At 54.9% G+C, this 233,243-nt stretch overlaps 21 protein-coding genes and 1 long non-coding RNA gene across 65 annotated transcripts; 11 read left to right on the forward strand and 11 right to left on the reverse strand.

The window, feature by feature from the left end:
* Positions 1 to 432: 432 nt before the first annotated feature.
* LOC306640113 (uncharacterized protein) lies at positions 433 to 34,517 on the reverse strand (the record flags this gene model as incomplete). Of its 16 annotated transcripts, none has more annotated exons than XM_079104039.1 (4): positions 25,021 to 28,824; positions 30,389 to 30,490; positions 31,839 to 31,927; positions 34,335 to 34,517. In XM_079104039.1, the coding sequence occupies 3 exons, from the start codon at positions 34,515 to 34,517 to the stop codon at positions 30,412 to 30,414; spliced, it is 351 nt and encodes a 116-aa protein (XP_078960165.1). In that variant the 3' UTR covers positions 25,021 to 28,824; positions 30,389 to 30,411. The 16 variants fall into 16 exon arrangements, 4 of the variants coding, with proteins under 4 accessions (XP_078960165.1, XP_078960163.1, XP_078960164.1 ...); XM_079104037.1 differs by having other exon boundaries at positions 30,389 to 30,547; XR_013757743.1 differs by lacking the exons at positions 25,021 to 28,824; positions 30,389 to 30,490 and adding an exon at positions 433 to 1,736 and having other exon boundaries at positions 34,335 to 34,416.
* Positions 20,716 to 24,820, forward strand: LOC306640115 (calcium-binding protein 2; the record flags this gene model as incomplete). Its single annotated transcript, XM_079104041.1, has 7 exons — positions 20,716 to 20,772; positions 21,298 to 21,456; positions 21,997 to 22,027; positions 22,904 to 23,038; positions 23,518 to 23,627; positions 23,729 to 23,876; positions 24,469 to 24,820. 7 exons carry the CDS (start codon positions 20,716 to 20,718, stop codon positions 24,492 to 24,494), a joined length of 666 nt encoding a protein of 221 aa, XP_078960167.1. The 3' UTR covers positions 24,495 to 24,820.
* CDK2AP2 (cyclin dependent kinase 2 associated protein 2) lies at positions 31,242 to 33,338 on the forward strand. Its single transcript, XM_079104040.1, has 4 exons — positions 31,242 to 31,806; positions 32,114 to 32,214; positions 32,302 to 32,434; positions 32,819 to 33,338. The coding sequence occupies exons 1-4, from the start codon at positions 31,725 to 31,727 to the stop codon at positions 32,884 to 32,886; spliced, it is 384 nt and encodes a 127-aa protein (XP_078960166.1). The 5' UTR covers positions 31,242 to 31,724; the 3' UTR covers positions 32,887 to 33,338.
* On the forward strand, positions 34,489 to 46,936 carry PITPNM1 (phosphatidylinositol transfer protein membrane associated 1). 3 transcript variants are annotated; one of them, XM_079104033.1, is made up of 24 exons: positions 34,489 to 34,652; positions 35,616 to 35,734; positions 36,763 to 36,977; positions 37,067 to 37,188; positions 37,367 to 37,591; positions 39,086 to 39,412; positions 39,500 to 39,595; positions 39,684 to 39,788; positions 40,452 to 40,513; positions 40,601 to 40,851; positions 41,146 to 41,335; positions 41,442 to 41,549; positions 41,784 to 41,941; positions 42,028 to 42,233; positions 42,621 to 42,791; positions 43,334 to 43,498; positions 43,736 to 43,884; positions 43,992 to 44,102; positions 44,456 to 44,572; positions 44,744 to 44,892; positions 44,975 to 45,124; positions 45,205 to 45,388; positions 45,648 to 45,776; positions 46,384 to 46,936. In XM_079104033.1, the coding sequence occupies exons 2-24, from the start codon at positions 35,657 to 35,659 to the stop codon at positions 46,645 to 46,647; spliced, it is 3,732 nt and encodes a 1,243-aa protein (XP_078960159.1). In that variant the 5' UTR covers positions 34,489 to 34,652; positions 35,616 to 35,656; the 3' UTR covers positions 46,648 to 46,936. The 3 variants fall into 3 exon arrangements, with proteins under 3 accessions (XP_078960159.1, XP_078960157.1, XP_078960158.1); XM_079104031.1 differs by having other exon boundaries at positions 34,490 to 34,652; positions 39,681 to 39,788; XM_079104032.1 differs by having other exon boundaries at positions 34,490 to 34,652; positions 35,622 to 35,734; positions 39,681 to 39,788.
* A 498-nt stretch (positions 46,937 to 47,434) lies between these two features.
* AIP (AHR interacting HSP90 co-chaperone) lies at positions 47,435 to 53,170 on the reverse strand. 2 transcript variants are annotated; one of them, XM_079104035.1, is made up of 6 exons: positions 52,951 to 53,170; positions 50,257 to 50,436; positions 48,893 to 49,081; positions 48,287 to 48,463; positions 48,065 to 48,198; positions 47,435 to 47,745 (listed from the first exon to the last, which is right to left on the reverse strand). In XM_079104035.1, exons 1-6 carry the CDS (start codon positions 53,047 to 53,049, stop codon positions 47,673 to 47,675), a joined length of 852 nt encoding a protein of 283 aa, XP_078960161.1. In that variant the 5' UTR covers positions 53,050 to 53,170; the 3' UTR covers positions 47,435 to 47,672. The 2 variants fall into 2 exon arrangements, with proteins under 2 accessions (XP_078960161.1, XP_078960160.1); XM_079104034.1 differs by having other exon boundaries at positions 48,057 to 48,198; positions 52,951 to 53,168.
* An 8,113-nt stretch (positions 53,171 to 61,283) lies between these two features.
* TMEM134 (transmembrane protein 134) lies at positions 61,284 to 66,003 on the forward strand. Of its 4 annotated transcripts, none has more exons than XM_079102038.1 (7): positions 61,285 to 61,542; positions 62,445 to 62,509; positions 62,970 to 63,059; positions 63,183 to 63,259; positions 65,329 to 65,373; positions 65,517 to 65,570; positions 65,679 to 66,003. In XM_079102038.1, the coding sequence occupies exons 1-7, from the start codon at positions 61,369 to 61,371 to the stop codon at positions 65,717 to 65,719; spliced, it is 546 nt and encodes a 181-aa protein (XP_078958164.1). In that variant the 5' UTR covers positions 61,285 to 61,368; the 3' UTR covers positions 65,720 to 66,003. The 4 variants fall into 4 exon arrangements, with proteins under 4 accessions (XP_078958166.1, XP_078958164.1, XP_078958165.1 ...); XM_079102037.1 differs by having other exon boundaries at positions 61,286 to 61,542; positions 65,644 to 66,003; XM_079102040.1 differs by lacking the exon at positions 65,329 to 65,373 and having other exon boundaries at positions 61,284 to 61,542.
* Positions 66,004 to 68,468: 2,465 nt separating this feature from the next.
* LOC306638744 (calcium-binding protein 4-like) lies at positions 68,469 to 73,079 on the reverse strand. The gene is made up of 6 exons (XM_079102042.1): positions 71,857 to 73,079; positions 71,428 to 71,458; positions 71,207 to 71,350; positions 70,032 to 70,141; positions 69,620 to 69,767; positions 68,469 to 69,505 (listed from the first exon to the last, which is right to left on the reverse strand). The coding sequence occupies exons 1-6, from the start codon at positions 72,466 to 72,468 to the stop codon at positions 69,477 to 69,479; spliced, it is 1,074 nt and encodes a 357-aa protein (XP_078958168.1). The 5' UTR covers positions 72,469 to 73,079; the 3' UTR covers positions 68,469 to 69,476.
* Positions 73,080 to 73,549: 470 nt separating this feature from the next.
* GPR152 (G protein-coupled receptor 152) lies at positions 73,550 to 76,738 on the forward strand. The gene has a single exon (XM_079105779.1). The coding sequence runs from the start codon at positions 74,305 to 74,307 to the stop codon at positions 75,574 to 75,576; it is 1,272 nt and encodes a 423-aa protein (XP_078961905.1). The 5' UTR covers positions 73,550 to 74,304; the 3' UTR covers positions 75,577 to 76,738.
* A 3,544-nt stretch (positions 76,739 to 80,282) lies between these two features.
* CORO1B (coronin 1B) lies at positions 80,283 to 85,165 on the forward strand. 4 transcript variants are annotated; one of them, XM_079102905.1, is made up of 11 exons: positions 80,283 to 80,417; positions 81,170 to 81,372; positions 81,719 to 81,841; positions 81,945 to 82,074; positions 82,266 to 82,447; positions 82,534 to 82,653; positions 83,098 to 83,202; positions 83,277 to 83,422; positions 83,643 to 83,700; positions 84,318 to 84,584; positions 84,747 to 85,165. In XM_079102905.1, exons 2-11 carry the CDS (start codon positions 81,172 to 81,174, stop codon positions 84,870 to 84,872), a joined length of 1,458 nt encoding a protein of 485 aa, XP_078959031.1. In that variant the 5' UTR covers positions 80,283 to 80,417; positions 81,170 to 81,171; the 3' UTR covers positions 84,873 to 85,165. The 4 variants fall into 4 exon arrangements, with proteins under 4 accessions (XP_078959031.1, XP_078959029.1, XP_078959030.1 ...); XM_079102903.1 differs by having other exon boundaries at positions 80,284 to 80,438; XM_079102904.1 differs by having other exon boundaries at positions 80,306 to 80,424.
* A 129-nt stretch (positions 85,166 to 85,294) lies between these two features.
* On the forward strand, positions 85,295 to 88,165 carry PTPRCAP (protein tyrosine phosphatase receptor type C associated protein). Its single transcript, XM_079102921.1, has 2 exons — positions 85,295 to 85,620; positions 87,342 to 88,165. The coding sequence occupies exons 1-2, from the start codon at positions 85,618 to 85,620 to the stop codon at positions 87,942 to 87,944; spliced, it is 606 nt and encodes a 201-aa protein (XP_078959047.1). The 5' UTR covers positions 85,295 to 85,617; the 3' UTR covers positions 87,945 to 88,165.
* Positions 88,166 to 88,267: 102 nt separating this feature from the next.
* Positions 88,268 to 94,287, reverse strand: RPS6KB2 (ribosomal protein S6 kinase B2). Of its 2 annotated transcripts, none has more exons than XM_079102907.1 (15): positions 94,053 to 94,287; positions 93,677 to 93,717; positions 93,462 to 93,582; positions 93,119 to 93,187; positions 91,921 to 92,068; positions 90,865 to 90,922; positions 90,690 to 90,790; positions 90,502 to 90,592; positions 90,328 to 90,418; positions 90,116 to 90,223; positions 89,523 to 89,585; positions 89,352 to 89,429; positions 89,159 to 89,266; positions 88,952 to 89,064; positions 88,268 to 88,665 (listed from the first exon to the last, which is right to left on the reverse strand). In XM_079102907.1, exons 1-15 carry the CDS (start codon positions 94,128 to 94,130, stop codon positions 88,476 to 88,478), a joined length of 1,458 nt encoding a protein of 485 aa, XP_078959033.1. In that variant the 5' UTR covers positions 94,131 to 94,287; the 3' UTR covers positions 88,268 to 88,475. The 2 variants fall into 2 exon arrangements, with proteins under 2 accessions (XP_078959033.1, XP_078959034.1); XM_079102908.1 differs by having other exon boundaries at positions 88,929 to 89,064; positions 94,053 to 94,249.
* A 1,522-nt stretch (positions 94,288 to 95,809) lies between these two features.
* On the reverse strand, positions 95,810 to 104,373 carry CARNS1 (carnosine synthase 1). Of its 2 annotated transcripts, XM_079102902.1 has the most exons (10): positions 104,272 to 104,373; positions 103,870 to 103,896; positions 102,210 to 102,480; positions 101,401 to 101,490; positions 100,668 to 101,155; positions 100,276 to 100,450; positions 100,112 to 100,197; positions 99,166 to 99,397; positions 98,801 to 99,081; positions 95,810 to 97,342 (listed from the first exon to the last, which is right to left on the reverse strand). In XM_079102902.1, the coding sequence occupies exons 2-10, from the start codon at positions 103,870 to 103,872 to the stop codon at positions 96,116 to 96,118; spliced, it is 2,853 nt and encodes a 950-aa protein (XP_078959028.1). In that variant the 5' UTR covers positions 103,873 to 103,896; positions 104,272 to 104,373; the 3' UTR covers positions 95,810 to 96,115. The 2 variants fall into 2 exon arrangements, with proteins under 2 accessions (XP_078959028.1, XP_078959027.1); XM_079102901.1 differs by having other exon boundaries at positions 100,112 to 100,450.
* Positions 104,374 to 104,468: 95 nt separating this feature from the next.
* Positions 104,469 to 113,280, reverse strand: TBC1D10C (TBC1 domain family member 10C). Its single transcript, XM_079102909.1, has 10 exons — positions 113,195 to 113,280; positions 112,858 to 113,045; positions 112,092 to 112,191; positions 111,782 to 111,889; positions 111,588 to 111,694; positions 111,279 to 111,393; positions 110,614 to 110,679; positions 110,295 to 110,484; positions 108,644 to 108,798; positions 104,469 to 108,346 (listed from the first exon to the last, which is right to left on the reverse strand). Exons 1-10 carry the CDS (start codon positions 113,222 to 113,224, stop codon positions 107,999 to 108,001), a joined length of 1,407 nt encoding a protein of 468 aa, XP_078959035.1. The 5' UTR covers positions 113,225 to 113,280; the 3' UTR covers positions 104,469 to 107,998.
* A 950-nt stretch (positions 113,281 to 114,230) lies between these two features.
* Positions 114,231 to 117,376, forward strand: PPP1CA (protein phosphatase 1 catalytic subunit alpha). Its single transcript, XM_079104044.1, has 7 exons — positions 114,231 to 114,376; positions 114,862 to 114,993; positions 115,145 to 115,375; positions 115,868 to 115,972; positions 116,406 to 116,629; positions 116,708 to 116,842; positions 116,922 to 117,376. The coding sequence occupies exons 1-7, from the start codon at positions 114,322 to 114,324 to the stop codon at positions 117,030 to 117,032; spliced, it is 993 nt and encodes a 330-aa protein (XP_078960170.1). The 5' UTR covers positions 114,231 to 114,321; the 3' UTR covers positions 117,033 to 117,376.
* Positions 117,377 to 117,881: 505 nt separating this feature from the next.
* On the reverse strand, positions 117,882 to 122,640 carry RAD9A (RAD9 checkpoint clamp component A). 2 transcript variants are annotated; one of them, XM_079104043.1, is made up of 11 exons: positions 122,456 to 122,639; positions 122,303 to 122,373; positions 121,785 to 121,913; positions 121,325 to 121,439; positions 121,139 to 121,238; positions 119,636 to 119,745; positions 119,435 to 119,544; positions 119,301 to 119,365; positions 119,071 to 119,208; positions 118,184 to 118,367; positions 117,882 to 118,107 (listed from the first exon to the last, which is right to left on the reverse strand). In XM_079104043.1, the coding sequence occupies exons 1-11, from the start codon at positions 122,487 to 122,489 to the stop codon at positions 118,012 to 118,014; spliced, it is 1,152 nt and encodes a 383-aa protein (XP_078960169.1). In that variant the 5' UTR covers positions 122,490 to 122,639; the 3' UTR covers positions 117,882 to 118,011. The 2 variants fall into 2 exon arrangements, with proteins under 2 accessions (XP_078960169.1, XP_078960168.1); XM_079104042.1 differs by having other exon boundaries at positions 119,301 to 119,544; positions 122,456 to 122,640.
* Positions 122,641 to 134,136: 11,496 nt separating this feature from the next.
* LOC306639416 lies at positions 134,137 to 177,896 on the reverse strand. Of its 2 annotated transcripts, XR_013757641.1 has the most exons (5): positions 177,526 to 177,896; positions 174,831 to 174,995; positions 147,368 to 147,431; positions 136,246 to 137,057; positions 134,137 to 134,275 (listed from the first exon to the last, which is right to left on the reverse strand). It is a non-coding gene; the product is annotated as an uncharacterized lncRNA (long non-coding RNA). The 2 variants fall into 2 exon arrangements; XR_013757642.1 differs by lacking the exon at positions 147,368 to 147,431 and having other exon boundaries at positions 177,526 to 177,892.
* Positions 134,273 to 144,515, forward strand: CLCF1 (cardiotrophin like cytokine factor 1). 9 transcript variants are annotated; one of them, XM_079102914.1, is made up of 5 exons: positions 134,273 to 135,114; positions 138,763 to 138,881; positions 140,539 to 140,705; positions 141,665 to 141,730; positions 142,522 to 144,515. In XM_079102914.1, the coding sequence occupies exons 3-5, from the start codon at positions 140,553 to 140,555 to the stop codon at positions 143,014 to 143,016; spliced, it is 714 nt and encodes a 237-aa protein (XP_078959040.1). In that variant the 5' UTR covers positions 134,273 to 135,114; positions 138,763 to 138,881; positions 140,539 to 140,552; the 3' UTR covers positions 143,017 to 144,515. The 9 variants fall into 9 exon arrangements, with proteins under 9 accessions (XP_078959040.1, XP_078959037.1, XP_078959042.1 ...); XM_079102911.1 differs by lacking the exon at positions 138,763 to 138,881; XM_079102910.1 differs by lacking the exons at positions 134,273 to 135,114; positions 138,763 to 138,881 and adding an exon at positions 135,123 to 135,764.
* On the forward strand, positions 151,266 to 153,049 carry POLD4 (DNA polymerase delta 4, accessory subunit). Its single transcript, XM_079102922.1, has 4 exons — positions 151,266 to 151,573; positions 151,806 to 151,895; positions 152,119 to 152,230; positions 152,564 to 153,049. The coding sequence occupies exons 1-4, from the start codon at positions 151,477 to 151,479 to the stop codon at positions 152,586 to 152,588; spliced, it is 324 nt and encodes a 107-aa protein (XP_078959048.1). The 5' UTR covers positions 151,266 to 151,476; the 3' UTR covers positions 152,589 to 153,049.
* Positions 168,210 to 168,740, forward strand: LOC306639947 (large ribosomal subunit protein uL23-like). Its single transcript, XM_079103633.1, has one exon. The coding sequence runs from the start codon at positions 168,220 to 168,222 to the stop codon at positions 168,685 to 168,687; it is 468 nt and encodes a 155-aa protein (XP_078959759.1). The 5' UTR covers positions 168,210 to 168,219; the 3' UTR covers positions 168,688 to 168,740.
* Positions 177,897 to 180,853: 2,957 nt separating the features above from the next.
* On the reverse strand, positions 180,854 to 188,417 carry SSH3 (slingshot protein phosphatase 3). 2 transcript variants are annotated; one of them, XM_079103203.1, is made up of 14 exons: positions 188,194 to 188,417; positions 187,684 to 187,721; positions 187,085 to 187,307; positions 185,886 to 186,004; positions 185,737 to 185,808; positions 185,448 to 185,513; positions 185,143 to 185,331; positions 184,950 to 185,043; positions 184,623 to 184,751; positions 184,477 to 184,523; positions 183,618 to 183,764; positions 183,212 to 183,412; positions 182,859 to 183,123; positions 180,854 to 181,777 (listed from the first exon to the last, which is right to left on the reverse strand). In XM_079103203.1, exons 1-14 carry the CDS (start codon positions 188,257 to 188,259, stop codon positions 181,502 to 181,504), a joined length of 1,932 nt encoding a protein of 643 aa, XP_078959329.1. In that variant the 5' UTR covers positions 188,260 to 188,417; the 3' UTR covers positions 180,854 to 181,501. The 2 variants fall into 2 exon arrangements, with proteins under 2 accessions (XP_078959329.1, XP_078959328.1); XM_079103202.1 differs by having other exon boundaries at positions 187,684 to 187,724; positions 188,194 to 188,416.
* Positions 188,418 to 188,623: 206 nt separating this feature from the next.
* On the reverse strand, positions 188,624 to 201,630 carry ANKRD13D (ankyrin repeat domain 13D). Of its 6 annotated transcripts, none has more exons than XR_013757686.1 (15): positions 201,209 to 201,630; positions 200,504 to 200,639; positions 200,263 to 200,387; positions 199,484 to 199,529; positions 199,258 to 199,401; positions 198,828 to 199,017; positions 192,538 to 192,604; positions 192,061 to 192,142; positions 191,809 to 191,870; positions 191,582 to 191,712; positions 190,570 to 190,727; positions 190,124 to 190,488; positions 189,952 to 190,043; positions 189,427 to 189,690; positions 188,624 to 189,208 (listed from the first exon to the last, which is right to left on the reverse strand). XR_013757686.1 is itself a non-coding variant. In XM_079103205.1 (15 exons), exons 1-15 carry the CDS (start codon positions 201,296 to 201,298, stop codon positions 189,477 to 189,479), a joined length of 1,818 nt encoding a protein of 605 aa, XP_078959331.1. In that variant the 5' UTR covers positions 201,299 to 201,625; the 3' UTR covers positions 189,256 to 189,476. The 6 variants fall into 6 exon arrangements, 5 of the variants coding, with proteins under 5 accessions (XP_078959330.1, XP_078959333.1, XP_078959331.1 ...); XM_079103205.1 differs by lacking the exon at positions 188,624 to 189,208 and having other exon boundaries at positions 189,256 to 189,690; positions 190,124 to 190,287; positions 190,372 to 190,488; positions 201,209 to 201,625; XM_079103206.1 differs by lacking the exon at positions 188,624 to 189,208 and having other exon boundaries at positions 189,259 to 189,690; positions 190,124 to 190,287; positions 190,372 to 190,488; positions 200,504 to 200,709; positions 201,209 to 201,268.
* A 2,468-nt stretch (positions 201,631 to 204,098) lies between these two features.
* Positions 204,099 to 223,343, reverse strand: GRK2 (G protein-coupled receptor kinase 2). Of its 2 annotated transcripts, none has more exons than XM_079103216.1 (21): positions 222,978 to 223,343; positions 212,979 to 213,055; positions 211,083 to 211,156; positions 210,891 to 210,992; positions 210,705 to 210,779; positions 210,491 to 210,552; positions 209,829 to 209,880; positions 209,542 to 209,633; positions 209,077 to 209,176; positions 208,919 to 208,997; positions 208,707 to 208,837; positions 208,396 to 208,490; positions 208,218 to 208,325; positions 207,952 to 208,018; positions 207,389 to 207,489; positions 206,467 to 206,533; positions 206,292 to 206,387; positions 205,899 to 206,061; positions 205,630 to 205,766; positions 205,436 to 205,546; positions 204,099 to 205,365 (listed from the first exon to the last, which is right to left on the reverse strand). In XM_079103216.1, the coding sequence occupies exons 1-21, from the start codon at positions 223,088 to 223,090 to the stop codon at positions 205,201 to 205,203; spliced, it is 2,067 nt and encodes a 688-aa protein (XP_078959342.1). In that variant the 5' UTR covers positions 223,091 to 223,343; the 3' UTR covers positions 204,099 to 205,200. The 2 variants fall into 2 exon arrangements, with proteins under 2 accessions (XP_078959342.1, XP_078959341.1); XM_079103215.1 differs by having other exon boundaries at positions 205,436 to 205,549; positions 222,978 to 223,342.
* Between the last annotated feature and the right edge of the window lie 9,900 nt (positions 223,344 to 233,243).

Consider the following 233,243-nt stretch of genomic DNA (forward strand, 5'->3'; position numbering starts at 1 on the left):
CCCCGCTCTTGTCCTCAATCTCGGGCAAACTCCATCCGCTCTCCATCTCCATAATTTTGTCATCAAGGGTGTCATATAAATGGAATAAAACGGTATGTAACCTGCGGGGATTTGCTTTCTCTCCCACTTAGCATGATTCTGCAGAGATTCACCAGCCTGTCGCCAGTATCCACAATTTGTCCCTTTTCATGGCTGAGTAGCAGTCCACACCATTAACCTCCAGCCATTGAGGGACATCTGAGTGACTTCTACTTTGGAGTAATTATAAGTAAAACTGCTAGAAATTGAAATGACACCAGGGAGACCAGCTTGGCTCCTGCACATGAATGACATACAAAATTTGTTACGCATTCCAGGTTGGTGAACCCAGGGCCTTCTGCTTGCGAGGTGAGCACTCTACCAACTGAGCTATCTCTCCAGCCCTGCTTTTCCTTTTTTGATAGGGCTGGGGTTGGAACCCAGGGCCTCACGCATGCTAGTCAAGGGCTCTGCCACTGAGCACCATCCTCAGCCCCCAGAATTTATTTTTTTATTGTTTCTTTTCAGTTATGCACACCATTAGGATTCATTTGCCATCATTTAAAAGGCCTGGAATATACTTTACTCAAATTCAGTCCCCAGTATTCCTCCTTTCTCTCCCCCAGCCCCCTAAATTTTTTTAAAAGTGGCTATCAACATTTATCTACAAGTTTTTTGTGTGTGAATGTAAGTTTCCATTTCTTTGGAAGAAACAGGAGTGCAAAAATTGCTGGATAGAATGGTGGGTGAACTACCCGGTTCATTTTATAAACAACCGCCAGACTGTTTTCCACAAAAATGTACTGATCTACATTCCCGCCAGCGCAGAAGCGCGATCCAGGTCCCCGGAGCCCTGGACGCCGTGTGGCTCAGGATTTTCCCAGCAGTTCCGACAGGCGCTTAGTGAGATCTCGCGTGGTTTTCATCTGCATTTCCGGTGGCTGACCTTGAACACCTCTTCCTGTGCTAATTGTCCACCTGCAGGCCATCTTTGGAGACACACGTGTTTGCAACTTTTATCTAGTTTCAGGTAGAACTGTCCGCCGGCTTAGTACTGCGGGGTCTTAAGAGCTCCCTGCGTACAGGGGTCTCCCCTCACCTGCAGGGGTTGCCTGAGAGCTCAGCGTGCTGAGCCCTATGTCACTGTGTCTCTTCCTACAGATAAAGTCTAATTTATAAATTAGGCACAGTAAGAAATTAACAGCAGTAATTAATAATAGAACCGTTATGACAATATACTTGTAATCAAAGTTACTTTAAAACTGATGAATTGTATTTCTGGAATTTTCCATTTAATATTTTTAGATCATGAATAACAAACCAGGAAAAGCAACGCGGTGGGAGGCGGGGAATCCTGGAGGCCAGGCCTTCACTGGATACGTGGCTTACACTGTTTCTCCCACTCACCTGCCTTTTCCTTTTCTTAACAGGGTGTTTTGCAGCGCGAACGTTTTCAGTTTTGTAAGGTGCAGTTTATTCATTTTTCCTTTTATGGGCCACGCCTCGGTAGCAAGTCAAAGAATCCTGAGCCTGTTCCCCCATCTCTTAAGTTACATAATCTTACATTTCACATTCAAGCTCATGATGCATTTTCGGTTAACTTTTGCATAAGACGTAAGGCTTAGAAGATGTTTTCCTGACTGCCTATGGAAGTCTTCTTGCGGCAGGACCTTCCATTGAAAGGGCTCTCCTTCCTCCGCTGAATTGTTTTAGCATCTCTGTGAAAAAATCAGTGGAAGGAAATTATTATTATTATTATTATTTTTGGCACTAGGGATTGAACCTGGGGTGCTTAATCACTGAGCCACATCCCCAGCCCATGTTATTTTATTTTACTTAAAAAAATTTTATTTGAGTCGCAGATGAACACAATGCCTTTATTTTATTTATTTATTTTTTAATGTGGTGCTGAGGATGGAATCCAGTGCCTCAGACATGCTAGGCAAGGGCTCTACCACTGAGTCACAACCCCAGCACTACATTCCTGAGGTTGGCCTTGATCTATGATCCTCCTGCCTCAGCCTCCTGAGCTTCTTGGATCACAGGCATGGGCCACTATACCTGGCAGTGGAAAGAAATTCTGACTCATGCTACGTGGATGAAACTTGAGGACATTGTGCTAGGTGTAATTAGCCTCATAAAAAGACAAATGCTGCTGGGCTCAGTGGCACACCTATAACCCCCGTGGCTTAGGAGGCTGAGGCAGGAGGATCACAAGTTCAAGGCCAGCCTCAGCAACTTAGCAAGAACCTGCCTCCAAATAAACATAAAAAGGGCAGGGGATGTGGCTCCATGGTTAAGCATCCCTGGATTCAATCCCCAGTGTTATAAAAAGAAAAAAGAAAAGATGGTAAAGTTTATGTTATGTGTATTTTACCATGATTAAAAAAAAAATGGAGAAAAAAATTAGTGGAGCATATTCGTGTGGGCCATCCATTGATATTTAGTTTAGTGGCGAGTGCGTTTCTGTGTCTACCTGTCTGTCTCTGGCTGTCTGGCCTGCCTGCCTGTTCTCCTTCCTGCAGGCTTTTGCTTTGGTGGAAAAGCCACCAAATGACGTGGTGGAACACGTCATTCTGTTCCCTCCTTCTTCTAGCTTATGTGACACTCTTGTTTCTAGCCTGGCTTTAGAGTGATCCACAAACGGCCCGCACTGGCTCTCCTCCTCCCCAGGTCCACGATGCTAGACCAGCACTCTACCACTGAGCTGCCCCGACTGACCCCTGCCTTGCTTTCCTGCATCTGAGCCCTACCTGTGGTCATTGGCCTTCTGCCTGAAGAACACCAATGGCCGTTGCAAAGGACCACAGACTCTTCCCACTTGTGATTGTATTGCTTTTCCACCAGGAGATAAGGTATGGCTCTCCCTCCTGAGCCTGGCTTGCTGTGTGTGGCTTGCTTGGCCAGCGGATGGTACCAAAGCGGAAGCACTCAGGCCCTGAGGCCGGCACACGGTCAGGCTCTGGCTGGCCTCCGGAGCTTGAAGGCCACGTGCAGAGCTCCCTGCCCTTGGAGCTGAGGCCCCAGTGTAAGAGTGAACAAAGCCAGACCCACAAGCCTCCGCTGAGCAGCCTGGAAGGGCCACTCAGCAAAGCCACAGAGCCAGGGGAAGTGAGAAATGGGCATTCTTTCAAGTCGGTAAATGTTGAAGTGGGCCAGGCACCGTGGCTTGGGTCTGTGACCCCCAGCAGCTCACCAGGCTGAGGATCACAAGTTCAAAACCAGCCTCAGCAATTTAGCGAGGCCCTAAGCAACTCAGTGAGACCCTGTCTCTAAATAAAATACCAAAATAGGACAGGGGATGTGGCTCAATAGGTAAGTGCCCCTGGGTTCACTACCAGATATAAAAAAAAAAGTTGAAGTAGTTTGTCATATAGAAATGGCAAATGTGGTTGTGTCAACTTTGGGCTGTTTTGGATCCAGTGACACCAGCAGAGTTTGGGAGGCAGGGCTGGAAATGGTCCACACCGGCTTTGGTCGTGGTCCGCAGGTAAACCTGGCCCCGGGGTTCATTGAGCTGTACGCTCGGGTAAGTGAGCCCACTCTGTGTAAATCCATGCCCCATTGAGAAGTGGGAAAAGAGAAAGAAAGAACAATCAGTCCCTCCTCTTCCAAGGCCTGTGCTGGTGGCATAAGGAAGTGTCAGTGTGAAGCAGCGTTCTGACACAGTGACACACGCTTTGGAAAGCTGGAGGCTGCTCGGTGCTCGAGCCCACGGTGGAAGCCCGGGTCCTCGGGGCCACGCCCAGGTGAGGGCAGCGCCAAGCAATGCCTCTCTTGAGGCCCAGCCAGGCAGCTGGCTGGCTTTCGCTGGATGCACAGGCAGGACTTCTAGATCCAGGGGCGCCGGGGCAAGATGGCAGAAGACTCAGGAGCAAAGCAGAGGCGACATGCATCGCAGCTTTACAGGAAAGGGGAAATTGCCAGCACTCTGAGGGATGGTCGATGTGGCCTGTGGACTGGAGCAGGCGGTGGACGCCCAGTAGTTCTCTGGGGATGTGTGTGCAAGGGGGCTTCCAGGGCTCAGCACTGGCACTGATGAACTGAGTCACAGGCTGGCCCACCCCATGTGGGTCCTGTGGTCTGACCGTGTCCTCGGGCTCCGTGGGACCTTTAAGAGGCAGGCTAGTGGGGGGCAGCAAGCTCAGAGGGGGGCTGCTCAGGAAGGAGCTGCTGTGGTTCTCAGGGACGCCGGCTGGTTCACGCAAGAGGTTGCTGTGCAAGAACCAGCCTGGCCTCCGGAGTCTGACTTCCTGTCTGGCTACGTGGTGTCTCCCTCTCCCAGGTGCCACTGCCACTGCGATACTGTCCGCCACCATGGGATGCCGTGTTGCAATGAGACAAGGAAATGACAGGAGTGGCTATAGCCGTGTGTTATGCAGTAATAAGAAGCTGTATTTGTAAAACTAAAATAAAGGCACCTGGTGACAAACTTGCTGTGTGGCAGGATGACACTCCTGAACAATGCCGACATGAACCCTTATCTATGATTGGAGTGGGGGCTCCTGGTCTAGCCGTGTTCTGGTCTTTATCAATGAAGTCTAGAGCAGGACTGAGCTGAAAATCACTATGTAAACCCCTGGGCTCCTGGAGCAAACTATCAGCAGCATCGCGACCAGAGGACTCCACGTCGCTCTGTCTCTTGACTGCCCCGGCTGCTGTCCACTCCATCACTGATTGCTGATCGGACGTTGTCACCAAGGCCAGACAACTGACCACCTCTCCCGTGACGAGGACTGCCATCCAGCCTCCAGCTTATCCCAAGGACATCCAAAGACACCCGAGGAGCTGAGAGAGGCTATGGCTGAGAAGAGTCCCCTCAGTCTTGCTGACTGACTTCTTGGCTAAGAGACGTTGCACTGAGTAAGTCCGTGGGGATTGGAGTCTAGGTGAACAAGGAGTGAATCTTCAATGTATTTGTGACTTGCTATTATTAGGAATATTAGGTTGAGTGTGCACTGCATGAATAAAATCCACTTGACGGAACCAAACTTGATTCCTCTCTTACTGCTAGTGACAGGTGTTGGGGGTTGTCTCACCAAAGTCAGCCCACACTCTTTGGACTCTCAGACTCCAAAACTGAGCTAAATAAACCTCAAACCTCTTATCTCTATATGTTACCCAGTCTCAGGAATTTTGTTGCAGCAACAGAAAACAGACTAACGCAATGTGCCTCATCCATCCTTCACAGAGGCCCTGCATAGAACAAAAAGGTAGAGGAAGGTCAAATTCCCTGTCTGCCTCACTGCTTGAGCTGGGTCATCAGTCTTCTGCCCTCAGACTGGAACTTGCACCATCGGCATGAGTGGTCCTCAGAGCTTCAGACCCACATGGGGTCTACACCGCTGGCGCGCTGGCTCCAGGCCTTGGAGCTGTGCCAGCTTCCTGGTGGCTTAAGTCTGTGGATTCTGTTTCTCTGGAGAACCCTAATAGACTATTGAAGCAGAAGAATCACATATTGAGGAGTACATTTGGGAAAATAGATTTTCAACCTGTTTGAATTGATGAAAACAATCATTCTTAAGTAACAAGCTGATTTTCAAGACCAAGTAATAAAAAATGTGGTTTGAAATAGCTTCATTTGGAGAGAGAATTGCACCTTATCATTTCTTTGTTTCATACCAGACTCAAGCGCTTGATGGATGACTTGGCTGAAAATCTCAAATGCCAGTCTTTCCCCAGGGGTCAATTCACTGTTTTTGTTGTTTGTTCTGTTTTTTTTCCTCTTGCCATTAGGTGAGATGGATGTATTAAAAGAAGCAGAGTGCGCTCTGCTGCTTATTTGTACAAAGGATGTGGCAACAGAAGACATGTTGTTTTCTCAAGATGCTGAGCGCACCAGAGCTAATGGTGGTAATGTCTGCAGAACTGGGTTCTTGCTGAATTTGTTTTCAGTCACTTATTGAGCAGATATTATTGTGTGCCAGGCACCGTGCTGTGTGTTTTAGATGCACTGTCTCACCTAGGCATCTAGCTCAAGACCCCGGGGCCTTGGCGAGCATGTGGGAGAAAGGCACACTCATGCATTGCTGGCGGGACGGCAGATTGGTGCAGCCACTCTGGAAAGCATATGGCCATTCGTCAGAAAACTTGGAATGAAACCACCATTTGACCCAGTTATCCCATACCTCAGCATATACTCAAAGGCTTTAAAATCAGCATATTATAGTGATACAGCCACATCAATGTTCATAGCAACTCAATTCAGGATAGCTAAGCTATGAATCCAACCTAGGTGCCCCTCAGCAGATGAATGGATAAAGAAAACGTGGTACATAAACACAGTGGAATATTAGCCTTAAAGAAGAATGAAATTATGGCATTTGCTGGTGTGAAATAAGCCAATCCCAAAAAATCAAGGGCTGAATGTTCTCCCTGATATGCGGATGCTAACACACAATAAGGGGACAGGGAATAGAAGTCCATTGGATTAGACAAGGGGAATGCAGGGAAGGGAGTGGGGAGGGAAATGGGAAAGACAATAGAATGAACCAGACATCACTTTCCTATGTTCATATATGAATACACAATCAGTGTAACTCCACATCATGTCCAACTGCAAGAATAGGAAGCTATATACCTTACTGCCATATATAACGAAAAAGAACAAACAAACAAAAAGATCCCAGGGCCGAGCTGAAACCTGGAGTCCAGCTCAGCCTGCTGTCCTCACTACCATCTTTACACGCGTGAATTTCAATGGAAATCTGACTGTTGGAATGTGCAGTGTTGCTCCTCTGGCCACACTGGGTTGACAGTCAGAACCCAGCGGATCATCAGAGAAAGACCCCTGCTTGGAGGAGGTGCCTTCACCCAGCAGAGAGGACGGCGGAACTCAGCACTGGAAACCAGACTTCGGAAAACAGCTCCTCCATCTCCGTGTCTGCCCAGCAAACCACTCGCCTCTGTCCCAGGCAGAAGCTTCATGGTAACGGCCGCTTCTGACTCCACACAGGTGCTTCTTGACTTAGGACAGGGTTATATCCCAATCAACCCGTCATAAGTTGAAAATGTCGCAGGTTAAAAATGCAGGTATCAGGGCTGGGGACACAGCTCAGTCGGTACAGGACTTGCCTGGAATGTGCAATGCCCAGTTCAATCCCCAGCACCACAAAGCCAGCCTGAGCAATTTAGCAAGGCCCTAAGCAACTTAGTGACACCCTGTCTCTAAGTAAAATATAAAAAGGGCTGGGGATGTGGCTCAGGGGTTGAGTGCCCCTAGGTTCAATCCCCAGTACCAAAAAAAAAAAAATGCATTTATCACGCCCAGTCTACCAAACATCGTAGCACAGCCTGCATCCAATGTGCTTGCTATACTCGCGTTAGCCAACAGTTGGTCAAACCATCTAACAGGAAGCCTGTTTCGTAATGAAATGTTGAGCAGCGCGTGTAACTTAATGAATCTACTGTCCTGGAAGTAGAAAACTCGATGGCACAGGTGGGCTTTCCCACCCTTGAAAAGTTGAAAAGTTGTTCGTCGAAGTGTCATTGGGTTGGTGCTGTCTGTATTACCTGCTGCCGCACAGCAAATTACAAAACCGAGGATCGTAAAACAGTGAGTTTATTATCTCCATTTCTGAGTCAGAAGTCACAGAGTGGCTTAGCTGGGCGGTTCTTGCTGGGGTCTCCCATGATGAGGCCATCAAGATAGTGGCCAGGGCCACCATCACCCAAAGACTTGACTGGGGCTCGAGCATCCACTCTAAGATGGCACACTGGCATGGATGGTGACTCAGTGCTGGCTCCGGCTGGAAGTCTCAGGTCCTCCTCACCTTGACCTCTTCACAGGGAGCTTGAGCATCCTCGTGACATGGCGACAGCCTTTCCGGAGCACACGATCTGAGAGAGTGGGCAAGAAGGCAGCCACAGTGCCTCGCCTGACCTGGTCCTGCATGTCGTTGCCACTCCCACACACTCACAGTTAGAGTGGAGTCTCTAGGTCTGTCCCCACCAGTGCTACATTTTGAGGGGGAACTGTCCAAGGATTTCTGGACATATTTCCAACATATCACCATCTCCTTCAGCTGAGGGCACAGAAACAACTGCAGTAGGGAAGAGCTCTGGCTCCTGTGAGCAAACCAGGGGAAGGACGGGGCAGAACTGGCCTCTCAGGGCCCGGTCCCAGGGACCTAAAGGCGCTCGCTCTCTCAACCGTACCAACATCAACGACTGCTCGAACATTTCACAGCCTCTTGGCCAGGATGGAAGCTCAGGTCCTAGGGGAGCTCCTGGCCTCTGGCCAGCTGTGTTTGGGAAGGTCAAGGATGGACTCTGATTGGTCCAGCTCCAATCAGGTGCTCACCCCTTGGCCCCATCACTGTGGCCAGAGCTGAGCCTCTGTGATTGGCTGGCCTTGGGTCACATCCACAGCTGTATCTGGAGGGGGGTGCTGGGGGCTGGTGAACTGGGAGGAAGAGATGCCCAAAGACTCTGCCAGGTTGGAGCTGGGCAGCTGTCCCAGTTGTGCATGCAACCGTGGCCTTGGCTGGATTTATGAGCTAAAGGTCACAGTTGCCCTATTTTTGGAATAGCAGGAAAAAACAGCTGCTTCAAAGTCTCAAGATGTTAGCTCTCCCCTGGAGTGGCCTGGTTGCTGGACTCCGTGAAGACTGAGGAAGAGTATTGCCTCCACAAGGGCGCCGCCTTCTCCTCGCCGACACACTTGAAACCCAGAACCCAGTGCAGGCAGAGCCGATGGGCTGGCCGGAAGTCTTCATCCGAGTTCCCTCCTAGATGCTGCTCTGAAGGACAAGTCTCATGACAAGAAGTTCCTAGGAAGCTAACGAGGCTCATGCCTGGGGGCCCAGGAGTTATGTCTGCCATAAATCCCATCAGGAAATGCGAAAGCTCCTCCCTTCCTCTGTTCAAAGCGTTCCAGGGAGAAGATGGGAGCTCAAGTGAGTTCACGGACAAAAACAACTCCCAGAGAAGCACCAGGCAGTCCTTGGGGCCTGATGTCCCCTAGAGCCAGAAGCCTTCTGGTGGCCGGCTGGCTCATGCAGAGCCGGTGTCCAGCCTTCCTGGCCCTGGTGAGCGGAGGCTCAGCTGCCCAGAGGTTGGACGTGACCTGATTTTGCTTCAAAAATTCCTGTGGCTTTGACTTCATTTCAGTCAGGATATTTAATATTTAACCAATATTAATGTCTTAAATAGCTACTTTGAAGTTATGGAGAGTAACTTCAACCTGCCCAGAACATACCCAAGAGAATGTGGGGGGGCTGTGTGGGAAAGAATGCCAGCTTAGTACCCGCTGCCTGGGAGCAAATTGTAAGCTCGTCTGTAAACAGAAGTCTGGTAAGAGGTTGCACTGGTACCCGGCCTGGCTGCTGGAGAGGGACAAGCCCTCAGGTCCCTCACAAGGGGAAGGGGGGCACTGAGGTTGCCATAGGAGGTGAGGCTGAAAGAGATGGAGCCCAATTCCAGCAGCTTCCCTGCCTGGATGGTGCAACTGAGGACCCTTGATCCCCGGACTGAGCCCTGGTCCCCGGACTGAGCCCTGATCCCAGGACTGAGCCCTGATCCCAGGACTGAGCCCTGGTCCCTGGACTGAGCCCTGATCCCCGGACTGAGCCCTGGTCCCCGGACTGAGCCCTGGTCCCCGGACTGAGCCCTGATCCCAGGACTGAGCCCTGATCCCAGGACTGAGCCCTGGTCCCCGGACTGAGCCCTGGTCCCCAGGCTAAAAGCAGCCTTGGTTCCACCCCTGAGTCTGGGGTCACTCCCCATACGCCACACCACCACTGGTACCCCAGTCCTCATGATCTGGGTTCTGCCATGAAAGAGCAAACACTGGGGTGAACTGAGGTTGACCCCTTGAATCGCCCCTTCTGATCCCTCCTAAATAGCAGCTGGCAGGACCAGGAGCTCCTGCTGACCCAGTGGCTTTCCCTCTGTAACTAGACACCCCACCTCCCTCACCAGGGAGCAAGTTCAGGCCCTGTCTTTAAATGTCCCCACCTTCAAATATGAACCGTCTCCTCCCTGATCGGCTGGAAGCCCCGCCTTCCTCCTGGGACCGCCCCCCGTCACGTAATTACAGACAGTAACCCAGGTGCACCCTTCTGCCAGCACTGGGAATCAGAATGTAAAAGACCACAACCAGGGGAGTTTGCAGGGGCTCCAAACCCTGGCCACTCTCCTGGGGGCCTGTGCGCCGGCGCAGCCGGCCCCTGGGCTGGAGTCAGTCTGCGCTGGTGAAGGCCGAGAGCAGACGCGCTTGGGCCGGGGCCTTCCTGGCCTGGAACTGTAACGGGGCCACCTGATGCTCTGAGTAGCGCCCTTGCTGCTCAGCCACTGTGACTTATTTCTAAAATGCCGTGTTTCTTTCTCTTCCTGTCTCCCTGCTCCTCCCGCAGCTCTCCCCACCCTAGTCTCAGGGGACACAGGGTCCCTTTTCTTCCCCATCCTAGGCAGGGCTACCTGTCCCTGAGCACACACCCACCACAGGGCCAGAGTGATTCAGACTCTGGGGATGGCAACGGAAGCTCTCAGAAATGACTCTCTCCTCAATCAATGAGTGAATTGGAGCTCTGGACAGAGGACATGTGGAACGCAGCCTTCAAGTCACGCCTAAAGCCCCGGACCCCTTGCTGGGCACAACCACAGCCTCCAGGACAGAGGCCCTGTGCTTCTCCTTTGTTAACAAAACAATACAAACTTCTTTTTCTTTTTTCTCAAAACCGTGTCCTCATTCCCGGATTGGCATCGGGGATAAGGACCAAGCTTACAGTGACACTGCCACCCTCAGAAGGTCACAGACAGTCAACTGACACTTGGAGCAGCTTGTCAGGCAGGCGTGACCTTGGGAACGTGACGTGGGCCTCTCCCCGGAACGTGGTCATAGGCCAGTACCTCTGGGTCCGTCATCAGTCAGGCCCTTACTCTGCCCCCCGCCCCCGTCCCCTCCAGGTCCTCCTCTTCTGTCTCACCATCTATGCCAGAAGTGTCCGGTGGGCTCAAGGACCCAGCAGGAGGCACACTGCAGCGAGGGGGCAGGACAGCCTGGGCTGGGACTGGGCCGGGCCCTGGAGCTGACAGAGGTCCCCTGGAGCTGAGGGAACCCTTCAACTCCCTTGTCCCCAAGCAGCAGGAGGCCACCCAGAGCTCCAGGCTGCCCTGGCCTTCTCACACCTGGGGCCAGCTGGGCAGTGACCACAGGGCTGGGCATGTCCGCGTGTCCAGGGCCGCGGGTAGCCCGTGGGTAGCCCATGGGTAGCCTGTGGGAACTGGCCACACGAATACTGCGTGAAACCCTCGGGGGGTGGGGGTTGTCCTGGAAGCAGTGCGCCTCTGGCCCCAGCTGGTCACCTCTTTTCAGATGGAGGTCGATGGCCAGGTCGCTGGGTCATGACCCTCAGAGGTCGGCCAGCTGGGTGCAGCCCAGGGGTCTGGGGCCCTGTGCTCCTCTTTCTGTCCTGAGCACCGGCACCACGTGCCCTGGCCGAGTGGCCAGGCACCCCACGCTGCCTCGCCCTCCCCAGGGAACTGTGGGAAAGGGCGGAGGGTCCCGCTGGCCCCCAGGACCACAGCACAGCTTCCTCTCCCTGCTTTTATAGGTTCCCCAGGGCGCCCCTCTCCCGGGGAGGCCAAGCAGGATCGCATCCCCAGGAGCACAGAGGCGGTTCTCATGGCCAGGAGGCCAGGAAGGCCTTGGGCCAGCGCTGAGGCGCGCCACGTAGGCAGAGAGTGGGGGGGGGGGGACCTCCAGCCGGCCGGGCCAGTCAGTACCTGCTGGCTCAGCAGCAAGTCCAGCGGGCTGCGGTCGGCAAGGGAGATCGGCGGGCAGGGGTACGAGGAGCCTTGAACTGGGTGAGGAGGGGGTGGCGAGGCTTCAGGGACAGGACGCTGGCTGTTCCCTGGTTCTGCCTCTGCTCCGGTGAACTGGCCCACTCTGGGCCTCAGTTTGTCCTTCTGAGAAATGGATCCATGATAGCCTGGGAGGGCAAGACCCGGCACTCCCCGGCAGCCACGAGGAGGGTTCTCAAAGGTCCAGGTGTCCTGGAAGCTCCTGCACACACCGGGCCTTCCCCATCTCACCACTGACCCCAAGAACAGGAGTGATCCCAGCTAGGAGCTGACTGACCAACGCTGACCAAGGTGACCTCTCCAACCTGACCACCCTGGCCCTGAGCGCCAGCCTGCAGCCCCTGCTCACATAGTTCTGGAGAAGGTGGACACGGTGCCTGAGCTCCTCCAGCCTGTCCTTCACCATGTCCCCAGTGCCACTCTCACAGGGCTTTGTCACAGAGCCTGCAGTCAGTGGCCAGGCCCCACTTTAGCCCAGGGCTCTGGGGGTACTTTCCGCCCCCAGCTGCTAGGAGTCTGCAGGCCCACGGGGCCATATCCAGCTAAAGCCCATGCCGTTTCCCAGGCCCCAACTGTTCCCCAGGTCTGTCCCCTCAAAGGAGAACCAAGCCTCAGGTACGTGCCTCCCTAGGCTGGGTGTTTGTGGGGACCTACAGATTCGGACATAAAGGCTGGTGTGCATGTTCTTCCTGGGCCAGCATGAGTCAGGAAGAGGGGTGGCCGGCCCCAGCCAGAGGCCTCTGTTCTCTCCCCGGCTCTGCAGAAGCTGGGGTGGACCTGCCCTGGGCGACTCCACCACTGCCCTGTGCCTTTTCCCTGGTTGCCACACCCCCTAGGGCCCTAGGCTTCCCCAGACACCCCTTCCCTGGTCAACCAAAAGGGTCCGGCCCCTCCCGAAGCCATGTCCCTGCCACTCCTGAGACAAGGCCACCAGCCTGCCCACTGTGACTTTCCAGCTTGGCATGTGGCCAGAGTGGGAGACAACGGATGGGGGTCTACTTGGAAGCCCCCAGGCTCAACTGCACCCACACAGGGGTTGAGGGCCTCCTCTGACCTGTCTTCCATATACGGGGCATGACAAACCCCCCACCTTGCGCAGCTCCTGCCTGTTGGAACGGCAGCCCAGTGCCGTACCCCACGACCCCTCTCAGCCCAGGCCCTGGACCTTCCTCTGCGGCACCTGGCCCCTCTCCAGTCAGGCAGGGTTTTGGCAGCTGTAGCTCAGGCCCTAGGACATGGTGCCAGCCCCTGCCAGGGATCTTTCTGGACTGGGCTGTCCCGGCCTCAGGACTCACCGAAGAAACAGCCCAGGTGGCGCAGGAGGACTGGTACGGGGTGAGGCTCCGTCCTGGAACTTGCGGGGCTGCCTGCCCAGCTGCACATGGCCTGGCTTTGTGAGGTGCACTGAGCCTGGCTGCCACCACCTAGTCACATCCCCCACCAAGGCATGGTCACCCACAGAGGTGTCCTTGAGTGGGTCCTGTGACCAGGTATCCAAGGTCGCCAACACCATCCAGCTCTGGCCCGGGAGGGCAGCAGCACGCCATGCCTGGGTGGAGGGACAGGATAGGGGTGTAGGGACAGCACTGAGGCCCTGCCTCACAGCAACCTGGGGAGGGACATGGAGACAGGACAGAAACCCTAGCTTGGGAAGTGTGGAGAAAAGATGGAGGCCAGGACCCCAACAGTGCCTTGTCGGGGGGAAGAGGACGGGGACCCCAGCCCCACGGTGCCCCAGGGAGGCCCAGGATAAGCGGGTCCTGGCCCCGCCCCTCGCCCTAGCCCCGCCCACCCACCCCTACCCGGAGTCCGGGAGCCGCCTGAGTGGCCCAGCAGCGCTCCCTGGGTCTTGGTCGTTCTGAAGGATCTGGGACGACCCTCGCTAGGGGAAGCAGACCGTGGTGTAGGGCGGCACCGGGAAACAGAGAAAGCACAATGAAGGAGGCCCGGCTGTGAGGCCCGGGGACAGGGAGGCTGGGGATCAGATCCCCAGGAATGGAGGGTGGAGCTGCCTGGGTCCACCTGCCATGGGCCAGACGCTGCTCACTGGTGGACCCAGTGGTGCAAGGGCTGTGGGAAGTGGGTCGATGACCAGAGGCCAGTATCCACCCTCTGACTCCACCCCAGAATAGCCAAGTCAAGGAGCCTGGTGTGGCAGGTCCCAAGAAAAGAGGTGGTAGGTGTGGTGCCAACAGGTCCAGGAAGGCCTTGGGCCCACTGCAGGTACACCCAGCCAGCAGGACAGTGGCTTTGCTAAAGGCAGCCACACAGCCTCACACACACATATCACAGCTCTTCACAGCTACACGGGGACAGGACTGAGTGCCCTGGACACTGCGTCAGCACATAGTAGATGCTCAGTAAATGCCTGTTGTGTGAATGAATGCGACTTCAGGAAATAAACATCCATTTTCACATCCTATCTCTGGGATAAGAGCAGACCCTTAGGGGCAGAAGACTGAGGACTTGACATTTTACATCCCCAAGACTCACCTCTGTCCTCACCCTCATTTTACAGAGGAGGAAACTGAAGCCCAGAGAAGCTGACTGCTATGCACGAGGTCACACAGCTGGCCTGTCTGGCTGACTCCAGGGACCTCACTTTTAGCCCTCATTCTTTCCTCTTTGAGGCCTTGTAGTAAAAGGAAACCAGACTGTGTTACTCCCTTATGTGCCTATGTGACATAAAAACTACCATCGAGCTAAAGGCAACTGAGAAGCAGAGGAAAAGCTCTTTACCCCACCCCCTTTCCTGCCTAAAGGCAGGTTATAAATTCCCCTTTATTGGAGAAAACTCTAGCCTCTCCTCAGCTCACGAGCCTGCAGACAAACCTTACTTCATTAGTTTCCTGCCACGTGTTTACTTTCCCGGTGCCCCTCCACCCCCAACCCCTGTGCGCACCCCAGACCCTTGGCCAGCTCTTAGGTGTCCTGTGCTTTCTCTAGAAACCGCCTGTTCTCCACTGAGGACACTGCATGAGCTTGGAGCTCCTTTCCATTTTTCTCTGTTCTTCCTGGTGCAGGGGGCTCCCTGCTAAAAACTCAGGAAGACTGAGGAAGCCTCTCTCCCCTCCGCTGCTGTGGCCTTGCGAGTCTGAGGGTGCCACTGTCCTCCCACGGAGGCCGGGTGGGACCGACTGGGCCTCCTGGGGGAAAGGGCTCCATCCCACTCCCCGGCTCTCCTGCTGGCTGTCCTCTCAGAGGTAATCCTGCCAGAGCCACAGGGAAGAGTCCCCCCACCCACAGCCCAGAGCACGGGACACCCCCTCCACAGGGGTGCCCCTGCAGCCAGGGCGCAGCGGGGAGGCTCTGGGCCAGCCTCACCTGAGTCCACCATTGCCCAGGGCTGGGAGGGGTGGAGGAGCAGGTGCCTGAGCTGAGCTCTCATCCTGACTCACAGCTGGAGGAACATCTGCCTGGCATGGAGCTGCTTACAAAGAGCTTTCATATAAATGATCTTATTTCATCTCCAGGAAAGCCCTGGAAGGGAGGGAGGGATCTTGTCCCATTATGCAAAGGAGGACACCCAGGCCCAGCTTCCTGGCTGCTCTGGCCTGGTGCACGCATGCCCTCCCGTTGTGCAGAAGCATCGCAGACCTAGGAGAGCAGGTGCGATGACTTGGGTAAGTGTCCCCCCAAAGAGCATGTGTTGAAGACTGGGTTGCCAGCTGATCTGCCAGCTGTAGGAGGTAGTGGAGCCTTTAAGAGGTGGAGCCTAGTGGGAGGAAGTTAGGTCACAGGGGCGGGCCCTTGAAGGGGATGTGGGGACCACAGCCCCTTCCTATCCCTCCCCACCCCCCTGCTTTCTGGCTGCCATGAGATGAGCAGTTTCACCCACCACATGCTCCTACCATGATAAACCATCTCATCACAGGACCAAAAGCAATGGGACTGAAGACTCTAAGACTATGTGCCACACACACACACAAAAAAACCCTTTCCTCTTTTTATCTTTCTTTATTTCAGGTTATTTGTTACAGTAATGAAAAGCTGACTAACTCAGCAAGAGTAGACCAGTAGGCCAGACCCCTGTGCAGGCTGTCCCTCAGAATGGCTCTGCTCTCTGCTGTGGCAATTAGGTGACTGGCTGCCTTTACCCACAGTCCTCTTGCTTCACAAGTCCAGTCTGTGGTCTGGTTCTCTGGCCACCCTGGGCCCCCTCTTCTGGGTCCCAATACAACAGACCAGGCATCTCCCTCTACCCATCTCCAACCTTCAATCCATGTGTACATCAACACCTGCCTTTGGGGGGGTTTAAAATACACATATAAGCAGATTGTTATGTAAAATTCATCTTTATACAATGTACACTGTGGAATTTAGTATATTCAGCATGTGTAATTGTGTCCCCACTATCTAATTCCGGAATGTTCTTATTATGCCTAAAAAGAAACCCCGTACCCACCAGAGGCCTATCCTCCTCCTCCCTCCCACCAGCTCCTGGCAACCACTACTCTCCTTTGTGTGTCCATGGATTTGCCTGTGTGGACACATCATGTGAACAGAGTCATACAGAACCTGGCCTTCCAGGACTGGCACCTTTCACTCGGCAAAACATCGCTGACCTTCATCCCCGTTGTGGCTCGTGTCCGTGCTTCTGTGTTTTCATGGCCAGGACGATTCCATCGTACGCCTCTAGCCCTTTGGTTTATTGGTTCCCCATCGATGGACGTGTGGGTTGTTTCACCCTTTGGCTACCATGAATCATGCTTCCAGTAGCAAGTACTCATGAGCTCCCCGTGGCCTGTGTCTGCATTTCCCTTGAGTCCATACCTTGGAGAGGACTTGCCGGGTGGCCTGGTCCCTCCCGAGGCACCGCCCAATTGCACGGAGGCCACACCACTGAGGATCCTGTGATGCAGGGCCTCCAGTTTCTGCACATCTTCTCCAACACTCACCATCGTCGTCCGTCTGACTTCAGCTGGCTGAGTGGATGTGAAGGGGGTCGCGGCCGTCCTGCTGCCCAGGTGCCAAGCTCTGGGTCTGGCTTGTAGGGAACACGGTGGAGAAGGAGGCACCACCTTTGCCATCCAGGCAGTCACCGCTCAGAGTGAGGGAGCGACAGGCACCATCTCTGTTGATGATGGGTTAGCAAGGAGGAAGATGTGGCCTCTACTCTAAGGGACTCTTGTACCCTAAGGGACTTTTTTTTTGTACTGGAGATTGAAACCAGGAACCAGGGTGCTCTTCCACTGGGTTACAGCCCTAGCCTTTTTGTTTGTTTGTTTGTTTGTTTTGAGACAGGGCCTTGCTAAGTTGCTTAGGGCCTCACTGAATTGCTGAGGCTGACCTTGAACTTGTGATCCTTCTGCCTCAGCCTCAGCTGCTGGGATAGCACACTGGATACTAACGGACTCCTTTAATGAAGAATATGAGACCTTCACCTGCAGTGAAGTGGCCTCTAGCCACTTCTATTCATTCATCTGTCCACTCACTCAGTCATCCACCCACAGTCAGACATTCAACCATGAGTCCATTGAAACATCCACCTCTCCACTCACCCACCCAGTTATCCTCCACCTTCTCCCCCATCTAGCCATTCATCTACCCAGCCATCTCTCAAGGCAATCATCCATCCATCCATCCACCCACCAACCATTAGCCAATCAAATCATCCACCCACCCACCAACCATTAGCCAATCAAATCATCCATCCACCCATCAACCATTAGCCAATCAAATCATCCACCCACCCACCAACCATTAGCCAATCAAATCATCCATCCACCCACCAACCATTAGCCAATCAAATCATCCACCCACCCACCAACCATTAGCCAATCAAATCATCCATCCACCCACCAACCATTAGCCAATCAAATCATCCATCCATCCATCTACTATTCTCCCATCTATTTATCAACTTTCTCTCCACCCACAACAATCCATTCATCCAACCACCTGTCCATCCATGCATCCTTCCATCCATCTGTCCATCTGTCCATGCTTCCGTTTAATCCTCCATTCTTCCAATCACCAACCATTCACACACCAGCCCATGAAGCCACACACCCATCAACCCCAGCAGTCAAGCCACTGAGCCACCTACCCTGCACACCAGAGCTGGGACCCCAGGTGGCTGTCAGACCAGGCGAGGAACTAGAGGTCACCAAGGTGGACAATCCAGGACACTGACCACTGAACACAAGCCACGAGGCATTTCCAAGCCAACTTTCTCCTCCCCCTCGACTCAAAGCCTTTGCTCTATAATTGAAAACTCTTACTAATTACCATCCTCCCACCGGGCACAGCCCTGGTGGCTTTGGGTCCTCCTTTAGGACGTGCACTTTCCACCACTTCCCACCTTCTCAAAGGCAGATGCTAGGTCAACCACCATTGTCCAGATAAAGACCAAGGCTTGGAGATGTGAAATACCTTTCCCAGCGTGACCCAGTGAGCACCTGGTAGAACCCGGGCCTGCAGCTCCTCTCTGCAACCCTGCAGAAAACAGGAGTTTGTCTCTGAGGCGTGTGAACAGGGCTGCCGCCCCCGGGAGATTATGCACACCTGCCTCCAGGTGCAGAGAGGCCGAAGGGAGTGGAAGGCTGAGGCCACATGAAGGACCAGCGGGGCCAGCGGACGTGGGGGCTGTGCCTCTGCTGGCACGGCTGCCCCTCCCCTTTGTTGGTCACCCCATCCATCACCCTCTCAGCCCCCAGTCACAGCAAGGTCTCCCTCTTGACAGCTGCAAGACCCTTCCCAGCACTCCCTGACTACTGTCACTCTGCTTTGCCCAATGAGCAGCCCCTACCAGGGGGAAGGTTCCAGAAGCAGGGGCTGGCTCCTAGCACCAAGGAGGGCACAGAGCAGGCACTTAGCAAACACTGGCTGAAGACTCGACCCCTCTGACATCCTCTGACCTCTTGCCACCCATTCTCTCCCCAGACACTACTGACCCCTCCTGCTCTCCCAAGGGTCTCCAGCCCGTGGGTCCTGCCGGTTCCAGCACCTGAGACACCCCAAGTTCACGGTTGGCCTCAGCACTTACCCAGGACCAGGCCAGGGTTAGACCTTGGTGGTGGATGTCTAGAGAACTCCCCTCCCTTCGCCTCCTCCACAATGCCTCCCTGAGGGGTGGCCAGTGTCCCCAAGCACAGGGAGACTACCTGGTGGCCCTCTGGGTGGGAGGTGTCTGAGAGCAAGGCCCTCAGGACAGGTGGGGTCTAGCACGTGGCCCTCACTGCGGGCCCAACGCTGGATCCCAGCGGGCCTCCGACATCTGCAGAGGGAACACATGAATGGATGGCCAGCAAGGTGACAGAGGCAGAGCCACCAGCTCAGGTGGCAGACACCAGGTGGGATCTGGTTCCCTCAGACAAAGGCTGGCGCAGGGACAGGTGAATAAATCATGAAGGGCCTGCAGCAGGGCAGGGTGACTGACCTCATTCTGGGATTCAAGGAGCAGACGGGCCTGAGGGGTGAGTGGGCTGGGAGGGCGTGGGGGCCCAGGTGGCGGAGGAGCTGCCCGGCCCGCTGCCCTGCTTCACCTGGAGGAGCAGCGGGCTATGGGTCAGCAGGGGAGGGAGGCCACAGAGACTGCAGGGGGACCCAGAGATGGTGGCAGGGACTGGAGGTGGGGTGAGTGTGACCCAGGGCAGGGAAGGTGTGCCGGGGACCCTGGGCTAGAGGGGTGGACGCAGGACATGCAGGAGAAGGGGGCCAAAGTCAGATGGGAAGGCAAGTGACCCAGGCCTGCAGGGGGCCCCTGGTAGAGTCCCAGGGTGCAGCCGGCCTGAGGCCTGGATGTGGGCAACAGGGCAGAAGGCCAGCATGCCAGGGAGGGGCTGTGCCAGGCCACCAGGGCTGTGGGGGCTGTGGAGGAAGTCGGGGGCTCCTGAGGCAGGGGCTCTACTAGCCATGGAGGGAGGATGGCGGGGAGCCACACCCACAGCTGTCCACCCAGCCACCCGCCCACAGGACCAGGAGACAGCAAGGCCCCGAGGAGGTGCCCAGCCTCATGCCATGGCCCTGCCCCAGGGCCCCGCAGACAGCAGCACCACTTCGGCGGACCCCAGCCCCCCTGCAGGCGCTCCAGGGCCCAGCCAGTCCCCTGCCAGCCCAGCAGCCAGCAGGAAGGCACTCCTGCGGGAGCTTGAGGCCCAGGTGCAGGCAGCCTACGGGCAGGTAAGGGGGCTGTGAGGGAACAGCAGGGACCCCCACCTCAACAGAGATCCCTGTAGAGCAGACCCAGGGCCAGGGCACGTGGACAGGAAGAGACCCAGGACACGCACATGGACAGAGGGTGGGTCAGTCAGCCCAGGCCAGGGGGAGCCCCACCACCTCCGATCACTCCGAGCCGCCATCCCTAGCACTCAGTCAGCCCCTTGGGCTCCTGTGACAAGGGCCAGGGCTGATCCAGGCCCAGGCGAGGGCACCAAGGCAGGCAGGCCAGCGGCTCTCTGGGAGAGGAGCGGGTCCCGCAGCAGGGGACAGGGGCTTGCTGGGTGGGGCCAAGGCATCCTCCTCTTTCTGAGTGGGGAGGCCCACCATGTTCAACCCACCCGTCCTGAGGGAGAGGGTGCCCGGCAGCCCTGGCTCCTGGGAGCCTGCTTCCTCCCCCCAGATCCCTGAAGACACGAACCCTCTCCTGATGGGAGAGGTCAGGGGCAGGTGGGAGAAGAGACGGGGGCCGGGAAGGGGGTCTGAAGACCCTCAAGGCAAGCAGAGTGAGGCTGCGCCTTCCAGGGGCCCTGGGGCCCAAGTGGCCCCCCTCGCCCAGGGAGATGCTCAGAGATAATCCTGGATTAGGACCCGAGCCCCGGGCCCAGGGCCGCCCGCCTGCCCACCCGCCCCAATCTTCCCCACAAAACCCTGGGAAAATCCCTGCACGCTCCGGCTCTTGCTGGGAGCGGCCGCAGCACCCGCAGCACCCGCCCGGGACACAGGCCTGGCATGGTTCGGGAGCCCATGGGGAACTGTGCCAAGCGGCCCCGGCGCCGGGGGCCTAAGGTAGGAGGCCGAGGGGGAGAGACCGGGTCAGGAGCCCGGGAAGCCCTGAAGGCTCAGCTGGCGGGCAGGGGCTAGAGGTAGGGACCGAGGGGCTGTTTGCTCACCATCCTCGAGGGACATTTTCTCCTGGGTGACCCAGACTTGGCCCTCCCTGGTCTTGCTCACACAGGCTGTCGGTTCCCCCCCATGAGCTGAGCCTCACCCTGCTGCTGGCCCCTGCTGTGGCCCCTGCTCTCCGCCAGCCAGGGGTGGCCAGGACGCCACAGAGCTGGGACCCGGGTTTGATCTGCCACTCATCCCTCAGGGGCCCTGGTCAAGTCCCCTGCCTTTCCTGGGGCCTCAGTCTGCCCAACCGAACAGCTAGGGACAGACCTGCCCAGCCAAGCGGGTTCAAGGGCGAGCCTCCTGCGCACCCCGAGCCCCCACCCAGGGCCCAGCACTGGGTTCCAGAGAGAAGCGGCCAACAGGAGGCTTGGGGACGAGCCATCTGGCCACTGCCCCGGCTCATGGCTGGCTCTGCTGCAGGACCCCTGGCAGTGGCCCGGCTCCCCCCTGGGGAGCTCCCTGCCCAGCCCCGGCCCCAGTCCGGAGGAGCCCTGCAGTGCCCAGGGCTACTCGGTGCTCGGCAGTCTGGTGGGGCCGGCCTGCATCTTCCTTCGGCCCAGCATCGCCGCCACCCAACTCGTATGTACGGCCACTGCCCAGCAGCCCGCCACCCTTGGCTGGGAACGGAGAGAGGATGCGGGGTGACATCCGAGCAAACGCACAGCACGCGGGTGGGGTGGGGGCAGAGGGTGATTCCAGGAGCAGAGAAGAGGGACTTGGGAGCAGAGCCGGCAGGAGGGGTATGGGGCCCAGAGAACAGCCGCCCCAGGGCTGGGAAGAAAAGCAAGGAGAAGGAAGGGAGCGAGGAGGAAGGGTGGCCGTCCAGGGACCAGCCCGGCCAGCGGCAGGGCCCTCAGGAGGGGGACGAGAGAAGACACACAGTGACCTGATGCCAGCAGGGGCACACCACAGGCTCTACCCGATCCACCCCTGCTCCAAGGAGTCCCCAGAACAGGGTGTGACGTAGGGAGGCCCCAGGTGCGGCCTGGGTGGGTGGCAGGGAGGGGCACCAAGAGGTCCCATGCGTGTTGTGGGCTGAGCCTGGGAGGGACCCCAGGGGCAGGAAGGATGGCAGCAGCCTGGGTGGTCCAGGGAAGCTGACCCATCTGTGTCCCCCAGGACCGGGAGCTGCGGCCCGAGGAGATTGAAGGTAAAGGGTTTGAGAAGGGCCAGTTCTCAGGAGGGGGCCTGGGGGTACACAGGGCGGGGGCACCAGGTGGGGGCCTCAGCGGTCTCCAGGGGGACCTAGCAGCAGGAAGAAGGCCGTGGGGACAGTTTTGAGGAAACAGGGACCAGACTGGGCAGGGAGGGTGGCAGACCCTCCCTCTCTAGCTGTTAGCTCCCTGGTCTCTCCCCAGAGGCCAGGGCCTGTTGCACATTCGTCCACCCTGCCCCACCTCCAGGGTGCCCACATGGGCCTGAGCCTGTGCTGAGCTCTAGGATCTGGAGCAGAGCGTTCCAGAGCAGGGCCCTCCCGAGGTCAGGAGTTGGTCTACTTCTTCCTTCCCTTCTTCCCTCCTTCCTCCTTCCCTTCCTTCCTTTCTCAACCACTGATCTACACCCCCAACCCTTTTTAAATTTGATTTAATTTACTTTTTATTTGGTACTGGGCATTGAACCCAGTGTGCTGTACTATTGAGCTACATCCCCTTTTTTATTTTTATTTTGAGACAGGGTTTTCCTAAGTTACTGAGGCTGGTCTCAAACTTGTGATCCTCCTGCCTCAGCCTCCTGAGTCACTGGGATTATAGGTGTGTGCCACCATGCCTGGCACTTCCTTTTTTTTTTTAATTCACTGCCATATCCCCAGTGCCTAGAGCAGAGCCTGGTACATAAAAGATGCTCCTTTAATATTCACCGAAAGAACAAATTTTTAAAAAACAGCATAGGCGAAGGTCCTGACGCAGCAAACAGGAACTGATATTTAGAAGAAGGGAGTGGTTGGACAAAGGGGAGTAGAAGGGACTGATCCAGGCCAGGATCCAGTGGGGAGCGAGGGAAGGACTAACCCCACCCTGCCCGGCAGAGCTGCAGGCTGCCTTCCAGGAGTTTGACCGAGACCGGGATGGCTACATCGGCTACCGGGAGCTGGGTGCCTGCATGCGGACCCTGGGCTACATGCCCACTGAGATGGAGCTCATCGAGATCTCACAGCAAATCAGTATGTGCTTCAAACCTGCCCCATCCCTAGTTCTCAGATGCCCTGGCCAGGACCAGGAAAGCTGGTGATCGGGCGCTAGGTGACCACACAGGCTGCCCCCAGAGCCCAGGGGCTGGGTCATTCTGAAGGCAGCTTTCTGCCTCCCAGGAATCTCGCCATCCTCCATGAGAGGCGGGGCAAGGCCATGGACTCCCCCTTTGCAGATAAGGGAAGAGGGTCTAAGACTGTAGAGCGAGCTCATCGGAGGCAAGACGGGGGGCCCAACTTAGGAAGGTCGAGGAAAGCGCCAGCAAGTTCTAAACCAGCGGTCTTCCTCTTGGCCTACGCCATGCCTTCTTTGGAGGGTTATTCCCTCAGGAAATAGATGGCCCAGGTGCAGAGGGAGGGAAGGGCCCTTTTATGAGGCCGGGGAGAGGGTCGGGGCAGAGGGAGGGCCAGCTGCCAGGCTGGGGTCTCTGACAGGTGGGCATGACCCCCAGGTGGTGGGAAGGTGGACTTCGAGGACTTTGTGGAGCTGATGGGCCCCAAGCTGCTGGCAGAGACAGCTGACATGATCGGTGTCCGGGAGCTGCGGGATGCCTTCCGGGAGGTGCGCCGGGGCTGGGTGGGCTGGGCAGGCTGGGCACGGCTGCCCATCAGAGGCGGAGGGGGCAGGCCGTCAGTGACCCCTGCCATGGCCCCACGCCACAGTTCGACACCAACGGGGATGGCTGCATCAGCGTGGGGGAGCTCCGGGCGGCCCTCAAGGTCCTGCTGGGGGAGCGCCTCAGCCAGCGGGAGGTGGACGAGATCCTGCAGGACATCGACCTCAACGGAGACGGCCTGGTGGACTTCGAAGGTATCACGCCAGGCTCAGCAGCGCAGGCCCTGCAAGGTTCCCGAGAGACAGAGGCCGAGCGAGTGCCATCGCAGTGTGCAGACCCTGTGCTGAGCACGGCTGTGTCCTTTCCTAGTTAATGATCGCTGAGGACCCTGGAGGAGGGGACTCACTTTATCCCGGTAGGCAGGAGAAGAAAGCCGGCTCTCAGGAAAGCTTAGGTGTTCAGCCAAAGAAACAAAGGGAGCCAAGGTCAAAACCTGGGCAGTTGATCTTGAATCGAATTCTTTCCATATAAAGGAAAAACAAAGATTGCATAATCAGAAGCCAAGGAAAATTACTATATAAAAATGCAATCCCCAAATTTGCTCCTGAGCTTCCTAGTGGTCAAAGCAAAAGTGAAAAAAGGTTCAGTTACAAGGATTTTTTTTTTTTTTTTTTTTTTTTTTTTTTTTGTCCATAAGACAAAGTTTCCTGTTCCTGGTCCTTCCTGAGGCCTATTCCCTGTCTGATCCAGGGGCTCCCCACTCTGGCCCACCCCAAGGTAGGCCCATTGGCCTCACCCATGGCAGGGTCAGGAGGATGGACTAAAACCATGACTTTGCCCTGGCAGAATTTGTGCGAATGATGTCTCGCTGAGCCTGTGCAGAAGCCAGAGGCAGCAGACAGGACTGAGGACCACAGCCCCTGCCCGCCGGCAGGTCCCTGAGGTGCGGGTGGATAGCTGCTCCAGGCTCCCTCCTGTGCGGTGCCCTCATCCGCCATCAGCCCTCACCCCAGCTCCACTTCCGACAATAAAAACCCTTCAAGCCCGAGGAGATGGCTCTGACCCCTCACTTGCCTATCCTGGGGGCCCCAGGGTTTGGCCCAGAGACTCCAGTCGGGGCCATCCTCCTGGGCCACACCCCCTTGCTGGGGAGCTGCAGGTGGGCGGGTCCTTTGTGCTCTCCGGATCCCAGGATGGTCTGGTGGGCGGGTCCTTCGTGCTCTCCAGATCCCAGGATGGTCTGGTGAACCCAACCCGCTTCTGCAAATCGCTGGTGCGGAGAGGGGCTCCCGCGGGGCGGCGCCACACAAGCTGAGCCTGTGCTCCGGCAGCAGCTTGGGCGCTCAGAGGTCCCCTCCAGGGCGAGGGAGCTGACGGAGGGGCTGGGCTGGTGGTCCCTGACCGAGCAGAGGGAGGGGACCTGGACCTGGACACGTCCGCCTAACGCAGGAGCCTCTGACGGGCAGTCTTGCTATGAGCGGTCTCTGCTGGGCCAAGGCAGGGCCAGACCTGCCTGCAGTGGGGGCTCTCCTCTCCGCCAGGCCTGCTTCCTGATGTCCCTAGCGCCTCTCAGCTCCGCCCCTGGGGGTCCCACACGCCTCCCTCCAAGCCTGCCCCCCACCTCGCTTCAGAGCCACACTTTCCAAACAGAGGCAGCTGAGAGGCCGGATCTGCCTCTTCCAGGATGGCGCCTGGCGCTGCAAGAACAGGAAGGGCAAAAGGCCCGCTGGTCCCCGCAGACCTGCTCCCTCCCCAGGGGCAGGGTCTCCGGGAGGCTCTCCTGCCAGCGTGCCCTAGGGCAGCTTCGGTGTGGATCTTGGAATTCCATTCCAGATCGGGGGTGGAGCAGCCCCTGCCCTCTCTGCCACACTCTGCTGGATTGTTCTTCCCAAAATGCTACTCGTCTTTTGCCACATCCCGTTCATCCTTTTGCCATGACTCCCCATTGCGCTCAGAACCACCCAGCTCCTTTGCCTGGACCAGAGGGCTCAGGAGGGCAAGGGACACACCGTGGTGACGAAGGAAGGTGGCACGCTCACATCCAGGCCAGGGACTCTAAAGCCACACTGCCAACCAGGGAAGGGCCCTGGGACAGATCTCAGCCTAGGACAGGGCAGGAAAGGGTGCTCCCAGGACAGAGCTCAGCCTCTTCTAGCTGCAGGAAAGACCTGGTCTGCTGAGGGGGGACAGGCCCCAGCCTTCTTGATCAAGGGCTGGGCGTTCTCGGTGCCCTGGCTCATACACCACGACCCTGGGACAGAGCAGGCAGTCACCAGTGCCCTGCCCAGCCCAAAGCATGGAGGCTGAGGTGCCAGGGCTGGCTGCAGCTGCCCCAGCACCACTCTCCTGACAGATCCCAATTAATCCTTAATCCTCAATTAGGCGATCCCTCCTGCCAACCTGGCGGCCTGGGGATGAGGGTAAGTTGTCCCTGCCAGTGGCTTCTCAGGGAGCCTCACAGCTGGCACAGATGGCATCACTGCCCAAGGTGTCCCTGCAGGAGCTGGGCATGGTGATGGACAGGAGCCAGGGGAGAGCAGCACCCACTCAGGCTCAGTCTGGCAGGCCCTGCAGTTGGGCCATAGAGGCACTTAGAGCAGTCTTCATCTGGTTCCCTGTATCTGCTACACAGAAGTGCCCACAGCTCCCTCAAACCTCACACCTGCCCCCCAAAAGGGCTTTAGTCCAGAAAGTCTCAACAGACAACAGCTGGAGCAAGGGTCAGAACCAGGCAAGGAACAGCAGGCAGCTGAGACCAGGGTGAGCCAAGGGCCCCTTCCCACTGTCAGTCACCAACTGGAGCAGGCCTGAGCTATCTGATCTGATTTTCCAAACACTGTGAATTCAGAGGTTTACATTAAACCCACTTTAAGTATTTTGAGTGTAGCATGCATTCAGTAGGTGTGTAAATCCTAGATGTACAGCTGAGTGTACATGGCCTTGTGTGTGTGTACGCAGGTACACACGTATATACTTGGTAACCATCAGACAGGTCAAATATTATGCCCACATGTATTTTAAAATAGCTCCAGGCTTGGAGAAAACAGTACCAAGTCTCCACATTTAGCATCCTCTAGAGAAAGAGAACCAAAAGGACAGACAGGCAGACATCTGTCATCAATCAGTGAATGGATAGGTAGGTAGATAAAAAGTCAGATATGCTGTGGGGGAGAGGGGCTAAAGGGAGGTTGGACCATGGGTATCAAGCACAGTTAGAAGACGTGCATTCTGATGTCCTGCAGTACATGGGCTGGCTGTAGCTCACTGATAACCTATCGTTAGCCTATGAAAATCCAAACAAGGAAATGAGGAGGAGCCAGGCACAAGGCGCCTGCCTGTAATCTCAGCAACTCGGGAGGCTGAGACAGAAGGATAGCAAATTTGAGGCCAGCCTCAGCAATGTAGCAAGACCCTGTCTCAAAATAATAAATAAAATGGGCTAAGGATGTGGCTCAGTGGTTAAGTGCCCCTGGGTTCAACACTCGCTACCAAAAAGAAAAGAAAAAGAAATGAGAAGGAGAGGGAAATGCTAACTATCCTGATTTGTGCATGCCATACACATTTGTTGAAATATACTGAAATTCATTGATATGTACAATAAATATACAATAATCCAACAAAATAATTTGCATAAAGAAGGGTAGGGACCCACCGGCTCTCTAGCTAACTCCTGTGGCCCTGTCATACCCCGCTGTGTGTGTGTGTCCGTTAGCACTTTCTTACTTCCATCTTGTGTATCTCCTGCCTGAGTCCTCAAGCTAGCCACTTCTCCAAGGAGCTCGGGCTCATATTTCCAGAGAATGGCATTAGAATTCAAGATCTGGCCACAACCCGCCCGCTGCTACTGGGCTGGGGGTGCCTGCCGATTGTCCTCGCCCTCTCAGCTGGAGGAGGAGAACTGGGGTGGTACAGAATGAAAGCAACTGGCTCTATATTAAGCTCCTCAGGAGTTCACACTATGCCTCTGCAGGGCCCACTTCACATGGATCCTGCCAGCCTCTCCCCTTGCTTACCTGTGGCTTCTCATGCCAGGGAGAGCCTGACTCCCTCCACCCAGCTTCCACTGGCTGGGTTGCCCGACACCCACGTGTACTGGCCTACAGTCAGCTACAGCCCTGCCGGGAACACTTTTCAGCGGGACCCCAGTGCGCAGGTGCAGCTCCCTCTGCCCTCAGCCTCCCAGATTCCACTCACTTCCACGCCAGCACCTGTTCCCCACCCACCTCGGTGAGGTTCCCTTGTACATTTGTGATACTTTAGTCACACCTCTATTTTGCATCCTGGGCTCCACAGACCTCCTAGATGATTGTTTAACATTACATCTATTAGAGTTCACTCAGTGACAAATACTTATTGTCTTCTCTTCACCATTATAATACCATACAGAATAGTTTCACTCCCTTAAAAAAATGCCCTATTCTTCCCCTATGCAATGTTACCTCCCCACCCCAGCTGGCAACCAGTGATCTGTGAATGTTCTCTACAGTTTTCCCCTTTCCAGGATCTTCTACAATTGGAATTTCACAGTATGTGGCTTTATCAGACTGGCTTCTTTCACTTAGCAATACATATTTTAGATTTATGGGGCTGAGGATGTCGATGAGTGGGAAAGTGCTTGCACGGTGTGCATAGGCTCTGGGTTCAAATCCAGCACCACACACAAACACACACACACACACACATTTATCTTTGTCTTTTTATGGTGATAAAAGTGATTTCTTTCATGACTGAATGATATTCCATTGAATGGCTCTATCACAGTTCTTTTACCCATTCAACTATCAAAGATGTTATGCTGTGAATGCTTAATGTCTTCCAAAGGCCATGTTAGGAGTGGTCCCCAGCCAGTGGTGCCATTGGGAGGTGGTGGGGCCTTCAGGAGGCAGGGCCTGGTGGGGGAAGATTCGTCACTGGGGGTGTGTCCTGGAAGGGACAACAGGACACTGGCCCCTCTCTGATCACTTTCCAGCCACCATGACACCAACCAGCCTCCTCTAACACATAGATGTGCCCAGTCATGATGTACTTAAACACCAAGTAACCATGGACTGAAACCTCTGAAACCATGAGACAAAATGAATCTTTTCTCCCTCAAAGTTGATTGTCTCAGGTATTTGGTCAGTGATCGGAAGCTGACTAGCGCAAAGGATGCCTCCAGATTTGGAGATTTTAAAACTGCTACGTACATTCACGTGCACGTGTCTGTGGGGACATATATTTTCAAATTAGTTGGGCTAATAAGCAGGCACACAATTGCTGGATCAGAGTAAGAGTGTATTTAATCTTGGAAGAAACTGCCAACCCATCTTCTCAGGCAGCTATACCATTCCACACTTCCACTGAACATAAACAAGAGCTCCCACGGCTTCGTGTCCCTGCCAGCAGTCGGTCAGCTTTGGATCTGCGCCATTCTGACAAGGGTGCCATGGCTTCTCTGGCCGTTTATCCATTTGCTGTTCTATGAAACTTTTCCAATATGTAGTAAATCGAAAGAATTATGCAGGGATACAATGTTGGCCACGACTATAAAGTTTTAGATCACTGAAAAGGCCAACAAACCCATGTACAGGCTAAACTGAGCCTGTGGCCTCAAAAATACATTTTTGCTGTTTTAGCTTCTGATTTGGAGGTTGTCATGCTGAATGTTTCCAAAAATGCAGGAGAGTGGCTGATAGGAGAGGGGAACCCCTGAACCACTGGCCAAGAGACGTGCACTATCTCCCCCCAGGTGGACAGGGTCTTCTCTCTGGGCCAGGTCACAGTGTTCACCTCCAATCTCCCTCAGAGAACTCTGCTCCTCCTGTCACTCAGCCCAGCCTCTAAGCAGAGACATCTAAAACCACTCCAGTACTAGGTTCAGCCCCGCCTCACCTCCCAAGCCCACCCTCTTTCCCAAACATGGGTGTTAAGGACTGAATGTCCCCGAAGTTCATATGCTGTAGCCCTAATCCCCAATGTGGCTGAATTGGAGATGGGCCTCTAAGGAAGTAATTAAGGTTAAATGAGATCATAGAATGGGGCTCCGATAAAAATACTGTCTTTATAAGAAGAGATGGCAGAGAGCTCACTCTTTCTCCCTGCACCAAGGAAAGGCCATATGAGGACAGAACAGTCTTCAGAAACCCAACATGACAATGGCCTAAATTTGGACTTTCAATCTCCAAAACTATGAGAAAATAAATTTCTGTTTGAACCACCCAGTGGGGGTGGTTTATTTTGTTTTGTCTGTGTATTCATCAATCCCGACAGACTAATATGAGGAGCAACAGAGAAAACAGGAAAGACTAAGGTTTGGAACTGGAGTGGGGGGCTTGGTGATTCCCAGAGGAGGAGGATTCACCAGGGGCCCTTCTTCACCCGCCGCCCATTGCTGCTTTTCCTTTTTGAGGTTTTTAAAAAGTGAGTTCATTTAAAGGAAACATCAGCTAGACAGCAAGGCCCCTGAGGGAGTTTCACCAGTGGCTGAAGGTAGGGAAGCACTGGGCAGGAGATGAGCTGGCTCCCTTACACAGGAGCGCACTGTTATCTCTACTTCTCTTCCCAGTTCCCAATTAACCCTCCAGGGAAAACTGACTTGTTCCTCAATCACTCCAGCTCTGATCTTCCCACACCACGGTTCCTCTACCCGGAATGCCACCCTCAGTCTCTGCTCCCACTTCACCCACTCAAATGCCATCTCCCCTGGGAAGATTTCTGTGATGTCACTAGGCAGGTTCCTTTAAATTCCAATGCACCCCGTCCTGGTCGCCACTGTGACCAGCCTTACTGCAATGTGTGTCTTTGCTTCCTTCAGTCCCCGCAAAATAGGAGATCCCGGAGGTCGGAGGCCGTGGCCAGTTCATTTCTGTATCTTCGTTCAGGACAAAGCCTGGCATGGAGGAGGGAGTCAGAAAATGTTTGCCGGATAGATGAAGGAACGCTCGTCCTGGGGAAGAAGAAAAGCTGCACAGAAAGGGGCATGAAGGATGCACAAGGCCAGGGAGGTTTGGGGAGGAGCTGACTTAGCGGCTGCAGAAGGGTCTGAGTGAGATCCAGGCTTGGGAGGGTAGGATTTGACGGGGAGGGAACAGGAATGGATAAGGGAAAAAGGGAATAAAACAAGCGCCTTAATAAATACTCGTTTTATCTACACAACCCCCCATACAGATGGGGAAACCGAGGCATGCTGAGGCGAGCAGCTTGCCCGGGGATCCCGCCGGTGGACTTGCTCATCCCCTCGGCCCAGAGCCCGGCACACAGTAGGCATACAATGAAGGTTAACTGCTACGGCTTTGTCACCGTCCGAGGAAGAGGCGCGGGCCTCTGGGGTGCGGGGTGAGGGGTCTTTGAGGCCGCCCTCGGACCTAACAGCAGCCTGGACCTGAGAACCCACCAATCCCGAGAAGAGCCGCGAGAGGCGGCGTTGGAGAGGGACCCGTTGCCATGGGAACAAAAGAAGGCCTGAGGCGGGCGCATGCGCAGACCGCAGAACGGGTGCTGAACCGGGGAAAGGTGACGTAAAAGCGCGCGGGGTGGGGCGCAGGGCTCGGAACGTCAAAGCCCCGCGTCCTTCGGCACCCGGAGAGAAGGGAAGGCGCGCGCGACGGCGGCGACCGCAGCTCCGGTCGGACCGAGACTGGGCGGCGCGGAACGGACGCGCAAGGCAGCGCGAGCAAGGCAGGAGGGCGGCGCCCGCGCCCGAGAAGACCCCCTCGGCGCGAACCGCGGCTGCCGGGACCGGGTCCCGCTTCCGAGGCCCCGCCTCTCGGGCCTTGGGACTAATCGGATTGAGAGCGCGCCGGCCCGGGCCGCGAACTCGCCAATTGCTGAGGGCGGCAGCCACCGCCCAATCCGGAGCAGACAGGTGCGAGGTCCGGAGGCGCAAACCAATCGGCGGTAGTTGCGACCTGCGGGGGCAGGCCTCGGCCAATGAGGAGGCTCGAGTGACGTCCTTAGCGCTGCCAATCGGGAGTGAGGGGCTTGCGTGCCCTCCCACCCTTCCGGCCGGAGCTCTATTTACCAGGGGCGTGCAACCCGTCTGCCAATCAGAGCGCGGCTGAGCGGCCCGGCAGCCAACCCCCGAGGAGCGGCCGGCTTGCGTCCGTCGCACCCAGGAGTTGGGGATGTCCTACAAACCTATCGCTCCCGCCCCCAGCAGCACCCCCGGCTCCAGCACCCCTGGGCCAGGCACCCCGGTACCTACAGGTGAGGATCTAACTCCACCCCTGCTCGCCTACCGGGGCTGTCGAGGTCTTGAAGAGAAGACGGCCTGAGTTCTGCAATACTGGGCCTGCCGCCTAGTTTCGCTGAGCCTCAGTTTGCTGGCCTGTGAAGTGGGCGTGGTCACGTAAGGGCTTGTAGGTGGAGCGCAGGGGGAGGGATGTGTTCTGAAGTTGATCTGGCTGGAATGAAGCGTCCCTTTGGAGGGAATCAGGTGAACCCGGTCCGGGGTTTGGGAAACTGGGAGGCATCGTCCCTGCCCATGCTGACCTCTTATTCGCGCCTGTTGCAGCTGGAAGTGTCCCATCGCCGTCGGGCTCGGTGCCAGGAGCCGCTGCCCCTTTCAGACCACTATTTAACGACTTTGGCCCTCCCTCCATGGGCTATGTGCAGGTGAGTGTGGCCAAGGGCTTGTTTATGGATGAGGACTGGAGGCCCATCCGGGACTTGACCTCACGGCCCCATTCTCTTTTGACATAGGCGATGAAGCCACCTGGTGCGCAGGGCTCCCAGAGCACCTACACGGACCTGCTTTCGGTCATAGAGGAGATGGGTAAAGAGATTCGGCCCACCTATGCTGGTAGCAAGAGCGCCATGGAGCGCCTGAAAAGAGGTAAGTGAGGCCAGGCCCACCCTGCCCTATCCAGGAGACAGTCACTGGACAGTCCCTCAACCTTAGGGAAGGACTGACATCTGGAGTCAGGACAGGACACTTAAGCCAGACCTACACAAGGGCCAGTATCACTACCTAAAGAGATGTTTGAATTGAAATTGAGTCAACTTCCAGGAAAGTGCCTGGGAATTTGTCTTTCAACAGGGTTAATTTGAGGATTAGCCACGCCTGTAATCTCATCTAGCCCCTCCTTAGATTTGAGCTTCTCTAGCTGAAACAAAAGTGGGGTGGGGAGGGAGGGCTTTTCTGGAGGGCAGGGTGGGGCTGCGGAGGGCCACTGAGATCCTGTATGTGACCTCCCTGTCCCACCCATCCCCATCCCAGGCATCATCCATGCTCGGGCCCTGGTCAGAGAGTGCCTGGCGGAGACAGAGAGAAACGCCCGCACGTAACAGGAAGCACCTTGGCCTCAGCGTCTGGACCTTTCCGGCCACTGCAGAGCACCTGCTTCTCCCTGGCCCTGGCCCCAAGTTGCACTTCCTATCCTGGGCTTCCTGTCTTGTCCCTTGGTGGGTGCCCTCCAGGAACCAGGGAGCTTCTTTCACTCCAGTGGGCAGCACTAACTGGGCCCCTCCCCCTGCAAGAGTGAGCTGCCAGGTCACCGAGTACCCCAGACCTGCCAGCAGTGTCAATCCCACTGGAGCCTTCTCCTTTCTCGGCCCCCATCACTGCACTTACTTCTCACCACTTTGTCCCAGGCCTCCTTCTCCCCCAACAGGAGCTTAGAAGGCCTGTCACCTCCCTGCCTTGTCTCTGGGGCCACATTGACTCTTTTCTCAGTGTGTCTTTTGCTAAATATTCCCTTTTTATATAAATAAAAGGATGATTTGGAGTTGCTCTCTCAGCTTAGCCTTTCTAGGTCTTGCTCCTCTGCTAAGCCTGGGTGGGCCAGGCAGGAGGAGGGGCAGCGGTGGCATAGGAATGAGAAGGCTGGCTGAAGCTGGCTTTGCCTGCCTCTGCTGTCCCCTGACCTTGGCCCTCTGCTTTCCCAGCTTTAAGTAGTGGAAAGGGCAGAGCTCCAGTAGCTGAGAGCAGTTTGTGCCTTTGTGCTGTGCCACCAGGGGGCAGGCGGGGGCCCTGGCTGCCTGCACAGCTGGAGGCACTGTTGGCCAGCCTGGGCCCAGAGGGCTTTTCCTGTGGATTGGCAGTGATGCCTGGCAGGGTGGAAATGCCAGTTCACTTAAGCCACTCCCTTACTCGCTTTAATGCCCTAACACCACCCTCAACTCTGAGTTGGCCCTGGAAGGCTCTGAAGACACCCGGTCTCTGACTCCGCAGGCAGCATAATGCTTCCCTTCCCCAACGTGCTGGCAGCAGTTGAGGGAGAGACCTGGCTAGGTGCTGCTGTCCACTGTCCCAGTACCTTTATCCAGGCAGGGTGTGGTCTTGTGAGCTAGCGCTCAGTGTCTTGGCCTTTCCCCAGGGTCTGGGTGGCATGTTGGCTAGACTTATGAACCCAGCAGCATAGGTGGGAAGGCTTTGGGGTGCCACTAAGGCACTAAGGGACTGGCCCAGAGATTGGCAAAGCCTTCTGCCTGAATGTGTAGCTGAGTGGCCCTGGGGGCCTGAGGCCCTCCAACCCCAGCCCTAGGTGGGAGCGAGTCAGAGCCACCAGCTTCTGCTTAGACCTTGCTGGGGAAGCATTTCCCCTACCCGGGTCCCAGGTTCCAGAGGGTGAGAGCTGAGGAGGACGGGCCTGGGATCCAGCCATATCAAACTCCACCCATGCATTGCACGCAGGAGGGCTGGGCCAGGGTGCAAATAGGAACCAAAAGTCTTTGGGGACCCAAAACAGGACAGAAGTAATAAAAGCGCCAGCCTTTGGGGAAAGGCCACTTACCCCGCTGTCCTGCAGAAGGAAGGCAGGGACCTGCCCTCCGCTGCCGCGGGCGGGACTGTCCCGACCCCGCAGGGGTGGGGAGGACCGGCAGAGCCCGGGAAGGGGGCGGGGCGGCTGCAGTGACGCGGCGGGGAGGGACGGCAGGGGCGCCGGCGGGCGGACCGGGAAAAAGGTCGGGGCCATGGGCCGGCGTTTCGCCTCCAGAAGATCCGGCCTCTGCTGGAACCCGAGGTCGGGGTTGTGCAGGGTCCGGGCTCCGACCCGCGGGGCGGCCGCCCCTGCCCGGGCCGGGTGAGGGGCGCCCGCCCTAAGCTAGAGGTGAGCGAGGACGTCTGCGAGCGGGCGGGCCAAGACACGGAGGGTTACTGGTACGCCCGGGAGCTGAGGGAAGTGGGGACGGCCGGGCCTCTCGCCTGCTCGCTGAATGCAAGATGGGGGTGGGAGGGGTGTCTTCAGGGGAACCCGGGCGCCCGCCCGGGGTGCAAGTGGACAGAGCGGGTCCCAGGATAGAGGCCTGTGGGATACCAGGGGACCACTCTTTCCCGGGCCCGAGGAGGGGGTTATCTCTGGGGGAGCATGATGGGGTGGCTGCAGAGACAAGTGGAGATTCGGCGGGGACCGGGGTACAGGAAGGATGCTGGGGAGGGAAGGTCGAGGATCCGCCTGCGGGCAGGTCTGTGGGGCGAGGGGTTATCTAGTCCTGGAAGGTAAGCTCGGGTGCGGGGGGTGGGGAACACTGGCAGAGATGCGGGGCGCCTGGGGCCGCTCGCGGAGAAACACCCGGGGGCAAGGTTCTGGGTGGACATCCAGGAGTGGGGGACAGCGGACCAAGTGGACTCCGAGAAAAGGGTGAAGGGGGCGGGTCCCCAAGGGGCCGGTCGTGGAAGGTGGGCCCGTAAGGAGGGATCCAGGGACTCCTAGGGGCGCGGCCCTGAGGGATGCTGTTTCCAGGGGGCTCTGGATGTGGCCGCAGTGGAGACCCAAGGCTGGCCCTGCGGCCCGCGGGCCTTCGCCCGCCGCTCTGGGGGGGCCCGCGTCAGCGCGGCGGTTGCCTTGGCGACGGGCGGGCGGGGGGCGGGGGCTGCACGGAAAAGAGGTCAGCGCTCAGTCTCGCTGCGGCTCCCGGCCCTGGCGGCGCGGGCAGCAGCGCTGGGCTCGCCTCTGCCTTCCCGGTGGCGAGCCCGGGCATGGGGTCCCGTGGCTCGGGCCCCTCGGCCGGCGCGCTGGGCTCAGGGCCGCGCGCCGCCGCCCCCCACTGAGCCGCGCCGTGCCTTGCGCCAGGAGCAGCGGAGGCCGTGCGCGGCCAGCCGGGCGCCTCCAGGATGCTCATCAAGGAGTACCACATCCTGCTGCCCATGAGCCTGGACGAGTACCAGGTGGCCCAGCTCTACATGATCCAGGTGAGGGCGGTGGGGAGCGGGAGACAGGCGGTCATTCATCGCGATGGGTAACGGAGGGAATGCGCAGGCCGCGACGGGACAAGGGGTCTAACCCAGCTCCCAGCTCGATCCCCGCCAGTCTTGTCCCTAGGCTAGGAAGTGTTCGGAGCCCAGAAGAGAGAGGCCCCTCTCCCTATGCGGGAGGGAGCGCGGGGGATGTAAGGGCTGTGGAAAAGGGGCAGAAGGGTGAGTGGTGTCTCCCACCCCTGAGTGCCCCTCCTGCTCGGCCCATGTGAGCTCCTTTAATCCTCCTCAGAATCCGAAAGCCCATGGGGGAAGGGAAAGGAAGCCACGAGGAGGCAAGGGGCTGGGCGAGGGGGTGCAGGTGGTCTGCATGGTAGAGAAGGCAGGAAGGGGTTCTGGAGGGGGTGCCCCATCCCTGTCAGGGAGATGGGATGAGGACGAGGCTCCAGGGTTGGGTCCTCTGGGTGGTAGAGGCCTCTTTTCCAGCTGCCCTGGCCTCCTTGAGCAAGTAGAGTATGTCTGACCTCAAGGGCTTGCTTGGTCCCCCTGCCAAAAATACTTGGCCCAGGCCACAGCTGCTGAGCCCCTCCCCCACCTCAAATCATGTCCAAGCAGTGGTCACTTGCCCTCGAGTGAACCCCCCCCCACCATGACCCCCATTGCAGCCCCAACTCTTGGTCCCTCTGCTGCTTTCTGTTTCCCATCCTGCTTGTCACCATCTAACATACTACAGGATTCCTTTTTCCTGTTTTCTGTCTCTGCATGGGCAGGGGGCTCTGTTCTGTTCATCTGTAGACCCCAATCAGTGTATCCCAAACAACGAATGGCTGTTTGGCATGCTGGGCTGCAGGACCCTGTGGAGTCTGGGCAGTGCCTGTGATAGTGATCCCAGGGGGCTGCGGGGGGCCAGGGGCAGGTCACAGGGAGTTGGAGAGTCTGTGCAGGGGGCCAGAACCAAGCTGGGGACCCCACCCGGGAGCTGGGCCAGGACTGAGCTTCCAATCCTGCTCTGTCCTGGGCTGCAGAAAAAGAGCCGGGAGGAGTCCAGTGGTGAGGGCAGCGGTGTGGAGATCCTGGCCAACCGGCCCTACACGGATGGCCCCGGGGGGAGCGGGCAGTACACACACAAAGTGTACCACGTGGGCTCCCACATCCCAGGCTGGTTCCGGGCACTGCTGCCCAAGGCTGCCCTGCAGGTAGAGGAGGAATCCTGGAACGCATACCCCTACACACGAACCCGGTGAGTGGGCAAGGCAGACATGGGTTGGGGCCATCAGGGGAACAGCCCTGGTGGACCCAGTAATGACTCTGGCCCTGGCTTCTGCCCAGGTATACCTGCCCCTTCGTGGAGAAATTCTCCATTGAGATAGAGACCTATTACTTGCCTGATGGGGGGCAGCAACCAAATGTCTTCAACCTGAGTGGGGCTGAGAGGAGACAGCGCATCCTGGGTGAGGCCTGGAGCTCCTCAGCCCTGCTACTGCCTCAGCGCCCAGCCTCTTGACAAGTCCCCTTCCTCCCCAGGCTTTGGCTTCCTATCTGTGAAAGGCTGTCCTCTAATCCCTGGGGAATGCTGCGGGGTGGCTTGAAGGGGCTGACTTTGCTCAGTGTTCACTGAACCCCCCTCAGACACCATCGACATCGTGCGGGATGCAGTGGCCCCAGGCGAGTACAAAGCTGAAGAGGACCCCCGGCTGTACCGCTCAGTCAAAACAGGCCGAGGACCCCTGACCGATGACTGGGCACGGACGGCAGCCAAGACGGGACCCCTCATGTGTGCCTACAAGCTGTGCAAGGTGGAGTTCCGCTACTGGGGCATGCAGGCCAAGATCGAGCAGTTCATCCATGATGTTGGTGAGCACCCTTCTGAGGGAGGTTCTGCTTACCCAGCAGGCACCAGGCCCCATGTCTGGGGGATGCTGTCATCTACTGGGGACACAGGAGCATAGGAACATCATTTCCATCTGAGATGGAATGCTGAGGCAGGTGGAGGTTGGGGCTGACAGCACAGCCCAAGAGGGGGTCAGGGGAGCCTTCCTTGAATATCAGAAAGTGAGGAGCCAGCCGGGCGACTCAAGAGGCTTAGGCAGGAGGATCACAGGTTCAAAGCCAGTCTCAGCAACTTAGCAAGGTGCTAAACAACTCAGTGGAACCCTATCTCGAAATATGATCTGAGGTCTACGTCAGCTCTGACATTCAGATATGCTGCTCCTTTAAGGAAGATATTAAGATTCTCGGTTGTCCTGTGAATCCAGCAAGACAGAATCTCAGGATGGTTGCCAGCCCATTATCTTTGGGGTACCCTCCCAGCCCTAGTTCCCAGAATCCCAGCCTGTGGCCCTGGCATCCAGGAACCATTAATCTACATCTCTTGTAAACCTAGACCTCCAACTCCCCCCCGCCCCCCGCCTCACCTCCCAGGTCTTGGGGTGGGCCACCTGCACATACAGGGCCTTCCCTGGGTGGGGAGTCCAGTGGCCTGGGTTCTGCTCTACTGACACCCATGGCCCCTCCAGCAAGCTACTGGCCATCTCAGCACTTTGATGTTCCCTTCTGTAAGTGAGGAAGGGCTTGGAGCGGATGATAAGCGCTAACGCTGACTAAGTGTTCACAGTGTGCCAGATCCAGTGTGTTGAGTCTCCTTTGACCCCCAGTGGCCCTCCAACGCAAGGACTGTTGCTCCCGTTTCACAGATGAGGAAATTTAACTCAGAGAGTAATACAGAACCCTTGCATTGCATTTAGAAAAATAACAAAAAGCACAAATAGAGAGATTAAAATCACCCACATGGAACCACTATTAAAGTATTTCCTTTTGGAAGTTTATAATTCAATCATAATTGTTTCATTTCCTAGATATTTAAGAGTATCTAACTTTATTCCTCTGCTTAAGGTGAAAATATCCCAGAATGGATATCATCTTTCACCATGGGCTTCATGGAGTGCCGACTTTCCCACTAACCACTAACACCTTCATTAACTGTCAATAATTTCATTAGCTATGAATTCCTTAGTTGACTATTAACTCATCTGAAGTTAGCAGGAAGCCAGATGAAGCAAGAAGCAGCATTGGTCCTAGCTGCTGGAGGGATGGGAGTCAGTGTTCAGAGTTGGGGTATCCAGAGAGATAGAGGAGGCAATTGGGCAGGGAGGGAGGTGGGGTAGGAAGACAAATGTCCTGCTTTCCACTCCTGTTCCCTGGGTAATACTGGCTCTGCTCTACTTTGTGGCTCTTGGTGGGTGGTATGCCTAGGAGAGCCATTACCGAATTTCAAACCCTGGGTGTGTGGCTGCAGAGCCAGGAAAATCAGGGTCCGGGAGTATGGTTCTAATGCCCGGCTACCTCTAGGTCTGCGCAGGGTGATGCTGCGGGCCCACCGCCAGGCCTGGTGCTGGCAGGACGAGTGGACAGAGCTGAGCATGGCTGACATCCGGGCACTAGAGGAGGAGACTGCCCGTATGCTGGCCCAGCGCATGGCCAAGTGCAACACTGGCAGTGAGGGGCCAGAGGTCCAGCCCCCTGGGAAACCCAACACTGAGGCCCGATCGGGGGCCAGCAATGCAGGCACCCCCGACGGGCCAGAGGCCCCTGCTGGCCCCGACGCCTCGCCTGATGCCAGTTTTGGGAAGCAGTGGTCCTCGTCCTCTCGTTCCTCCTATTCATCCCAGCATGGAGGTGAGGCTGGGGCCCAGGGGCTAGTCTGGGGAGGGAACCTCCCTCTCCAGGCGGGACTCCCAAGCTGAGGCTGAGCTGGCCCTTCAGGGGGCGTGTCTCCCCAGAGTTTATCTGAGTGGCGCATGCAGAACATCGCCCGAGACTCCGAGAACAGCTCTGAGGAAGAGTTCTTTGATGCCCATGGTCAGTACTAAGGCCCTGCTGGGGGCTGGGGGGCTGAGCAGCCCCTCCTGCCCCCACCCCGTGACACATCCCCCTGTCCCCTCAGAAGGCTTCTCAGATAGTGATGAGGTCTTCCCCAAGGAAATGACCAAGTGGAACTCCAATGACTTCATTGATGCCTTTGCCTCCCCAACGGAAGCAGAGGGGGCACCAGGTAAACACCCCGCCCCAGGCTACCAGCCATCAGCATCCTGTTTGCAACGGGGACTCAGAACAACCCAGCCCTAAGTTTAATGGGGTACTAAGAGGAATGTCAATCTAGAGAGGGTGCTCACTGCTGCTCAGATGGCTAATGAGTAGATAATGGGTGGAGCGTGGACTCCATCCAGGCAGTGGGGAGGGATCCACCGTGAGTGAGGAAGGCTTCCACCTCCATGCCGGGGCTGAGGTCTACACTAGGTTTTGAAGGACTGGACCAGCACTGTCCAACAGAACTTTCTCTGACAATGGAAATGTTCTAAATCCGTGCAGCCCCAAGGGTAGCCACCAGCCACACATTTCAAGTTTTTGAAATGTGGCCAGTGTGACTGAGGAACTGAACTTCTTCTCATACTATGTTTTAATTCATTTAAATGTAAATAGCCAGGCTAGTGGCTACCATATTGGACAGGGCAGGATTAAAAGTTTTGCAGGCAAACTTGTGTAGAGAGGCATCCCCCCTAGCAGGACCAACATGAGGAAAAGCCTAGAATGTGGAGAGTATGGGGAAAGGAAGATGGTGGGGGAGCTCAGGCAGTCAGCAGAACTGGGACCTGAAGTCCAGGAGAAGGGACTCCAGTGTCACGCTCCTACTCACTGGCTTTCCCCTGCCCTACAGACCCTGGAGTTGAGGCAGCTAAAGACATGGAAGACAGAGCCCGAGCACCCAGGGACGCGGAGGTGAGAGCATCAGCCAGGCCCCGCTGAAGTTCTGTCGCTCCTGGCCCAGCCGCGTCTCTGACTCCCCCCTCCCGTTACACCTGACAGGGCCCAGATGGCGCCGGGGACCTTGGGGCCGAGGCATGTGCAGTCCACGCCCTCTTCCTCATCTTGCACAGCGGCAACATCCTGGACTCGGGCCCGGGAGACGCCAACTCCAAGCAGGCAGATGTGCAGACCCTGAGCTCCAGCTTCGAGGCCGTCACCCGCATCCACTTCCCTGAGGCCCTGGGCCACGTGGCCCTGCGCCTGGTGCCCTGCCCACCCATCTGTGCCGCCGCCTATGCCCTTGTCTCCAAGTACTGGCCAGGGGTAGAAGGGCAGGGGACACACAGGGTCCCTAAGGTGCAGACAGCTACCTGGGGGCTCCTAGGATCAGGGTGGTCCCATGCGGGGGAGAGGAATCAGACACCTGGGTTGGTCCTGGTCTTGGCTGGACCTCTTTCTGATCAATAGCTCCATCTCAGATGTCTCTTGAGGCTGATGCCCCACAAAGAACCCAGGGTGCCAGGACTTGGCAGCAGGCCCAGAGAGCTCGGGTGGCAGTAGCAGGGCTGGAGGTCTTCTACCCACCACACCCCCTCCTCTTGCAGCCTGAGCCCCTACAGCCATGATGGTGACAGCCTATCCCGCTCCCAGGACCACATTCCACTGGCTGCCCTGCCGCTGCTGGCCACCTCGTCTTCCCGCTACCAGGGTGCCGTGGCCACCGTCATTGCCCGCACCAACCAGGCCTACGCAGCCTTCCTGCGCTCATCGGAGGGTGCTGGCTTCTGTGGGCAGGTCAGGGCTTCAGCCGAGAAGCCACCTGCTGCCTCCTACTGCCACCCCGCTTGCAGCTGTCTGGATGGTGACAGGACCTCTCAATGGTACCCACCCTCTCACCCAGGTGGTGCTGATTGGAGACGGCGTTGGTGGCATCCTGGGCTTTGATGCGCTCTGCCACAGTGCCAACGCGGGCACAGGGAGTCGGGGCAGCAGCCGCCGTGGGAGCATGGTCAGTGTGGCCAAACCCAGCCTCCTCAGGAGGGGGGTGTCTCTCTCCGTCTCTAGGTCTCTGCCCCTGGAATATGTCTTTCTGCGTGTGGGCAGGTCCCCAGCTGCCCCTTAAGTTTGTGTTTCCTCTGGGACTCTGCCCTACCCACCCCCATGCCTCTCTCCTCACTTCCAAATTGAGTGGAAATCTGATGGTCTCAGACCTAAAGATGGTTCTGTCCTCTGTGCCCTTTAGAACAACGAGCTGCTCTCTCCGGAGGTCGGCCCAGTGCGGGACCCGCTGGCAGATGGGGCGGAGGCACTAGGTCGAGCCAGTCCCGAACCCTCAGCCCTGCTTGCCCAGCGCGCCCCCAGCGACATGACCAGTTCCGAGCCTGAGGGCTCTCAGAACAGGTGACATCCCTGCCCTATCACCCCACACCCACCCTGCATGTAGGGGACATCAGAAGCAGCAGCACTGAGCACCCCTTCCCCCCTAGCCTGCAGGCAATCCCTGCACCCTCCTCCTCCGGGGAGCCCCGGCGGGCTAGCACAGCCTCCTGCCCACCGGCTGCCAGCTCTGAGGCTCCTGATGGGCCCACCAATGCTGCCCGCCTGGACTTCAAGGTCTCTGGCTTCTTCCTCTTTGGCTCCCCACTGGGCCTGGTGCTGGCTCTGCGCAAGACTGTGATGCCCGCCTTAGAGGGTGAGCCCGTGGGCGCGGTCACTCATCTGTGGGCTCCTTCCCTCTCTCCTAGAATTGTCTTTCTTCCCTGTGCAAATTAAATGCCCGGCTAGAGAAGGGGAAATGAAGGCCCAGAAGGAAGGACCTGAGAGGCCATTTTCACAAGTGGAGGAACTGCCTGGCCAGGAGATGCTCCTCCTGACAGGGAAAGCTTGGTGGTGGAACAGCAGCAAGGGAAGCTCTGATTTCCCTTAGGCAAGAGACCTGTGTCACTTTTAGCAGACTCTAGTAACTTCCAGGAGTGCAGCTGGGGAAGTGCTGACTCAGGGTCACACAGTATGTCCACCCCCTGCCTCCAGGATGCCTGGTTGAACCCCTGTCCACCTTCTCTGTCTTCTGGGTACCCAGTGGCCCAGATGCGCCCAGCCTGTGAGCAGATCTACAACCTCTTCCACGCGGCTGATCCCTGCGCTTCCCGCCTGGAGCCCCTGCTGGCCCCCAAGTTCCAGGCCATTGCCCCACTGGCTGTGCCCCGCTACCAGAAGTTCCCCCTGGGAGACGGCTCATCCCTGCTGCTGGGTATGCCCCCAACCAAGAAAAGGGGGAGGGGAAGGTGCCAAAAGGTAGTAAGAGATGAGGTGGCTCATGGGTCACCTTTCCTCACCACTCCCAGGACCAGGGAGCCCTCCGCTGGCACCTTGGAGGATCTGGATCCCCAGGACCTTCTGACCTATACCAAGTGGGGGGCAGGGGGAGGGGCCAAGCTAGGGAGAAGGAAGAGGAACGCACATTCCGGTGTCTCAGAGCACCAGTGTGTATGTGGCTGCAGGGGCTCCATGTGTGTTTGTGTTCATGGGGGGGCACGTACAAGCCTGGATGCAGGTGGGTATCAGTGTCCCCATGAGGCAGGTGTCATAGGCACAGGGAGGCTGCTGGGATCAACTAAGAGACAGTGACTCTCATGCTTCTCTTCCTCCCAGATATAGGACAGGCCAACCTCAGTTAAGACCTGAGCAGGGAGGCTGGCAGGGAAGGTGGTGGAGGAGCAGGGACTGTGCTACCCTGGGAGAGAAGCCAGGAGGGTGGCCTGGCCCAGCCTGAAGTTGGCCCTCCTCCCCCAGCCGACACCCTGCAGACCCATTCCAGCCTCTTCCTGGAAGAGCTGGAGATGATGGTACCCTCAACACCCACCTCGGCCAGCGGCGCTTTCTGGAAGGGCAGTGAGTTAGGCAGCGAGCCAGCGGCGCAGCCAGCGGCACCCAGCACCACCAGCGAGGTGGTTCGGAGTAAGTCAGCCTGCAGCTGAGCAGGGCAGTGCAGGCGGTGCGTGCGGGGTGAGGGTGTCTAGATCCATAAAACAATCACCCTGTCCCCAGCATTTGCTCTGGACCCCTCCCCAGCACTTGCACGAACTTGCAAACAGCAGGGTTGGTGGAAAGGAGGGAGGGAGAGCACCCCAGAGCCGGGCAGATGAGCACTGGGCAGCGGGCCACCCTGACTCACTGCCCACGGTGGTCGTACAGTCCTCGAGCGCTGGTGGGGGAACAAGCGGATCGACTACTCGCTGTACTGCCCAGAGGCGCTCACCGCCTTTCCCACGGTCACGCTGCCCCACCTCTTCCACGCCAGCTACTGGGAGTCGGCTGATGTTGTGGCCTTCATCCTGCGCCAGGTGAGCGGACCCAGGCATGTGGGATGCGAGACGGGACCTGCTTAGGGCTGGGGGAAGGCTACTCCTCCAACCCCCATTCACGTGGCCTTGCCCTGTGTCCTGCACAGGTGATTGAGAAGGAGCGGCCACACCTAGCAGAGTGTGAGGAGCCGTCCATCTACAGCCCTGCTTTCCCCAGGGAAAAGTGGCAGCGCAAACGCACGCAGGTCAAGATCCGAGTAAGTGGGCCACCCGGGCTCCTGCCGCCTCACTGGTATCCCCCGCCAAGCCCCGCCCCCCAGACCGCTTTCCCAGCCTGGCCCCGCCCCTGTGGCCCTGCGCCACGCCCCCACTGCCTTGGCCTCGCCCTGGGAACCTCTGGTCTCCAGGTCTCACTCATCCACCAGAGGCCTCATCTGCATTCCACCTTTGGAACCTCTGATTGGAGCCCACAAAGGCGCAAGTCCCAAGGGTCTTGCTTTTCTTCCACAATGGCCCCGCCTCCTCCAGTCCCCACCCCAGCATGGACGAGGACCGCCCCCACCAGCTCCCCAGTCCCACATTTCCATCCCTTACCCTCTCCTTCCACCAGAATGTCACTTCCAACCACCGGGCGAGTGACACCGTAGTGTGTGAGGGCCGACCCCAGGTGCTGAATGGGCGCTTCATGTATGGACCCTTGGACGTGGTCACGCTCACTGGAGAGAAGGTCAGGACCCAGAGGCCCTGGCCCCTGGTATTTTCGGTCCATCTCCTGATCTACCAAGGGTGAAGCAGCCAGCCCCATCCACCCAGGAGATAGGCAGGGCTCTGCTCTCCACTCCAGGTCTCTGGGTACCAGGGGCTTTGCCCCCATGGCCTTCCCACCTCTCCCCACCAGGTGGATGTCTATGTCATGACACAACCGCTGTCAGGCAAGTGGATCCACTTTGGCACGGAGGTCACCAACAGCTCAGGCCGCCTCACCTTCCCAGTGCCCTCTGAGCGTGCACTGGGCATCGGTGTCTACCCTGTGCGCATGGTGGTCAGGTGAGCACCAGGCAGGCTGGCCTCTGTGGGGCTGGGCTGCGCCAGGCCATGTGCACACCATTCACGCCCCCCTGGGCCACAGGGGCGACCACACTTATGCGGAGTGCTGCCTGACGGTGGTGGCCCGCGGCACCGAGGCTGTGGTCTTCAGCATTGATGGCTCCTTCACTGCCAGCGTTTCCATCATGGGCAGCGACCCCAAGGTGCGCGCGGGCGCTGTGGACGTGGTCAGGTAGGAGCGGCCGCCCTGCTCCTCTCAGGGTCCAGCCCCCATCCTCCTGCCTGTGGATCTGAACCACCCCTACCCCACAGGCACTGGCAGGACGCAGGCTACCTGATCGTGTATGTCACGGGTCGGCCTGATATGCAGAAGCACCGCGTGGTGGCGTGGCTGTCCCAGCACAACTTCCCCCACGGTGTCGTCTCTTTCTGTGATGGCCTCACCCACGACCCCCTGCGCCAGAAGGCAATGTTTCTGCAGAGCCTGGTGCAGGAGGTGCGGTAGTCGGGGAGGGTCCCAACCTCACCCCAGCCCCACAGGACAGGGCAGGCCCATCTGTCCCCACCTCAAAGGCCCCACTGAAAGACTGGAGAGACCTCGCAGTCCTGCCCTAGTGGCCCAGTGGCCCCCTAGCCTAATTCTGCTTGTCCTGCCCCTGTCAGTGACTAGAACCATAGGTCCCCACCCCTACCCAGGGCTCCACCCATAAAACTAGCAGACAAGCCAACCACCGGGCCGCCCCTTCCCATCACAGGTGGAACTGAACATCGTAGCCGGCTATGGGTCCCCCAAAGATGTGGCTGTGTACGCAGCACTGGGCCTGTCCCCCAGCCAGACCTACATCGTGGGCCGAGCGGTCAGGAAGCTGCAGGCACAGTGCCAGGTGAGGGTCAAGAGGTGAGGTACAGGACCCCTGATGGGGGACAGGAGCTTGGGGCCTTAGGGGAGCCTGAGGCCTCGCTAGCCTCAGGGAACCTGTGCTCCTCCGCAGCAGGGGTCCTGAGCCGCCTGCAACTGCCTGGCTGCCGGAAGGGATAACCCAGTCTGGAGATTGCTCAGACTTTGAATGCTGGCTTCGCCTGCCATGGCCTTGAGTGGCAGGCCTTGAGCGTGGGCCGTGGCCTTTCTGAGTGTAAACTGGAACTGATACCAGAATAACCTCCTCAGCTTATCGTGAAGATGATGTCCTTTAGCGCACATCAAGGAGCTCAGGGCTGGGCACAAGGCAGGAGCTACTGAAGATAGTTGCTACCATTTCCCCCCAGATTCTGTCTCACAGATGAGCCAGGCCCAGAGAGGGGCAGAGCTGGGAGTAAAGCAAGGTGCCCTGACTTGCAGCCTGGGGACACTATTGGGAGAAGGCTCCAGGTTAGGCTGAGCGGGGTCAGCACTGCCCGTCCCCCACCTTGCTACAGGGGCCAGTGAAGGATGGAGGAGGCAGTGTGTGGGCCCAAGGCTGGCTGGCTCATCCCATCCACTTCCGCCCACAGTTCCTGTCGGACGGCTATGTAGCCCACCTGGGCCAGCTGGAGGCAGGCTCCCACTCTCACACCCCCTCCGGACCCCCGCGAGCTGCCTTGGCCAAGAGCAGCTATGGAGTGGCTGCCCCTGTGGACTTCCTGCGCAAGCAGAGCCAGCTGCTTCGCTCTAGGGGTCCCAGCCAGGCAGAACGGGAGGGCCCAGGAACACCACCCAGCACCCTGGGCCGGGGCAAAGCCCGAAGCATTAGCCTCAAGTTGGACAGTGAGGAGTGAGGCCACTGTGGCTGGACCTGGGTTATCTACTGATACTTGAGGGGCCCAAGTGGCTGTGGGGGAGGCAGGGGCTAGACTTTGGCCCCAGCCCCTGGCTCCCCCAGCCCCATGCCCTGCATCTGTCTGCCCTTGATGTTATTTCCCTTTCATGGGGGACCCAACCCTGGGGGGAGGGAGGAGGGAGTGGGCAAGAGCCTGGCGGTTTTTCCAGTGTGTGAACCCATGAAAATAAACACCTCATCCTGCCTGAATGCCAGCCTGTGGGGCAGCACGGGGCAGCTGAGCCCAACTTCCAGTTCAGTGTGACACTGAAGTATGGAGAAAGCCCAGGACCTGCGCAGAGCCACAAGGCAGGTCCGAGACATGCCAGGATGGAGCACGGGTGGCAAAACACTCCTCCTCCCCAGGCTTCTCTCTGGACGGCCGGCCGTGCGACCCCAGCCCTCCTCCCCTCGAAGGGAGCCATTTGGCTTCCGACTACCTCCTCCTGAAGTGGAGGCCAAGGCCAAGGGACCGTGGGACCAGAGCTGGAGGGGACAGGTCTGCCCCAGGAAAATACCTACTCAGGCACCAAGCCACTTGGCCGCCTAGAGGCTCCGGGGGTCCCCCATTCAGCCAGGGAGAAACTCACCCTTATTTCTATGTCAGGGACACTGAGGCCCAAAAGACTCAGAGCTGGCTGGCTAGTGAGGAACCAGGAGGAGAATCCTGATCCTTTGTCTCCCAAAGACCACCCGAGTTCCAGAAAATGCCGGAAAATCCTCAGTGGATCAGCCCAGAAGGCCCAGACAGATAAATAAGCCTTTATATACAGAGACGCATGATGTGGCAGCGGTGGGTGGGCAGCAGCAACAGCAGTGGGCTTGGCATGGTGGGCAAGGCTGAGGCCCTGTCAGTGGGAAAAGATGCCCCGGAAGCGGGCCTTATCCTCCTCGTCCTTCTGCCGGATCCGCGCCTCCAGGGCCCTCAGCTCACGGCTCACGACAGGCGCCAGGGCAGGGTCCAGCTCTATTACCTTGGCAAAGTCAGCCTGGGCCTCCTGGGCGTTCCACACGGCTGCATGGGCCTTGCCCCGCTTGAAGTAGGCCTTGACGTTGTCTGTGGGGAGCAGTGGAAGGCAGCAGGCATCGAGGGCGTGAGGGGGACCAGCCAGCCACCGGTCCCCATTTGGGCCCATGGGCCCATCAGAGAGCTGCCCCTGTAAGGAGGCCAACCCTACCCTGTCCCCATCATACCACCCGCACCTCGTGGACACAGAGGCACCAGGGCCCTGCCTCATTGGGGGCATCTGCTTGGCTCCCAAGGGAGCTCAGAATGGGGAATGCCAAGCAGGGTCTTGAGGCCCAGCACCCAACGATGAAGAAGGCCACTCCCGTGCTGCTGCGCCGGGCCCAGCGCCCAGGGCTCACCGTCGTACTTGTTGAGGATGGAGGAGCAGTGGTCCAGCACTTCATAGTACTCCTGGGCCACCAGCTTACACTGGCAGTAGTTGAGTAGCAGCGGTGTGATCTGCTGGTCCAGCTGGATCCAGTCAGGGGACCCAGGCTGTTCCTGGGGGCAGGGGCGGGGAGAGGGCAGGCACTGAGACCTGGGCCCGGGGCTCTGCCCACCCACCCAGCCACCGCAGAGCCCTGGGCACCTTCATCTGCAGGTTTTTGAGGCAGGCGATGGCATCGTAGTACTTGGTGGCGGCCTCCTTCACCTGTCCCTCGCGGTACAACCGGTTGCCCTCCTGATGGATGAGTGGCACTGCCTTCGCCTTCTCCTCATCTGTCATCGCCCATGGGTCCTGCTGGTACGTGCCAGGGCTCTCCACCTGCCAGGGCATGGGCCAAATCAAGGCAGAGCCCAGGGGCACCCAGTGTCCCCAACAGCAGACCTGGCCAACACCAACCCTGTCCAGACTTCTGGACATCAGTGTGGGCAGCAGTGTCATGGTGCTCCACTGACCACTCAGCACAGTTGCTGGCATCTCCTCTGTGCCCAGCGCCATGACCAAGAGAGCAGAAGTCCCTGCCCGGGCACAATCCCGAAGTGGGCAAGGCTGCCCGCATGCACCCCTGCAGAGCACCACCAGGCTGCACCAAACTCACCGGCTCAGGGAGAGAACAAAGGAGGCGGGCAGTGGGCCCCCAGAGGAGCATGGCCCAGGAGGGAGGCTGGGGATTTATGGGGCCCCCACAGGGTTCTTGCCCCTGCCCGTCTTCCCCCCGCCTCTTGCATCAGCACTGGACAGGTGCCTTACCTTCAGCATCTCCATGTGGAAGATGAGGGGCTGGGGGTTCTGCTGCAGAGCATCCAGGTCTGCGTGGCCCAGAGAGCTGTGCTCATGCATCTGGGCTATGCCACAGCAGTGCCGCTGGCCCTCCAGGGGGTCCTTGCCTGCTGCAATGTCGCGAAGACTCTTGGCCACCAGTGGGTACAGAACCACATGCTGCAGGGGGGCAGGGGGGCAAGTGGGCACCAGGGCTCCATCAGTGTGGGCTGGCACCTCCAGGCCCACGCAGTCCAGCCCCCCCTCATCAAAACAAGGATGGCTGGCCCCCAACAAAAGACACGCCAGACACCCTGGCCTCTCAATCCTCCCTCTTAGTGAAGCTGCAGCTCTGCCCCATGCTTGCACCACCAAAGCCAGCACCTGCCCCATTCATAAACGCACACCCTCCCTCCCCCTCTCCCTGTCCTTCCAGATCCAACAGGATTCTTGCCTCCTCCTCTTCCTTCCAGGAACGTGGAAGCTCGATTCCTCCCACACTATGCTCCAAGAACCTATTCCTTCCCCCAGCCTTACCCCAACCCCTGAACTGGGCCCAGGAAGCAACTTCAATACCCCTGGCCAAATGAGTGGGTGGGACCTGGCCTCTACCCTTTCACTTGGAAAGGCTGCAGGGGGTGGGAATCAGCCTAACAGACTCTCCACTGGACTAACATTCAGAATTCCTGACTAGGCTCTGGACTAGATTCCACTTGGAAGGAAGAGGTGAACAGGTCAGATCCTGCCTTGTTCGGCTTAGGAGAGCAGAAGACCAGATACTGGCTGTGCAGGGCACAATGGCTGGAAGACCCAGAGGAGGGGCCAAATCCAATCACTGACTGTCAAGGAGGGCTTCCTGGGGGTGGTGGCCAGGAACTGATTTTGAAGTTCTGAGAGGAAGGTCTTTGCCATGGGGAATGAAAAGGAAGGGTGAAGGATTCAAGTCAGAGGGAACAATACAGGGACCAGACCAGGAAGGGCCACATGACAAGCCATTCTTTTTTTTTTTTTTTTTTTTTTTTGTGGTGCTGGGGATTTGAACCCAGGGCCTATGTGCTTGCAAGGCAAGCACTCAACCAGCTGAGCTATATCCCCAGCCTGACAAGCCATTCTTTATGCTCCATCCTGACAGTGATCAGGAGTCACAGAGGTTGGAAGCAAAGGGTCATACAGGTCATTTCACTTGAGAAAAAGTCCCCGGGCTGCAGTCTGGCTCATAGGCAGGAAGAGTAGAAGAGAGGCTAGGAGGCTGGTCAGGAGACTGGTGTGGTGGCCTGGAGAGAGCTGGTCATGGCTAAGTCACGGGGATGGGGAGTAGGCTGGACAGACGGTGCACACAGGTGCAGGACAGGTACCTTGATGTCACAGAGGAACTGGGCAATCTCCCCCTCCCGCATGGTGCACACGATGGTCTCCCACACGGGCAGCTTGAACTTCTTGCCGATGATGAGTTCCATGGGTTTCCCACGTGCCCGGCTGTCATCCAGCACGGAGCCCTCATTGTCACTGTGCAGCGTCCGGTAATGAAATGTAGCCTGCAGGCCACATGGGAGATCAGACAAGAGCACAAGCCTCCAAGGACAAGTCCAGCCCCTGGCCTGCACACAGGAGGAACTGGACTCCTCCAGAGGCCACCACCACCCCTGTGAGGAATCTAAGTCATCCAAGGGGAAATAAGGGGCCCAAGTCACATGGCTAGTGGGCTGGACTGGGATGGGAGTCCAAGCATCTGGCTCCAACCATACCTTCAACAAATATTTATAAAGCACCTACTATGGGCTGGGGATATAGCTCAGTTGGTAGAGTGTTTGCCTAGCACGCACAAGGCCCTGGGTTCAATCCCCAGCACTGAAAAAAAAAAAAAAAAAAAAAAAAAAGCGCCTACTATGTGTCCAACCTCTGTGCCAGCCACTAGAACATAGCAACGAACAAAACAGACGAAAGGTGGCCCCCGCCTGTAATCCAGCAACTCCGAGGAGGCTGAGGCAGGAAGAGTGCAAGTTTGAGGTCAGCCTCAACTGAGACCCTGACTCAAAAAGGGCTAGAATGCGGCTCAGTGGTAAAGTGCCCCTGTGCTAAATCCCCAGTACCAAAAAGAAAAACAGACAAAAGCCCCAGCCCCCAGGGAAACTTCTAAAAGGAGAGGGGCCTCAGCCAAAACAATGTGCTAGGCCAGGTAGAGCTGAGTGCTTTGGATCAGAGAAAATAGAGGGTGAAGGAGGGCTAGTTTAAACAGTGGTGGAGCGGGGGCTCTCTGAGGGCACAACATCTGAGCAGAGATCTGAAGACAGCAGGAAGAAAGCAAGCCTGCCAGACGCTGGGGTAGGAGCTTTCTAGGGCAAAAGAAGAACAGATACAAAAGCCTTATAGTGGACAGCATGAGTTGCATTTGCAAGTAGCACAGTCAGTGTGGCGGAGCATAGCAAAAGGGTGGAGAGGCACCACCGGGTCACAGGGGTCAGCAGGGCTGGACTCACAGGAGTCTGGGGAGGGCTTTTTTTTTTTACGGAAGCAGGATCATTAGGAGGTCACCATAATGACCCAAGGGAGAGATGGTTCAGTCTGGACTGGAGAAGCCTCAGGCGGAGCAGGTTAACGCTGAGCGGCTGTGGGACATCCAGGTGAGGATGGAGAGTAGGCTACTCTGCATCCAGCTTCAGGGCATGGTAAAGGCTAGAGACAGGCAAGGAGTGATCCAGGCTGGGAACTTTTTAAGGACACGAGACCCGGCATGAGCATCTCAGGAAACGCAGAGTGAGGCGAGCTGAGGACTGAACCCTGGACAGGATGCGGTTAGAGGAACCCATGCTGTCAATGCTGCCCTTGCTGCCGCTCCTCTGAATCTGGTTTCCGCACTGATAAAACTGAATCAACGATCGTGTCTATGTTAAAGTGTGGGAAACAACCTTTCGAAACATGTACACCACGCCCACACTGAACACTCAGTGCTGGTGACTGGGTGTCTACTTTTGCTACTGTCCTCCCTCCCTCCCTCCCTCCCTTCCTTCCTTCCATCTATCCATCTACCTATAGCTATAACTACCTCTTTCTGTTCTTCAGGTGCCATTGCTCAGAGACCTCTACCTTCAGCTACTCTCTCCTGGTTCTCCTCCAGTGAGAATCCCTCTTGCCAGGCCCTTCTTCCTAGGGGACCAACACCCCAGCCCACCACATACCCTTTCTATTCTTGGAGAAGATTCCTTTTAAATAGATGAACGCTAGAATTACACAGCCCTCTGCTCTCAGGGCACTCGGGCTGCACAGGCTAAGATCTCTGCCTGCCTGACTTGGCACAGTGCTGGCCAGGGAGCATGTGCTCATTCACAGTAGATCTTACTTTTGGCTTCCCTGGTACCTCAACTTGCATGTTCTGCACGACTGTGCTGTGCTGGGCGGAAGTGGGGAGGGGACTGCCCAGCGGGGTCCCTACTCTACAGAATGGCACCTAGGGGGAAGAACTGCAGAACAGGAAACCCTGTACATATGGGTCTTCTCAGGGAGGCCAACGGGAAGGCTGAAGCTGGGCGCCTGGATATGAAAATGAGGAAGGTAGGTAGCTCTTTACTTCCTAGCCCTCACTTGTCCCAAGGGACGATGTTAGAACCCTACGAAAACTGCCACAGAGTTCTAGTCTGAGATCTGACCCCTGGTCTCAAGGCCTCAGTTTTCCCATCTAAACAATGGGAGTGGGTTTAAGTGTCTTCAGAAGGCCCTTCAATCTACAGAAAGCCTCGAAACCCAAAGGCCATGCAACCTCAATGAGGTCAGACCCCCAAACCTGCAACCTGCAACCCGCAACCTGTTTGAGATGATTGACGGCCTGCCGGACCAAATACAGTCACAAGGACAGGCCACAGGGCGGAATAGAAGAATCCGAATTCACCCCCCTCCTTAAATTCAGACCAATCAGCGTCGAGCTCCGCATGTGAGTAGCAGGGTCACTGGCCTCTACCCTCTGGGCATGCGCAACGTCTCGCCTAAGGCCTCCTCCCGCCTCGCATGCGCACCGCGCCTCAGAAGGGAGAGAAGGGGAGCGGGTGGGCACGAACCTTGGTTCCATCCTGAAAGCTGGGGAGCTCTCCTCGCCCCTCCTGTATTACACGCTTTTGAATCCCGTCCTCTCGGAGTCTTGCGATGATATCCGCCATCCTCCTTCCCCGCTGCTCTCTTTCGGCAACTTCCGGACTCACTCGGTAACTTCCGGACCGAGTTCGGCAACTCTTAGAGCCTGGGCGGCTTCCGAGCTAGCGCCATTTTGACTGAGGGCAGAAGCCGTGAGGGGACCGAACGTGGAGTCGCACCGTGATTGGCTGTCTGCGAGGCGGCTGAGGCGGGGCCCAGGGCGGGGCCTAGGACTTTCTGCGGGAGTGTGGGGCAGAGTCCGCTGGGGAGGTGGAGCCTGCTCATCCCGCCGTGAGTGTCGCGTGTGTCTGACTTCACTGGAACTGTGGCCCTCCCTCGTGGCTGTGTGCCACTCCGTTTAAAGTTATAGTGCACTATAACAGCAGTAGAGTTAGGAAAATCTCACCCGTAACATCAAGCCCTAAAACGACTTTTATCCGTGTGTGTGAATCCCCTTCTGGCTTTTTTTGTTTTGCATATTTAGTTTAACTGTGGCTTTTACATCCTGGATTTTTGTCTTCAAAAAAGGGTGGGCTGGGTGGACTTGGGATGTAGCTCAGTGGCAGAGGCTTGCCCAGCATGTGCGAGGCCCTGGGTTCCATCTCCGGCACACACACAAAAAAAGAGAGGAGGGTTTCTAGAGACCGAGGGTCCCCTGTGAGGTCTGGGGTGAGTGTGCCTGGTACAAAGTAAGTCCCCGATAAATATTAGAGAATAGATGGGTGACAAAAATGAGGGGCTAGCTTGGCGTATGCCTGTAATTCCTCAGACTGGGAGGCTGAGGTAGGTGGATCGCAGATTCTAGGCCAGCCTCAGCAATTTAGTGAGGCCTAAGGGATTTAACGAGACCCTGCCTCAAAATTGTGACTCAGTGCTAGAGGGCTCCCCTAGCACGTATGAAGTGCTGGGTTCGATTCTCAGCCCCACATATAAATAAATAAAATAAATTCCATCAACAGCTAAAAAATATTAATGAATAAATAAAGGGGGCTGAGCACCCCTGGGTTCAATCACTGGTACTGAAGCTAGAATTGGGGACAGGCAGTTAGTGTAGAAATAGGGGATCAGGTCAGATGGAGGAAATGGAGGCCATAAAAGCCATCTGCCTCTGGAAGTTGGAGACTGCCCTGGGAAAATGGAATGTCAAGGACCCGCAGAGCCCATTGATAACCGAATTTACCTGCCCTTGTCAGAAACTACAGGCAGGAAGATGCTGATTAATGCCTCTGGGCCCTTCCCTGTCTGAATCACTTTGGCCCTTTCCCTGCCCCATCCGCTTTCACTTCTTACAGCTCACCTGCAAAACTGGGCCTAATCTCGCAGGCAGGAAGGAAAGAGATAAGGGGAAGGAATGGGAGAATAAAACCCATAAAAAGGACAAGATTTGCTCATCCCATGGATTCCACCTTTGGGTCCCCTTCTTCCACCAGAAGTCTGCTTTTACTTTTCTTTAATAAAGCTGCATTTCCACTCTACATTTGCCTCTGCGTGCTTCTCCGGCGTTATATTTCAACACCTGAGGAAGCAAGACTCGTCACCAGTAAACAGCGGTATCAGTACCAAAAAAAGAAAAAGAGGGGCTAAAAGTTTCTCTCTGCCCCAGGAAACTAGTGGAAACCAGCTGTAAGCAACAGCCGGAAGAGGTTTTTTGGCTCCCACTTTCAAGGTCGGGGTAAGGGAGTAAGGAGTAAGGTGTGGGGCGGGGAAGTCATCACTGTTGCAAAGGAGGAGGGATTACGGTTTTTCCATGAGACCCAGGCGCCAAGTGCTTCGCATACTGTACAGATTCATTTTCCAACAAGACGTCCTTGGAGAGGGACAGGACTTCTTAGGTGAAGGAAAACGTGCTTGCTTTTGAGGTTTTGTTTATTTGTTTTTTTTTTTTTTTTTTTTGGGGGGGGGGTGCTGGGGATCGAATGTTTATTTGTTTTTTACCAACAAAGTTCTATCAAATTTTGAGCAAAAAATTGTATCTCATGCAAATTTTTTCCAGAAAATAGAAAAAGAAAGCAGACCAACTTGAGGCTGGTTGAATCTTGATTCCTGAGCCAGATAAGCACACAAGGCAAGAAAAGTATACACCTATTTCACTAATAAATATAGATGCAAAATAAAGAAAATATTAAGCCTAGGGTGCAGCTTAGTGGAAGAGTGCTTGCCTCGCAGGTGGGAAGCCTTGGATTTAATCCCTAGTGCTGAAAGGACAAAGAAAAGCGAATTAAATTCACTAGTGTATATAACAGTACATCAGTATGCTCAGTGAAATATCAGCCACAAAAGAAAAATATTGTGCCATTGCACTTGTACAAGGTATCTGAGTAATCAGTTCATAGATTCAGAATATAGTATGATGGGGTTGGTGGGGGGAATGGTAGAGGGTCATTTTTTTTAATGAGTGTAGAATTTCAGTTTTGCAAGATGAAAAATTTCTGGAGATTGACTGCAAAGCAATGTGAATATGCTTCACACTACTGAACTGTATGTATAAAAACAGTTAAGATGGTAATATTTTTGTTGTGCATTTTACCACAATTGAGAATAAATATTTTCAGCCGGGTACAGTGGCACATGCCTGTAATCCCGGTGACTCAGGAGACTGAGTCAGGAAGATCACAAGTTCAAAGCCATCCTCAGCAACTTAGTGAGGCCCTATGCAACTCAGTGAGACCCTGTCTCTAAATAAAACATAAAAAAAGGGCTGGGGATGTGGCTCAGTGGTCAAGTGCCCCTGAGTTCAATCCCCAGTACCAAAAACAATTTTTTTTTTCAAAAGGATGCATGCAAAGAACCCCACCCCCAAAAATGTGAAGATCCAGGAATGTAAGAATGGCTTACCATAAGGAACATCTATTACAGTAATTCATCGCATCAGTGGACTAAATGAGAAAATGCCTATGATTATCTCAAAATATACAGAAAAAGCACTTGAAGTTTTATGGCTGTTTATTATAAAAATACACAGGAATAAAGAGGAAGTGTTTTGGGTTGATAAAAGCCATACACAATTAAGTATGATAGAGTAACAGTATTCACATCTTGTTCAAGATAAGGTACCAAAGATGCCTTCTGTCAATGATACCATGTAAAATGGCATTAGAAGCTGTGGCCAAAGCAATAAGCCAAGAAAAAGAGAGCAAACTGTCATTATTGGCAAATTATGCCTATACAGAAAGTCCAACACTATCCAAAGACCAACAAATTGGCTCATCAATGTTACAGGCACACAAAATAAGCTAACATAAATTAATAATCCTTCAAGCATCAGAAACCAACTCAAAAATATAGAAAATAGGGGATGTGGGTGCAGTTCAGTGGAAAAACATGTGTTTAATATGTACCAGGCCCTGCATTCAATCCCTGGCACCAAAAACCAACCAAAACAAAACCCAAAACTGGAATCCCAAAACTTCTTGAAGAAAAAACATTTTTAGGACATAAATGACATAAATTACTGAAATATCTTGTTATAAATGAACTAAACTTAACATTTAGAGGTGTGGTATGTGGGACTGCAGTTGTGGCTCAGTGGTAGAGCACTTGCCTGGCATGTGTGAGGCACTGGGTTCGATCCTCAGCGCCACATAAAGATAAATAAAGGTATCGTGTCCCTGTACAACTAAAAATATTTTTATGAATAAATAAATAAAGATGTGATATGTGATTTCTCCTCAAATCTAGAAAGTCAATGAAATCCCAATAATAATTAGGAGTACTTTTTGGGAACTTAGGAACATTTTTGTTAAATTTCTATAGAAGAATTAAGGTGCCAGATCAAAGTTGAAAAAAGATGACCAGAGGGGACACTTGCCCTCCCACATTAAGCCATGTTGCAAAACTACAGTAATAAAAAGCATAAGATACTGGCTGAGAAATGGTCCAAAGGAACCAAAGAGAGTTTAGAACAGGTATAGTGTGAACAACTGTATAGTTGATTTTTGATTAAGGTGGCCACCAATGTAGAGGCAGGAAGAACTGGTTGGGAGGTTGTTCTGGGACAACTGGTCATGACCCATGACAGAAAGCTGGATCCCTCTTTGCATCCTATTCAAAAATAGAATCCATAGGGCTAAGGATCTTGTTATTATCGATGATAATAATTCCTAACATTTATTGAGTGCACTATTGCCAGGCTTTGTGTTTTGCTCCTTACAAAGTAATACCTCATTTAATCCTAAAGTAAAGAATTAAAGGTATGAGGGAAACACTGTTATTACCTCCAACTGACCTGTGAAGAAACTGAGGCACAGAGAAATCATGTAATTAGCTCAAGGCAGGACCAGGACTAGGGCCCAGGCAATCAGGATGATCTGCATAAGGTCAAATTCTATCTCATTTAAAATTTCAATAATTTGTTCATCATGAATTTTCAACTTAAGTTTGATTTTTTTAAAAGAAGTAATGCAGGACAATATTATTCCTCTTACTTGCTCCGTTTTCTTGTGTTCCCTTAAATTCTTCACACATGGAGCCATCCCTTCCCACCTTCCAAGTTCCCGAACTAGTGAGAAGAGCTGGGATCCCAGAGGGCTTGGCTCCAGGGCCAGGTTCTTAAGCACTTTGTTGCGATGCCTTTCTGGACAGTAAACCGTGAGGCCCGTGGAATAAAACCTCCTAGCTGAGGTTTTGCGACCTCCCGAGGAAACACTCGAAGCAAGACTCAAGGAGCACGCACCTGACAGATCGACCATATAAAATGGCGTGGTGGGCTGGGGAGATGGCTCAGCTGGTAGAGCGCTTGCCTCACAAGCACAAGGCCCTGAGTTCCATCCCCAGTACTGCAAAAAATAAAAATAAAAAAAAAGACCTGACTACAGGTCGGGGGGCACGCTCCTGTGGTCCCAGTCACTCAGGAGGCTGAGGCAGGAGGATTCCTTAAGTCTAGAAGTTGGGGATTAGCCTGAGCCATGTAGCAAGACCCCATCTCAGGGAAAAAAGAAAAAAAAGAGATCTGATTTTTCTTTGACCAAAGACTCCTTAGACAAAGTAAGAAGATTAAGACAGGGAGGAAACAAACAACTAACAAACAAAACAAAACAGCAAAGGATTAATAATTACATATGTACAGATGTAAATCAGCAGAAGGAAGGCCAGGCACCCCAAAGGGAAAAAAAGAGAGAGAGAGAGAGAGAAAGATATGAGCAGCAACTTACAGAGGAAACCTCAATGCTAAGTGCATGAAACCCTGCCTTAAGTCTCCAGTCCTCAGAGACACCCATCAAGATAAAACACCACTTTCTTCCTCTGTTTTATTTATTTATTTGTTTTTTTCCTTCAAAGAAGAGGAAGAGAAGCCACTCCTACAATCCCAGTGGCTCAGGATGCTGAGGCAGGAAGATCCCAAGTTTGAGGCTAGACTCCTGAGTAAGCTATGCCATCAACATAGAGCAAATACTTTCCACAGTGTCAGAATGTATTGCATAATAATAAATTCACAAGTTATTCCACTTTCAGTGGTGGCAGTTTACTGCATACTCGTGGGTCTCCTGATAGTCAAAAACCAGACAATCATTGATTCTTTTATCCCAATTTTTTAAAAAAATATTTTTAGTTGTAGAAGAATACCATACCTTTATTTATTGATTTTTCCGGGTGGTGCTGAGAATTGAACCCAGCGCCTCACATGTGCTAGGCATGTGCTCTACCACTGAGCCACAACCCCAGTCCTTTTGGCCCTATCTTAAGTTTTAATAACTATAACACTCAAGTCCCGCATCATACTTAGGGTTCCAGGATGCTCTGCCAAGAGCACAGACAGAGAGCAGACAGGACAGCAGAGTCCCCGTAGGTGGTCAGATGAGGGTTTTTAACTAAGCAGTTTCACAGAGATGTCAAGACAGTGTCAGCTTGGAGTGGGCCATTGGCTTGTCCTCACAGAGGAGAGAAACCACACTGAACAGAAAGAGGTTCATCCTGGGCAAGGCCCGTGACAAGTGACCAGGTGATGGGGTCGGGTGTGTTTTAGTCAGATTTTTCACTGCTGTGAACAAAAGACCTGACAAGAACAATTAGAGGAGGAAAAGCTTATCTGGGGGCTCACAATTTCAGAGGTCTAGGACCACAGACGGCCAACTACATCCCACAGGGCCTGAGGTGCAGTGGGACACCATGGCAGAAGACTGGCAGGGGGAAGCAGCTGGGGACATTGCACCAGGAAGCAGAGAGCTATCTTCACTACAAAATATAAACCCCAAAGGCACACCCCCAGGGACCACCTCCTCTAGCCCCGCCCCACCTGCCTAGAGTCACCCCCCAGTTAATTCTTATCGGAGGAGGAAGGCACCGATTAGGTGAAGGCACTCATAACTCAGTCATTTCACCGCTAAACTTTCTTGCATTGTCTCACACTTGAGCTTTTGGGGGACACCTCATAGCTAAAAACAATAACAGGCTGCCACTGTGTTCATTCTTGAGCGGCTCCTTCTTTGATGGGATCACATCTGATATTGATGAGCTCCTGTGTTCAGTGTTCCTGATGTGACTTGGGATGTCCATGTGTCCACGTGCTCCTGATTTTGTTTGATAAGTTGGCATCAATACGTTATTTGTCAATTTGTGCCCGATGGTTGTGCTGGGCAGATGATGGTTGTTTACTTGTAGAGTCACCTACCTTGGCACTTGTACTCAAAATGGAGCAACTTCTTGTAAACTACTGCTTTACAAAATGAAGTAACTCTGATTTAGGAGCAACCTGAATGCTGCCATGTTATACACCAAGGAGTAACTTCCAGCAGGGCACAGCCCACTTTCAACACCTCGGCAATTTAGCAAGACCCTGTCTCAAAATAAAAAATACAAAGTAGCTCAGTGGTAGAGTGCCCTGGGTTCAATTTCCAGTAAAACACCACAGACACAGACACACACACACACACACAGACACACACACAGACACACACACATACACACACAGAGAAAGAAGGAAAGAAGAGAGGGAGAGGAAGGAGGAGGCTGGGGGGAGGAACCAATAAGGCACCATTTGCAATTCAGGAGACTGGCCAGCCCTAGGAAGCTGAATGACAACAGGTGGTAAGAGAAAACTACAAGCATCCAGGTGGGTGCATCAACACCCACAGCTACTCAGGAGAGCATCTGCCAGCTTCAACAAGTCACGAGGGCATGTGCCCTGTGACCTGGAAGTCCTATCTGAGGAGAGTTCTCCCACAGTCTAAAGAGACAGAAAGAAGACATTCGTGCCAGTGGTGTGTGTGATGGGACCTCAGGTCAACCTGAGTGTGATCACCATGGGGGTAAGGCAGATAATAAAAGTCCTGGAAGTTCAAGGTGGCATAACATGCACGCCACTAGAAGCAACAAAGGAGCTGCATATGGAAAACATTACTGCTGAGTGGAAAGATGTAAAAATGTAAACAGCAGAATGAACTTGATACATGACACCATGTCTGTAAATTGCAAGCGTGTTCACACAGGACATGTGCCATGTGTCATGTGCCGATCAGTCCAGGCAGGAGTCACTGTGGTTGGACGGAAGACGAAAGGGAAGCGAGAAGAGGGAAGATGGAAAGCAATGGAAGGTAAATGAATTAATGTAACTCAATACGATGCAAAGCTGAGTAAGGACTGCAAAGGCTGGGACAGTCTCAGAGTTGACAACTGAGCAAGGAGGAGGGGAAGAGAGGAGCAGTCGCGAGAGAAGCAAGGTCAAGTGCCGCTGGGCACAGGGAGCAGCATGGCAAGCCCCCAACCCAGCAGTTGGGAATGACTTGGCCTGTTCGGTGTGGCTGAGAGGGTGTGAAAGGGGCGAGGGGGACTTAAGGAAAGTGGAATAGGTGAATAGGCACGAAAGCCTTCAGAACTTCGTGGGCCCTAACCAAGCATTCAGATTTTATTGTAACTACAATGGAAAACCAAGGGACACTTAAGGCAGGAGAGGTTGATTAGCCTACTTTTTAAAAGTTTTTTGCTGTTGCTTTTGGTTTGGGTTTGGAGTTAGGATTGACCCCATGGCCTGCATATACTCTTCCACTGAGCTACATGCCCAGACCCTAAAAAAATAAAGTTTTATTTAAAAATAACACACATAGAGAAAAAGATACATTTTTAAACATCGCTTTGGCCGCTGCGTGGAGACTGGATTGGAGGACAGTGGAAGGAACGTAAACAGTGTCAGGCCCCAGGATCCTGCCCAGCTGTCACTCGCCGCAGCGGCCTCTGGGCGGCGCCGGGTGCCTGCACCGCTCTAGGTAGGAAGCGGCCCCGCGCTCAGTGCCCTCGGCGCTCGGCAGGTCGGGCCTGTCCGGGGCGGGACGAGGGCGGGGCCTCGGGGGCGGGGCCGCGGGGGTGACAGGCGCCCATGGCGGCGGCGCAGGGCTCCTGAGCCGGAGGCGGCCATGAGCGCCGCCCGGCCCCAGTTCAGCATCGATGACGCCTTCGAACTGTCCCTGGAGGACACGGGTCCCGGACCTGAGTCCAGCGGGGTCGCCCGCTTCGGGCCGCTGCACTTCGAGCGCCGGGCCCGGTTCGAGGTGGCTGATGAGGACAAGCAGTCCCGGCTGCGCTACCAGGTGAACGGCCCGACCCACCTCACCCCCTGCCCCGGGCCAGTCGGGACCCCAGGCCGAGTCCTGGAGACACGCAGCTCGGGGGAGACCTCGAGGCCCCAGCCGGAGCCTCGAGGCCCAGCCAGGACGTGACGCCTGATCCAGAGCCCTGCCCAGACCCTTCACCTCCGAACAGGTCCCCAGCCCGCGCTGAAGAGCCGCACCCCGGAGCTCATCCCCGGCCACGGTGGAGAGCCCGCACGGAGTCCCCACCCATCCTGGGACTGACCCTTCGTTCCCGCTGGGTTTGGGGAGCCCGTCTGTGTCAACCAGACCTTGCCCATATGCGGAGCATCCACCTGAGCCCTAGGCCAGATGATCTAAAAGGAATCTGCATCCCCTCCCTGTTCTGGAAGTCCCCACCCCATCTTACCCGCTAGAGCTTGAGGGCTCCACTCACATGACGAGTTGTCTTTGCCCACTCCTTGACTGAACTGGAAATCCTCATTTTTCCAGACAAACTCCACCAGCCCTTGGATCCTTTCCTTAGGGACCTGGACCAGATTCCTGTGCCCCAAACCTGGGAACCCCAGGCCTCTCTTTCCCTACCACCCCAAACCCAGAACCTCCATGATGAGCCCCTGAAATAGCATCCTGAGATCTCTACCCTGTCTCCCAAACTTGAGATCCCCTATCCCTGGGACCTCTGCTGGCTCCTGCTCCCAAAGCCCCCAGTGTCCACCCACTTCCTACCTGGGTTTCGGTTTCTGTGAATCATCAAACCCGTTCTGCTGGGAGGGTGGAGGACCAGATGAGCAGCTGCAAGGCAGCCAGGACGACAGCTGTGTGGGCTGCCTTCTCTCCAAGAGGGAAGTGAGGAAAGGCCTGAGCCCAGCAACCCCTCTGAACCCTGTGTTCTGGAACAGAACCTGGAGAATGATGAGGATGGAGCCCAGGCCTCTCCAGAACCGGATGGGGGAGTCAGCACCAGGTCAGGGCCAGGTGGGGACCCACCCCATTCCCCAAGCCCCATGCCTCTGGCTTCTGTCCACAGGGACCTACCCAGGCCCCCACCCCACTACACTCACCTCTGCCAGGTTCAGTCCTATAAAAATTCCCAGCCCCACTCCCTTCATGGGGTTCCCTGCCCAGCTGGTCACCCAAAAGTTTGCATTCCCACCCACCCAACCCTACCAGGCTCTTTATTCTAACAGGAACCCCCATCCTGGTCTGGCCTCCACTTTCCTATAGGTCACAATTGCCTGGTTCTCATTCCATCTCCCTCTATCCCCCAGCCCCTGAATTCCTCCTTGTCCCCATTCCCACTCAGGGCCCTCTATCTGGTAGAGGCCAGCCCTAGTTCCTGCACACACAGACACACACACTCCATCTGGACTCCTGTCCCAAAGGGACTCCCTTCCCTGCTCTCTTCCCCTGCTCCTCACCTGCAGGGATTCTGGCCGAACATCCATGCGCAGCTCCCAGTGGTCCTTTAGCACCATCAGCAACAGCACCCAGCACTCCTACCGTTCCTGCTGCAGGTGAGACCCTGCTCACCTGAGCCCAGTCCCCTAGAGCCTGAAACCCCTGCCCCTGCCAGCTAGCCCTGGCTCCTCCCCCGCCCTTCGCCTCTTTCACACCCATCCTGCTCTCCTACCACCCAGCTGGACCAAACATCCTTTGATCCAGAAGAACCTCCGGGTAGTGCTGGCCTCCTTCCTGCTCCTGCTGCTGGGGATGGGTGAGTGCCCTGAGGGTGCCCCTGCCTTCCCTCCCTCCTTTCACGCAGGGTGCTTCCCTTTGGTACACTGAGCCTCCCGCATCCAAGGAGGCAGCTAGCCACCATCACCCCTCCCCATGTTAAGAGTGAGGAACTGAGGCCTTGAGACAGGCAGAACCAAGCTCTGGTAACCCAGACAGGAAATCACACACAGAGCTGGAAATGGAACCTGTAACAGCTACCATTTATCAGGTCTACTTAAAGGCAGGTTTACTTCCCACCTCTCAGAGGTCACAGAGCAATAGAGAGGCAGAGCCCAGAACTTTGTGTAGGGGAAGGTGCTTGGGTATATGGGTGACTCTGTGGCCAGAGATGCTGAGTGTCTGCCAGCCTGATCCAGAGCTGTCACTCCCCCTTCTCTGAAGTCTGAGAGATGATCAGGGCTTCTCTCCACCCCCATTGCTCAGAGGGGGAAACTGAGGCCCAGAGTAGGCAGATCTCACAGCCAAATGTTTCTGAATCTCAGGCTCCTCATTCTATGGTACTGAGGAGGCAGGGTCCCCAGAAAGGATCCAGCATTGGGGTCACAAGGAGGGTGGCAGTCACCCTGATCCTCCTCCTTCCTTTTTCCAGGAAGGTCAAAGCCCCCACCAACCTGGTCCCCTGGCCAGGAAGCCTGGCCCAACTCCAGGTGTTTGAGTGCAAGGGAGGGAACTGCTACTTCCCATCAACACTGTGTGCTGTGCACTGGTGGCACTGGCCATTGGCTCGCTTGCTCACTCTCTCACTCCACAACCTAGCAAAGCCAGCATTATTACCATCCCAGCATTGGAAATAAGGATACAGGCTCAGGCAGGTTGCAGCTGGGAAGTTGATGAGCTGGGATTTAAACCCACATCTGTGACTGCCAGGCCAGGGGGCCACTAGCAACCCACAGAGGGCCCTGGAAGAAATGAAAAAAAGACGGCTCCTCTGAGAGGGCAGAGCCTACAGCAGTTAAGCCAGAGTGCAGAGAGTGAGTTCAGACTAGTTTTTGAGGTTCTCTGTGCAGGACACAAAGCAGGCAACAGTCCACGGGGACCCTTCAAGCTCCCAGGCTGTACCACCTCTCTTGCCATACCCCATCCTCCTGTCAATCCTCTAAGTGGGAACTGAGTACTCTGGGTCTGAAAAGTGGATCTAGTCATGACCTCTTCACCTTCCCCAAATGCACCATCTCCCACCAGAGGCCATATCCTGGGGCTGAGGGCCTACTATTCCTGCTGCCTGCACTCTTCCTGTCCAGTCTTGCCAAATACTGGAAACCTTAGAAAGCCCACAAGTTCCCTCCAAACTCTGAGCCTTTGCTGTGCTGTTCCCTCTGTCTGGAATTCTCTCTCTGCCTAATTAATACCCACAGTAAAGCCTGTAGAGTCAGCCAGCCTCCACCTCCCAACTGCTGCCAGGGCAAATGACTTCCCTTCTCTGTGCCTCAGTTTCATCTTATACCTGTCTCATTTGGTCAAGGTGACAGTTAAATAAGGCAATGCATGTAACACACTTAGCCCAGTGGCTGGCAGAGCCTGGTGACCATTAAGTAGTAACTGTGATTGCTATTGCTTCTGCCACCCCTGCTCAGCTTAGATGAGCTTCACTGCCTTCAGGAAGCCTCTCCCTGGTGCCCCCGGCTGACTCCAGCAGCTCCTCTAGACTCCCACACTGCCCTGTTCTTCCCCCACCATATCCTGATCAGCTGGGTTATAGCTTTCAGGTGCTTTGGTCCCTTCGCTAAGGAAAGGCCATGAGGGCAGAGACTTATCTGCCTTTCACCTTGGAATTCCCCGTACCAGGCACGCAGGAGGTGTCCCTTAAGTGTTAGCTGAGTGACTGACAGGTCACACCAAGGAGCAGACAAAGCCTCTCATTTCACAGACATTCCCCAGAGCCTACCAAGTGCCCTGCTCTGAAGACAGAGCTTGGTGAGCTTCCTGGGGAGGGTCTCCACCTAGGGGCGTCCGCTCAGGCAGGGGACCATTCCTCAGGCCTGAGCCTGCATGTGGGGCGGGGGTGGGAGTCCTCGCCCTCACCCCGGCGGCCCCATCTGTGTGCAGTGCTGATCCTGGTCGGCGTGGGACTGGAGGCGGCCCCCTCGCCAGGTGAGCGCCCCCTCCCACCCCACGGGAGCCGCCCCGGCCTTGCGCCCGTGGTCCTTGGGAGCCCTTGGCGGTCCCAGCAGGAGCTGACCCCTTTCCGGCAGCGTGAGGGCCCTCTCCCTGAGCCCGCCCGCCTCCCTCCGCAGGTGTCTCCAGCGCCATCTTCTTCGTGCCGGGCTTCCTGCTGCTGGTCCCAGGAGGTGCGCGCGGGCGCCGGGGCGGGGCGGGGGCGGGGCGGGGCGGAGCCTCGAGCTGACAGGCCCCGCCCCGCAGTCTACCACGTGATCTTCATCTACTGCGCCGTCAAGGGCCACCGGGGCTTCCAGTTCTTCTACCTGCCCTACTTTGAGAAGTGATCCACCGGCTGGAGGATTGGACGCCTGCGATCCGAGGCCCGGGCCGCCGCCTCACGTGCCCGGAGGCTCTGCTCGGACCTGCGCCCTCTTCTCAAGGGAAGAGGTCCTCTGGGACCCTCGCAACCCCAGACCCCTCCGGAGTTTGCTCAGGAAGTGTGGGGCACGCAGACCTGGGCCTGCGAACGTCGCCCCTTGCCTGCTCTGTGCCTTAACTTATTCTCGGGCCCTGGAGTGTTGAGTTGATGTTATTTTGTGCTAATAAAAGGATTGTTAATTCCGGCAGGGCCTGGTGCGAGACTGAAGGGCTTCTAGGACTCCCGACCTCCCTTCAGGTCAACCTGAGGCTCTGAGACTTGCCCAGGGTCACAACATGTTGCGGGCAAAGCTGGGCTTGGAAGAGGCGGTTCCAGCCTTCCCTGCTCCCAACCCTGAGCAGACTCAGCCCACCCATCCCGGCTCAGAGAGGCAGCACCAGCACCTGTACTGGAGGCTGCTATCCTCCTTCCAGCCTGGCTCTAGGGCCCTGGGCTGCCACACACACACACACACACACCCCCGAATGTGGGCCATGAGGCAGCAGTGGCCAAGCCCCCTGGGTCCATTGCCCTACTTTCCAGCCCCAGAGGTTGGGAGGACCAGCTGGACAGATGACTTGAGAAGCAGGACCTCATGACAGAGAGCCTGAGTGATCAAAGACCACAGAATGTTAGAAACGGACCATCTCAGAATTTTGGAAAATCAGATCATCTCAGAATCTTAGGAACCAAGAAACGGACTCTTAACCCTAAAATCTGAGCTCATTACTACCATTTGTCATGTTCTTACAAGACTTAGTCACTGTACCCTGGGCTAAGCACCTAACCAGTGTTATGTCTTGGAATCAGTCCCATTTTGAATGACTTACCCAAGGACAGCCAGATGGACGGAGTTAGAGACATGATCCAGGGTTCCAGCACCCTGGCCCAAGAACCTTTCCATGACACTGGGGAGAGGCTAGAGAGGGAAACCAGGCTCTTGTCCCCTACCTCCCAACCAGAGGATGGGCTGGAGGAGTGTATTGTCCCCAACCTAAACATGAGCGCACTCAGGAAAGGGCTGCCCACCTCCCCAAGTCTGCAGCACCAGGACAGTGCACACCTTTAGAGTCCTACGCTTTTGTTGAATGAATAAATACCCAGACCCCCACTGTTACTCCTGCTCCCCTGGCCCACCCAGGCCCCCCACCCGCGATCCCTAGCCCAAGGCACTTTGGTGGTCCCCTTTGAATTCGGGAACTCTTTAAAGAGTGTTCCCAAACTAGCTGTGGGAAAGGACCAGTTTACATTTCTAATCCATCATGGACCAATAGTTTTAAAAAGATGAAAACCAGAAAAAGGGATCAAGACATACAGAATCTAAGCACACAGTATTAACAGATTAATCACGTAAAATTACAATTTGATAAATATCATTAGAACAAACAGGAAAGAAGAGAAATTACAAAAGCTGTTCAGTGAGCATATGAGCAACAGAGTCACAGTCTTATGGTGCTGGTGATGGAACCCAGGGCCCATGCATGCCAAGCAAGACCTCTACCACTGAGCCACACCCCCAGCCCAGGGCGTATATTTCTCTGGTTAATTTTTCTAAATCCAGATTGCATTAACAGCAATATTTCTAAACTCTAAATATAGACAGCATACAATTTCTTTTTGAGTCTGAAGACACATGATAGGAACATACAGATTTCCTTAGTGACTCATGATTCCATTTATCCCTGTGCTTTGGCCTCATAACTCATTTCTACCTGATTTTCCCATAGTTACGTTAACTCTTTTTTGGTTAATTTTCTCCTGTAAATCTTTTATCCAGTCATCACATTCAGCCTTCTGCTCTTCATTATTCTCTAAGTGTGTCTTTCTGGATCTTTGGCTCAGCAGTGGGGAAGAGCCTGAGATCTGCCCTTCTGTATTTGCTCTCTGTCTTTGTAGAAGAACCCCTTGTTTTTAGTTGGGCGCGTGACCTTGCAAGTAAAGACTACATTTCCCAGCACCCTTTGAAGCTAGGTGCATCATGTGATAAGCTGTGTCTAATGGGATGGGAATGGCTTCTCTTTTTTTTGGTACTGAGAATTGAACCCAGGGTCACTAAAGCACTGGTCCTTTTTATTTTATTTTATCTTATTTTACTTTATTTTGAAACAGGGTCTTGCTAAATTGCTGAAGCTAGTCTTGAACTTGCAATCTTTCTGCCTTGCTTCCCGAGTTGCTGGGACTACAGGTGTGCACTACTGCTGCATTCACATTGTTCGTACTCTTTTCCTCTTTCTCCTTCTTACCTGCCTCCATCCTGCCACCAGGAAAACAAACAAATGTGGACACACCCTAGGGATAGCAGAGCAGTCAGCCAGAAGGAGCCTGGGCCCTTGAAGACTTCATACAGCAAATTTCTATCCAGGTTAAAATATTGCTGTTTGAGGTGAGTTACAAGAAACACAATCTAATATTAATTTTTAAAATTTTTTATTTATCTACTTATTTTTGTGTGTGGGGTGCTGGTGATCAAACCCAGGGCCTTACACATGCCAATCACTCTACCGCAAGCCAGACCCCAGCACCATTAGTACTTTCTTTTGGGACTGGGACTCTCTGACTTTAAACTAACAAATTTAATCTTTTATATTTATTGTACTTATTGATTTTTAAAGAATTATTTCTACTTTCTGTTTTAATATTCTCTATGTAATTCGGTTTTTGTTTTGTTTTCTTTTGCCTTTAAAAAATTTTTTTGTAGTTGTTGATGGACAGAATACCTTTATTTTGTTTATTTTTATGTGGTACTAAGGCTGGAACCCAGTGCCTCACACATGTTAGGCAAGCGCTCTGCCACTGAGCCACAGCCCCAGCCCCTTTCTTTGCCTTTTTTGCCCTCTATCCCAACTTTCTACTGGTTTAGTCATGAATTCCTCATCTCCCCTGTTTTCTTCCTCTATCGATTTGAGTATTGAGTGGAACATTCTATTTCTGTTGTGTTAATGGTTTCCCATAAGTGATCAGCAGAGTCTAATGCTAACCAACAAACCTAGCCTTCTTGAGGACAACATCAAAGATTTCCACGTGCCTACGTCCCTTCCCCTCTGTCTCTAGAATCTTTTTTTCCACACAAGTCCCTAAACATCTGCACCCTTGCCACTTTCCTAGGTTGGTGGTTTCCTTGTTCCTTTTTCAGGAATAAGGCAGCCCTTTGACACCCTGGAATGTATCCATGAGGTTCATTTCTTGCCCCTGCCCCTGGACTTGCATGGGTCTCTGTCACTTGTGGGTGTTAGAGCCCAGGCCCCCAAGCCTCTAGTCAGGTGGGTCAGCTCCCTTTACAAGCCCAGGTTTGGTCTCTCTTTTCTTTGGAAACGGGGATCATCCCTTTCTTTCAAGTCCATTTTTTTAAAAAGGCATTTTATACACATGAGGAGTGGAAGGGATCCGACCGCCCTCTCAATTCATCACGTTCCTGGGGATCCCCTAACACTGCACCCTGTCGGAGCGCTGCCTGTGCCAGGGTTTGGGAGAGATCCAAATTTCACCAGTGGGGAGTGGTGGGCAGTTGAGGGCAGGTTTCCTCCAGCCGGGTCCAGCAGGGGGAGGCACGCGTAAAGTGGCTGAGTGACATCCCAGCAGACTCTCTGGTGGGGCTGCTGGGTCTCTTCCATCCTGGAGCCTCTCCATGGGGGGAGGGTTGCAGCCTGGGCCCCGCTGGTGTCTGGGCCCCGAGATCTCAGTGAGTGGACAACATCATCACAAACTCTGCAGGAGAGAGGGGTGGTGCTTGGGCCTGCCCAGGTCAGGGATCCCAGGAAGTGCTGGCTCTGTGCTCCTGGGTGCCAGCGGGACAGAGGAGTGACAGGGAGGGTGACTCACCGTCAAAATCTATGGTGCCGTCCCCGTTAAGGTCCATGTCTCGGAGCATCTCGTCCAGCTCGGAACCTTCCAGCGGCTCCCCGAGGAGAGCTGGCGCAGCCTGCTGCAGCTCCGCAACTGTGATCCTTCCATCCCCGTCCCTGTCAAACTAGGGCCCAGGCAGGGTTCCGCTCTACCCACCCTAAGCTGTCACAGCCTATGGGCAAGATGCCGCTTCCACCACCACCTCACCCGTGCCGAGATGGCGCCTCCTGATTCTCTGTGGAAGGCTCTGTGGGCACAAGCCTAGCCCTCTCTGCACATTCCTGAGCCTCATCCTGCCACTTGCAGGGCCTCCTGCAGACTGAGGCCACCAGTCTCTCAGAAGTGGCACTGTCCAGCCCTGCCCACCACGGCCCACCCCGACCCCCACCTCTTGGAAGGCGATGCGCAGCTCCCGGACCCCCAGCATGTGCGCCGTCTCCTCCCTTAGCTTTGGGCCTATCAGCTCCACAAACTCCTCAAAGTCCACACAGCCGCCCACTGTGAACCCAAGCAGAGTGTCACAATCCAGCCCAAAATCATCAAAAGGGAAGGTGCAGCCACCCTCCGCCCAGGCTCTGCATTCAGGAGTGCATACCCAATCCAGGCCCGCAGAGGGGTGGGAGGCTGGAGCCCAGTCCCCTGAGCTACTGGGGACTGGGGCTGCCTCTGCTTCCTGCGAAGCCCCCCAGTGGGGAGAAAGAGACCAGGTTTTGAAGCCTGCAACCAGGTTCAAACCCTAGCCCTGCTGCTGATATGCGTGGCCTTGGGCAGCTTGAGACCCTCCTTCCCCCAGCAGTCCCTCGGTCTAAGATGCTGCCAATCCTATAAGGCATCGACGGCCAAATCACAGCTTTGCGGGAAGAGGAGGAAGCACAGCGCTGAACGTACACACCAGTTGTAAATCACGTGCACGTCTTGGAGACTGCAAGAAAATAACCCACGGGGATCCTGGAAGGAAGGGAATCTTGGTGTTGCCCCAGGGCATAGCAGCAAATGGTGACCTCAGGGTACTTAGCCACAAGGGCAGCCAGGACACTGTCACACGAGGCCTCACTGAGCCTCCTGAAGCTGCATTCCAGGTGACCCTCACTGAGCCTCCTGAGGCTGCATTCCAGGTGACGTTGATTCGGGCGTCTACCCCCAGGGCATGGGGAGGGTGGCAGTGAGAGAGAGGGTGCCAGGCTGCTCTACCTGCAGACAGCAGGTCATCACCGTGAAGGAGGAGCCTGGCCAGGAGGCTCAGGTCCAAGGAGCGAGGGTGTGCAGAGGTCACACCCGCATCTGGAGGCCAGGCTCCTCAGCCTGAGCCCCAAGGGCCTCTCTTGGATCACCCACTTGCCATCCTGTCCCTCTTGCCTCACCAGGAGGGTGGACCTGGTGTTCCCACACCCGATGGGGCCAATGTCGCTTCTGAAGCTCTCCTTGGCACCCACCATGGCCCCTGACGGGCACTTGGAGTTCACCTTCTGCCTCCCCCTTGTGATCCCCTAAAGACAGGCTACCCTCCTCTGGCACAGCCAGGCTGGCTCCCGCCCGGCCGCCCTGCAGGGCCCAGTCACTGACTGCGCATCTTCACGTGCTGCGAGACCTCGATGAGCTCCATCTCGGTGGGCATGTAGCCCAGGGTCCGCATGCAGGCACCCAGCTCCCGGTAGCCGATGTAGCCATCGTGGTCAGCGTCGAACTCTTGGAAGGCAGCCTGCAGCTCTGCCGGGGAGAGAGGTCAGCCCAGCGGGCAGGCCCAGGGACCCCTCTCCCACCCCCCAGTCACGAGAACCACTCACCCTCCAGCTCCTCCGGGCCCAGCTCACGGTCCTGTGGGCAAAAGTCCAGCATGTCCCCAGGGCCAGCCACAGGCCTGCCTGTCCTTCCTTCTCCAGCCCCTGCCTGCGCTGCAGCTCCTGGGCAGGGCCACCTCCCCACACACACCCGGGCAGGCAAAGGCAGCTGAAGTCCTGAGGGTCCCAGGAGCAAAGAGCCCCTCCTCTGTGCTCCGGGAACCTCAGTGGTTTCCAGAGAGCCCCAGCTCTGAAGCCCGGCTCTGACCACTGCACCGGCAGGCCCGAGACCCTCTCCCGCCCCGACACCCCGGCTCCCCAAGTCTGGAGCAGAAACCAGGGTCCTGGGTACTTAGGGGCAGGAGGGCTTACCCAGGGGATAGGAATCTCCACCCCACATCCTTACGATCCTCAGCCCTACCCAGGCCCCCTGACCTTCCCAAAGATGCGGTTGAGCAGGGGCCCGTATGTCCTCTGAGCAGCATCCTGCTGGGGGTCAGGACGAGGCCGATGGGACTGGCGGCGAGATGAGGACCCAGCGGGTGCAAGGGGTGGCCCCCCCTGCCCCTCTCCAGTCTTTGAGGGGTTCTTGCTGTTCCCTGGGGCCTCAGGGCCCTGGACAGGGGTCTGCTCACCAGAGCTGCCCTTGCGGGACCCTCGAAGTCCCCTATCCTTCTTGCTCTTCCTTCTAGTCAAGGGGGCCCCCTCAGCACCGCCCCCAGGGGCCAAAACCCCCTCAGGGGGCTTCTGGGGGCTCTGCTCTGTGGCCATGTGGGAAGGGACGGCAGGGCTCAGGGACACAGCGTCCCTGAGCACCCTTGGCTCTTGGGACCCATAAAGCTGCTTACGCACCCCAGCTGTAGAGTTGATCACCTGGGATGGGCCCTGAGGGGGATTAGGGGAAGGGAGGCGGGCAGCCCAGGACCTCGTCCCTGCCCTTTGTCCTGGGGTGGCCAGGATAATGCCAGGTTGGTCACCAGAACTGTCCTCAGTAGAGAGGACGGGGACATTGTGACTGCTCCAAGCTTCAGACTCCAGCTCTGCCATGTGGTGGCTGGAAAACGGTTATCGAGCTCACCTAGTCTCAGTTTCTCATCTGGAAAATGGGGGTGCAGTTGGTGTGACACAGTGTAAGCAGAGAGGATCCGGGTAGCGACTTGGGCAAAGGCGAGGTGGGGAAGGAAGGGATGAGTTGCCCCCAGGGCCCCCAACAGGGTGACATTCTGGCTGGAACAGAGGGCAAGTGACACTGGAAATATGGGCCAGGTTCGAGGGGCCAAGGTGTGACGTCAGAGGAGAGGGATTCTTGGGGGCTGATAGCCTGCTGGAGGGGCCCTGTCAGAATAGGAGACTTGACTGGTCATTTGGCTACTGGGCCAGGGTTAGGGTTTCCCGGAGAACAGCCCCATGAATGATTAATCTCCTCTCAGCTTGGGTTTCCTCCCCGCCTGCCTTCTCGTCACAGAGTACCACGCAGCAGGCCCTGGCGTGGGGCGGTGGGTGGCTGGCCCACTGGGCAGCAGGCATGCCCCGCTCCTTCCGGCCAGCTGCTGCCTGCATCTCACAGGTAAGCCAGGCACCATGGCCAGGGCCTGGGGGAGGGTCCCAGGGCTCCGATCTGATAGGGGTCTGCAGAGGAAAAGCTCCCAGGTGTGGGGAAGCCGGGGCAAAGGCCCAGTGTTGCAGCCGTGGGCCCCAGGCTGGGTCCGGCCCAGCCAGGCGTCTGGGATGCCCCTAGCCATACCACCCTCCAAGGAACGCTCGCTTCCTTCTGCTGGCTGGGGGCTGGGGAAGGCGCAGTGGGGCCTCAGGTCCTTTGGGTTCCCAGCCTGGGTGTCTCCAACTCCACCTCACCCTCATCGCCCTGCAAAGTCCCCCTTCTCTAGTAGCTACCTGTGCTAGTACACAGGGCTACCTGTGCCCAAGCTCTGGAAGGCAGGGAAGGGCACAGGTGGGGGCAGAGGATGCTGAAGAGGCATGAGGGCTCCCAGGATAGCTCTCCTAACCACAGCCTGTCCGTGCCCGAGGCTCAAACTCTTGAGCACCATGCGTGGGGGAGGGGCCCCCTACTGCCGCCCACCCTTAGACGCCTATGGGTCCCTGACACACAGAGCCCTCCCCCCTTGGAATTTGAAATACTTGAATCCCAGGAAATCAAGCATAAAGGGGTCTTATGAAGAGCTAGTCAAACTGGTTTTCAAACTCTGTTCCCTGGAACCCTACAGGGGTGCTCTTCCACCTTTAATTTCAATGGTCTTTCAGCTCATATACGAGTTTCACTATACTTTATTCAAACAAGATTCAGTGGATCTGGACTGGGAGTGATGGTCTCCGCCTGTAATCCCAGCAGCTCTGGTGGCTGAGGCAGGAGGATCACAGGTTTGAAGCCAGCCTTAGCAACTTAGTGAGGCCCTAAGTAACTTAGTTAGACCCTGTCTCTAAATAAAATTAAAAGAGCTGGGGAGGTGGCTTAGTGGCTAAGCATCCCTGGGTTCAATTCTTGGTACCAAAAAAAGAAGAAGAAAAAAAAAGATTCAGTGGTTTTACCAATATGTTCCAAAGCCTCTGGTTTAGTCTGCTTGGACACGTGGACTCCATGCTTAAGTTTGTTTTGAGTTCTGGTAGCTTCCTTCCTGTCTGTGACCGTGGGTAACTCACTGACTTAATGAACCTTCTCTCATCTTTAAAATGGGTCCTAAGAGGACTACATGAGATCTTCTATTAAAGTCCCTGGCACAAGATAACTACTCAAGAGCACGGTCAGGGAGGGACAGTAGTTTGCATGGAGAGGCACAGTGCCCTCTGTCTCATACTCGGTCATCTGTGCCTTCATTCATTCAGCAGGTGCCCAGCCCATGTCCAGCAGGACACTGGGGACCCCAAATGGACACTGCTCTGGAAGCCAACCTGGACACTGCTGGCCGCAGGGCCCGCACAGAACTTGATGATGAGGACTACTACCCCCAGGGTGGCTGGGACACAGTCTTCCTGGTGGCCTTGCTGCTCCTGGGGCTGCCGGCCAATGGGCTGATGGCGTGGCTGGCTGGCTCACAGGCCAGGCGTGGGGCGGGCACGAGGCTGGCCCTGCTCCTGCTCAGCCTCGCCCTCTCCGACTTTTTGTTCCTGGCGGCAGCAGCCTTTCAGATTCTGGAGATCCAGCATGGAGGGCATTGGCCACTGGGGACAGCTGCCTGCCGCTTCTACTACTTCCTGTGGGGCGTGTCCTACTCCTCTGGCCTCTTTCTGCTGGCGGCCCTTAGCCTGGACCGCTGTCTGCTGGCACTGTGCCCACGCTGGTACCCTGGGCGCCGCCCGGCCCGTTTGCCCCTGTGGGTCTGTTCTGGGGTCTGGGTGCTGGCCACTCTCTTCAGTGTGCCCTGGCTGGTCTTCCCTGAGGCCACCGTCTGGTGGTACGACCTAGTCATTTGCCTGGACTTCTGGGACAGTGAGGAGCTGCCCCTTCGGATGCTGGAGATCCTGGGGGGCTTCCTGCCATTCGTCCTCCTGCTGGTCTGCCACATGCTCACCCAGGCCGCCACCTGCAGGACCTGCCGCCGTCCCCAGCCCCAGCCCACTACCTGCCTCGGCTTTGCCCGTGTGGCTAAGACCATTTTGTCGGCCTACGTGGTCCTGCGGCTGCCCTACCAGCTGGCACAGCTGCTCTACTTGGCCTTCCTGTGGGACTTCTACCCCGGCTACCTGCTCTGGGAGGCCCTGGTCTACTCCGACTACCTGATCCTGCTCAACAGCTGCCTCAGCCCCTTCCTCTGCCTCATGGCCAGCGCCGACCTCCGGGCCCTGCTGAGCATGGTGTTCTCCTCCTTTGCGGCTGCTCTCTGCGAGGAGCGGCCAGGCAGCTTCCCACCAGCTGAGCCACAGACCCAGGGGGGCTCTGAGGGCCCAACTCTGCCAGGACCACTGGCTGAGGCCCAGCCACGGTCGGATGTTGCGGCCCAGCAACAGCCAACTGTTGAGGCCCAGACCCCTGCCTCTGCTTCCAGCTTGGCTCCTGGCCCCTGTGATGAGGCCTCCCCCGGCCCGGCCCCAGATCCCACCTCTGGAGCCTCTGAGAACCCAGGCGCGCCGGCTGTTCCTGAGAGAGACAGCCCTGGCAGTGCCCCGCCAGAGGAAGCTCCCAGCACAGGCCCCACATGAGGGTCCAGGGAAGTCCAGGCCCACCAGGGCAGTGGGAGAGCCAGAGGAGCCAGAGAAACTACTCAGAGAGGTGGAAGCCATGAAGGACATCACCACCAAAATCCCCATGGAGTCCCTCAGGCCTGGAAGGAGGGGAAGTGAAACAAAGCATCTAAAAGTCCCAGAGAGTTTGCTGTGAGTCCCCTGCCCCAGTCCCACCAAGTTCTTCCATGGTTGTCCTGTCACATAGTCACCCAACAGCCCCCTAAGCCACAGCTAATGGTTGTCCCACTAGTTCTGCTGTCCTCCAACACCACCGACGCCTGTTTCCTCTGTGCCTCCGACCTGCTGGAGGAAGACAGCAGGGGACTTCCCCGGGATGAATCAGATCTCCCTTTCATCCTTCACTTCCTCTCCTCCTCACTGGCCAGTCCCCCAGCATGGACGCAAGACACTGAATGGAAAAGTTCCTGCAGAGAAGGGAGGCCTCTCTGAGCTTGTAGCCCCAAGTAGGGCCCAAGGCCCTAGTGGCCCACAAGCTAGTCTGGCATAGCCAAGCCCTCTCCACCAATCCCCTGCTTCCAACAGACAGGTAGGCTGGAGCAGGACTTCCCCTCACAAGGCAGCTGAAGAAGAGGCAAGAGCTACCAGTCTGGATTCAAATCCAGTTCTGCCTCACCCTGACTGGAACTGGGGACAGCTTACTTCTTCTGAGCTCCTGTTTCATCAACTGCTGTGAGAATTAAATGAGAAAGTGTGCAGGACACCCCCAGGAGCCTGGCACTCAGCAGGGGCTCGTTGAACAGGTGTCCCTTCCCTCCTGCACACAGAGTCGGGTCCTTCAGGGACTGGGGCTGAATGGGAGGAGACAGGTGGGAGAGTCACCAACTAGCCACAGCACCTGGGATCCTGGGAAGAGCCCGGGCTGCAGAGAGCACGGAGCCACCTCTGCTCTTGGGCCTGCTCCAAGGGACTTGAAGGTCTGACTCTGTTCAAGGGTCCACCTAGCATCCACCTGTCCCCAACCCAAGAGATGGCTGCACAGACTCTCCGTGGGGGCTGCAGGTGCAGACTGCTCTGGCCCCAACCTCCCCCCATCCGAGCCCAAGAGATAGGAGGCTGAGCTCGGGCACCAGGAGTCCCAGAAATGGCCAAGTTTCCCAGAAGTTCCCAGGCCTCTGGGGCCAGCCAGCTCTTCCTCTTCCACTGAAGACCCTGCAGGGAAAAGAAAAGTGCCAAGGTGTGCTTTCCACTCCACCACCCCCGCCCTCCCCACCTGGTTTTCTCCCAACCCTCAGAGTTCCGTGACTTTGGCTGCTGAGATGCCCTCAGGGAAAGGCGCCAGGGTTGACAACGCCAGATATGCTGCCCTGGGGTGGAGGATGATCTGGGTTCTGGTTCTTAGCTGGCCCTTAGCTTTAGTTTTCTCTGTAAAATGGAGGATGAGCACCTCTCAGGGCCGCTGCTTGTGGTCATTAATGGAGCCCATGCATGGGGAGGCCATGAACGGGGGTAGGGGGCCATCCTGGTGCAACACCAGGGGCATAATCGTATGGGATTATGGGTGCCGGGGCTGGTGGGAGAGAGATCTCTGAACAGGTGTGAAATTGTCCAGTTCATTCATCTGACAAACATCTGCTGAACACTTTCCAGCTGCTTTTCTGGCCAGACTTCTGTTCTGAAAACACAGGCAGGGTTCAGGCTGGGTCCCTGGTGCCCGTCGGGTTTGTTTGAATTCCTGGCTCCACCCCCACATGTGTGACTTCCAGCAAAGCTCTAGGTCTCTTCGGGACTCAGTTTGCTCATATATAAAATGGGGATCATGATTGATCTTTATGGAGTGCTTAGGGCTTTGCCTAGCACAGAGTAAGTGCTCAATAATTGTTACCCATCAATATGATCACACCCGTGGGCATCCTGGGCCTTAGCCAGCCTGAGAGCAGTACCAAGCCACAGGCCAGATCGCATGTGGCAGGTAGCCTGCTCACCAGGTACTGTCCCTCCATCCTGCCCACTGTCTCTTCAACAAGATAAGCCTGCCCCTTCCCTGTTTGTTGCTGTGCACATCTGAAGGCAGGGCCTGAACTTCTGTCCCCATGGGGGCATTCTGCTGTGCCCCTCTGCTTCTCTCTCTTCTCCTGGCAGGGGTTCCAAAGTCTTGTCTTTCTTTCTTTCTTTCTCTTTTTAGTACTGAGAGCCCAGGAGGGCTTTATCACTAAGCTACATCCCAGCCCTGTTTATTTCTTTATTTTGAGACACGGTTTCACTGAGTTGCTGAGGCTGGCCTGAAACTTTGGAACTTGAGCTCCTCCTGCCTCAGCCTCCCAAGTTGCTGGGACTTACAGGTGTGTGCCAATAACCCCACTGCCAGCCGCCTGCCTTCAGCTCTGGTCCACATCCCAGACCCTATCTCTTGGGGAGTGGGCTAACCCCACCTCGAAGGATGCCAAGGGAAATTGTACCCACCATGAATAATTGTCCAGGAGAAAGGGCAGAATGACCTGAAGGGTTTTGCAGAATAAAGAGGAGTTCTCCTAGTGACCCACAGAGGTTTGTGTTGGAGGAAAGAGGACATTAAGGGAGGGCTCACTCACCCAAGATATTCTACATCCCCTCACCTCACCAAAACACCCCATGGAGCCAGGTTCCTGAGGCCTTCTGGGAGAGTTCCTCCTTCTGCATTGAGAGATGCCCCTCCTTCTCCTACAAAGGGCACAGATGTTGATTCTGAGAATTGTGAACATGAGGATTTTTCAGTCCTACACTCAGGGCCACTGCTCATTCATTCACTCAACACACATTAAGTGATCACGTACTAGGTGCTGGGTCTCACTGGACACTGAGAGCACAGTGGGAAGCAAGACAAACCCCAGTCCTCAGTTTGCTGACATCCTGGTGGAGTGAAGCAGACACAAAGCAAATACACAAATAATCACATAATGTAGGATCCAGTAGCTGTTGAGAAAAATGAGTCAGGCACAGTGACTCAGGAGGCTGAGGCAGGAGGATCATAAGTTCGAGGTCAGTCTTAGCAATTTAGCAAGAGATCCTCAGCAACCATCCTGAAGAAAAAAATAAAGGGTCTGGGATTTGGGACTGGGGATGTGGTTCAATGGTAAAGCATCCCTGAGTTCAATCCCCAGTACCAACAACAAAAAAATGTAGTGGGAACAAGTAAGGGCCAGAGACCAGCTGGTCAGAGAGGCATCACGGAGGGAACTTCAGGGTGGGGGGAGTGACACCTAAGCAGAGACCGGGACGGAGGGATGGAGTCATTTCAAGACCTGGGAAGAGCATCCAGATGGAAGGAGGGGACAGGATGCACCAGTCAGGTAGCAGCCAGGTCCTGGGGCTGGAGTGAAGGTGGTGTGTTTCAGGGACAGGAGGTCAGCATCACTGGGTCACATGCAGGGAGAGGCTACTGTGGGTGACAGGTGCTGGACTGGGGTCAGACAGGTGGGGCGAGGTGGGGGTGGGACATGCAGCTGTGGATTTTTTCACTTGAGGCAGGGTTTAGAGAACCCCGCCACAGGGGCTGGCCCCTTGCCTTGGCCACACCTCCCACCTGCTTCCCAGTCCCCACACTCCTGCTGGCCGGCCTTAGGGTTTATGGAGCAGTGGGAAACACAAAGACTTGGAGCCAAAGAGATGGGGACTGACTCCTGGCTCGTGACCCTGTTTCCTCACAAGGCTGGCAAGGGGAATGAGATGGGGGTCAAGCCCAGGCCAACTCCATCACACAGGGGGCGCTTCATCCCGCCAGAGACAAGCAAATACACAAATAATCACATATGTAGAATCCAGTAGCTGTTGAGAACAACGAGTCAGGCGCAGAAAGAGTCCCTCTTCTCTTTCTGAGAACGGGATTCTGCCAGCACCCTTTAGTCACTCAAGCTGGTGGATTCTCAAGGAAGGGTGAGGGAGGTAACCAGTGCCCGGGGGCCATGGACCTGATAGAGACCTGGCAACCACTGCCCGTGGGACCTATGGGGATACTTAAGTCCCCCAGGGTGAGACAGGATTGGGTGGATCTAGCAAGGGCCGTCTGGTCTCCCTGTCACGGGAGAGAGAGACCTGTTGACTGGTGGTCAGGCCTCCATGGAAGTGGCGAAGGAAAGAAAGAAAAGTGCTAGGGATCTGTAGGCCATGGTCCCATTCTGATTTTTACTAAGAAGCTCCGGCAGCTCAACCACTTGGGAGGAGCCCAAGTTTGAGGGCAGCAAGACTGTCTCAAAATAAAATAAAAAGTGCTTGGCAGGGCGGGGGAGCTCAGTGGTAGGGCGCTTTCCTAACAAGTGCGAGGCAGGGAAAGGAAAAAAAGACGCACCCGCTGCAAGACCCACGAGTGCCCACCAGGAAGAACGGGCCGCTGGGACCCCCTGCTCACTGCTTTATCTACGCTGTGAACCAAGAGCATTAGTGCTTAGCACTCAGAGACAGGCAGCGAAACGACGTGAAGACACTGTTTGGAGGCGGGGCGGGGGGCGGTCGTGGGGCGCCTAGGAGGCGGGGCCCGGGTGCGGGATACGGACGCCGTGCTACGTCCCATTCTGGCGACTCCCACGGAAGCATCTGCCGCGCGCTCGGCCGGCCGCTCGCCCGGGGGGCTGCAGGGAAACCCCGCCGCCTGCGGTTCGGAAGCTCCGCCCCCGCCGCGCCCCGGCCCTCGGGCCCCGCCCCCGCCGCTCGCCCCGCCCCTACCGCGCCTCGCCCCGCCCTCGCGCGTGACCTCGGCCCCGCCCCCGCGAGCCCCCGCCCCGCCCCCGCCCCGCTCCTCTGTCACTTCCTGATTCCCGCTTCCTGCTTCCCGGAGGCTGGGATCCCGAGCTGCCGAGGCCGCCGCCGCAGCCCCCGGCGCCCCGGTGAGCGGTGAGCGGTGTGCGGTGAGCGCGGCGGGGCCGGGCTGGGGGCGCGGCCGGGGCGGGGGCGCGAGGCCCAGGGGCCCTTCCCCTCCACGGCGCCCCACCCTCAGTCCCAACTCCCCTCGGCCGCGCAGCCTCTGCGCTCCTGAGCCCGGATCCCTGGAAGTGGGTCTCTGGTCCACCCGGAACCGCGCTCCGAGACGTTCCTCCGCCCGCAGCGCGGCCGCGACCCCGCGAGTCCTGCCCGGGCCGCGGACCGGGCTAACTGCAGCTCCCTGCACATTCCTTGGGACTCAAAACTGGGCCTAGCTCTGCCCCACAGTGCGAAGACCTTTCCTGCCGCCTCTCCTCCCTTCCCATCACCCAGCCTCCAAGTCCCTGGGCCCGAAAGACTGCTCCGCACCAGCCGGACCTACAGAAATACTAAGCTTTCCGGTTTCCGCACCGCAACCCCACCCCCACCACGCACACAAACACACCAGAGCCGCGGAGGGTGCCAAGGAGAGTTCTGAAAGCCCCTCAGGACTCGGCAGTGGCCAGCACCAGGGTCGTCGTATTCACCCTGTCAGCTCACCGCCTGGGGGAGCCAGCCAGAGCCTGCCCCTGTGACCCCGTTCTGTAACTGGGGAAACAGACCCAGGCGGGTGATACTGCCCGGCCCACAGCCACATCCTTCCCTCTTCCCTTTAAGCAGCGGTGGGAAAGCTCGGGGTCGAGAGGACAGGGCTGATCCAGGCCTCTCTGCACTGCAGACATGTCCTTTCGCAAAGTGGTTCGGCAGAGCAAATTCCGGCATGTGTTTGGCCAACCGGTCAAGAATGACCAATGCTACGAGGACATTCGTGTGTCCCGTGTTACCTGGGACAGCACTTTCTGCGCAGTCAACCCCAAGTTCCTGGCAGTGATTGTGGAGGCCAGTGGTGGGGGTGCCTTCCTGGTGCTTCCGCTGAGCAAGGTGGGCCTTGTTGGGACCGGAAGGCAGGCTGTGGGGAGGACTGGAAGTGCCTGCGCCACCCCCGCCAGCAGTTCCTAGGAAGCCCCCACCTTGCCCATCCCCTCACTGGGCAGGTGTCAATCCAGATTTACTGCCCAGGAGGTGTTAGTGCAGGTGGAATAAGTGTTTATTGCCACTGAGTCAGGGTCAGAGGCAGCAGACATTTCCTGCTCACCTGGTGGGTGGGGCACCATCACATCTAGGCCCCCAGTGAGCCAGGGCAGGAGCCTCGTGCCCTCTGGGGGAGGGGACTAGTCTCTGGGAGGTTTCGAAATGAGGGGTTCTGACTACCCACTCCTGCCTGCAGACTGGCCGCATTGACAAAGCCTACCCAACAGTGTGTGGGCACACAGGACCTGTCCTGGATATCGACTGGTGTCCCCACAATGATGAAGTCATTGCCAGTGGCTCGGAGGATTGCACAGTCATGGTGAGGCACAGGACTGTTCAGGCCAGGGTCTTTGGTGTGGCCAGGGCTGCTGGCAGCAGGGGTAAGTGGATGCCTCAGTCCAGCATCCCCATCCCTACCACAGGTATGGCAGATTCCAGAGAATGGACTGGCCGCCCCACTGACAGAGCCAGTGGTAGTGCTAGAGGGGCACACCAAGCGCGTGGGCATCGTCACCTGGCACCCCACAGCCCGAAATGTGCTGCTCAGTGCAGGTCTGCACCTCTCCCTGACCTACCCCCACGCCCCTCTCCATATGTGGCTCTGGGACATCCTAGTGGCTTCTCCTGGGCCCATCTGACAGATGAGGAAGCTGAGCCCTGCAGAGCTCAAGAGGCCTGGTTCAGTCCCTGGGGAGTGAGTGGGCAGAGCTGACCTGTTGGGCTGATGGCTCTCCATCCACCAGGCTGTGATAATGTGGTGCTCATCTGGAACGTGGGCACTGCGGAGGAGCTATACCGCCTGGACACCCTGCACCCTGACCTCATCTACAATGTCAGCTGGAACCGCAATGGCAGCCTTTTCTGCTCAGCCTGCAAGGACAAGAGTGTCCGCATCATTGACCCCCGCCGGGGCACCCTAGTGGCTGTATGTGGCCCTGGGGGCGGTGAGGGCAGTGGACAGGCCAAGGGGCTTGATCTGGACACTACACTGACCACCTATCTCTCCCACAGGAACGGGAGAAAGCCCATGAGGGGGCCCGGCCCATGAGGGCCATCTTCCTGGCGGATGGCAAGGTGTTCACTACAGGCTTCAGCCGCATGAGTGAGCGGCAGCTGGCACTCTGGGACCCAGTGAGTGGCCATGACCCATCTGAGGGGCAGGCTCAAGACACGCCCCAACCTGGGAGCTCCATCCTGGGCAGGAGTCATCATGCTTGTGGTTCCCAGGTCCTCAACTAGGCCCTGCAGGGCTCTGTCCCACACCTATTGGCTTCTGTACAGGGACCTCAGTGGTCCCTGTGAGGCAGGGACTGTGCTCTCCGGCCCCTTCAAGCTCCCTGTCCTGAGGACTTTCTCAGTACTTGCTCAGGAGTAGTTTTGAGGCCTGCAGGAGGCTGGGCCCCTGGGAGTGGAGAGGAGCCAGGAGGTCTGCTGGGGGACCTGGTATGGACAAGGCTTAGAGGTGGGAGAGAACCCACTAGCATGTCGAGGGCAGTGCTGGCTGACACGTGAGCCCAGCTATGGCCCCTCCTGGTGGGGGTTTCCAGTTTGGCCTGACTACCTCCCATGTGCCAGGAGAACCTTGAGGAACCCATGGCCCTGCAGGAGCTAGACTCAAGCAATGGAGCCCTGCTGCCCTTCTACGACCCTGACACCAGCGTGGTCTACGTCTGTGGCAAGGTGGGGCTGGGGCTGGCTGGTGGGGGCAGGGAAGGTACCTAGCCAAGAGCTGAGCCCCCACTCTGCCCCCACAGGGCGACTCCAGCATCCGGTACTTTGAGATCACAGATGAGTCTCCCTATATCCACTTCCTGAACACGTTTACCAGCAAGGAGCCCCAGAGGGGCATGGGCAGTATGCCCAAGAGGGGTTTGGAGGTCAGCAAATGTGAGATTGCCCGGTAAGAGGGACCATCGAGGCAGCCATCCATGGGTGAGGCTCAGGTGGGGACTCGGCCTGAGAGCAGGGGCCAGGCCTTGGGCATCCAGTGTAAGGTCAGAGGGGAGGCTGCTCAGGAGGCTCAGGGCTCAGCCTGTGGGACGGTCCAGGTGAGGACGGGAAGTGGAGGGTGGAGAGAGATGGGAGAACTGATGGCCACTCCTCTCTCCTCCCTTTCCCAGGTTCTACAAGCTGCATGAACGCAAGTGTGAGCCCATTGTCATGACTGTGCCAAGAAAGGTGAGGCCACCTGGCTCCCTGGCACCTCTCCTGCTGTAGCAGATGGGCCACTGCGGGACTTGGGAGTGGGGCCCATGAATGGGTGTGGTTGGTAGGCTGGACAAATGCCCACATGCCCTGGTTCCCAGCCAAGGGGACAAGCAGGGATGACACAGGGTGAGCTGAGGCCTTGCCCAGCATGAGCCACAAAGAGGGGCCAGGCAGTCAGGGAAGAGGGAGGCGAAGGGCATGGAGAGAAAGTCCGGCTGCTGGGGAGAGCCCCACAAGGAGGGACAGGCCTCACGTGGCTTGGCCTCAGATGCCCAGCTGAGAGCCCTGGACACATTTCCATTATTCTCCAGCCAGCGTTCACTGAGTGCTCGATTCAACGTGCCAGGCACATCTCGGAGCAGAGATGAGGGGGACCAATAGGGCCTGCCCAGGAATTCACGATCCATGGGGCACAAATGTGGCCCCCAGAATCCCACAAAGCCACATCACTGCCCCTGTGGTTTGCAGAGGAGGGTGGTGACGGGCCCTTCTCAGGGAGTGAGCCTGGAGGCAGGAGCCTGGAGGAGGGTGTCAGGAGGCAGCCATGCGGGGGTCCCAGTTGACCCGACCTCCCGCCTGCTGTGCAGTCGGACCTCTTCCAGGATGATCTGTACCCTGACACAGCCGGGCCCGAAGCTGCCCTGGAGGCAGAGGAGTGGGTGAGCGGGCGGGACGCAGACCCCATCCTCATCTCGCTGAGGGAGGCCTATGTGCCCAGCAAACAGCGGGACCTGAAGGTCAGCCGGCGCAATGTGCTGTCGGACAGCCGGCTCGCCAGCTCGGCCCGCCCGGGGGCTGCCACGTCTGCTGCGGCCACTGCTGACGTCACCTCTACTAGCCTTGCTGGGGCTGGGGTATGTGTCCCACAGTCGGGTGGTGTTGGGGAAGTCCCAGTGTCACCCCAGGCTACTGTGTGTGCTTGAACCGTGTGTCGTCCTCTCTGGGCCTCAGGCCTCTGCCTGGTTGTGGTAGGTTTGGGGAAGGCTGTGGTCAGTGGACCTCTGATGTCCTCACAGGAGGCCGGGAAGCTAGAGGAGGTGATGCAGGAGCTGCGGGCACTGCGGGCCATGGTCAAGGAGCAGGGGGAGCGCATCTGCCGCCTGGAGGAGCAGCTCGGCCGCATGGAGAACGGGGACGCATAGGGCCACAACTGCGGACGCCACTCCCCCACCCCCTTTTACTCAGCTTCTGCTGGCAGGTCCTACTGGGTCACTGGCTGCCAAGGGCCTCTGGGGCAGGTCAGGGGCCAGTTCCCACCCCAACCACTGCCTGGCTTTTGTCATTGTTCCTGTGGAGGATTTTTGTACCAAGGCAAGCTCGCTTGTTCTCTGAGGGACCATCTGCCCCACCCGCTCAGTTCCCTCTACCTCCCTAAGGAAGTGGCAGGGGTGGGCTCTATATTTTCATTCCAAATAAATTCTCTTTCTAAAAGCCAGGTAGCTTGCTGTACCCGGGGGGCTGGGGAGGGGTATGGAATGTGGGGACAGATGAGGCAAAGAAGTCAGATGTGAGATAGTCTGGGGCTGTGAGTGAGTGGCCCACGCCATTGCTCCCAAATTGTCAGGCAGAGACGCCAAGGCAGACTGGACCATCCACAGCTGTGTCCTGCTGTGAGTTGGTGCCCCATGCATCCTTCTGGAGGCCTGGTCACAGCCCCATAGTCCCAGCCACACCCAGAAAAGCCAGTAAGGATTTGGTGTGGGGTGGGGTGGTCTTGAGAGGTGGAGGCCCCACCAGGGTCCTGTAGCAGGCAAGAGTGGGTGGGGTATTGTGGACAGGAAGCGGAAGTGTCGGGTAACCCCTAGCTGCAGTTGAGCTCCAGAGCTCACTTCTCGCTCAACCCAGCCAGAACCGGAGGTGGGCACCCCGCGTGAGGCCAGCAGACCAATGGTGAGCACTGCACTGGGTTCTTGGGGCAGGAGTATGGGAGGCTGGGGCTAGAATTATGGGACCCAAGAGCTAAGAAGGATCCCCCACTCCACTGAGACCCAGGGATAGAGGCATGACCCCCAGACGAGCATGGGTAGACGCTGGGCCTCACCTCTGCACTGGGCTTTCTGGGACTCGGTGCAGAGCCCAGCACCTCACTCCTGGTCCTAACCCACTTCAAGATCCTTGGGATAGCCAGGCACAGTGGGGCACGCCTGTAATCTAACTGCTCCGGAGTCTGAGGCAGGAGGATCACAAGTTCAAAGCCAGCCTCAGCAACAGCAAGGCACTAAGCAAACTCAGTGGGCCCCTGTCTTTAAATAAAATACAAAGTAGGGCTGGGATGTGGCTCATTGGTCGAGTGCCCCTGAGTTCAATCCCTGGTACCAACACCCTCAAACCCCCCCCCCCCCCCCCCCCCGCAAAAAAAAAGGATCACTGCAATAGAGCCTCTACTGGGCCTCCCAGCTGAGCTCAGCTCCTGTGCCCGTCCCTGAGCTTAGGGGGCTAAAACCTGCCACACACACCCCTCCCCCTGCCATCACCCCCACCTGCTTTGTTCCAACCGCAGGCTTCCCTCTGTAAGTGTACCCGCCACCCCCAGCCCTGGCCCTGCACGCCTGAGGCCTCAAGGGCCAAGCTGGGAAGCTGAGCGGAAACCTTGCAGCTGGGGCACCCCATGGTTGGGAGGAAGGAAGAGGGGCCTCAAGGACCTCCACCCTGGGTCCCAGTCAAGCAGAGGAGAGTGGTTACCTCTGTGTTAGTCCAGGCCTTTCCATGCCCACCTGCAAAAGACCCAGCAGCCTCGCAGACTCCCTTTTTCCCTTCCATCTGCCCCCTCCAAGCAGTTTTGCCAGACTCGGTCAACTAAGATGTACTGAGCACCTACTGTGGGCCAGGTGTTATGTTTAGGTGTTTGGCCCTCAAATGCCCTGGCTCCCTGGGGGAGGTAAGCTGACAGAAAAGATAAGTACTTCCTGTGTAAGGTGTGGTGGGAGGAGAAAGTAGAGTGGTTTGGGGGCATCAAGAGTGCCAGGTGGGGGCTGGGGTTGTGGCTCAGTGGTACAGCGCTTGCCTAGCACATGTGAAGCACTGGGTTCAATTCTCAGCACCACATAAAGTAAATAAATAAAGGCATTGTGTCCATCTACAACAGAAAAAAAAATACCAGGTGGGGCTGGGGCTGTGGCTCAGTGGTGGAGCGCTTGCCCAGCATGTGTGGGCATTGGGCTCCATCCTCAGCACCACATACAAACTAAATAAAACAACAAATTATTGTTAAAAAAAAAAAAAAAAATTCTGGTTGGGTGTGATGCGGCACGAACAGGTGGTTGGAAATCCGGGTCAGATTGGAGCCTCGTCTCTGTGAGGCCTAAGCCAGGCACACAGGCAGCCACGTGGCTTTGGAAGTGGAGCATTCTGGGCAGAGGGAATAGCCAGTGTGGAGGCCCCAGGCAGGAGCAGGATTAGGGCAGTTGGGAGTGAGGCCAGTGGTAGGTTACGGGCAAGGGCTCATGACACTGGCCATGGCCTTGACCAAATGAGGACTTGGGCTTTTCTGCTTGACTGTCCCTATTTGGCCTGAGAGGCAAGTGAGTACCTTCTCAGAGAGGAACAGAAAGCAGGCTGGGCCACCCCGCCTGGCCCAGCCCCTGTGATGAGCCCCCACCTGTCTCCTGCAGGCTCTGCTCTGTGCCCTTGGTCTTGGCGTGCTGCTGGCCTTGCCAGGGGCCCTGGGTTCAGGTGGTGCAAAGGACAGCGTGGGCTCCAGCTCTGTTACTGTAGTGCTGCTGCTGCTGCTGCTCCTGCTGCTGGTCACCGGCCTGGCCCTGGCCTGGCGCCGCCTCAGTCGTGACTCGGGGGGCTACTACCACCCAGCCCGCCTAGGTGCTGCGCTGTGGGGCCGCACCCGCCGCCTCCTCTGGGCCAGCCCCGCAGGCCGCTGGCTGCAGGCCCGCACTGATATGGGGTCACTAGATGACCCAGAACAGCAGGAGGACAAGCAGGAGGCAGAAGACGAGGACATCACAGATGGCGGCCAAGAGGAGGCTGAACCCCAGGAAGAGCAGCAGCGATGCAGAACAGGACCCCGCCTGGATCAGGCCGAGGAAGCGCAGGACAGTGACGTGGAAGGGGGCCTGGACCTTGGCTCCCAGGGGCCAATGGGCTCAGGGGGCAGTGCAGAGGCCCTGCTGAGTGACCTGCACGCCTTCTCAGGCACTGCAGCCTGGGACGACAGCGCTGGGGCATCGGGGGGACAGAGCCTTCACGTGACAGCACTGTAGAGGCTCTTGCCTCAGTGTTCCATCCCCGCCACGACCTCTCACGAGCGTCTGCTTCCCAAGTGCCACAGTGGAACAGCCCGCGCTGGACCTGCTGTCACTCCCATCCGCCCATGGAGCACCTTGGACGTCACCCCCACCAAGTCCCAGGCCTGTGCAGCCCCACCCCCTCCAAAAGGCCACCTCCAGGTAGCCCGTGGGCACTGGACTACGATTTGAAATAAAACCTCTCCAGTCCCATGGTTCTGTAGTCCTGCAGTGTCCCCTCCCCTAAGCAACAGCTCCCAGCACAAAGCCACCCACCCCCAGAGCCCAGCGGAAGCCAGTCGGTGCCATGATTCAGTCCTTTAATTTGCAAGGGCACAGCTACATGCAGTGGCCCCCGGGTGGTCCGCGGGGCCCTCCTGCCAGCAGTGGTAGCCGGAAGCCTCCCACGCACGTGATTCTGGGGCTTATCCACCCCCGACAAAGGCGCTCTTGCTCCTCCCCCAGACACACCCGGGGCCACGCTGCCCTCACCCCCACCCATCCTTCCTACCGCCCAGGGCGCCCACGGCCCCTCTTAGACTTCTTGGTCCCTGACGGGGGACGGATGGGGAGGGGAGCAGTGCTCGAGGGTGGTGGCGGTGGTGGTGGTGACAGCAGTGGAGGTAGAGGTGGCTCCGTGGGCTCTGGTGGGCCAGGGCTGGGCCGGAACCCCTCAAAGGGTGAGAACTTGAGGGGGCTGCAGGGGAAACCAAGGCAAGGTCAGAGCCTCCCGGGCCCTGCCAGGGGCGCTGGGCTGTGTCAGGGAGGGCAGATTCTCTGCCACCTGGGCACACAGGCTGTGTCCCACCAACTGCCATCTAGGCAGCCCCTGCCCCCAGTGGGCAGGAACTGGGATCCGTGGGAGATGGAAAGTGAGGCTGGCCCCGGCTAAGAGCCTTGGCCAAAGCAGTCCCAAAACTAGTTGGCCTCTCGTCGGCTGGAGTTCCCTGTCCCAGCCACACACTCCCGCTGCCCCTTGGTACCTGATGGGGGTTCGGGGGCTGCTGTTGAGGCGCCTGGGGGAGCGCAGCTTGGGCTGGAAGGAGAAGCCCTCCTTGATGCTGTCCAGGACCGAGGGCGCCACATACGTAAAGCCCTGGGGAGAGACGAGGCCGGCGGTGCTGGCGTCACTGCACCTGGGCCACAATCCCTGCCTTGGCCTCATCACCCCCAGGACCCCAAGCGCTCACCAGGAAGGCCTGGTTGGCGCTTTCACTCAGGGCTGTGTCGTCCGGACTGTCCACTGGTGTCTGCCGTGTGAAGCGGGTGTCAAACTGGCTCACGTCCTCCTCTGACTGCTGTGGGCAGATCCACATGGAGGGTCAGGGGAGTCCAAGGGGGGGACTGTCCACCTGTCACAGGTTCAACAGGACCTGCACTCACCAGACTTGGCCTGATAGGAGGGTCCACACGGCGGGCCAGGAGGTCATCCCAATTGATGTGCCGGAAGAAGGGGTGCCTCTGGGGGTAGAGAGCACCGAGACATGCTGGTGGTTCGCCCTGCCTGGCTCCCTCAGTAGCTCACTCTGGATCTCCTTCTGGTCCCAGACTCACCTGCACGTCAGCAGCATCCCCAGGGCCACCCCCGATCCGCTGGCTAGGATTCCGCTTCAGAAACTGCGGGAGCAGGGCAGCGGGTGAGGGCCTGCGGGAGGCACTGCTGGTGTGCACCCAGCTCTCAGGGCCCGCTGAGGGTGCGGGAGGTGAGGCAGGTCAGGGGTGCCTCTGGAGTGTGGCTCCACCTACTCAGCCTCTCACCACTTTCAGGGTCGGGTCCCAAGGTGCCTTCTGCACCAAGGCTTTGCAAAGCCTCCCAGGCTGCTGGCATCACAGGGAGACTTTGTAAGGATCTGATGTCACAACCTGATAGAGTTGAGCCCTCCCGCTTTGCACCCCAGTCACGAGCCTTTCTGAGGGAAAGTGGCCAGCTCACAGGGAATGCTGAGTCGATGATGGCTGAGCCATCCGTCTCAGAGGTGAGGCCTGGCTCAGGGTCCTAAACCCCAAAGTGAGTACTCCTTTCCCTCCCAGATGCGCCACACAGGCAGGGTGGCTGCAGCTCCTGCAGCCCAGAATATGCGTACAAAGGCTAACAGGGCCTGGGAGAAGAGATGGGGCGCCTGACCCTGGGCAGCAGGAAGCCCCACCTTTTTGACAAGGTCCCTGGCATCTGGGGTGAGGTAGGGAGGCAGCACCAGCTTCCCCTTCATGATCTTATCCATGGTTTTCTTCCGGTTTTCTGCGGTGAAGGGTGGCTGGGGGAGGCAGAGAGTGAAGGGCCCTGTGGGCCTCCCCAGGACCTTCCCCAGCCCTGGAGGGGGACCCCGCCCCACCCTCCTCCCGAGGAGGCTGGACTTGCCGATCCAGTGAGCATGTCGTACATCAGGGCCCCCAGGCTCCACCAGTCCACCACCCGGTTGTGGCCACTGCGCACCAGGATCTCAGGGGCCCTGGGAGCCAGGTGGAACTGTCAGTCAGGCCAGGCCCTCTCTGGCTGTCCTCCTGACCCCTGGGCCAGTTAGGCACCACTTACATGTACTCAATGGTGCCACAGAAGGTGTGGGTGACAGCACCCTCGTGAATGGACTCCTTGCAGAGTCCGAAGTCTGTCAGTTTGATGTGGCCTATGGAAGAATGTTGGAAGGGGTGGTCAGGCCCGCCCCACTCAGCCTCCCAGCCTGCCCTGCAGACCCGCGAGTGTGTGCATGCGCATGTGCACACCCTGGCTGTTGAGCATGATGTTCTCAGGCTTGAGGTCGCGGTAGATGATGCCTTGGGAGTGGAGATGGCCCAGGGCCAGCGTGATCTCAGCCAGGTAGAAGCTGCAGGAACAGGACAGAGTGAGGGTGGCAGCACGAGGCCCGGCTCCTGGGGGAGGGGCAGGTTTCATACCCACCAGGCGGTGTCTTCCAGGAAGATGCCCTCTCGCTCCAGATGTGTGAAGAGCTCACCACCTGTGACACAAACACATCAGCAGTCCTGCTCCGCAGCCCAGCCCCGACGTTCCCTCAGAGCCTCGGGTTCGTCTTGGGAGAAGTGGGGCTTGCAAATCCCGCCCTACCTGCCTCCCAGAGCTGCCGTGGGGACTCAATCAATTCAGCAAACATCTACCGACGCCTATTCGGTGCCTGGCCCTGTGCTGGGTGAAGCTGGGGGCAGAGATGAGAAGACCCAGCCATTGCCCTCGGGACGCTCAGTCTAATGGGGAGACAGACATGTGCGCACTGCTCTAGGGTGCCAGGCTGGGCAACAGCTCCGAGAGCTTTGCCAAAGAACCTCACAGTGCAGACAGGGAAGATGAAGATGATCCCAACACCAGAGACGGAGCGTGCGGCGGGGCAGGGCTTCCTAGGACACTAAGATGGAGGAAGAGTGCAGGGTGTGTAGGCAGAGGCCACGGAGCTCAGCTGATATGGGACTGCGGTGCAGTGAGGGGGAGTGGACCAAGAGGCCAGGCTTTGTCTGGGAAGCTACAGAGACACACGGGATTCTGCGGGGAAGGAGGACTGGAAACAATCATGCTCTAAGATGACTCTGGCAGTTAGGAAACACCAAAAAGCAAGTGGGCTGGGGCCTCGAGCCCAGTTAAGAAACAACTGTGACCCCTACCTGACCCTGAGAGAGCAGAGAGGACGGGGCACACCACAGAGGATGCAGCTAGATGGGACCCTGCCTGGATGCAGGGCATACCCAGGAGAGGACAAGACAGAAGGGGTGGCAGAAGTGGGTAAAACCACCCCCTGTATTTCCAAACAAATAGGTGAGGGACACACCAGGCACTAGACAGACATTTGCTGAATGAATGAAGGGATAGGTGGACAAATGGACAAATGTATGGGTGACGGGTGTGGGGTCCCCTAGCCGTCCTCCACAACCACACCTCTCAGGCTCCTCTGAACCCAGCACTTCTGTGCTGCCCCCTGCCACAGCCTGGCTGAGCCTGCACACCTACCACTGAGGCACTCGAGGATGAGGTAGAGTTTGCCACCCGTCTGGAAGGCATAGGCCAGTTCTACAATAAAGGGGTGCTTCACCAACTCTAGAATGTTCCGCTCAGCCTGTGTGTGTGCTGTATCCTTGGCATTACGCACAATTTTGGCCTAGAGATGAAGACATTGGTTAGGAGGTGGGGCACCCAGCACTATTTCAGTCCCTCAAGCCAAACTCTTCCTTTCATCCGTGTCCTGTTTTGTTGCTTTCCAGTAGAATGCTCAAACACAACATAACTGCAAACATTAGGCTGTGCAAAAGAGGAGCTAGTGCCTAAGTGCAAATGGGAGATGTGATTCTTTTGTTTTTTTTTAAATATTTTTTAGTTGTTGATGGACCTTTATTATTTATTTATTTACTTATTTATATGCAGTGATGAGAATCAAACCCAGTGCCTCACACATACTAGGTAAGTACACTACCGCTGAGCCACAACCCCAGCCTAATGCTTTTATTTTCAATAAATACTTAAATACAACTGGGTCCTAAAAATGTATGGACTCTAGGTCTGCCTATAGACCCACAGTGATATCATCATCCCCTGCCTCATAATCATTACATGAAACTGGGGTGCCAATGGTCAAATCTGATCACAATGAGCCTTTTCTAGAGCTTTCCCCAGCCCTCTACACACATGATCTGGCTAGGACACAGACAGCTGGAATTTCTTGAAGGTCAATGGTCTGTAACATTAAGTATTCTTGGTTTCTAGTCATTACCATCTGCCATCTTCTGTCACTCCTCCTTGATTCTGCTGCTGTCAGCAGTCATCCTTTTAAAGGACTGGTTTATCATCTAGTACAGAGTTTCTCAACCTCAACACAATTGATACCTTGAACCAGACAATTCTTGTTGTGGGATTCTGTCTTGTGCCCTGTGTCCAGCAGCAACCTAGCCTAGCAAGCAGCATCCCACTGGATGTGCACAGCACTCCCCTCTCCAGTCCTGTCTAAACTTTGTCAATTGCCCCCTGAGGAGCAAACTGCCCCTGTTTGGGAATCACCACAAAACAATGTACACCACAATAGATAATAAACTAGCAAATGCCAGACACAGGGATCAACTCCTCCGTGGTGCTCAGAACTACTGTCTTCCCCAAGCCTGGCAGAGTGCCCTGGATGGCAGTCACTCGATATTTGCTGGCTGAGTGAATGACTCACCTTCCTCAGGACTTTCATGGCATATATTTTGCCCAAATTGGTGCCTTGCACTTTTCGTACCTGGAACACCTGTAGGGCAGGGGAGACAGGATCAACTTCCCTCTCCACATCCTATCTTCAAGAAGCCCCACCCTGAAGCTCTGGCAGTGGGACCAAGAGGCCTAGGCTCACCCAAGGGTGGGGCAGTGAAGAGTTCATCGGATTCTGGAGGACCTGCCCTACCCTCCTTTATATTTCTAGGTCTGAAGCCCATCAGAGGCTCTTCCGATTTGCAAGTCTAATCTACGCTGAGAAGCCTGTGCTGACCGGCTGGGGCTGAGACCACGAGGAGAGAGCACTGTACCTTGCCATAGCCCCCCTTGCCCAGCACTCGGAGCAGTTCAAAGCAGTGCGGCCCAATGCGCTCAGGGCCCAGGTTCACACTGGTCTCAGTCAGCTCCACCTCCTCATAGTGTCCCACGGGCCTACGAAAACAAGAAGTTAATAGGAGCGAAGCCCCAGTGCTCCCCAGGCCCCTTCCCTACTCATCCCCCAACCCCCAACAAGACCCTCACTCACTCCAGGCCGGCCGCCCTCGATTCGGCAAGGGGACACACGTCCTGTGAGAGACCGAGCGGTAAGCCCACGGGAGGTGCCGGGATACCTTCTCCCACCCCAAGCTGGGCTGCCTGGCCCAGGGAAGGAGGGCGCCAGGGTTGGGAGATGGCAGGGCGCAGGCAAGGGCTGAGGCGGAGAGGATGAGGGCAGACAAGGGAGAATCAGGACGAAAGGCCGGAGGCCGGGTGCGAGCTCTGGGAGGGCGTGGGTCCGAGCGTGAGGAGGACCGGGGTTCGGGGGGATCGGAGCCAGCTCTGGGTGGCGGGAGCCACGGCTCGGGTCTCAGCCGGGTGACAAGCTCGGCTCCGACCCAGTCGTGACCAGGCTAAACACTCACCGCAGGACAGAACTCTGGCTCGCCCTCGCCCTCGCTGCCTTCCTCGGTCTCCAAGTCCAGGTCGAACACGGCCGCCATGGCCGCGCCGGCCCCGTGGGCCCCTCTGCGGGGATCTAGCCGCTCTGACTGACAGCTCCAGGTCCGGGCAAGCACGTTATCACTCCGCGATCGTGACAGCGACCGCGCACGCGGATGACGAAAAGTAGCTTCGTCCTCTCTCGCGCAGGCCGCTTAGCCTGGAGGGGAGGCAAGATGGCAACCGCCGCAAGGCCTCCTGGGAGTTGTAGTCCCAGCGTTCCGGACCGCCTCTCCTGCTCCCCGCTGGACCCTGTGTTGCTAGCACGGTTTTCCGCAGTCGGCACGCGACCGAAAAGGCCTGAAGGCGCTCATTTGGGCTCTGAGTTTGAATTTGGTTGGGTAGGGTCAAAAGTGCACTCAGATAACGAGAGGCAAATCGCGTACCTCTCCATTTGCTCCTAAGTGACTGTAGGACTTCCCTGACCAACCTCCAGATCCTACAAGGCAGACACTGGTTGTGCTGTTCAATGCTGGACTCCGTTACCAGACTCTTGCCCTAAAGAATTCAGAGCTCCTCAATATGGACTAATTAAGAACATTTAGCAATTCGGCTGCCTGATATAAAAAGGGAACGTAAGAGAACTTGGTTGAAGGGAATGAATTAACACTTTAAACATGTGACTTTAGATTGGGCATGGATTCGTTTTGGATAGGGCTCTGTATAGGGTGAATTTGGGCCAGACCAGGCCTGGCATGAGATCTGACTGTTGGGAACTATAGTTTCCAGTTGCACAGGGGAGGCTGGGTAAGTACTCAGACAGAACATGGGGATCTCCAGGCTGACAGAGGTTCATTTGGTTGGATATGGCCTCCAGTTGTAATCCCACCAAAGGAAATCCTTAGGTTTGGGCCCTGATGGGGGTGTAGGGCAGGCCCCTGCCAAAGATCAGCCCAGAGGCCTGGGCAGTTTGATGATTTTCCCTTAGCTGAAGATGCTACAGAAACCTCCACCCAAGTCTCCCTCCCCTTGCCCTCCTAGCCAAACCTGGGGGAGTTGTCCAGTTGAGAGAACCTATTCCAGACGCCAGACATAAACTTTTATTGGGGGAAGAATGCTTGGGGAACTGTCCACAGTTCCTGTGCAAGACATAGGCAGGAGTCTTTGAAGCAGTTTCCTTGAATGAGGAAGGGAGTAGAGTGTAGACACGTTCTGCTAGTGCTAGTTAAGCATACCAGAGGCCAACCATGCTTGGTGGAGAAGGTGCATGGTACATGGGAAGAGGGTGTGCAGGCGTCTCAGAGCTGCTCATGAATGAGGGCAGAGAGGTGAGGGGGTGAGAAGCTGAGTGGGCATGTAAGACTTCGTAAACACAGAAACCTGGTCATCGCACTGTATTCATATCCACTGTGTTGTGACCTTGGCAACAGTCATTTTCCCTCTCTGGGCCAATTTCCTCAACTGTAGAATGGGAATAGCGTCTACCTAGAAGTGTGAGAGGAGGTAGCAGGCTACCTGCTTTTATTACTCAGGTCAGTTGAGACAGGGGCACTGCCACAAGTTTTCGGCAGGCTCCATAACTGTCATGGAATTTGGAAAAGAGAAAGACAGAGGCTTTAATCTCAAGTTGCCCTGGGCTTTGCCAGGCTCTCTCCTCCTAGATAGAGACACATCTGGAGGGGTGGAGAGGAAGGCCTGGGTCAGGGCTCACTCCACTCTAGAACAGGCGGTAGCAGTGTGTGTGTGTACACATGCTATTATCTCTCCAGAACTAGTGTCTTGGGGGAGATGTGGGCTGAACTGAGGCCTTCATAAGGGCAGGAAGGCCCACCAGCTCTCCCACCCTGCAGATGCTTATTTGATGGTCTTTCAGCCTAGAAGACTTTGGTGTCAAATGGCTCTGCCATTCTGGGACAGCCCTGAGGCATGGGGAGTGGGCCAAACTGGGCATTGGGCGGGGCAATAGGGAGAGGCAGGGCAATCACCAGGGAGTGGAGGGATCACCGCCCCTGCCCCCAGCACTTCCTCTGGTCCCCTAGCTCCAGTGCTATTTGAAGTGAGACAGGAAGTGGGCAACTGGGTAGTTGGGCCCATCAATGCCCAGTCCCTGGCAGAGACCCAGCAGGCGGAGGCGGGCCTCGGTGGGACTGGGCCCAGCACAGGCCACACTGCAGTAGGGCTCCTCGTACTCACCAGGCACCAGGGCCTCCTCCAGCAGATTGAGGCGCAGCAGGCCCTGGTCATGCAGGGCCTGCAGAGTCTCTCGGCTGGCAGTGGAACTCAGTGCCTGCAGGTGCTGGGACACCAGGCACATGACACCCACTATGTGGCCACGGGCACGTGGGTGAGCAGGAAGGGCAGGCTGCAGGCCACAGGCCACCATAGCAGCAGCCAGCAGCAGATCCACACCATAGAGCTCCAGGATCCAGTCACGCAGGTAGAAACCACCCATGCGGGGGTTGATCTCGATGAGCCGAGGCCCTGCCCCAGTCAGCTTGAGCTCCACATTAAAGACCCCATCGAGCAGCCCACAGCCCAGGCAGCAGCGGAAGGCTGCCTGCACCAACTGTGCCTCCTGCTCCGGTGCCAGCCCAGTAGGCATGCAGGCTGCAGTCTCTGTGAAGCCAGGCAGCCTTGTGGGGCCATTGTCAGAGACAAAGGCGGCCAGCAGCCGCCCACCAAACACCACCAGGTCCACGTCATGTTCAGTGCCCTCAACAAACTCCATCAGCAGCATGGCATTGCCCCAGCCCAGCCCAATGCCTGGGTGGTCAGCCTCACCCTGCAAGTCACGGGAGATTCGGGAAAAATGCTCATGGCACTGTGGGGCATCCTCTACCAGCCGCACACCCACTGCACCTGCCCCAAACTCCAGCTTCATTACGCCTGGCAGGGGAACCTGGCGGACAGCCCTCTCCACATCAGCCTCGCTACCCAGTGGGCAGCAGGCCACAGCATGGAGGGAGGGTGCAGGCCAGGGCGGGCCGTGGCTGCGCAGCAGGTGCAGCTGGGTGCGGCTCTTCTGTTTGGCCAGGCACATGGCAGCTGGGGGGCTGCAGGGCAGCCCCAACTCCTGGCAGAGCAGGGCCGTGAGCACCAGACAGTCATCCCAGTAGGAGAAGCAGCCATCCAACTTCAGGCCACGTGCCCGTACCAGCTCTGCCAGCAGCCGCGCATTCTCCTCATCCCTGCGGTGCTCTGTCACATCAAAGTGAATGAAGGTCTGCACCAGCTGGGACGCAAAGTGGTTGGGGTCTGATTCCACCAGGTGCAGCTGCAGAAACCACAGGAGGGCAGCACACCCAGGTCAGCAGGTGCTGAGGAGACAGGCTGGGGCCTAGGATGTCCTGTGGCCCCTGCCTGAAGCAGAGATGGGCTCATAAACACTAGGTGCTCGACATTTGTTGATGACTCATTGAATAAGTGGTTGGGACACCTACTATGGCCTGGGAGGGAGGGAAAGAATCCTAAAGGAGGCAGTGCTAAGCTGGGCGCTGGAGAATAAGGTTAGCCAGAAGGAAGAGGAGGCAACAGAGCTCCACAGGGGGAAGGGGAGAATCTGGGGGAGGGTCAGAGCGCAGGGGCCCCAGAGTTCAGCAAAGCATTCCCAGAGCCAGCCTCAATCCGGGCTTGGAGAGAAGCCACCAGGGATGGAGCGGGGCGGGGTGACGGGCGGTTTGCTCATCATTCACTCCACAGGTTAGGACCCTGGAAGGTGCCCAGGGAAGAGTCCTGTGGGGCCCCATGTCCCTAAAGCTTATAGCTTTGGGCAAACACAGACACAAAGCAGCTGACAGCCAGGACAGAGACAGCCGCTGATGAGGGCCTGTCTGCACTGGGACACTTGGCATCAGGAGTAGGGTGGCATTCCAGCTGGGTGAAGTGCTGTTGTTCAAGGTGGGAAGCAAAGAGGCAGGAAGGCTGAAGGGTGGTTCCCCAGGGGGTGCTGCACTGTAGGTGAGGGGAGGGGAGGCCGCTGTGGTAGACTAGGGCTTGAGAAGGCCTCAGCTCTCTTATCTGTTCAATGGGATAAGAACGCATATCCACCTAGCTCGCTCCAGATTTGATAATACGAGGCCACTGCTGTAAAAGAAATATTTGCGGGGGTGGGGGGCGGTACTGGGGATTGAACTCAGGGGCACTCGACCACTGAGCCACATCCCCAGCCCTATTTTGTATTTTTAGACAGGATCTCACTGAGTTGCTTAGCACCTCTTTTATGCTGAGGTTGGTTTTGAACTTGCGATCCTCCTGCCTCAGCCTCGCGAGCCGCTGGGATTACAGGCGTGCGCCACTACACCCGGCCGCTACTGTAAACTTGTTCTGAGATGTGCAGGCTGCCCGCCAGCACCCTCCGCGGGCCCTGGGTGTCCAGTGTCTGGGATTCAACTTCAAAGGGCATGCCCTTTCTCCTGGACGGAGCCGGACTCCCCAGCCCGACATTCAAAACCTGGGCTCTGGCACTAACCCTGAATGCCGTCCCTGTCCCCTTCCCACTTCAGCCCATCCACTCCGGCCTCCTTCCTGTGGGGGGCTTGGTGTTCTCCCCGAGGGACTTCGCCCCCTGGCGGGGAGAAAGCGGCTTAGTGCCCTAAACGCTAGCGAGGATGTCCCGCGCAGGCCCCGCCCTCCTGTCCCCGCCCCGTTAGCCAGCCCCGCCCCCTCGCTCAGGGCCCCGCCCCACCACTCGGGCCGCGCCTGGCGGCTGGAGCCCGCCCGGGACCCCACCCACCTTGAGCCCGTAGTGGCGCGCCGCCTCCCACACGAACTTCTTGCTGACGCCGCCGGCGCCGACCACCAGCAACTGCTTGCCCTCCATGAGGCAGCGCGCCGAGCGCCGGAGCATGGTCTCCACGAGCGGCGCCGCCGCCGCTTCCTCGGCCGCGGGCCCCAGGCGGGGCGCGGCCCACAGCCCCTCCAGCGCGCCGCACGCCTCCAGGCACAGGCCGCCGTTCAGCTCCAGAGCCACTGGGGTCAGCTCGCGGTCGACCACTGTCAGTGCGAAGTCCACGCCTGGGCCAGGCGCGGGGCGCGGATTCAGCGCGGACGGCCTGCGGGCTCGCCCCGCGGTGCCCGGCCCCGGCAGCCCGCACTCACCGAGGAAGTCCGTGCGGGCCCGGCGCCCGCCGCGCTGCTCGGCGCTCAGGCCGGCCTCCAGGGCCAGCACGGCAGCCAGCGCGGCTTCAGCTGCCGCCTTGACGCGCTGCCGCACGACCGCCACCTGCGCCGCCTCGCCCAGGCCGCACTGGGCCAGCGCCACCTCCAGCGTACTCGGCAGGGAGTTATGGTGCCGCAGAGGCCGGTCTCCACGACCCACACCGCACACCACCTAGGCAGGGGTCCGCTCAACGGGGTCCCGAAGGAGGCCTCCCGTGACTGCCCCTCTGCCTTGCCCCACGCACACCTCTTGGGCGAATATCCAGACCAGACTCCTCTCTGGACTTTGAAGAAGCTCCATCCTCTGGTGTGACTCACACAACACAAGCCACCCACCCTTGCCATTGCCATCTGGTTACCAGACCTCTCCAGGTTCCAAGCACGGTTGCTTCTACTCTTCAGCCTGGGTGGTGTGACCCAGCCCTAGCATGTCCCTGGGAAGCCTCTTCCCTGGACCCCTGCTGGCAGTACTGAAAGTCTCCCTTTCAGTTTGGCCCAGAGCCAGGTTTCTAGCAGGTCCCCAAGACTTCCCGAGATCTCCGGCCTGGAGGCTCTAGGGCTCCAGTCACTGGAGGGTTATCAGAAGCCCTACCTAGGTCAGCTCTCCTGTGGGCAAGATTCTCTGGGAAAGGAATCCCCCTCCTGAGCCCTAGTAGTCAGCAGGGGCTGAGCACTGGGGCAGAGGCTCCCGGTGTAGGAGGGGTTCAGGAGGGTTGGAAGGGGAAGGCAAAAGTGTCAGACCCAGAAGTTTCCCCAGAGGTAACCAGGATTCCCTGAGATTTTGTCCTCTCTGCCCAGAAGACTGCTCAGGAGCCCTTATCAGATCAGTGGGGCTGGGCTGAAGTGTGGTGGGCAGGGTCGCATCTTGGACCTGGGTTGTTCTCACCTTGCTCAGCAGGGGCCTGTCACCCTGAGTCCGACACACTACAGTACAAATACGCACAGTCAGCTCAGGGCTGGGCGAGGGACCGCCTGGGGGAAGATGGAGAGGTCTAAGCCCAGCACAAAGCCACCAGGCTCCCAGCCCTGGCTGGCACAGGTGACTCTCACCTGGGAAGGGCAGCTGGGCACATGGGCACATGGCCTCAACCAGGACACTTTCCTCTTCTTCCAACTTCTCCAGCAATGCCAGCACCGTGTCCACCACTGTGTCCTGCTCCACCCGTGGGTGCAGACGCAGAACCTGCCGTCCCCGCCAGCGCCAGCCACTGAGTTTCACGGCCACCTGCAGCAGGGAGGAGAAAAGGGCTCCCTCACCACCACCCAGGTACCTGCATGGTGCCGCTGGTGCCAATGACTGAGCTGAGCTAAGAAGGCAGGGTGTTGCCCCAGAGGGATGGGGCAGTGGTAGGGCTAAAACCTGGGCACAGCTTCACAGCTGGACTCATGGGTCTCTGCTGCTGGCACCTGCACAGACCTCAGAATGGGCAGGAGCCTGTTACCTGCAGGGCATCACCCAGGGCCTTGGAGTGCAGAAAGGCTCCTACTTCCTCTTTCACCAGTGTTTCCTGACCCTCTTTGCCACTCAGCTCCACCAGCCGTAGTCCCTGGCTTGCATCCCCTCCCTGCAGCAGCCCTGGTGGCTTGTAGATGAAAGCCAGGGTAGCTGGCACAGCCACACCACCCTGCTGGGACAGCAACTGCCTCATCAGCAGCCGGTCCTCCAGCAGCCGGGCCAGCTCCACTGAGGCGCCTGTGGGGCAAGTCAGGTTGCGGGCCAGCTCTGCTGCCTCTCGGCCATGGCCAGACCCCAGCCCAAGGCCTGCAAGGAAGTAGGTGGCATGCCGAGGGGGCACAAACTCATCGAGGAATGTCAGGCCTCCTGGGTGGAAGCTCACAGCCTTGGAGACCAGCAAGGACGCCTCATCTGGGTGCCCTGGTGCTGCTACCTTCGCCAGCCAAGCAGGGGACAGGCAAAGGAGCATGTTTCCTGTAGGCAGAGGGAGGCAGGTGGCTGGCCAGGGTGGCTCAATGCCTCAGTGACCTCCACCTCCAGCCAGGGCCCATGTTGTGAGGGGCAGTTTCTCCTAGAACCCACCCCTAATCCGAGTATGGCAGCTGGTCCCGTGGAATGCATGCAATTGCCAGGGTTGGCGGGTATTTTGGGATGTGGCTGGGCCAGGGCGGGGCTGCCCTTTCTGTTGGAGGGGGTGGGGAACTTGGGCACACACTCACCGGGACTCTGCACCCCACCCTCCAGCAGCACAGGTAGAAAGGTGCTGGGGGATCCCAGAATGCACAAGGTCACCTCTGCCCCAGGGCGGCCTTGGGGAAGAAAACATTGCCAAGCTTACTGAGGGCTCCCTTGCTGCCTTTCTCTGTACTTTCTCCACCCCATCCTCACCCTCCGGCCTCCAGGTCCTTCAAGAAGAGTACAGGGGACAGAAGGGAGCCGGGTAGGAAGGGCGAGCTGCTGCCTATCCTGTCCTATGAGGCTGGCTCCCCGTCTCTGCAGCTGGTCCAGAAGGCAGTATAGACTAGGTGAGTCGATCCTGAGCTTTGATTTTCTGCGTGGCCTTGGAAGGAAGAGCTACTATTTCTCTGGGTCTCAGTTTCCCAGTCTATACAATGGGACCAGCTCTGTGATTTTCCTGTATTCTACCACGGAACTTCATTCACACAGTGAACTCTGTCCACACAGAATCCTTTGAGGCCTCCTGATTTATAAGACAGATAAAGCAGGGGAAGAGTCGTGGGGTCCCAAGTGCTCAGCTTCTCCACAGTATCTCCCTGGATACTGTGCTTTGCAAACATGGCTTGCAAATCCCAGGCCAGGATCTCCAGGGACAGGGGGAACAGTGGATAGCCCTGGCTTCTGACCTCACTGGGACCAGATGCCCTCGGAAACAGTGCCTGCCTGCAGACCCCCTGGCTTTACCTCCCTACCTTCAGAGAGAACCAGAGCCTGGGAGAAGTTGGAAGGAGCTAGGCTGAGGGCCCCTCCTCAGCCCAGGAGTGCCCCCCTCTGTGGAGCCCTCGAGCACCTGTGCGGGGCACCTGGCTGCGGTCCTGAGTCTCCGGAAGGCCAGCTTGCTGCAGACAGCTCTGCAGGAGGCTGTAGTAGTAGAAGGTCCAGGCCTGGCCTTCGGCCCCCTCGGGAGAGCCTTTGCAGTCCAAGCCCACGTCCTGGTGCCAGGAGCCAGGGAAGCAGCCTGTGGGAGGTAGGCCGGAGCCCCCTCCCCATGGGCCCTCCTCTCCATCGAGGTCCTTGGAACCCAGGGTACAATCCCACTCGGGATGTTGTTCCAGGGAGAGCTGAGGGGATAGAAGTGGTAGGTCTTGGGCAGGGTGGGTACAGGAGCGCTGTCACCAGATGGTGTAAGCAACTCCCTCTCCCAACCTGGGTCCTGTTCAAGGGGCCCGGAGAAAAAAGTTGGGTTGAGGGTGAAGCCTTGCCAAGGGGACCATGTGGGAGGAGTGCTTTAGAAACCGTTAGTTGTGGTGTCCTGGGGTGGGAGAGCAGGAAGCCATGTCCTGCTGGCTGGGCACCAGGGTCTGTGCAGCGTGGCGCACCAGGGCAGAGATTCTGTTTTGTCCATTGAAGCAAGTCCAGCACCCAAAGAGTGCCTGGCACGGTCACTGTTCCGGGCATGTTTGCTGGCTAAAGAATTGATGACAGGGCTGGGGCTGGGACTCAGTGGCAGAGCTCTTGCCTAGCACGTGTAAGGCAATGGGTTCGATCCTCAGCACCACATAAAGGTAAACATACAAAATAAAGGCGCACTGTCCATCTACAACTACAAAAAAAAAAAAAAAAAAAAAAAAAAAATTCATGACAAATGAGCCCAGCAATCACTCTGGAACCGTTGTTTCTCTCCGGGCTGCAGTGACTCATCTGCCAGCATGGAGTTTGCTGCCACCTAACTTAGTAGCTGTCATCCCCAAACAGGACTACTTGAAGACGTGGTGCTCTGGGCCTGAGTGAGGCCAGGGAAGGGCAGGGCTGGTTTCTTCTCAGGTGTCTGGAGCCCTGGCACTGCTTTCACTGGAAGAAATCCAACCCCTGCCCCTCTCTAAGGCTGGCTCAGTGTGACACAGGCGGGGATACTTATTCCTTGCATTGTTCCTGGCCTGGATAGGCCTGGCAAGTGGGCCTGTACTCCAGCGGGTGGCTAGGCCACCTTGGGCAAGGAGTAAGTTCTTCCTGGGCCTGTGGGTGCCTGGTGCTTGCCTTGGTCCATCCCCGAGGTGCTAATGAGGCATGGGTGGGGAGGATCATTTCATGATTGAAAGACAGTATCTGTGCCTGGAATAGCAGAAGCTGGACCTCAGAGATGGGCTTGAATCCCAGTAGGCCAGGGCCAAACTCTGGGCCTCTGTGCCCTGTCCCAGAAAGGAGCACCCCAATGGCCCAGACTGTGGGCTCACTGCCGTGTCCCCAAGTAAACAGTGGTGCTAGGAGAACACACAGTGCTCAGCAGGTGCAGTGGAATTAATAAATGTCAAGGGGCAGAGGGCTGTGGGGGCAGATGAGGGCCTGGCTGTCCAGGCTGGAGGCCAAGGGGGCAGAGCTGGTTACAGGACTGAGCTATCCACGAGGGCTACCCTCAGCATTAGGCCTTGGATGCCAGTTGCTGCCCTGGGGACCCTCCCCATTGGATTCAAGGACTTGGGTTTTCACAGGGAGGGACCAAGGAGACTCACCATCTCACAGGTGGAGAGGCTGGGAGACTGAGGGCAGAACCAGAGGGACCGAGAGATAAAGCAAAGGGTCAGAGTAGCCAGGTCTCCCCACCGCCCCCACCACCACCTAAAGGTTGGGAGCTGAATATCCTGGATCCTGTCCCTGACATGAGGTGACCAAGGCTGCCCACCGCCCCGAGGAAAGGAGGGATTTCTGCCGCAGCGAGTCCCGGGGTCCTACACCCAGAGCTCACTCATCCCCCGGGTGCTGGGCTGCTCTGGGAGTTCGGGCTCAGCCCCTCCAGTGGGGGACACCTGCAGTCCCCGTGAGTTGTGCGGGTCAGCGTCGAGGGTCCCCGTCCCGCTGCCCCTGCCCGCAGCCCCCCCTCCCTGGCTCCCCGGGGCGGGTCGGAGCCGGGGTACCTGCGGGCGGCGGCCGCTGGGTGCAGCGGACTGGCGGGCGCGGTGGCGGCGACGGCGAAACCGCGGGGCTGGAGCTGCGCCGCCTTATATAGCGCTCCCGAGCATGCCCAGAGCAGTGTGGAGGTGGCCCGGGACCCACCGCCAGGGCCCCGCCCCGTCCCCTGCCTGGCGTCCCTGGCCTGGGGCTTGCAAGGGGGCCGCTGGCACTGGCCCGCGGTGGCGCGGAGTCGGCCAGGGGGACAGTCCGTGGGACAGCGGGGGATCTTCAGAGACAAACCGAGTCCTGACAGAGGCCAGGGTCAAATGGACGGGGACTGTTGGAGGGTCACAGACATAGGGACCCGCACGGAGAAGAGGTGGAAAGGGAGGCGGGGCGGTGGGGAGCCGCGCGCACCGAGGCTGGTGTTGGAGCCGCGGGGCGCGGCGGGGCGGGCGGGCCGTGGTCCCCAGCCTTGCCCTTAGGGGAGGTGCGGCTGCGCCCCGGCGGGGACCTCTGCCTTGCTGTCGATTCTTTGACAGGTCTTTTGGGCCAGGGTCTCTGCACACTGCGGGGTCGCCACCTGCCTCACCTCCTCTCCTGGCTCCTGCCAGGCGGGGAACCACTCAGAGGATGTCCCACGAAGGCAGTCCAGTGCAGGGGTATATACCCGTTGCCCTGCCAGGGACCGGAGAGCACAGTGGTGGCCAAGAGGGAAGGGGACAGGGGCCCAAGGTTCCCCTGACCCGGAAGGGGGCGTCCGTGAGATGCGCTCTGCGGTCCACACCCACTTAAGCTGCACACACGAGGGCAGCACAATCTTCCCAGGTGCACACCCAGACTCTCAGGCTGTCTCAGGGTATGTCACACCAATGGGTCCCAATCTTGTCTGTGGCTGTGGGAGCCGGGCACCTCCCTTTCTGTGTCCTGAAGTTCACTTTCCTCCTGCCTAAAATGGGGCCAGTTCCCATCCCACAGGGTGGTGGTGAGGGTGGGACAGTCCCTGCCCCACGCAGGCAGAAGTGTCACCTCCACCTCACAGGGCACCCAGACCCTCCCCTGCTCGTCCCCACCCCCTTCCCTGTTGTCCCTGTCCCCAGTATTCTAAGTTAGAGGAAAGTGGTGAGGAGCCAGCAGCACCTGTGGGGCAGAGGCGCAGCCTCTGAGCACCTGTCCTGGCCACCACTCTGGGGACTGAGCGGGCAGTGGTTTATTCAGGGTCCCCCAGCCTGGCTCACATTCTCCACTGAACGTTCTCCTGCTGCAGTGGGCACAAGCTCCAGGTCCAGATGTGGCCCTCCCTGTTGCCGCCCAGGCTCCTGGAAGGAGGTGCTGTGGCCCCAAGAGATCCATGGTGTGAGCTCCCCAGCGATCCCACTGTGGGGCAGGAGTGGGACATGAATGTCATCCAAAGAGCATGGGCTTTGACATTTAATGGACTCTGCAGCCTCTGTGGCTCCATTTCCCCATCTTCAAGTGGGGATCACTCTGCATACTCAGCCCAGGTTTGACGGATGAGGGGGCCTCAGCAGATACTTCTGGCATAAGGTCAGGAAGGTCCGCACTGTGCGGAGGGCTGTGTGTGCACTATCTCACCAACTACTTATATTATGGAGAGCAGCTGAATTCTCTGCCTTAATGCCTGGGAAAGTGAGGCTCAGAGAGGTATGTGATTTGCCTAGATCACGCAGCTGATGAGGGGCAGAACTGGCATCTTCCCTCCACCAGAACGTGTGCCTACAGGTGGTACTGTCCCATTCCCGGGCCACCCTAATGCTTAACTTGTAAGTGAGAAATATTCTGAGATATCCTAAATTTCATTTAAAAATTGGGAGGAGATTGGAAAGGAGGATAAATAAGCTAATTAGCTAACAGCTTCAATCAAACAACAAAAAATCATGGCGCTCAGCATCTCTGAGTCTCCCTCTCTCTAGTGTGGTCTTCTGTGTCAGGCTGGGTATGGTGGTGCATACCTGTAATCCCAGCAGCTCAGGAGGCTGTGGCAGCAGGACCTCAAGTTCAAAGCCAGCCTCAGCAACTAGTCCCTAAACAACTCAGTCAGACCCTGTCTCTAAATAAAATACAAAAATGGGCTGGGGATGAGGCTCAGTGGCTAAGTGCTCCTCCTGGGTTCAATCCCCAGTGCCAAAAAAAAAAAAAAAAAGAACGTCAGGTAAGCACACTGTTATTAAGGTACAGGTCTCCAGCGAGTGGAGAAGAGGAGCAGGAGGACCCTGGAAGCTCCTTTAGGTCTCAATGCACAGGAGCTCCACTGCTGCCATGCAGGCAGGGTTGCTGGGGCCCTGGCTGGCACAGGATGTGGGGTGAAGAAGCAGAACAGAGCATCCTCAGGAGGGCAGGCCACGGTGGGGACCCAGCACGGGCTGGTTTGTGGGCTGCCAAGGGCAGGGGCTGGAGTAAACCTTGGGTCACCATAGGCAATGAGCCTTCGGTCAAGTTCATTGGCTCCTGAGCCTCAGTTTCCCCAGAGAAACTACACTATGGCTCTGGCCCTCCAGGACTCCCTCCTCCAGGCAGCAGGCTCCATGGGAATGGGACAGTCTGTGGCCCCTAGGAGATCCCACGGAACACACAGATTGAGTGCTTTTCTGCAGCCTGCGGTCCTATAGATAGAACATTCCAGATTCAGACTTTGACAGGGGCCATGCCAATAATCCAGCACAGTCATTGTGACAGGTTGTCCCCATGGAAGCCTGGGCCTCCAGACAGTGCCTTCCAGTGTTCCTGCTCTGTCCTTCACCTGAGGCCTGCTGGGAACTGCCTGGGCAGAAGGCAGGGAGATGGGGTGGCCACTATGGGGACACAGCCTACACGCGCACCAGCCCTGTTGTCTTGACAATGGCTCATGTCCCAAGCACCCCAGGCACCCACGGGAGCAATTAGGGAGTGTGGGAGGGGGTTTCCATGGTGGCGGTCCCAAGGGGGAGCACCAGGGCTTAGGGAGGGACAAGGGCTGGTGGGACGGTTCTCTTTTGTCCTGGGGACAGTAGGCCTTTGTTCCTGTCTGGCTCCCTTCGACTGACAGGGCCAGGAGCGTGGTGCGGCACACTTGGGGTAGAGTCCCCCACAAGGGAGACCTGAACCAGCCTAGGAGGAGGCGGAGGAGGGGTAGAAGAGGGACTATCTCCCCACTCCTGGGCCAGAGGCCACTGGGGAGCCCTCCTCAAGGTGTGCGAGCCTTACCTGCCCCAAGAGGCCAGAGCAAGGAGCTATACTAGCAGAACTCTTTTGCTAGTAAACAGCTTCCCCAGCAGCCAGCGGGCAGCCTTGGGTGCCCCCAGTCAGAGAGGAGAGGGCAGGCCCGGAAGGTGGGCAAGGGCAGGTGGGGAAGGGATGGCGAGTCCAGGGTCGGGGGCACAGGGCATCTGATCCAACTCCATCCAGGCAGCTGCCCAGTCAGACTTTATTCCAGGTCCTCCAGGAGCCTCAGGGGTCCCTCAGTCCAGCCAGCAGCTCACCGCCACCATCTTTCTGCTCTTTGATACTGGCGCCAAGACAGCTCCATGGGTGCTCGGCCAGCTTGGGCCCCACGAGCCCCCGTCTATGACTTTTTATCTCATGCCTGCACAGTCCATAAAGTGGAGGGGACTCTCCCCTCCCTGGCTGCATGGTCCTCACTGGGAACAAAGAGGAGTCACCAATCTCAGCAGTAAAGTGCGGTGCCCGTGTGCGGGGCTGCATCCGCCACTCAGGTGATTGGACCTCGGGGGCCCTGAGTCCATGGCACCTTCAGAAGCGGGTGTCCAGGAAGGAGGCGGAGCCCCGATGGGGCCTGGGAGCGCCCTCAATGGGGGGCCCCCTGGTCCGAGTCAGGAGCCCATGGAAAGTCTTGCCGCGGGTCTGGGGTTTGCGCCGTGGTGGCATGGGCTCCTCTGGGGGCTGCACCACAATTCGGGGTACCTCAGGCCTGGTACCCCCTCGTGCCCCTGCCAACTGCTGGGCCTCAAAGATGGCCTGGGCCCCAGGAAGGCGGGTCTGTGGCTGAGGTAGTGGCCCAGGAGCTGACTTGGGCAGCTGGGCCAGCTGGACCCTGATCTCCCGCTGCAGGTCCCGCTCGGACAGGGCCACACTGTGCACCTGTGGGGAGCAGTTGGTGCTGAGTGTACCCGGACCCAAGCACAGGCAGGAAACCCCGAGGTCCCCACAGGGCAGGCAGTACACAGCCCCAGGAAGTGGCTAAGGGCTGAGGGACTCGCAGACAGCCTAGTGGGGGAGCCACAGAGAGCCACTTGAAGCTGGGGTTTTCACGTTCTCTGCAGTTCAGAGGACAGGAACTGAGTTTGTTCTCACTATGGCTTCCTGCTCTGTGACTCGGTTTCCCCAGCTGTGCAGCAGGGGCTGGGCCATCCAGGAGGGTGGGCAGGGAGCACCCACCTGGGACATGAAGACCTCTTCCTGCAGCTGGGCGGGAGGGATGGCTCGAAGGGCACCGAGTGTCTCCAGGAGTCCTGGGCAGGCCACACGCTGCTCTGCAGTGCCCAGTGCCAGGCGCACCAGCGTCAGCCCCACTCGGAACAGCACCTTGGCACCTGCGGGTCAGGGGCTCACTCACAGGGAAGCCAGCCTGCCCCTTGGCCGCTTACGGGAACCCGGCTCCAGTGGTGCTCCCTCCACCAGCCCACAGCTCTGCCCCACCCTGACTCAGGCCCGGGGCCACAACAGAAGGAAGATTGTGATCTGGGGGCTGCAGGCCCCTGCACTGGCCAACTCAGCCTCAGAAGACCCAGACACTTCCAGAAGGAGCAGCCTGCCAGGAGCCAAGGGCAACTGACAACCTCAAGCCAAGCCTTCCCTGGGCCTCAGCTTCCTCCTGTCTACGGGAAAGGTCGGATGGCTGCCTAGATCTGTGACTCTCTGATTCTAGAAAGATTCTCAGAAGAACTTCTTTCACACATGCACAGGCTCATGTGCATGTGCACACACGCAGGCTCGCACACATGACCTTGAGCCTCTCCTGGAGCCTCACAGTCCCTTCCTGGCAGCCTCTGATCTGCTGAGAAGAGTAGCCAGGGAGCCAGTAAGGCCTAGTGACAACTGTGACTTATAAAGGAACAATTGCCACTGCTGATGTCATCCTCGCTATTAAAGAGAGTCTGAGCAGTGCCTGTCCTCAGGTGGAGGGGGCAGGGATCAGCTCGGGCGCCACAAATGACCTGGTCATCAAGGTTTGAGGCTGGAATGAAGGTGACACATGGATGGTGACTTGGACACGAGTGGCCAGAGCTCTAATCCGACCAGGCCCTTCCTGTCTGGAAGACCTGAGGCCAGCTGGGCACACAGCAGGCTCTCAATAGAGAGTACTAATTGATTGCTGCTGCTTTTTAGGTACAACCTCTGGATGTCACTCAGAGTAGAGTGCAGCTGGGTTGCTTATGGGGCTACTGAGGCACAGCCCAAAAGAACCAAGTCCTACTTGGCTCTACCCTAGAGATCCTCCCGCTCATTGACCCCAACTTCCACCCACGACCCTTCTGGTTTACTTCCAGCCAGAGGCACCTTCAAAAACAGCAAGCACTTCCTGCCACCCTCCTGACACTGTCACAGCCCTTGTTTTATTTTCTTCACGGCACTATGACATTCTATAAATATCTTGTTAATCTGGCTGCAGTCGTCTCCCACCTTCACCCCACCCCCACCAAAACAAAGGGCTGGAACATTCAGTACTTCTGGTAGCCACCCTCGCCTGGTGCCTGGAGGCGCTGACAATCACCTGTGGGCTCCAGAGGTGCCTCCTTCGTCAAGCAAGTCCCAGCCCTGCCCACCTCTGAGCTGCTCAGACGCCAAGCACTGGGATCAAGCCAGCTCCCTCAACCTCCAGCAGCGCCTGGCCTCCCGGTGGTGGTCCTCATCAGAGTGGGGGCTCTGATGTACTGTACTGGTGACATGCCACTGGAGACAGGGCTGTCTTCTCCAGAGCCACAGCGGGCCCCCGATTCAAGGTCCCCAAAGGACTGGGAGTGGCAGTTACCAGCAGAACGAACAGCGAACAGCGCTGGCTCCCCAGCCACCACAGTGGCTTGCTTACCCTCACTGAGGAAAGCATCCCAGACGCGCAGCACCGTAGGGAAGGGCAGGGAGCGGGCGAAGAGGCACAGGAACCACTCGGGCAGGTAGAGCAGGGGCCCAACGCCCACCTGCTGCAGGTGCTTGTGCACACGCGGGAGCAGCCGCCGAAGCAGGGCTGTGAACACTTCGGCATCCAGCCGCACAGCCTCCTGTGGCCACGTCCACCAACTCAGCTGGCGAGTGCTGCCCAGCACCTCCACTCCCCAAACCCAGGCTTCTGCCCCGCTCAGTCCCCAGCCCCCACCCTTCCTGCCTCCTGCCCCATCCCAGCCGCTCACCATGTGGGGCCCGTAGTAGCCAGGGAGGTAGACCTCGCAGATCTGCACCAAGCACCAGAAGGCCTCCTGGGGGCAGGGCACAGGCCTGTGAGTGCCCACTCAGCCAGGGCCATGGTGGAGGCAGGATGGGGAGAGGGATGCAGGAGCAGTCAGGAGCCTGGACTCGGGGCAGCTGTTGCCTGCTCGGTGCTGGGTGGCTCTTACCAGAAACCACCCTCTTCCCAAGACAGGCTTAGGGGTTGGATGTTAACAGGGCTCAGGGTGCTGGATTTGAGGTTCACAGAGTCAGGGCAAGGGTTGACAGGGTCATAAAGTTCAAGTCCTGGATTCTTGGTATCAGTGGGGACAGAGACATGGTCACAGGGTTCAGAATCGACAGTCAAATAATCAAGGTGAAAATGTCCAGAGCCCTAGATCACTGGGATAAGGGACGGGGTCAAGGGTTCCATGTTCTTGGAGTCAAGGTCATTAGGCTTGAAGGTCAGTGGATGAGGTTGGTGGTCATGAGGCCCTGGGTCTCTAGACAATGGCTGGGAGTAAAGGATCTGGAGACCAGAGTTGCTGAGGTTGGAGGTCATGGGTCCAGAGCTCAGGATCAGTTGAGGGGGGTCCAGGTCACTAGGGATTGAGGGTGAGGGTCTCCGAGCAGGGTCAAGCTCACTCACCTCCGGAGGCAGGTACATGAGCAGCACAGCCGCCACAGGGCCCTGGGCCTGGCAGTAGCCCTGTTCTGGTCGATACAGGGTGTAGGCCTTGAGAACCTGCAGGAGCCCCTGCTGCCTGTGCCAGAAGACCCCATCAGAGGCTAACCCCCAGACATCCCCTCCCACCCTCTGTGGCCTCTACCCAGGCTACAACCTCCCTGGGCCTTGCTGGGTCCCGAGATGCAAGAATGTAGGGCTAGAGTGGGGAAACTGGCTTGAAGCATCTAGAGGGTGGGTAGCTGGGGTCTCTGGGCATGGATGGCCTCGTACCCATGACCCTGGGGTGACACAAACATCTCATGCAGAGGGAACTGACGGTGTAGGTCTCTGCCAATGGTCTCCATCCACTGTGGGTCTCCAGGGGTCTCTGCCAACTCCTGCAGGTAGACAGGAAGGTGGGTACAAGGGCTCAGGGCAATAAGAAGCTCTGGGAAAGGTAGGTGTGACCCTAACAATTCCCTTACCTGATAGGTTCCAGGGCTGTTCTTTTGACACACCTGAGCTCCACACAGCAGAGGCCAGCACCGGGCCCGCAGGGCAGAAGGGATGCCCTTCCGGCACTGCATCTTTACCTGGGGGCCAGCAGAAGGGCTCCATTAGACTGACTTTACTTACTCCTGTGAAGAGGCCCCAGCGCAACTCTGATAGGCCAGGGGCCACCTGGGGGGCAGGGGGCAAAGGCAGGAGGTCCCAGCATGGGCAAATGTTGTTAGGCACTGGCTGAGGCAGAGGGGAAGGAAGCAAGGAGGCCTGGATGGGCCACTCTCCCCTCACCTTCTTATACCGTCGGGACATGGTCTTCTCCCAGTGTGAGGTCATCTCTACCCACTTCATTTCCCGTTGGCGGATGAGGTCTGCAGGGAGGTGACCTGGCCTGGAACCACATGGCACATGTATCCAGGTGCTGGCAGCTATTCCTCAGAGCCACATCTGCCCCCTCCAGATAACTCAAATAAACCCAGTCTCTGGCCCTGGGGCTCTCTGGGGAGTCCTAGCGGGTGACCTGTGACCCAGAAGCTGCCACTGATAGTCATAGGGACAGGAAAGGACATAGCTCCAATGTGTTTTGGGGGAGGAGCTGTTTGACTATCACCCAGGTCAGGGATGCAGACAATTCATATGAGAAGCTGACTGGACAGACCCCTGGACTAGAAGCCAGGGGTCCAAGTTTGAGTCTGCTTCTGTCTCAGATATGTTGTGTGACCTAAGACAAATTTCTGTCTCTGGACTTGTTTTCCTGTCTGCTCACTGGGGAAGAGAGAAGAAGAGGTGTGGGTTCCATGATTTGGATCTGAGATTCCTGGGCCAGAGATTAAAAGGTGATGTGTACAAATCCTTAGAGACTGAGGTAAATGAGACATACAGGAACCCTCCATTCCCACCTTGGGATTACCTCTGGAGTCTGAGAAGGGGCGATACTGGCTGAGTCTCTGCCTGGGCCAGCTACTACACCCTCCCCAGATCCTTGAAGTTGGATCTCAGCCCTCAGCCCCATCCTCAGTCCCTGCATGCTGCCATCCCCCATCCCTGCCCCACTTACCCTGGCTCTGCTGAGTTTCCCCCAATGAAGCCATAGCGGTCAGCCTGACGATAGGGGCCAGGCCCACTCAGTTCTGAGTCAGACCCCAAAGAGCTGGAATCGTCCTGCAGCTCAGAAGGCTGCACTAGGTCCTCCCCCAGGGCCTGGGCCATAGCAACCCAGACCCACAATGCCACAGGCTGCAGGACCTGGGGAGAGTCAGTGTGAGGGGGCCGCTCCTGGCCAACTTGGGGTCTGGGTTCCCAGTCAACCACTGCCCGGCCTCAGGCCTGGCTGTGGGGTTGGCAGGGTTAGGTTTCAGGATATCTCACCAAGCCCCCTATGTGCCCTCTTTTACCGGGGTGTGGGCTAGTCCCTGAGGTGACATAAAGGCCAGGCCTCCATGGAGACTGAGCCCCAGGCCCAACCTGTCCCCACCAGCTCAGCTCACCTCCCTGCTGTACTTCACCTCCTCCTCTCACTTCCTCCTCAGACAAGGCTTCAGCAATCGGTTGGGGGCCCCTCCCAAGTGTGGGGGGGTCACCCCTTCCTCTGGGAGGCTCTTCCTGACTGCCCCTGTGCCCCTGAGCCTTGGCTCCTCCCACCTCCCCCTGTGCTGATGCCTTGGGGCCTGGAGCCTGCCAGAGGTGAAGAGGCCAAGTCATTTCCAGTTTTGAGGTTGCTGGCATGTAAGACCCCCAACTCAGGATTCCACTAAGATTTATGGTTTACTTAATGTTTGCTCTTTACAAAGTAACACTTTTAATATGCACACAATGCAATATTACTAAGCTACTCAAAAGGTAATTACGGGACTCATAAAAATATTAACTTAGCAGGCACGGAGGTGATGTACATGAAAGTACACTTGGAATTCAGCGGCAGGCGTCTCTGGATCTGCTCAACTGCCTTGCGGGGGCCACAGAGACCCAGGTGAATACTCGGAGGCCTAGGTCTTGGAACAGCCACCTGCTATCTCCGAGCCATAGTTTCCTTTTCTGCACTTTGAGGTCTTATTCCGTAGCGTTTGGGAAGGCGGTTATTAACGAGCTCACACCCAGGGCAGGGATAGGAAGGGCTGTTTAAGCTTCACGAGAGAAAAACAACTTTCCGGCACTTCCGGTCCCAAATTATCTGAACACAGCTGGGTGACTCCTCAAGGGCTGAACCAGACCGAACTCCACCCAACAAGCCCCACCCACCGGCTACCAACCAGGCCCCGCCCCGTGGCCCGAGGCTCCGCCCCCGGGCCGCCGCGGCGCTGCGCTTTACGTCCAGCGGAGGCGCTAGAGCGCGGGGGACGGCGGGGCGCGGCGGGGCGCGGCGCGACGCGGAGGGGCGGGCGGCGAGGAGGCGGGGCGGCGGGCCGGGGCGGGCCGGGGCGGGCCGGGGCGGGCGGAAGGAGAGCCAGGCCGGAAGGAGGCTGCGGGAGGGCGGGAGACAGGAGCGGGCCCGGAGCTGCTGGGCCGGAGCGGCGGCGCCGCCATGTCCGACAGCGAGAAGCTCAACCTGGACTCTATCATCGGGCGCTTGCTGGAAGGTTGGCCGGGGTGGGGAAGGTCCGCGCCCTGTCCCTTGCCCGGCCCGGAAGTGGCCGCGGGCGGGCCTGACCCTCTCGGGGCCAGCGTCCACTGGGCGGGGACGCGCCGCGAGGTCCCGTGCCACGGCGCCCCCCCATCCCCGGGGCTCGCCTCACGGGTCCGGGCCTCTCCGGCAGGCGGAGCAACCCCCTCTCCTGGGCCGGGGCGCACGGGTGGCCGGGGCTCCTGGGGCGAGGGAGAAAGCTGTGCAGCGTAGCCAGGAAGGGGCGCTGCGCTTTGAGCTTTGGGTGACAGGCCCCTGCGCACCGCAGCCTCAGTGGAGGGCCTCGAGGGTAGTTGGGGGTCTTGTCTTGGAGGCCCCGCAGCAGCAGCTGCCCCTGCCAAGTCCTGGCCCAGCCGCCCCTAGAGGTACCCATGGGGCCACCCGAGTTACCCACCCACCTGTCCCAAGGGCCAGGGTCCTAACACCCTATTCTGCCCCCAGTGCAGGGCTCACGGCCTGGAAAGAATGTACAGCTGACAGAGAACGAGATCCGTGGTCTGTGCCTCAAATCCCGAGAGATTTTCCTGAGCCAGCCCATTCTCCTGGAGCTGGAGGCCCCCCTCAAGATCTGCGGTGAGCCCCCCACCCAGGTCCCTTTGGCTTCCTGAAAGTGGCATTGCCCCCCTCCCCAAAATTCCTGGATCCCTCTTCCCTTCAGCCCATTCCTGGTCCTGGGTTCAAGTGTACATCTCACACCTAGCTTACCCAGTCCCCTGGATCACAGGCGATATCCACGGCCAGTACTATGACCTCCTGCGGCTGTTTGAGTATGGTGGCTTCCCTCCAGAGAGCAACTACCTCTTCCTGGGGGACTATGTAGACCGGGGCAAGCAGTCTTTGGAGACCATCTGCCTGCTGCTGGCCTATAAGATCAAGTACCCTGAAAACTTCTTCCTGCTGCGTGGGAACCACGAGTGTGCCAGCATCAACCGCATCTATGGCTTCTATGATGAGTGTGAGTGGTCTGAGTGTTAGACCCAAACTGTACACACCACTCTGCACTGGACGCTCGCAGATCCCCTGTGGGCTGGTCATTTCCTGCCTGCTGTCTGGCCTGAGGCCTGGCACCCAAGAGGGGTCTGGTGAATGGATGCTGCCTGGAGGATTGTCCATTTACTACTGCTTCCCACCAAAGCCCTGCTTGGGGACACACCCCTCCAGTATATTCTTTACTTAGGCACATAGGATGCTTGTGTGGCCTGGCCCTACTCACAGGGTGGGGGCAGATTCTGACCCCAAGTTTGAGCCAGATTGAAACCCAGATTTCCACGGACTCAGGTGCTTTAGAATTACTCCTAGAGGACTGGTAGGGGTCGGGTGTGGGCTTGAGCCTTCCTTGCCTTCCAGTCTCCTTCTCCAGCTCAGCCCGAACAGCCCACAGAGTACTCTGGAGAGCCAGGGTGGGATGGGCAGGCCTCCCCACGAGCCATCTCATTCCCCTGGGCAGGCAAGAGACGCTACAACATCAAACTGTGGAAAACCTTCACCGACTGCTTCAACTGCCTGCCCATTGCAGCCATTGTGGACGAGAAGATCTTCTGCTGCCACGGAGGTGAGGGTGGCTGTGGGCACAGGCTGAGGAAATGCCTGGGAAGGAACCCAGGCCATGTCCCTGGGGGCCGTGGAACAAAGCTGTTAGCAGGACTATTATTCCCAGTCGCCTGAAACAGCTCTCCTTGAGTCTAATCTTGGACATCACTGGCAGGAAGTCCCCCCATGCCACACTGTCAGGCTGCACTCTTTTCCTGTTGTGGCATTCAGCATCCTGCAGTGCCTCCTTTCTCCAGGGAGCTCTGGGCTCCTTGAGAGCGGGGACATCTTTGTGCTTGTGACTTGACTCGAATCTACCTGCCTGGGATCCTAGAGTCCAGGAGAGGGGCAGAGTGGTGGGAAGGAAGTGAGGCTGATTCCCAGAGGCTCCCTGGGACAGGGAGCAGGGGACATCTGTTTTGATGCTTGTTTGAGGAATTGTCCTGTCCCCACAGGCCTGTCTCCAGATCTGCAGTCAATGGAGCAGATTCGACGTATCATGCGGCCCACGGATGTGCCTGACCAAGGCCTGCTGTGTGACCTGCTGTGGTCTGACCCTGACAAGGATGTGCAGGGCTGGGGCGAGAATGACCGTGGTGTCTCCTTTACCTTTGGGGCTGAGGTGGTGGCCAAGTTCCTGCACAAGCATGACTTGGACCTCATCTGCCGGGCGCACCAGGTGGGCCAACAGTCCTGGTTAGGGGAAGGACAGTGGGCACACTGTGCTTGTGGAGCTAACTAACCTATCCTTGCCCAGGTGGTAGAAGATGGCTATGAGTTCTTTGCCAAGCGGCAGCTGGTAACACTTTTCTCAGCTCCCAATTACTGTGGCGAGTTTGACAATGCTGGTGCCATGATGAGTGTGGATGAGACCCTCATGTGCTCCTTCCAGGTGGGTGTGAGGAGGGCCTGGTGGGCCCTGCGCCCCTGTGGCTCAGCACTGTAAGCCTGACTAGCTTTGTCTTTTTTAGATCCTCAAGCCCGCTGACAAGAACAAGGGGAAATATGGGCAGTTCAGTGGCCTGAACCCTGGAGGCCGACCCATCACCCCACCCCGCAACTCCGCCAAAGCCAAGAAATAACCTCCGTGTGCCACCCCTCTGCCCCGATGATGGATTGATTGTAAAGAAATCATGCTGCCATGGGGGATCACACGGGCCCCTGAGGCCCACCCATCTTGGGGAACATGGAGCCTTGGTGTATTTTTCTTTCTTTTTTTAATGAATCAATAGCAGCGTCCAATCCCCCAGGGCTCCCTCCCACCTGCACCGGCAGTGGCTGTAGGTGGGATCCTGGGGCTGAGGCTGCAGCTCAGGGCAAGGCAGGCCAGATTGTGGGTGTCCAGCCGTGCTTGGCCAGAGGGCTGGCAGCCGGATCCTGGGGCAACCCATCTGGTCTCTTGAATAAAGGTCAAAGCTGGATTCTCTCCATGGCCTCTGTCTCTTGTCCCAACACTGGGGCTGGCAGCCTTTCTGCACAGAAGCACTGGGGCAGGCAGGCTTGCTGGGCGCAGGACTGGCCAGGGCAGCCCAGCCATACACTCGGGTCCAGAGGCTTTTGGAATTCCAAGTGAGGGCCAGAGGACATTGAAAAGGCAGGAGAAACGGTCTTTTCCATCCACAAAGGGCCCCAGGGATGTGCCCAGTGTTTGAAGGAGGGACATTCATGATTGGCAGAGAGTGAATCAGCAGGGGCAGGAGCCCCTTTGTGATTTTTTTCTTAGGGAGGTGAGGGAGGGAGGCAGGCTTCTAGCCCTGGCCAGATGGCTATGGCCTGGCCTGAGCCTGAATGGTAAATAAGAGGTAAGGAATCTCTTGTGGGAATGCAGCGTGCCGCCAGGCCTGGGAAAAGATGTCACTGGTTGCAGGTTGTGGGGACGGCAGGACTCAGGCCAGGCAGGTTAGCCGGGCAGCCCTGCAGCAGACAGCCAGGTGCAGCCTGCACACTGCCAGCTCGCCCCAGCACAGTCAGCCCCTCTGCTGTCCCCTGGACTGAGACCCAGCCCTGCCACTGGCTGGCTTCTAGTCCACAGCCTCTGGACCTATGCTTCAGGTTCTCAGTTCAGCCTTCACCGTCACTGTCTGCAGCCAGCACAGGGCTGGGGCCCTGGGGAGACTGGATGGGGGCCAGGATGGAGCCAAAGAACAGTGAGCGGAACTGGAAAAGAGGAGGAAGCCAATAAGCTCTGGAGGGGACTCCTTCCTCACCTCCCAGCCCCCACCCCCAGCCCTACCTTCTTGGGAGGGGGAGTCCCAGGCACTGTACTGGGCTCAGCTTCATCTTCCTCCTCTGAGCAGGGGCCAGGAGAAAGGGAAATGGAGGGCAGTGCCCGTGGGCCCTCGCTGCCTACAGTGGTTTCCATAGCAATCATGTAAGAGTCAATGTCATCGTTAGCAAAGTCATCCACGTGGGGTGTGCTGCAGGCAAAGATGGAGCATCAGAAGCAGGGAGAGAAAAGGGGGCATAGAAAGGCCCCACCCTGAGGGCTCCGAGGGGGCTCTGGGGCCTAAGACTTCTGGTGAGCTCTTGGTTTTATTACTTCCTGATTGGCTGGAGAGAGAGGATGCAGGGGTCAAGTGGGGGCTTCCTGGAGGGGGTGGGTCTGGAATCCCTTTGATCAGAGTTCTGGTAGGGGCCTGAGGGAGGCATCCTGGGGTGAGTTCAGCTCAGCTGGGGGAAGGGAGCAGCAAGTCCTGAGAAAGAGGCCACATGGGGCGCAAGCCCCCACCTTCCCTAGGGACAGAGCTGGAGAGCACTGGAGCCCAGGGATGTGCTGGGCGGGGGGCCAGACCAAACTTCCTCTGCTTCAGCTACACTGGGCCTATCCTCCCCAACCCACCTGCCCCTCCAGCCACCTGCCTCCCCGCAGTCCTCTCCCTCCTAGGCCTGGGAGGAGGCTCAGAGGGAAGGCCTCAGCCAGAGAAGGAAGCCAGGAGACCTTGGGGATGCCTCCCTGGGTGGGAGGGGTCTCTGAGTACAGCTGACCGTGAAGGCTGAGCCTGCAGGGCTGGGGCCTGACAGGAAGTCTGTGTGTGTGTGCTGGGGGAGGTGCAGAAGCTGGAAGCAGCAGGCTTGTGTGCACGAAGATGGAGGGAGGAGTGGGTGGACGGGGGCCCTCACCTGGGAGCCTGCAGCTGAGGCACTGGCCTGTGCAGCTCTGAGGAGCCCATGTCCTGGGAGTGCAGGTCCGCCTCGGAAAGTGTGGCCAAGACAAAGTGGCCATCCAGCAAAGAGTCCTCGATGATGAAGATGGCTGGCCTGGGCAAGGGACAGGGTCTCAAACGAGGTCATTCCACGCCCCTCCTGGCATCCCGGAGCCCGTCCCCCTCCCGGTCCTCAAGCCGACTTACCTGCCTGGAGCATCGAAGTGAATGCTAAGAGGCAAGTGCGCTGACTCCGCGAAGCTCAGGAGGCCCTGGGAGGAAAGCGGCAGTGAGGCCTGGGCTGGGGGGAGGACAGGTGGTGGGGGTGGCGGGAGGCTCACCCGGAATTCCCTGAGGCAGAAAGTGATGGCCGCTCCTACTGGGGCCTGCAACTGCTGGAAGTCTTCCTCCCCAATGCTCATCTCGGTCACCATGGCTTTGACAGTGCTGTCTGTCAGGCAGACACAAGGAAGAACTTGAGCCCTGGCCTCTGGGCCCAACTCGAGTTCTGCTCCCCACCAGGGCATGTCCGGCTCCCTCACCTGCCTCTTCCTCTTGGTAGCTGCGCAAAATGACCCGGTGGCCACGGCCAATGCCCAGTGTCACCTCAGCCAGTGTGGGAGGGAAGGGCAGAATGGCCTCCCCCAGGATCCTGTGTGGGCAGTGACATAAAGACATGTATGCACGCCTTGGGAAGGGCAGGACAGGATGAGCAGGACATGACCCCTGCCAGGTCAGAAGCTTCTCAGCTATGGGACAGAAGGCAGTGGGAAGGCTGGGCAGGCACATATCATCATGCAGGGCTGAGACACCATATTCATGCCAGCCCTACAACTTGGCCCTCAGAGCACGTATGCTCATGTCTCCCAAAGATACACACTGCTAAGTATTTACACACAAAATAATATGGAATCTGCCTTAAGACAATAGGGTACAAGAATTGGCACACACTTATGTATTTGAAACCAAAAAAAAAAAAAAAAAAAACTGCCCATGTTTACAAAGGGAGAGAGCTGGGCATGGTGGTGCACACCTGTAATCCCAATGACTCAGGAGGCCAAGGCAGGAGGATCGCAAGTTGGAGGCCAGCCTGGATAACTTAGGGACCCGTCCCAAATAAAAACTTAAAAAAAAAAAAAAAAGGCTGGGGATTTAGCTCAATGGTAGAGCACACCTGGGTTCAATCCCCAATACTGCAAAAATAAATAAGAAAATGAGTGAGTAAGAGAAAGAATAGCAAGAGAGGCGGCCCAAATGCAGACCAAGGAGACAACATTCCCTTTCTCCACGTAAAGGAGGCCTGATCTGATCGCTGCTGCCTCGACCTAACTTGGGGAAGCAGACATCAGGACCTGGAAGGACCGTGGGGAACTTGAATGTGAGCAGTGTCCAGCCTGGAGCTGGCAAGGAAAGCTGACTCTTCCACTAGAGAGCCCACGCCCTAGCCCCACACAGCCCCTCTGGGTTCTGACTGCGCAGAACGACTGTACCCTCATCATGGATTGCTTAGTAGCCCTCCTGGACCCCAACTTTCCTGTCCAGCTTCCTGCCTTGGACCTGGAGACTTCCCAAGACCAGAGCCTGGGCAGTTAGGAAGACAGGCTGCCCCTGAATGGGGACACCTTCAGGACAACTAGACCAGACAAGGGCTTGACCCCCTGAGCCCCAGGGTAAAGACAGGTCTGCGAGGTGACTCGGGTCAGACAGGAGGTCTGATGGCAGCCAGATGTGCTCTTCAGAAGGGGAGTGCAGATGGGTCTGAGGGGCAGAAAGCCAAGCCAGACCGCTGGGATGGAGAGAGCAGTTCCTAGAGACCGTAGGGAACATGTGGCAAGGGAGCATCTACCCCTCGTCCTCCACACTGCCCTCTGCTTCAAAGAGTCAGGTAAGAACCCCAGCCAGGGAAGAAGCCCTTTGCACTGGGCTGGAGAGCCTTCGCGGGTCACAGAAACCCTGGAGGGGAAACGCAAGAGATGTCTTCTTAAATTGAGCCACAAAGAAGGAAAAGAGACCCAGGGCAGAGCTTGTGGCAGGGGTGCGCTCACCGAGCTGGGGCGCGGAGCACATGGGGGCACGAGGATGGGTCGAAGACAGCCTGCAGGGATTCACAGTCCTGGAAGGACAGGTTGTGAGTCTTCCTCACCCCTGCATGGGCAGACAGGGTTTCAGCGGGTTTGCCGACCTCCCCCAGCCCCCAGGGGAACCCCGCAGCTGGCCAGGTGCCTGCTCACCATACTTGCAGTGCAGCTGGACCACCAGGCGGCTGCTTCTGCCATTCAGAGAGATACAGCATTTCTCCACAGTCTTCTCCAGCATGGCCAGAGAGCGGAAGACGGACAGAAAGGACTGAGCAGGAGGAGGACACATCAGCACCTCCACTGGCCACCACTGGCCCCGCATGTAACACTGGGAAAAGGTCTCCCATGACATGCGGGACATCTGCATGCTTCCAGGTCTCGTCCACACTGTCCTCCTGCCCCGAAAGGCTTGAAAAGCCTGTTTACTTTTCTGGACCCACTTAAACATCACCACCCTCTCCAAGTCCCTAGCATCAACTACCCTCTCCGTGCCCCATCACCCTCTGTGACCGCCCACTGGATTCTGCATATGGCTGTCCCTGCATCCAACTTTGAGTGCCCCAGAGCAGAAGCACGCTGGTGGCAAGGCCACTCCTGCTGGGAAAGGCCTCACCTTCATCAGGATCTTGCAGCGCAGCAGGTCCTGACCAGGGGTAGCTGCCTGGTACTGCTGGAAGAAGAGGGGGGCGAAGAGGAAACACGCGTAGGCGGAGCGGGAGGAGTTCACGGTCCTGAGGGAGAGCTAGGCCAGAAATCCGGGAAGGGACGTGACACGGTCAGGAGCAGCCAGAGGCCTACCCTCTGGTCCTCCCCCTCCACTGTCATCTTCTGAACACTTCTTCCCCTGGGAGTTGTCAGGGCACCCAGCCTGCCTAGCACTGCTCCCACAGCCCAGGGCTCCTGGTCCTGCCCCCGGTTACCTCTGTCACCCCCACCCAACCAGTGGGCAGTCCAGGGAGGGCAAGTGCAGAGTGCACACGCAGGCCTGGGAAGGTGACAGGGCCCCAGGTTACCGCCCAGCAGGCAGGAAGGAAGCACACTCCGCGGACGAATCTGCTCATGGTCACCCCGCTGGGCACTGGGAGCACTGAGACCCGGCTGGAACCGCCCCTGCACGCTCCAGTGCCTCACCCCGTCCTCCAAGGGTTCCAGGTAGAGCTCGTCCCCGATACGCGACAGGGAGTGCACGGCCTTGCCCAGCACTGCGGGGAGGAGAGCAGAGGGGGTTAGGCGGGCGCCTCGGGCCGGCTCACGTGCCTCGCCGCCAGGCCGGCCCGAACTCACCCTTCACGTTGCCCCCTGTGACCAGGCACTTCATGCTGTCCCCAGCAAGGCACCCGGGCCCAGCCTGCTACCCGACCCGACTGAGACTGGAGTCCGGCCCGCGGCAAAGAGCCGCACGGGGTTCCAGCCGCCACTGCGAGTCCGGGGTTCCCTTCCCGCGCACCGCCCCCCGCCGGCCCGCCCCCGCCCCCTTATTGGTCCCTGCACTGGCGCCTCCGTCACGTGAGAAAAACGCTCGCAGGGCCCGCTGTCACGTGACGGAGCTTGCTTCCTGGAGGCGGGCCCGTCACGTGACCCGGGCGTGGTCTCCGCGTTGTGGGTCGCGTCTCCCTTCCCCGGCCGGTCCGGCCCTGCACCTCTAGAGAGCGACTCGTTGGGCTGCACGGCGGACGCCAAGAGAAGAGGACGCAGCTCTAGGGCGCACGGTGTCCGTGCGGAGGACGCAGCGCTGGACTCGAAATCCGGAGATGGAAGGCCCGCCCGGGTCACTTAGTACAGATTTCCTGGGCGTCTGTCGGGGCAGGCAGGTCGAGGCCAGACCTTCCGCACCCAGGCTGGGTCAGACTCGCACACAGGCAGCAGCCTTCAGGCTCTAAAAAGGGGTTAAAGTGACATGTCGCAGAAGCCGGGAGTGGAAAGGGGCTGTTCATTCTGGCATCAAGAATCCTTCATCATCCTCTGCATTGATACCAGAGAGGAGATTCTGCAAGCAGAAAAGGTGTACCTGGCCGTGGGAGGAGCAAACGCAGAGGCTCAGCCGTGCGCGGGAGAGGGAGCCCGCTCTGTGAGCTTTGTGGAGGGGTGGGGGCCCCCAGGAGAGGAGGGGCACGACGGGGAGGCCCCGAAACGGATAAAAGGGGATCGTGGCGATGCACATTTCACGAAGACCCTAGACTGTGTAAAGGGGCGCGGGTTCATCGGCTGCAAAGTCTTCCCCTTGCTCTGGACCTCTGTGCCCAAAGGGAGGTCCTGAAGCGACTCGTTGACCCCGAGTCCCCGCAGCACCACGTTTGATGACTCTCTGAAGGGCTTTGGGCGAGCCTCCCCTGTGTTCCTGTAGGGCCGGCCTTGCCCCTCTGATTCTGTGGGTAGTGAGGAGGCCTCTTGCTCTCCAGGCTCTTTCCTTCTTTATCGCCTTTCCCTTTCCAGGGGACTGGCGTCAGGTCCCCCCTCCCCAGCCCTTCAGCTCAGCAGACTGGGAGTTACCCTGGCCCCTTCCCCCTCATTTCCTTGGTTCAGTCCTTCATGAGATCCTGATTGCTATACTTACCAAACAGATGGCAACTTGACCCTCCTCCTGGGTCCCTGGTCTGTCACTTGGATGACCACAACAGCACTCAGCAGCAGAAGAAGTGACTTCCCAAAATGTTGATTGTGTCATGCCTCTACCTTGTCTTCGTGTTTCGTGGTTGCCTAAAAATCCAGATTTTTGACCCTGAACCTGCAGGATCGCAGTCCTACCCATCTCTCCACCTGTTTCCTCCCTTTGATCATCTGTGTGCCCTGCCAATTCTCTGGACTGGCCACTTTCTCTTGGGCCTGGGCATCTTGGCACCTGCTGCTCCCTCCACTGTGGCCTTCTGCCTTCTCATAAGCTGGCTCCTCTTCCTCAGGCTCAGCTGCAGCAGCCCCTACTCAACGAGGCCTTCACTGCCCCTCCCCCAGTCCTCCCTAGCTAAGTCCCCAGCCCTGTTGTAGCCATGGTGCTTATCACTGCTACAATATTTCATGTGTTTATTTACTTAATGTCTATCTTCGTCATTAAGGTTTCAGCCTCACTTGTCTGGAACTACTGCTTCCTTCATTACTGTATCCTTGTATGTCACTCAGGGCCTAGCCCTTTGTGGATGATAAGTAGACAGGTGTTAGGTTAATAAACATGAACCATAGGAAGCTGAGCTGCAGCCAGGCATGGTAGCGCACACCTGTAATCCCAGCAACTCAGGAGGCTGAGGCAGGAGGATCTCAAGTTCAAAGCCAGCCTCAGCAACTTAGCGAGACCCTGTTTCAAAACAAACAAACAACAAAGAACTGGGGTTGTGACTCAGTGGTTAAGTGCCCCTGGGTTCAATCCCTGGTACCAAAAAAAAAAAAAAAAAAAAAAAAAAAAAAAAAAAAAAAGGCTGAGCTGCCACTCACTTGGTCTTGGCATCATGAGGAGAGAAACAAATCCAGCCTCCAGTCCTCTGCCTACAGTGCCAACCTTCCCTGTATGACAGCTGTCCCCACACTCTGCATTGAAAGTGCAGCCATAGCCATTTGCTCCCTTGCTGTTCCTCCTCTCTGGAATGCCCCACCCTGGGAATCAGCATGGCCTTCTAGCTTCTCCAGCCCTACCAAGCAGCCAGCTGGAGCAGAAGGTAGATGACAAGGCCTCTGAAGGCAAGAGAGGGAGCCTATGACGTCAACAGTCCCATGTCTGTCCCCAGCACCTATGGGGCTGTAGTGTCCCATCCCCCTGAGGTCTTTGGCCCAAGGGGAAGGGAGACAAGCACTTTGGAGTCTGTGGTCGGTGGCCCCCCCACCCCCTTGCCAAAAGCCAGAAATCACCTGGGCCTTCTGTAGGACTTAGAAACCAAAAGGGGCCTAGAACTGGGAGCCAGGACACGGGGCTCCTGTCGGATTTCACACTGCATGTTCTTGGACTGTGGAAGAACCTCCCTGTCTAGGGCTGTTTCCTCATCTCTTTGCTGTGCTAGAGGAGGGTGGAGGAAGCATGAGACACTCCCGGAGGCCCCCTTCTAACTTAACTTGCTGTGACCCTGAAGGGGCCCCAGGACACCCCTGTGCCCTCATCTCCCCCACACCGGAGAGGGCCTATAACTGGTGTCCTGCCTTCCCCTCTCCCCAGCTCCTGGGCCATGAGACTCGATGGGCTCCTCTAAGGGCCAGCAGCCGAGGGGGACTTTCTTGTGGGGTGAGAGATAGGTATTGGAACCCGAAGAGGACCCAGGTCTGCGCGGTAAGCCTCACAGCCTTGCTTATATGTGGCTTCAAGCAAGTCCGGGGCCTCTCTAGGCCTGTTTCTTAAGCAAATGAGGCAGTCGGATGAGATGCTCTGTCAGGGTTCTTGCAAACCCCAAACTTTGTCCACAGCCCACATTAGAAGTGGCCTCCTGTGAGCAGGTAAGCCTGTGAAGGTGTGGGTGTCTACAGGTGGCAGATGTGAAGTGGAAGAAGGTGGTCACCATTTCACACCTTTAAAATAATTATCTGGGGCTGGGGCTGGGGCTCAGTGGTAGAGCACTTGCCTAGCATGTGTGAGGCACTGGGTTCGATCCTTGGCACTGCGTATAAATAAATGAATAAAATAAAAGTCTATCAACATCTAAAAAATACTAAATAAATAAATTAATTAAATAATTATCTGGTAGGAAATTTCTTCCCTTCAGTCACCACTTCTCACCCAGTTAGTTTGGGGAGAAATCTCAGGAAGCCCAAAGGCTGAAACCTTCCTTGGTGCTTCGGAATCTACTCATTCTACACACATCAGATACACTTTTCTAAGTGCGGGAAAGACTGCAGATGGAGCTCCTGTTCCAGGGAGGGGGCTTCCACCCTGGTGGGGAGAGACAGTCGGCACACAGTGCACAGAAGGTGGCAGGTGCTGTGGGGAGAAAAAAACCCTGGAGAGGGACCGGGGTGTTGGGGGAGGATCACTCTAAATAGCAGCGCTGGTTTGGTCTTTGGAGAAGTTGACTTTTGCACCAAGACCTGAAGGAGGCAAGGAAGTGTGCTCTGCAGGTACCTGGGGACAAGCAGAGTAGGTGGAGGAAGTGGCCAAGGCTCTGAGCAGGAGTTTGCTTGGACAGTGGAGTAGCTGATCTTGGCAGAGTGGAGGCTCCTGAGCTGGGACAGTGAGGGCTACAGCCTCCTGGGAGAAACTGGCATTAGCCACAGAATGACCAAAGCAGCATGGCATTGGACAGATCTGGAGAGGTGTCAGGAAGGGCTTCTAGGGAGCAAGGACAGTTTGAGGTAGGCAAAGCTTGGGAAAAAAAAGTTGAACGGAAGAGCACATTCACTGAGGAGTGGTTGGTGAGGATCAGGTAGCAGGCACCTGCTCTGTCCCGTCCAGGATATCCTCACAGCTGGAGAACAGATGGGATTATTCCTGGTGGGAGGTTCTCCAGGTTGAGGTAACTAAGCAGCAAAAGAGCAGAGGGGCCCAGGGTGTGGGGTCACTGGGTCGTCTTGACCTGCGCGTGCATGGGGATTGGTGGGTTGTGTGCGGCACAGCAGGTGCTGCCAGCCTGTGCTGCCAAGCCCTGCCTGGGCCTTGCTTGTTCCCTGGCATTTCTCCCAGCAATCAGAACAGTGTTTGGCTCGTAGCAATGGTTGACTACGTCTGTGATGAGTGACTGGAGGACAAGATCAGAGCCCATGCAAGACTGGCATCCAGGATTGACTGCTGAGGTGCAGAGTAAGGTTCCAGGTGCCAGCCTCCTGAGATCTGAATCCTGGCTCCATTGCTTACAAGTTCTGTGAAAAGACAAGTTGCTGATCTTCTCCAAGTCTGTTTCCTAACCTATAAATTGGGGGCAATAATGGTCCCCAAGGGTTGCCGTGAAGGTGCACAGTCCCATAGCTCTTCAGCTCTGCTGCTGTATCTCCACAGTTGCCCCTCACAGAAGCCGCACATCAGAAAGGGACATAGGTGGGTGTGGAGGCCAAGCACATGATCCCAGGGACTCAGGAGGCTGAGGCAGGAGAATTACAAGTTCAAAGCCAGCCTGAGCAACTCAGCAAGCCCCTATCTCAAATATAACATAAAAAGACCTGGAGATATAGCTCAGTAGTGGAGAACCCCTGGGTTCAATACTGTATCACAAACAAGCAAAGCCCCCCAGATCATCAGTTTCATTAAGCCAGGGCGAATGCACACCAGGAGCCCCACAGGAGAGTCTCCCCAGTGACATATTACATAGGAAGGGCCTGGAGTTCAGAAACTGGAAAATCTCTAGAGGACTCTTGGGTAGGAGCAGAATAGTCAGCCCAAGGGGAGGGAGCTCCAGAAGGAGGCTGCTGCTTCCAACTGTGTTGCGTGCTGGCCCCATGATTCTGGGCCCTTGGTGTCCTTGGCCTTTTGAGGGCATGCTGGAGGCTGGCATGAGATAATGATGTGCCCATATTGCCCACTTTGCACCCACCAGGGGCCAGGTCTCTTCAGTCTGCAGGGCTGGAGGTGGAGGGGAGATGGGATGGAATTTTTAAAACCCACAGTGGGGATGGGAAGGGGGAAACTCAGGCTTGTTCACCAAAACCTGGCATGCTAGAGTTACAGGCCCCCTTGGAGCTCAAGTGAGGTAAGTTTAGGACAAATCAAAGGCAGCATGCTCCACCCAGCAGGGGAGGACACCGATGGAACTCATTACCCCAAGATGTGGTCTCGGCTGGAAATATAAATAGCTTCACAAAAGGTTTAGATAAATCCATGGATGACAGCTTCATTCATGGGTTCCAACGGGAAAGAGGCTGTTTGAGTCCTGCTGTCCCCCCTCCCCCAAGGGAAGCCATCAGGGAGGCAACCTGGTCTCCCTCAGACCACCCCTTGGTGCCCCTGTTAAAGGCAGGCTTCTGCTGTAGGGGCCCCAGGAGGTGTTGCTGTTCCTGTGGGCTAGAGGTGGGCCTGAGTCCCTGGCCCTCTGCTCCACCCCTCCAGCATCCAGTCATCCACTACTGGGCCAAACGAGGGCACCGCCAGCTCTGGGGAAAGCAACTCACTGGGCTGTCCCCTAAGGGACCAGCAGAGGGAGACAGACACCGCAAACTGTCCCAGCTCCCAGAACAGAGACCACACCGACTACCCAGTAGGGTCCAAGGAGCCTCTACAGGTGCCAGCTTTGTGCCCAAGGTTGTGATAGGTCCCACAGGGCAAGGGAGCAGAGAAGACATCCCCCTGGCTGAGGGGACTGCTACAAGGGACATGGGGACAAGGAGGAACTTTCAGGGAACAAGGACAGGGTGGGGAGGTGACTGCTAACTATGAGCAGGGCAGCTCTGGAGCCAGGCGCCCTGCCTGTGACCCTGGGCAAGTTGTGTAACTTTGTACCTCGGTTTCCCAGTGGTAAGACGGCAACCACAACAGCACCTGCCTCGAGAGAAATTGCGGAAGTACTCAGGTGCTGCGTGGCAGTGCCAGGCACATCTGGATGGGTGGAGATCAGAGGTCTCGGGTCCCTGGAGTTCTGCACCTCGAAGAGCGTTGCCCGAGCCTTACCACCATCAGCCCTTCATGAGTCAGGCTCACCTGTAAGTGGTGGACCTGGGCTCTCCGATACCAAAAAACTAAGAACTTTCCAGCGTTGTCCTGCAAGCCAGAGGTTGAAGGAGGCCTGCTCCAGGGTCCTGGACTGCTCTGAACCTGTTACCAGGCTGCCTGTGTCACTGATCAGTTGCGACTGGAACCCACACCCTTGGTAGGCAGGTCTCTAGGTCTACCCTGGTCTGTGAGGTGCATACAGCTTCGGGAAGCTTTTGGAGGTGACTGAATCTCACAGGTGTGAGTGCCAGCTCCTCTCCAGCCCTGCTCCTGTTCTAGGCTATGTGCCTCCCACCCATCCCCACCCCTTGGTCCTGTCCCTTAGGGAAATCTGTCCTAACATCTCTTCCAAACTCCAACCAACACGGTCTTTTTTCTTTCTTTCTTTTTTTTTTTTTTTTTTTCATACTGAGGATTTAATCCAGGGGCATTCTGCCACTGAGCTACATCCAATCCTTTTTATTTTGAGACAGGGTCTCACTAAGTTGCTTAGGGACACACTAATTTGCTGAGGGTTGCCTCAATATTGTGATCCTCCCCTGTCTCCTGAATTGCTGAGATTACAGGTAGGTGCCCCTGAGCTGGCTCCATAGTCTTTCTGAAGCTCCTGTGTCATTTAACATTCCAACCATCAATGGCTAAAACCGAAGAATGTACAGATGCTCCATTAGGGACCATGAGGAAGATGTTATGAGCATATTACCATCACCCCTGTCTCTTGGAGGGGAACACAGATTGTAGAGGGTGCAATGATTTGCTCAAGTTCATGCAACTGGTAGGGGAGGGCCAAGCAATCTCACTGTGTCAGTAAGTCTCCCACTCACTCTCCTAACAGTGCATCACAGAATGGCCCCAGGGAAGAGGGTGTCCTCTGACCCCAGGCCCTGAGGAACAAGGACAGCCTTGAGAAAGGCCTGAGGCTTAGAGCGAGGTTGGTTGGGAGGGAGGTGAGAGCTCGGGAGGAGCCGGCAGTGACTCAGCGGGGCAGGATAAGGATCTTCCAGGGAGAGGTAACCCCACTCCTCTGCCAGGGGAGACGGAGTCACAGAGCCTGCGGCATGGGTTGAACAGGGCAATGGAACATCCTGGGAGAATGGCAGGGACAGCTCCTGGCGGGCAAGGGAGGAGTGGAGCACCTGGGGGTATCCCTTTGTCCTTGCCTCTTCACACACCCTTCACCCAGACGTCCTGCAGATGAAAGGCAGAGTCCTGCGGGGGCAGTTGGAGGGGTTCTGCTGCCTCTCAGCCTCATTCTGGCTTCTTAGGGGAAGCAGGAACATGTGGGTGGGATGTCCCTTGGTAGGCCTCACTGGGCCAGGTAGGAGTGGGGGACCCAGGGTAGGGCAGGGCTGCTGCTGGAGTACCAGGAGCCCTCTGGCCCTGGGGTTTCCGTTGACATCACGGCCAGTTCAGGGTGAGGCAGGGCCCTCTGGGCTCCGGCACACTGGAGAGAAAGGGAAAGTGCCCACTCTCCTGCCCTTCCTTCCCCGCCCACATGCCCTCTGTGCCGGGGCCTGCACTCACATGCGCACTGCAGAGCACACACATATCCTGGTGGGGAGGGCTATGCCTAGGGATGCAGAATTCCTAGGTGGGCCTCTGAGCCCACCTAGGGCCTTACTCTGCCAGCTAGAAAGTGGACGGGCCCTCAGGAAGCAGAGGGAAGCCCTGTCTACTGTTGATGGGTGGCCCTCTAACTCTCAGCTGATGCTCATCATGGTCCAAGCCCCCTGCTAATGGATCCAGGATGCTCGCTGAGCTCCCCAGCACTGCCACGATCTGGCCTGTTGCTGATGAAGGGAGGCGATGTGAGGTACCTGGCCCAGCATCAGTCAGCAGACATCAGGGAGGTTGGGGGGCAGGAGAGCCCAGTTCTCCCTCTGCTCCTGGGTCACAAAATCTCCAAGAACTTGACTCTCTTTATGTCCCAAGGAATACCTTATTGTCCTGATGGACCAGCTATACCACAGGCTATATGGCTCACAGCCAGGGGGCACTAAGCACAGTCCTACAGGGCGAAGTCTGCCCTCAGACTGAACCTCTTCTCTTTTCAGGAGTTCCCTGCCTTGCAACTGTCCCCATCCCCAGGTGGGCACCTGCATGCGTGGTTAAAATGGCATTTGCTATAATAAGACATTGCTAGGTTTCAGCCTTTGTTCCACCACTTCAGGCTTGTGTGACCTGAGACAGTGACTTCATTTATGTCTCCATTTCCTCACATAAATATGGAAAACTGAGAGCTCCTGTCTCAGGGTTCTTGTAAAGGTGAGACCGAGTGGTCCTGGAGAGCCTCAGTACATTTAAACTACTGCTAGTATTTAAGCAAAGTGACTACTGCTGAGAATGACCGATATGGTGGCTGCTGGGGAGGCTTCTGCCAGCTCCTGCCTCTCCTGCTATGCCCGTCAGCCTCCACCCTGCAACCCCTGGCCCCTGGGGTTCCTCTCTGTCCCCAGCACCTGGGGAGGAGGCACTCAGGGAATGTCTGAGGAAGGACTGAGTGAATCAGTGACTGTCTCTGCTCTGTGGGACTGTCTGACCCCACCCTCTGCTCACCTGTCAGGAGAGGCTTCCCTAGTTCAGGAATCTGGACCCTCCCAGACCAGGGCCCCTTCAAAACCAATTCCATGGCTGGGCAGGACATGGTGCTGTGGGGCACCTGGTGTCTTCCCTGGAGATGCCAGTTAGGGGGAAGGAAGGGAAAGAGGGAAGATGGGAGGGGTGGGACACTAGCCAGTTTCTGAGCTGACATTGACTCACTTCCACTCCTTGGAGGGCAGTTCAGTCATCACCTGGTGCCAGCTCTGCCCCCCACTCAGCCACACCTCTTGGGGCCTGACCTGCCACCCTCCTGTGGAAGGTCAAAGGAGCTGGCAAACCAGTGTTCACTTCATCAGTCCACTGAAAACTCCCACCATCCTGTGGAAAGGAGGGCAGAGGTGGTCATACCCCATTCCAGAGAGGTGACAGGCTTGATCACGCTGGTCAATGGAAAGCCAGGTATCCCAACTCCCAGCCTGGCCCTATGCCAGGTGCAGGGAGCCATATGGTATGGGCGGTGCCTGCTGTGACTCTCCCTCAGTCCACTGCATTTTTACCCTGAAGCTCCCCTCTTCTGTAAGTTCTCTGGGTCATCCTCCTTGACCCTAAAGGCCACCTGTGGCTGATGGCTGACATTTAATGCATGTCCCAAGGCTGAAAATCTTGAAGGCAGGGGTGGGTTTTCCTTGTCCTTTCTCTGTCTTTACAGGACCTAGCACAGGAACAAAATCCCACAGGACAGATGGGACCTTTCTCTTCTTGAGGATGCTCATTCCGACCTTGGTTCTTATCCTCAACCTTGCTCCCAGACTGTTGGAGCTGGAAGGGCCCTAACGAGGTTCTATTTAAGAATCACTGGGGAGTGTGAGCTTTCCTGAGCCCCCCAGCTGGAAATCAGAGGACAGTCACCTGTCCCATCAAAACCCTGGAGGGGCCATTCCTGCTCCACTTTCCTTCTTCTACCCCAAATTCTAGCAGCCCACCCCCATTTTTTATTTGGCGGAGTGAGGCATAGCCTTTGCTCCAGCCCCCACCCCACCCCAACTGGCAGCTCCTAGCCTGCTGCCTTTGCCCAGACATGGCAGAGGGGCACTGGCGGCTTGGAGATGGAGTTGATTTTCCCTTTGGCAGTGTGGGAGAGGGGGAGGGGAGAAGCTTAGCCCCCACTGGGTAAGGGGAGAGGGCACAGCAGCAAGTCTGGACAAGAGGCAGAGGGAGAACATGACTTTCCCAGCTTGTGGGCCACTACCTGAAGAATCAAAGGCAAATTGGGGGCCCTGGAGGCTGCGTGGAAGCCGATTATCTTGCCCCCACTAGACTCTGCCCTGTTCCAGCAACTCCATGCCTTGGAGACTAAGGTGGTCAATTCCTATGGCAGGGTGGGGCAGCACCGTGGATGCCCCCCAGCTCTGCTGCAGAGTCCTTCCTCTTCCTCGCTAGTGGCTCCCCATCTTGCTCCAAAAACTCTGGCCTCCTCCCCCTTTTCTCACTCCCACCCATTTGCCTTTTTGTGTCTCCTTTTCCCGTCCCTGGTCCCTTCTCCTTTCCCCCTCCTCTTCCTTCAGCCCCCCTTTCCCCAGTCCCTCTTCCCTCTCTCCCAGCCCCCTCCTCTTCTCTGCATCGGGGCTGCTTTCCCCCTGACTCAGCAAGGTGCTTTATAAGGTGCTGAGGGGGCTCAGCCAAATCCAAACCACATTGTCTGCGCAGCCTCTCCACCCCGGGCAAGCTGTGGAGCTGCTCAGCCAAGGGAGCAGGGCCCAAGCTGCTCCCCGTCACCCTCACCCTCTCCCCTTTCCTACTTAGCTCCCTCTCTTGGAAGGGGTAGCTGCTGGGGGACCTCCCAGCCACCTCAGAACCAGTCACCAGTGGGCATCTGCCTTCTTGACCTTGGGCATGGGCATCAAAAGATTTGTTGGGCTCCTGGGCCAAGAATGTCATTGAAACTCCAGAGTTCTGGCTGCAGGGGGTGGGGAGAGGGTGGGGGAGGAGGACTGGAGCACTTTCACAAGGGCCCCTCCAAGGCCCTTGCCATCAGAGCTGCTGCCATGCTCCAGAAAATCCCCTGCCCCCACCCCAGCCCAGCTCTCCATTCTTTTCCTCCTTGTTAAAAAAAAAAGGAAGGAAGAGAGAATGAAAGGAGAGAAAGAGAGAGGGGGGAAGAAAACAACCCAACAACAAAGTCTGTCCCACTCCAGTGAGGTAATTGAAAACAAACTTCTTCCCCACCCCCCCACCCCCCCACTCCAGTTCTCCGGTATGGAAAAGAGAAGTGCTGCCCTGGGACCTGGCCATGACCATGATGCCTACTCTGACCCACAGGTTGGAGGGGCTGTGGCAGACTGGCAGGGTACCCTCCTTTCCCAGGGGCACCAGCAGGAGTAGGGGATGAAGATATGGTGCCACTCCGGAGAGAGGCATAGCCTTCCAGGTCTGGCTGCCACCCACCTCTCTCCCTTTGAAACTACAGGTAAAAAATAACAAAGCAACTTGTTACCAAATGATTTAACTGGTGGTACGCTGCTTCTAGGACCCCCAAGCCTTGGGGACCCAATGACTGTCCCCCAAGAAAAATCACAACATGGGGATGTCTACACGCCCCAGATGACAGCTGTTTCCTCTGCACTAGGTCACTCCCCCTGGCAGCCCTTTGAAGAGGATGGAAGGGGGAGGAAGGGAGACCCCCCTGGGAGGGTCTAGTCTTATGGGTCCCCTAGGTCTCCATCCCAGCAAAGTCCCAACCCAGACGGGAGGGGAGGAAGGAAAGAGAGCGCTCCCCAGCCAAACCACCCCTACCTCACCACCGGAAAAACCAACAACCCAAAACCCCAAAGGAAGGAGGGTGCCAAACGTCTCAATGGGGAAGTGTTTTACAATCGGGATGCTCGCTCTGTCCGTGGCCTTGAATCTTCGCATTCTCGCTGAGTCACCCGCAAAGCCTCTGGTGTTGAAACTGGTCCGGTGCCTCGTGCTGATTAATGAATTACAAATCCCCCACCCATGTGCATTCTCCCTGGTCACTGGGAAGAATGAAGAACCTTGTGAACTTGAGAGAGACGCTGGGCAGTGGGCCTTCCTGCCCCCTTCCTCCCCCCGCAGGGGGCATTGTGAGCTGGTTAGTCACCTGCCCCAGCCTCTGGCGCTTCACTGAGCTCCAGCTTTTGGAAATGGGACAAGCAGCGGGACAATAGGCAAGGGGGGCGGTCAGCCCAGACAAAGGGCAGCAGGAAAAACACCATCACTTGCTTTGAGGCCAGTTCACTGGCATTTGGGAGAATGTGTCATTGCATTTACTCAAAGGGGAGGGGGAGGGAAGGTTAGAAATGAGGAGGCAGAGGTAGGGTGGGCACAGGGAACCCAACAGGGTAGGAGGCAGGGGGCAGGCGTCCCCAGGCGGACACCGAGGGGGAAGCCCGCATCGAGGCCGGCTCCCTCTCCGGTCCTCGGCGTCTGTAGAGGGATCGATGCCCTCCCTGCCCCCTCCCCCAGGAGGCCCGGGGTGGTACCGCCGCAGCCTCGCCTCACCTCACCCCCCCCTCAGTGTTGTGGGAGGGAGAGGAGCCCCAGAAGCCCTCCCTTCCCTCCTCCCCCGCCTCCCCCCACCCCGGGGAGGGCTGCTACAATTTGTGGTTACAGCTTTACACGTCAGAAAAAAAAAAAAAAAAAAGTTTGCAGAATGTCCCACACCAAAAAAAAAAAAAAAATCCGAAACCGAGCGAAAAAAACCTGCGAGTGGGCCTGGCGGATGGGATTATTAAAGCTTCGCCGGAGCTGCGGCTCGCCCTCCCACTCCGCCAGCCTCTGGGAGAGGAGCCGCGCCCGGCCGGCCCGGCCCCCAGCCCCATGGACCTCCGAGCAGGTAGGAGCCAGGCGTCCGAGGCCCCGGCCCCCGCCCCCGCCCCGCCGCCGCGAGATCCGGTTCCCGTCCTCCTCCCGCCCCCGGGGAGCCCCACGCCGGGGCCCGGCCGGGGAGCAGGGCTCGGGCCGGGGGAGGCACGGCTGGGCGCCCTCGAGAGGGGCCGGGCGGGGACGCGGCATTCCTGGAGTCCGCTCGGCCGGGCAGGAGGTGGCCGGGAGCGCGACGGGGAGCCCGGACGACCCGCAGACCTGGGGAGGCGGCAACCTGGAGCCCCAGAGAGGCGGGGTCCCGCGGAACCCGCGGACAGAGAGCCCCGCGCAAAAGTCGGGGCGAGCGAGTGCGAGGCGAGCGGCGAGGCTGCGGGGGGAGACGCGGCGCGAGGGGAGGGGGCCGGGAAGAGGAAGAGGGAGGGCGAGGCAGGGAGCCCGAGGCCGGGCCGGCGGGAGGCGCGGGGAGGCCGACACCTCGGGCCGCGCCGCTCTCCCTCTCCGGCCCGCCGGGAGGGGAAGGCGGGCGGGCGGGCGGGAGGAGAGGAGGGCGGAGGGCAGAGCGAGCCTGGCTGGGCCGGGCCGAGCGGGCCGGGCCGCGGGATTCGCGGCTTCCGCGGCCCGAGCCCTCCACGCTGCCCACGGCCCGGCAGCCGGCGGCAGGTAGGGACCGGGTGGCTTGGTCGGCCGGCGGCAGCGAGCCGCGGCCCGCCGGCCTGGGAGTGATTACTGCGGAGGGGGGGCGGGCGCAGCCCGGCCGGACCCAGCAGGAAAAAGTCCGTCACCGGTCCGGGAGCGGCGGGCGCTGCCGCCCGCGGCCGCTCGGCCCGGCGGCCCGCGGAAGGAGGGAGGACAGGGCAGGGAGTTGACGCGCGGGAAAGGGCAGCGGCCCGGCGGAGCCCCGGAGCCGGGCGCCCGGGACCCCGCCCCCGCCCCCGCCGCCGGGCAGAGCCACCGGGCGGGAGCGGGCAGGGGGCGGGGCCGGGGGCGCCGGGGCCACACAAGGGGAAGGCGCCACCGCCGCCGGGGAGGGGTCCGGGAGCGAGAGGTCACCCCCGAGGGGGGAGGGCCAGCGAGCTGCCCCTCGAAGCAAACCCCAAGTTTGCGCGACCTCGCCAGAGTCCCCTCATTTCTGCTCCCCTACTTTCCGTTCCAGCAGCTGCATACTGAGCTCCAGGAGCCCTCCCTACAGACCTCCGAATCCCAGAGGACCCCTGTGTCCTGTTCAGGGCCCAGGATTGGGAAGGGGCTGCCAGGAGAGGAAAGGGAGACTGGCGGTGGGGGCATCTCAGGAGCAGTCTGAGCCTTGGAGAGAGGCTGAGGATGGAGAGCAGGGGGCACCTCTCCCTGGGACTCTGATCCAGGGACATCTCTGGGCTTTCACTGCCCCTCCCACGGGACACAGGTTCATATTCTAACAGACCAGATAGGCAGGCTGGCTGCCCTGGAGCCGCACATTCAGCCCCGGGAGGAAACTGGCAGAGATAGCAGCAACTGTCACTGGGCAGTCCAGAAGTGTCTACTAACTGGAGCGCTATCTCCCCCTCCACCACAGACCTGTACTCCTGTCCCCGTCACACTCGTCACACCACCCCTGCACACCAGCTACTGATTCCTGACACTTCACATTCCTGCCCACAATCCCACCTGCTGCTCTCCCTGGCCCCTCCCAAGCCCTCTTGCACCCTCTTGATAACAACACCCTTTCCAGCTCACCCACACACTTGCCCTGGACTATTTACTTCACTTCTCCCCCCTCTGGCTTCAGCTGGCTTCTCAGCTCCCCCCTGACTTCACTTACTCCCTGAGCACACCCAGGGCCCTCTTGCGGCACAGTCAGGAACCCTCTCCCTCCAACCAAAGCCCGGTTCCTGTCTTAGTGACTTACTTCAAAAGGCAGCAGCCGGCCTGCCCTCTGTTTCTTTCCCTGGACCTCAGCTTTTTCTGCCATTTGGGCTGAAAGAGAAGGACAGGGAGGGGATGTTGGAGAGGACAGCAGAGATGGAGCCCCACATTCCAATTGGGAGGACCTTTAGCATGCACAGTGTAACCTCTTCACGCGAGCCCAGTCACCAGATGGGTTCATGGCAAAGCTAGGTCTTCTGAGTTCCAGGCCCCTGTATCCTCATTCACCCTGCCACTTCTCAGCAGCAGGAGAAGGGGAACCAGGGAGAGGGCAGCCAGCCCAGAGGATGGAGAAAGCTAGGTTTCTGTGGGCTGTGCCCTGTACAGGCAGGTCAGGAGGCAGCCCACAGGGCAGTTTCCTAGTCCCAAGCCTGGAGCTCACACCACTGTGTACGCACCACCACCAAGGTCACTCCATCCCCCCCAGTTTCCCTCAACAGACCCCTCCAAGGTCACCCAATGTTGGTTCTGGTCTGGCCTGAGGACAGGGCCTTTTCTCGATTAGAACTCTACAAAGGCTCCCTGACACCAACATTTAGAGTTTACAGCTCTAAGCCACCAGTCCCAGGTGTGGTCTCCACCCAACCATCCTGGACATCCTTGCCACAGAGTACTGTTAGTCTGGGCATAGGCCAGGGATGAGGGACAGCTGGCTGAAGACAAGTACAGGGGTGGGTGTGCCTGTGCAGTGTGTGGGGTGGCCTTGCGCTTGCGTGGGCCAACAGTGTGTGTGTTCATGAGGGGGGCCTTGGTTCCCAGGGCCCAGGGATCTGGATGGAATTAGGGGCTGGCCCCGGAGGGGGCCAGGATGGGGGGGCTGCAGCAGGAAACGTGAGCTGCACTCATTAGCTCCTCACGTGCTCAGCCGGATTTATAAACACAAGGAGAAGACGGGATGTAAACAATCAGTGGGCAGCAGCCAGAGGCAGAGCAGAGGCCCGCGGGTGGGGGTAGGGCTGGGGGAGGGGGCCAAGAGATGGCCCCATGGTGGGGTTCACCTGCACACTCTGAGCTGAGCGGGAGAGGAGGGTGGATGGGGCTCCAGGAAGCCCACTGGACGCTCTCACCCAGGAACACAGGAGCTGAGCTGCCTGGGCTCTGGTATTCTCAGTGAACTCAGGTGTTCTCTGCCCCAGGCAAGGGTCTGCTTTGCTGCCTGAGAACTGGGCACATCTTGCCCAGTGTGCAAGGTGTCACAGTAGAGGGCAGAGCCCTGCACTTCTCCTGCCTTTCTCTCCTGGCCTCCTGATTCCCCAGACTCCTTGCCTCTTTCTGCTTCTCTCTGGCCTGGTCAGTCAGCTCCTTCTGCTCTCCCCTGTCCCCCCAACCCCCAGCCAGCAGTGACAGAGTTACCTCAGAACTGAAATATTCCTGGAAACACCGGCCCTGTCTGTTTAATTTCATGAGCCGTTTTTCTGCCCAGATGACTTAGCTCTTGTTTATCCAAAGGCTTCTCCCCCTGCTGTCCTTGTGTAGGGAGCTAGTCCCTGCAGGGATGTCCCACAGGGCCCAGGAGGGGAGGAAGAAACAGGCCCAGGGCTTCTGACCACACCTCTCAGCCACCGGACAGTCCAGTCCCCAAACTCTGGCTGCCAGGGCCGTCGAGGCAATTCCTGCGTCAGTGGAACTTTGGCATTGCCACTGACTTCAAGCAAGACCAGATTCATCATCCTGCAAGCTGTCTCAAGCTGGAAGGGCCATTGTCCCCCTCAGCAGGTCCATAATCTCCAAAACTAACCCCAAATTGTATCCATAGGGTCCTGGAGGGGACTCAGCCAGAGGTCTGGGCTGAGGAGTGCCCAGGGCTTTGTGCAGAGAAGGGCCTGGAGTCTTCTTGAGATATGAAGATGAAACACTAGGAAGGAATCAAGCCAGGCAAGAGCTAAGGGTGGAAAGGAGGACTGAGGAAGGTGCTTTCAAGCTGCAGGCGGGAGGGGAAAGTGAAGTCTGTTTGCCCAGGGAGCAGTTAAGTGCCCCACCCTGCTCCCTGTCCTAAAACACTCATGTGCACATGCTCATGTGTACCCTCACACCGGGAGCCTTTCACTCGAAAGAGCAGGTCCCTGTTGATAGGAGGCACCCCTACTCCCACAGTCAATCAGTAAAGCCAGCCACTCAAACATCTGATAAGAGTCCAAACTGACCAGCTGTACTCTCTTAGAGTCCATACTGACTGACTGGGCCACTGAAAAAGTCCCCACCTGTCCACCTGTCCCTTGTACTCTGAGACACTTTATAACATCCTTGATAGTAACCTTCTCTAAGGGCCCGAAGGCCCATCTAGTCTTCATTCTTTCCTAATTCCAAACCCTGTCCTGACTCTAAGTGTAGTCAAATTGTTAAACCTATCCAACTTATTCCTATCAAAGAAACATGTCATTATAGAAGAATTTGGAAGTATAAAATACAAAAAAAAAAAAAAACCACTCGACCTCATACCTATCCAAGCTTAAAACCCAAACTAACCCTACCCTTTGTGAGATGCCAAGCATTGTCCCATCTGACATCCAAATCAACAAATTCATAACCCTTAGCCCCAGCTAACCATCTGCCTGCCCAAAGCTAACCACAACCCACTGCTGGACTCAAACCCCAACCACACTCAGTCAACCAAATCCCAAGTCTAAACTAATCTGAAATGTTAAAAGTAACCTAGTCTTTAAACCTACCCCAGCCCAAGCCAATTATACTCTTCCCCTGTCCGAGCTCAGATGCACAATGAATCCTGACCTTGGACCTCACCTAAAAGCCCAGAAAAGTAAGGTTCCCAAAAGCCACCGGCTTTCTTCATAGCACAGACCCTGGGCCTCTGGACTGGCATTAGGGAATGTCCAAACTCGCTAGAGTCTTCAGCTAACAACCCCACTCATAAAAGGCACACCTCCCCCTTTGCTCCCACCTCTAACACCCCAGACAGGAAGGGGCAGACCTCCACATTGCCACTAGTCCCAGAGGGATGCTAAATCCCCTTCAATCTAACTTCATCCTACATGCCCCACACTGAGGAACCATATCCTAATACACCCGCCACTGGCTGCACAAGCCAGCCCTGTGTCCTTCAGCCTGACTGTGGTGCTGTCACCCTATGCCTGCCTTCTCACTCTTCCAGCAGGGCTGGCTGATCATGGTTTGCATGCCATTTACCACCCATCAGCGCCCTTCAAGGTGCCAGGGGATCAGGGGACTGGGAGAGGAGGCTAAGGTGCAACTGGAACCCTAGCAACTGGCCTGGAGTCCCTAAGCTTGGCCCAGCCCCCCATGCACATTGGCGTTGGCACACACACAGCGACACACTGCTGAACTTTCTCAGCTGATAGGGATACACTCTCAAGTATCTACTGATAGAAACACAACTGCCAAGTCCTCGTCCTCACACACACACCCCTCGCCCATCCCTCATCCCATCTGGTGTCTCACCTTCACCCCTGTTCCCAGGCTAGGGTGGGGAAAGACAGACACCTGAGGGACTGCCAGCTGCTTCCTCACTTGGGCCTGGGCCCACCCTCATGTTTCTTGCCCATCCTGTCCACAGGGGACTCGTGGGGGATGTTAGCTTGCCTGTGCACGGTGCTCTGGCACCTCCCTGCAGTGCCAGCTCTCAATCGCACAGGGGACCCAGGGCCCGGCCCCTCCATCCAGAAAACTTATGACCTCACCCGCTATCTGGAGCACCAACTCCGCAGCTTGGCTGGGACCTACGTGAGTATCCAGCTTAGGAGTCTGGGCATTGGGTGAGGAGTGAGCAGAGGAGTTGGGGGAAGAGAGCTGATAGTGGCGGGGTCCTGATGAGTGATGGGGTGATGAGGAGGGACCCTTTGGCTCCAAGCAGTCTCCCTATTGGGCCTACCTCCTGCCCTTCCCTCTTAGGTGCCCCCCCATCCCTGGCCCCAGGACTAGGCATGTGGGCAGGCCTTGCACCCGCCTTGGCCCATTGCCCCACTGGCTGCCAGCCCAGCCGCCCGCCTCCCCCTGGGGGCTGGGGAAGTTTCCTCTGTTTACACCGTGTTGTGGTGTCTCTTGCACGGGCGGGGCTGGGTGGGGTGGCGGGGCCCCACCTCCAATGCCTGTGTTCCAGCTCGCCTCTGCCCCCAGACCTGGGGCCCTGCTGCTCTGGACCCATGGGCCTCCCTCTGTCTGCCTCTCCCATCCTATCCAGGCCTCCTAGGGGGATCATGGGAGAAGGGGGCTGCAGAGAACCCAGGCCAATAGTGGCAGGGGGTTCAGGGTGTGGAGGGCAGTTATGCTGTAAGGATTTGGGGTGGTCCAGAGGTGTTCAGAGAGCCCAGGAGGGAAGGAAGGAGGGTCAGAGGAGCCTGGGACCATGGGGAACCAGCCCCCTCTTCCCGTGTTCCTCTTCCACATCCCAGACCCTACTCTGGAGCCAGGGAAGGAAAAGGGAGGAGGGTGGCGGGGGAGCTGGCTCCAGCCCCAGGATACACCGAGGAAATTAGTTTGTCTCTGTGCTTGTCAGCGTGTGAACCTCCCCCTGGGCCCTTGCCTATCCCAGGCCTCGCCCCTCTCCTCTCTTTCCCTCCCAGTTACATATCTCCTGCATCCCCTTCCCTGGGCCCCAGGCTGTTCCCCAGAGGGTTGGCAAGGGCTGTGCCCTCTTCCCTAGACTACACTGTCTTCCATGCCCTTCCTCCTGTCCCCTCTAGAGACTGCCTCAGTTTCCTCCTTCTGCAGCCCTGCTCCTAGCAACTGAACCCTGCCTTGGGGTGCTGGTGAGTACCCTTCTGTCCCCGATTCCTTCAGCTGGAGGGAAGAAGCAGGTCAAGAAGGAGCTCTGATGCCAACGGCCCCTCTGCCTTCAACCTTGGCTCAGCTCTCTGCAGTTTCCCTGTGCAGAAAACCTTTGCTGGGCTCTGCTACCTCCTCTAATTCCCGACCCCTTTTCTCTCCTGGCTTCCTCTGCCAAATTTCTCGAAGGAGTGGTCTACACCCTCTGCCTCCACTTCCTCTCCACCCACTCACTCCTTAACCCCCTGCAATCTGGCTTCCAGGCCGCGGCAACAGTTCTCTCCAGGTCGTCAGGCATCTCCTCGCCAAACCCAGCCACATTCTCGAAGTCTCCCTCTCCTTGCTGTTTTGCAGCCGCTCTGCCGAACACTGCTGCCTTCTTGAACTCCTCTCCTTGGTCTCTGCACTCTTCTGGCCAACTCTGCCTCTGCAGCCTGGCCTCCTGGCTCCTGGCAGCTCTTCTTCCTCTCTCCCTGCCCTGTGGTGGCACTTTCCCGAGGTCTGCCCTCTCAGCCGATCAGCACATCCTTCCTGAGCGCTGCCTGCGTGGTTTTCTCTTTCTACCTCTCTCTGTAGAAGAGTTCATCACCCCACTGCTTCAGCTGTCACCTCCATGCAGATGACATTCCTGTTGAAGAAACTTAGGGGATGCCCATGAACAGCAAGGCCTAGGATGGAGACAGGGCCAGTGTCAGGGACCAGGAGAACAGACTCTGGGGGCAGCAATCTCCCTGTTCTGCTCGCCTCCTTCCCCATTGCCCTCTCCTTTCCACAGCTGAACTACTTGGGGCCCCCCTTCAATGAGCCTGATTTCAACCCACCTCGGCTGGGGGCAGAGACTCTGCCCAGGGCCACTGTCAACTTGGAAGTGTGGCGAAGCCTCAATGACAAATTGCGGTTGACCCAGAACTACGAGGCCTACAGCCACCTCCTGTGTTACTTGCGTGGCCTCAACCGTCAGGCCGCCACAGCAGAGCTACGCCGCAGCCTGGCCCACTTCTGCACCAGCCTCCAGGGCCTGCTGGGCAGCATCGCAGGTGTCATGGCTGCTCTGGGCTACCCATTGCCCCAGCCTCTGCCGGGGACTGAGCCCACCTGGGCCCCTGGCCCTGCCCATAGCGACTTCCTCCAGAAGATGGACGACTTCTGGCTGCTGAAGGAGCTACAAACCTGGCTGTGGCGCTCAGCCAAGGACTTTAACCGGCTTAAGAAGAAGATGCAGCCTCCGGCAGCTGCGGTCACCCTGCACCTGGAGGCCCATGGCTTCTGATCTCTGACCTTTACCACCTCCTCTTTTCCCCTCCGCCTCTCCAAGCCCTGCTCCCACTCTGGGAGGGAGAAACCTGTATGCCAACACTTGTTGAGCCAGGAGACAGATGGTGGGAGTTCTGCTCCTCCCGGCCTTGGCGGGGGTATGGTGCAATATGTCCCGTCCCCTGCCCAGCTCCGGGAGTCCTACGGGTCTGGAGAAGAGATGCAGCAGGCACCATCCTGTTTCCGTGGAGGTTACGTTCAAGGGAGGTGAATGGCTCAAGTGGGTAAAAAGGCTCCCACCACCTCTTGCTTGCTGCCACCACCTGCCAGTGCCCCTCGTCTGGGCAGGAGTGAGGGCCACTGTAGCATGTGCCCTTCTGGAGAGAAGTCTCTTGGCTGGTGATGCTCTCCCACCCCATAACTCCATATCCAAGTTCAGGAAACCAAAAAGCAACAAGTCTAAACAAGAAGAGATGGGGTGAAAATGGAAGGGGTGGGTCTGCACTGGAGGTGGCCTGCAACCAGAAGAGTAATACTGAAGGGGAGCGGCTGCCAGGTAGTCAGTGACATGGGGACAAACAGCAGCATGCTGAACGGCGGGACCTTGCCTTGAGTTTCCCTGCCGGCATCGTGTTGCCTCCTCTCTGCCCCTTGCCAGGGTGTCTGTGGTTGCCCAGGCTGGGAGGGTGGCCACAGCCACAGCCACGGGGTTTCCTGAAAGTTTACATTGCCGTAGCATTGCAGGGTATGGGGACAGGTCCCCCAGGCCCTGCCCCCAGCCCCACCCACTCATGACTCTTAAGTTTGTGGTATTAATATTTATTTATTTGGAGATGTTATTTATTAGATGATATTTATTGCAGAATTTCTATTCTTGTATTAACAAATAAAATGCTTGCCCCAGAACTCAGTCTCTTTGCCTTTCCTGGCCCTCCTGGGGTACACTGTGGGCTCTCTGGGCCCCAACTACCCTGGTTCCCATTGTCCCCTTGTCCCAGTGGAGGAGAGCAGGGCTCTCTTCCCTCCAGCTCCCATCCCCAGCCCTGTCTCAGTGCTCCTAGAGACTCTGTCGCTTGTTGTCATTCTGCCTTTGCCCTGTCTGCTTTCCCTCTGGATGGCTTTGTGCATGTCTCCCCTCTAGACCCCATGCACTTGATGAGCACAGCTGTTCATCTGCCTTTCTGGGGCACTCCCCAAGCAGTCACCCTTGGGCATTCAGTCCCCAGGACTCCTGCCAGTGGCTGCCTGCTGGGGCCCTCACCTCAACCCTTAATCTCCTAGGGAGGGTGATGAACTAAGGCCAAGTTGCAACTCTCACTGTGACGATTCCTTTTTTGTATTGGAGGAAAGAAAACTCCTATTGAACTGAGGGAAAATGGGACAGATGCTATTCAAGGGGTAAACTATATTAACTCAATTCCACAGCCTGCTAGCTGAATGACCTTGTATAAAAAAAAGCTTTCTAGTCTCCAGTGTCTCCATCTGTAAAATGGGAATAACTAAATATCCTTATGAGATTGTCAGAAAAGTTAATAGAAACAATAAATGTTGTAGCAGCAGCAATTGTAGAAATTAGATTATGTGAGATAGGTCCCTATGTCATCATGACTTTAGTTAAGAGTCACTGGGTAAACTAATGGGTTAATTGCTTCCAGGTAATATACATGGATATTTTATAAGGGCCTCCTGGAAACAATGCCTTAAGCAAGGAAGTTAGTAATGTCAATCAGCTGACAAATTTTTAAAGATCTAATTACTTGGCTGTCATTGTCCTAACTGATATAGGAAAACCAAAAGAATTTGAAGACCTAATTTGGCTCCTACTTTTATGGAACTTGCAATCTATTTAGGAAGGAAAGTTTAGCTTCCTTGAAATAATAAGGCACAAAAGCACTCATAAGCAACACAGAGGAGGGGGTTCCCACAAGTGCATAAGCCACCAGAGAAAAGCAAGCTCAGAGTGCTGGTGCAGGAGCTGCTGGACCTGCTGGTGGCCAGCCAACCTCTACTGGGTGCCAACTAGTCCACGGGAAACATGCTCTACCTCTAATGGGCAGTGACCCCTGCCTATGCATGGCCAGGGGCACCTGAAGACCCTGCCCCCAGCCTAGAAAGACAGAAAGGAGAGGGGATCTGGGCCATCCCAGTTCCCATGCAGACAAACGTTCTGCAGCTTCAATGTGCAAAGCAGTAAGCCAGGGCTTTGAGGTGGACAGAGACAGAGGTGGGTCCCATCCTCACACCCTACCATCCAGTCAGTTTCATTTCTTTTTAAAAAATACTTTTAGTTGTAGATGGGCACGATACCTTTATTTTATTAATTTATTTTTATGTGGTGCTGAGGATGGAACCCAGTGCCTCACACATGCTAGGCAAGTGCTTCGCCACTGAGCCCGAGCCCCAGCTCTCATTTCTTTCTTTTCTTTTGGTCCTGGATATTGAACCAAGGGGTGTTTTACCACTGAACTACATCCTCAGTCCTTTTCTTTTTATTTTGAGACTGGGTCTCTCCAAGTTGCTGAAGTTGGCCTTAAACTTGTGATCTTCCAGCCTCAGCCTCCCAATGCACTGGGATTACAGGCATGCACCACCATTGGCTAAATCCTTAGTAATATGATTTAAACTGATTTTAAAGAGAGTTCAAGAGTGTTTTATAAGTTGAGAGAAGAGTTTGAAGGAGACAACTGATGAACGGTCTCAGATGCCCAGAGGAACTAAGAATGTAGAGAGAGATCAACTGGCTTTGGCAGTTAGGAAGTTACAAGCGACCTGGGAAAGATCAGGCAGAAAGGCAGACACCCAGCGGTGAGACAAAAGAATACTACTGTGGGAAGGAAACAGGGGTAAATATATCCCTCAGAGTTTGGTGGTAAAGGAACAGGATCAAGGAAGGGCTGTTTTGTGGTGATTATTTTTAAACAGAAGAGATCTAAACATGTCATTGCTGAGTGAGGAGGTAGTGACTGGAGAAGAATGGAGAGGTCTGAGATTGCACTAAGGAGAACCAGAGGGGAATCCAGAGACTTTTGGGCACCCAGATGGATGAGCCAACTGATCTCAGCAGACACCTCTTGTCATGCGCCTATTCTGCATGAACTGTAACCACTTCCTACTGAGACAGAGATGGCCAGCGGTGGGAACAGAGTATAGAGGGAGCTTTCTAAGAAAGAGAACAGACAAGGCAGGGGTGGCAGAGGATCAAGGGCAAGGGGCTCTAGCAGGCTAGAAACCATATTGTTGAGTGGCTGTGAGCCTCTAAGCTGCAAGGTGCAGGTGGGATGGGCAGCAGAGGGAAGCAGAGGCAACGAACCAACGGTCAGGAGAGGTGCCCCAGGTGGGGAGTGCTGACGTTCATTCATGCCCAGAATGCACAGCTCCATGGGGGCAGGGCTGGATGCAGGTGGGCAGGGGTGGGGGCAGAGAGGACTTCAGAACCAGCGTTCTTGAACTCTCTATCCTGAACAGCTCTTAAACATGATGACAGGGAGTGTGGGCCTTTCCTTTGGGTTTGGCAACATGTCCAGTTCCACAGGGCCTCTTGTGAAAATGTCATCACCAAGGAAGAGGTAGCACCGGGCAGATGATAGGTTGTCAGTGTTTTCTTAGGATGTGACATTGGTTCTCTAGTTTAGCTGCTTTGGGAGTGCTGATGAGTATTCTTTGATTATTTAGGTTCCTTCTCCTAAGTAAGGTCTTAGAGTTGAGCCCAGGTGTTCAGAGACCAATATATAAATCAAGACTACCTTGGGCTCTGCAGTGTCATGGGGATAGGGAAATTATCTCTAGAAGTCCCTATATCCCCAGTAAGGTAAGGGAGAAAAGGAGGGAGGTATAGAGGGTATAGAAGGCTCTCTTTGCTTTCATCTGCACAAATGGATTAAAAACCTCATTGTTTTTTTTTTTTTTTTTTTTTTCCAGTATGGGTGACTGAACTCAGGGGCACTCTACTACTGAGATACATCCAAAGCCCTTTATATTTTTTACTTATATTTTGGTACCAGGGATTGAACCCGGGGGCAATTAACCAGTGAGCCACATCCCCAGCCATTTTAATATTTTATTTTTGTGTTTGAGAGAATAAGCAAAAGATGGACAAGATGTCACTTGGGAGAGAAGGTAACTTCCAGGAGGGAAGAAGTCGGTACAGAGGTGGCAAATCATCAGAGCCTGCCAGGTTCCTGCTTTTGCAAAGATTGATCCCACATCCAGGACTTTGGGGCCCCCTCTGTAAGCAAGGGGCTCATTCAAGAACTCATCTTACTGTAGGTGCTGTGTAAGGGTTCACTTCATTTTGTGAATGGAGGGAGAATAAAATAAAAAAATTAAAAAAAAAAAAAAAAAAAAGAACTCATCTTACACATACTTACCACATATCATAGTCACAGCCACCCCATGTGGGGAAGGCAGACAGAGGCTCCAGGTTCCTTTATCCTAGAATGCAAGGGCCACTAATTCAAGCCCGGCTGGATGCCCTGAGGGGCTATTCTCTCAGTTCCCCCTTCTTTTCTGGAACCACAAATGCCCCTGCCTTTGTCCCTTCAACTCTTGGGCCCCCTGACTCATCTGATACCCGAATTTCCAGGCCCTCATCCATAGGGCTGTGAGGAGGCTGTAGTGGGGACAGTGAGAAATTAACTGTGAGAAAGCTTTTGAGCCAGAGTTCCAACTCTCAGCCTAGTTAGTTCAGAGGTCACTTCCAGGTCCCTCCCCAACTTGCCCCCACCTCCAAGGCCTGGCTGATTGGGGAGGTGCGGGGGGGTTGGACATGTTAACTAGGACCTTCTTCCCAGCTGGACAAAGTCTGACACCTGGTGGCCAAGGTGAGAAATGGCCAGAGGGGCCCCCTTTTGAATCTCCCCAGAATTTCTCCAGAGCTAGGATGGCCAAAGTGAAAAGAGGAAATGACCAGAGGTGTGGAAGGTGGGGTCATGGCAGAAGAGACATCAGTGACCCAAGGGTCTCTGCCCTTAAACCCACTAGGCCCCAGAACCTGGACCAGGGAGATGAGGGGTGTTTGGGAAGATAGTGAGGGACTAGAGGAGCTCCTGAAAGAATATGGCCCACAGGATAAGGAATGGAGCCAGGATGTGCGAATAGCTGGGGGCCTGAGGAGTTCCTCTGTCTGCCAAGAATCCCTTAAGCTGGCCCAATTTCTACTCCAGGGTGGGTGGCAGGGCCTGAGAGCCTGCGGAAGGGGAGTGCTGGGGAGAGAACCGGGCCCTGCACAGCACACTGGGCCCCAGGCAGCTGCTCTCCTCCCTCCACCCCCATTATCTGGCTGTCTCTCAAGCCCCATCAGGAGCTGGGGAAGGGGCTTGTTGGCATGGACATGAGCACAGTACTGAGGCCCACCATCCTGCCACATGGTCTGAGCTACGCCAGCCCTAATCCCCCTCTCCTGGAGCAGTTAGCAGTGAGTCTTACCCCGTGGAAGACATTGGGCTTCCCTTCCAATTCCCAATTCTTTTCTCTCCTAGGTTCCCTAGGGCTTTGATCTTGGCCCTGAAGCAAGCGCCTTGGGTACCCCCAAGGTGCAAAGGTAACTCTTGCTAGGCCTATCACCAGCCTCTGGGTGTCAGGGCTATTACAGGGAACCTATGCTGGGGCCTCAGGACATTCACCAAAGGAGAACTTAGCACCCCACTTCCCAGACCCCTAACCTGGTCATCAGCATGAGGACTGAATTATAACAGGCCAGGACAGGAGTTTGGGGGATGGGCCCAGGAAGCTGCCTGAGTTGGGGCAAGGGTTTTAGGCAGGATGGGACAGGAGGAGGACAGGGCTGGGGAATAAAGGAGGAAATGACATAAAGCTAGGTAGATAGCACAACTTAGTCAGTGGGGGAAGGAAGCCCTTGGGTCAGGAGGTAGTTCTAAATTCTCTGGATGCCAATGCCTGTCCTAGGATTCAGTCCCACTGCCATCTGACTAGGAGGGGAGGACATGCTGCCTGGGGAGAGTTCCCTCAGAAGGCCAGTCCAAGGGCTCCTGCAGCTGGGCTGACCATTCTGCTTCTCCTTCTGGGGCCTGGGTGCTTAAGACCATGGGAGACATTCCAGGCTAGGTGGGAGAGGACAGCAAGGCCTGAGCCAGGCAGAGCTGGGGACAGTGGACAGGACAGCTCAGAGTATCCACAGAGCAGGTCAGGATGCCAGAGGTTGCCAAAGAAGAGAAGGGAATAGGCCCAGGCAGCAGTGGGAGTTGCTGTGGCCGCCCAGCGGCACACCCCATTTCACGCTCCCTGGGCGGTGGCAGGCCCCACGGCTATCAGCTTTCAGGGGTGGGAGGGACCAGGAATGAGGAGGGGTCTGCCCCACCCATAGTTCCCTATCCCTCAGGGCTTTGTGGACTCAGAAGGTGGGAGCCACACACCTCTGGGAAGAGCCCAGGAGCCCCTTGCTGAGAGGCTCACCAGCCTGGGGGCTGTCAGTCCCACAGAGCCTAGGTGTCATCCCTCCTGACTGAACCTATACCTATTCCTTCCCAGCCTGGGCCTCCCGGCTGCCCTCCCCACCAAAGCTGGGCCCCTTTGCCCTGTATGTGGGCCCCACTGAGTCTATGAGGCAGGTGGGTGATTAGACCTGGCCCAGCCAGAATGACAAGGCAAGGAAGGGCCCTCCAGCTCTGCCCAGCACCTAGTCCCTTCTTCCTCAGTCCTCTTCAAAGAAGCTGATGGCGACAGCCAGGCAGGAAGAGCCCCTGAAGACATAGCTTTTTCCTCCTCCTCTCTTCTGGTGGTCTCCTCTCCAGAACATTCTCTCTGTCCCATGTGTACCAGGGCCCAGCCCTTTTAACCCAGTTCCCAGAGCACTAGGAAGGAGGAAGGCAGAGGACTCTGAGCAAGCATCAGCCCTTGACCACTGGAAGCAAGAACCGGATGGGCTCTCCAGAGGGTGATTAGTGCTGGGCCAGGCCCAGTGCTGGTTCCCAGACTCCCACTGGCCAGCACTTTTGCCTGCTGCCAGGAAGCTGGTGAGGGGGAGGTGGGAGTAGCTGTGAGTCAGCAGACAGGAGACCAAGAGACAAAGGTCATGGGTGGAGAACTGAGACACTGTTTACAACAGCCCACCTCCTCCAGGAGGCCTTCCAATGCTACTCATCCCTGTGGTCCCAACAGCTCTGACACACCCTTCCCCTCTCTTCTGTTCAGAATTACTGCGCCACACTGACAGCTGTACATTCCCTCTCCCTTGCAAGCCTATGAGCTCCTGGGGCCCAGGGAGCACCTGTGGTTGACTGAGGCCCCACAATACCTGTTATAACAGCAGTGATCATAATTCCTACTTTCAAAAAATATTTTGAAGCTGGGAGTGGTGGTGCACCCCTGTAATTTCAGAGAGACTAGGGAGGCTGAAGCAGTAGGATCACAAGTTCAAGGCCAGCCTCAGCAACTTAGAGAACTGGGTTCAATCCCTAGTATCTGATAAATAAATAAATAAGTAAAAACCCCAGTACCGCAAAAACAAAAAAATTGACATCTACTTCCAGCTAATACATGGAAATATGCTTAGAACAGTGCTTGGTGCATGGTAAATGCAATATGAGAGTTAGGCCATTGCTATTTTCTGCTCACAAGCACATTATTGTGAGAAACAGGGCAGATTTTGCCAAGGAACTGAGGATCTAAACACACGTGAGAGGGGACTAGACCCCTGCTATGGTTTCTTGCTTGGTATGGAATCTTCCTGACTAGTAAGACAGGCAAGGGCAGGCTGTGAGACCCCAGGAGAGCTGATAAATCAATCGCCAAACTAGAAGCAGGGAGTGTCTTTGGGTGCAAACTGTGAGAAGGATTTCGGAACCCATGGGCTTCTCCAGCCAGATCTGGGAGCAATGAGAGGGGGTGGAAGCAGAGAAGAGGGCTGGATTAGCCCAAACTCGCTGGACCTCCGGTCTGCCCAACACTTAGTGGCCCAGGGGCCAGAGTGGAAGGTTCCAGCTGGGCTCAAGGGAGTTAAAAACTGGCCACGGGGATTAATGAGGCTGAAAAGAACATTTGCCTAGGAAGGAAAAACGGGAAGTGAGAGGCTGAGGATAACGCTCTGTACGTCCCTGGGGACCCATGTAGACCAATGGGGGGCAGGAGGAGGTGGTGAAGTCTGGGGCATCTTGACAGGTCCCCCGCCCTGGCCTAACCCCACCTCCCGCAGAACACAGCTGCAATAGCTGGCCCGCCCCTTACCCTGTGCTGCCTGCCATTGGCTAGAGTCAGGACCCCGCCCCTCAGAGGAGGCCTGCCATTGGCTTAGATCTCTGATGTTTGCAAGCTTGCGGGGGTGGGGTACAGGCGTCACTCCCTGGAACCAGGCGACTTCCTTTCTCTGCTTGTCTGGGTCATCTTGTCTGCCCGTCGCTGGCCCATCTCTCTCTGGCCCCATCTCTCTCACACTCTCAGCAGCTGTCTCGCGCGCCCGCTGGCCTGACCTGTCTCTTCTTCCCTGCAGTCGCCTCCGTCTCCGCCTGCCTGGGTGGCCGCCATGGGCCGGAAGCGGCTGATCACTGATTCCTACCCTGTTGTGAAGAGGAAGGAGGGGCCCGCTGGGCACAGCAAGGGGGAGTTGGCACCAGAATTAGGTTTCTGAGGCGTGGGGGCGGCTGGAGGAGTGGACATGTAGGGATCCCAGGGGACTGTGGGCGGGGTACAGACTGAAGGGGAAACTAGCCCATTCTCTACTTCCGACCCAAGGTCTGGACACGGGATGGCAGAGGCAAGGGGTGGGGACAGAGCCAGGAACAGTGGCACAGCTGTAAGGCCAGGGGCAGGACAAACGCCTGGGCAGGCCTGAGGAGCAGCCTGTCGTTGCAGGGGAGGAACCCCAGTCCTCCAAAGAGGAGGCAGCGGAGCTGGAGCTGCTGAGGCAGTTTGACTTGGCCTGGCAGTATGGGCCCTGCACAGGTGAGAGTCCCACTCACCACCCGGTCCCTTCCCACAGAGCACTTCTAGGAACCAGTCCTGTCACCCAGGTCTGGGAGGTAACACAAGTGTCTGCCCGCCTCTTGGGCACTGTCTCCTGAGCACAGTGTGTGCAGGCTCTCAAGACAAACCCCACATAGTCTGTTCTCTAGCCTGGACTCTTCCTTACCCTTGAGTACCCTGAGTCTTCTTCCCACCCTGGCAGGGATCACACGGCTGCAGCGCTGGCTTCGGGCAGAGCAGATGGGCTTGGAGCCTCCCCCAGCAGTTTGTCAGGTGCTGAAGACTCACCCAGGAGACCCACGTTTCCAGTGCAGGTCAGGATAGGCTGAGTGGGCTTTCAGGGGAGGCAGGGCCTTCTCCGGGCATCACCACCCTGGGTGGGAACTCCCCTCAAGGAGAAATGGATCTGGGCTTGGGGGTACTTGCTGAGCAGGCAAAAAGTATCTCCAAGGTGCCTGGCTCAGGAAGACAGGTTACTTTGATAATTCTAATCCCTATGAGCTAATGGTGGGGGAAGGATGCATCCAGGGTTCAAGGGACAACCTATTTAGTACAAAGGGACTATAAACAATGGCCAATGACGAGCTGGTGAAATCACATCAAGGGACTTAACTGACTCTCCCTCCCTCTCACCCTATCTTCCACAGTCTCTGGCATCTCTATCCCCTTTGAGGCACTACCTAGGTCTTCCTGTCCTTGGCACTCTGGGTAGCCACCAAGAACTTCAGGACAGAAGTGACAATCAGTTGCTGCTGCTCAGTCCAGCCCTACTATAAAAGAACACTTGACAGGCCAAGTCTGGAGGTCTCCATGGCTCAGCACCTCCAACCAACATGTGCCTACAGCCCCCTCTGAGGACCTACACAGCTGAAGCAGAGGACCGCCTAGATGTAAAGTGATCTCTGGGGACAAGAACCGGGCCGTGGCCTTCCAATGCCTGCTGCACCCTCCCTGAACTATGGTGTGGCACAGAAGGCACATCCTTGTGCAGAGCCAGGTGCAGGTGGATGAGCAGAGGTGAAGATGGACTCCCCAATCACAGGCTGGGAAGCTGAGAGCAGGAACTGGTTGAGCTCACAGGGCAAGGGGTTCACAAATGCTTATAATAAAGAACATTGAGCCTGAAATTCTGACTACCAGTCTCCAATGTGGCCTTGCTTTGGATGGCAGTACCCTGCTAGTTAGGCAGGAGAGCCAACACCTTTCCGTTTCCTGCCTTAGTAGACTCAGAGTCTCCACAAGAGCTGAGCAACCTCTGGTGCCCCCTGCTGGTACATAGGAAAACAACTCTCTAGTCACCTTCCCTAAATAGCCAGGGAAAACCTGTCAGAAGTGCTTACTGGCCACTTACTCTGCCAGTGTTGACCACCAGGCAAACATGGACACTTGACCAGAGTAGGATCCATGCAGCCATGATCCTAAGGTCCAGACAGATCTGCATATGCAGAAAGTATCTCTTCTTCCTGTATCTGGGGGCTATCTGGATCCAAAGCAGGGCTGAGACAAGTCTCAACTTGCAGGATCAGCTCAAATATGGCCATCTGAGGGGCTCTGGGCGGGAACTGGCTGGAGCCAGGAACAATACTTAGGGGACTCTGGGTCAAGGCATGACACGGAGAATGGAATCAGTAGGCTCACGTATGGCGTTACCTGCACATCACCATACTGGGGTGGGCAGAGATGGCATATTCACTCCTTGGAAACGGGCCTAAAGAGAGACTAAGAGCTTTTCAGCATTCATGTTATTGAGTATGGACCATGTTGCAGGTACTTTAAATGTGTTATTTTAATCTTCCTAAAAAGTTTTCCAGTAGGGCTGGGGTTTTGACTTAGTGGCAGAGCATTTGCCTAGCACTCATGGGGCACTAGGTTCTATCCCCAGCGCCACATAAAACTAAATAAATCAAAAAGAAAAAAAAGAAAAAAAAAATCTCCCAGTAGATTCTACATAGAGGGAATTTGAAGCTCAAAGAAGTTCAGGCATCCAAAAGCATACAGTAGGTAAGTTATGTAGAGACCAGGGGCCACATGCAGCAGGCTCTTCCAATTGACACCATGTCCCCTGCCCAGATGCTAAGCCCCTACTATGTGCCAGGCACCAAAGGTCCATGTGGGTGTTACTGATGCTGAGGAGACAGACAAAACCAACATGGAAATTAATTATGATGGTGGTAAGCAATTTAGAACAAGGGTCAGAGGGGTCAGAGGGGGTGGTAAGAAAATGCCAGGGTGCTATTTGGAAGGGTTGAGCAGCAAAGGCCTCTGGTAAGTTGGCAGGCAGTAAGGGACAAGGTTGGTACCTGTTAGTGTTCCAGAACATTAAGTAGAGAGTTCCATGGCAGGAGCATTTCCAGCTTTGTTCAAGGAATATTATGGATGCTGGTGCAGCCTGGGCTGAAGGGATGGGAGTGAGGAATGAGGCCAGACAGATGTTAGGCCAGACCCATGAAGCCCTGCAAGCCATGATAAGAAATCTGGACTTTATTCTGAGTGTGTGTGTGGGGGGGTCACTGGAGGGGTTTAAGCAATGACATTATTGAATTTATGACTGCAGTTGTGGGTAGAGAACAGACTGTGGAGCTGGGAGAAAAGAGGGACCAAGACATTCAGGAGGCTGCTGGAGTCCTCCTGGTGAGAGATGTCTGTGATCTGGACCAGGGTGGGACGGTGGAGATGATAAGAAGTGGCCAGATTGTGTATTTTGAAGGGAGAACTGACTGACATGGCTTACTGATCTTGACTGTGGATCTGAGGGACAGGAACCAAGGATAACTGCACAGGTTTTGGAGTAGGTAAATGGAAAGACAGAGTTCCCATTAGTAAGATGGGAAGGATGTGAGAAAGGGTAGGGAATCAAGAATTCAGATTTAGACATGTTGGATTTGAAGTGTCTGTGATACATTCCAATGGAGGTGAGAATAGGTAGAGGGCCTGTGAGTCTGGCATTCTGGGGAGATATTACTTTGGGGATCTTTCAGATGGCATTTAAAGTCAAAGGGTGCATAAGATTACCAGAGTGAGAGTAGACAGAGATGAGAAGAGGTCCAAGGACAGCCCTGTGGCCTCCTATGCCCAGAGCCAAGGAGAAGTGGGCCAGGAGTAGAGGAGACAGAGGGAGGAGTGATTGGTAAGACAAGATCAGAAGTGGAGGGCTGGCAGGCCTGGGCCTGAGAGGCTGGTAAAGTCAGCCTGTTGGGTTCAGCTGTGCAGAGGGCACAGAGACCTTGATGAGAGCAGTTTGTGGAGTGGCAGCTGAAGTGGAAACAGGGAATGTGCCAATGCCAATATTCTTTCAGGGGCTTTTTATCGTACAGGGAACAGGGACCTGGAATGGTAGCTAGAGAGGATGTGGGATCAAGGGGGGAATTTGTTAGTTGCTTTGTATTTTGTTTTAGATGGAGTGATACTGCAGCACAATAGCACCATGAAGAGAGTGGTCCAACAGGGAGGGGAGTAGATGCTGTAGAATACAGGGCATCAATTATATGAGGTCTTCATGAAGGTCAGGAGGGCAGGAACTAGTACATGAGGAGGAGGGCAGCCTTCAGGGAGGCCGAGAATGTGGAAGTAGATGCAGGGAGGGGGACATTTGGGAGGAGGAAATATCAGAGAAGCAGATGTTTACCGAGAGCCTGGCACTGCTGGGAGGGATGTTTGCTAAGCATCTGCCCCTACCATCTGCTGTGCTGAACACTGCACACATGTATCTAGTTGCGTCCTCATCAGGTAAGTATTATCTGTGTTTAACACATAAGGAAACTGAGGCTGAGACAAAACATGCCTTGCTCAATCAGTAAACACAGGGGCCAAAATTCACAGCCAGCCTGTCTTCCCACCCAGTCACCCCACACCTGCATTCCAGATGCTTAGGATGGTGTTGACAAGATAAGGCCTACATATGGGGCAAGTTAAAATCCCATGTAGTACAAGCACTGCCCCAGGCAGCCTAAGAGCGCTACAGACACCACACTGAGTTTTTGGAAGGAGAGAGCAGTATGGGATGGCCCTGGGATGGCCCTCCTGCAGAAGCTTTGGCACTGGTATTACTCCTCCTTCACCTCACCTGCATGCAGCCCTGTACCTGAAGCATCCCTGCTTCTGGGACCCACCCACTGCAGGATGAATGCAGATGCTCCACTATGAATATTCTATGAATAGTTCTGTGTCTTATCTTTAAAATCTGCCAATTTTGCATTCCTCTCTGTGATGTGTCCAGAGCAGTTGTTTTAAGATAAATAGATGAAATTCTTTATTATGAAGTACGGTGAACACTCCAGTAAAACAAGTATGAGTGGCCTAGGACTGGCTTCAGATGCTCTGGACACACCTGCTGTCACAGCCTGGCTCAGTCTGAGAAACACTGCAGAAACACAAAGCAGAGCAGCTACTCAAAAGGAAATGAGAGGCAGCCAGTCCTTGAAAGGTGAGGAAGAGTAGGCAGGCAAAGGATGGCATTCTAGCTGGAAGGACTGGCTGGGCAAAGCCACAGAAGGGTTGGCATGTATGGCTGGGGGTGAGGGGTACCGTGTGCAGCATGCCCTCTTTGAGGACCAGCACTAGCATCTGAGTGCTATGTATGCCCAGCATTGGTGCATTCTGTCCTCACAGCCACCCAGGAAATGACTATACAATTCCTTATACAGTGGTTTTAAAGAGGAAACTCAGGGGGCTGGGGCTGGGGCTCAGTGGTAAAGCTCTTGCCTCACATGCATGAGGCACTAGATCCTAAGTACCACATAAAAATAAATAAATAAATAAATAAAATAAAGGTATTGTGTCCATCTACAACTAAAAATATTTTTTTAAAGAAAGAGGAAACAGGCACAGAGAAGTTAAATTGTCGTCCAGGGTCACACAGCATGTGGATCTGCACTCTTAAAACACGTGGAATAGGGCTGGGGATGTAGCTCAGTTGGTAGAGTGCCTGCCTTGCATGCTCAAGGCCTTGGGTTCAATCCCCAGCATCACAAAAAAAAAAAACAAAAAAAAAAAAACACGTGGAATAATTCCAGTGAGGCACGCTGTGGCCAAAAAGAGGCTCTTGAGCCTAAGGCTAAGGAACTTAGACTCTATCTATAATGATGTGAACGTCTGAAGCTTTGAAGGGGCAAGATTGATGAGATAACAGGAATCATCCTGGAAAATCTGTATGGTCAGGTAGGAAAGGGAGACTAGAAGATTTGGTGTGGGTGTGGGGGACTGCTCCAGCAGGAAGACATGATGGGAAGCTATTTATTATTAAAGACATGGGGTGCTGAGATCCTGGATTAGCAGATACCCTGGGAAGAACAAAGAACTATAAAAGATGTTGCAAGAGGTTGGTATCTGGGAAGGGAAGAATGGGTAGGAGGCATCAGGTGTGACTCAGGCTTTGGGCTTGGGTGGGTGAGAGAACACTGATGTTGTGGACAGAAAGATGGAAACTGGGAGTGGGAAGATGGGCACGACTTTATACACAGTTAGCTTGAGATGATGGCAGGACACCCACATGGAAACAGCTGGTATGTGATGTAAACACAGAGCCCCCGACCAGCAGATGGTGGCATCCAGGGCAGGGACAGATCACCTGTACAGAGGGGACCTATGAACCCAGCAGTATGAGGGAATAAAGAAAGTCAGGAAGAGGTAGATAAGACCAAGGATGGTGCTTAGGAAAGTCTTCTCTAGAAGGTGAAGAAGATCCAACGAAATATTAAAAACAATGGAAACAATTACACCGTCGTTTTGTGGCTATCTTAGACTCAAAACACTGCACCCTTTTAACACCACATTCACTGGGAGAGAGGGTCTTCTACCTGCCTATGGTGGGGATCCCGGAAGAGGAAGTTCCAGGACATACTTCTTCTAGAAGACCTGACTCCTCTTTCACCAGGCAGTGCCCCACCCTGGGACAAAGGGCACCTTGTCAAGAGGACAGGTTTCACAACAGCCCAAATATGATGAATCCAGTATAAACATAATCAGGGCACACATTCATTCATTTAACAAGTGCACATAGGCACCTTAGTGTAAACTACATGTGGAATAAAGTCCACCCCTCAGTATATGAAAAGATGCTCAGCTTGACTGGCAAAACCTCAGATGTCATACTCTGTTGGCAAGGCTTGGAGGAAACAGATGGGAGTACAAAATGATACAATCTTCGGGGAGGAACTTGGTAGTACAAATACAATGACAGTTAGCCTAAGCAACTTAGTGAGACCCCGTCTCAAAATTTAAAAAATAAAAAAGGGCTGGGGATGTCAGTCCGAGGTAAAGTACCCTTGGGTTCAACTGTTAGTACAAACAAAAATAACAATTTTTTTAAAAGCTGGAGAAGAGAAGCAGAGGAGGGAGGAAAAAGAGACAAGGAGGTAGGAAGGGGACCAAACAGCCCCTCCACATCAATAGCCCAACAGCCCAATAGAGTGAGACCGAAATAGATAGAAGAGGGCCTGGTATGGGTAGGAGGCATCAGGTGTGACTCAGACTTTGGGCTTGGGTGGGTGAGAGAACACTGATGTTGTGGACAGAAAGATGGAAACTGGGAAGGGGAAGATGGGCACAACTTTATACACACTTAGCTTGAGATGATGGCAGGACACCCACATGGAAACAGCTGGTATGTGATGTAAACACAAAGCCTCAGCCTCCCAAGTCCCTGGGATTACAGGCATGTACCACCATGCCTGGCTCTTCTACTTTAAAAAATATTTTTTGGTACTGGGGATCCAACCCAGGGCCTTGTATATGCTTGGCAGGCAGTGCTCTACCAGTGCTCTACCAGGGGTTGTGGCTCAGTGGCAGAGGGCTTGTATAGCATGTGTGAGGCCCTGAATTCACTTCTCAGCACTACATATAAATAAGTAAATTAATAAAATAAAGGTTCATTGACAACAAAAAAAATATTTAAACAAAAAAAGAGCTGAGGGCTGGGATTGTGGCTCAGTGGTAGAGCACTTGCCCAGCATGTATGAGGCACTGGGTTTGATTCTCAGCAAGGCATATAAATAAATTAATAAAAATAAAGGTCTATTAACATTTAAAAAAATTTTAAAAACAACAAAAAAGAGCTAAGGGTGTAGCTTGGTGGTAGAGCACCCCTGGGTCCAATCCCCAGTGTTAAAAAAAAAAAAGTTGATAGAAGGGGTTTATGCCCCAGGCCCCAGTGGGTCTACCATTTTACATTCTCATCTGTATAGTGTGAAAGTTAGCAGCCTTATATCCTCACTGACACTTGCTGTTATCAGTCTTATGTTCCAATCATTCTTGTGAGTGTGAAAGTATCTCATCATGGCTTTAATTTGTATTTTCCTAACAATGATCATCTTTTCATGGACTTATTTGTCATTCATATATTTCCTCTGGAGAAGTGCCTTTACAATTTTTTTTTTTAAGCAGGGAGTACCAGGAATTATACCCAGGGGCACTCTTTCTAATACCAAGTCACATCCCAAGTAATTTTTATTTTTTATTTTGAGACAGGGTCTCACTAAGTAGTCCAGATTGTCTTTGAACTTGGGATCTTCCTGCCTCAGCCTTCCCATTTGTTGGGATTATAGGTGTGTACCATTATGCCCTGCAACAAGTCATTTGGACATTTTTCTCTTTTCCTTTTCTTTCCCTTTTTCTTTTGGATGCAGGTCTAAGTATGTTGCCCAGATTAGTTTGGAAACCCTGGCCTCAGCCTCCTGAGTAGCTGGGGCAACAGGCTGTGCCACTTTACACAGCTTATTTTTGGCCATTTTTACATCAAGTTGTTTGGCTTCTTACTGAGTATAAGAGTTCTTTATACATTCTGCATATACAATTTTTGTAAAATATTTCTATTGTGAATACTTTCTTCCAGTTTGTAGATTTCATTTTTATTTTCTTAACAGTGTAATGTCTTTTGAAGATTTAAAGTTTCAAATTTTTATGAAATCCAATTTATCAATTTTAAAATTTTTTTTTTCAAAAAGTCAACTTTTGGCTTTTCTAATTTTCTTTATTCTTTGTATATTTTCTATTTCATGAACAGGTACTGCTCAAGATTTGAGAATTTTTTTACATTTTTAGTATGGATATGTGGTTCCAGCACCATCTGTTCAAAGACTTCTTTTGCCAACTTAATTACCTGGGCACCTCCATAAAAAATCAACTGGACAGTTGAGCCCAGTGACACATACCTGTAATCCCATCAACTCAGGAGGTTGAGGCAGGAGGATTGCACATTTGAGGTCAGTCTCAGCAACTTGACAAGACCCTTAACAATTCAGCCAGACCCTGTCTCAAAATAAAAAATAAAATGGACTGGGGATATAGCTCAGTGGTAAAGTACACCTGACTTCAATACTCCGTTATCCTGCCCCCAAAATCATTTGGCCATCTAAGTGTGAGACTATTGCTAAACTATGTTCTATATCATTGATAACTTGTCTACCCTTATTTCAAAGTCATATTATCTTAATTAATGTGGCTTCATAAAAAAGCTTTCAATCAATCTTCCAATTTTGTCTTTTAAAAATTGTTTTCTTGCTCTTCTAGATCCTTGATATATCCCATAAAATTTTATAATCTGCTTGCTAACTTCAAAAATTGCTTGGATTTTTTTCCCCCTGGTGCTGGGGATCAAACCCAGGGCATTGGGCATGTTAGGCAAGCACTCAACCACTGAGTTACATCCCCAGTCCAAACTGTTTGGATTTTTATTGGAATTATATTTATTAATCAACATGTCAAATTTAGATATAACTGATATTTTAATGACATTGATTCTTCCAACCCATGAACATGGTATACTTCTGCATGCATTTGGTCTTCTTTATCTTCTTTAATTTTCTCAGCAATATTTTCTAATTTTAAATATAGAAGTCTTGCTTGTCTTTGGTGAAATTTATTCCTAAGAGCCAGGCCTGGTGGTGTGCACCTATAGTCCCAGCTGAGGCTGAGGGGGGGAAATTACTAGAGCCCAGGAGGTCAAGATCAGCCCAGGCAACATAGTGAAATCCACATCTTAAAAAAAAAAAATATATATATATATATATATATATATATATATTTCTTTCCCTGGGCATGGCAGTGCATGCCTATAATTCCAGCAGCTCAGGAGGATGAGGCAGGAGGATCACAAGTTCAAAATCAGGCTTGGCAAATGAGCGAGGCCCTCAGCAACATAGTGAGATCCTGTCACTAAATAAAATATAAAAAGGGCCAGGGATGTGGCTCAGTGGTTAAGTGCCCCTGGGTTCAAGCCCCTGTAAAAAAAAAAAAAAAAAGGTGTCATTTGCTTGGGAGTAGTGGCTCATGCCTATAATCCCAGCTACTTGGAAAACTGAGGCAGGAGGATCTTGAGTTCAAGGCCAAGCTGGGCAGGACAGTGAGACTGTCTCAAAAAAAAAAAGATTTTTTTTCCTAGGAGTTTTTAATGAATTAAAGTTGCATTTATTTGACTAAGCCAGTGAAGTTACTAAGTGGTTCAAAAAGAATTATGTTATGATAAGATGATACTTAGATAACAGTGCTACTGTTTGTTCACCAGAATTGCTACCACCAATCTGTGGTCTGTATATGAATACATGTAGATAGGATGTCTGCCTACACAGAAGCAGGGCACAGAAGGTGGTAAAATTTAATACAAGATGCCCATGTAAGTGTACATCAAAATCATACAAAAACTGTTTTTTCTGGAAGAGCAGCAACCGTAGAAAATGAATGTGAATATATTCTCCAAGGAAATCTGTGTCAAAAAACAAAACAAGGGGCTGTGGCTGTGGCTCAGTGGTAGAGCACTTGCTTAGCATTTGTGAGGCCTGGCTTCGATCCCCAGCACCACATAAAAATAAAATAAAGGTATTATATCCACCTACAACTAAAATAGCTATTTATTTATTATTATTTTTTTTCTCATTTGAGCGGCCGGGGATTTGAACCGCGGTCCTTGTGCATGCTAGGCGAGCGCTCTCCAAAAGGAGCTATCACCTACAACTAAAATAAAAAAAAAAAAAAATTAAAAAAAAAAAAAAAAGAAAAAAGAAACAAGGGCTGGGGAGATAGCTCAGTTGGTAGAGTGCTTGCCTTGCAAGCACAAGGCCCTGGGTTCAATCCCCAGCACCGCAAAAAAAAAAAAAAAATTTAAAACAGCAAAACAGCTGTCCATCACTATGAAAGACTTCTAAAGAGTTAATTATAAACACTGGTCAACTCCTATGGACTACCTCTGTGTTACTGCCTATAATCTATGCTGTAATATTTTGAAATTTCATGTGTCAATTTTTCTTTTCTGTTTTTCTTTTTTTTCTTTTAAAGTTTTTTCCCACTATTTGAAATTATCGGTATTATTTTTTACAGTTCACTATACTATGCATTTCACCTTTACATTATTTCCAATACTGAAGATTGTGTAAAAACTTTGAGAGTTATAATTTTCTTAATGCATTTTTTGCAAATTTGACTCCTTGAAAGTGCACTATCAAGACACTGACTTCATGTGCATGCAATGTGTATGTGTATAAAAATGTTGAAATTTCCTCAATGAAGAGACATTCTTTTTGTACATCTGAATTTGTGAAAGATAAAATTTCTTGGGATCAGTTGTTTGGGCTACTATATGTGCAAAAGCGACCCACTGCAGTTATTGGTTGCGCTCATCAAAAGACTTAAGGCTGTCTACATAATATTTTGGTATTTCAAATAGCTACGGTTATACAGCTGGGCATTTAAATTTACCAACCACAGTGGTATGTGTTTATACATTTCACTTTCTGACATCTTTCTTTTTTTAAACAATATGGAAAGTTTCAGAATTTGCATGTCATCCTTGCACAGTGGCCCTGCTGCTGATATTCTCTGTATCATTCCAATTTTAACATACATGCTGCCAAAATGAGCATGAGATGTTTCTTTATGAATACAGTTTGCTCATAATGGTTAGACCCACATAATAGCCCAGTGTACCTGAGTGTTTATCCTTGCAAAAATATGTATGCTATCATTGCCTATTTTACTGTGTCAAGCAGCCTATGAAGTGCTCTGCCAGGTTTTTATGTTCTTCAAATCCTCTTTTTTTTTTAATTTTTTAAAATATACTTTTTAGTTGTAGGTGGACACAATACCTTTATCTTATTTTTATGTGTGCATAGGATCGAACCCAAGGCCTCATACATGCTAGGTGAGTGCTCTGCCACAGAGCCACAACTCCAGCCCCTCAAATCCTGTCATTTGGGATTATGAAGTTTGAGAGTGTGGCCCAACCTTCCTTCACATACGAGATAGGTAATTTTCCCCTTTTACTCTGTTAATGTCCTATATCACATCTAATGATGTTAACCAGTTAGCTAACCTTCTGTTATTGGGTTGGTCATTGTCTTTTCTTATTGTTGGATTTTATTTGCTGGATCTGGAGTTTTCCATGTCAGAAGAGTTTTAAATTACAAATTCAGCTTCTTTAGTAGCTACAGGAATATTCAGAGTTTATATCTTCTATGACACTACTCGCAAGTTGTTTTTTAATAACTTGTTCATTTTGTTCAAGTTCTCTACTTTGTTGTCATAAAGTTTTTTTATACTTCTTAACTTTTTCTTTTCTTTTTCTTTTTTTTTTTTTTTTTTTTTGGTACTGGGGACTGAACCCAGGGGCACTCGACCACTGAGCCACATCCCCAGCCCTGTTTTGTATTTTATTTAGAGACAGGGTCTCACTGAGTTGCTTAGTGCCTCGCTGTTGCTGAGGCTGGCATTGAACTTGAGATCCTCCTCTCTCAGCCTCCCAAGCTGCTGGGATTACAGGCGTACACCACTGTGCCTAGCTCCTTCATAACATGTTAGAATCTAAAAATCTATGGTGATATCACTCTTTCACTTCTGATAATTGGTAATTTATAGTTTCTTTCTTTTTTACTTAATCAATCTTGCTAGAGATTTATCAATTTTATTAATTTTTTCCAAGAACTAATTCTTGTCTTTGTAATTTTCTTTTTATGTATTTTCTATTTCCTTGATTTCTGCTTGTTATTATTTCCTTCCTTTGCGTTTAACTTGTTCTTTTCCTAACTTATTCTTGAGAGATCCACATAATATAAAATTCGCCTTTTTAAGTAGTATAATTTAGTTTTTTTAGTATATTCACTATGTTGTACAGCAACTGCTACTATTCGATTCTGGAACATTTCCATAGCCCCAGAAAGAAACCCTATACCTACTGGCAGTCAGTCACAATTCCCTACGGTAACCAATAATCTGCTTCCTCTTTTATGGCTTTGCCCATTCTGAATATTTTATATAAATGGAATCATACAATCTGTGACCTTTTATGTCTGGCTTCTTTCACTTACAAGATTTTCAAAGTTCATTTGTGTTGTAGTATGTAACTATTTCATTTCTTTTGATGGTTACATAGTATTCCTTTGTATGAATATACCATATTTTGTTCATCCGTTCATCTGCCAAAGGAAACTTGGATTATTTTCACTTTTTAGCTACTATAATTGCACGGCAGTGAACATTTGAGCACAAGTTTTTGTATGAACACGTTTTGGGGTATATATTTAATAGAACTACTGAGTCGTATTATAATTCTGTTTAACTTTTTTTTTTTTTTTTTTTGGTACAGGGATTGAACCCAGAGGCATTTAACCACTGAGTCACATCTCCAACCCTTTATATATATATATTTTGGGACAGTGTCTCATTACGTTGCTTAGGGCCTTGCTGAGGCTGGCTTTAAACTCATCATCCTCTTGCCTTAGCCTCCTGAGCAGTTGGGATTACAGGTGTAATCCCACCACACCTGGCTCTGTTTAACTTTTTGAGCAACTGTGATACTTTTTCTCTCTCAAGGTAGAAACATAAAATACTGATTTAAACTCTTCTCTTTCCTTCTGATTCAGTCATTTAAAGTTATGTAGTCCTCTGAACACTTCTTTAGCCGTGCCATACAAATTTTGATATGCTGTGCTTTTATTACCTCTCATTTTGATTGTTTTGTTTTTTGATTTTATAGTACGACGGACTGAACCCAGAAGTGCTTCACCACTGAGCTATATCCCAGCCCCTTTTTATTTTTTATTTTGTAACAGGTCTTGCTATAAACTGCCAAGACAAGCCTCACACTTGCCATCCTCCTGCCTCAATCTACCAAATTACTGCAATTACCTCCTGAGTTACTGGGATTACAGGTGTGTGCCACTGTGCCCAGTTTACCTTTTTCAGTTTGAAACATTTTTTCATTTCATTTTTTTTATTGATTCATTAGTTATAGAGAACTATATTCTTTAATTTCTAAACATTTAGGGATTTTTCCAGATATAGTTATTATTATTCACCTCTAATTTCATTTCATTAGGATCAGAATATATTCTTTGAGATTCTTTTTTTTTTTTTTTTCAGTACTGGGGATTAAACCCAAGGCCCTCATTCATGCTATGCAAGCACTCTACCACTGAGCTACTTCCCCTGCCCTGAGATTGTAATTTTTCAACATGTATTGAGACTTATTTTATGGCCCAGGATATAACCTAATATGAAGCTATGCTTGAATATTATTTGTCCTGAATTATATTAAAGCTTGATCCCCAATGCAGCAAAGTTGGGAGGGATCTGGGTCATGGGAGCAGAGTCATAAATGAGTGAATGCCTTTTTTATGAGTAAGGTTTTGCTCTTGTTCTTACAGAACTGGGTTAGCTACTGCAAGAGGGGGTTTTTATAAAGTGAATTGGATTCCTTGACTCTTGCTAGTTTCCCCTCTCCTCACATGACCTCTTTTGCACATGGCAGCTTTTTGCCATGATTTGAAGTTGCACAAAGTTCTCATCAGAAGCCAAGCAGATGCTGCCACTTTCTCAGCCTCCTAAACCATAAAGAGCTAAATAAACCTCCTTCCTTTATAAGTTACCCAGTCCCCATGTTCTATTACTACTACTAGTACTACTACTATTATATTCTATTATATTATATTATATATTATTATTTTATTTTGTTATTATTATATTATTTTATTTCTCATTAAGTTGCTTAGGGCCTCAGCCTCCCCATGCACTGGGACTACAGGTGTGCACCACCATGCTTGGGACTCAGGTGTTCTATTACAGCAACAGAAAACAGACTAAAACATTTTGCTAATGTTCCATGTGTGCTTGAAACAAATGTTCATCCTGCAGTTATTAGTTGGAGTTGTTTACTGTCAATTATATCGACATGGTTGATAATACTGTTCATATTTTCTCTATCGTACTGCCTTTTTGTCTAGGTGTTCTCTCGGTTTCTAATTAGGGGGGTTTGAAATATCTGGCTACAATTGTGCATCTATTTTTCCCTTTAATTTGTCAGTTTTTATAGCTCTGTAAATAGGATTGTATCTTTCTGTTCAATGTCTCTTTATCTCTGCTAATTTTCTTTGTTTTAAAGTTTACTTGGTCTCATGTAATATAGCCAACCAGAATTCTTATGTTTTCTATTTGCATAATACATCCTTTTAGTTTCTGTGTACATTAAAAGTATGTTTCTTTTAGATATATATCAGGTCTTGATTTGGCTTGGGATGTAGCTCAGTAAAGCACCACTGGGTTCAATCTCCAGTACCACTCTACAAAATTACTTAGTTTGAGGTATTCTGTTATATCAGCACAAAACAAAGAAAGGTTACCACAACAAAGAATCACAGATTAAGTGCCTTAAACAACAGAGATTAATATTCTTACAATTCTGGAGGCTGGAAATCTGAGATGTTTGCAGGGTTGATTCCTTTTGAGGACCCAGAAGAAAAGGACCTAATCAAAAGTTTCTTATTTGGCCTATAAACTGCCATCTTTTTTTTTTTTTTTTAATTATTTAAACAAATGGGATACATGTTGTTTCTCTATTTGTACATGGAGTCAAGGCATACCATTTGTGTAATCATAAATTTACATAGGGCAATGTTGTTTGATTCATTCTGTTATTTTTTTTCCCTTCACCCCCACCCCTCCCATCCCTAAACTGCCATCTTTATATCCTCTTTCCTCTGTACATGTCTGTGTTCAAATTTTCTCTTTTCTTGAGAGCATCAGTCATCTGGATTTAGGACTCACCTAATGAGCTAATTTTCACTTAATACCTCTGTAAAGACTCCACCTCCAAACACAGGTAGTTTAATATATTTCATTTGTGTGTGGGGGGGCGCTGTGGACAGAACCCAGGGCCTTGTGCGGGCTAAGCATGCACTCTACCACTGCACTACACTCCTAAACCCTAACATATACATTTTTGAGGAGGGACACAATTTAGCCCATAAGCCTATCAGTTTGCACTGTTCTATTTGTTCCACATGGTTTTTGTTCTCTGTGGTTTTCCTGCCTTCTTTTGAGAAACTGACTATAAACAATTTGTTTACATATAATTTGACAGTTAACACATATACAATTACATATTGAACATATAAAATATAGAATATATAGAATATAATTAGTATTACATTTGATTTCCTCTATTTGCTTTTTAGCTATACCACTTTTTATTATAGTTGCTCTAGAAATTATAATATACATCACTAATTTGCCAGTCTATCTGCGCTTCTTGACATTTCACAAACATAAAAATAGCATACAATTTTATTAACTCCCCACTCTGTGCAATTATTATATATTTATTCCTCCATATGTCATGAACCGTATCTTACAATAATAGTAGTTTTGCTATAAACAGTCATTTGTCTCCTGTGAGAATTAAAAGTAGGGAAAAAACTATTCTTTTTATCCAGGTAATATCATTTTTGTGGCTCTTCATTCCTTCCAATAGATCCACATTTTCAAATTTCCTTTCAGCCTAAATAACTTCCTTTGTATTTCTCATAGAGTGGGTCTGCTTTTAAGTTTTCTGAAAATGTCTTTATTTCTCTTTATTTTGAAAGATATTTTTGAAAGATATTTTCATTGGACATAGATTTCTAGATTGAAATTCTTTTTCTATCAGCACTCTGAAGGTGTGATTCCACTGTTCTTGGCCCTTTCTTCTGCCAAGTTTTCTCCAATTTTAAGTCCATCCAATGGATTTTTATCTCAGATACTGCCCTTTTCAATACTGGAATTTTTTGGTTATCGATCACAGTTTCAATTTCTCTGCTGAGATTCCCCATTAAGACCACCATGTTTTCCTTTAAACCCTTAAACGTATTTATAGTAGCTACTTTAAATTACTATGTCCACTAATTTCAATATCTGGGACATCTCAGGGTATATTTCCATTGACTGCTTTTTTTCTTAAGGGTAAAATTTTCCTCTTTCCTTGACTAACTAGTAATTTTATTAGTATAGCTAGAGTTGTCTAGATAATACTTTCTTTTAAAGAATACTGAGGACCCTTTTCACCAAGATGGCGCCGAAAGCTAAGAAGGAAGCTCCTGCCTATCCCAAAGTTGAAGCAAAAGCAAAAGCTTTGAAGGCCAAGAAGGCAGTGCTGAAGGGTGTCCACAGCCATAAAAAGAAGATCCGCACATCACCAACCTTCCGGCGACCCAAGACGTTGTGGCTCCAGAGGCAGCCCAAATATCCTCAGAAGAGCGCCCCCAGGAGAAACAAGTTTGACCACTATGCCATCATTAAGTTCCCCCTGACCACTGAGTCAGCCATGAAGAAGACTGAAGACAACAACACACTTGTGTTCATTGTGGATGTCAAGGCCAACAAACACCAGATCAAACAAGCTGTAAAGAAGCTCTATGACATTGATGTGGCCAAGGTTAACACCCTGATTAGGCCTGATGGAGAGAAGAAGGCGTACGTTTGCCTAGCTCCTGATTATGATGCTTTGGATGTTGCCAACAAAATTGGGATCATCTAAACAGAGTCCAGCTGTCTAATTCTAAATATACCCCCTTTTTTTTTCAACCTAAAGAAAAAAAGAATATTGAGTTCTGGGGGCTGGGGAAATAGCTCAGGGGGTAGAGTGCTTGCCTTGTAAGCACAAGGCCCTGGGTTGATCCCCAGCACCACACACACAAAAAAATTGAGTTCTGTTCTGGCAGGCAATGCATGCCTAGCAATTCTCCTTGATCTTATTTTTAAGACTTTGTCTTAAGCATATTTAGAATAATTCTCACACTATAGAAGGGATTAGTAAAGAGCTGACCCCTGTAAAAAACCAATTAGAACCAGGCATGGTGGCACACGCCTGTAATCCCAGCGGCTCAGGAGGCTGAGGCAGGAAAATCACAAGTTCAAAGTCAGCCTCAGCAAAAGCAAGTTGTTAAGCATCTCAGTGACACCCTTCTCTAAATGAAATTTTTAAAAAGGGCTGGGGATGTGGCTCAGTGGCCAAGTGACCAAAAAAAAAAAGAATTGGTTTTTTCAGTTGGGTGTGGTAGCACACACCTATAATCCAGCAACTTGGGAGGCTGAGACAGGAGGATTTCAAGTTCAAGACCATTCTCAGCAATTTAGGGAGATCCTAAGAAACTTAGTAAGACCCTGCCTCAAAATAAAAATAAATAAATAAAAAGGGCTACAAATGTGGCTCAGTGGTTAAGTGACCCTGGGTTTGATCCCTGGTACCAAAAACAAAACAAAAAGTTTCTTTTTATTCTCTGTCCATCATAAAGAATGCAATAAAATCCTAGTAGCAATGAGCATACCCACAGCAACCTGGATTTTAGTTTCTACATATCTTTTCCCACTTAAAGAAACTAGGGATCTTTGACAAAAAGACTTGGGACCAGTTTAAAGGAGCTCTTATTGGCCAGATATAAGAAAATTTGAGCATCAAAAAGAATAATGAGCTGGGCACCGTGGTAACACACCTGTAATCCCAGCAATTTCAGAAGCTGAAACAGAAGGCTCTCAAGTTTGAGGCCTGGCAAGATGCAAACTCAAAAGAGAATAAAAAGGGCTGGAGATGTAGATTAGTAGAATCAGCGCTCCTGGTTCAATCCCCAGCAAAACACACACACACACACACACACACACACACACACACACACAATTGCAATGACATAGCACACTGAACAAAAAAAAGAACAGATGACTGTTAATTCTGAAAAAGAGGGCAAGGGAAAGTTATTTTTTACTGAATAATAATAACATAGTAAATGCATAATAAATGTAGAGAAAATGACTATTTATTTATTTATGTAGGTACTGTGAATCTAACCCAGGGGTCCTTTACCACTGAGCCACATCCCCAGCCCTTTTTTATGTTTTTATTCTGAGACAGGATCTCATGAAATTGCTGAGGGGAAAGAATGACATAATTTAAATAATACAATGAAATAAATAATTTAGGTAAAGATTATCATCTGATGCTAAAATCAATGGTTTAAGGTTGGAGTTATAGCTCAGTGGTAGAGGGCTTGCCTAGCATGTATGAGACCCTGGGTTCCATTCCCAACATCAGGAAAAATAAATAAATAAATAAAGTCAATGGTTGATGATTGTTGGGGAACAGGATATTCATATGGTCTCAAATCACCATCCAATAAATTACTTAATATTACAAAGGTATGAGGGTTCTCTCACAGACACAATCTTACCTCAGTAATTAAAGTTAGTATCACTAACAATAGCAAAAGCAACATTATATGACTAAAGTAATGCAACAAAAGGAAGAACGTGTTATATTCTATTCCTGCGTGGTGTTCTTATAGTAGTGGGCAGTATTCATGCAAAAAGGCTCAACCTGATTTACCCATTAGGAAACATTCAGACAAACACAAATTGAGGGATAACCTATAAGACAGCTAGTCTGGAGTCTTAAAAAATGTCAATATCATGAAAAACAAAGATGCAGAGAGACTAAGAGTGGTGTTGTTTGTTTTGTGCTGCTAGTGATCAAACCCAGGGACAGGACGATCAAATGTAATCTGTAATCCCTGACTGGATCCTGAATCAAAGTTTTTAAAAGAGCTGCAACGGAAAATTAAGGGACATTTAGAGAAACACAATTTTGTTCTGCAGTCTGGATAATAAAATTACATCACACCTGTCATCACAATGACTCAGGAGGCTGGGGCACAAGGACTGAAAATTCAAGGACCGTCTCAGCAAATTACTGAGACCCTGTCTTAAAATAAAAAATAAGAGGGGCTGGGGATGTAGCTCAGTGGTAGAGCACTTGCCTACCACATGTGAGGCCCTTGGTTCTATCCCTAGCACTTTATTTATTTATTTATTTATTTATTTATTTTTGCAGTGCTGGGGATTGAACCCAGGGTCTTGTGCTTGCCAGGCAAGCACTCTACCAACTGAGCTATCTCCCCAGCCCAATCCCTAGCACTTTAAAAAATTAAGCAAACAAATAAATAAATGGGGTTGGTCATGTAGCTCAGTGGTAGAGTGCCCCTGGGTTTAATCACCACTACTGCAAAAATTAAATTAAATTCAAAAAATAATTTTAGAAACTGCATCATTATGTCTTGGTTGCTATGAAAAATAGTTTGTCAGTTCCTCAGAAAATTCAACAGAATTACCATATAATCTAGCAATTCCACTTTTAGGGAAATACTCAGATGAACTGAAAGCAAGGACCCAAACAGATGTTATAGATCTAAGTTCAAAGCAGCATTATTCACAAGTAAAACAATCCAAATGTCTATCAGCATAGGAATGGATTAAGTGTGGTATAACCACAAAGAGACTATTACTCAGCCTTAAAGGGAGTGAAATTCTGATACATGGTACAACCTGGGTGAATCTTGAAAACACTATACTAAGTGAAATAAGCGACAGACAAAAGCACAAGTAACTGCTTTCAACTACATTAAGTAGAGGAAGAGGCAAATTCACAGACAGGAAGTAGAATAAAGAAGAAACGGGGAGCTAATGTTTCATTTGTAGAGTTTCTGTCTGTGATGATGAAAAAGTTCTGGGAAATAAATAGTAATATTGGTTGTATAACATTGTGAATATACTTCATTGACGATTGGTTAAAGAAAAAAAATTTTGGTAAAATGGTAGATTTTGTCAAGTTTATTTTACCAGAATTCTTCTTATTTTAAAAGGATATTAAAAGGTAGGTAGGACAATGTCCTTATTATTGGGAAATATGGGCCAAAATATTTATGGAGGAAGTGTCATAATGCCTGCAACTCATTTTCAGAGGGTCCAAAAAAAGAGAGAACAGAAAGAAATGTGCAATAACAAGGACTCGTAGGGCATATTATATAAGTTTCACAGTACCAGTCTTTGAACTTCTCCATAGATTAGAAATTCCTCAAAAAAAGAAAAGTGTCCTGTAAATACTCTTTGGATGGAGAGATGAATGCTGGAGGGAATACTCCCAGTTAGAGAGAGTAGCATGAGCAGAGGTGAAGAGGTGGGAAGTGTTTTCAAGGAGTAAAAGGTGGTCTAGTCTGATCACAGCAGGAGATGTGGACTAGGATGTGCTGGGAATTAAAGACAGAAAGGCAGCCTGGTGTCTGGGAAAGACCAGCAGCCGAGGCACAATCTGTAGTGCACTTGAAGGCACTGGGAAGCACCACAGGAGGCAATGGACGTAGGAGCCACTGGTGAAGTCATGTAACACTGCTGAAAGATTAAGCCAGCATGACACTATTACAGCAGGGAGCCCTGGAGCAGGGACTGAGGTAAGGTGAGGAGAGGGAATAAAGGCCCGTGAGAATCTGATAACTGGTTAAAGGTGGAAAGTGAGTTATCACCTAGAGGTTCACACCTGGTTATAAGGGACAGAGGAATAGAAGAGACAGCAGGAGGGCCTGTTGGGAGATCCAGAGTAGAAGGAAAGAGAATGAGTCAGTCCTATCCTACCCTTCTTGTCAAATGGATCCTTCACAGTCCCTCAGACTCAAAAGGGCTCCAACCAGAAACAGAATTCTCCTTCCAAAGACAGCTCCTCCTTCAGAGCAGCCTCCTCGCCTGGCCCCATGAGCCATTCCCAGACCACGAAGCTCACAGATACCTCAGCCTCCTGGTGCTTTCAGTTCTGTGATTGGTGTCCCTTCAACCTAGTTCCTTCCCACCTCACCTTCAGGTAGTTCCTAGTCTTCTTGCCCCACCCTCCTCTCTTACTGAGTCCTTTCTCCTTTGTAAGAGAAAAGGAGTCAGAAGATCAGTGTGCTGGCTCACCTGGGCACCCCTAGGAGGCCGAGGTGCAGGGACCAGGCAAGGGCCTGAGCCCCTGTGGTCAGCAGTGGTAGCTGGCCCTGCCTAGAGGGAAGGGAAGAGGGAGAAGATGACTGAAGCAGGATGGCGGGGTGAGCCAGTGAGGGCTGAGGGGAGACTGCCTTAGTGACAGCACATGGGCCTTGCTCTGGGCCAGCTCCACCGAACACATGAGGCTCAGCAATACTTAGGTGGGGAAATCTCTGCTTATCAGCTCAGGCATCCCACTGACACTAAAATAAATCCATCTGATGCAATCAAACTTCTTACTCTGCCCACATGGCCCTTAGCCTCACTCCCGATGTCCCATTTTTGTGCTGAAGACAGCTTCAGGTTGGCCGGAATGCTGAGGAGGCAGAGCTCAGCCCAGCATAGGAGCATTTGTGATGATGAGTCATCAGACTGTGGACAGAGCTATAGGAGGCACCTAGTTGAGCCACCAGTGAAGGGGAGGGTGTGGAGAAGATCTCCTGAGGACCCTTTGCGGGCAAGAGTCAGTCCACTGAACTGAGATGAGCTGCCTGGGGAAATGGTCAGCTGCTGTCCCAGGGAAAAGTGCCTAGCAACAAGCCTCTGCAGGCCAAAGGAAGACAAACCAAATGGGAGGTGTATAAACAGATCCCTCTCTCACTCCAGCCTCATTCACCGAAACCCTCCTCCATAGTCGTCTCTGACTTGAGTTAGGACAGCAGATAGACCCTGCTTTAGCCTCCGCTTGTACCTCCTTGTGTGCCCTTCCTGCCACACTCACCGCCCCACCCGTACCTCGTGGCTCAATGAGGTCTTCCAGGGGCGCCAGTGGGGTGGATGTGGCGTTATCACCCAGGTCAATCTCAAACCAAGCAAAGTTTCGCTAACTTCCCTCCCCACACAGTTGGGGAAGAGCTTTCCTACTCTGTGTTCTTTAGCCCAGATTCAGAATCTCCTCAAGCATTCCAGCTATCCAGGGTGCCTATGTCGGAAAAGGCAAACCTGGCAAAGCCAAGGGGAGGAGCACCAGCTCTCAGATGAGACCTGCCACCATGAGAATTAGTTGCCTTCTAGCAAGGGTTTGAGAATAAGGCGCCTCCCTGCCAGGTGTGGTGGTACATGCCTATAATCCCAGCAACGCAGGATGAGAGGCAGGAGGATTGCAAGTTTGAGGCCAACCCCAGTAATTTAGCAAGGCCCTAAGCAATGTAGTAAGACCCTCTCTTAAAATAAAAAATAAAAAGGTCTGGGGATGTACCACAATGGCAAAGCGCCTCTGGGTTCAATCCCCAGTACAAAAAAAGAGAGAGAATGAGACCTCTTAATCTGTCTCATGACAAAAAGATGTTGGGCTGAGCTAGAAAGCTGAGGAAAATGAACAATTCTTCTGGCTGAAACAGGAAAGAAGGAAAGTGTTGGTTTAGTTTCAGGGAACCAAGGACCATGGCCTCCCCAGTGGGCAGAGAGCATCCCTTCAAAAATAACAGAGGCCAAAAAGATCACTGGTCGCAATGCCATCACTTAGCTCTTTGGCCTATAATCTAAGAACCTGGATCTCAGAGAGAAGTTAAGTCAGGTGCGATGGTACACACCTATAATCACAGCTACTCAGGAGGCTGAGACCAGCCTGGGCAACTTAGTAAGATCCTGTCTCAAAATGAAAAATAAAAAGTAAAAATCACATGAGACTGTTCTGATGTTACTGAGATCAAACAAGATCGCACCTAAGTAACAGTGTATTGTAAATTTAAAGGACCATCATGCCCCTGTAGCCAGTTGACACAGGCATCTGTGGTGGACACTGAGCTGTCATGACTGCCTCTCAAGTACCAGGCCTGGAGTTACTATGTTTTCCATGACCTTTAGCTGCAATGAAATTGTAACAACCCTGCAGGAACTTACCTGCAGCCAGTGAAGTTGGAGCAAATTGTGGAGGCAGGATGAAGAGCGGAGCAGGGCTCTGCATGTGAGCAAGGGCTGTCACAAAGAGGGTAAGAATTCACCTTGGCTCCTGTCTCCAGAAAAAGGGGAACTTGTGGCCCCCTGGAGTCCTGTGCCATCCCATATCTAGAGCAAAAAAAGGTGGTCAGTTGCACTCTGGTACCGCCCTGGTTGTACCTATTTACTGTCCCCTCACCCACTGAGCCACATAGGATTCCTGGGAAATTGAGGCCTTTGATGAGTTAAACAGGCCCTGTCCTCACAACAATTCCCTTTCAATCTTCTCAACTTGTACCCTCAAGAGACAGCTCCATCCAAGTCCTTAGGTAGGCCTCTCCTCTGTGGGTCACTGGACACTTGTCTCTGAAGGAGTTACTGCAGTGCAAGCTTCTGGGCAGGACTGGAGAATGACAAGGCCCCAGAAATCAGCCTGGAGGTGGAGCTGCTAAAGCCAACTTTGTTCCCTTGCAGCAGCTGCAGGCCTTGGTCATCTGCTGGCATGGTGGATCTAGTTTCCCACTGCCAGCTGGGTCACAGATAGGAAAGAAATGTCCCTGGAGAGGAGTAGGTCTTAGAAAACCAGAGCCAAGGATGGGCACAAAAGCCAAAAAATATCCATCACTGGTCCTCAAGGCTGCTCCATGATCCTAGGCTCTGCTTCCTCCCCTTGCAGCTCTTCACCTCAGTTGCAGGGGAAGAGGCTCATGGACCTTCCTACCTCTTTGAGAGACCTTGTCCACTGGGCTCTCAGTTGGCTGGTTCTCTGCTAAACATGACAAAAATCTGGCCCTTGCTCCATAATCATCAGCCCATTCACATTCTTCCCTTACTGGAGTGGCTATAAGAGGGATGTAAGTCTAATAAGAGGGCCTAAGGTGATACCAAAACCCCAGCCTGGTTCCTCTCTGTAGGAAACTCACAGCCTCTATACATTCATTAATGTGTACTGTGTGCTGACCACACGTCAAGCAGTAGTAAAACACTGACCAAAACCTAACCCCTGCTTTCTAAGGTGGGGCTACAGACATTTCTCCTCTGTGTGTCTCAAATCTGTGGGAAGGATACCCAGAATATCTATTCCCTACTCTTGGTCTAGGAACCTAGGACCTAGGTCTTGGTCCACATGGTTTAGGAGGCTGTCTAAATAATAATGTCTCCTCCTTGATTCTCTGATTATATAGTGACTCCACAGTGGTCTCTCTGGCCTCCAAGTCTCCATAGCATAGTCACCTGTACCCCCCCCCTTTTTTTTTTTTTGTACCAGGGATTGAACCCAGGGGTGCTTAACCACTGAGCCACATTCTCAGTCCTTTTTATGTTTGATTTTGAGACACGGTCTCACTAAGTTGCTTAGGGTCCCAATGAGTTGCTGAGGCTGGCTTTGAACTTGCAATCCTCCTACCTCAGGCTCCCACATGGCTGAGATCACAGGCGTGCAATAGTTGCACCGGGCTACCCGTACTTCTCTTATGATACATCACTTTCAATTTGATGTGTATGCATTTGTCTGTATGCAAAATGGATTTCCCCCACAGGACCTTATGTTTCTTGAGAGTAAAGACTGTCTTATACATCATTATATCCTTCAGAGTACCCCCTGCATAGTGTCAGGTACATAATAGGTGCTTAAAAAGTGCTCAGGAAATAGTTTGTACATAAAGTTGTTGAATGAATGAAGGGTTATTTGTGAGGTTATGGAGGTCCTCAATTAAGGATAAATATATAATATTCAATATTCAGACATTTTTACATCACAGCATGTAAGTGCTCACATCCTCTACAAAGCTCAAGGAAGGCAAGTATCTTCCCCACTATGTGTTGTCGGGCCTTGCCTCTTCCCTAGATGCTGTGTGGTAAAGATAAAAACTAGACTACCGCTGAAGGGGCAGAAACACTGGCCTTGAACGTCCAAACGTGGGTAAGACTCAAGCGTCCCCATCAGAATATAAAACCATCCTGCCTAGAAGAATGGATTTGCCCAGAAATAAAGAAAACGACTTCAGAAATTAGGAAAAGGGCTAATGAATGCTTTAAGAATTATCAGAAATCCGAGACTGGGGATAATTCTTACTATAGGCAAGTGCTGGGCTAAAAAGGCACGTGAATTATCTAGTTTAATCCTTAAAAACCTGAGGTACTACTATCACGAGCCCGTTGTGCACATGGAGGAAACCGAATCTCAAGAGGTGCAGTGACAGCCCAAAGTACAAGCACAAGTTCTCTGGCTCACGTTCCAAGACGAGGTTCTCTCTCAAACCACCCTAGCTCCCTTTCCTCTTGCACCTGGTGTTCAGCGAGGAGCAAGGAACCCACCGTGGGGTTCATCTGCTTCTAGTCCCGAGTTCTACAGAGGAGGGACTCAGGCTCGGCAAGATAAAGGCGTTTTCCTCTGGGCCACACAGCGCCAGAGGCTGCTCAGCAACCGCAGCGCAAGGGATCTGAGAATTCGGGTCCAAGCCCCATCTTAGCCGCCGGGGGTGGGGAACCGGGAGCGGCACTGAGCCCAGGGCGGCCGGGAGTCCCGCGCCCACCAGCCACAGAGCGGGCTCCAGCCCCAGGCGCCCTGGACGCCCTGCGGGCCGCTACCTCCACGTGCACGCGCGGCGCGAATCATCCCCGCCGGCCGCCCGCGCCCGGGCCCGCGCCTCAGGAGTACCTGCTGTCGGTGCGCAGGCCCTCGGGAGGAGGTGGCCGGCCGCTGGCGCTGGGCGAGCTGCGCTGCGCCCGCCCGAGCCCAGCCCGACGCGGACGGACCCAGGCCCCTCCACCTCAGAACGCCAAGGCCCCAGGAGCTCGCGGACGCCGGGACGCCCGGGCGAATACGGGAGGCATGGTCCCGGGAAGCAGGGCAGGACTAGCCGCGTCCCCCCAACCCCCGACCCTGCCCCCTCAGTGGTCTGCAGACCCGGTCGGTCCTAACTCCAGTGCACCTCAGCGGAGCAACACCCCACCCCGCCTCAGACTTGCGCGGCGCAGACTCCGGGGACGAGGTTCCCATGGAAACCAGAAGACGCTATTTGCGCCTGCGCAGGCGCGCTTGGCACGCTGGGAAGTGTGGTTTCCGGTGGCCGCTCGGAGGTCAGAGGAACGATCGCAAGGTGGCGCCCGAGCGTCGCGGCCGGTTCTGTTGAGCACGTCTCCCGGGACCCGGGGCGCTGCCCGTGGGAGAGGCTGCGAAGGCCTGGAAGGTAGTTTCTTGGGCAGCCCCGGCTCTGAGGCGTCAGGGGTGCGGGGTAAAGGGGAGGACCATGGCCTTCTGAACGCCTTTGAGTTTGCCGTTTAAAGGTGGCCTAGTGAGGGGCACCGGTGGTGCGGGGTAGAGGAGCGGCCGGTCTTAAGTCCAGCCCCAACCCGACTGATGGAGGAGCTGGCCCAGGACCGACCGGCTGCCCGAGGCACCCCAGCTCTCGTTGCCGCAGGGCTCTTGTCGGGGCTGGGCGCCGGGTGGGAGCGGTAGACTTCCCGGCGCCCCGCGACCCGGGCCCTCCTCGGGCAGCACCGTGAAGCCAGTGAGTTGACTGCCCCGAGCTCCATTCCCGAGTTCGGCTCCTGGGATGCGAATCCAGGAACCTGGGATCTGATTCAGGCTCCGTTGGAGATTCAGCACTGAACTCCCAAGCCCAGGTTTCTAGAAACGGTGTCGTAAGGCCCTCCCTTTTTCCTTCTGGGATTGTTGCACGGTGGTGACACGGATGTGTAGGCCGCACGGCCCTCTCAGGACGTAGACAGGCTTTCCCATTCACTGTAAATGGGTGCGACTTCTTGGAAAGATATTAAATGGTGACTCACAAAATTTTAAATGCTCATAACCTTTGCTTTAGCAGTTCTAGAAATCCATACTCCAGATTTAGCGGCCAAGTATGTGTAAAAACGCATATACAGGATTAATTAATGAGGCATTACTTGAAATGGGATAAAAAGATGTTCATAAATGACCACCTAAATAAATGATGAATTCTATAAAATGGAATGTGTGGTTATTTTTTAAATTTTTTTTGTTTTGTTTTAGTTGTGGATGGACCTTTATTTTATTTTTTATCGAACCCAGTGCCTCATACATACTAAGCAAGGGCTCTGCCACTAAGCCACAACCCCAGCCCCTGTGTGGTTATTTTTTAAATGAGGTAAATCTTTATGTACTAGTGTGGAACTTGTAATACAAAAAATTTTTTCTAAGTGCAGAATAGTATGTTAATATGCCGTCTTTCATGTTTTAAAAGAATGTACATACTCATGTATTTGATTACATAAACATGGAGTGTCTTTGGAGGACCTCAGAAGCTGTAACAGCTGTTGCATGTAAAGATGGAAGTGAGGGACCAGAGGACATGGTGGGAGACTTCATTTTATATCCTTCTTAACTGTTTTTTGTTTTTAGCAGTTTGTGTGAGCTTTGTATATGCATAGTTCTTAATTATTTGGATTTTTGGTCCAAAAAGTTTCCCTTCCAGTCTATTTCCCCAATGCCAAATTCTTAAGAGTCATCTTTGGGGTTGGGGCTGAGACTAGGTGGTAGAACATTTATTTGCCTAGCACAGGGTGAGGCACTGGGTTCCATCCTCAGCACCACATAACAATAAATAAAGTTTTTTTAAAAAAGAGTCTGCATGGATTCTAGTGTGTGTGTGTAGGGGGGTGCCGCTCAGTTCATGATTGGACCCTGCCTTTCGATCTGCCCAGGATGCAGGAGGCAGAGCCTGGCATTGGCTTTTGTCCTGACACTGTAGCACCCCCATCTGCAGCCCCAGACTGACTACTAAAGAGCAGTTCAGAGAGACTCCTGGTGGAGCGCAGGAGGGCGGCAGGAGGGACCAAGAGTGGGAGTTAGCTTCCCTGTACCCCACCTTGTAACCTGAGGCATGCCTCCTGGACAGGTGCGAATCATTCCCCTTCTGGAGAGCACATAGAGGCTGAATTCTAGCTGTGGGTAAATGGCATACATTGTTAACAAAAATCTAGTGGGGAGGGGTGCTTAGGGCTAAAGTCTAATCCCTTTATTTTACAGAAAGAAACAGAAACTGAAGGTGAAGTAACTTGGAAATAGTGAAGCTAGGACTAGAGCCCAAGTCTCCTGCCCCACAGTGCTTTAGGGTTAGAGTAGTGCTGGACATCCGCCAGGATCTGGGAGATGCACTTTTAAAGCCGGGTACATGGTCTCAGGGAGTGTGAGGAGGTTCAGTGCCCGCTTCTACCTCTGAGGCCTGCTGTGAACAAAGGAACTGAGTACTACCTCCTTCCCCCTAACAGTGTAGCACTTAGTGGGCAGGATCTTGGTGAGAGGAGACAGAAATGACAGATGGAAGCACTGACTTCTTGAACACTAAAATGAACAGGAAGAACCTCTAGGCAGAAGGAGAAGGGTCACCAAATGGCCTTCTCTGGCATTTATTAACTGGCTTGGAAAACCAGGCTGTTTTTCATTGTAGAAGGAGAAAGCTGATTTTTTTTTTTTAACTTGTTTTATTTAGTTACTTATTTGTATGAGGTGCTAAGCATCTAACCCAGTGCCTCACATGTGCTAGGCAAGCACTCTTGCCACTGAGCTACAGCCCCAACCCAAGAAAGGTGATTCTTGGAACCAAAAATGTGCTCTAGGTCTGACATCAAATGTCCAAAAGGAGTTTTAGCTTTTGGAACAGGCTTGGTCTTGTCCAGATAGCAGCCAGCTTCCAATACCTCATATATAACTCCCTTCAGCTGTCCCAACAGGGCCAAATGCCTGCTCCCTGCTGAAGACTTGTCCCCCACAGACCTGGTAGCGGGCATGCACAGCTAACATTTACCCAGGCCTACCCCAGAGAGGAGGGAGACAACACTGGCCACCTAACTCCCACTCCACCCCCAAACATACTGCTTTCCCAAACAGAGCTGTCACAGGACACCTGGGCAACAGTGACAAAACGGGAACAAGTAGGAGAAGCCAACCACCTCCTTTTGTAAACAGAGAAGGATCTGATTGAAAGACAGATGGCTTTATCATCAAATGGAAAATAACAATATGAAAATGTTTTTTTATTTCTCCATACAAAGCCAGATACAATAAGACTAAAAAACTGACCAGAGGCCATGAAGGACAAGAAGATGGCTCTCTTTGGCCTGATCCCTGTGACCCACTGAGGGCTATGGGAGGACTAGGGGCAGCAACAGGCCAGTTGTGAAGTGTGTGAGGGAGATGACCTGCCAGCTCCCTCAGAGTCTCTGGGCTGGAGACTGAGGGTCCTATCTGCCTTTGGGGACCACTGGTTCCATGGCAGTGGGTGAGGGTGGGAGGGCCAGGGTGGAATGCACAGGAGCTGAGGTGGGGCCTGAGCCAGAAAATCTGCCCTTAATAGCTCTGTTTTTGATTCCGTGGCTGCAGGTGAGTGTTTTAGGGAGTTGAGAATGAAACTAGGGTGCCCTCACCCCCAAAGGCACCTTCAGTTGCTCTACCCACACCCCTGTAGAAAGTTTTGAGCCCTTGACAGGTGGACGTGGCTTGAGATTTAAGGCTGTAGGAAGGGATGCTGAGGTGGCAGGGTCTGGGGGTGCTGGGGAGGAGCTGCAAGGAGCATGTGCCAGCCCACGGGTGGGAGGGGTGCTCGTCTGAGGGCCGGGAGCAGTTGCTGTATTTAAGGGGACAGTATGGTGCAGACTCAGGCCTCGCCCTCCTCTCTGCCTTCGTCCACACTGGCCTGCCTCACCATCTTCCGAAGCCTAGGTATGGAGGACATGCCAACCTTCTGCTCCTGCTCCTGGAAGGCCCGCGTCCGGCTGGCTACCAGGGCAGCACTCTGGAGGGCAACCACAGACTGGCGGGACTTCAGGGCAGGCCAAGACCCCTTGCGGGCCTGTGGGCCTCTCTCAGCTCTTGAGAGCTGAGGGAAGGACCTCGGAGACTCTTCATCTGAGGACTCATGGGAGGAGAAAGCCTGGAAGGGTGAAGGTATAAGGAAGAAGAGTCACTGGGAGGTTGGAGCCAGGAAAAAGTTAGGTGCAGAATGTTTGTCGAATGAATGCAGAAAAACTGAGCTGTTCCCAGGCCCCTGACGTCACCTAACTGTACCTTCCATCTGGCTCCGAGAAGCTCTCCTCACTGCCCTGCACTGGCCACCAGGTTTCACCAGCCCTCTTCTCTCACCTCTCTGTCTTTGTATAGTCAGCCTAGTGGACCACAGAGGGAACTCTGGTGCCAGGGTCTGAACTAGGCTGTGCAAACACGTGTCTGGGTTCCTGGTGAGAACACCTTTGGCAATGCCCACACCCACCCATCAGCCTTCCTATTTGGTCCATACCCTCTGCTTACTCCAGGAAGCCTCTCTCAAACATTCCTGACTCAACAGACTCTCCTTCCTCTGGGTCAACCATTTGACTTGAGTCACATGATGGGCCTGGTTTCCTCAGGCAAGGATCAGCTTCCTATACTAGCCCTTGTGCCCCAAAGCACTTAGCACACAGGGTTTTTACTCACTCAGCCATACTTGATTGCTAAAGCCCCTCTCTACCTGATTCTCTGCCACGTGGCTCCTTGGATTTGGGAGACCATATTACCCATCCCATCTAGGATAAGAAATGTCTTCAGGGCCAGCAGCTACAGCTGTGGAGCTCAGGGCCCAGGGAAGATGCTCATTTCACAGCTGGAAGCCAAGCCCCTTAGAAAGCAAGTCCATTCTTCAGGCTAAATCTGTGGAGACCTGGAGTTGGGCTGGCTTGGCCCTGCGTCTTGATTATTCCACAACCCCCAGACCTTACCTGCCCTCACTGAATTCCCTCAACTGCTCAGGAGGGCAAAGAGAGATGCCCAGGATGTGGACCCCATCCTCAGGGAGCTTGGGGACAAACTTTCCAGGTGGTGAGAGGTACTAGGAGGGTCGAATAGAAGAAGCAAGGACAGGCACCCAGAGGTCCCCCTGCCCAGGGCCTAAAGCCAAGAACTAGTGCTGGTCTGCCCCATCCTGCCCGCTCCTATAACCCCTGCCACTGCAGATGCAACCCCCCCCAACCCAGCCTCACCTCTGGGAGGTCGCTGGCCTCAGAGGCACTCTCCAACTCCGAGGAGGGCTCCAAAAGACTGATGGACCGCATGACCCCACGGAGGTTGATGCGTGGCCGCAGCCCCGTTTCTTTTGGGGCTGCCTGGCTCTCCTCCATACATTTAACCACCCCACTGCCCCCTGGTTCTGGTGGAAGAGGTGGGAATGGTGTAGAGACTTCGGAGGCCAGGGTCTCCTCTGGGGACCCCCCAGCTACTTTCTGCTCCCAGACATGGCTCTGCCGGCTGTGAGGAGGTGGCCCTGAGTCAGCTTTGAGTGGCCCAGCAGCCGTCCCCAGAACACACATCGCCCCTCCTTGGCTCTCCGCTATACCTGGCAGTCAGGATGCCCTGGTAGGTCTGCAGCTGGCGCAGAAAGCCGGGGTTTGGTCGGACAATGGGCCGGAGCTCCTGCACATGGAGCAGAGCCTGCTCCAGGCTCCAACCGTACTGCTTCATGGCATAGGCCAGCACCGTGGCAGCCGAGCGGCTGACGCCCATCTTGCAGTGTACCAGCACCCGGGTGCCCTGTGCTCTGTAGAGGTAGGATGCAGTGAGCCCCCAACCCTTCCTGGCCCTGAGGGCCCTGCAGCGTGGGGGGAGGAGTGGAGAGGGGCTCGGGACCCAACAGGCACAGGGCTGGCCTAGGGCACAGAGCTGAAGGCAGAACGGGCAGGAGGAAGGCCCTAGGCCTTTCTGAAGCCGGGGCCAGCCAGTGAGATGAGCCAGGAGGAGCTGACCTCGCAGCCTCAATGAAGCGGTGTGTTTCTTTCCAGTGGGGCAGCAGCTGCGCTGACTCCTCATCCCAGAGGCGCACGTTGTGGTAGGTGAAGCGCTCGGGGTAGAAGTTGTCAATCTCCCGGGCCATGTTCAAGATGTGGCTGACCCTGTACCAGAAGGTCCAAGGACAGGCTGACATGGACACCAGACTCAGCAGACCCTGGGTGTTTCTGTTTAGTTCTGAAAGCCAGGTAGCGACAGCACCTGGGAAAAGAGCTGAACCAGCTGGCCAGTGACTGATCATGAACACGTCATTCTGCCTGCTGGCCTCGAGTCGCCCAGCTGGTTCAAGTAGCTGAGGCAACTGCCACACTAACCCTTCCACATTCTTGGAACTTAGAGCACATCTTTTGCCCTAAGTTGAGAGTGGGTGGCTCTGCAGCAGCAGGTGACAGGGGCTTTAGCAGGTCTCCCAGAAACCCATGGACAGATGAAGGAGTCACCTATAAGAGCAGGCAATTGGGTCCCCACTGGAAAGGAGGGATTTCCTTCTCCCTTGAGACATGGCCAGGTGTGCAAGAGCCATTTCCTGCTTGGAAAAGGTGGTCCATGGCAGTGCAGGCTGCTGCCCTCCTCTTGGCATGGTCAAGGCCCTTTATGCTGCAGACAGGGGGCCAGTAGCGGGCCGATGGGGCAGTATGATGGCCGTCTGTCCAGGCCTGAGAGCCCAAACAAGGGCAACAGCATAGGTGGGGTTGGAAGCGAGCCAGCGGGTGCTGGGAGTGGTCTCAGGCTTCTGAAGCTGGCCAGGCCACTCCCCAGGGGGAGGCTGAGAGAAGGGGAGAGAGGGTGGCAGTCCTGCAGGGCTCAGAACCCCACCTGTTCCTCTGTAGCTCTTCCAGGTTGGCTGCATTCCACTCAGAGCCCTGTGGAGTGGAGAGAAGCACCAGGCTCCCTTGCTCAGTCTGTGCCTCTGACCAGCAGCCACGGGGGTCTTGTCGCCCACCCCTGCAGCCTTTGCTCACCAGGTAGAGGTGGGGGAAGATGCGGGAAGCCCTGTCTTGCTGAGCCATGAGCAGCAGCATCTGGTTGTCAATGAAGTCCCGGTACTGCTGGAGAGGCTGTCCCAGGCGCAGCTCCAGGGCCTGGCGGATCTGTGGCAGGACCCAAGAGGAGAACTTCCTGACAAGCGCCCCCTCCCACAGTCTGGGGCCTCTGAAGACAGCAACCTGTCCCATCTAGACAGCTGAGGCTGTGACTGGGCCGAGACCAGGGCATGCTCAGGACTGAAGGGCAGCAGGTGGGAAGGGCGCCGGGAGAGGCAAGCCCTGGGCCCCACCCACCCTGCCCACCTCTTTGGAAGTGACGCTCTCCAAGTCACTGGTGTCTAGCACCTCCCACAGCTCAGCCCGGATCGCCTGCTCCATCTGCTCCTGTTCTGAGGGCCTGGGAGCAGAACCCCTCAGTCAGAGGGTCCTCCCTTCTCTGCCATAGCACCCCCCACCTTTACCTTCTGGCCCTTCCCCCCGGCCTTCCTGCACTGACTGGCCAGGCTCTGCACTGGGAGGTCGCAGGGACTCCAGGTCAGCCATGGCCATCCACTCGTTGAGGCAGCTCTGGTCAGAGTTCAGTCTCTCCTGGTAGTGGGCAGTCCAGGCAAGGGCACTGCCACCGGGTACGAGGCCGCTGCCCAGAGCCACCTCACATGCCTGGTGCAACACCTGGAGCGTGGCCCTGGGACAGGAGGAGAGTCTGTGTCACACTGTCTTCCCTGTTTCCGTCACCCAGGCCCTGCAGCCATCTCCCAAGAATAAGAGGCTGGCCTGGGGCTCAGCCACTGCAATACTTACCACATGGTCTGGATGGAGATGGGCTTGAAGATTCGACTCTGCCCGCCAGATGTCACGCTGAAGCCCCTGAGGAGATGAGGTGGGGGTGGAACCAAACTCCAGACTCTCAGACAGAGAACCTGTCCATCCATTTGTCAGATGTGGGAGTCTGAGGCCCAGAGAAGTTAGGCGACTTGCCCAGGATCACACAGTGAATCTGAGGTAGAGATAAGAGTAGGCCCCAGGCCCCAACCCAGTTCTGCTATTGCCCTCGCCTCTCTCCTCCCCTCCTCCAGTTGCCATGGCTTACCCATCTCCATCCAGGTACACCTGGGTGTCACTCCAGAGGGGCAAGACCAGACCTAGGGTGCAGTAGGGGGAGCTGGCAGGAACAGAGAGAGAGAGCCATTGTCCCTAGCACCTCACTCCTTGCCCTGTCCCTCTTCTCCCTGCTCCCACCTGCTGTCAGGGAAATCCACCCCCAGGAGGACTGTCTCCTCCGGGCTCAGGCATTCCCGTGTGGAAACCACCAGCAGATAGCGGAGTCGCAGAGGCCAGGCTGTCTCCAGCTGGGCTGCCTGGGAAAGATGAGATGGGAAAAGCCCCAAGTCACTGTGTCCTTGGGGGGCCTGCTCTGCCACCCCACTTGGACACACCCTGATCCAGAACAGCCTTGCTGGCTCCTGTGTCCCCCACTCCCACCCCTGGGTCCCAACTTGTGGATTTCATGATCCACTGAGATGTTTGAAAGGTTCTTTCTGGGGCTGGGCTGGGGCTCAGTGGTAGAGCACTTGCCTAGCATGTGTGATGCCTGGGTTCCACTCTCAGACTGCATATAAATTTAAAAAAAGGTCCACTGACAACTAAAAGTATATTTTAAAAAAATAAAGTGGATTTAAAAAAAAAAAGAAGGCTCTTTCCTGAAGGGAGAGCATGTGGGAAAAAGGGGTGAAGGGGCCCAGTGCGGTGGCACATGCTGCAATCCCAGCAACTTGGGAGGATTTAGCAAGGCTCTAAGCGACTTAGAGCCGCTGTCTCAAAATATCAAAAAGGGCTGGGGAAGTGGCTCAGTGGTTCATTCAATCCCAGTACCAAAAAAAAAAAAAAAAGAAAGAAAAAAAAAGAAAAAGTGGGGAGAAATGGGACTGACGGTGGCCCGGTTGGGGGCTTTGCCTAGGGAGGCGATTTTATAAAAACCCTACCATTTATGTGAGGCCATAGGTTCCACCCCCAGCACCACACACAAAGTTTATCACCAAAGGACCGTTAAGGACCTAATCTCATGGAAGGGACGGCGCCCCTCTTTTAAGTCCAGCTTTAAGAAAGACTGCATCTTGTTTTTCACACTTGGCGCCTGATGGTGTCTCCACGGGCCTCTGGCTCTCGGGCTCCCTTGACCTGGAGTGCTCATGTCATCAGGAACCTCCCTCTGTGAGTCCCACCTCACGGGCCTAATTTGGCATTCCTGCAGGACAAACCTCCCTTGTCCTTTCACAGCCCTCCAGAGACCGGCAGCCATGACCTCGCCCTGTTAAAATGTCAGTAGCTGAAACAGCAGGGTTCTCATGCTTGGGTAACCTCTCCACTGCTCAGGGTGCCCCCAACAGACACACAGGGGCTCCACCACCTCCAGGTGGGGGCTACAGATGGCCCCTCACCAGACGAATGTCATCCTGTGGCCTCAGCAGCTCCACCATGAGGTGCAGGTGCTGCCTCTGCACGTGTTCCCGGGGCCCTTGCCGGTTGTCCATCTGGTCCCCAAGGGGCGACTCTTCATCCTGAGGTTCCTCCGCTGTCTCAGAGCCGGCCTCAACTGCATCACCACTGTCTTCCCCATCCTGCAGTCCCAGGACAGCCCCACGGAGCACTGCGAAGCTCTGCCTGGCAGGGTCGTGGGGGATCATTATGGCCCTGGGATTCCCAAACTTTAGGGGACGTCTGAATCCCTGGGGGACTTCTTGAAGTGGATTGTTGACCCCCTCCCCAGAGTCGGCAGGAGTCAGGCCCTGCCATCTTATCCTGCCCTTTGGAGTGGGTGAAGGAGTGCCAACTGACCAGGAGGAAGGTAAAGGTCAAGGTAGCCTGAGGCATCTGCCCAGAGCCAGCTGGGCCCCAGGCAGGACCCTAGAGCCAAGGCCCCCATATGCACTAGAGTTTGGCTGCGAATTCTCCAGGGAGCCCTCTGTCCCTGACACCTGGAGTCCAGGATGGGCTTGGACTGGATGGAGGCGTCTGGTGTCCCAGGAAAGGTGCTCACCTGCGCTGGAGCTGGCTTCTGTGCCTCGCAGCCCGGTCCTGCTGAGAAAGCAGCCCCAGGCGAGCGTGAGGGTTCGGAGGACTCTCCTTCCCTCCCTTCTCAGGGTGGCACGGGGGAGGGGGAGTTACGCTGCCCTTCTTTGGGGGTGCGACGAGAAAAGGTGTCAGTTGTCAATTCCCTTCCCAGGCCGCTCCCTGCGGGGAGGTACTATGGAAGCCCGAGTTCAAGTACAGCGAAGCGCGGCGGGGCGGCTGGGCTGGGGGATGCCGAGGATGTGCCCGGGGATAGCCGGGGTCTGGGCCTCCGCAAAGGGGCTGGCGCTCAGGACTCCGGATCTTGCTCGGCGGGGTTCCCGGGAGCCCAAAGCCCCCCCCCCCCCGCAAGCCCCTCGAGTCTGAGACTCGAGGTTCCTCTCGCCCACCCCCAGGCATAGGAGGAGGCTGCGGGCAGGACGCACTCCCCAGGCCCAGCTGGCAGCCGACTGCGTGGGCAGCACCAAACCAGACTCACCGTGGGCCCCACAGGCGTGGAGTGGCCGCTGGCCGGGGGCGAGCGACTCACTGTGACCAAGGCCATGGACCCAGGCCGGGGCCACCTGGGCGAGCACCAGGCACGGCCCCCTCTCACAGCCCCACGGATAGTCCCTGCCCCGCAAGACCAGGAAGGAAAGACTGGAGCCACCACGGCCTGGCACCTCCTCGGGGGCGGCCCTTAAAGGGCCAGACTCTAGTCCAGCTGGGCTCGCAGAGCCGGCACTGAGCGACCGTGGTTCCCTCCCCTCTCGACTCTCCCGTGCGGCCCGCCTCGCCCCGCCCATCCACTGTGCGGGTGGGGCCGGAGGTGGGGCGCAGGTGCGTTGCACCTACCTTACACTCCTGCGTTGGGTCGCTCTTCCCAGGAAGCGCCCCTGCCCATTCCCCTGCCCCTACCCCGGCCCTCAGTGCTCCGCCCAGTTAGATCACCTGAGCCCTTTTAGGCCTCAACCAATCTATTACCCGGTAGAGGTAGATTCTAGGGAGGCAGGGACTAAGGATCAGGCACAGTGAGTCTTAAAGTGGAGGAATTCTACCCCAAACATTCCTTCTTTCTGCTTGGCCTTCGCGCCTCCACTTTGCATGGATATTTGGGAGGCGCGAGTTTCCAGAGAAATGCGGTTGGACTGCAGAAATTTCCCAGGAAGCTCCCGACACTTTCTCAGTTCCAACTGGAGGCGGGCAGGGATAAGCCTGTTTTACAGCTGCAGAGGGAAGTGACTTGCCCAAAGTCACTCTGATGGCACAAGCTAGAGTCAGGGTAGGAAATGGGGGCTGAGTAGGTCTGGAGACCCGGCCTTTCCTCTTTTTCCAAGAGTATGGGCCGGGTTTCAGGAAGGCCAGGGATGGCAGGAGGAACCTGGGTCTCCAGTAAGTGGGGCAGGGCTCAGGGGAATTGTTTATGCAGCACCTGCTCTGTAGGCCTGACAGGTGTGTTGGGGGATAGAAGTGGTCTCCTCCCTGACAGGTAAAGAAATGGAGGCTCACAAAAGCTAAGGGAGCCATGGCCAGGATTCAAAGCCGGGTCTGAGATCATCACCCAGGGTGTCTCTCAGTGCCCTCTGCAGTGTCCCCTTTCCCAGCTCCAGCCCATTGAGTACAGCAAGCTTGTTGCTGAGGGTTTATTTCCATCTTGGTCCCACGGCCAGCCCACCCCTAGGGCACCAGGCCCCAAGCTCAGCAGTAGTTTGTAAATAAATAAATGAATTACAAAAGCAGGTAGAGGGAGTGTCTTGGGACATTCTCCCAGGACCTGGCGGCTCAGTGCTCAGTGAGCGACAGCCGCAGGATCCGCTGTAAGTCCTCCTCCTCCTGCTGCCCCCGCCGCTCCCGCTCTTCCTGCTCCCGAGAAGACAACTCCAGGGCCAGTCGCAGTTGCTCCTCAAAGCTCGGAGGGACAGGGGATGGGGGTGTCCTCTGAGGGGATCCTGGACCCCTGGACTCTGTGGACAGCCGCAGGCTTTCCTGGAGAGCCCTGCCCAGCAAAGTTGAGAGGGAGAGTAGACCAGTGATTGGGAAGGTTGAGGGAGAAGCCAAGGGGCTGGGTACATGAGAGGACAAGGACAGTGGCAGAGAGAGAGCCAAGCTGGACCTGTCTCTCCTATCCCTCATGCCACCTTTGGTTGCAGGCATCCTTGCTGCTGAAGGTAGCCTTGAAGGGGTCCTGAGACCAGCATCTCCCTGCTACCCACCCCGACCAGGGGTTGCCAGGGGCTTGGGCCAGGTAGGGCCTCACCGCTCCAGCTGAAGCTGCTCCTCATACACCGCGTCTTGCGGAGGAGGGTGAGTGCTGGGACGCGTGTTGGTCAGGGCTTCCCAGACAGTCACCTACAGTGGCCGGGAGCCCAGAGTTGTCACCTCAGCCCTGTGGCTGCAGAGCCAGTGCCCAGCCCCGGCCTGAGTCCCACCTGCTCAGCCTCTGTGCCCGCCTCAAGCAGGCTCTGCTGGATGGCAAACTGCAGCAGGTCATCATCTTCGTCTCGGAGGGGCTCACTGCGCTCTGCGCCCAGCACACTGTACCCCTCGGGCACCTCAAACACGGTGGGGTCTACCTCACACGGGAAAGGGCTCCCTGCAGAGTGGCAGAGGAGCCAACTCAGCTCCCCGGACTCAACAGCCAGAAAGCTGCAGCCTCCCTCTGACCCTGAGGTGCTACCTGAAGCGGTCACGGCAGTGCTGGGGGCGGGTACCCACACGGAGCCCAGGGGCTCATCACAGCCACACAGGTTGCTAAAGGTGATGCGGGCATTCAGCACGTGGAAGAGGGGAATCTCTGTAAGGAGACAGCCAGGCCTGAGCTGCCTGACCCCTGTCTCCAGGGAAGTCCCACTGCTGCCCTGGGCCACCCCCTCACCGATCTTGACAGGGAAGCCAGGTGGGAGGCGCAGGGTGATGAAATCACGTAGCTTGGCAAAGTGAGCATTGCTGATGGCCATCAGGTCAATGATGGGTGTCACCTGGTCACCCAGGGAAAGGGGATGCTCCTCACTCAACCACAGTGTGGCCTTGAACCTGCCCAGCCAAACATAGGACAGAGGTCAGGGACTCTCTTGATGGCCCTTCCATGAGCCTGGGACTCCTCCCTTCTCAACTGTCCCTGCCTACCTCCCTGGGAGCTTGTGTCCTGGGGTTGTCCCCAGATGGGCACTTGTGATGGCTCTGTGCCCACTCCTCTGGTCTAAGGCCTGCAGGGGCTTCTCCCTGGACCTCGTCCACAGCCCCCTCCTCCACCTCCACCCAGAACTGGTCAGCACCACATACTTGGCTGTACTTTCAAGTCCAGCACAGCCCAGGGATCAGGACTGCTGGGGTTCAAATCCCAGCTCTACCTGAGGTGGCCAGGAGAGTGCTGGGCCTGTTGTACAGGTGTGTCCACTGTGTGACCATGTGCACCTGACTGTCAGATCCTGGTGGGCGGGCAGGGAGGCAGGCAGGCAAGTGTGACTTCTGATTTCACTGAGGGGGAACCAGACTCCAGAGTGGGAGATGTTTCCCCAGGACACAGCCCGAGGCTGCAGAGCTGTAAGCCCTTCCTATGGGCTGTTCCCACTCTGCCACGCCCTGGTCCCCAGCCTGTGCTGGTTGCATTGAATAAAATGCATACATGAGTGGTGCCACACATTCATTCATTCGTCAGAGAAATGTGACTACTTCTCTAGGCCAAAGCACATGCTGAGTGCTCAGGACCTTGGATAAGAAAGTCATGGCTTCTGCCCTCTGGAGCAGATTCCAAGGAGCAGCCCACCAAGGGAGGAGGTCCCTCAATATAATGGGCCCCAGGTATTACAAGGGTCTGCAAGGGCTCAGGGGGTCCAAGTGGCTTCCTGGTCCCTAAAGGAAGGCCCCAGCTAGTCCCCAGACCTCACCTTTGTACTTTGCTGGACATCTCGATGGGGCGCCCAATGTTTCTGGACTCCAGGCTGAAGCTGGGGTCAAAGTATTCGTCGGGGGAAATAGCTGTAGGGTTGGTGGGGCTGGCTGCCTGCTGCACAGGAGCCTGTGGCCCAGGGCGGAACCTTAGCCCTCCGATGAAGAGCGAAGCCCTGCCCACCCGGGCTCAGGCAGGCCCAGCTCCTCCCCCAGCCCTGCTCACCCCACTGTGGGAGGAGTGCTGCTGGGCCATCCCCAGGAAGGACTGGAACGGAGTCTTCCCCCCTAAGGAGAAGGGTGGGAGCCCATGAGGGGACTCTGGGCCACTGCCCGCACTGCCCTGCCCACCCTCCACCTGGGAGTTCCTGCTGGGAGAGGGGGCAGTTCAGAATGAGTTGGCTTGTCCCTTGATCCTCTCAGCCCTGACCCCAGACCACGGTATGACTGGGTAGTGGGCAGGCGCACCTGGGTTTACCTTTGCTCCTCGACTTGTCCTGATCAGAGAGGTGCTCCGTACGTGTGCGTGTCACCAGTTCCATGTTGGTGGCACTGTACACCTGGGGAGCAGAGAGGACATGGGCAGCTGGGGATCAGAGCCTGTTCCCCACACTCATCTTTACCAGTACAGGACCCATGTCCTCCTGTCCTGTCCCCCGAGGGGACAAGAGGGAAGATGAGATCTTGCTCCCCACAATGGAGATGGCAGGGTCTGAACCCCAGGAGTCACCAACGAGAAGATGCAGCCCAAAGGCCAAGAATAAAATTCTTCCCATTGGATCTCAGATCTCTGGGTGGGCTCAGCAGGGACCAGGCCCTCAGCCCCCTGGGCCCAGTGACTTCCCTTGGCCTCGCTGGGCTTCCCAGAGTCACACTACTGCAGCTCTCCCAGTGTGGAGTAGCTGAGCCTCTGGGCTCCATCTCTGACCCCAGCCCCACCACTGGCCTCTCCTGCCTTGGCCTCGTAGCCGCTGACAGTCTCCATCTTCTCCGACCGCCATCCCCAGATGCCACACTTGTTCCTGCAACAGACCAAACAGAGTTTCTGAGAACATGCACCTGCTACACCTGGCCCGAAGCCCAACTAGCTGACCCTGGCTGCCCAACTACCAGGGTTCCTTCCCATTGTGCAACATGAAGGGGCCTTGGAGAGGGTGCCTGGACAGCGGGGGACGATGGAACAAGAATTGGGGACTAGAAGATACTGAGGAATTATCAATTTTATTAGATTTGATAATGGTGTCAGGACTGTATTAAAAAATATCCTTATCTGTTAAGAGTCATGTGCAGAAGCATTTAATGTTAAGAAGATATGATATCAAATTAAAGCAAGTAAAATAACAACAACAACGACAAAAGAGATATGATACCTAGGATGTGCATTAAAATATTCCAGGAGAAAAAAGAAAAGAAAAGAAAGAAAAAGATAAGGAAGGATAGATTCAGTAAGACCAGTAAAATCGCTGGGCACAGTGGCACGGCCTATAATCCCAGCAACAGGAGACTTGCAAGTTCAAGGCACTGGGAAACTTAGCAAGACCCTGTCTGAGAATAAAAAAAAATTTAAAAAGCTGATAATGCAGCTCCAAGGTAGAAAGCCCTTGCGTTCAATTCCCAGTACCAAAAAAGAAAAAAAAACCAAAGGTGAAGTATTGAAGCTGGGTAACAATGAATAAGAACATCATCTCTTTAATTGCTGAACCCAGGGCCCTGAACGTGCTAGGCAAGTGCTCAGCCTTGGCACTGCATCCCCAGCCCAGGTCCAAAGCTTTCCCTAAAGAAAAATCAAAAATAAAAATGCGTCTGATTCAACAAAAATAGTTGGAGACTTTATGCCCCATTTTCAATAATGAATAGAACAAACAGGCAGAAGATCAACAGAGAGACAGAAAAATATGAATGCTATAAACTAACTAGACTTTATACATATCCTGAGAGAACTCCATCCAACAACAAAAGGATGCATATCTTAAGTGTACCCACAGAGATCGTCAGGATAAACCATAGGTGAGGCCACACAAGAAACCTCATAAACCCTGCCTGGGGGACTTGTCTCCCACAAAGCCACCCATGGCTCCTCCCCTCCTTCCAGGTCTCCTTTGCTGTGAAGCCTTCCCAGGCCGCTGCAATTCAAACTTCCTCCCAATACTATGCTCCTTCCCCATGTCACTTTTTTCCTCCTCACCAATTGTCATCGTCACACTACCGCACTATATATTTTATTTATCTTGTTTACCTGTCTACCTCCACAAGGGAAGGGCTTTTGGTCTGTTCTATCATTTTATCTCCAACATTTCAAAAGGTCCTGGCATGGAATATGTGCTCAATGGTTAGTTGTTGAATAATGAACAGTTTCCAAACTTGTTACAAAAAAGAAAAGAAAAGAAAGAGCTGGGCATGGTGGCATACACCTGTAATCCCAGCAGCTAGGGAGGCCGAGATAGGAGGATCTTGAGTTCAAAACCAGCCTCAGCAACTTAGTTTAGGCCCTCAGCAACTCAGTGAGACCCTGTCTCTAAAGAAAATACAAAATCAGGCTGGGGATGTGGTTCAGTAGTCGAGTGCCCTTGTGTTCAATCCCCGGGTACCCCGCAAAAAGAAAGAAAGAAACCTCAGTAAAACTGAAATGATAGAAGATGTACAAAGTATGTTTTTCCAACCAAAATGGAATGAAATTAGAAATATTCTAATTTAAAATATTTATTTCAAACAGAAGGAAAAGTAGAAACTCACAAATTTATGGAAAGTAAACAATACACTTCTAAAAAACCAATAGCTCAAAGAATAAACTAAAAAATTAAAAAATACTTTAAGACTAATGGAATGAAGACAAAACATCTTAAACTTATGGAACACATCTAAAATTATTCTTAGAGGAAATTTTACACCTGTAAATGCCTATATTAAGAAAGAAGATGAGCTGACTTTTGGGGGTGGGAATGTGGCTCAGTGGTAGAGCACTTGCCTAGCATATTTGGAGCACTGAGTTTGATCCCAAGCACTGCCAAAAAATAAAAAAAATTAAAAATTTAAAAAAAGAATGAAAGAAAGAAAAGAAAAAGGAGAGGAAGAACAGCTGGGCACACCTGTAGTCCCAGCTACTTAAGAGGCTGAGGCAGGAGGGTCATTTGCACCCAGGGGTTCAAGACCAGCCTGGGCAACAGAATGAGACTCCGTCTCAGAAAGAAGAGAACTCTCAAATCAATAACCTAACCTTCCCCATTAAGACAGTAGAAAAATAAGAGCAAACTAAACCCACAACAAGTAGAAAGAAAGAAATAATAATTACTAGAGTAAAACTTAATTGAAATAGAAAATTAAAAAAAAAAAACAAGAGAAAAATCAATGAAACCAAAAACTGGTTCTTTTAAAAGATTAACAAATTTGATAAACCTTTAGCCAGGTTGATCAAGTGGGAGGAAAAGAGAAGACTCACATCAGAAATCAAAGAAGGGGCATTACTAATGACCTTACAGAAATAAATCAAATCACAAAAGAATATGATGGAATAACTTATCTCCAATAAATTTGATAATTTAGATGAAATGAAAAAATTCCCAGTGAGGCCTAAATGACAGAAACTAATTTAAGAAAAAATAGATAATTTGAATAGACCTGTAACAACTGAAGAGATTGATTAACAATAATAATAAAGGGGCTGGGCTGAGGCTCAGTGGCAGAGTGCTTGCCCAGCATGTGTGAGGCACTGGGTTTGATCCTCGGCACCACATAAAGATAAATAAATAAAATAAGGTATTGCCAGGCGCAGTGATGCACGCCTGTAATCCCAGCGGCTCAGGAGGCTGAGACAGGAAGATGACGAGTTCAAAGCCAGACTCAGCAATGGCGAGGCGCTAAGCAACTCTGTGAGACCTATCTCTAAATAAAATACAAAATAGGGCTGGAGATGTGGCTCAGTGATTGAATGCCCTTGAGTTCAATCCCCAGTACCAAAAAATAAATAAATAAATAAATAAATAAATAAATACAATAAAGGTATTGTGTCCATTTACAGCTACAAAAAAATAATAACTATAATAATAATAAAAACTACCCACAAAGAAAAGCCCAGGACCAGATGGCTTCACCACTGAATTTTAACAATCATTTAAGGAAGAATTAAGGGCAGTTATTCACAAACTCTTCCAAAAAACAAATGAAGAGGTGACACTTCACATCTCATTCTGTGAGGCATCAGCCAGACACCAAAACCAGATATCACAAGAAAACTACAGGCTGGGTTGTAGCTCAACAGTAGAGCATTTGCCTAGAAGAAGGAAAAGAAAGAAAACTACAGACCAATATTTCTTATGAATATGGACAATACTAAGCAACAAAATTCTACAAGATATGTAAAGAATTACAAGCCAGGTGCAATGGCACATGCCTGTAATCACAGCACCTCTGGAGGCTGAGGCAGGAGGACTGCAAGTTTGAGGCCAGGCTCTGCCACTTAGCAAGAACCTGTCTCAAAATAAATAAATAAATAAATAAAAAGGGCTGGAGAAATAGCTCAGTGATAAAGTGCCCTGCATTCAGTCTCCAGCACACACACACACAAAAGAATTATACATCACAGCTATGTGAAATTTATCACAAGAATGCAAGGTTGGTTCAACATTAAAAAAATCAACTGATACAATGTATCATATCAAGATTTTCTTTCTTTTCTTTTTTCTGTTTTTAGTGGTCGATGAACCTTTATTTTGTTTATTTAGATGTGGTGCTCAGAATCGAACCGAGTGCCTCACACAAGCTAGGCAAGTGCTCTACCACTGAGCCACAATCCCAACCCCCAGAATTTCTTTTAATGTGGTGCTCAGGGCCTCATGTATACTAAGTACACATTTTACCCCTGAGCTACAACCTCAGTCCCAATAGAATTAAAAAAAAAAAAGTCAGATGATCATATAAAGCATTTGACAATACTCTTTTATGATAAAAACATTCAACAAATTAGGAACTACACAAATAAGTGCTCTTGCCACTTTTTTTTTGTACTGGGGATTGGGTTTTTTTGTTTGTTTGTTTGTTTTTTGTTTTTTTTTGCTGGGGATCGATCCCAGGGCCTTGTGCACTCTACCGACTGAGCTATCTCCCCAGCCCCTGTACTGGGGATTGAACCCAGCAGCACTTAACCACTGAGCCACATCCCCAGACCTTTTTAATTTTCATTTTGAGACAGGGTCTCACTAAGTTGCTTAGGGCCTCACTGAGTTGCTGACTCATACGTTTCAATATCAAAACTTACTGCAAAACAACAGAGATTAAAGTTCTAGCACAGGGATAAACTTATAGACTAATGGAACAGAACTGACAGTCCAGAGGAAAACCCATACTCTGAATTTGTCACTGATTTTTGATAAGGGTGGCAAGATCATGCGATGAGTAAAGCACAGTATTTTCAAAAATGGTGCTAGGACAACTGGGTAGTCAGAGAAGATGAAGCTGGACTCTTACCTTCTACTACACACAGGAATTAACTCAAAAAATGGGTCAAAGATCTCAATGTAAGAGCTAAAGCTAGAAAACATTTGGAAGAAAACAGGGAAAAGCTCCATGACCTCAGATTTATAATGTATTATTAGAGACAACACCAAAAGAATGATCAACAAAAGAAAAATAAACTGTCCATCATGAAAATTAAAAACTTGTGTGCTTCAAAGGACTCTGTCAAGAAGATGTGCAAAACATATCTGATAAGGGACATATATCTAGACTATACAAAGAATGCTTTCCAATAAATATGAAAAAGAAAACCTATCTTAAAAAATGGGTAAAGGATCTGAATAGTCATTTCTCCAGAGAAGATACATAAATGACCAAATAGCACAGGAAAAGATGTCCAACATCACTAGTCATTAGGGAAATGCAAATCACAACCACAATGAGAGACCACTGCACATCCAGTGTGATGGCTGTGATCAAAAAAACGTGAATGTATGAAAAACAATGAGTATTGGTGACAATGTGGAGAAATTGGAACCCTCATGCACTACTAGTAGGAATGGAAAATGGCACAGCCCTTCTGTAACCAATCTGGCAGTTCCTTCAATAATTAAATATCAAGTTACCACATAACCCAGCAATTCCACCCAAAGGTATAGAACCAGGAGAAATTACAACATAGGTCCCCAAAGAACCTGTATTCAAATGTTTATAGTGGCATCACTCATAATGGTCAAAAGGTGGAAACCACCAAAATGTCTGTCAATGGACTAATGAATAAACAAATGTGACCCACACAATGGACTTGGCCATACAAGCAGCTACATGCTGCCACCTGGATGGACCTGGACAACAGTACGCCAAGTAATTTTCAAATCCCATCATATCAAGGTCCAAAACAGGGAAATCTATAGGTCAGAAATTAAATTAGTAGATGCTTAGGGTTGGGGGAGGAGATGGGGGAGCGGGGAGGGCAGTGATAGCTAAAGGGTTTCTTCTTGATGTGGAAAAAAAGTTCTAAAATCGACTGTAGTGATGGCATGTATCTGTGAATATATCAAAACCACTGACTTGAGCACATTACATGGGTGAATGCTATGCTACGTGAAAATCATCTCAATAAAGCTACTTTAATGAAAAAAGTGTTTCCAAAGCCTGTTATTGGAACTGGAGGCGTGCGTTTTCAGAGAGAAAACTTTGTTTGTTTTGGCACTGGGGCTCGAACCCGGGGTGCTCTACCACTGAGCTACACCCCCAGCACTGTTTTAAACTTTCTTTTGAGAGAGGGCCTGGCTAGGTTGCCCAGCCTGACCTCAAACTTGCCTTCCTTCTGCATCAGCCTCTCAAGTTGCTGGGATTACAGGCTGTGCCACCATGCCCAGTGGGAAATAACACTCTTGCCCAAGTGCAGGTTCCTTGGCTACCTGGAGGACTCTGCCCCAGACAGAGGGGCCCACGCTTGTGCAAATGGCTGTCCCCACTGCCTAAACCCTTGTTTTCATGGAAAATACATGAGGTCAAAAGTTGAGAAACTGAGGACATTCTGATCTAGCCCCTTCCACCCCTGGAAGGCCACTGCCACTATAAATGGCAGGGGGAGGCCACGGGAGGCCCACCATCATAGGCAGCCTGAGTGAGATGCTGGGCCGGCAACCCCCTCATCTGAGTAGCCCCTTAAGCTGGCTACTCCTCCAGAGTCCTCAGCAGTAGGGAGCCTCAAGAAAGCCGTGCTCTCACTAATGGTGGCTCTTGTTACTTCTCCCCAACCAACCCATGGTGTGCCAGGCCCCAACGGACCTCTCAAAGGCCACATTGCGAGTGTCCAGGTGGGTGGAGACGATAGGGGAGGTGAGGCGACTGGCCACATGTTCCTCGCTGGGCCGCATGGCGGCCAGCAGTGCTTCAGGCTCATGCAGAGCGAGCCCTAGTGTCTCCGTGTGCACCACCTGCCGGTCATGGTCCACTTCCATCACCAGGGCTCCTGCCTCTGCCAGCCACAGGGGTGTAGGGAGGAGGGACAGATTAGTGCCAGGCCCCACCAACAGGCTGCCCTCAGCCACCTGCTGCTAAGTGGGTACAGCCTCAGCCCCTGGATCCACCCCAACCCCCAACCTCGATTTCCACATCTGGAGAGTATAGAGAAAGAACAGTATTGTCCTCAGAAGCCACTGGAGAATCCAAGGGTGCCAGTGTGACTCGTGCCTGCAACGAGTGTCCCAGAGCTCACCCTGGCCCTTGAAGATGAAGCTTCTCCGGCCACGCTGCCAGGTCATGTGCTCAAACCCCAGGAGACTGGTGTCCACCCGCAGGCTCTCCCCCCGCTTCCACACGCGGTACACATCACTTGGACACATCTTGGACACAAGGGGCACTGCAGGGAGGGCCAAGGTCACTAGGGCTCTTCCCCAAAGTCTCCACTCCAAGTCCCTGGACCTCAAGGGATCCCCACTCACCCCAGCTGGTGAACTCCCACTTCATCTCCACGTAGAAATCAGGGGCCTGAGAGAGACCAGAGATGCGCATCAGGCTCATGCACCTGCCTGGTGCTGGGGGTCAGCAGGCCTGGGGACTCGTCCACCGCCACTCTGTGGGACCCCAACAAGTCTCGATGTACTGCCATGGCCCAGGTATGCCCCATCCCCCAAAGCCCAACCAAGGAGGGGCTGGGCCAAGCAGGGCCCTAATGTGGTCTAAGCCTAAGGAAGCTGTAAGCATCTGTAGGCCTGGTCTGGTCTCAATCTGGTCACAAGCCCATCGGGGTCTTGGGAAAGAAAGCCTCTGCTGCCTGTGTCTCAGAGTCCCCATCAGTCAAGGGCACACTGACCTCTTCATGACTGCTCCTGGGGTTGCGGGGACCTGAGATAGCTGCACTCCTGCTTACAGAAAGGCAGACAGTGCATAGAACCAGGCATTCTGGAGCGCAGGCCATATCTGGTAAGTAGATCTCCTTTTAGGAAATCTGCATTCTCCAGGAGACCCAAAGTCTAAAACTGCAGAGATTTCTGGCACCAAGGGCCCCTCTAAGACAGTGAAGGCTCTTCTTTCAAAGGGCCCGAGCTCATCTCCAGGCCTGGGATCCTCTCCTTTCTACATGACCCTGGGCTGGGGTCAAGACTGTGGTGGGAAAGCATGCTGCGCAGGCTGGGTGCTCTTCCAAGGTCAGACCTGCATGGGTGTGTGTGTGACCAGGATGGCAACCCCCTTGCTGGCCATATCATGTACCCTGCCATACCTGGCGGAGTTTGTTGAGCAACTCTGGAATGCCAGCTAGCCTCTGAGTGGCTCTCTGAAAGTCGCGGTACTGGAGCACCAGCTGCACCATCTCTGGGTCTCCAGTGCTGACTGCCTCCTGCAGGACTGGGGACAGGTGGCTGCTGAGGGAAGCCTCCCCTGTGGTCCCAGGCTTGGCCATTCACTCCGCCTACCAACCCTACTGCTAGTCTCAAAGGGAGCCCCTCCGCCCTCTGCAGTACCTGCCCAGCCCTGGCGGCTCTCTTTCCCCACGTTGGCATTGTGTCGAAGGAGGACTCTCACAGATTCCAGGTTCCCCAGGGACACAGCCAGTTCCAGGGGGGTCCGACCTCGGGGGTCCTCCTGTTCAATGTCGTGCTGAGGGAGATGAGACACTCAGCACAGGCAAGAGAGGAGAGGACAAGGCAAGGAGGCTATGGGTTTGAACCTGGAATACAGTTACTATGGGAAATCAGGAGGAAGCCAGGCCAGGGAGATGGCAGAGGGTGGCCGGTGTGTCCTGGCAGGGGAGGGGAGGGGACGGGTGGGAAGGGACTGCCCACCTCCCTTGTCTAATGCCACAGGCAGAGCGTGGGGGCCTGGTGGTGGGGTCTGGTTAGACAGAGATGAGAGTGAGAAATGTCGAGTATGGTCCGGCCCAGGCACCATGAACGGGGATCTTGTTTTCAGCCTGGCTCAAGTGTGACGCCGGAGAGTTCGGGGAATTGATGCAGTGTGAGGGGGTTAAGCATGGTTCAAGGCCCGACGCTCAGAGACAGGGCCAGGGCTCTGGTGCGAGGGCAGGTGACCTGGGCTTCGGATCAGGTTGGGGCTGGGAAGCGGGGCTGCGGACGCGGAGCTGAGCAGGGGCGGACGGCACCCAGGAAGGAGACCGCAGCCTTGGGTAGGGGCCCGGCGGACCGGCCGGGTGCCCTGTGTGGCCTCACCTGGCGACTGTGCAGCGCGGCCTCCAGTTCACGGTGCCGGTTTGCCCAGACGAGCCGGTGCAGCGGGAAGGTGGGACCCGGGCCGGCCATGCTGGGCCTCAGCGCCGCATCCCGGGCGGGCAAGCAGGCGCGGCGGGGGTGGCCAGCCCCGCTCGGCTTCAGGCCTGGCGCGTTGCCCTAGCTTCGGCTCGGAGCCGCGCCCCAGCTGCGCCCACCGCAGCCCAGCCAGCCCCGCGGCAGCAGCGGCGGCAGCGGCGCGGGAGGCAGAGAGGGCGGGGCAGGGGCCCTGGTGGGCGGGGCTTCCAGGGACGGGGCGGGGCGTCGGGTCGTGAGCCCCCTCGCCTCCCGCAGCGGGGGTAACCGCAGCACGGCCCTCGCGCTGCGAGTGGGCTGGGGCGCTGCCCAGCCACCAGGAATACCACGAGCGCTCGGGGAAAAGCCAGGACAGGGTCTCTGCCCCGGAGTAAGCCCCGCAAAGGTCTGCTGGGGGCGTTCCTGAGGGCGGGGCCTCACTGCAGCTCCGCCCACGACCTGCAGGGGGCGCCCCAGGCCCTGCGCAGATACCCTCCTCGGCCGGTCCGGAAGGGGAGGAAGGAGGTCCGGGGGCGGGGCGGCTCGACTCGGGGCGGAGAGTGGGCCCCGAGGGGTATCGCGCGTGTGCGCGTGCGTGCGCAGCTGGCCCGCGTCCTGCTGTCAGTGGGTCACTCGCATTTCCCTGGCCAATCCCCGTCCATGCCCTGTCTCCCTAACCCCGGTGGGTTCCTGCGGTCACCGACTATGCCTGTGTGTGCCGCTGAAGTGGAAGGTGCTGGCCCCATCACCTCTGGCCAGAGCACTCAGCGTTCTGGAGATGAGCATCCAGCAGCTGCCTCTAAATGTTGGCTAGCTGAGCCTGAAGCCCCTTCCCCAAAGACTTGGGCCAATGTCACTGGACTCAGTGATGCGGGGAGGCGGTCCCCAGGACATTCGAGTTACGGATGGGATTGTGGAGGAGTAGGGAAACGCAGGTCCACCTAGCGCCAGAGCTTTCCTGGTGGAGGACAGTCCACGGTGAATGCCACCGCCACAGGGGGTGGTTTTGCAGAGGATGCACTTTGCTGCCAACCTCAGGAGAGACAGGGTTTCAAAACAGAGCCATCACCTCCACCCACACCGGAACTAGGGTGCAGGTCTTAGCTCAGTTCCGCCCCTCGATCTGGGAGGCCGGTCCTGGGGTCTCTGGTCCTGGTTTTGTTGGGGGTTGAGGCTGCAGCCCAGGCTGAACCTATGGTCTTGTTTTCTCTTTTTGTAAAATGACTAGATAGTGCGATGGAGAAGGGCTTAGGGCTATTTAGCTCCTGCTCAAGGGTGGCCTCATGTTGGAGTGCCTGGACTTGGAGTTTGATTGCTGTTTCTACCCCACCTTCTCATTGTAGTCAGGTGGCTCCTGTGCATCTGGATGATTGCACCCACCCTGTGGTATCATCAGGTCATCTGTAACGTCCAGGGGTCTGCAGCAACTCAGAGGTCTCTGAATGTCCACAGCTCTAAAGTCAGGGTCTGCTGGCAGCCACTGCTCAGTCCTCTTTTGACCTGCAACTTTCTGAGAGGCTGTCCCTTCCTCTTGCCTTCTTCAAGCCCAAATCTGGGAGGTCGTTCTCAGCCCCTGCCTTGGAATCCTGTCGTCTTGAACAGTTCCCCACTGGCCCGCCCTCCTGCAACTGCCTCTCAACTCTTCCACAGCCCCTTCTCACCCACCTTGACTCTCGAGTCAGGCTTCTCCCTGGTTCAGGGCCTGTCTTCCCTCACCATTACCCTGATGCCACCTCCAAGACATCTCTGGGCTCAGGTGTCCCATTAGAATGCTCATCCTCTTCCTTTCAGGTCAGCTGTGCTCTGAGTTGTCCTGCCTCTGAAAGGTGCTTCCCTGTGTTCCATCTCCCAGTCCCACCTCTCGTCACAAAGTCCAGCAGTTTCCTGCCCTTCCCTCTGGCCTTTCTCATCTCTTCCTCTGCCTATACCATCATGGGGATGTCCCTGTCTCCTGCCCTTGGCTCCTCTCCCAGCCATTCTTTTAGAGCCGGCCCTGTTAGAGCCTTCGAGAATCCCCCAGAGCGAAAGAAAGCTTAGACTCCCCTTCCATGAGGGCCCCCTGCTAGGTCAAGCTTGGCATTTTGAGTCTAGCTCCTTCCATAGTGCACTGTCAACTGGGCCACTTTTGAGCGTCTGGTCCCTCTCAGAAACATCCCCCCCACATCACTGCAGGTCCAGTTCAAAGGCCATTTCCTCCAAGACCCCTCAGTCCCCCACCCAGCCCATGCTGCCCAGCAGCTTTCCTCCTCTGGGGCCACACCATTCTTTGGCTTCAGTCTTTCCAGGGGAATCCTGTGGACAGGGCAGCAGCACACACCTGCCTCATCACCCCCCCAGGGACAAGGGGAAGAGGAAATGACTCCGGGGAGATGAGAGGCCTGCTGTGGGGTGCTCTCAGGCCCAGGGACCCCTACTGGGGGCTACAGTGAGGCCAGAAGGGAGTCCAAAACCAGAGAGGGCCAAGGACCCAGAGACCCCAGTATGGCCTAGAGGGCAGAGGTGCCCTGTTCCAGAGGAGGGAAACTAGCACAGTGCCTGATGAGCAAGGGGCTCAGTAAGGCTGAGGTGGCCCAAATCAGTCCAAATGGAGCCCCAAATCTGGGCTTGCCCACTCACCCAGGAAGTGGACAGGAGATCCCTACCCCAGGAGGTGGGTGAGGGAGTGGAGTACCTCATTTCAGCCCAGAAGAGGACTTAGGCCTGCCTGGAGACTGCTACAGCAGAAGGGGACCTAGAGCCACCAAGACCCCCCCTTCAGGTCCCAGTCTGGTGGAGGTAGAAAGGTGGTCACCAGACACAAAGAGTCCGAGCCAGTGAGTCAGGCACCATTTTTTATAAAAACGCATAGTATCATTTTCCACTCTAAAATCACATTCAAAAATCGGCAAAGAAACGCCCCGGGAGTGAGTAGACAAGAGGGGAGGGTGCCGACCCAGCCCCGGGGGAGAAGGCGCGACACCACACATGGCAGCGCGACTGGCACGGGGGGCATGCGGTGGGCAAGGCGGTGCCCGTGGGCAGTGGCACTGACAGGACATGGGCTGTGGGGCTGGACCGCCAGGGTTGGGGGCACACTGACTGGCCTGGGCGGGGAGGGCTGGCCCCAGCCGGAGCCCTCAGCTGTGCCACCCACCGCCTGCTGGCCTGCTGTGGTCCCGGGAAGGTGAGGCCTTGCCAGCCCAGGGCAGGGGGCACCTGGGGCCAGGCTTGGCTGGTGTGGCCCAACCCACAGGTGCCTTTCCATGGTCCTGAGCCTGGGGTTGGTGGGTAAGAGGAGGGCTGTGGGGAGCGTCTGCCAACGCCACCCTCCCGACTGAGCCCCAGTGTCCAGGGAAGGAGGAATGGGGTCAGTCAGTGACATGGGGGCTTTTCCTCAACGAGGGCCCAAGAGATCCAGTCACCACAGGAGGCCTTGGCAGCCAGGGAGACAAGGGCCCTCTCCTCACCACCAATGGCCAGAGGGCAGGACAGTGCAGGGCCCTGTCCCTCTATTGCAGGGGGGGCTGTGGTGGGAAAGTTCAAGTAGTATCCCTGTGCTATGCCCTCCCTGGGGTTGGGGACGCTGGGCCACCCGGCTGTGCCATGGCAGAGCACAGCCCACAGGGCCTGAGGTGGCACAGCTTGGTGAGGCTGCATCCCTGGGGAGGGTTGGAAGGGCTACTCGGGGCTGCCGCTGTCCCACAAAGAAAGATGCTGGGAGTGGGCGGCCCCAGGGATCAGGAGGGCGCTGGACAGTGGCCGGGTTGGTGGCAGCAGGAGCTGAGGCAAGCGGGCCCCTCCCTGGGGGCTGGGCCAGGCTGGGGCCACAGGAGATCACAATAATTACAAAATAAAACTTTTTCCGCTTTGCGGGAAAACAAATAATAAAAATTCGACAAAATAAATTAGAGGTTTATAAAAGGCGGCAGGCGGGTGGCGGGTCAGAGGCCGTTGGCGCTGCCGCGCTGCACCAGCGGCACCTTGCTGAGCTCCACCACGGGTGAGCGCGGCTTGTTCTTCATCTTGGGCACCCGCTGCACCAGCTGCTGGGCTTCACGGTAGGCATCTCGCAGCTCCTTCTTCCACTGCACCAGCTCGGGGTCACTCTGCACACGCCAGGCCGTCAGCCCTGGCCAGCAGCCCCGCCACCCTCCCGTACCAGGGCCCCCTACTCACATCGCACTGCAGGACAAACTGTTTGCCACCACGGATCTTGAGAAGGAGGCACTTGCGCTCCTTGATCTGTGTCTCCTCCACGGACTGGATCTCCTCCATGGTCAGCAAGCTCTGCTGCGGGGTGGCCAGGCGGTGAGGGGCAGGCCCATGGCCACCCCCATGCCTGGCACCCTGACCTTGCACCCGCTCCTTACCGGGGCCTCGCCCTCACCCCGCCACTCCAGCCGGTTGGGGAACAGGTAGAAGTACCGCCGCTGCCACTGGGTCAGGAAGGGGTTGCCCATCTTGGACATGTAGCCATGCATGATGCAGTCCTTGCCCAGGGCATAGTCTGCCACAAGAGACCAGAGAGGCAGGCTCAAGCCCAGGTTCAGATCTGTGTGGCCACTTGCTGGCTGTGGCCTTGGACGAGGGCCTGGACCCCAAGCCTGGTTCTCATTTCTACAGCAGCCGTGAGCCTCACCTTCCTCGTGGCCCAGCTGCTTGTTCTTGGCTTTCTTGCGGGCTTCCAGCCGGTCTGTCTCAGCGTTGATGGTGTCAAAGACGGTTTCTGCCACCTCCTGTTGCCACCGCTCCGAGATGGTGAGGGGGAAGTTGCGGTAGAGCTCCTGGTCACTGTCTAGTAGCTGCATCAAGCAAGGCCGCACCAATGGACAGAAGGTGCCAGGACATCATTAGCCACAGGCCTGCCCAGGGCCCTGGCATAGTGATGGTCTGTTCCAACCGCCACCCCCAAGGAGGTCTGGGGAGGAGGAAGTGTGGCTCACAGCTGACAGGGCCTCACGGGGGCACAGAGGGGCAGGAGCCTGCAAGGCCAGGCAGGGCCTCGGGTGTGAGGCCAGGCAAGTCCCAGTACCTTGATTCCTTTTGTGTCCTCCTCATCAAAGGAGCCAATGTCAAAGGCATCAGCTGCATTCACCTCCCCCCGTGGGGGGATCAGGGGGGGCGGGTACTGCAGTGGAACAGGGGTTGGGCTGTCAGCATGGGAGAGGGGCTACAGGGACCTTGCGCGACCCCAACCGGGTTGTTACCTTCTGCAGGAAGACCATCTGCCAGTCCAACGAGCGGAAAAAGGGGCTCTCCTTCACCTCCTGAGCCCTGTGGGAACACAGATGCCTGTGACCAGGGCTTGGTACCACCCAAGACTAGGCCAAGGGGTCAGGCTGAGCTCAGGCTTAGTTCTTGATTCAGCCACTTTCTGGCTCTGTGACCTTGGGCAAGTTCCTAAACCCTGAGCCTGCTTCCTCATCTCTAAGACAGGGGAACAGTAGTCCCCACATCTCAGGGTTGTTCAGTTTTATTTATTTTGGGAACTGGGGGCTAAACCCAGGGGTGCTCTACCACTAAGCTACATCCCCAGCCCTTTTTATTATTTATTTATTTATTTTGAGACAAGGTCTTGCTAAGTTGCTGAGGCTGGCCTCAAACTTGTGAGGCTCCTACCGCAGCCTCCCGAGTAGCTGCATGTATAGGCACATGCTATCACGCCTAGCTTATTGAGTTTTAATATGGGTGATTTAGTAACACACTGCCCAGCACTTAGTAATATTCAATAACCATAAAAAGATGCTTTTAGGGGCTGGGGATATAGCTCAGTTGGTAGAGTGCTTGCCTTACAAGCACAAGGCCCTGGTTCAATCCCCAATACCACACACACACACACACACACACACACACACACACACAAAGCTGCTTTTATCCTCCTCATCATCTTGGCTACAGGGCTGCTCTGGAAGCTGGCCTGGTTGGCTCCAGCAGCTCCATGTGCAGGTGGCTCTTCCACCCTGAGAAGCCTGGATGGTAATGGTCTGACCCACTTGTGAGCTCCTGAAAGGAGGCTGGGACCATGGAGGGGGCTCCCTCCATAGTGGGACACAGCCCTTGACTTAGGGGGCAAGCAGCCTGTAACAGAGACCCAGCACAGCTGCATGCCCAGGTAGCCAGAGTACTCACCCACGGCCCAGGCAGCCCAACCTCCGGTTGACATCCCTCTGCAGCAAACCCTCCAGCAGGGAGCGGAGTTCAGGGGAGAAGGAGTCTGGCAGCTCCACGGCCTTTAGGGAGAAGCAGGACACTGAGGGCTGAGGAAGAAGCCTGGCTCTGTGACCTTGGGCAAGTTCCTAAACCCTGAGCCTGCTTCCTCATCTCTAAGATAGGGGAACAGTAGTCCCCACATCTCAGGGTTGTTCAGTTTTATTTATTTTGGGAACTGGGGGCTGAACCCAGGGGTGCTCTACCACTAAGCTACATCCCCAGCCCTTTTTATTATTTATTTATTTATTTTGAGACAAGGTCTTGGGGGGTGGGGGGAGTTAGAGCTTCCTAACTGGCCCCCTACAAGCGTGAACTGTGACAATAGAGGGTGAGAGCCTAGAGCAAGAGATCTGCCTCGCAGGGGCGAAGGGGGACCAGAGTTCTGAGATCTCTACTGGTCAGTGAGAACCACAGTCATGACCTGAGCACCCACCAGAGCCCCCAGCACCCCTGCTGTCCCACATCAGGACCCTCATGCTCACCATTGTCAATGTCATACGGTCGATCTCGTGCTTGTCTTTGGTCTTGTGCTGCCGGAAAGGGCTGTGCCTAAGTGGGAGAAGTCAAAGACCAAGGTCAAAGGATAAGAACAGGGAAAATGACGTGGGCCACGTGAATGAGCCTCATCCAAAGCTGGGGTGGTGCCACCCTAACATCCAGGCAGTGGTGGGCGCCCCTCTGCTGCTTCCTCCTGGTTGGGGGAAGTCTCCAGGCCCGTCCCCACTGCCCACCGAGGGGCCCAGCTCACCCCCGCAGCAGCTTGAAGAGCATGCAGCCCAGCGAGAACCAGTCAGCACTGCTGTCATAGGCCACGCCCTTCTGCAGGACCTCGGGGGCCATGTAGCCATGGGTGCCCCTGCGGGAGGAAGGAGGCCGTGAGTGGGTGGGTGGGGCGCGGGGCAGCAGGGGCTGGCCAGGGCACTCACACGCTGGCATGGGGCTTCTTCTTGGAGAAGTCGCAGGCCAGGCCCAGGTCGGAGATGCGTACATGGCCGTGCTCGTCCAGAAGGATGTTGGCCGGCTGTGGAGGGAGCCCAGTGAGCCGCGCCCGGCTGTCTACACTCGAGAGAACTTGGGTACTGGAGACGAGGCCCAGGTGGGGTCTTCTCCTCCCTTCCCTAGTTGCAACCTGAACCAGGAAGTGGCCTTGCAGGGAGAGCTAGGGGCGTAACAGGAGGAGATGGGAGTCCCAGGCCAGGACCTAGGTGTGTGAGGACGGGCAGGGTGGGCACCTCACCTTCAGGTCCCGGTAGACAACGAAGCGGTTGTGCATGTGCTCCAGGCCCAGGATGATCTCCGCCGCATAGAAGCGCATGTCGGCTTCAGAGAAGACTCCGTGCTGGGACAGGTGGTAGTGCAGATCCCCGCCTGAGGGAGGCAGCCCAAGGGGGCAGCACTCAGCTTGCTGCCCCAGCTGGTCCCGGGGCCCCTGGGCAGCCCTGCACTCACCATTCATGAGATCCAGGATGAAGCTCAGCTTGTCGGGCGTGTGGAACGCATACGACATGCAGACGATGAAAGGGCAGTCCTATGGGGGAGGGGCTGTCAGCAGAGGCTGTGCAGTCACTGGCCCAGGTGCGGGGGCCCACCCAGGCGCCCCTGCTCACCCCAGTGCTGACGAGGGACAGCATGATACGCTCATTCAGGGCCAGGGTCTCCCCCTGCTTCATCTTGATGCGCTTCTTGTCCAGACACTTCATGGCGTACCTGCGGCAGGCGGGGAAGGAGGCATAGCTGTGGCCAACGCCCCCGGTAGGGCAGGGCCCCAGAGCTGCTTCCGACACCTCATGGGAAAGACTAGACACAGGACAAGCACGTGACAAAACCAGAACTTCAGAGAGGGCAGAAGGTGCTGGCAGGTGAGGAGCTCTGAGGAGCCTGCAGGAGGCGACAGCCCAAGCAAGACGGGGAGGAGGGGACAGCATGTGGCCCAGCTGAGACTGCCCATGCAGGGGCCTACAAGAGCCTGGGGCACTGGTCTCCCCCACAGCTCTTCCCCAGTACACCCAGGCCTTCCAGGTGTCCCTGTCCTCTCAGGCATCCGCCAAACGCCAGCTGAGCTGGGTGCTCACATCTTGCCCGTGTCTGCTTTCCGGCACCCGTAGACCTCACCGAAGCCCCCGCGCCCAATGATGCGATGCACGCTGAAGTCGTTCATGGTCAGCTGCAGGGTGGCAAGAGCTGGGTCACCGCGGGCTACCTGGGCTACACAATCACCTGCCCCCAGCTTCCCTCACTGGGATGCCAGCCCTAAGCCCACAGTTACCACTCCAGGGGCCAAAGGGCGGACTCCCCTGACTGCCCCCCCTGGCCAAGCTGTGGGCCCAGCTGGCTCTCCACGCCCACCAGCTCCACTCACATGGATGTTGAGCTCCACGTTCTTCCACTGGCAGAACCGTGTGAACTTATCGCTGTAAAGAAAGGAATCCAGGCTCAGGTAAGCCTCAGAGAGTGGGCAGAACAAGGCTGGCATGGGTCTGTCCCGCCCCACTGACGTTCCCTGGGATCGCAGCATGGGCCTCGGCCATCCAACTATGGTTCCTGCTGGGATCAGATAAGCTTAGAGAGGAGGGCACCCGGTTTAACCCGGACTTCCTGCTGCTACAGCCTCCCTGGGGCTCGGCATGTTGCTGCTTACATGCCTCCAGTGACGCAGAGCTCATTCCCTGTGAAGCCACCCACCCCATGGCTGGAGAGCTGTGACCCTAACCCGCAATGTCTACAACACCATGCCGACTGTTGTGCGGCCCCAGAGGGCAGGGTGCACTCCACGACCTGGATGCTCCTCAGGCCAGGCAGCCTGGCAGGGTGCTGTAGAGACCAGGGCAAAGATGCACGGGTGATCCAGGGACAGGCCTGAGGAGTCTGGTACTGAGAGGGCAGGTGGGAGGAGATGACTCGGAGCCTATCTGACCTCCAGGAGCTTCTGCAGCAGGTAGTGAAAGGCCCAGTCCCTCCTCCTCATGGCCTTCTGTCCCCTCTGAGAGGTTTCTTCCTCCCCTCGCGGGGCCCCGCACTCACCTCTCGATGAATTTCTGGAACACATCTCCTCGGAGGTTGTGACAAATCTCCTCAATGTACGGCTGCAGAGGGAGCTGGAAGTGGGTGACTGGGCCCCTCAGGTGGTGGCTGCCCAGGCCCCACCCCCAGCTGCCCACGCTCCTGGATCTGGGGCGGTCTCAGAGGACCCTGGTGGGGTTGGGTGGGGCCAGCAGGACATAAGCCCAGCACACACCTGGAAGAGATCTGGAGGCACCTGCTTCTTCACCAAGTGGCCCTGGACGTGCTCAGTGGCACTCTTTGAGAAGGGCTAGGGAGGACAGAGTTGGCCATGAGTCCTCCCCAGCCTTTCCTTCCCTTCTGCACTCCAACAGCTCAGGCAGCAGAGCCACTGGGGAGATTCGGGCTTGTGGCTACTCACGTGCGAGCAGGCCAGCAGCTCCTTCATGATGTAGGCATCGAAGATCTCCCGGCTCCGGGCTACACGCTCCTCCTCTGTCTCCAGTTTCTCGTATTTCTTGATCTGGAGGACACAGGGCAAAGATGCCAGGTGGCGCACAGACACAGAGCAGGGTTGAGCCGACTACCTGCCCTGGGCCAGGCCCCACCTCACCTCCTCATAGAACTCCACCAGGGGCTTGGCCTCCTCCAGGTGGTTCAGGCAGAAATCTCGGAAGAGCAAGTACCCTGAAAGAGACCAGCTGGGTCACCCTGAACCACATCTCCTCCCGGGATCTTCCTGGATGAAGTGAATTTGGGGCTCCCTGGGCAGAACCGGCCAAGACAGCAGCAGAGGTGGTCCCTGTCCCAGGCAGGGGTTGGGCAACACGGCCGCTATGGCTGCTGCCAACCTGAAGCTTCCCAGCCTTGAGGCTGGGCGGCGCTGTGCTGTCCTTCCCAGAACCTGCCTCTTAAGGAAGTGGCAACACACAGTGCTGCAGAGGCAGGATTGGCTCTGGTGCCAGGAGCCCTGTCGGCATCCAAGCTCACAGGCCTCATGCCCCCTCTTGAAGCTACACCACTCACTGGTGGGCCAGGCAGATGCAGACAGATGCATCCAGACAGGATCCTGCCGGGACCTCTGGTACCCGAGTCAGGCTGCAGGGGCGGCTCTGAGGGAGGCCCCTTTCACCTCCCCTGCCCCTGCCCCTTCCACACATGGCCGACTTTCACAGCAGCCCTAACAAGGAGGACAGGCTAGATGGGGGAGCTGAGGCTCAGGGAGGTCTGTCAGACACACAGCATATGCCAGAGGCATGAGCGGGGACTCTGGGCTCGGCAGTGGCAGGTTCCTGGGAAGGTGGGCTGGAGGGTGGGGGCTTCAGAGCCGGGCATGGAAGGTGATGGGCAACAGCGGAATGGAGAAGTGAGGGGGCTCCGGAAGGGCACCCTCACGGCTCCCTGGGAGCGGGGCTGAGGCCTGACCCCAGAGCAGCTGTGGGAGGACCAGAGCTCAGGGCAGCCCTGCTCCTTCCTTGGCCTCCAGCTGACGTAGGTGACAGCGCTTGAGTTGGTGGCTTTCCACACTTCTCTGGGGACAGTGTCCTCATATTGTCAATGCCCTCCACTGCCTGGGCACCTCTGTTTGAGTCTGTAGCTATCCTTTCTGACAAGGACAGCTGAGCCTTTTAATGTAGTGCCTTCGAGTAACTTGTGAATGGAGTTCCACAGCAGGCAAAGTGCTCCTATAGACACTACCCTCATCCAACCCTGACAGTCCTGGGCAGTGGAGCTCATGAGTCCCATTTCCCAGATGAGGAGAGGCTCAGAGATGTGAAGCAACGTTCCCAAGGTCACAGAGCATGGGCCCGGGACCCAAAATGTGTGCTTCCTGGCACACTGACACTTCAAGACCGACCTCCACTGCCTGATCTGGCCAGGCCACTCCCAGATCCTGCTCACGGGAAGGCTGGGAAGGCTGAGAAGGCCCGGCCGAAGCAGAGCTGGGGGCTAGAGCTGCTCCCCTGAGTCCTGGGCCCTGGGCCCTGCTGGTGAGCAGACTCATGGAGCTTCCAAGACAGGAGGCACCGGGAAGAAGGGTGAGGGGTGCACAGAGGCAGGTTGTGCAAAGGGCCTTGGGGGTGGGGTGGGGCCACCACAGCTGGGCAAGCGCCACAGGAAGGGCCCCGCCTCTTCCTGTCAGCTCTACCAACGGCCCAGAGCAGCTGTGGCTGGGCCAAGGGGAAGCTGCAACTCTCAAAAACAAAAACCCCAAAGGGGGAACTTCCCTGGCGGCTCTAGAAGACCACTGGGCCCCGTCCCCTCCCCATCACGGGGCTCCCTGGGCTAACAGCCAGGGGCTGGCAGATACAAGGGTGGCAGCTCCCTAGGGAGCAGCCCCTGCAGCCACCTTGCCCAGTGGGTGGGGAGCTAACCCGCCAGGTAGAGGGGACACAGCCCAGTCAGCTGGGGGTGGTGACAGGATATCAACTCAGGGTTCTCCTTGGGGGTCTGGGCAGCTGGACAGGGTGTGAAGTTCCTGGGCTGGCAGGACCACAGCTGCACTCACCCAGCTTCTGGGAGAAGATCTTCTCGAAGGTCACCTCTCCCCGGTCCTCCAGGTACTTCTGCATAACACTGCGGATGCTGCACGGCAGAGAGGCACAGTGAGCAGGGCCCGTGCCCGTCCCTCCCCTGCCCAGAGCCTGAGTTGAGCCACTGCTGGTGGGAGGTGGCTGCTCCTGACGGTCTAGTCACCAATCCTGACCACAGGTCACAGCAGATGGACCCAAGGAAGCCTGCGCCCTTCCTGCTCAGCAGCCCACCACCTGCAGAAGTCCCAGGCTGCCAGCACTGGCTTTGGGACTCCGGCCACACTTGATGGCCAGGGTTCACCCACTGGCAGGTGAACAGATACACAAAATGCACCCGTCGATCATCCATATGATGGCGTATTATTCAGACACAAAAAGGCGCAAAGCACTCGCATGCGTGGCTCAACTGAACCCTGCCATTTATGTCACATGAAAGAAGACAGTCACAAAAGGCCAGATCGTATGACTCCATGCATGCGACTGTCCAGAACAGGGTAATCGACAGAGACAGGGCAGGTCTGCTGTTGCAGGCTAGAAGGGAAGGACGGGCCTGTCAATGGGCAAGAAGTCCCTTTTTGGGGCGATGGAGACGCTCTGGCCTTGCAGGGGTGCAGGCTGCACCACATCATGAATGTACCAAGGCCACCGCACCACACCGTTGAAAGTGATGAACTTCACATTGTATGGATTGGCTCTCGACTTAAAAAAATAGTTCAGGGGTAAAAAAAGCTGGCCTCAATGGTCCATAATGGTCGGAACAAAATGTGGGGTGGACGCTGGGCTTCCTGCTGGGGGCTACAGCCAAGGGTCTGACCGCTGTGCCCTGACACCAGCCCCACACTCGCATCTATTTTTCACCTTACCCCTGAGCAAGGCCTGGGAGAGCCACCAGGTCACGCTCCAAGCTCCAGATGCCATCTTGCTGTCCCCACTCCCCTCTTCTGGGCCATCTTTAGCCCAACCTTGCCAGCCTGTCCCAATAGCCAGCTATGGTCACATTTGGCTCTCACTAAGCTGGGCTCCTAGGGTAATGCCCAAATGAGGGCATGTGATGACCGGACATGCTGGGCATCACACTCAAACCCTGGCCTGCTCACATGGCCCTGAAGGCTGTGCAGGCTGCCAGCCGGCCTCCAAGGAGGATCTGAAGCTGGTGAGGATTCAGAGCCACAAGCCCAGGCTCTCTGTGCTTGGAATACACCCCTCCTAAGCCTCTTGGTGCCTCTCTCCTGCCCGCTGAGAGTCCAACATGAGCCAGCCTGGTCACCCAGACTGTAGTCAACCATTAGGGACTTGAGGCCTGAGCACAGCACACGAAACCCACCCTACCCTGCAGGCACCCTGCCGAGATCACAGGCCTGGGTCTGTGATATTACACAGCATGAGCCAAAGGCTGCGTGGGCCTCATGGTCTGTGAGGAGAGGCTCAGAGGGTAGGCGCCTGGCGGGTGGGGAGGCCAGAACTTCGCTGGGTTCCTAAAGTGCAAACAGGATGTCACCAGGTGGTGAATCCCAGGTCACCGGGGGGCCGGGGTGACAGGTGAGGAACCACCAGCCCAGGGACAGAGGAGCAAAAAGCCCACAGAGCAGGGGGGAAGCATAACAAAGGACAGAGGGAAGGCAGGGCCTTGGGTGCTGGGAAGACTCAGCCAGGGACAGTCCCTGCCTGGCTACCACTGGACAAAGCCCAGACAGATGCACTCACACAGGAAGGAGGTGGCTCGGGCTGCCAGGTGGCAGGAGGAGAGTTTGCTGGCCTGCCCTATGGAGTGGGCCCAGGGCACTGCAATGATGAGGCTCCATCCCGCACAGTGATGAAACTTGTAATGCTAGCGGCTCAGGAGGCTGAGGCAGGAGGATCTCAAGTTCAAGGCCAGCCTCAGCAACTGAGCAAAAACCCTGTCTCAAAATAAAATCCTACGCAGGGTTGCGGACATGGCTCAGTGGCTAAGCGACTCTAGGTTCAATCCCTGGTACCAGAAATTTAGAAAAGAATGTGGCTCCAGTGGGGGCAATGGGACCCAGGGCCTGCTGCCCTACAGCCCTCATTAGGAGCATCACCCACAATCACGAGCCCACAAAGCTGCTGTAAACACAATCCTGACGCTGTGACCCCTCACCTGCCCCCACTCTCACAGGCTAGGAGACACCATGACCTCCCAGCTGCCTCTGACAGGAAGTAGGGCCCTGATGACAAGGACAGGCGCTGGCCACCCTGTGTTTCCGTTCTGAGACTCCTTCGGAACAGACCCTGTCCAGCAGGGAAAAGAGGAGCTGTTGGTCCAGGGCCTGGCATCCCAAGACCCCAGCACCCCCATGATGCCTCCTCAGAGGACATTCTCTGAAAACCAGAAGGGTATGCGAAGCCAGCATGGACCCTGTTGCAGGCCACACACTGGTCATAGCACCAGCCCCACCTTGTGGGACTCACATGGACCCAGGAGACCAGGACAGAAACCAAGTCTCCCACGGTTTCACACACAGCAGGAGCTTGGCAAGTCTGTGAAACGGAGACTGAGACCCCTGCTCTGGGGCTGCAGAGGAGACCTGAGCAGAGAGGTCCTGGGCCCAGCTGGCATGTGTCAGAGGCCTGAGACCTGGCAGAAGGACACAGCTGCACAGAGCCCAGGAATCTGTGAGGCCTGTGCCTGGATCTCACCTGGAGTGATCCAGGAAGGCAGGACCATTCCCAACCCTGGGCTCAGCTCAGGGGGCTCTGCTTCTGCACCTGGTTCTTGCGCTCTGGGATATTTCAGTCCAAATGAAAGGGAATGAGGAAAAGCCATAAAGAGGGGGAAAAATAACAAACTGACATCTCCCATGGCAGTGGAGAGTCAGGTGAGATGGACAGACAGGTAGATGCAGATGATAGGGAAAGCAATTCCAGCTGCCAGGGGGACCCCACCAGGAGCAGGGTATGGCCCTGGGAATGGGGAAATGGGGCCTCGCTGGGAAACCCTCTGAAGCCCCACAATATCTTCCTGGGAACCTGCACAAATGGTGCCAGCTTGGCCCAAGAAATACCCACCCAGGAGCCAGGAAGTAGCCACTGCCACTTCCTACCATGTGGCTCAGAGTGGCCGCAATAGACACGCAAAGGCCCTCATGGGGAAACGCGTTGGTAAGACCTGCCTGCTATAGCCAGGGGACCTGCCAGGCAGGGCCTTCTACTTCCCCAGGAGCTCTGCTGTGGCCCAGGCCCAGAGCACAGCGGGAAGCAGGACCCCAGGCCAGAAGCCAGCCCTCCCCTCAGAGCCACGCCTGAGGCGGCCACAGCATTCTTCCCTGCCCACAGCACTTCATTTTCTTCCTTTAAAAAAAAAAAAAAAAAAAAGGCTTTTTTAAATAAAATAAACAACCCCCCAAACCAAACACAAGGTCAGGCCTGAGCAGAGTCCCTGAATATTAGGCCCATTAGGCCCCCAAAGCTGCAATTTTAGGGTTTCCTGTCCATCCCCAGGGGGCTGGTGGCCAAGGAAACAGGCAGGTTAGAAACACGTGTCACTGGGGTAAGCTCCTGCCGGGGTGGCAAGTACGGGTGCATGGGAGGCAGAGTGGCCTCCTGGGCTGGTCACCTTCATCCTAGCACTGGCTACCTGATGCTGGCAGAGTGAGTGGCAACATGCCCAGAGTGGCATCCCTGCCATCATCCAGGTCAACAACCCCATATCCAGGGGTGCGTGGCCCCCATGATCCACTCCAGACCTTCAAGAGAACCAAATGTGCCAGGTGCAGTGGCGCACGCCTATAATTCCAGCAGCTCAGGAGGCTGAGGCAGGAGGATCACGAGTTCAAAGCCAGCCTCAGCAACTTAGCAAGGCCCTAAGCAACTCAGCGAGACCCTGTCTCTAAATAAAATACAAAAAAGGGCTGAGGATGTTGCTCAGTGGTTAAGTGCCCCTGGGTTCAATCCCCAGTACTCCCCCCAGAAAAGAGAGAGAGAGAGAGAGAGAGAGAGAGAGAGGCCTGAACGCTCTCGGCCCAGAAGGCCCTAAGCTTCCCTGTGCCTGAAGTCGGATGGTGCCAGGGCCTAGGTTCCAAATGGCTGGCCCCACGTCCTTCCCGGGAGGCCCAGGTCCAGTTTCCTCATTTGCAAAATGAGGATGTTAGGGTTACACTGCACTGCCCTCCAAGTGGCCACTCAGAAAGCCTGGGAGGACACAGCAGAGGGGACACTCTGGAGGTGCCAGGCCTGCTGGGCCGCCGTCAGCTCATGTCCCGCCTCCTGGGCCATGGGAAAGCTGCCCAGGCCTCTCTCCCTGGCACCCACAGCTCACCGCCAGGCTGCTGCTCCTTGTATTCGGACACTAAGTGGTCTTGTTCAGGTCTAAATCCCACATTTACCACGTGCTCAGGGGAAGAGACCAGTGGCCAGGTGAGCTCCTAGTGGCCGGCTGTGGCCGAGGCTGGGTCCAGGGGCAGGAGCTGATGTGCGCACAGGGCCTGCCCCTCCTCTGAACGTCAGAGCAGCTCCGAGTGTTCCCCTCGCTGCACCAAGGGCCCAGTGGGCAAGTCTGATGACTGCCTCTCAAAGGATCCAGGGCATGGTGGCACAGAGGTGCAGGTGCTCAGGAGGCAGTCCAGCTCAGGTGGCAGCGAGCTGCTCACTCCCCAATCTCCCCCCCCCCCCCCCCGAAGCCAGGGTGCTTTCATGGCTCTGAGGGGCAGACCTGGCCCAACTCTGGGGAGAACTTCCAGTACATTCTAATACCACATGGTTCAGAAGAAGAGCAAGTCCCATGCTTTGTGGTGCAGTGGCCTACCTAGCATGTTGGTCTGAGACCTTACAGGTGGCTCCTACTCGGGGTCAGGGATAGCAGCTATGTGGACTCAAAGGACCTGCTGGAGTTGAGGCAAACGCCTACTTCTTTTTTAAACCAAGGCTGGGCCACTGACCAGGAGCCCATAATGAGTGCAGCCAACCCAAAGTCCTCCCCAAGAAGCACCTCTCAGCCCTTCCCCCAACCTCCACATAAGTGCTGGGTGCAGGTCTCAGGGGACCCTGGCCTGTGCCCAGTCTCTGCCCTGGCTGCCAGGGCTGCAGGAAGCAGCAGTGTCCTCTTGGGAGCACATCAGGCTGGGAGAAAGCCTTGGCTGGCAGGGGCTGTGGTCTGGTGTTCTTCGTGTGACAGTGATGCTACTATTGCGACCTGCCACAATCGGACAAGCTGGAGAGGAGGCTGCAGGAGCCATGCTGGGAACGCCATGCTCTGGAGATGTCAGTTAACCAGCCTGTGGCTGCACTTGAGGTGCTCTCCTGTGGCATTTCCAGGAAACCTGGCACCGAGGTGCCAGCAGGAGGAGGAAGTCCCCTGGGACTTCTTATTAATATTTCTCAACGACTTTCCCTGGGGCTGAAATGTACCTGGAGTTCAAGAATGGGGCCACTACCAAATGGGAAAGACCGATCCTGATTGCCAAGTCCTAGCTAGTCCATGGCCAAGGAAAGAAAATGACCGGTGGCCCTGCACACATGATCCCTGTCTATAGAAGGCCGGCCTCCCAGGCTCCCTTGAAGGGATGCACAGAAAGAGGCAATTTGGTGGCCTCATCCAATGTCACCAATGTGACATAAGCAGCAGCACCTTACAGGGAGACGGAAATCTGCCACCCTGTTAGCATGAGCCAAGAACAAACTTCCAGAGCTTCTTGCCCTGCAGTTCTCAGGAGGGGGATGTCCCTACTGCAAACCCAGGATAGCTTTCAGAGTTGGAGAACTGCCCCCGCCCACGTCACTGCCAGAACACCCATTTCTGCGGTGTCGCTGCTGCCCTTTGCTGTGAGCAGCAATGCGGAGAGGAGATGCTGTTCCAGAAAAAAGCTGCAGCCAAACCCCTCACTTTCAGAATTTCATTTGAAATAGACTAGAAATAACTTGAATGTAACTCCAACCAGAGGAGGAAACGGACCTTAGGAGCCAGAGGGGAGTGGGGAGGGGCCCCAGGAAGCCGGGGCAGGTATGATGGAGGCTGAACACTCCTCAAAGACAGTCACGTGCTCCTGGCTCCTGATGTTTGTTCCATAATAACCTAGAAGCAACAGCCACTTGCCGAACCCACCAGGCCCAGGGCCCCAGGGCCCCAGGGCCCCAGGGCCCAGCCCTCTGCACAGGAACCTCGCACAGGGAGGAAACGCAGCTGTGGAGCAGGGCAGGCCTGCACCTGCCCTCCAGGGAACTTACTGCTAGGGATTGATGGTGCATTGACAGGACACACCATTCCTGGGTTGCCAAAGCGCAGATTCCCGTGCACAGATCCCGGCCTATATGCTTACAGTCCCTTCAAATGCATTCACCGAGGGAACCAGTGGGTAAGCCAGCAACTTAATGGCAAATCTCTGAAACCCCCGGCTCTGGAAAGGAGGACAGATGGGAAAAGACTTCCCAGAGACCCGTTCCTGGGAAACAGCAGTGGCTTCAAAGGCCCTGAGGGAGTGACTGCCGAAAAGATAATCTTGTTTTCAGGGGCAGGAGGGGGAGAGCGCAGCTACTGGAGTGGAAAGTTCTGGGTAAAAGAGAACGGCTCTGGCGGCAGCAGGGTTTCGGCTGGTGATGGAGAAGTGAAGGGAGGAAGGAGGGCAAAAGCCCTCCCTGCACCCCTTCCCCCACTAAGGGAGGCAGGAAGTCCTGGCTGCGAAGGGTTAACAGGAACGAAGAGGCAGCAGAAACAGTGGAGGAAGAGCACAGGGTCTGGGGAGGCAGGGAAGCCAGAAAGGGGCTGGCAGGAGGAAGCTGAGGTGGGGGAGGGACCAGGAAATAGCCCAGGGAAGGAGGCTGCAAGAGGCACGGGCTCCCACATGCTGCTGCTGGGCCTGCCCCTGTCACCAGGGAGGGCAGGGGTGCCTCCTGGGACCGCCCAGGCAGGGCTCCTCAGCCAGGAGCCCAGAGATTAATTACATGAGGCCTCAGTGGTCATATTAAGCAAATGATGATAATTACAAGACTGTGGTGGCGGCTGCGGCAGCGGCCAGGAGAGATGGCAGCTCCTTTGGGGTGAAGTCAGACCACAGACCCTGAAAGCTGGAGGGGTGCGCGGAGGTCGTCAGTGAAGGGCAGCCCTGTCATTTTACTGGGGCAGAAACCGAGGCAGGCCCGGCCAGGATGAGGGACCTGCCTGGGGCCACATGAGCAGGTGCTGCAGCGGGATGAGGAGCCAGGTCTCCTGCCTTCCAGCTACACAACAAGGTCAGAAGTGGGTCTGCTTCCTCAGATCCTATGGGCGACAGAAGGGGAGGTCCCTGTGCCAAGTCAGAGTGGCACCATGCCCAACTGCTCCAGCTCCCCAGTCCTGGGAAATCAGGGCTGTGATGCCAGCCCCGCTCCGGCCAACCCAGAAGCCCGGGCACCAGTCATAGAGGTTGACAAGATGGAACTACCCCAAGGTGGGAACAGCTCCCAAAGGCACCCTATCTTGGGAACAAATCATGGCTTCTCCATGACTCTGACCTCGTGGGTGTTGGGAAGACAGGACCCTATGTCTGATGGGACCCCTAGCATGGCACTACCGTCTCCGGATACTAGCTTTGCCAAAGCAACTTGGTTCTCCATTTTAGCCGACAGGAAGGAGCCTGGGCCTCGTGAACCATGACAGCTGCTGGCACCAGGGGCTGCCCTGCTGTGTCCAAGACATCACCCCAGACCCACAGCTCCCCAGACAAGGGGTGCCAGTCAGCCCATCCCACAAACTATGGACGAGAGCACAGGTGTACACAGGTGGGTGGCAGGGGAGAGCCAATCCCAGGTCTCCTTTGTTACTAGCACAAGTCTCTGCCTCACTCTGGGCCACAAGAGCTTCGACTGTTAAATGGGAAGAAAACCATCCACTGGGCCTGCTTCCCACAGCTGTGAAAAGGATAAAATGCAGTAAAAAGCACTTTGGAAACACACAAGTATTGGGCAAATGTAAGAGAGTCACCAAGGGCAGTAGGTATGTGACCAAGGGGAGTGCAAAGCCATGGCCAAGGGTGGTATGCTTTTCAGTGCAGAATGCCTGGCTACTGCAAGGCAGCACATGACCCTTGCCTGGCCTCAGCACTTAGCATGTTCAGTGCTGGAAGCTCCAGGCCGTTTGCTCAATGTCATGCAGCTGAATGTGACCTGTGAGAGATCCTGTGATGCCCGCTGCTCCCCTAAAGCTCACAGCCTGCCTCTTTTCTGCTCAGGACTAAGAGCTATCACTCAGTTCTGATATTTCTTGAGTAACTACTACAAGCAAGGCTTAGCCTTATCAACTTTACGGGTTGCCTTTTGGATCAACTGAGATGACTGATGTCAAAATAAATAATGAATTATAACTTCCATTCTTATCATCACTATCGTATCATCACTACCTCGGACAGAGAGTGCATAGGGAAAGAGGAAGGCCTCCTTTCTCACGGTTCTAACACACCTGCAGAGCCAACCCAAGGCGGGGCAGTCAGGAGTGATGCATTCTGGGGAGTGGTAACCTAAATGCAGAGAGTTCCAGAAAAGGCCCCACCTCACACTTTGCAGAAGCCCCACCGGCAGGAGGTTCAGGAGGCTATGGCCTTCAAGGAGAGCCATTCAGGGCCCTAGAGGTTAACTGCCTTGTTTTCTCCCTCCTGGCTTTGTCATTTCTGAACTCATTTTTGTCCTAACTGTCGCTGCTCCCTGGACAGCCCCAGCTGACAGTCTGGTTCCTGTTTTGAGAAATCTGATTGCGAGCGTCTTAGAAAAAAAAAAAAATGGGCCCCAACGGCCTTTTCAAAACGCAGACTAATTTTCCTCTCCCAGGACTGGTATTCAGTCAATCTGAAACCCAGAGAGCAGGCATGGGAGAGGGGGATGGGGAGAGACCCAAGCAGGGCACCCCCTGCAGCTGCGTGTCCTGCCTCAAAGGCTGAAGACACCAGTCACTGCTCTTATTTCACACCATACACATTTCACAAATGTGAAAACAGACCCAGAAGTGGGAAGGGTCTTGTTTGAAGTTGCATGATAAGACCACAGCAGCTGGAACAGACCCAGGTGCCCAGCCTGATGGAGTACCATAGGCAACTCTCAGGCATGTGCAAGGAGCTGCTGGGACTGACCTCACCTCACAAGGGATCCTGGTGGGTGGGTACACCTGCTCTCACAGATGCAGGGCATCCAGGCCCCAGCTCAGACTGGAGTAGTGGACAAAATGTAGAACTAGAAGCCGAGAGCCCAGCTTCTAGTGATGATGGTGGCCAGGAGTTACCTTGAATTATCTAGGTGATGCTAGGCAGACCACTTATTTCTGGGGCTTCAGCTTCCCCACCTGTTCCATGGCACAACATCACACCTGTCCTACCCACCTCCTGGGTTCAAACAATGGGACAACTCTATTCCACCATAAGATGCGGGACAAGCCCCAGATACCGCTCACATCCTGTCGGCGTCTGCGACGACATCCCGAACAGTTTAAAGTTTGACACCAGTGCGATGAATCCGTCGTATTACAGAGGTGGCAGCCACGGGTCAGCTGCCGCAGGTGTGCGGGGACGTCCCCTGGTCAGTGGTACCCAGTGGTACGTGTGCAGGGGAGAGGGTGAAGCGGGAGCTCCCCACCTGAGCGCAGCTCCCTGGGATGTGGCACCCCACAGCATGGTACCCACCACCTAGGCGCCGTCCAAGCACTACCAAGCCCGGCCCCGGCGGGGACCCCAGCAGACTCGCTCCCCGGCCCGCAAATCTCACACAAGCGTGGACCGGAGGGGAGAGGATGGGGCAGCGGAAGCCCCGAGGGGCGCGGGTCCGCGACGCGGTCGGACAGAAGGGTGAGCGGAGGCAGGCCAGGGGAGGGTGTCGGGCAGCGCCGGGGCCTGGGGGGCGGCCGGGCCACGCTGACAGCGACCAGGCGGCGGCGAGAGGCACAGGAAGCGGGGGGCGGCCCTGGAGCGGCGCGCCCGGCTCCGGCGCGCGGGGCCTGGGGCTGCGGGGGCCGAGGGGCGCGCGGGGCCTGGAGCTGCGGGGTCGCGGCGCGGCGGCCTCACCTGGGCTCGGGCAGCAGGATCTTCTTGCTGGCGCGCGCGGCCGGCGTGGCCTTGCTCTTCTCCATGGCCATCAGGTAGCTCACGTCGGCCAGCACCGCCTCCAGGTCGGCCATCTTGGCGGCGGCAGCGCTGCTCCTCCCGCCGCCGCCGCTCGCTTGGCTCCCGCTCGCTCGGCGCGCTCGGCCCGCCCGGCCCGGCCGCGCTCCTCGGCCCCGCCGCCCGCCGCCCGCGGCCCCGCTCGCCGCCGCTCACAGGCGGCGCCGCCCCATGGCGCCGGCTCGGGCCCGGCCGCGGCTCGCGCTCCGCTCCCGCCGGGACTGCAGTCGGGGCGCCGCCGCCCGCGCCCCGGAGCCGCCGCCGCCTCCGGCCCCGCCTGCCGCGCACAGCGCCAGCGAGCCGGCGAGGGGCCGGGCCGGGCGGGCGGCGGCGCGGGCGGGCGGCGCCCCCTGGAGGCCGCGCGCGGGCGGGCGGGCGGGGGCAGAGTCAGTCCCGCGGGCCACCCGGTGTGGCGACCCCAGCCCCAGCTCAGACACCGGCCCAGACGCAGATGATGACCACGACCTCGGACCACATCTCTGGATTCCAGACTCCACAACGGGCCCCGGTGCTGACCCCAGACGTGGACGGCGACAAGAACTCTGGACACTGACCAAGACCCCAGACCCAGACTTCAGAACATGACCCGGAGACTTGGATCTCAGACCCTGACTATAATCCCAGACTCCCTCCCTGACCTCGACACCACAGTCCAACCTGACACTACTTGGATAACTACCTTGGATAACAACCCTGACTTCAGTGTCCAAAAGGGACCCCAGACTCAGACCTTGGAAACCCACCTTGGACCTTAGGTCACAGCCCGGGATCCCAGGCCCCACACCCAGACCTCAGGCTGACCCCAGGCCTCCAAAACACCTCTAACCCCAGATCTCCAGTAGGACCCAGGATCCAGATTTTGAACCATAACCTTGATTGCAGTCCCAGACTTGGATCACTACCATGACTCTGAACCCTGGATTTGAGGTCAGTTCCCAGAACTGAACTTGGACCATGAACTCCAGACCAGAATCTTAGATCCAGCATCTAGAACTTAGACATCTACCCCAAGACACAGGACCTTAACAGGTCACCGAGAACACAAGACCTAATAAGTGTACTCCAGGTGTACATCAGCCCAGGTGTACATTCTGCTCCAAACTTGATCCTGACCCTAGGACTCCCTCTCAGGATCAAGGACCCTGTAGACCCAGGTACCTGGCCAGTACACTTGGCCCATCTCCTTTCCCAACACCACCCCAATCCAGAGACTCATTCATGACAATTTCACAGCATAGGGCTCAGACCTCCCACAGCCTCTCATTATTGCAAGGGGAACCCCCCGGGGTTGAGAGCCACTCAGCAGGTGAATCTGTGTATCTCAAGGCAGCAAGCAGCCCCATCTTAACATGCCCCTCTACGGAGTCCCTCTCTGCTTCTTAAGATGGCAGGACCCCTCCTCCCGGCCCGGACACAAAAAACTCCTTTCTCATGACAGTTCATGGGCCAAGTACCAGATACCTTTTGCTAAGTAGGAACCCCTTCCCTGTGCCCTTCTGGCACATTCTTTGATCAGCAGAGCAAATCAGAGATGGCAAGATCCCCTTGTCAGTGGGTGACACCATCACCCATTCCAATACCCAAGTCAGAACCCTAGACTTCTTTTCCTTGACTCCTCCCTCCACCTCTCTCTGCTTTACTGTAGCCTTTTGTCTGGCCTTCTGAGAATCTTCTTGAGTTGCCCACATGCCCATGCCATGCTCTGATTCAGGTTCTGATGTGGTTCCTAAATCTAGATCTGTTGGAGTCACCTCCTGCTTGGGACCAAGTAGCAGCTCTTAGGCCCTCTGGGACTACTGAAAGTAGGGACTCTGGAAGATTGGCGATTGGGGTGGCGTGCTCTGGGCTCCCACATCCCTCTGCCCAAAGCAGACTGATCTACAAGTCAAGGTTTGGATGAATGAGCCTTGCTTCCCTCTCCAGCTCAATTTACCACCATCCTCTGCACCTGAAATTTTCTCAGTAATCATCAGTTCTCATCTCTGTGCCTCTGCTATTTCCTGAACCCTGAAGTCTGTCTGGGTGCCTTCTTCCCTACCCAGTACCTGTTTGTCCTCTCAGATGTACCCCCAGGTAGCACTCCCTGACCCAACTATACACCTCTCCATTACTACTCCTGTCTCTCACTAGGCCCTATTTTCCTGTTTTAAATTGCAACATGCAACATTACACGTTTTGACAGTGAGTGGTAAAGATTCATTATATGTGTGCATCGATTTGAAAGTGCACCCAGCTGTCAGAATTGTTAATATTTTGGTGGGGAGAGATACACACAGCCTCCCACCATAATTGATGTTCCTGAGCTCACCTCTTCCACCATGTCCACCTCAGGACCAGACAAAGGAAGACATCAGTCAGTGTTTGATGAGTGAATGAAGGAATGAGTGACAAGAGAAGAACAGGGCTGATGTCCCAGCAGGAGGCCTTTGATCTCTTCTTCACTGCACTGCCCTGACTCTTCAGAACACAAGAGTACAGCCACACTCTAGCCTGGGTTTTCTGGAACAGCCCCTATTTTAAGAATTATGGCCAGATAGTGGCATATGCCTGAGATCTCAGCTACTTGGGAGGCAGGAAGATCACAAGTTCAAGGACAGCTTGAGCAATCTAGCAGACCCTGTCTCACAAAATAATATAAGGAGACTAGGGATGTGACTCAGTGGTAGAGTGTTTGCCTAGCATGCATGAGGTCCTGGGTCTGATCCTCAGCACAACAAAATAAATAAATAAATAAATAAATAAACAAAAACAAAACTTAATCTGACATTTTCCAGAAAAAATAAAATAAAATAAAATAAGGATCTGGGGATGTACCTCAATGGTACAGCATTTACCTAGTATGAACAAGGCCCTGGGTTTCATCCCTAGTAGAGGGGGAAAAAAAAAAAAAAGATTCTGCTGCTTGATGAACTTGTCAGACCAGAGTCTGTGTGTGGGTTCAGAAATGTCAGCCATCCAGCTCCAGAAGGTGGCCCTGCCTTCCCCCCACTGCCTGGAAACCTGGATTGGACATTCCACCCATAACCTGACCCTCAGCCCCAGCCAGGCCTGAGGTTGGGGACTTTCCAGGGAGCTGGTCTTCAGGGCACCCCTCATTGATTCCTAGAACCTGGGGAAGTGGCTCTGAGAAACACCAGGGTTAGGGCCCTGGGCCAGTGCCTGGACCAGGGAAGGTTGGTCTTTGGGATGGTGCTGCCCTCTGGTGGTTCTGCCAAGGTCCATTGTAAACTTGACCTTTCAGGCCAGGTTCAGTCATTTTCTTCTCTCAACAAACCTTTGTCTGATGCCCAGATTGTCCTGGGCTCTGGCCAAGATGCCAGTGGTGCAAAGAAAAGAGGAACCCCATTTCTGCCCAACTGGCAGTCTATGGACACATCACTACTTGGCATCTCCTCTGGGTGACTAATAAGTGTTGCAAACTCCACAAGGCCCACACTGAGCTCCTGCTCCCACCAGCCAGCTCTTGTCCAACCTGCTCCTCTCCTCCTCCCAATCTCAGTCGTGGATCCTCCATTTTCCACAATCCTAGGAATCTTCTGTTTCTCTCTCCTGCTGCCTGTCTCTGGCCCCCCGTGTGAACACCAGCCTGTCATTGGCGCTATGGCTGAGCCTTTCTCTGAAACATGCCCTGCATCCTCCACCGAGCCCTGGTGAAGATGGTCTCAGTTCTGGCGACCTCTTACACCTGCCTCCTCTCTGGAATACCTGCTCCTCTTTCAAAGAGCCTTCACAGGCCACTTCCAACAATGGTGCCTGTGCTCAGGATAGATCCCTCCTCCTTCCTGTGACTTGTAGTACCTGCAGTCTAGCCCTGCCCATATCTCTAACTAAACACCTTCAACCCTTCTAGTCTCCAGTCTCTCTGATCTTCCTTCTGTTTCTAGAGCAAGCCAGTTCATATCCACCTCTGGGCCTTGACTTTGCATTCCCCACCTCCTTCCTCCCCATATGGCAGGGATTTGCTCATCCTGCTGTCTCATAGCCTAAAATGTTCCTACTCAGAGGGTTCTCCTTTATTATGCCTGTTTGTCATGCATCTCTGACCCCTGGAAAGATGCATGGCAACGAGTTAGGGCTGTGAAGACTACAGAACTCATTGTCAGTCTAGTCTGGTGGGAAAGAAAAATCCTAAACATGTATCTTCAAAAAACTGCCAAGAGCTGTACTGTAGGAGGTGAGAAGAGATCAAGGGAAAGGTGGGAGAGGACTGGGGCAAGTCTTGGACATGACATTGTAAGCATGTGAGTGTGAGGGAGGCTGGGGGTGAGGATTGGTGCATGCTAAGGCCTAGAAGTGCAAGTTCTCTCCTCTTTTCTCCATCTTTAGCTTTGAAGAGCAGGAGAGAAGCTTGGAGGTTTCCCCAGTCTGATGTGAGCCAGACTGACCTGGAGAAACTCCTGTCTCCTGGACAGCTCAGACACTGAAGGCACTGGTTGAGCTTCTGGGAATTCCTTCACTCATCCCTTAACCATATTTGTTGTGCTCCTCCCACATGCCACACACTGGTGCTTGGCCTTAGGGATCCAACACAGGAAGAGACAGATTGAATTTATGAGCAAACTATGCATGGTAATAGCTGCTGACATTTACTGAGTTCTGATCCGGTGCAGGGCACTGATCCTAGAGGCCAGTTGATCTCACATACTGCTCCAAACATCCTTATGAGAACCCTCCCACCCCCACCGGCACTAAAGTTTCAAGAGCCAGGAGCCTTCTCAGGTGAAGTCAGGGAAACCTCTACGGAAGGGGCGTTTTCCCGGGAATCAGAAAAAGGGCAGGGAGGCAGTTGTGTTAGGGGTAAGAAAAAAGTTTTGCTGGGATGTGGGTCGCACGCGGCCCTGTCCAGGTCCTAGTCAAGGTCTCCACCCTAGGTCCCTCCCTTGCGCGTGCTGGATGGACTCTCGCCAGGGCCCCGGCTCTGCCCCGCCCCCGCCCCCGCCCCGCTCTGCTCTGGCCCCGCCTAGTCTTGGCCCCGCCCCATCCCTTTTTGGTTTCTCGTATTGGCCCCGCCCCACTCCCTCTGACCCCGCCCGGCCTTGGTCCTGCCCCACCACGTTCAGGTCCCACCTAGTCTGGGTCCCGCTCCACCCAGTTTTGGCCCTGGTCGCGCCCGTCAGGCCCAACGCGCATGCGTCCCTGCGCCGGCCGCTCAGCCTGGCCTCATAGCCTGCTGAGTTCGCAGCTGTCGCGTTTGTACCTTGACACTCCCAACCGGCCTGAGTGTTTGGCTTCCAGTCTCGTAACCCCCACGCTGTGGCCGCGGGTAGCCGTGTGTGGGGGCAGGGGAAGAGGAGGAGATGGAAAAGACCTGGGGTCGGATCTTATTACTCAGCTGAGTGACCTAGGCAAGTTACTTAAACTCTCTGAGCAAGTCTTTGCTGATTGTTCTGAGGATTAACCGAGATAAGGTGTGTGAAGCGTTGGGCTGGGGGAGAAAATCTGCTGAGCGGCCACTGTCACACTTGGAGTATCTTAGATGTCCTACAAAGGCCTCTTTTCTCTTTCCTCCTCTACCTCTTTTTTTGCCCCTCCTCTCCTGGGTGTCTCTGTCGATTGCGATAGCAGAGGCGGCAGAGGATCAAACTGGTGTCATAAAGAGCTTTTCTTCCGTGCAAGCTGTGAACTGGAAAGATGATGGGAGGAGAATGGGTCTCTGTGGCTAGCAGGTGCCAGGCCCGGGGCGCTGCTGGCTACTCAAGCCTCGCTGGACAGAGCTGGCCTGGGGTTGGGGGAGCTGGGATGCCTCTCCCCGAAGGACCTGCTACACTCTGCAGGGCCCTGTGCAAAATAAAATGCGGGTCCCCAGTTCACAAAGTCTTAAGAATTTCAGGTTGGTGAGAACAGAGGATGAAGCTAAGCTTGTGTCCTTGGGATTACAGGTTCTGGTGGGACTGCATGGGGCGCTCTCTGCACAGCTAGCCATCTCATCACAATCAGATTGAGGACATTTTCTCATCCCCTACTCCTGGGACAGATCTGGAGAGAACTAGCTAAGGCTACCAGGGCCTCAAGAAGTGTCACGGGATGCAGTGTGGATCTGCTTCTTACCTGCGTTACTCAGTAGGGCATAGGAGGCTGCGGAGTCCCAGCTCTGCCACTGAGCTTCCTACCCACACTTTACCTCCTGAGCCTTGGCTTTGTCACCTGTAGGGCAAAAGATCCTGAAGACAGATGCCTAGGATCATGAACAGAGGGACTGGGAGTGCAGATTCTGGCTCAGTTTCTCATTTTTTTTTTTGGACTGAATATCGAATCCAGAGGTGCTCTACCACTGCACTATATCCCTAGCCCTTTTTATTTTTTCACTTGGAGACAGAATTTTGCTAAGTTGCCCAGAGGGGTCTCCAATTTGCTCTACTACCTGCTTCAGCCTCCTGAGTGGCTGGGATTTCAGATGTACACCTGGCATATTGTTTTTATTTATTTATTGTGGTACTGGGGATTGAAACCAGGGGTGCTCTACCACTCAGCTACACCCTCGGCCCTTTTTTAAAAAAAGTTTGAGACATGGTTTCCTGAAGTTGCTCAGGCTAGCCTTGAACTTGTGATCCTCCTGCCTCAGCCTCCCAAATTGTTGGGATTATGGGTGTGTGCCACACTCCTGGCCTGCAGTTTCTTATCTTTAAATGGAAAAGAATAGGGTTGTTGTGGGGATGATATGAGGTACTACAAGTGAAGTGCTTGGAACAGTGGCCACCACTTGTTAAAGTCCAGCAAATGTCAACCAGTGTCACTATACAGTTACTTAAGAAAGGCCCTCAGAATATCCAGGTTAACCTCTTGGTTGGTAGGAAACAGGACAGGCTTCTGCAGGAAGGTGTTTAAGGGTAGTTGTTTAATTGTGGTGGGGTGGCACACCCTAAACAGCAAGCCTGGAGATCACAGAGGTGTCTGGTTCGAGGCCCCTTAGAAGTACCCACTGTGTGCCAGCCATGGTGCTTCCCACATTACAGTTGCCTGAGACAGGCTGAGTGTATTCCAAGTTTAGATATTACCTGGAGGGTTCCTGAAGATACTTACATATGCCCAAGGAAGATTAATTCACAGCTGAATGCAGGTTAGATTAGAAATGCAACCCCTCCCCGCCACCAAAAGAGGCCATGGTATCCACACAAGAAAGGACGAGTAGCCAGACCTAGTGACAGTCTTGACTACTTGGGACACTGAGGAGCAGGGTCAGCTGAGTTTGAAATCAGCCAAGGCAACATAGTGAGACTCATCTCAAAAAAAAAAAAAAAAAAAAAAAGAGGCAGGCAGGAGGGGTTAGATAGATATGGGGTAGTAGAAAAGGTACCTTTGGAGAGAGGTTCCTTAAGGTATGAGTGAGCTGCTGGGAACACTCTCAGCAATGCCAAGCACTGTGCCAACTGCCAAAAGGGGTAAATGGCACAGACTGATCTTTTCCCAGGCCAGGTGGGATGACTGACCTTAGAGTCCTAAAGACCAGAAGGGCCTGGGGAGCGTCTAATCTCGTCCTGAACTGTGGGAGATGGCTTCCCAGAGAACCCCCATGAATCAAGGAAGGTATGCTGGGTGTGGAGATGGCAGAATTGAGGTTAGCTATGGGTGGAGAGGAGCAGGAGGGCAGAAATGGGTGTTAAAACCTGAGAAAAACACACTTGTTTTTGTTTTGATACCGGGAATTGAATCCTCCTGGGGCAGTCTACAACTGAGCTATAGACCTTTTTTTTTTTTTTTTTTTTTTAATTTTAAACAGGGCCTTGCTAAGTTGCTCTGCTGGCCTTGAACTTGCAATCGTCCTGCCTCAGTCTCCCAAGTAGCTGGAATAACAGGTGTGTGTCACCATGTTCAGTAAGCAGGAGAAAAATATCCAATCTGTCTGGAGAGAAATGTTCTGGCTGTTGGTGTGGAGATGGAATTGACTGAAGGTTGGGAGGCTGCTTGTGGCTGTTGCCATGTTGCAGGCTTTGAACTGTGGTGGCCGCCACTAGAGTTGCAGGGATGAGGATATCAAGAGGCAGAGGATTTCTGAGGTACGGGGAGGCAAAATTAAAACTCTGCTCTGTTCTTGGTAGCATCCAAACATGGTCACATCCACATCCATCCTCAGGAAACGAACATCAGATCAACCCATCATCCAATGACCCATCTGTTTCCAGAACATGCAGCAGAAGCAGAAAGGGTCTTTAACAGTCAGTCTAGGAAAATAGGACGAGACCCACCAGCTCCTCTGAGGTAGTGACCAGAGCCTGCTCAGGACCTCCCGGGTAGGTAAGGAGGTGCTCTTTAGTAGCACTTGGCGCATGTTTGGAGACTAGATTGTTCTCAACATGCCAAGTTACAAACGCCAGTCATAGGGAGGTGGGGACAAATGTCAATCACAGGCTGTCTGGCTACCTTGCAAAGGCACTGCCCTCAAGGAAGGGCCTGCTCTGCAGCTTTAGTACTCGGTGGCAGTTGGGGTGGGAGATCAGAATTGCCCAGGCCTATCCTCAGGAGGTCCCTGAGATGTTCCTTCAGTCTTACAGATGACAGCAGAGCCATTTCAAGCACTGCCTATTTACTGGCACTTGGGAATTTTCAAATCCGTTAAAAAAGTTTGCCTTGATGAAGTACATGTTGTTTCTAGGAGCAATTTCTGCTGACATTAAAACAAAAAGCTGCTAAGGAGATCCAAGTCATACGGGTGCCACAGCTTTTGCTTCTGCCCAGAGCGATGAGGCCAACACCAATTGGCATGACCTTGACATTCTCACACACACACCAGAGCCAAAAAGGGTCAGTTTTGTTTTTAAAGCCTTTTTATTTAAAAACAAAACAAAACAAACAAAAAACCCCAAATTAAAATATTTCCCATTGGAGGCTATTTCTTTTTTGTCTTTTAAAAATTTTATTACACAAATATCTCCCATTCCCACGTGTAAGAGGAAAGATGTCCTTGCTCTTTCTAAAACCAATAGTGGAGAACTTTTAGAAAACAAAACAAAGTCCAACTAGCTTCCCTCCTTCCCTGGCCCAAAATAACCCCAATGTGTCAACTGAGATAGCATAAGACTTAGCCCCTTAATGCTTACATTTAATTTAAAATTTTTAGCACAACATTGGAGATTGACTCTAAATCAGCAACAAAAAATATATATTTACAATATTTTTCCGAAAAACAAAAAACACAAACAAACCCTTTAAACATAGTGACTTTAGGAGTTTTATTTATGGAGCAGTTATTTTTTTAATCACCAAGTGATTTTATATTATATATATATAAATTTTCTTCCTTTCCTTTGTGTTTTTTTGCCCCGGTGCTTGGAAAGATGGAGGCAGAGGTCTGGTCCTGCAGTCTGAGGAGGGCAGGCTCTCCTGGCAAGGCCGAAGCTAAGAGCAGATGCAGGAATGCGATGGAATTCCCGGTTCCTCTGTCCCCAGAGACACTTCTCTCCTCCACATGGACCGACCCTTCACCTCTAAAAACCATTCTCCCCTCACAGTCCCAAAGAAAAGTAAAACCCAGCAAGGGCACTGGTCCATCTCTTGCCATCCTGGGCTCCCTTTTCTGCTGACCAATTTACGTGCACGGTAAAAATGCTTGTTTTTCCAGATCAAAAAACAAACATAAAAACCAAAACCCCAAACCAACCATCAGCTTGGAAATTTCTGTGGATGAAATGTCCCAAAGTCAGAGGCACTCTCCCGGCACAATCCCTGCTCTGAAGGGGTCTCTCCACCTCCCCTTTTACAAAAAGACAACAAAACAAAATTTAGTAATCTTTTCAGTATCTTCCACAGGAGTAACCCAAAAAAAAAAAAAAAAAAAAAAAAAAAAAGGCAGGAAGCTTCCAATTATAGGTCATTAACAATAATAGTAATAAGATTTTTGCTCAACACCCAGGGTTCTTTTCAGAGAAGTTCCCATAACAGGCACTCTGGAATAAGTCACTGGCATTCCTCAATGTTTCAGCCCCACACTGCTGGGGCCTGGAGACCAATGGGAGGGACAGAGGGTCACGGGAGCAGGCGACTGCTATTTTTACAGTGCAGCCAAGAAAACCAGCAGATTGGAAGAAACAGACACAATGCCACCTCCTACCAGGGCCCAGTTTCCTTTAAGATGGCCAGTTAATGCCAGGGTCAAAGCTGGGCTTAGGTGGCAAAGGGGGAATCCCTCTGCCTCTACTGCTTTGGCAGTGGCAAGGGAACAGTGGGCATCTCTCC

This window comes from Sciurus vulgaris, assembly GCF_902686455.1.
Source record: "Sciurus vulgaris genome assembly, chromosome: 11".
Classification (NCBI taxonomy): Eukaryota; Metazoa; Chordata; class Mammalia; order Rodentia; family Sciuridae; genus Sciurus; species Sciurus vulgaris.

Bases quoted from the DNA above. Each gene is read 5' to 3' on its own strand.
- CDK2AP2 (XM_079104040.1), top strand. From the start codon at position 31,725: ATGTCCTACAAACCTATCGCTCCCGCCCCCAGCAGCACCCCCGGCTCC. The intron at 32,215-32,301 runs GTGAGTGTGGCC...CTTTTGACATAG, and splicing joins CCTCCATGGGCTATGTGCAG to GCGATGAAGCCACCTGGTGC. The intron at 32,435-32,818 runs GTAAGTGAGGCC...TCCCCATCCCAG, and splicing joins CATGGAGCGCCTGAAAAGAG to GCATCATCCATGCTCGGGCC.
- PITPNM1 (XM_079104031.1), top strand. From the start codon at position 35,657: ATGCTCATCAAGGAGTACCACATCCTGCTGCCCATGAGCCTGGACGAG. The intron at 44,893-44,974 runs GTGAGCACCAGG...CCTGGGCCACAG, and splicing joins CCTGTGCGCATGGTGGTCAG to GGGCGACCACACTTATGCGG. The intron at 45,389-45,647 runs GTGCGGTAGTCG...TTCCCATCACAG, and splicing joins TGCAGAGCCTGGTGCAGGAG to GTGGAACTGAACATCGTAGC.
- AIP (XM_079104034.1), bottom strand. From the start codon at position 53,049: ATGGCGGATATCATCGCAAGACTCCGAGAGGACGGGATTCAAAAGCGT. The intron at 48,464-48,892 runs GTAAGGCACCTG...ATGCCCTGGCAG, and splicing joins TCCACATGGAGATGCTGAAG to GTGGAGAGCCCTGGCACGTA. The intron at 48,199-48,286 runs GTGCCCAGGGCT...CCCTGCCCCCAG, and splicing joins TCAAAAACCTGCAGATGAAG to GAACAGCCTGGGTCCCCTGA.
- TMEM134 (XM_079102037.1), top strand. From the start codon at position 61,369: ATGAGCGCCGCCCGGCCCCAGTTCAGCATCGATGACGCCTTCGAACTG. The intron at 62,510-62,969 runs GTCAGGGCCAGG...CCTCACCTGCAG, and splicing joins GATGGGGGAGTCAGCACCAG to GGATTCTGGCCGAACATCCA. The intron at 63,260-65,328 runs GTGAGTGCCCTG...ATCTGTGTGCAG, and splicing joins GCTCCTGCTGCTGGGGATGG to TGCTGATCCTGGTCGGCGTG.
- LOC306638744 (XM_079102042.1), bottom strand. From the start codon at position 72,468: ATGGCAGAGCTGGAGTCTGAAGCTTGGAGCAGTCACAATGTCCCCGTC. The intron at 71,459-71,856 runs GTCAGGGGGCCT...TTTTGCCCACAG, and splicing joins TCAACCGCATCTTTGGGAAG to GACCGTGAGCTGGGCCCGGA. The intron at 69,768-70,031 runs GTGGGGGTCGGG...CCTGGGCCCTAG, and splicing joins TGCGCATCGCCTTCCAAGAG to TTTGACAGGGACGGGGATGG.
- GPR152 (XM_079105779.1), top strand. From the start codon at position 74,305: ATGGACACTGCTCTGGAAGCCAACCTGGACACTGCTGGCCGCAGGGCC.
- CORO1B (XM_079102905.1), top strand. From the start codon at position 81,172: ATGTCCTTTCGCAAAGTGGTTCGGCAGAGCAAATTCCGGCATGTGTTT. The intron at 81,842-81,944 runs GTGAGGCACAGG...TCCCTACCACAG, and splicing joins CGGAGGATTGCACAGTCATG to GTATGGCAGATTCCAGAGAA. The intron at 83,701-84,317 runs GTGAGGCCACCT...CCTGCTGTGCAG, and splicing joins TCATGACTGTGCCAAGAAAG to TCGGACCTCTTCCAGGATGA.
- RPS6KB2 (XM_079102908.1), bottom strand. From the start codon at position 94,130: ATGGCGGCCGTGTTCGACCTGGACTTGGAGACCGAGGAAGGCAGCGAG. The intron at 89,267-89,351 runs GTGAGTGCAGGT...ATCTGCCCACAG, and splicing joins CTCCTATCAGGCCAAGTCTG to CAGTCAGAGGAGGACGTGAG. The intron at 88,666-88,928 runs GTGGCTGGGACA...TTTCCCCTGCAG, and splicing joins CCAAGGGGCAGCGGGAGTGT to CCCCCTCAAGTTCTCACCCT.
- CARNS1 (XM_079102901.1), bottom strand. The intron at 101,491-102,209 runs GTGCTCGAGGGC...TTCTTCCCCAAG, and splicing joins CAGCCAGGTGCCCCGCACAG to GCCGCCCTGGGGCAGAGGTG. The intron at 97,343-98,800 runs GTGGGTGGGGTC...TGGTTTCTGCAG, and splicing joins CGCGCCACTACGGGCTCAAG to CTGCACCTGGTGGAATCAGA.
- TBC1D10C (XM_079102909.1), bottom strand. From the start codon at position 113,224: ATGTCACCTCAGGGACTAGCCCACACCCCG. The intron at 111,394-111,587 runs GTACGAGGCCAT...CTTCTGGCACAG, and splicing joins GTGTCACCCCAGGGTCATGG to GCAGCAGGGGCTCCTGCAGG. The intron at 108,347-108,643 runs GTGGGTGCTCCC...TGCTCCCCACAG, and splicing joins AAGAGGTCTTCATGTCCCAG to GTGCACAGTGTGGCCCTGTC.
- PPP1CA (XM_079104044.1), top strand. From the start codon at position 114,322: ATGTCCGACAGCGAGAAGCTCAACCTGGACTCTATCATCGGGCGCTTG. The intron at 114,994-115,144 runs GTGAGCCCCCCA...CCTGGATCACAG, and splicing joins GGCCCCCCTCAAGATCTGCG to GCGATATCCACGGCCAGTAC. The intron at 115,973-116,405 runs GTGAGGGTGGCT...CTGTCCCCACAG, and splicing joins GATCTTCTGCTGCCACGGAG to GCCTGTCTCCAGATCTGCAG.
- RAD9A (XM_079104042.1), bottom strand. From the start codon at position 122,489: ATGAAGTGCCTGGTCACAGGGGGCAACGTGAAGG. The intron at 121,914-122,302 runs GTGAGGCACTGG...TTTCTGGCCTAG, and splicing joins TGGAACCCTTGGAGGACGGG to CTCTCCCTCAGGACCGTGAA. The intron at 119,209-119,300 runs GTAAGTCGGCTT...TCCCTTGCCCAG, and splicing joins CACTTCGATGCTCCAGGCAG to GCCAGCCATCTTCATCATCG.
- CLCF1 (XM_079102911.1), top strand. The intron at 140,706-141,664 runs GTGAGTATCCAG...TGTCCCCTCTAG, and splicing joins GCAGCTTGGCTGGGACCTAC to AGACTGCCTCAGTTTCCTCC. The intron at 141,731-142,521 runs GTGAGTACCCTT...TCCTTTCCACAG, and splicing joins AACCCTGCCTTGGGGTGCTG to CTGAACTACTTGGGGCCCCC.
- POLD4 (XM_079102922.1), top strand. From the start codon at position 151,477: ATGGGCCGGAAGCGGCTGATCACTGATTCCTACCCTGTTGTGAAGAGG. The intron at 151,574-151,805 runs GTTTCTGAGGCG...CTGTCGTTGCAG, and splicing joins GGAGTTGGCACCAGAATTAG to GGGAGGAACCCCAGTCCTCC. The intron at 151,896-152,118 runs GTGAGAGTCCCA...CCACCCTGGCAG, and splicing joins GCAGTATGGGCCCTGCACAG to GGATCACACGGCTGCAGCGC.
- LOC306639947 (XM_079103633.1), top strand. From the start codon at position 168,220: ATGGCGCCGAAAGCTAAGAAGGAAGCTCCTGCCTATCCCAAAGTTGAA.
- SSH3 (XM_079103202.1), bottom strand. From the start codon at position 188,259: ATGGCCTTGGTCACAGTGAGTCGCTCGCCCCCGGCCAGCGGCCACTCC. The intron at 185,332-185,447 runs GTAAGTATTGCA...CTCCTGTCCCAG, and splicing joins ATCTCCATCCAGACCATGTG to GGCCACGCTCCAGGTGTTGC. The intron at 183,765-184,476 runs GTGGGGTTCTGA...CTTCTGGTACAG, and splicing joins GAAGAGCTACAGAGGAACAG to GGTCAGCCACATCTTGAACA.
- ANKRD13D (XM_079103204.1), bottom strand. From the start codon at position 201,298: ATGGCCGGCCCGGGTCCCACCTTCCCGCTGCACCGGCTCGTCTGGGCA. The intron at 191,871-192,060 runs GTAAACCCAGGT...CCTTCTCCTTAG, and splicing joins GGACAAGTCGAGGAGCAAAG to GGGGGAAGACTCCGTTCCAG. The intron at 191,713-191,808 runs GTGAGCAGGGCT...CCTGGGCCACAG, and splicing joins AGCACTCCTCCCACAGTGGG to GCTCCTGTGCAGCAGGCAGC.
- GRK2 (XM_079103215.1), bottom strand. From the start codon at position 223,090: ATGGCCGACCTGGAGGCGGTGCTGGCCGACGTGAGCTACCTGATGGCC. The intron at 211,157-212,978 runs GTGAGTGCAGCT...GGTCTCTTTCAG, and splicing joins GATCTTCTCCCAGAAGCTGG to GGTACTTGCTCTTCCGAGAT. The intron at 207,490-207,951 runs GTGAGCATGAGG...TTCTCCCTAAAG, and splicing joins ACCGTATGACATTGACAATG to GCCGTGGAGCTGCCAGACTC.